At 47.5% G+C, this 288,358-nt stretch overlaps 1 protein-coding gene across 2 annotated transcripts; it reads left to right on the top strand.

Annotated features, from left to right (window-relative positions):
• Positions 1–6,063: 6,063 nt before the first annotated feature.
• On the top strand, positions 6,064–222,227 carry LOC119437422 (protein crumbs). Of its 2 annotated transcripts, none has more exons than XM_049660519.1 (27): positions 6,064–6,452; positions 91,898–92,148; positions 96,452–96,737; positions 98,372–98,500; positions 104,340–104,576; positions 107,221–107,337; positions 109,008–109,382; positions 115,905–116,127; positions 118,317–118,452; positions 120,010–120,166; positions 126,038–126,374; positions 129,620–129,896; positions 130,988–131,155; positions 136,539–136,660; positions 137,730–138,204; positions 141,145–142,030; positions 142,971–143,308; positions 148,014–148,265; positions 173,705–173,895; positions 185,279–185,391; positions 189,234–189,502; positions 193,868–194,394; positions 196,868–196,997; positions 199,525–199,602; positions 205,336–205,597; positions 208,607–208,875; positions 211,899–222,227. In XM_049660519.1, exons 1-27 carry the CDS (start codon positions 6,419–6,421, stop codon positions 212,124–212,126), a joined length of 6,867 nt encoding a protein of 2,288 aa, XP_049516476.1. In that variant the 5' UTR covers positions 6,064–6,418; the 3' UTR covers positions 212,127–222,227. The 2 variants fall into 2 exon arrangements, with proteins under 2 accessions (XP_049516476.1, XP_037560379.1); XM_037704451.2 differs by having other exon boundaries at positions 6,065–6,452; positions 118,317–118,443.
• The last annotated feature ends 66,131 nt before the right edge of the window (positions 222,228–288,358 follow it).

Here is a 288,358-nt window from a genome sequence, read left to right on the forward strand (position 1 = left end):
AGTTAATTGCGTCACACAATTTGTAAAGTACGTCTTACACACAAGTTGCAGAACTGTTGGTCGGGATATTTTGTGTCCGCGTGCGCGGTGCTCACACGAAAATGCGGGCCGATCCCGGAGACAGTGCAAAGAAGCGGGAAGCGCACAGTGTGTTGCTTCTCTAAGAGGCATCACATCACGCCATCAGGTGACATCATCACTTGACGAAGACGTCATTGCGTGAGTGACGTCATCAGGCGATATCGTCCCGTGACGATGTCGTTATTCTCGTATATTCGAATTACAATCCGAGGCTATCATGTCTCCAGCTTGCGTGTAAGTCGTACTTTAGAAATTCTCTGACGCAACTTACTTCGAAAAATTGAATTACTTCAGTAAGGTACTTGCGCTTGACAGAGCGCCGTGAGGAATGAGCATGTATGCTACACTTCCGGTCGCGTGACGTATGTACATACGTCGCTTGTGGTGGTTGGTGCTTGTGTAACGTCGTCTGACGTCGGCAGCAGCTTCATCCACTTTCACACGGTGGCGAATTTTTTATCTCCCTTTATTTTATTTTTTGCTTGCTCTACCTTTTCTATTTCGTTTGGTAAGTTTGCATGCTAACCCGTATGTTTACATGCTAAAATAAATCTAAGGCGTAGTTACGCGCGCTCCTGACGCGTTTATTACGCGCTGAAAATGCGTCAGACTCTCAACTCTTCGCGCCAGAGTTGTTATAACAAGGCGCTTTCATAGGTTTTTGTTGTGAGATTTCGATGAGCTACAAGTGCTCAATTGGCAGAGGCGGCATAACGTTGATGATCCGAGAGGAAGCTTTATTTTGTCTTTGTCGTCACTGAGACACGGTATATTGCAGAAAAGGGGAAAAAAAAGAAAAAGAAAAAGAGAGAAAAACCTGCGCTTGTTATGGTGAGTAAACAAAGGAACAAGAAAATTACCCCCTCCCCTCTCCTTAGAATGAAGCATAAATCCGCTTCTTCCTGGAATTGATCTATCACTTTAGCTTGGCTGAATATTTATATTTAGTGACCCTTTAACTGCGTGTTAGAGTACCCGGCTCATAGGTAGCCTATGTATTTGGAACAACAACTAAATTCGAAATGTCGATATGCAAAAGTGGCTGCAGAGCAGCCGAAAAAAAAAATTTGATGACACTGCAACTAGCAACCGCTGCAACCAGCAACATAGTCTGCCACTCGTTGCTACGAGTCACCGAGAGAGGGCGGCAGGTGCAATCCGCGGTTCAGCACTCTACCAATGATATCCAATCCTATGCTTTCCAACTGCGGGAAGCATAGGCGCCGACTACGGGGGGGGGGGGGGGGGGGGGGGGGGCTCCGGGGCTCGAGCCCCCTCCACAAGCCCCTTCCAAACAAGCGCATTAGAAGCTCCAACGGCGGCTCCCTCATCCGTATTTTTTAACGCCAACATGTTATTTAAATTTCCAATGTGAACACCATTCACAGACACATTATATTTCAATGTGTACACAGGACAAAGTTTATTATATTTTTAAAGAGAGAGAGCTAGCCAACTATAATTATTTCTAATGATATGGATAGTATATGTCTAGAGAATCAATATGCTGCTGTATGTTCAACTCGCTACAAAATGCTTTGCACACTTTTTTGACACTGAAAAAGACCTGCAGACTTCAGTGACCCCTTCGGCAGAGTCTTTTATCAACGATGTGTGAAATACACGTGAATGATATGTGTATCACCACTGCTTCTCTTTCCTGTAGAAAATGTTAGCGACTGATGAAAACAAAACTCATAATAATTTACAACATTTATTGGGGATGGAAACATCGCAACGTGCATGCAGAGGTCATATATATATATATATATATATATATATATATATATATATATATATATAACTTAGTAACCGAAGGGAGGCCAAGCCGGATTCACTCGAAATCAGTATCAATAGCAGTCATGCGCATCAGAGCTTCTACTAGGACTCAGAAAAAAAAAAAGATCATTGCACCCCCCAATGATTACCAACAATTGAATACGGCACGCGGGCCGCGTAAGCGTCAACCGCACACAGTAATTTGCAGCTGCGGCAGGGCTCGATGAGAAGACGCGTGCTCTCCTATGCGCGCATTTGATCACGTGACCTCCAACTAACCCGAATATTGACGGCGTGGGAAGATAATGTCGATCAAGCCGCCACCCTTTTCGGCTCAGTGTTACGCGCTTTTTCTCCCATCCACAACGTATAGGTTGCTCACTCTTAAGACTTTTGGACTTTATACGGAATATCACAGCGACGACGACAGTGAAAACTTGCCTGGGGTGTCGATACATGCAATTGCAGTCGCAATAAAAGGAGAAATATAAAACAGGCGTCGAGCTCGCTTCTACCGCGGCTGCGGATGTGGCAATGTGCACCGGCTACAAACACAGCATGAGCACCAACGACAAAACCAACAGTGAGCACCTCGCTTGTCGATACTTCGCCAGAACCCGTCTGACGCTGAAAAGGAAGCGTACTTTCCACCGTATAAGCACCAGCGGAAACATAGCACTAGGCGCGCGGGGAGACAGCGCACGCGAAGGGACCCCAGCCATCTCGGATGGCCCAAGCTTGAACTGGGCGCAGATTAACTTAAAAAATGTCACAGTTTCGCCCTAAGGGCGAAGCAATGAATGCGAAAGCAACACAGCAATGTCATACGAAGTAAGGTGAGCGGCTTTGGTAGCAATATGAATTGTAGTAAACATGAGCTGATTAAGTAAGCAGGTGTGCTGCGGCGTAAGTAGACGGACATGAAGAGAGACTTGATGACCACGAGAAGGCGCGTGTGAAACGGTGGTGTTGATGAGAAGCGCTTCCCGTGGGCAGCGCGTGCGAAGGGACACACCTGTAGCGCTGCACTGCCGATCCGGGCAGCATTATATGTGTAGCGTGCGTTGGAAAATGTGGATCGACTATTACTATCTGATTGAAAAGCATGGTGTGAGCGCGCACAAACAAACATGAATAGATCATACTGAATGACCGCAGACAACGACTGTCAAAACGCTGGCAGCAAGCATACGCTGCAGCAGCGGGCGAAGGTACGTGCGGTCTATCGCTTCAACGGAAACTGAGCGGCGAATGCACGGCGCATAAAGGTCAGAGCCGTGTGGAGATAAGAGACGGTGCGGACGAGCGACGAACGCGGTTGTTGGCAGCGTAGAAGTGCACTCCCCCCCCCCCCCCCCCCCCCCCCGCTCCCTCTGGCGCTGGCTTCCTGCTTCCTTGCTTGCGCGTGGGAGATTGAGTGCGTTCGCTCTCCGTGATAGCGCGCGTCCCCGCACGCTTCCGCTCGGGCATACGGCGCGCGGTGAAGATTTTATCTATAGGGAACCTGACGGCGACGGCGACGGCAGAAATGCGGTTGAAGTGTCCATATAATTGCTATCGCAATAAAATGAAGCGCGTGACCCACATATGCATGGCAGAGGCAGGAAAAGTAGAAGTTGAGGACCCGTGTGCTCTAGCCGCTAGGCGAAAGAAGGTTCCTCAGCTCACGTGTTTCCATCAGCGAGTGACATGTACCGCCAGAGGTTCTATGAAGTACTTGACACAGTGCTGTCTTCGTTAAACAACAGATTATCATATCACCTGTTGTTAAACCTGCCACATATCAGGTTATATAACCTGATATGTGGCAGCATAAGTCCGACATTGAGCAGCTTGCCATAGGGAAGGAAGACGAAGCATATATAACATACTTCTACGGTGACGACCCTGAAATCTGATTACTAAATTGCACATTAACTGTAGTTTCAGAATCCCTATCTAGAAGTTCAGGTGCTCAATTCTTGGGAAATCCCCCGAAGTGGGTACGAGCCGTGTGCTGAGGACATCATCATCATCATCATCTTGAACCAGGACGCCTGATTTTGCGCAGATGTCTGCCGCATTTCGATAGGGGTGAAATGCGAAAACACCCGTGTACTTAGATTTAGGTGCACGTTAAAGAACCCCCGGTGGTCCAAATTTCCGGAGTCCCCCACTACGGCGTGCCTCATAATCAGATCGTGGTTTTGGCACGTAAAACCACATAATTTATTTTTTTAGAGGTCCTTTTCTTGCCTTCAGTGACTGAAAATGTACTTGCGGTCGACGACTGGACACGCCCGTTTGAACCATCTGGCAATTTTTTTCACGCAGACAAAGAACTGTCCCGCCAAATTAAATTTGAATAAGATTTCCGACGACTTCATTTCCAGATCAAATGCCCTTTTTTCAATGGTGTTGAAATCATCGCATCAGACAACGAACTGATGTATTTAATAGGAGAGAGAAAGGCACCAACTTACAAGTCAAAGCAAACCACTTGGCTTAGAAAACAACGCAAAAAGTTATACAAAAGAACGAAAATGGGGTCCAGAACAGCGCAAGCAGAGTGAAGGCATTTGGGTAAGAAAAGACGCGTGGTTGCGCTATTTGTAAAACTCCCTAGTCTATGCTGGGCATTTTCCTTATTATTTTTTATTCGTCGTATGCTGCATTTGCCTCTCAATAACACAATCCACGTTGTTCCTATATTTGCTATCGAGTCCTTTCGCGCTTTCGAGGTACCGCTGTCTAATTTATTTATTTGTTATTATGTTTATTTATTTGGGCACCTGATAATTTTACTCTATAATCCTTTGTTGTGCCTCCGGAAAATAAACGAAACCAGTGACATAAGGCATGCTTTGACATGTAATGAAACTATGGCGTTATGGAATCACATTATACTTACGCTAATAATTCTAGTCATAAGTTGTGGTCAGAAATTGTTATATATCGTTTAATGTGTATGTATGTTAGGTCTTATCTTCTCAATAACTGACCTTTCGGCAGGAAAATATTTCTTGATTGTATCTTTTGTATTAAATTTTTTACAAGGCGTTACATTGCTTTTTCATAGATGTGTACTTGTGCGACTTAATACGCACAAAACACATGTATCTCCCTAACGTGTTTAACTGAAGCCGCTTGTCGCATGGCTCAACCAAGAGAAGCCAGTCTCTTGGCGGTGCGAGGGGACTCAGGCTGTAAAACTGAGTTGTCTCCTACTCTGAGGTCTTGCAAACACTCATATAAGCTCGTCACTCCAGTGAACAATATTTCGAGGTCACAGGAAGTTTCCAGTGTAACTGTTAGTAAAGGTTATGTATATGTATATATATGCATACATGGGTGGGGCTCGGAAAACTGGTCAGGCCCAGCCCCCCCCCCCCTCCGCCCCTCCCCCCGGAAAATTGAAAACTTTCCGCCTATGGTGGGAAGATGCAAAATCTAAGGCCAAGGGGAGAGTAAGACAAGAGTACAAATGAACAGAGTAAGAAAACGTGTAAATACTGCAGCTCTCCTGAAGGCCTTGAAAGGTAAAAGTGCATTATTCGTTGGCATTGGCTGGCTTTATTTTATTGTTTCGTACAAGCAGTCTTTAAAAAGGATGTAGTGCTGCGGAAACCAATCCCCGCATCACCAAAAGCGTGAAACCGACCTACACGGACATGCCCTGTAACGCGAGCACATGCACCCAAATACACGAACGCAGCAGCTCCCCTCCGAGCCCCCGTGTTGCACGCGCTTCTGCACGGCGGCATTGGGGCACTCAAACTGCGATTCGCGTAGCGCACGTAACGCCCCGGGCCACTTTTCCGAGTTTGCAAGGATGCCGGCCTGCGCAGCGCCAGGAAATAAAGACAAAACCGGGCCCCCCCTTCAACGAGCGCCGCCGGCTCATCCCCTTCGAGCGCGTCGTCAGCACGCACTCGGCTGCCGGCAAGCGGCAGGCCACCCCGCGTACACTTCGTGACGCGGCCGCAACTTGCAAAGCCAGGTCGCCGCCGGTGCGCGCCGTGCAGGTTTCGCCGCGGCTCAACCCACATTCCTGAGCCTTTCCTCCTCGCCGGTCACGTGGGGTCCTCGCTCGCTAGCAACGCCAAACGCTGGCAACGCGCTGCGAAAGAAGCCGGCCGGCAAAGAGCACAAACAGAGAACAACAACCAAAAAAGATCACGCAGGAGCTGTGCCTGTGCCGCCACCTGCCGACGTTGGCGCCGCCTCGCTCGCCGAAGAAAACTTTTGGTCGGGCCGGTTGTGTTGGCTGTGTGGTTCGCAGCGCGGCGAGCGTGGCAGGTGTGGCTGAGCTTGGCGTTGTACGCCGTGCGAGCGTTGTCGCCTTCCGTTCGCGAGTCGTGGCGCCGGTGTTTCAGTGTGTGCTCGAGCTGTGTGTGCCCTGCCCGTGATCGCTCTGCGTTGCCGCGCGATAGACACTCTGCCGCAACGACTACGGGAAGCATGCGTCGGACGAGCGGCGGCCTCGTGAGGTGACAGCCGGTCGGCGGCGACGACGACTCGCAGTGCAACGAGGCGGCTGTATTATAATGACCGCGCGCGCTGCACAGCGACCACCACAATGAACGGATTCTCCATCCGGATTTTCGGCGCAGGTGAGCGATCGTGTGGTTCGTGTCGGTGTTTGTTCGTGCGGCGGGAATTTTGCATGTGTCCCGTTGACAACTGTGGTGGGGGAGACTGGGTGTCGCCTCCCGTGCGGACCCCCAGTCTCTGCCGCCCTCGGCTGCCCGTGCTATTCGGTGTCCCTTCTGAGAACCGTGGCGCCGGCCCCTCGTCGGTGCGGTTCGAAGCGAAAAAAGCGGCGATCGGTGCCCGCCTCGACTGACTCCCGGGCTGGCCGGCGCCTTGGGGAAAATGAAGCCGGTGTCTTCGACAAACTTGTTCGGCGCGCAGCTTCTTTTTGCCGTGCAGTCGGTGGTTCCGCGTACGTCGTCGACGACTCGTTTGGTATTCATGATATTCCAACGCGATCTCGCGCGTCCTTGCGTTTGCCTCGTGGGCACCGAGTGGGCAGCGTGCGCTGAGATACCAGCAGTGGCTCCGCAGTGCTGGCGTCGTGTTTGCATCGCACATTATTTTCGCCGCTCAAACGTTGGGACCCGGTGCGGTAAAATGGTGCGTCGTCGTCAAGTGGCCGCGCTTGCATACCTTGTAGGCCGCGCGGCTGCTTGGCCTCAATAGCTTTACCTGGCTCGAGCCGCATCGGCGGCCTACTAGGAAGCGGTGCTGTTCAAGCGAGGCCAGCCTATGTGGCCCCACCTCTCGCGTTTCGCCGTCGTTTGAACCGCGCTGCCGGTTCGCGTCAGATGGCAACGACCGCCAGCGGCCGCACAGCGGGCTCGGCGGCTATATTGCGTCGTTGTCTATTGTGGATCACCTGTCAGAGACACGGCACCAGGTTGCGATAATGACTACGCCTTGAAGCCGAGCGGCTCCGCTTGTTTTTGGGAGAGTCTGCGGTCTCCCTCTGGAGGCACGAGGCTGGCTTCAACGCTGCGCCGCCGCAGAACGTCGATATCTAATGTCGCGTGTGTACGGTAATTAACGTTGCCGGGCTTCTAAATATAAGCCCGGCCTTTTCCCGAGCACTGAGCGAGCATACGCTTAAGCTGATCAGCTTGTTTTTGAGGTGGGTGCGTAGGCCGCATGGATTCGACCATTAGTTTGTCGTTTGCCACCAACTAGCGCTGGTTACGAGCCTCCTTGCTAATGTAAACTGACTTGTTGCACCCTGCTTGCGCCGTCGCGTTTTTCTTTATATGCGCGACTGCCGATGACGAGTTGAATATTATCTTGAGAAAGCTTCCTTCCTTCCTTTTGAACTTGTGATATCCCCCTTTTACAAAGGCCCCTGAATTGGTTGAAATGACGCTGAAACCTCTATCAGTAGCTAGGCCAGGACACTGGCAAGCATTGCACATGGCGGTTTCGTGCTAACTGCTCTCGAAATTACAGACGCGCGTTTTGGCGTTGTAAGGAGCTTTGGACTGAAAAAAAAAAAAAAAAAAAAATGTTGCAGAAGATTGCACGATTGCTCAGTGGCTGTGCACATGGAAGCCCCAGTCGAGACGCTGGGCGTTGGCTTCTTATACCATCATTGATCTGTTTTTAAAATCGAAGCACAAGAGATGCTCTTTACACCATTTAGCGACTGGGCCCTCTCTCGGTCTGATGCGCGAACTTGTAGCAAAGGCTTTAGAAATACTTCGTGGTGTAAGCGGTGGTATACGATTAGTCGTTCGATAGAGCTTCCTTGCTAATTACCCAATTCGAAAAAAAAAAAAAAACAAAGAACAGGATAAGTCAGTGTGACGAAAATCATTAAGAAAAACAAAGCATCGCGCGTTCCTATTCTGTTGCGTCTATTTTCAGCCATGCGTTGCTGCCGCCAGGTATTGTTCGTGTATCCTACGGGGAAAGAAAAATCATTCGTCGGATGAATTTTTATGAGGTAACGGAAAGAGCACAGCCACGATGCATAGCCAAGCAGCGGTTCATCGATGACCGACTCGTGAATGTTGCATGCTCTGTTTCGAGCGTGACTGTGCTTTTTTTTTTTTTTTTTTTTTTCCGGTGGGTGGCGTCGCTAATGGTATGCGTGGCGCCTACCGATCTACTCCAATTGCGTCGGAACTAGTTTGTCCCTACGAGTCAACGTAGCCCCATGCATGGCAGCGCCCGTCACTTCTTTGCTCTCTTGTCGCGAGCATGCGCAAATCCCGGCCGGGTCGGTCGCGGTGTCGTATGTGACGTTGCATGCTATACTAACGGCGTTGCGGAAAATCGCTAATATTGGACGCGTCTGCCCGTTGATGAGCGATGAAATGTCGAAGCACGACTTCGGGCGATCGTGCAGCGATTCGCCGTGCGTACAAGTTTTCCACTTCCGTGCGGGGTAATGTCACGCCGGAGTAGTAACACGACCGAACTGGCGTGCAACATTTGCCCCTTTGCATTGTTTCCGTATGTGTGACACTGCGGTGATATATTCACAGGCTCTTTTATGAGGGGCTAGAATGTATTTAACGTCCGGTTGTACTGCACTCGCACATCGTAGTTTCAAGTAACCGAGTATAGATGGTGTTCTTCTTTCATTCTTGTCGATCGCGTTTCATTTCGACGTTGGTAGCACAGCACGTGATTACGTTAGCGAGTGCTCAGTAACTGGTCGTTTCCCGGTATCTTTAATTGCTTTTACGAGTTCAGTCACGCCGTAGTATTTTCAGTCCCTTGCTACCCAGTTGGGTATCTTGCTGTTAATCCTTTCTTAATTAACTCAGAAGCCATTACTTAGCGTATTCATTCCGGACATAAAGTGAGATGCATGCGGAGAACTGTGTGGAAGTGGTTTAAGCACATTATCGCCGTCAGGTTTTGGGAATATTTACACTGACATCGTCTAGACACAGTGAGAAGCACTCGTGAAGTGCCTTTCGAATCCCGCGAGCTGACGCGAAAATACAGGACGCAGCATCAGCATACCATGCGACGTATCACGCGATATTGTATCTTGGTGTTTAGGCCAATAAAATGTTTTAGTGTGAATCGCATTCTTGACCATTGTCAAACCAATTTTGTTTCGGCTATCTAATAAAAAAAAAAAAAATGTGGGCATATATTCCGTTCTCACCCCGTTCTCAGCGCTCTTTAATGAAACATTACATTTAGAAAAACGCAGGAACAAAAAAACGCACGCTAGTGCTGCACAGTTCAGTGAAACTTGTAACAAATGGGGGGAAATACAAGCCACGAATGCCCGCGGCGACGCAGGGATAAATTCTCCGTGTTCACACGCACTGACACGCCGGGACTTCGCGGGCGTGGCCCATTCAGTGTGCAATAAACTCATTTTCATTTCTAAAGAATGCTATATTCGCATACTTGGATAGTCATCGCAGTTGTGTTCTGCCCGAAATTTTTACGACAGCGATCACGAGGAGAGGGTTACTTTATCCACTTTTACATGAAGATGCTGCCTTTACCCTCTAACCTGGGTAGGGGTTTTCATGTTCGTAACTGACACCATTTCGTAATGAGAACCACCCGCCGTGGTTGCTTTGCGCTGCTAAGCACGAGGTCGCAGGATCAAATCCCGGCCGCGGTGGCCGGCCGCATTTCGATGGGGGCGAAATGCAAAAGAAAACGCCCGTGTACCACGCATAAGGTGCCACGTGAAAGAACCCCAGTTGGTCGAAATTAATCCGGAGCCCTCCACTATACGCCGTGCCTCATAATCGGAACTGGTTTTGGCACGTAAAACCCCAGAAAGAAGGAGTACAGGACTTCCACTTACTTAATACTAGAAACTGGAGAGTGGAAAATGTCGCGTCATTACACCTTTAACATTGCATTAATCAGAACTATTCGGTCCACTGAATCATTGAAGAGCTCGTTGCACATCTGCCAGGTGCAATTGTCGAAATATCGAAGAGCTGTTGTTATTCGACGAGATGTTCGGGCAGTCACTGGTTGCCGCGCGTTCGATTAGGGCGAATTTCAATCGTTGCTCATATTGCGCGTGATTCACCGGCGATTGCGGGCTGACGCGTGATGCGGGAGGCCCGCATTGTCCCCGCGTATCAGTTTTCTTGTTTGTCAAAAAACGGAGTACGGGCGCGTTGATGGCAGTCCACTATTCACCGGCCGACGAGAACACGCGCCTTGATGAATCGATACCCGCGTCACAGCGCCTGGTTTCTGGTGAAGTGACGGACGATTTATACGTGACGCGAGTGCTCTGTAGTACATCGGAGTGTTTGCGTGGCGCGGGTGTCGTGACTCAGTCGCCGCAGCACGCGGCGTTTTTTTATGCGTGAGCGAACCGACGCGCGTGCTCGAATTGCCAATGTCCGTTGCTTTTTGCAGCTGCGCGTGCACGGTCGCGGAAACATACCAGCCCGGCTCCAGACGGCGGTATACGGTGCATCGTTTGTGACGCAGCTGCTCGTTCAGTGCCTGGCTCTTTTTTTTAGCCTTTTTTCGTACATCTAGTATTTTTTTTTCCTTTTTTTTCTATTCAGCGCATCCAAGAGGATTCCAGGGATTCCTCACCGGTAGGATGTCAGTCACCTTGACCGTTACGTTCCTCAGCTGTTAGTCCCGAACACTCTCACTCATTGGTTCTTTCTTTCTTTCTTTCTTTCTTTCTTTCTTTCTTTCTTTCTTTCTTTCTTTCTAGTATCTTGTTTTTCTTTTTTTTAGTGACCTGCGAATATTCCAAATGTCTAATATGAATCAACGCCCGCCGGCTCAGTGGCTGTGGTGTTCTGCTGCTCAGTACGAAATCGCGAGCTCGACTTCTGGGCGCATTCTGACGACGGAATGCAAGACTGCTCGTGTACTTACATTTAGGTGCACGTTTAAGAACCTCGGCTTGTCGAATTTTAATTCCGGTGCCTTCCACTTTATGCGGCGTCTTTCATAACCCGTCGATTAGTTCGGAGACGTTAAAACCTACATTTCTTTCTTTTCTTTTTCTTTTTTTTTTTACGCATCGGTAGTCTTTGCTCTACGATTCTTACGTGATTCGAGAATTCACTGTTCCGTGTTGTCGAATCTGCGTTTCTGTCCGAATATGAGGAACGACGACATTTCATGGGGTCTGCAGGAAGAAGGACGGGTGCGATTATTGACTGTTTCTAATGATTCGACGGCTGGGGAGCCGCACTTACTGCGTATAGAGGCAACCAGTTCGTTAGCGAGCGCCTGGAGCCGACAACTTCTGCTGTGCATTCTCTCAAACACTGCCACTGTACGAGCGCCTGGTGACGTGCTCTTCCTCAAACAACTGTCATTTTTGTGTGTCAGATCACTTTCGGTTTATCGTTTGCAAGCTCCTCGCTTGACCCGGAAGTACGGTTGTGAAAGGCATTGTTTGCGCAAAATAATGTTAAACGGATCTTCTTTATTTCTTTCCCCAAGCGTACTCCACGCAAACTTTATACCATTTCACTTTGTTTTGAACAAAGATACTCGATATTTTAGTCGATATCCGAAGGTTGTTCGTACTCGAAAAATCGATTCGACTCGGCAATTTCGTTATTCAAAGACCCGCTATGATACCCTTTTCTGTTCGGGGCATGCAGCATTACTTGGTATCGTGGCTGGTATGTTCTCGTCGCAGACCACTCCTCAGTAAACTTTTGCGTGCCCGAATGTGCCGGATGCGTAAACTATACCTTTGCGGCGCTCTTTCACCGTGCCGCACTTTTGGTTCTTTCATAAGGGGCCTCGAGAGGCGGCTGGAACCTGAAGTGTTCAGCTATACTACGTCGTCAGGGCAAGTTGAATGCTGTGACCTGCTTGCAGTCATTTCTCCGCACTTTGGCGTTCCGTTATGAGAAATAATAATAATAATGTCAGTAGCTTTGATCCGCATCACTCATAAAACGTAGATAACAAGTGTGAAGGGGAATTGTTTGGCTGAACTGCCTCCTTTCCAATTTCGCACAGTGAAATACCGTTTGTGGTCTCCATCATTACACTCGGGCACCATTTAATATAGCTTACCTTTTGTCGAAATTCTTACGTAACTTGACCCGATAAACAGCCTGCTCATTTTGCAAGTCGTTTAATTTCAGTGGAGAAACTGAGATTAGGAGAGCTTGAACACAAACAGCGCTTTATAGTATTTGGTATTTATAGTACTTGTTTAACAAAGCGTCGTTTTTTTGCATTGAAGGGGCACAAAAGTAACTGGAACGCCGATGCATTTCTCCGCAAAGTTGGGGAACTAATGTCTCGAAACGGGTGTCATCCTGAGAATTCGTTCCAAGTGTATCCTCCTTGCGAACTCCATGGCTAGAATTTGTAAATTGCAGTATGGGCCATAAGGTAATTGGTTAATTAGTGAATGTTTATTAATTAGTCGATTAGTCGTTTCAATTTTTTGTGCAAGTAATGCCCGCCTCTTCGAGTAGACCAGCTCATGAACTAAAAATGTGCCATCTGCCACAGGCAACCTTTAGAAAATTTTGGAAATGTTCGCTGAAACACCCTGTATATAGAGACATACAACGGGTGAAACGCGGCCCCTTTCGCATAGTCGTAACTTCTTGCGCCGTCTGGTCTTAGCTAAGCAGCAGCGCCTTTTAGTCGCATTACGGCAATGTGTCGTAATGTGCTTACGATGCGCATTCGGTTTGCAAACCATCCTCACGGATACTATACCGAACGGTTTTCCGCGCATTCCCGATTGCAAAACTCCTGTTTACTCTCAACATTTTCACTCCTTAAAAGGTGCCGGATTGTCCCACGGCTAACGCCCTTACTTTTAAGGCTATAAACATTTATCGTACGCGACAGCGAGCTCAAATCGGCGTGCGGTGAGAAAAGCCGTATATAGTTGAAGACCGTAGTCCTAACCACCAGGGGCGTATTGAAACACCTGACACGAGAGTTTGACATCGATAGCTCGTCTGTCGCAGCTGTCGTCACATTTTACTTGCCAGAAAAAGTTGCCGATGAGGAAAACTTTATTTGTCCCCATCGACGATTCGTTCTCACCCCTCAAGGGTGAAGGTGGCAGCCACGGGACAAACCAAGCACATTTTGTGCATCCATAAGGAAGGGTGTTACAAATGGTCCGCGTGTTGGGACGATAGCAAGCTTGTGTGCAGGTGAGTTGAACAGGGCGCGAAGACACCAGCAACTTTCTCTTGTTCGCTGGGGCCGACCTCATTTTTCCAGTGCGGTATTTTATGTCGACTTAGTATACGCTTGGCTCAACGGTATAAGCCAAGGCGGATTTTCCGCGCCGTTGAAGTACCTCCTTCATTCGCTGCCTTTTCTTGCTCTCTTAAGGAAACAACAAAAGAAATGTTAAGCTACAATAGTAGGGTACAGTTCCGGGATACCGAATATGAATAAATTTCACTGCGCAGAGCGGCAACATCGGACTGGTCACAGCACGGGCAACGTTTTTTTATTCTTTTTCTTTTTTTTTCTCTTCGCAGAACGGGCTGTAAGACGGGGGCGTAATCGGCTGGACGCTGGACAAACTGCGCAGTTCTACAACCTTACTTTCCCTCAGCTCCGTCGCTTTAAGGAAACCGTTAAAATTCATACTAATTAAATTGTGGGGTTTTACGTGTCAAACCCACGATCTGATTATGAAGCGCGCCGTAGTGGGGGACTCCGGAATGATTCGGACCACCGGGGGTTCTTTAACGCGCACCTAAATCTAAGTATACGCGGGTGTTTTCTGCATTTCGCCCCCCATCGATATGCGGCCGCCGTGGCCGGGATTCGATCCCGCGACCTCGTGCTCATAGCAGCGCAACGCACGAACAGACGGATAAGAAGCTTCGGCGCATCTCTAAGCTGCTCCGCCGGCAGTACAGCTCGGCGTGTTTCTTTCGATCAGGCGCATCGTTCGTATTTGTCTTTCTCTCTCTATCGGCCGGTGTTCGCGGACTGTGTGCAACCGGGAGAGTGTGCGCACACACACACACACGAGAGTCTCTTGCTTGGCAAGTCCCGCGGTGACTCACCGCGATATAGGCGTATACACTCCTCCTCTCCGAGTTGGACGCGGAGCTATAGCTGCTCCACTCTCCGGGGTGCATCCGCTATCTAATGGCCGACTCCCGACGGAGAAACAAGGAAAAGTGGAGCATGCATGGGAGGAGGGGGGGTATCAAAACCTGCGTCGGCGGTGGACGAACTGGCCGGTTCGGGTGCCGCTCCGGGCGTGCTCGGAAATGCAATGCCGCTCTCTCTCTCTCTCGGCCTTCTTTCTACGTGCGCGCACGTGACCATTGCGGGAGAAGCGGCCGGGTTGGCCGCGGACTCGGGTTAGTCGAAGCCTGCCGATGAAACGACGAGGAGGAGAGAATGCTCGTGAGACATTAAAAAAAGGACAAAAAATATAGTAGGGGCCACATGTGTCAATCACTGAGCTTAAAGAAAAGGTGTTGTTGTTCTTTGCTGCATCGATGTGTAATTGCGTGATAACACTGGGGACAGATTTCTCGACGGTTCCGTGTTTTTCTTTTCTAGAGCATTCTTTTCGCCCTTGTCATTGGCTCGCATGCCGCCCTTATCTGGGTGTTGGGCCACTCGGCGCGACCGATGGTAAGCGTGGAATCGTTACAACGAAGTACGCGTACTTCGTTGTGGCGATTCCACTGCAATAACGCGTTATTGCAGAACGTGATGTTAGTCTCATTTTATTGTTATTTTTCCCTCTCGATCGTCTCTCCCGTGTATACGCAGGATATAACGAGCACGTTTATTAGCACTTCTATGGCGAAAAAGAAAAAAAAAAAGTGGGAACGAGTACAAAAAATCGAAAGGCGCATTCTTTCCTCTCCCTCCGTTATAGGACTGCCATCGACTGCGGTAAAATCACGCTGATCGAGCAATTCGTTTTAGTTTCACGTTTCATTTATTATAGCTTTTAATTCTGAGAGTATATTGACGGCTTCCTGGGCGCCACTGCTGCATCGGACTTGATCAGACGGCAGCATGACGACGTTGAAATTGGACCTATCATCGACCACTTAGAGGGCCGCCCAATAACTATACCACGCCATCTATGTCGCGTATTGTCGTCCTTCTGTCTACGAGACAACGTACTGTACAAGAAAAAAAAACGCCCATTCGAATGACCGAGCCTACCTCCTGGTGGTTCCAAAAGACTTGCGGGACGATATTCTTTTCGCTTGCCATCACGAGCCCACATCTGGCCACTTAGGCTCCTCGCGAACGCTTGCCAGAGTGCGGGATGTGTATTACTGGCCCGGGCTTTCGGCAAGGCTGCCGTGAGTATCAGCGGCGAAAGTCACCGACGATATATGAAGCCCGCCGGCTTTTTGCAACCCATCGAACCACCTCATAAGCCATTCCACCAAGTCGGCTTGGAGATTCTTGGGCCTTTTCCTCTGTCAACCGACGGCAACAGTTTATTGCAGCGTGCATTGCGGTTGATTCGCAACTTTTTGTTGCGCGGGCTTAATTAAATACGGGGAAACTTTATTTGCACAGCCTTGCGTACTCACGTCTTCGGTCACGCCATGTCCAACCCAAACTGATATTGACGGATCATTGGCGCGCGCAGAATTTCTCTCTAGCTCATTAAAAGAAACTTAGATTCTATGCCGGCCGTGGCCGGACGTGTATATAGGGGTGTGCGAGTAGGGTGGGCCCGAGCAGCAGATATGCGGACTAAGACAGTGCGATATGCACTCAGTGGGAAAGATGGCCATGCTTCGAGTGTTTGAACATGCAGAAAGCTTGCTGGATGCAGTTGTTGGTGCGAGGTTGACGGTTTGGGCGACTTGGTATCTGCATGATTTGGTGCAGGTCACTCGCGATAGACGAGAACAGAAGAGACCGAAAATATAGGGCACACGTAGGCGGCATGCTTTGCCTTTCGTGCTCCTTTATTGTGTGCTACCTATATACGCCGAATCGTTGGTGTATTATATTATACTACGCTGGGTCGTACCATATTTCATAGCGCCATCCACTGTATACGTCCGCCGTCAACGTGCTATGGCATTTCGGCGAGCACCGCGGCTTGTTAGCCATTTTTGGAAACGTCGGGGCTATACTTTGACAGAAAGTATCGCGTGCTGGTTCACAACCCGAGGGCCCGTTGCGTGACGCTTCGTCGCAGGACGCGAATTCTGGGGACGGCTCGTTATGCACCTGAAAAGGACGTTGTCGATATCGGGTTTCAAGGACAGGTCAGTGCCGGATACCGTTGCTTTCGCCCGACTCCCATGCCTTAGTCTGAAGGTTTTTTTTTGTTTTTTTTTTGTTTTGAGTTTGTTTCGTTTTATAGCAGGGAATACGTATTTGTTCTGGAGCACACGTGAATATGTAGCCACTGATTAGAGGAACGTATAGGGGCGCTCGTATGGGGGCACATTGATCGCGTTTCCATGATGTCAAACATGAGAATGCACACAACGCAATATCTGCGTTCTGTCTTTATCGAACTTGCCTCGGCGTCCTTGCTTCGTGCGTGCGTTTAAATTTAGCACTGCAGTTAGCGGCAGAGGTACTTCTGCAAACGTAGCCCCTGCGTCATCGATTACCAAGCTGCATTTCGTTTCTCTAAAAAAAGAAAAAGGAAATGATCCTTTTCGTAGGTAAGTCGATCGTTTAGACCTAGAGATTATCTCTCAAGGAATGCTTTCCACGTGAAAATTGTATCGCATCTAGCCATATTCAAAGGGCTGCAAGCGATCAAAAATTACCTTCCTCGAGAAGTTCCCTCGACGTGTAATTTCGCCGTCTATATGACTGAGGCCCGCCCTACTGTGCCGCGAGTGTCGTCCAGCCGGTTTGAACGAGCGTGTTGAAGCGTCTCTTATACTGCGACTAACTATATATACGACAGGCTCGTTCCTTCGCTGCAGCACACTCGTCTCCCCGCACCCACCCAATGACCAGCCGTGCTCCCGTCTCGCTCCAGAAGCTCGCATTGCTGCAGATCGAAGTGCCGCCAGTCCCTTTACTGTGACGTATACCGGCAGCGGTCACCACAGCACTGTAGCTAACATTGGTCACGTCCTTTCTCCCCCTTCCCTTTCGTTCAGCGTGACAGGTCCTCTTCAGCTTTTCTGATATACTCTTTACTGCGCCCCTTTCATCACGCGCATGCGCACACGAGCTGTCGCACCAGACGGCCCACGAGCCAGATGTGCGCCACTGCTTCAGCAAAATGGCGAACTGACCGAGTTGCTGTGGATTCACGGTTAGGAAAGCGCGAATGGACACAGACGACTGGCGGACGCAGGACGAACGCTTGCTGTCAGCTGAAAGACATTTATTAGAAACTTATTTGGAGGAAAAGACTAGCTCGTCAGTGGCGCGGACGTAGAGGAGATGATATCCGCGAATGATCTGCCATTAATTTTGTCGCAGTAGTCTCACCTTTAGTGGAAGACGTGGGCGCGGCTTTCTTGCCCCCTTTTGTATTTGTTTCAGATTTAAATTCGCGTGTTCAACTGCGCGACGTGGTACAGCGAGAACGTGCGCAACATGCAGGCGCTGCAGCTGTAACTGCACTCACGCTAAACGGTTGTGTACTGCCCCCTTTCTTGCACCTTGTATTTGTTTCAGATTTAAATTCGCGTGTTCAACTGCGCGACGTGGTACAGCGAGAACGTGCGCAACATGCAGGCGCTGCAGCTGTAACTGCACTCACGCTAAACGGTTGTGTAATGTTAACATTGGAAAGGGATGCGACGCTATCCTGGGAGAGACTGACGTCATCGCCGTAAACGTTTTTGAGATGAAGTCGTTCCCCATCATCCAGAACCAACCACCTCAAAGTATATTCTACTTTGTTGTAGCGCAAGCTGAACGACAGGTACAGAGAAAGGAACATTTGACAATCACACAGGGCTAACTTTCACCTACCTATACCCTCAAAACGTCATACGACACGTCTACATAGCTCGGTCAACATGAACAAAAAGCGGGAAGCCACACGCAGGTATTTTTTAGCCACACCGATTGTTATAGACAGGTATGCGTTCAACCTAAAACTTGTCACAATGCAGAGGAGTTGTAGGTGATTTCCCTTTGCAGTCGCGCGCTCGCATTCGCAGTGTTCGCAATGACCTTCAGGCGCAGCGTTTATTTGGCGTGATTATTATTAAGCTTGGGGACCTTGCTTCCCCACTTGGTGCCTTATGTAAACGAGCTAGGAACCTGGAACACCGAGTCCTGCCGCCGCCGAAGTTTGACGAGGTAAATATAGCGACGCTACTTGACAGCGTACTGAGGAGAGGTCTTCCCGCTGAGCTTTGAAAGTGTGCTTCCTTCAGGGTTCCACACTGATCAGAAGGGAACAGCGGCGGTATTAGGGCGAGGACATCACAAGCTGCTTTGAAGACGTCGTCTATTGACTTGATTAATCTGATTAAGCTTAACGTTAAGATCGACGAGCGCCGCAGTGGACTGCGGATTTTGACCACCTATAGGGGTTCAACTTGTGCCCGATGCGCGGCACACGAGCACTTTTGCGCTCCACCGTCGTTTGAATGTAGTCGTGGTAGCGACCTCGTGCTCGCCAGCAGAAGCCACCCGCGGTGGGCCAATTGACCGAGATTGGGGCTGGTTGGAATTGTAATCCGAGTATAGGTAAGTCCCGGTGGATTTCGCCACGTTTAGTCGTGAACGGCTCTGTTGAAATATTTGTTTCGGCTTCGCTATAGCGAGGCACCTCGATAAGCTAAATACACGATGCCGAGAGCGTGTCATCTCTGTAATTTATATGGAATTTGATTACTAACAGTTGATTGTGTGGATCGGTACCTTACTTCCTGCTTCTATAATGGGATTATATTACTGTTGCTTTGCGCGCACTTAATACTCTACCCCGCTTACACGACGTTTATTTAATTTTTTTCCCCCTTTTTATATTCTACGTTGCTTTCGTGAAGCGCGGCGCATGTGTCAGCTTTTCCGCTTTCGGGGAATCCGGCATTTAGTGCTGAGCCGATGCGCGGCTTGCGGGAAGCCTGTGAAGCTCCCAGCGAACGACAAGTTGCATCGACGCGGCAGGAAACACAGCCGGTGGGGAACGCTCAGCGCGCGGTGTTCGGCGCATAGCAGAATGCAGCCTTGACCTCCCTCGTCTCCAGCCGCTTCCGAAGGTTTGTCGTCGTATGGATTTCAAAAAAAAAAAAAAAAAAAAAAAAAGCAGCCTTGGAAGTGTGCTTGTCTTTTTGCGACCTGACGGGTGTTCTTTCGGTGTCGATCTGGGCTGCGCCAAGTCGTCATTGAGCCAGCCGAGCTGCATGTACTTAGGTCCGTTTGACTGCGCGAACCAGCTAACCCTAGCCTGGGTCCTGTGGCAATATTCAACGCTCTATTAGCGTGCCAGTGAGCGGGGTGCGTACGATTCGGGCCACGCTGTAGTTACTGCATCGAGCGATCTGAATCGCTCCGTCGCAGGCAGCAAGCAAGCTCTGTATACGTCTGTCGGGAACCTTGCGCATCACCTTGGCGTACGCGAAACGTTTCAGTTGTTTTTGTTTTTCGCACTGCTGCTATGGTAACGGCAAGAGCCGAAACCAAGTGATGCGGGGTCTGTCGGTCGGCTCTTTTCGTCCCGACAGGAACGCTGCTTGCCGCGCCTCCAGCGACAAGAGGCGAGGCCAGAGAGAGAGATAAAGGTGCTTGTGCGACCCTCTTGTCTTTCCCTTTTCCCCCGAGTTTTGTGGGCTCTTGCAAAGAAGAGAGCTAAAGAAACGCCCAGAGAGTTGGGGTCGCGAGGTCCGCGGCGGCGAGAGCTCCTTGTCTGGGCCTGGCAAGATTAGGGGTGCCTCCTGCCACAGGTGGCTGCTGTTGCTGTGGCGGGGCTTTAGTGCATGCCTCCGCCGGCGGCGAAGATGGACGGCAGGGAGACCAGGGGTCACCTTGCCGTCAGCGCGACCGACCGCAGCCGCCCTGCCCTGTTCGCGCGGAATGCAATGCGGCACGCCGTGGCCCCCTCGTGCTGGGGTCGGTAGTTGAGGAGAAAGAAAGAAAAAAAAAAAGTGTGTGTGTGGGGGGGGGGGCATGGAGGACGTTGCTAAGGGCTGAGTCATGCTTTTCACGGAAGCACTCTGCGTGCCCACTGGTCCGGTATGGTCCGCGCAGTTAGTTTACTGCCTCGTTTGGGTGCGAAGTGGTTTGCACACCGCACGGCGAGGAAGATCCGCTTGCTTAGACTTCCCCGGGAGGGGACTCTCTTCTACACGAGGACGGGAGAGCGCGCTGACTTCTTTGCTTGGCTGGTTGCGTGCGACGCACCGGACGATGGGGCCAGTTCTCTCGTTTTGGCGTATCGTATTTCGAAAACCGCATGGCAATGGAACCGGGAACGCGCACAACAAGCGCGAAATAAAAGAAAACGCGGCATATTACGCGCTCCATATGCAAGCGGGCGTAACACTTCATCCTTTAAGTTGTCAGGGCAGTCACCTGCCGGAGAAACGCGTGTTTTTCACTTAGTGTGCGCGCGCGAAAATGGAATAAAAGTGGCGTCCTTAAAAGCTGGCCTGTCTAACGCTGTGTACAGGGAGGGCACTGATGCACGGCTTACGGAGTGCGCCGTGTACTGTCACGACAAGGAAGCATTTTTGCAGCGCTGCAGAAGGCGAACACACGCGCACGCCGTCGGTTTGTTCTGTCACAACAGACAACTAACACATGTGAACTTACTATTTCTTCGTATAGAGTGCCCGTGTGTATTCATTTTTTTTTTTTGAGTACATGCGTTCTGCGCTGCATATGTGAAAAGCTTTCAACAATGGACCAGTTAGCCTCGGATTAAGTAGTTCGATAGAAACGACGGCGTTTCGATCAATGTGCTGAAGCGCACCGCAGTCACAGAAATGTCTGGACTAAAAGGGACCATTGCGGAGTCCTTTGGGGTCAAGTTCTCCGTCACCATCGCAGCTAACGAACGGGCAAGGCATATCTGCCTTCTCACCGTGCGACTGATTGCGCGGTGTATACGTCATGGACCCCATCACTTTGCGTTGCAACTCTTTCCGAATGTATACTGCCCAGTGCGCGGAAACCTGAGTTGGCAGGAAGTGTGGCGTCGCGCTTGCACGAAAACAAACCCTCGGCCTCATAGACTCTCTGTTGCTGAGCAGGAGGCCGCGGTAATCGCATTCCGATGGGGGTGGATATGTTGCGACGCTACTTATATCTGAAAAGAACTCCAGGTGGTTTAAGTTAGCACAGAGCGCTCCAATGCGGCGTTAGCCATAGTCACATGTGTTTCTTTGGAACGTTTAACGTGATAGAGCTGATCAATCAATCAATCAATCAATCAATCAATCAACGTTAACAAGCGGGACAGCATAGCGGCGCAGTTGATCAAACAGCCTGACGTTTTCGACGCCATCGAAGTGTGCTAAAGCCGTCCGCATAGAAGGTAGGAAAGGAGGAAATGCATGCTCTTCGCCGTCCGCGGTGGCAATGGGAGGCGATTTCCGGCGGTCGAACCGGGAGCGAACCTTGAGTATGTTTGGCCTCTGCGATGTTGGACGGTTACGCTCGTTGATGCTTGCGAGCGGCAGCTTCTGTCCGGCCAAAGGAAATCGCCGCCGAGCTGAAGCGCCAAGGGTGACAGGAGCCCGACGTCGATTGTCGGCGCCCATACTTTTTGTCGTCCGCTGCGTCCTGCCTTTCGGTCGCCCTCTGTGTGATCGCGGTTGTCGCTGCCTGCGTTTTTACCGTGTATTGGTCGGTCTCCGTGCAGTCGAGCGACAACGTTGGCACGTTGACTATACGGCGATCGTTTTAGGTAATGAAAACACTGTCCGAACACTTCCTTATTCAGCTGCCCTTTCGGTGTTCTGCGTCCGAAAGCAAGATGGCCGGGTGGGCAACTTTGTTTTAGGTTCACTTTAAAGGATTGAAGCATTTATTTATTTATTTATTTCACGTACTTTCAAGGCCCGAAGGCGTTACAGAAAGGAGTGGAGTCAAAAAAAGCACTGGGGATCGTTCTTACCGTAAATCACCCGTGACATTGCCCACTCGCGCATGTAAATGAGTGACAACGCGTGTGTACAGTATGTACAATGTTTTATTTGTCATAACTCGTATGTCGTGTTGAGTTCTGGATTCCGTTTTCCGTTCATTATCACTGCTTCGTGGTCCGTGAAATGTCCAATGGTTCTTCGATTGGATCTAGCCTGAAGTTGGCAAAGACAAGGTCTATGCACGTTCCCCTGGTGGTTGTTAGTTGTTTCCAGTCGTACGAAATGCATCGTAGAGCGTATCGAGACGTCATATACTGCACACAAGCCAGTCGCTGTCCATGATGTCTACGTTGAAGTCTCCGACAAGTACGAAGGGGTTCTTGTACTTTGTATCGTATTCGTGCATGACTAGATCGATGTACTTTTCTACGTTGCCTCGGGAGAGATTCGGGGCCAAGTACACTGTCATGACGACGGTTCCGTCAGATAGTTTTATTCCAGAGTGTTCGCCGTTGTGAGATTGGCTCGTTATTGGTAGGTCGAGATCGACCGCGGTGTCTGGCAATTTCACGGACATCCCAACACCACCCGCCTAACGCTCTGCTTCTTCTGTGCAGACGACGGGGAAGAATCCATTGATGTGCGGTCTCTCGTTCCACGTTTCGGTAAAGCAAAGGACGTCTGCTTTCGCTAGTATGGGATCTCGAAATGAGGCACCTTTTTTTGGCGCGGCTGTTCACCACCTCCGGGATCGGCCCACGCAAGAGCACGGACAACGTGGATGGACGGACACGCCTCGACCCTAAGGTGCTTCGCCCCTAATAAGAAAATAATGCAGTAAAAATACCAACAAAATATTAAAAAGGCATTCTGAACAGCGGTCTTGAAGTTGGTAGAGTCAGTGATGAGTGCGACTGATGCGGAAAGGCGATTCCAGTCCGTGCTTGTCCTATAGGGATGAATGAGTCACTGTACCGGTTTGACGGAGGGGCAAGAAGGGTTTCTTTTAAAAGGGGGTTCAAGTGAAAAACTTTGTGAAAAAGGGACAGACGGGAACATTTGCGGCGTGACGAATGATGAGGTAAGTTAAGAGTTCGTTTCATAGATGAGATGAAAAACCGATTTTATATGTTTTCTTGTACAGGTGTCGTGTGTGACCTTTCGTTCTTGTGGCTCACTAGCGCATTTCCCTTCGACATGTACAACCAATTAACATTAGCCCTTCTTAACAATTAACCTATAATCTAGGCACCTCCTCGAAAAGCCCACTGGGTTACCTTTTGATATATGCACTTTTTTTTTCTTTCAAATAATAAACGTCTCTCTCTCTGAAGTTGTCTAGCAGTTCTAATCTAGCTTGCAGCGCTTTCAATTCCTTAACGCGAATTCCTTAGTCGACACAATAAGAGCCTCGGACGAGAGGCGGCGGAAGTGAGAGACTTGTTTCTCTCTGCTCCCTTTTAGCAGCGCGGAGGATGGGGCGCAATTGCATCGCTAATGGGGAGAATTGGGGACTTGATTGCGCTGCTTCGAGCAAGCAGCAGCAGCATTTCGCGCACGCGGGCGCTCCCAGATGATTTGCGGCGCGAGGCCGCACGTTATGTATAATACGTACTTCGGCGCACACTTCGGCGACCGCGCGTGTCTGAACTTTCGCCCCGGTTGTCCGGCGGGGTGCTTATACTCTGACCTAACGGGTCCCGGCGCAGTTTACTCTTCCACCTGTGTGCGCGGCCGCCGCGATCCGTTCGTCGAAGAGAAGTGCTCATTTTGCTCATCCCCCGATTGCAGCTTTTCAACCCGGCTCGCTCTCTTGACTGTCCCGCCGCGGGGCCGCAGGGGAGCAAATCCTCGCCTCCGGGCTTGCTCGTCCCACGCGCGCTGCTCGGGTCGCATAGCGAAATTGCGGGCTCGCTGGCTCCTAATTGCCGTTGCGATCGGGCGCGCGCACCTCAGTCTTGCCGACGAGAATTGGCGCGCCGGTTTTCTCGAAACTTTCTGTGCTGGAGAAAGTGGCTGCTTACTTCTCTTTTAAATGTTGCCCTTCAATGTGCTAGAGAGAGTATAGCGGGCTGAAAGGGCCCTCGGCGTGTCCGCTACGAAATGTTGAGTCCGAAGTTTGCTTGCGAAGAACGCAATGATTTGCTGGTTGCGAATACGCGCGCAACACTTTGTGAGCAGCCACCAATCAGGAATGGTAGAACGAGGCTTGGCTTAGTCTCATCTCTCTTTTGAGGACAACTTATTAGTTTGCCGTTATTATTGTGATAGGCTGTTTATTTCTCCGTTGCTATGCCCAACTAAAGCCCTAGAACCGAGGCGAAGAGCCTCGAGCTATGGGGGAGCCGCAGTTGCCGTCCCCATTAAATATGTACCACTAACGAAAAGGATGTGCACGCTGCGAGTCTTGGAGGGTCATATATACGCCGAGTCATCTATCCGTTGTACACGTGTGGACGCTATGACGTAGGGATTAATGGCTTCCTTTACGACTTCGGGTTTTGCCTCTTACTCTTCTGACACGTCGCCCTTTGTAGTCATCGTCATTACAATCCCATTGTCCCAGCGACCTCTGGTTGCAGCTGTCGTGTGTCGGCCGACTCCATCCCGTGCGTGGAAATTTTCTAATCTCATCAGTCCATTTGATCTTCTGCTACTCCCGGTTGCGTCTCTCCTTTCCTTGATACTCATTCTCTGATACGACTGATACTCGAATCTGATACTCAAATCGCCGGTTGTATCCTTTTCGCATTTTACATGACAACTCTGATCATCAGCTAATCCTACATAGGCTACCTTCCACTTATTGAACTTTATGAACTTCTCTCTTGTTATTTTCTAAGTCGTCGTGCCGTATGTCTATTCCAATCTGCTTTCCATCGTTTGTTTCGCGGTCCTTAAGTTCTTTTCAAGTGCTTTTGTCCTACTAAAACTTCTCGGCCTCTTCAGTGAGTGCCCGCAGAGCGCATTGTTTAGAAGCTATGTGGCGTACGTCAGCGCAATTTGCGAGCGACAACTTCACGGACCGCGTATGCCCGCGTGCTCGGGTTCTAGAACGGTGTAATGCCTCCGCGAAATTGTAAGAAGAGATGCTCCTCCTTCGCAGAAATGCCGTTGCTGAAGTCTGAGGCAGAAAAGTTGGACCGCTCGAGTTACGGCGCGTCGTGGGCGCGCGAGGTGCACTTTCGTCCTCCGTTTGGCGCAACCCGATTGCGACGAATGCAACCGAAGAAAAGGTGATAGCGGGCCGTCCTTGCCGGGCAAACAAAGAGAGTGCGAGTACAGAGAAGGAAAGCACGCTTCGAACCACCAAGAGCGCAAAGATCAGGAATGCGGCGCGCCTGTCGCACACGTCGTGACACGCACATTCCTGTCTCCCAACGGCGCACTGCTTCGCGCACCTTTATCTCCCTCTCGTCTCGAATGTTTTGACAGCTTTATACTGCATTGCTGGATTTGCCGGCGTAAGCCTTTGTGTTTCAGTGCCGTTGGCGGAGGGACTTTTCTCTGCAAAGGAAATGGATGCTTAGTGTAAATGGCATCACTTGCCGATGTCCTTTATGCGGGACTCGCGGAAACCGCATACCCACCCTCTTTGCGTGCCTGTGTCGCATCCTCTGCTCTTTCGCTCTCTGATTCGCATTTCTGACTGATCACTCCTTTGTGACGCGACAGTAACCATCTTTTCCGCTTTATTTTATTTTCTGCGCTCGATTGTGCTTCCCTACGCGACCCTCGTCGGGGTGTAGTTTTGCTCAAGAGCGAATGTTGTAAGCCCGTAGTCTTCCGAGCGCGCTCATGGAGTGCCGCCGGATTGTGTCTGGATTCCGGCGCGGGCAGCTCTTTCATAGAGAAAGAGAGACCCCCCCTTCAAGCCGGGCATGCGGTGGAGATTTCGACTCGCCCTCGCTGGTTCCTCTCGATCCATCGCGGCGCATCAGTCGCGCGTGCGCACCTCGACCGTTGCCCCGGCACGTAAAAGGCGCGCAAATGATTGTTATTAGCCGAGACGGTCGGCGCAATTTGTTTCCTCCGGCTCGTTCTTCCTTCCCCCGTATCTCTCTCTCTCTTAATCATTCGTATACAGCGAATGCGTGCGTGTGTGTCGCCGCGAATCTGCGGCCAGCCATTGTCTTCGCCGGTCACGGATGAAGGGCAGCGCGGGCGAGTGCGGAAGGAGAGGTCAAGAAAGGAATGGTGCGACTCTGCGTTGTGCGCATGTCACCGTAAAACGGTACAGCGTTGCCTGTCTCGACTGCGGCAGATTAACAGGTTTGCTGCGCCCGAGACTGGTCCATCTCGCGAGCGCTGGTGCACGGTGGCAACCGACGGCTCTTCGAAAACCACTCGAGCATTGAACAAATCGCATGCCGATTTCATTCGCAGGTTTAAAGCGACGCTCTCTCTGCTGCCGTGCTGCACGGTTTTAAACGAGGCGGCGGGGGCACAAAGGAGCGGAGCGCACTGTCCCTCTCGGTCCTCGCGGGTTCCCGACGACAACCAACAGCTGGGCGTCTCTTTAATCGCGCGCAGCAGCATGCACGGGAGAGCGAGCGCGCGGTGGTCAGGGAGGAAGGAAGGGGGCGTTCACCGCCGGGGACCATGCGAGTTTTGTCGCTGGCCGCGGGCGCCGCTGCGTCTGCTGCGCATGGCTGCGGGGCGACGGGTAAGGAGAACCCCCACCCACCTAAGGTTGGGGGGGACTCGCACCGTCGTCGAGGAAGCGAGCGGGCTGTGTAGCCAAGCGCGGTTGCCGGTCGATGCGTCTTCGAGACGTGTCCCCTTCGTGTCGTTCCCGTGACACGTGGTGGTGTGCTCGGCCGGCCGATCCCGGACGGGATCGGCGCACATTTCTGGTGGGCTATCTAGACAGCCGGAAAGAAAACTGGTCTGACAAAATCCCGAGAATGTAATTCGCGTAAAGAATTCGTTGTCGTTCCAGTTAACCGGAGACAAAAACCGATAACCGGTTAAAACAGATAACTACAACGCGAATGCGCTTGACAGCACATTTCACAGTCGGATATTTCGAAAGTGGTGCTTCCTTACGATTTCTGACGAGAATGCTTCACTATCGTCCGGCTTCAATTTCACAATTGCAACATGTGCCGTGAAGTTACTAATATAAAGTTAGTTATTCTATCTGTCTATCTTTCTTTAATAGAGCATAAAATATACACATACAATATTTCGTGAGTCCGCCAAACCATTGATATTTTTGAGCGGGACTGGGCAGTGCGTTCACCTGAACGACAGAACTTAGCTTTGCGTTTATGCGAACAAAGAAAACAATAGGTAAAAATATGCACAGTGGGAAAATGTTAGTTCTTTATGTGCCATTAACATGCAAATTGAAGTCCGCGAAAACATCGCTGCTTCTATGCGGACTACTACCTACTCTTTCTCAGCTTGGCGCAGTGCAAGCACAGGTTTTCTCTCTTTTCCCCCTTCTTTCCCCTCTTTTTCCTTCTACTCCATCACTCAGCCAATTTCTAAGTGTCGTTCCTACACAAAGAGTGATGTAAATAATAGCATAGCAAGCAGGCAAAGAGGTTACATATTCAGCAAAATCCTCTATTCTATCTTATAAAGTAGTTCAGAAATGTTTGGAGAACAAACTGAGTCCCAAAAGACAGTGAAAGACAGTACTCCGTTCTGTTTTATACAATATTTATAGGAAGTCGTCGTTGGAAAAGCACCCGTCACATCGTTTCCCCCGATAACTCCCCAGACGCTTGTCACAACCGGCGGTTCAGCATTTCTGTCTTTTCTGAGTGACGATACGTTGGGAATTTCTGACATTTTATAAAAGCAGAACGATACATAAAGTGATCTCGTTCCTTTACCATAGTTTGTGAATGCCTTAGCTCGAACGAATGTTTCAGTCTTGCGCACGTCGCGAGATATCACTTTTTTTTAGATGCGAAGCATGTTATGCTCGGGGCTATGTCACTCACTCCCTCCTCTCCTCCCTCCTCCTCTCCTCTCCTTGTCTCATCTCCTCTTCTCTCGGCATTCCTCCTCTCCGACGCTCTTCTCCTCTCCGGATTGCGCAATGAATGGCAACACCTGCGGCTCCGCGTGCGACAATGCGAAGGAGCTTAGAGGCCCGTTCGATTCGCCTGCACCACTGTGAACCAGTTCACGGCGGTTCACGAGAAGTTCAGAAATTGTGCAGCTCGATTTCTGCGGTGCAGGCACAGCGCGACACTCGAAACGAATGCCAAGGTGCAGGCGTTATCTTATGTTCGTCTAATGTGCACGGAGTGCGTAAGTTTGAGAGGTCCTGAACTGCAGATATGATCGAATTCTGGGGCGTAAATACATACCACACTTGCGTAGATACATCAGACGGGCATAAGCGGGGTTTTAACGGTTCTCGCGCCCGTGTGCTGTGTCGTCTGCTGTGCTGCTGCCGCGCGCCTGTACGCCTGCACCAAGGCGGCACCGCCAGTGCAGTGGGTGCAGCAAAATCATGAACCAGCTCTGCACCTTTCCTGCACTTTTTGAAACGAACGGCGTGGTTCAGCGGGCGCCATTGCTGCACCGCTGAAACGAATGGCAGGGTGCAGCACCTCGTGAACTGGTTCAGGCGGTGCAGGCGAATCGAACGTACCTTAGGTTAGAGGCGCGACGGTGGGCGCCCCAGAGGCACCGGCAACAGTCACCAACGCCGCGCGCGTTTGGTGCGAACGCGGGCAAAACGCCGACGGCGTCGACAACAGTTCTGCGCGTTGCTGCGGTGCTGCTGCATGTCCAAGTTTATACAGCTGATAAAACTACCTTGAGTCGACCCCATGGCTGCTTCGCATACTACTCAGGGTTCCCCTACGGGGAGATGGTGTAATTTTTTTTAAGGATTCGTCAAAAATAATGTTTCGTAAGTACTATAGAAAGAAATAAGTTGTCGAATATCAAATATACCATTTTCTGCCATCGGCTCACTGTGGTCAGCAGCGTTACTGTTTTTCTTCCCCTGTGTTATGTTGTGTTACTCGTTATCTTCTCTTCTGTTTAAATACATTTAACCTAATGGCGAAGCCAGTCCGTAGGCCATGACACCATACCTTAATACAGTTTCACCCAGAGCCTCATAGATTATCAGATGCTGATCAGATTTTGTACCCGTGACTTCGCATCCTGCTCTGAGTCTCTTAGCTGGATATTCTGTGTGATGTACATGGACATTGCGATTTCGCATGCAGGTAATTTACGCCTCTTCCATAAATGCTACAGAAAAGGCGGAATAGCGCTATTTGACACAGGCGGTGAAGTAGTTTTTAAAAATGTGTTCGAACTGAAGGGAAAAAAATAATAAAAAAATAAGCAGGGTATAGTTGCTCCGGCTGTTTGCAAGGTTTCCGCTATACCTTTGCACGTCCGCTATCTTTGCTACAAGATGCTTACTATAGTCTGGGCAAACATGAACGATAACGGAACGTTCTAGAAAAAAAAAAAAATGGGAACCAGCTGCACTAGACTTTCTTTCCAGGAGCGTTGATCCTTTCTTTTAAATCTCTCTGCGTGTCTCTAGTATTATACAACGTGTCTTAAATTCATTGTGTCCTAATGTTTCTTAATTTTACTGCAAATGACCTTGTTGTTCAATGCTTTTTTCTTTTTTTTTCTGCGATAGTGTACGAGGGACACTTCGCAGGGCTTACGGTGGTGTGATATTGACAGAACGTATAGCAGATTGTCACGTGGTCTACTTTAAAGAAATACAGAAAAAAAAAAGAAGCAACAAAGCTGAAATAGTGACTAGGGAATTCTTGCGTGTCGGAATGGCATCTTCTTAAAGGAGAACGTCTTAAAAATTAAATTGTGGGGTTTTACGTGCCAAAACCAGTTCTGATTATGAGGCACGCCGTAGTGGGGGACTCCGGAAATTTGGACCACCTGGGGTTCTTTAACGTGCACCTAAATCTAAGTACACGGGTGTTTTCGCATTTCGCCCCCATCGAAATGCGGCCGCCGTGGCCGGGAAGGAGAACGTCTTGCATCGCGGAAAGAGGAAGGACTAGGCAAGACAGCGACACACACAGTTAGCCCCGCGTGTGTGTCTCTTTCACCAAGACGTTCACCATGACCCATAAGCAACTAGCGCTCAAACAAGCCATTAGGAAGTCTTAAAGGAGACTGGAGTGACACATATTTTCCAAGTTGTCGAAACTATACCACACGCTACTCGCACGTGAAAGGATGACGCTTAGCAAATACGAAGGTCGTGACACTCTTAAACTTAAAATTTGATACTAAAGTTGGTCTCGAAATGCCGCACCTGGCGTCATATTGACATTAGCGGGAGCATGCGCGCATCCAAGGGTGATGTCCTGACCCCCCCCCCCCCCCCCCCCCTCTTAAAATTTGTGTGCGTAGTGCCAGGCGTACGGCACGTGGCATACACTCATGAAGTTCTCTTCTCAGCTGTTACAGTTCTTTCTCTGGAGAGATAAGCACGCTTTTAATGATTCTTGAAGAGAACCCGCGACCACGTTAAATACTTATCATCAATTACCATCTCCAAGTCAGACCCTCCCCCTCCATGAAATAAACCTGGATCCGCGCCTGATCGTGAGGTCACGACGCAGCGAAATTTGCTTTGCGGGCTACTAAACATTATTCGGTATGTTGCTCATAAAGAGAGAGAGGGAAAAAAAAACGATTAACAAGAGCGCTGCGCGTATTTCTCCTGGCTGCGCTCGCGAGTGGCAGCTGCAGCGACCGCTGGAAAAAGGATCGAGCCATTGTATAGTGACGTCATGACGCACCCACGTGCACCTGGGTCACGGTGTAAGATATATACTCTTTAGGTGGGGACACTCGCGAGGCGCGATCGACCAGATAAAGTAGCAACAGCGCGCGTCAATCGGTCAGGTGCCGGCAGCGGATACCTATCGGCGGTACGAGGCAACTTCAAGACAGAAAAGGTTTTATCTACAGTTGCTATAGCAACCGGGCGATTCGCGGGAAATCCGAAATGGTTGCGCGACGCGTGAAAGTAGGTCACCGTGGTGAGGGGCGCGAGGGAAGAGGGCATCGCCTTGACGGAGCAGATACGGCGGCGCAGAAGCGCCGGTTGCTATAGCAACATTAGATAAAACCTTTTCTGTCTTGAAGTTGCATCGTACCGCCGATAGGTATCCGCTGCCGGCACCTGACCGATCGGCGCGCGCCTTTGCTACTTTATCTGGTCGATCTCGCCTCGCAAGCAAGCCGAGAAGTGTCCCCACCTAAAGAGTATATATCTTACACCGTGACCTGGGTACTGAAGCCGAAGCTATATTTCGTAGAAGCGAGGCGTATGGCTAATTATTTAGGGTGACCTAACGGTTCCGAGTGTTTTTTTCTTCTTACTTTCCTTTAAAGTTTAAATGCATTATGAGCTGTAAAACAATAATAAATAAATAAATTACAACACCGTACGCTATAGCTGCCGCCATCCTCATTGAAGTTGAAGTTCGAAGTTTATTTGTAGCGCTTAAGAAAACAAGCATACATTTCCAGCAGTACATTAGGAAGGCTCAGAGTAGAACTGCCCGGGGGACCTTCTGTTTCGCAATGCATACAAGATTATGATATGAACAGCAGCAGGATGCATCCAACAAGTGATTACACACATCAGAATGTTATATAAATACAAAATCACAAGGTAAACCGATAAAATAAAGAAATTTGCTCATATAAAAGGTTATTTCATTATGATAAGCTAACGGATGCATAAAGACAGAATATCAAGATCGTACAACTCGCCAATTAATAGCAATACAACACGAAAACATTGCAACACTGCTGCGGCGGCGGCGCTGACGTGCACAATATGCGCCACCATTGTTTTGACCTTGCGACGACTCGTCATCGCGTGATATGTCACACGTGATGTCGGCAGTAGTTAACGTAAGCTGAAGGCAAGTATAGACTAGTCCGTCGACGGTTCCTAAAATCGCGCGGACAGCGCGATTGGTGGCCGCCGGGTTTTCGCAGACCTTTATGTAATATGGACCCTTAAAAACAAATACCCATTCAATATCGTTTTCTTCCGTGCACACCGAACGGTGCTTCAGGACTACGGGTGGCCGGGTCGTCGTTCAGAGAAAAATTGGATGCCAGCTTCTGTCTTCGAACGATGGTCGTCTATCGTTGATGACTTTCCAGATTAATTTCTATCGTTGCAGACAGCGTTCTCCTGAAGAGGCGTGCAGTATCACGAGCGCGCCCTGTCGGCGTGCCAGCGCGCGGAAAACGCGCGTGCTTATCTCTCGGGTACCTGCTTCGGGCTATAGAAGCCACTATTATACTTTTGCGCAGAATGTGACCTGCAGAGGCTGTGCAGGGCGTGGAAGCCGACTTGGAGCTTTTACATATACTGTCAGTGATTTGATAGCAAAACAAAGCGCAATCAAGGCACAGCGAGAAATACTCCGTTCTACCACCATGCGTTACGTCTCGAAGCCGTGTGCGCGGAGCGGTGCGTGTGAAATAATAGAAACGAGGGAAAGGGAGACAGAGAAAGAAACAAAGCGTGTCCCACGTAACGCGCAGCGTTGGGTGACAGTGTTGTCTAACGCGTTGTCCCGCGGCGGCAAACTCCTGCGGGACAGTCTGCACTTCCGCGTCATTCACCTTGAGGGGACATGCGCAGGTGGCCGAGACGTCGGCGGAGAATCAGACGCGATGACCTATGGCGAAACGGAAAGGTCGACGCGTCGGGGAAATTGCCTCCCGGATGGAGGAAAGAAACTACGCGGTACTTCGCGGTCACGGGGAGGATTCATATCCGACAGGCGTGGTCCGGCGACTCGCGTCGGAGCTGCGGCAAAGCGGAGCTGCAGTCGTTAGACACTCGTGTACGAGGAGCGCACACCCAGCCGAGAGCTGTCAACGAATGGTGTCTGAGCGTCTGCGCCTGAACTCAAACAACCTGTCCCATATCGCCGTCGTTTGAAATTCTGAATATTAAAAAAAGAAATCCGACGCGGTGCGTCATCGCGCTTTGAAGCACGGCTGCATTGTCCGCGCACTTGGCGTCGCCATTTATTTGCTGTCGTCACTTAAGTATAGTGGACAACTACGGATTGAGACCACCTGGCGTTCTTTATACTATATGCTGCTAAATCCCGGAGTCTACAGTTTCTGCGTCAGGCCCGCATCGTGATGCGGCCGCCGCAGCTGGGATTCGAACCCAGACCTCGAACCCGCGACCTCGTGCTCAGCAGCCGGGCGCCGCATCTGCTGAGCATCAACTGTCGTGTATTTGCTTTCTCAAGTACGAAGCTGAAGTCGAGGTGGTTTTGGCCGTTTAGGTGCAAATAAGTGCTCGTCTTCGTACGGTGTCGCGTTCTGCGCTTCTGTGTATACGAGTGACTAATGACTCCTATTATTTTGTGACTGTATTAGTGAAGTCGACGGCGAAATAAACACCGTGACTTCTATCTTCGGCAAAGGCGGTGTCGCGCTGCCCGGAGGGCGCCTTGCTCATTCATGGCTTTCTTATAGCGTATGCTTTCTTCCGCTTTTCAATGGAAGTGTGCCGGAGGAGGCTCACCGTCACGTGTGCAGACGTTGCGAGGGGAGATGCCGCGATGATGTGCCCAGGCCTGGAACAAAGTGAAGAGGAACAAAGGGGGCGGGAGGGCGGCGCGAAAAAGGCACCGACGCCGACTGCCCGAGGTGTGTGTGTGGGTGGGGGGGAGGACAATGGTTTGTGACGCCCCGCATAGGAGCGGCGGCCGATGGCTCCTTCCTCGTTCATTGGCGGCGGCGACGCGATGCTAGAGAAGGGGCCACGACGACGGGACGCGGTCGTTCGTCGCGGGCGACGTGCGCTGGGTCGCGGCGGCGGCTAGGGCGAGATTGAAGAGTGCACCGCGGCCGCGTCTTCCTCGCCTTCTTCAGCTCTGCTTCTTTTCTTTCTTCGTCATCGGCGTCTGTGCGCTGCAGCAGCGGCTTCGTCGCGGTGCGTCGGCTCCTCCTGCAGCAGCGGCGGCGCAGTGCCGCTCGTCGTCCGTGGCTGTTGGAGCCTGGCGGCGGCCAGCGCACCTGGTCGTCCGTTGCGCGGGCGGTCGTTGCGACAGCGCGGAAGTGCGCGGCGGCGGCGCTGGGAACGCGCTGGGCCGGAACGAAACGCAACCAGCTTCCCGTCTCTGTCTGTCTGTCTGTGCGCGTCTGCACGCATGTCGTCGTGCTCTCTCTGTCTCTCTCTCCTAGGACCACTTGGCTTCGCATAGCCAGCCATAGACAGCGATTGAAAAGGCTTTCCGGCAAGGATTAAGGCCGCAGTCGTTATGGTATGACGCTGGTCACACGGGACCGTATAGTATGTATACGTAGCGCTCGTATATACGGTCGTTTGAGGTGAACGGGCTGCGTGGGGGTGTGCGCGGCAGCAGCTGCTGCTGGCTGCCCGTTTTATTCGAGCTGCTGCCACTCTTTTTGTGCGGATGTTCGTCGAAGTGCCCGCTAATGGCGATCACACGGCGAGCGACGTCGGGTCCGTGTGGTCGGCTGCCGCCTTGTAATACTTGGCGATATGCCATGTGGCGCGCACCTCGTTGCCTGTATGTTGCCCTTTGTTGCCGCCGATAATGGTTTGACTCCGCGGAGCGACCGGTTAAACGCGCAGTGCAACGCAAAATAAAAGAAACCCCAACGCATGTATGCATATATGAGGCGAGTTGGGGTGTAGGCGGATGTATTTCCTATAGATGAACTTTCCGTGATTGTGCTGTTCGCGCGTATAGGCAGATGTACGGCGCGGGACGGCATGCACCTCTGCGCCGAGTATATAGGTTTATTGCCTGGGAAATGTTTATGTGGGGGACGTGTCTATCTGTATCTGGCGACAAAAGCGGACAGGTGCACAGTCTGGTACGGGGTAATAACTGACCCAGTTAACTGGAAGGTTTCAGGCTTCCGTTCGAGTCGCGTTCATCCCATGACGCGAACTGAGTTCACGAGTGCGGCGTGTGACTTTAACGGGAAAACTACGTATGCCTGGCATGGTTTCGCAATCATGACAAACATCACGTTTTGCGCAAGCACTCGTAACGGCTGACATTTCCCCCGATGTTTGCCCCCCGTGCCGTTTTTTTCCTTCTTCCTTCCTTTCTTTCACAGTGACCGAGCGAAACGCGATTTCTTCCCGAAAAACCGCTTTCCCCAAAAGAATGGATAGGCTGTATCAGGGACGCAACCGCAGTGCATGGCATATATACGTGAAACGTCTCGTGCTTGTAGCAGAGGGTATATATGTGCACAAGGGTACAGAATTGACGTAACCAAAACGCATAAGCCAAATTATTCACGCGTTAGAAATGTTACATATGCCTAACTTGTGTTACAGCTTGTGTGGGTCTTACGATATAATCTTGCAGTCGTGCTCGCTCCCTGTTCATATAGTGGGCCTGCTCGTTTTGCCGGGGGTGTTTGACCACTATGTTGCGTGTACACATCTAAGGCACATAGATCTGTTATTATAAGATCGCATGACATTCAACGATCCCATTATACCGGGTGTTTCATTTTAGCTGCACCAAATTTAAAAAAAATTGCCTGTGCCAGCTAGCACAATTACAATCCTTGATCTAAACTACTCGATGAGGCAGCCATTACTAACACGAGAAATCAAAACGCCTAGTTGAATAATTAATATAATTACGCTAATTAACTTTTAATTAATTATTTTACGGCACATATTTCAATCTACGCATAATAGCCGCTGAGTTTGCAAGGCGTATCCACTTGCAACGAATTCTCAGGACTGAACCAGTTTCGCGATATTAATTTTCAGTTTCCGACGAAATGCATGGGCGTTCCAGTTATACTTTGTGCTTGAAGCGTTTTCCTCAAAAAGTTAACTTTGTTAAAGTTAAATTTGGTGCAGCTAAAATGAAACACCCTGTGTAGGTGGAACACCTAAGTTGATACAACGCCCAAGGTGTTGCATACGAAATCGGCAAAATGCGCGGAGAGTATTCGAAACGAGGGAGGTCCTGCATTTTCGGTTTCTTAACGGCCAGCGCGTGTAGTATACCCAACGTGCGCAGTCTCGTCAACACCCCACTTAGTGACAGCCGTGCTTGCCGTCCTTGTCTACGCGTCTTAGTTATTTGTGCGTTGTCGGAATTCGTGTGCTGGCAGCTGCTTGTGCTCTCTGCTTCGAGACGCGCAAAGTGAAAGGTGAACATGTGGTCCATTCGCGAGAAAGATGTTTGGAGACAAGTGTCACTACTTCCTAGTGAGTACAATGACGTTGGAGTGCTCGTGAAAAAAAAAAAAATGCCCTCAAATCCCTAAATTTCTGTGAGGTGTGCTGTGACCTCAGCTAAACATAGAAAGTTAGCATTTCTGGAAAGTGTCACATTTCTGGGAAAGTTCAAAACCGTCTTTTCAACTACCTTATTAAGTTTAACTTTTTTTTTTTTTTATGAGAGATGGTTCCCCCACCCCCAACTTTTCCTTCCCCTTTCTTCGCGTGTGTGTTTGGCAACTGTTCGGCTTCTGCTGCGCATGTGCATGAGATGTACTAAACCTGCTGCTTCTTTTTTTTTTTTTAATAACGGGGTTTTACGTGCCAAAACCGCGATTTGATTATGAGGCACGCCTGTAGTGGCGGACTCCGGAATAATTTCGACCACCTGGGGTTCTTTAACGTGCGCCTAAATCTAAGTACACGGGTGTTTTCGCATTTCGCCCCCATCGAAATGCGAAATGCAATGGCGCCCGCCGTGGCCGGGATTCGATCCCGCGACCTCGCGCCTGCTGCTTCTTCCGGGTCCAAGAATCATTTTGTTATTGCGAGCATGGCAAATGTTTTTTATTTTTTTTTCTCAGCGGATCATCTGCTATGCCACCATATATAGGCCACGGTAGAAGGAGCTGAAAGCATTTTCTTTACGTTTACATACCTTCCCCAAGTCCTGTCAGTGTAGGAAAATTTCCCGGAACATATCCAGAAATTTTGTCTTGATATTTCTGAAAAGTGCTTCAGTTTTGAGCGGGGGATTCTGTTGTATTCCATTTAACACCGTGCAGGCTGTGTTATAGTTGTGATGTTACAAAATTATGCTCGCCTTGACGAATGAATCGAATATTAAGGAAATGTGGTTCAGTGGCCAACTTTGAGGTAAAGGCAGATGGGAAGGATGCTTCCTCATTTTCATAAACTCGTAATTTTTTTTTTTTTTTGAAGCAAGGCTTTCATTGTCACTTCTCTGCGTTTTGGCATTCGTTGCTTCCTCGCGGCATATATATTTCTGGATACATACAGGGTGTCCCAGCTATCACGCAGCACGATTTAGAAGAAAAAAAAAAAAAAGAGGAAAGGCGTTGCGGGGGCGAAGCAAACCTAGTGCGTATTGTTTCCAGTACAGTGGTGTAGCCTCCAGCCATTTTTCGTTACTGAGATTTAATTAGCTAATTGTAATTAATTATCTAACTCGAGAAGTACTTTCCAAATTATCAAAGTGTCAATGAGAAGATTGTAGAGCAACATGAAAAACTTCCGATACAGCTTTCTGTTGCTCAATACCTGCTACATAAGTGTTTTTCCGAGCGTGAAAGAAGCCCGCGAATACACGCAAAGCGCCTCGAGCGACCAGTCGCGCGGCAATTCTGCGTGTATTCCCGGGCTTTGGGAATTTGGAAAGTACTTCTCGGAGTTAGATAATTAATTACAATTAGCTAATTAAATCTCAGTAACGAAAAAATTGCTGGCGGCTACACCACTGTACTGGAAACAATACGCACTAGGTTTGCTTCGCGTAACGCCTTTCCTCTTTTTTTTTTTTTTTTAACTCGTGCTGCGTGATAGCTGGGACACCCTGTATATACGAAGCTTACATGTGCTACGAATGCAAGTACCAGCAAACGGGCTTATATAAACCTGGTGCGCTGACCACCAAATTATAGTGCGAGTAAGCGCACCTGTGTACTGCGTAATAATAATAATAATAATAATAATAATAATAATAATAATAATAATAATAATAATAATAATAATAATAATAATAATAATAATTCGTACGTAAAACCGAAAGTACATTAATGTCGGCTCTTACGCATCTTTAAACCACGCCGACCTCTTCACAGCATAACACATTATACTCAGCGGCTTCCTTGATTTACATTATTTTCTATGATTTAGCACATTCTGTATGCGCCACTACGTGTGTGCCCGTTCTTGGCTAATATTCCAGCATGATTATGTGCCACTGTGACAAAAGAGACCCGCAATTTGTGTCCTTTGTGGCGGTTGAACATAAACATCGCAAGCGATTACTGCGTTGCGTGCATATATAGGATGAAAGGGCACACCATTGTATACGCATCGCCGTGTGTAGTTGTGTAGCATTTGTTTAAGCGCTTCACCAAAAGCTTCGCATCACATCAACTCCAACGTGGGCGTTGGATCTGCCGACTTTATTTCGTTAGCTGCATTCAGTACCGCTGTCGCAAATAAGATTCTCTTTCTTCTGTATTTTGGCTTCTATGTGAGCTGCGCGTAATTCTGTGTTCACTGAATAACCTTAGTAAAGTTTCACACCCTCGTCTGCCCTCCCACCCTCCTTTCATTATTTCCTTAAGCGCACTGTGTAGAATCACGAGACGAGTTGAAGGTCGTGTTGTGGTATGTCGTATACTTTTTTTTTTTTTTTTTTGCGTTGCGCTTGTTTACGACGCACTGTCCTTGGCGTGTCCTCGGCCCCCGCAAAATGCACCGCCAGCATCCAGTGTAAGCAGTAATTGTCAGTAATTTATCAATTGTGAACAGGCCCGCCGCGGAGGCGGAAGCGCCTTTCCGCCGCTTGACGCGCGCGCCGTATCTGGGCGGCGAGCCGACGATAAAGAACGGTTCGCGAGAAATGCGGAAGCCCTCGATCGCGCTCGGCACCGACCCATACGTGGCGATTGCGCTCTTTTTCGTTCGCCGATAGAGCGACTTGACGAGTGTGTGTGTGTAGTACGTGCGCACGTGGGAGGAGAGCGTGCCCTATTCGACGCAGTGCTGCGGAGTCGTTGACCCCGATGGAAACAACGCCGCGGTGACATTTTGCGCGCGCACGCAGGAGCTCGTTTCGCGTTGGGCGCCGGCGTTTGGCGCGTACACGTATACAGGCGCGAAAGCAAACAACTTCCGTTTTATATCTCGCCCACCTCTGCGCGGGTAACCTACTATGCGGGTAGCATTTGCAGTATTTCTATAGTACACCTTGGCTACTCCCGAGAAAGCAACCTGTCCACTCGCCTCTGCGGCATCTTCGGGTGGAGTAGTAGGCCAGAAAATTTTAAGCCAATAACTTTCTTTGGGTCTTTCGGCCGTTTTCGTGGTTGGTGGTCGATGGTCGGACTCGGCAAGAAAAACGTTCGCTCTGTCTCTAGCTTGTTCGTTCGTTCGTTCGTTCGTTCGTTCGTTCGTTCGTTCGTTCGTTCGTTCGTTCGTTCGTTCGTTCGTTCTGGCTGTTCGTTTACATTGATAATCATAGTCGACGATTTTTGCACTTTAAAAAAAAAAATTCGGCCGAACTTTAAAAAGCCCTTTGTTGACGATGGACGAGCTCCGCGGTATGTGTTTCCGCCTGCTCTTCTCCGTCGCGAAAACTCTGGAAAGCAAAAGAAAACGTCTCCCCGGTGCTGCATAATGTAGCCAGCCTGCGTAAATTCCCTGCACTGGAACGTTTTTCTCTCTCGGCCACGCGTGCTTCCTCCTTCCGCACTGCTTCGCCATTTATATATTCGGTTCCCGCGTTGCCGAGCGGTGCCGCGCTCATCGCTCCGGGCGCATCTAGAGCGCGCCTGGTTTCGGCAGGCCCATCGCACCGTGCCTGCGGAAACTCCTGGAGACCAGAGGGTGGATGATACATTTAGTGAAACAAGAAGGGGGAAAGAAAAAAAAATATCGTAATGAGTGTCTGTTACGCCGCCTGCCGCCGAGCAGGTTCGCCTAATGATCGAGGTTGCGCTTTACGATAGTCAGGACTTAAACGCAGCGCTGTTGGCATCTGAAAACGACGACGCTGGTGGTGATAGAACAACACGAGTGATTCTGAAATAATGATAGGTCATGAGTGAGAGGATGAAGTGCATTTGACGTTGGTGAAAAAATAAAACTGCGAAAGAATAACGGGACGAATGGGTTTAGTGCGGAAACCGCGAGAAAAAAAGCCGCACCGTATGGGAAACACTTCGCTTTCCCTTTCGCGTTTATGCCTTGTCTGTTTTTAAATTTTACTTTCGCTCGAAGTTTACGCTTCAGGCATGCGTGCCTTCCCGTCGCGCTCCCGCGGCGTGGGGCTTTGTTGATAGCAGTGACTTTATATTATTGCGGGCAGTCGCGGACACGATGCGGCTTACACAGACCAGGCCCCCCGCTTTCCCCCTCTCCACCGCTCTCTCTTTCTTCGTCCGGCCGTGGCGATTCACCTGTGGCGCGTTGTATAGTGTTTCCGCTTTCTACAGCCGCTCTGGCTTATAAATGAATGCGCTGGACGCCCGTCCACGCAACTGGCCGCCACTACTGGGAGGCTGCGCTATAGCCTCTTTCTCTGTGTGCGCATGCGTGCGCCTCTCGAACGCTCGCTTTCCACAAGGGCTGAGCGCGCACGCGGGTTCGTTTTCTTGCCTGGGGAAGTCGAGCGCCGGGCTCTCTCTTCTTGCATCGCGCTTTGCTTTTCTAGACCGGTTTATTAATGAACACTAGCCTCGTTGCGCCGTTCTTCGGTATGCGCGCGCCACCTTTGTACCTCGGCTGGACCGGCTGAAGGTGAAAGCGGCCTTTCTTTCTTTGCACCACGAGGAGATACTAGCCCGCCTTGGTCGAGGTTGCCGAGAATAGACCGGTAGCCGCTTTCAGGTACCGGTTCACTGTATACTGTGCCGTAGGTGTAGTGTCCAGTGCGTGCACCGTTGGCGAAAGTGGAACGGAGAACGTCGTTTATCGCCTGCCCTCTCTTCTCCAAAATTCTTTTTTGGCGCCTTCGTCTATGGGAATTTCCTGCGCGTGTTCTGGAGCGCCGAAAGCAGTGCGTTGGTTCTGGCACTGACAGGCTGTCGATGCATATGGGCGCCTTGCGTCAGCTAGAGGGCGCTGCTACGCTTGTGTAACTACAGTTACTGTATATGCTGCCAAATACCTTTGGTAGCACGAAGGAGGTTGTATATATAACCTCACTGGCGTCATCGCTCGTCCGAGTGTTTCCACGGGGGAGATCTCCGTGAGGGATATGGGATAGGAGCAACGTGACGTCACGTCATTCGCCGCTTCGAATCCCCCCCTCCCGCTCACGTGGGCGAAGTGATCGGGAAGGGAGGTCAATGTCATCAGACGACTTTGGCTGCTTGTACGCTCGATCGACACTCGGTGACGACGACAGCAGCATGCAGCGCGCTTAATCGAAGCTGCCATCGTCGCCGAATTTTGCCATCGCGGTGCCCGCACGAGGAACGCACCCTTCAAAAATGTGACCAGACCGCGCTGTGTCTGCGGCGACCACGACAAAGGAAGCGATTGCGATGCGGCTGCTGCCCTATTGAGGAGCAATTTGGTTAGAAGAAGCAGTTTCTGTAAGTTAGAGAAAATCGCGGTAGAGCTAAAGACAATTACTTGAAAGTGGCTTACTGCGAGGGCATAAGCAGTTTGCAATTCAAAGCAATAGTTGTCATGTATAGCAACGAGACGCAAGAACGGTCAACGCGAAAACAAAATACATTAAAAGTTGAATGAAAATCTAACAAATGTTTTACATGGTTACTGATTTGTGTAAAATACACCAAAATGCAACCACACTGAAGTGAGTTAATTGAGATGTTCATCTACAATTTCTGAAACGCAACAACCATTTTGAACACTGTGCAGGCTAGCAAGCAACGAAATGTCGTGGCAGCCATACTAATAATTGGTGGATGACTTAATTTTGCCGATGGGTAAACGGAAATTGAGACGCTCGCCTTATCGCAAGGTTGGCAGGCACCAGCACGAAATGAAACACCCTGCACATACAGGGTGTTTCATTTTAGCTGCACCAAATTTTTGAAAATTGCCTGTGGCGGATAGCACAATTATAATCTTTGATCTAAGCTACTTGATGAGGCGGCCATTACTTCCACGAGAAATCAAAAAAGCCTAATTGAATGATTAACATAATTATACCAATTAACTTTTTAATTAATTACATTACGGCGCATATTTCAATCTACGAATTATAGCCGCTGAGTTAGCCCATGCGTATCCACTCGGAGCGAATTCTCAGGACTGAACCAGTTTCGCGATATTAATTTTCAAAAGTGTCCGACGAAATGCATGGGCGTTCCAGTTAACTTTTTGCGGAAAACGCTGTTTTATGCATTGAAGCACTATAAGTTCAAAAAGTTAACTGGAACGCCCATGCATTTCGTCGGACACTTTTGAAAATTAATATCGCGAAACTGGTTCAGTCCTGAGAATTCGCTCCGAGTGGATACGCATGGGCTAACTCAGCGGCTATAATTCGTAGATTGAAATATGCGCCGTAATGTAATTAATTAAAAAGTTAATTGGTATAATTATGTTAATCATTCAATTAGGCTTTTTTGATTTCTCGTGGAAGTAATGGCCGCCTCATCAAGTAGCTTAGATCAAAGATTATAATTGTGCTATCCGCCACAGGCAATTTTCAAAAATTTGGTGCAGCTAAAATGAAACACCCTGTATATAGTGTACCTGCAAAAAGTCTACAGGCGTTTTGTGCATATATTCTATAGTATAGGTCGTCTATGACATCCCGTCGACGATACGTAGAGTTTATTATAGTTAAAGAAGAGAGATGGTACAACTGCAGGCTACTTTAACGAAGTAAAGCGCCGCACGGTATATACTCATTTACCGAGGTCAATTCTCTTATACAATGGCGCTAGGAGGGGGGAATCTCCGACGCAACAATTATGATTTATCCGTGGCCGATCTTTTTGTAGTGCGTGCGATATCCATGATCAAGCCTAATCAGAGTATTATCGGTATCGAAATCCTGCTGCAGAGATGTCGGCCCAATTTTTTCTCCGGCGGACTCAGCAGCGCCTGCCCCGGCCGCGGTGGTTGCTAGCGGTCGCTCGATCGACCTACACAGATACTGCGAGTTCACACTTGACCGCAAACCGTGACATTCGTGTCCCGTCGCGGGACGCGCGGTGGCGTAACCGCCGATAATCGGAAGCCTCGGCACGTAGTGCGTGTACTTTCCTCCTTTTTCCGTCGCCCTGGGGTCGCCGTGGCCATGCATGCTTTAGAGGCGCACTGTGCCGTGACGGCGAAGGCGACGCTTATACATGTATATAGAGTCGGCGTGAAATTATCCCGTTCACTGCGGCGTGCTGCGGCGACTGGCAGAAGGCGCTTTCTTCACAGAGGCCGTCGCGGCCCGCGACAAAGTTCGTTACGTCCATTTCTTTGTCCCCGTATTTCTCGCGCTGTTTATCCGTCATTATGCAACTTTACCAACCCGTTCAACTTGTCGCGCTTGTCGTTGTAAAAGCTGTGCCAACTCTGTAGGACTGTCCGTGTCAGTTGTTCCGCCGCGGCGCTTTAAGAACAGCGCATGCAGACAGCGCCGCGGGACTGGCTGCATGCCGCGTTTCGATAGCTCTTCGTTTACTCCGGGGCTGCAATACTGGGCGATGCCTTTTCCGGTGCCTTTTATGATGCCATTCCTTTTCGCGCGATTCGTCAGCGGTCAGAGCGGCGCCTTGCCCTGGTTATCAATGGCATCAGCCTGCACTAAACGGTGGATGATAAGAGTGCCATACAATCTGAATGAAAGGCATTGACTGTCAAATCCACGTTGTCGAATTCGCCATCATTCTCTGCTTCTCTGATTGGCCCGCATGGATGCTACTCTGATTGTCTATATGCAGGCCCACATAGAGGAATAATAATAAAAAAAAAAAAAAGCTTGGAGGAGTTTCGATGTCCAGGACATAGAGTACTAACTATATAGAATCCCTGTATAGAATCCCAGGAGTACTCACTGTATAGAAACACTCTGTCCAGAATAGCACCCCGGATGACGCATTGCCTTTCACGGTGTGAAGCTACAACGGTGACCTTGGAACACCCGAGTTGCTGCTTATTCGCAATGCGAGCAGTGTCTGCTATTTCGCACGGTATGCTACATCCTCTTATAGAATGGCTATATAAAGACAGCATTCAATGAAGTTAAGAAAATAATATGCGTTTATATTGTCGTGATTAACAAAAATCGAGCCCCTGTTTGCATTCTTCTTGTTCATTCATAGCGAGGGTCTCGAATCGACAGCCTTAATGTCATTAGGTATTGACCCTTTTCGCGGCGATCCCGTCTGTTTTCAGAGGTATTGTTGACAGTGACTAGGTGGACGACACGAAGCTTTGACCACAGCTTCAGATAACATGCAAAAGCGCTTTCGGAGCTGATTAAACTATGCCCAAACGGCGCAAGCAGCGTATATGGTGCTTGTTCTAAAAGCGGGGTTAAATATCTATTCCAAGCTATCCAAGCTTTCCGATTATGAATTCAGTCAGGATTAGTGTGTCTTGGACTTTGTTCTTTATTCGGCAAATATTTTGAAGCAGTGATTTGTCACTTTCTGACTCAGTGAAGTTCCTCGGTGCGGCCACTATCTGATTATTTTCTGCCTAATCGCTCGCTCAGTTCCGATATATTTGTTCTTGCTGCGCACAAGGCTTCAACGTAGCTGTTTTGTACATTGTAATACCTTGTAGCAAATATATATTACAGCTAGTAACTCGCTTACTCTTGTGGACCGTCACGAAACATTCGGCTTCGACCATTCGAGCGCCATAGGTGTAGTCCGTCATTTATTGTGCGTATACAGTGGCACAGTGCGCATATATTCAAGTGTGCGCCCATTCACTTATTCTTGATACGTCGGCGATATAGTGGGCGTAAGTTTTCTTGCCATTTGGGACAGATGTGTATAGATAACGTGCGCGAAACTTACTATGACAGAAAGCAGCACTACTCCCTTTGTCATTGTTTAACGAGTGGTACTCACTCTTGCCAAAGTTCTGGGGATGAAGCCCTTTCTTTGAAGGTTAGCGATACAAGGCTGGCGGATAAGCAAATTTCTGTGTCCTCGAGGAAAGCCGTACATCACGAAGTGCCGGTAACACGTTCGGACAGTTGCAACAGCGGTCCGCGAACTTGGCCACACAGATTTATTCCATTCCTTAACATGCCAGTCACTGTTTTTGCAGCCAGCTAGTGCACACGTCTTCAATCCACATGATTCAATCTATCATGATTGGAGCACAGTGTGTTAGCGAAAACTCAGTTGCATTTCTGACAGCTGATCGCACAGAAGCAAGGTAGACGCGGTAATGGTTTCGTATTCGTGCGCGGTCGCCGAGGAGAGGTATGGCGCCATCTCGTTTCTCTAAAACAAACTGCTCCACGAAAAGGGTCGATAGCATACGAGAGTTTATTAGCCACGTGCCTGCCCTCCTCAATGCACGTGTTATGTGACGCCATCGGGCAAAAAAAGAAAAAAAAAGGATGTTTCACATCCGCCCGCCATGGCCCTGAGTCGTGCTGGCTAACACTCCCAAGCAGGGAGCGTTAGCCAGCGCAGGGAAGAGCTTGATACGACCGGATCTGTTACAGGCATCATCATCATCATCTTGACGAAGGTATCTCCCTGTGATCTCCAATTAACTCTGTCTTGCGCTAGCTGATTCTCACTTGCGCCTGCAAATTTCCTAACTTCATCATCCCATCTGGTTTTCTGCCGACCTCGACTGCGCTTCCCTTCTCTTGGCACCCATTCTGTAACTGTAATGGTCCACCGGTTATCTACCCTATACGCATTACATGGGCTGCCCAGCTTCATTTCTTTCTCTTAATGCCAACTAGAATATCGGCTATCCCCGTTTGCTCTGATCCACACCGCTCTCTTCCTGTCTCTTAACGTTAGGCCTAACATTTTTCATTCCATCGCTCTTTGTGCGGTCCTTAACTTGTTCTCGAGCTTCTTTGTTAACCTCCAAGTTTCTGCCCCATATGTTAACGCCGGTAGAATGCAATGATTGTACACTTTTCTTTTCAACGACAGTGGTAACCTTACAGTTAGGACTTGGCGATGCCTACCGTATGCACTCCAACCCAATTTGATTCTTCTGTAATTTTCTTTCTCGTTATCAGGGTCCCCTGTGAGTAATTGACCTAGATAAACGTACTGCTTTACAGACTCTAGAGGCTGACTGGCGATCCTGAATTCTTATTCCCTTGCCAGGCTATTGAACATTATCTTTGTCTTCTGCATATTCATCTTCAACCCAATTCTTACACTTACTCGATTAAGGTCCTCAATCATTTGCAGTAATTCGTCCCCATTGTTGCTGAATAGGACAATGTCATCTGCAAACCGAAGGTTGCTGAGATATTCACCGTTGATCCTCACTCTTAAGCCTTCCCAGTCTAAGAGATTGAATACTTCTTCTAAGCATGCAGTGTATAACATTGGAGAGATTGTCTCCTCGCTTGACCCCTTGATAGGTTACAGTCATAGGTAGCGGTAAAAAAAAAGGTAGATAAGTTTTGAGGATGAGAAAAAGATTAAGGAGATGTATACAAAAATGCTTGAATGAAAAGCATGTGTAGCATACCTGATTACCTCAAGCAGGCTAGGTGTCTATTTGTCACCGACTGGTTTCAGAGGGGATCCTAATAATAAAAATGTTACAGTTTCGCCCTAAGGGCGAAGCAATGAATGCGATAGCAACACAGCCATGTCATACGAAGTAAGGTGATCGGCTTTGGTAGCAATATGAATTGTAGTAAACATGAGCTGATTAAGTAAGCAGGTGTGCTGCGGCGTAAGTAGACCGACATGAAGAGATACTCGATGACCACGAGAAGGCGCGTGTGAAACGGTGGTGTTGATGAGAAGCGCTTCCCGTGGGCAGCGCGTGCGAAGGGACACACCTGTAGCGCTGCACTGCCGATCTGGGCAGCATTGCATGTGTAGCGTGCGTTGGAAAATGTGGCCCGACTATTACTAACTGAATGAACAAGCGTGGTGTGAGCGCGCACAAACAAACATGAATAGATCACACTGAATGACTGCAGCCAACGACTTTCAAAACGCTGGCAGCGAGCGCATACGCCGCGCAGCGGGCGAAGGTACGTGCGGTCTACCGCTTCAACGGAAACTGAGCGGCGAATGCACGGCGCATAAAGGTCAGAGCCGTGTGGAGATAAGAGACTGTGCGGGCGAGCGAACGACGAGCGCGGTTGTTGACAGAGTATAAGTGCGCCCCCCCCCCCACCCCCCCGCGCTCCCTCCGGCGCTGGCTTCCCGCTTCCTTGCTTGCGCGTGGGTGATTGAGTGCGTTCCGTGATAGCGCGCGTCCCCGCACGCTTCCGCTCGGGCATACGGCGCGCGGCGAAGATTTTATCTATAGGGAACCTCACGGCGACGGCGACGGCAGAAATCCGGTTGAAGTGTCCATATAATTGCTATCGCAATAATAATAATAATAATAATAATAATAATAATAATAATAATAATAATAATAATAATAATAATAATAATCAGGGCTAGCTCTAGTGCACATAAATACCCAAGAAAGCGGATGATTTGATGGCCGTTGTCATAGCGCCATTAGTAGTGCAACGCACGCGTATACTGCGGCGACAAGTTATCTTCTCGTTCACTTTCAGTTTCTCTTTTCCTCATTATTTTCTCCATTTCAACCACAGCTGATTACCCCTATGCTTTCCTTGGCTTTATTGCCTGTAAGCTTTTCTATTGTCGTGATCAACAGAAATCGAGCCCCTCTGTTTGCCTTCTTCTCGTTCATCCTCTTCAGGAGGTAAAGCTCGGATACGTAATTGCTTTACTGGTCTGTTATCTTATAGTACCGAGTGGTATTTTACGAGTTTTAATTTGTATAGATGCCTCGGTTAGACGCGAAAGGCAGCATCTCCATGTACGTGGAGACTAACTGTCTCTTAGGGTTTCTCGTAGTGACCGCTTGTTTTATTTATCGTTTTAAGGTCTAAGGTCATGGGTTATATAGCGGGTGTTTCAGCGAAAACTGAAAATTTGTTTTTTAATTTGCCTGTGGAAGAATACCACAGTTCCAGTCCATGAGCTGGTGTACTCAAAGAGGCGGACATTACTTTCAAAAAAATTGAAATGCATAATCGACTAATTAACAAAGATTCACTAATTACGTATTTAACTAATTACCTTATGGCCCATATGGCAACTTACAAATTCTAGCCGTGGAGTTCGCAAGTTCACTTGGCACGAATTCTCCGGATGACGCCAGTTTCGAGATATTAATTCCCGAACTTTGCGGAGAAATGCGCTCGCGTTCCAGTTACTCTTGTGCTTGCTACAATGCATAAAACGGCGTGTTGTTAAAAAAAGTAACAGGAATGCCTATGCATCCCCCCCCCCCCCCCCCCCTCCTTCAAACAGTGGCTCGTCTCGTTCTCCGTGCTGAAGGTCGCGGCGGCTGCCTTTCGATGGGACGGAATGCAACAACGCTTGTGTACTCATTTAGGTTCGGGCGTATACGTTAACGAGCCCGGTGTGTTAACAAAATAAACAGCTCAGGCCCGCTAGTGCTTCATCGTATTTGGAGCAGGCATCGCTCATCGCTCACGTAGGTAACCTTGTTCAAAGACGTTTCGGCTTCCCCAAGGGTGGACAGGGCTTCCGTGAAGGAGCCGACGGGATTCTGTCAGACCCCCGATTTCAGCAGCGAATGAATCGGCGTGCTTAGGCGAGGGAACGCTTTAGGGCCTGTTCTCTCTCTCTTCTCGCACAAACACACGCACGGACACGCACGCAGTTCTTGCACGCTTAAGTTGTTCCTGTACGAGCAGATTCTGGACAATCGTGATGACGGCCTGCCAATAGCGACGACCACTTGCGAACGAAAGCCTCTTGAATTCGGCCCCAGATGCCTCGGGGCCGTATAGTCTCTATCGATCACTTGGGAATACTACGTTCATTTTTGCGTGACGTAACATCCGGCGCGGCTTCACATTGCAGTGGCGTGAATTCCTGTCCGCTGGCTGTATACAACGAACGCGCATCGAACCTGTCGATATTCCCGAAAGTGGTCGTCCGGGAACGCAGCCCCTTGTTACAGCTGTGAAGAATCACACGCTAAAGAATCGTACGGCCTTTGTCTAGTTTTTACTCTCGAACAACGACCGGAACACTGTCCGTTATAGCGGTGACTGTGGCCTGTCTTAAATCGCAGTGATGTTTTCTTCGAGCTGCGGAGAAAAGGCTCTTGGCGCGAATCGCTTCGCTGCATATTTGCAGCCGTGACTATATCAGCGCTTAACGTGACCGCGTGCCCGGGCGCATTTGGCGCCGTTCCTGACCAACGACGCTCACAAGGTCAGACAACGCGATGGAGTTTGCCTGACACGATCTCTTGAGATATAGTCAGCGCTGGAAAAAAGAGTTCCTCCCCCCCCCCCCCTCCTCTTTTTTTTTCTTCTTTTTGTATCGGGCCAGCAGTTGAGTCTGTGCCGTCGGTATATGCCATCCTATAATATTCGTGCGTCTGATTCTCTTCGTTCGTCGTGAGCTTTAGTCCAAAAAACACCGCGCTCTGCGAAAGCGTATCGAACGAAAATTGCCATTTCCAGTCGCGGTCGCTGATCGGTTGCTTTGAAATAACCGGCCGCGTCGTCCCGCAACGATCGATACCGTGGATACGACAACAGAAAAAAAAAAAAAAAGACCACGCGTTGGCCTTAGTACATCGTGTGCGCTATGAATACTTGAAGGCTATTCGGCCCTGTTTCCTCGCGCGGTGCGCAGTGCAGGCTGCCTTTACGATATTCCTTCTCGACAATTTTCTCGCACGCGCGGTTGTCGGGACGGCAGACCTGCGTGCACTTTCCCGTACGCGCCGGGGCCCCCCTCTGTAGAGGGGCGTGTCCTCCGTCTATGGTATGTTCGTGTGTGTCCTGCAGCCTTTGCTGTGGCGACGACGATGACAGCGACGTTTGTCTTCGCAGCGCGGCGGCGATCGACAGCCCACGTGCGCTCGCTCGCCTACGCGACATACACGTTAAGGCCGTTCGACTGACCTCGCTCTTTATTATGTTTTTTTTTTCTTTTGTTAAAGCTCTGGCAAGGAGTGCGATGTATTTTTCTCCTGCGATCCTTCGCTCATGAACTCGCGGAGCTTTATACTTTTTTTTGCTAACATTCTCTCCAGCCGTCGAGCCTTCGGGCGAATCGGCGAAGGCCTAGGAGGAATTTCGCTGCGAGGCTCGTCTGAACGTGTATTCAAAACGTGCCCGCATCTATGCATTCGAGAAAGCGCATGCGCAGAGCTCGTAAACAATGCAGGCAAGAAAGCAGAGCTATTGACTTCACGTTGGCGCGGGCCGCGCCCACGGGCCGTCGTGCATGGTGGTGGCCGAGGCGAGGCGCGCCCGCGCGAGCGGCGGCGAAGGGCTGCGCGGCGCGGGGGGGGGCGCGCCCGATATATGGGATTCGCGCGGGCCCCACCCCCTTTGAGAACTGCGCCGCGCTTTTTTGAGGGCAGTGGACCGGCCGCCGATCCCCAAGCTTGTGTTCGCGCGACGTCTTTCGGCCGTATATACGGTGGACGCTCGGGCCCCTCTATCCCACCTCGCATTTAGCCCTCCATTATTCTTGGCAGCTTTCCTTTCGCCACTAATGGTTTAGAGTAGCGCTCCGGGCAGCTAATTAAATGCGCGGTGATTATCGCCGAAGAAACCAAATAAAGCGAACATCTTAGGGGAGGAACGTGCTCGCTGCCGCCGTGCATGTATAGCCTTTCCGATGGTGCCGTGGTCCGCGCTGTGCCCGGGGGCGGAAGAGGTGTTGCGCATTCGGCCGCTTTCGCCGCTCTTCGATCGCTTCGAGGATCGCACGCTTCCGCCCTCTGTCTTATAGAACGCGGTGAGTAAAATGAAAAAAAAAAACAAAAAAAAAAAACGAACCTTTGTTATTGGACCTGTGAAAGAATTTGACGGAATATTGTTGCTGGGTTAGTTCGTGTCACGTGATTATTGCAAGTCTGTGGACTTGGATTTGGAATTGTCTACGGACTTGGAACAGACGAGGACTTGGATTAGAAAATTATTCTGGGGTTTTACGTGCCAAATCCACGATTTCATTGTGAGGCACGCCGTAGTGGGGGACTCCGGGTCAATTTTGACAACAAGGGGATCTTTAACGGGCCGTCAATGCACGGGACGCGGGCGTTTTTACAAGACGAGGGCTTCAGGATTGAAAAAAAAGCGTACGGTTCACGCAGCGCCGGGGCGTGTGGTTCTGTGAGTTCTTTGGTCTTCCTCGCGTCGAAGTAAGAACTCAGTTTTAACAGTATTCGCGGAGCGCAAGTTAACGCAACTTTAGCGAGACCTCCGCGCTTCCCGGCACATCCGACAGCGGTCGAACTATTTGCAGGACCTGAGCATGCGGTTTTAAATGGGCGGCATGTCTATAGGGCTGTGTTATGCAGCGGGCTTTGGGATCGATTAGAGGATTGCCCATGCCAAGTGCGCGGATCCGTATGGTCAGCAAGCGCTAGTATATATAGTAGCGCCAAGTTTCCCTCTGCTGTGATGCAGCCGATTCGTTCTGGGGCCCGCTATATATACGGGAAACCGAGCGTTATCGGCAAATGGCGAATAGACCTGTCTCTCCCGGTGCGAGCTGGAGCGCCGCCGGCGAGTGAAGAGCCTCCTGCTGCGTTGATGACCTCGCCGCAGCCTGATGACGCGCGCTCATGTTTTGATGTCTCCCTACAGCGTCTGCTAAAGAAATATAAGGGCGCGTGCGCGCTCCTCTGAACCAGTTTCACCGCCGCTAGCGTTTTCATTTTCGCCCTATTACTCTTCGAGCGCGCTCGGGCGACGAAATATGTATCCACGGCGTTCGTGTGTTGTATGGGCAAAACGCGATTCCCCGACCGGCACCACCGGTTGCGCAGTGAAGCGGGATTCCCCTTCCCGCCGGCCTCGGTAGTGGAGAGTGCGCGGACGGCGTCCCTGTCCAGTTCGGCCCTGACACACGACTGGCCGGTGTGTGTTAGTGCGCGTGCGTCGACGCGCCTCGTATGCGCCTCCTCGGCGCAGCGGTAGGTGACCGCAAGGTTTAGATCGCCGCTGCTGGAATTGATTAGTGCGCGTGGAACTCTGACTTGCAAGAAGCGGGGTCTGTAATTGTAAAAGCAGGACCGATTCGGTGCGTTCGCGGTGTGTGTAGGTAACATGGTTTATCGTACGTGTAGATATGAAATGGCTGACATTTGTTTCTACAACTCATTAGCTGCGGCGGATGTCAGGAAAGATGTCGCCTATATGGTTAAGAAAATGAGCTAATGAAGCTGTTATACGGAATACTTCAGGACACCTTTCTCTTGTGGGATTGGAGCCAACGGATGTTCAAAGTATACAGTCATTATTAGTCCTCCGACCAACACATGCTGCTTCAAGGTGGCATTCACCAAAGTGCACCGCGAAGTATACTCTCCTAAGACCCCTTGTACCATACATTGCACGTTGCCTTCAACATTTTTTTCGAAATTCACTCGGAAGTGATTACGCAACATATCCATTCTTGGTCTACGGTGCCTGTGTTACTGCGAAGGAGTGGTTTACTCATATTCTTGTCATCCGCTTTCGAGGAATATGACACTCAGTTGATCTAGACCTCTGTGTCGTCCCAGACGGTTGAAAGCAACTTTGAGGTGCGTTTCGAAATCACCGAGATTGCGTGACAATACTGGACGCGGCAGCAACATGGCAAATGCACGTAGTTCCATCTTCATCTTTGCGTGTAAGCAACGAAATGCAGTTTTTACCGTAGCAAAGATGAGTATATGATGGAGATTATTTGTTATATTTTTTTTTTCACTACATGGAGACGCAGTTTTTGGCATCTAACCGTGGTATATATAAAAAAAAATGTTTTTCAAGTTCATAACATAGCAATAGACAATAACAACCACTTTGAAGGGCGATTATATCCCATAGTTGTGTTGGGTTCTCGGGAGGTTATAATACAGTATTTGGTAGATCTATAAATGCACGAGAAGGACTTTTGTGGACTACCATTCGGTGGAATAGCTTTGTTTTGTAGCCCATTTTGTTGCCGGGGTATACCTCGAAGCTGCGATAGCAAGGTGGACGTGCCTAATATACGCGATTTTGGAGTGTTGTCATCATTCACGAGAACCTTTTAAGAGCCGTTTATCGTTTGTAATTTAACATGCGACGCTGTGCATTGGTCCATTGCAGCCTGGTCCACTTTGGGGGAAGAAAAAAAAAAAGCTTTCGCTTCTGCTGCATATGTAATGCATCGTTCAGTCTAGTCCTTGTCCATTCGGACCAATTGGCTGCCGCTAGTAATCGATGCCGCACTTTGGACTGCAGCGCACTGCTTCGTTCGTTCGGGCACGTCGGCATTCACGCAAACCAGATAGATGCGCTTTTAGGTCAGCGTGTTCGCATTCGCTTCCCACAGAACGGTAAAAACAGAGTGAGATGATCACCTTCACCGCAGGTTCATGTAAACCAGGGCTCTCACGTAAATGATCGTGCCGCATACGGAGCAGCCTGGAACGATATGAACGTGCTGGCGTTCCTGTCAAATAAACAGGACGAGTACCGTATACACTCGAGTAAGGGCCGCAGTCGTGTAAGAGCCGTACCCCTGAATGCGCCGCCCAGAACTCGGGAAAAAGCTTTAAATTTCGAAGAAAGTGCAGCCCCGATTCGAAGTGCATATATACGGACTTTCTGAAAAAAAAAAAAAGAAAAGAAAGCAGGCATAAAGCGCCGTGGATGGCAGGGAAGACGACCATATCAACGAGAGTGCTGCCGCCGAACCGAGCCAAAGGTTTCTAGGCTAGTTAAAAAAAAATTGAAATATGAGGTTTTACGTTCCAAAACCAAGATCTAATTATGCGGTACGCCTTATACTGGGGGACTCCGGAATAATTTGGACCACCTGGGGCTCTTTAACGTGCACCTAATCTATAGGTACACGGGTGTTTTCGCATTTCGCCCCCTATAGTTAGCATACTATAACCTTGCATTCGAAGCAAAAGGCGTAATTTCTTAAAGCGAAGCTTTTATCGCGGACCCTCCCGAACTTTCCTTGGCCGTGGCTGCTGCTGCTGTCTAGCCGAATAGTTCATACTTAAAAATAACTTATAGAATTACGTGTCAGGGGCTGGCATCGAACCTCGGTTCTCCAGCACAGCAGCCCGATGTTGTAACCATTAGGCCGTGCACAATCGCACGTGTATACGTTTATTGTGCCTACGCCAATTAGCTCTTTGAGATAATCGCCGCGTTTGTCACATAGCACAGGTGCGCGAGAGCACATATGCGCGCGCCAAGTTCCTTTACGTCAAAGACGGCGGAATGAAATGAGGAAATTTATAGTTTTTTTTCTTATTAATCGCTTCACGTAGATTCCAAGGTGTACAGCGTCGACCACATCTAAGGTGAACACCTCATTAGTATTCAAGCCGGTAAAACTACAGCGTTTATTCTATTTCACAAGTGCAATGTTCGTTATACGATGTGTAATCATGGTGTCGATAAACACAATAATTTTTCGAATTATGTACTGAACATGAGCTTCTATGATGTCTTGAATACTAATGAGGTGTTCACCTTAGATGTGGTCGACCCTGTACATTGGACCTGCATAGCTTATTTTTATAAGCAAGTTAGCGAACGAAGCGCATCTTGTGTGTATATATACGCTCTCGTCCTACAAAAGACAGCTTTCCTTTTTTTTTTTCACGTACCCCCTATTTTTTGTTATACTTTTCTCGCGAACCGGTTTGGGCATATATATATATATATATATATATATATATATATATATATATATATATACATATACTTACATACCATAGGTTTTATACCCAGCCGTCTATTCGGTGTGCGGCTGACACCTCTCGGCACTGCAGCACGAGAGCTCGAGGACCGGCCCTCCCATTCTGCGATGAATACAGCGAGGCTGATCGAGCTCCGATTTCCTATTCAACGCTTCAGTAATCACGCGCGGCGTTCCAAGTTATTTCGAATCGAAACGCAGTCCCCTGTTGTCCGCACGCTGCTGCTGCTGCCGCCTGGCCAGCTCACGCCGACGACCGGAGTTTTTTGGGGCCGTCTGTGTGTGTGCATAACCCCGTCCTCGCGCAGGCAGGCGCAACAGTTGAATGCGCGCGGCCGGCGGCCCTGCCCTCTGACACGTTGTATGGCGGCCGACCGGAAGGCCAGCAGGTCTGCTCGCGCACAATCTCGGGCGCTGCTGTTGGCGGCACCAGCAACAGCTGAGGCTGTTTAGCAGCGGCCTGGCGCGGTAGTGCTGCCCCGAACGTTGCGCAACCCGGGACCACTTTTCGTTTGTGCCGGCTTGGCCCACGCGTCGGTAAATGGCGCGTTTGCACCGAGCGCTGCTGTACTGCACAATGTAAGCGCCGCGAAAAGGCAATCGTGAAGCAGACAAGAGCGAAACGCTTAAATATCGTCTCATAGGTGTGTAAAGACCACCGCCTTTGTCGCAGTGTGAATTCTTTTCACGACGTGCTGAATTGGTTCTTTTCCATAGCGTGCGCTCGGGTTTTGGAAGAGTGAGGAAGAGGGGCCTTTGGGGCTCCGCCAGTTTCGTGTAGTTTTTCTTTCCTATTTTTTCCCGCGGTTTTTACGCAGCCATATCCAACTGACCCGATTGAGTTTTCGTTCTCCTATTGAGGAATGCGAGTAAAACGTAACTTTTTGGGAAGTTCTCTTTCGCGCGCCTTATAGCGAAATGTTTCGCATTCTGACAGTGGTACGGTCTGCGAAAAACCTCAAGACAGTCGGTCGTCAGCTTTGTGTGTGTTTTTTTGTTATGTGCGTGCGTGTGTGCGGTTGTTTTTGTCCGTGAGCCTAGGTGACTCGCCAAGGAGCGCATCAGGCTTTCAGCCCTGTTGAGCCTGGTTCTGCGGTATTAAAGTTGACTTCTCATACATGTATTTCTACACTGCCTCGGCATTGGTCACTTTGGTCTTGCGAGATGTTTGTCTAATTTCGGTTAACATGCAGAGGCGTTCGGGGGCCCTGTGTAGTTATTGTCTTTCCCCTCGCTTTGCTTATCAGATAGCGACCCTTTGTTATTGAAGGATTCACTTGTCCCGACGGAGGATCCACTTACATTCGGCATATGTCCGCATATTGAAGCATGTTCCGGCTGGAACAGCAGCAGCAGTTACGTTCCAGCGACGCTGTCGTTCAACTTCCGCAGTCACCCTATACATTTTCGCCGAGCCCGTCGTAACGGGCCCGGCGAAAATGTAGTGCGAATCTTTGTTGGCACGCTTCCGCCTTATACAACGACTAAATTGCGTAACAAACCGCAAGGGCTATACGTTTCGGAAGTGTTGGCGTTCTTTCCTCCTCCTAGACGCACAACCGCTACCGTTGAAAGGCGAGCGTTGTGCTGCTGCTGCGACCGAACTATGGGCGCAAGTGTGCGGACTCCCCCGTCCCTCTCTGTCCCGATTTCGGCCTCTTGGGCGCAGCATTTTCTGTGTGCCTGGCCACAGCCGTGTGCGTGGGGTGCAGCGAAAACTGTTGGGCCGGAACACATGGCGCGTGTGCGCGCATGGAGAGGGGTCTGGCGGCTGCTCCTGTGTGCGGCTGGCGTTCGTCCGCCGCCCCCACCTTTGATCTTTCGTTCGCGGCCGTTTCGTCGCGAAGCGAGCCAGGTCGCCAGTCGTTGGCTATCGGGGTCGCTTATTCCATTGAGACGAACGAGTTTCCTCCGGGTGACCCCGCTCTTTGTATACGTACCCTTCCTTCTCGGCGGTTCCGCCGGGCCAACGTCGACGATCGACGCCGCTGCGGTCGCCGTCGCTGAACTCGTCTGTCTCTGCGCGCGCGCGTGTGTCTGACTCGCCCGTGTTCGAAAGCTTGCGTTGATATATGCGTGTGCGGCGCCAAGTCGATGGCTCGATTCCTTGTTACGGTGACCGCGTCTTAATTGGAACTTAAACTCCCCTTATAACTGCCCTTTAGAATTACGTTAGACGTTTTTACAGGGCCACTGCGACGGCTCTCAGAGGTGTGCGTGTGCATTTGTTGAGAGGTGGGGGGCGGTGGGCTTTTCCTAGCGTTGCGGTCAGCTCCGCTGTCGTGACGAGCGTCGACGCCACGGATATCTCTCGCTCCGGACGGAGAGAGCTCCAGCGGTCTCCATGCAGGAAATGTAAAGGAAATAAACGAATCGTTGCGGAAGACACGTCTGCGCGCACTGTTTGTGTGCATATTATTTCTCCCGTCTGTGCCCCCTTTCATTAATGCGCGTATTCTGCATTCCGTGTGCCTCGTTCGCGCTGCGCCAGCGACGCGCGCCCGATTCCTCCGTCATCGCCGAGTCGGCGTCTTCTGAGGCCGCAGGAGAGCGCTGCGGCTGGCGACGCGAGCAGCGACGGATGGGACGACGACGCAGAATGCGATGCGATGGATGCCGTGCGTGCGTGTGCGCGGTAATTGCGAACGGATGGCCGAATGGATTACGCCGCAGGGAAATCGCGTGGCCGTTTCTTTCCTTCTCGGTACGGGTGTGTATTTTTAAGAATGCCGCTCTCGCTTAGGCGTCGAGCGCTCGTGTGGCATTGACCGCTTCCGCGCGAAGGGCCGGTCGTTAGCCCGTGGGTACGCAGTTATGGAGGCCGCGCGCGGGAGACATTTGTAGCCTCTGCATGTGTGTACGCCTCGCAGAAGTGCGCCCTCTGGCGCAGTTGCGAAGTGCTCGGCGTTTTGTGCAGAGAAGAGTTTGATTGCTCAAGAGATGTATAGGCATGTGTGGCGTCGTATACGTGGATATACTGCGAAGAGTTGTATGCGTGCGGATGTATTAAATGCAACCCCCCCCCCCCCCCCCCCCGACTGCATGCATTGTTTGACGTCCATGAGACGCGAATGCTTAAATTGCATTAGTCCATCATATGGTGGCAGTGCTTTTTCTTCCTATGTGGCTTATGGCGCCGTCCCTTTTCTGCTGGATAATGTTTTAAGAGGCTGACAGCTATAGTGAGGTCAACTTTGCTAGTATAGGGGCCAAAAAAAAAAAAAAAAGGAGCTCGGAATGTGCGGTGCCATTGTCTCGTTTTTGTACGCGGAGTCATTGATCATCTCGAGCGTGTCTTTGGAGCAATTGTATTTAGGGAAACGTGTGAAGGAGTACGCGAGGCGTGAGGTTGTATCTCAACTCGACGCGATCTGTTACGAATTCGGCGCGTACGCTTTCCTGCTCATGCTGTTACAAGCTCACGAGGGCCGCAAATAAATCAGCCGATGCACGGACTATTTACGACCGCGCTTAATAGGTTTTCTGTATTTTTTTTCTGTTATCGTTTCGATAGGGAAAAGCCGTGCAGCACTTTGCTTTTTGTTGCGGTGCACGGTTCTTTTCTTTTCCCCTCTAATTTCGCGCACGTTGCTCGCTCTCGTGAAACCAAAGTGACCGTTTTTAATGAGCAAGCAGCAATGAATGAGCAGGATTAAGTGCTCTGACGTCAAAAAGTCGTGGCCGAGGGCACCTTGCCCATTCCTTGCTTCATTCGTGGGCAGGCTTCGACCGCACTGAGCATCTGTTTAAACACGCGTTAGGATCAACTTTGCTTTAATAACTTCGGCTCATAGTGGCGAACCTGTGTGAACGTTTCCTGGTGCGGCGCGTCGTAGCTGCCGTCGTGCCGAGTGTTCTTGAGCCGCACCTCTCGCGTGATTACGCTCGAAGAAACATCACAAGATGAAGATGTGTGTGAGTCATGCTATGACCGCCTAGATCATGCACGCTAGAACATGTCTTAGTGGAAAATTTTTTTTGCACCAAATTTTTCCCGCAGAAAAGCATGGGTGGACGAAACGACCAGACAAACGTCGGAAATGGTTATGTCTGAGTGTTTCGTGGAAATGTTCGTATTAAAAACGTAGTAGAAAGGATGCACTCGAAGATTTCACCTCAGCCACTCCGACACTTGTAATAAAGTTATGCAGATCGCATGCACTGGGGGTATGAGATGCGAAGCGTTTTGCGGGTAGATGACTATATCTAGACTCGTTTGTGTTACATGAAGTGCTATCAGATGGCGCGGTGTGTCCTTGGCTGTGTGACAACGACATCATGGCGTGCATGTCGACGACGATTACGTTGATTCCGACGACGGCAAGGCTACGGCACGACAACTGTGGAATTGCCTGGCAGCGGCCAATCCCGAATCGACTCGTAACAGGCATTGTGCAACCTGCGATGTGCAGGATTCGGGCAAAGAATGGCTCGCTCCGTAGACGATTGGGTGTCCATCATAGGCGAATAGGGGATGGTGTCGGCCTGTGGCCTATCCGGAAGGTGGTGCATGTGATCGATAGATGCCTACCTATACCGGGAAGTACAGGATTGATGCGATGAATACTTCTAAATAACTCTTCAGCACAAACTACTACAGAAATGGCGCGTTACGAGGACTGTCCTCTAACACCGTATTCCCTGCAGTGGAGGAAGTGCAGAAAAATGCCGTTTAATTCCACTCGTTTCCCCGGATAAGCTTGCGGCGCTCGTGAGTAAAGTCTCCGTTCGAAAACTGCGGAACGCACTCAAGAAGAAGAGACTATACACAATGTTTACATACGGCAGGAATTGTGCATATTGCCAAATCGCTCTCATAGACGCAACAGGCCCTTTGCGCTGCGGGTTCTGCGGCGAGCTGTACGCAGTCAGCGGACGCTGGACCAACACCTCCTGCATGCCTGGACTTTGCTCTCCCGCGTGGATCCCTCGCGCTATTTGGACTGACGGCTCCGAGTGTTACGTCGTCGCTCGTTAGTTGTGTGCACTGACTGGTCCGCAGGACGCAGTCGCGTCCTGCCTCGACAAGCTGCGTCGGAGGAAGGACACACCGAGTTAACCGCGGTTAATTTCGTCTCACGCTTCGGCATTAGCTATATACTTCGCTTCGCCTTTGTCTCGGAAAGGCCTGGTATAGTTGGATAATTGGACTAGTTGGGCAACGCAGCAGCATGCAACCACAAGACACGAAAAAAAAAAACAACAAAAACAGAACTGGCGCACACATCGACAACGACAAAGCGAAACACTCAACAAAACGGCATGTTTAACCAAGGTGATCCATGCAACTGTCCGTGAAGCGAAATGGAAGGATAGCAGACGGAAAGAGCGATGATGTACTTGGTGATATGATACGCTCCGCAGTTTGCTCGAGTGGTAAGGCTATATGCGTTCGAACAATGGTTGGCACTGGCACCATTTGCATTGCGAATTCTCCGACAACTGCGCTGGCGACCACCAGCAGCTCCATTGTTGCAGTGCATGCTAAACAAGGTTCGACAGCACGCTGATGTCTCGTCCTCCTTGCAAGGTCGTATTTCCACCGTGTATGTATATGCATACCGGTATATAGTTGGCAAAATGTTATTCTCTGCGGGTTTGTGCGGACCGACTATATGTCCGTTCTACAAAAGGCTCACTGGGGATTAAGCTGCTTGAATGTTTTAGTAAATTACATTTGCGTAAAGCAGGGAAGCCCACGTTTGCCGTGAGCGGAGGCTTGGTATACGCCAGAAAACTCGCAAAACCGAAAGACGGGTTGCATGGGGTGGCGGTGACCCATTGAAATTTCGCACCGGCGTCTTGCGACTTCGCAAATTTTGGCAGTATAGTGAATTCTTTATCGATAAATACGGATTACATCGCATGCTGAATGAACCAAACTCTCAACCTGACAAGATTGGAAACCTATTTCTGCGTTAAAAATGCCTCCCTCCCACCCCCTTCTCTGCCTGCCTTTTTTGAAATTTGTGATGCCGCACCGGCGTGCCAGCTATTCAAGAGAAGTTTTGCCTTTATTGTCTCCGTTACAGCAATCAACGTTCTTGCGTCAAATAAATGAAAACAGGGCTTTGAAGCAATGCTTCACCAGTTTTCCTCTTTTTAGCTGTGTCCCTTTAAAAAGGGCTGACGGGGGCAGACACGTCCTTGCGTTATAGTGAGTCGCTGTGCGCAACTTTGTCCGTGGCGGCTTATCGCGGGTGTCGCCGAGCAACGGAAGGAAGTGGGGAGGGACGGAGAGAAAGAAACGCGTTGGGGCGTCGGGGACTGGTTTTGCTTACCATAACTTACCGCACTGTTTTGGCGTCTGGGCCTTCTGGGTCGTCTGGAGTGCGAGCGGATGATCGCAGCCGGCCGTTGCGAGGCGAACCTTGAGTTGCGTAGATGGTGGGAGGCGTTTGTTCGGCGTGCGCGGACGCCGTTATCGAAGCGAGTCCGCTTGCTTGGGGCCACCTGCGTGGGCGCGCGAGGTGCAGAGAACAAGCACATGTGACGTGCGGGGGGGTATCCCGTCGGCCAAGAACGCGCATAACACACTCGTCGTGGCAGACCGAGGGCGCACGAAACCGCATCTCAGTGTGATCGCGACGCCGCCAATTCCTCGCTTGTTATGTATGTTTCTAAAGAAGCATATGTCGTGGCAAGTGTTTTCGGGGGCTATAGTGTTCAGCTGCCGATCCCCATCGCAATCGGAGTGCAATAACGCTCGTGTACTAATATAGGTGCTCGTTTAAGAAACCCCAGGTTTGTCCGGAGTCCTCCACTATACGGCGTCCCTCGTAAGTCATGCGCTGGGCAGTTTGGCGACTTTGATACCCACGATTGAATTTGGCATCAAGTCGGGTTTAGGTATGCGAGTGCTACGTTTGTGCCACGCGAGCGTCTCCCACGTGCGGTAAATTGTGTTTTAGTCTATTTTCATTTCCAGTTTCCTTATTATTTATACATTTCAATTAAACATAACCGCTAACTTTCCCTGTGCTATCTCTTTCTTCATTGGCTGTAGATTTCACGTCGTTATAACATAAAAAAAAAGAAAAATCGAGTCCTTCATTTTTTTTTTTTTTTACTTTTCTCGTTCCCTTCCCTCCGTGTGGATCGAGTAGCAAGCCAGAAGCGTGTCCTTCAGGCTGACCTCTCCACCTTTTCAACATTGCAAATACTGTCCCTTCTCGCCAGTCGTCTGCGGATTGAATCAACGATCTGTCTGACCTGTCGTGTGAATCCGGCTTTATGCAGCTTATCAGTGAAGGGAGATGCGAAAACGCCCGTGTGCTTGCGTTGTAGTGCACGTTAAAGAACCCCGGGTTGTCAAAATTAATCCCGACCCCTCCACTACGGCGTGCCTCATAATCAGAACTGGTCTTGGCACGTAAAACCCTAGAAAGGAGGATATTCTTGTATACTGTATTTATTCCGGCGAAGCCCTCCTCGGACGTTTCGCCAAAGGACATTCGCATCAACACGTGTACAAGAGCACGCCAAGTTGAGCGACTGCAAGAACGGCAATGACTATATGATTGTTTCCTTTGTGCCTTTGTGGGTCCTGAGGAAACTCCTAAGTGGGAGCTGCATGTGCGCTCTACCAGCAGGCATAGGCGTGCCCTGACTTACGTGAGGATTACGCCAACAGCAAAAGTGCGGCTTGAACACGAGCAAATGCGATAGTTTTACGTTAGCACCGTGCCGACCAGTGCGCTGATTGTGAACTCGTTCTATGGATGGTCTAAAGCAACAGAAACAGGTATATACGTTATATTCTTGTTGTAAGTTATTTCTGTACGTGTTCTCTTGATAAGCTGTTCTCCTTAACAGAGCAGTGATCAAGTCACCCGTATGGGCCCCGAAACGTCAAGTTTTCATTTATTACAATTTTACGTCTTGGCGAGTGTTCGTTTTATTTCACTATGTTCTTTCTTCGCCAGACGGGCTTCCGTCGAACGCTGGATTATTAACAGGCATTTGTAACCCGAGAAAAACGGCTTAGGTTACTTTGGTTTTACTCTTGACTCCTTACCCCTAGTGCAGGGTAGCAAACCGGATGCTCTTCTGGTTGACCTCCCTGCCTTTCCTCTCCTTGCTCTCTCTCTCTCTCTCTCTCTTGACTCCTCGGTTGGAGTCCAACAGAATGGATTTTGGTATCTCATATTGAGCGCACACTGTTGTTCGGACTTGTTGTTATATACGTAGTCCGATTCCGTGTTTTATCTAACGTACGACCTGTCGTACCGACAACCGCACCCAACAAGTTTTTCAATTGGAGGAAGCAGGCGTCTTCGAGACGCTTCGCACGTCGCCGCAACCTATATCTGAACTTGCTGGAGATCTGTTAGATGCGGTTGTTGTGGTTGTTGCAGCCTGTTGGAAAATTGCTGGTTGGGGTTGTTGGTACGAACATTCGTACGTCGGGTCTTACGGTTTTGACTCGTACGGCGCTTTTTTTTTTTTTTTCCTTTAGATGCGTCGCTCATCCACTCTTAAAGGGACACTAAAGAGAAACAGGAAGTTCAGCTGGAATAAAAGAGGGACCTTCAGGAATGCATGCAGTTTTTGTTGGGTGCAAAAATATGAGTTATTAGCGGAGAAATTCGTAAACAAAGACAAAATATCTCTTCCTCAATTTCTCTCACCCCAGATTTGGCGCTGAAGCAGTGTCGTCACAGATTGCATTGCTCTCAGCGAATCAGAATGCGCCATGATACGTCACCGCTTGCGTAAACGGCCGAGGCGCTGGGCTGGATGCATCATGGCTGCATGCATGGTCGCTGCGTTTGCGTTCGCCGCGATGAATACCGTTGCTGCAGCTGAACCTTGCACCGAAGAGCTCGCCAGGGAAGCAGGACTGCATTTGAGCGATATTCAGTGAAACGGAGCGCGAAATGATCCTCCGTGCTCGAGCGGTAGGTGTTTCCGCGTGCGATGGCGGTGAGCCGCCGGCCGCGCCGGCGGAGAGCTTCGTTTTCGTCGACGGAAGGCGAAGCGTCCGGTCCGCCAGGCGACGATGTTTCCGACAGAACAAGCGTAGAAAGTTGCGCACGTACTCGGTATGGTTATTTCGTGGCTTTATTTAATGACATTCAGCACTCACCGAGCCGCCAGTTTGCTGCTGCAGGGGCACCGGTAGGGGGTTTGATGAAGGCCGCATTGAGGGAACAGCTGTTCGAGAAAGGACTGGCCTCCGGGGCACGCCAAGATACTTTCCGAGGGCAAGATTATACACATAATCTGAGGGCGAGAAATGCAGAGAGCACACCATCGGTTTCTCTGGCTCTTTTGCCGTTTTATCATCGGCAGAGCACTGAGCCATTGCGAACGCCGGGGAGCCGGGGCTCACCGCGCGACACCACATGAAAGGACACAATCGAGTCAACACTGCCTCTGCCCCTGAGCAAGCACCTTGGGCCATTTATACAGCCCTCAACACTAGACACACGAGGCATTTTCTGGCTGTTTCCCGCGAAGTCAACGTTTTTTTAACATGAAAGTGTTTTATGCCGGGGTCCACCAAGACTTCACTGACGTATTTCCGTCACGGAAATACGTCATAGAACATAATACAAAGAAAGAAACCAGAAGAAAAAGTTCCACAAACATGCAAAATTTGGAAATCGAACCCACGACCTTTCGGTCCGCGACGATAGATCGCCGAGCGTTTAACCCATTGCGCCACAAACGCATTTGCAGAGAGCTACACAGACGCGCCTTATATATCTAACACTCCTCCGTGTACCCGCGCTCTTGCTCGGGGCGGTGCCGCCGCCTACGAGCAGAAAAGAGAAGTACTGCATTATGACACTAAAGCCCGGGATACATGGAGCGAACTTTCTCGACGAACTTCACGCGTCAAGTAACGACGCGGCGACACGACGCAGGATGTTCGCTGTGTCGCGATACATGCGGCGAACGCCGCCGCGCGTTGGCCGCCGTGTTGGCGGCGGTCCCGGCCGCCCGCTTCGAACTGAATTTGGCGTTGTCCTTGTAGAATTCACTTCGTTGGTAGCAAATGACTGCGTAAACGGCTTTCGCTTAGTCTCAGGCCGCTTCGACGACAGAGTATTATGGATAACCTTGAGTAGTTTTCGAGATCGCTTCTCGTTTCGAACGCGTCTAAGCCTAGCGAAAGAAATATCCGATGCCAGCGCCATCTATCGGGGAAGTCGGGAGATAGGCATTACGACAGTATGTGGCCTCTGAGATTAGAAGATTTCTGTTGAAGGTTGTTGTAGAGAGCTTGCACTGCTTGTCTGTTTCCTCGCAGATCAGCGGATATGGGATGTACAAATAGAACGCGATTCCTGAGAGATCATACTAGGAACTACTCAATCGGTGCAGAGACATGCAGACACGGCAACACCAACGCGATTGCAGACGACGCGAAAAGGCGCGCGCGCGCGCGAAACACCAGCATGCATTGCGACCGGAACTAGTGCCTCCTGACTGGCAGTCGTCCACCGCTGCGCGCTAGACGCTTCCGGCGGCGGCGTTCGCCCGACGAAAATGTTTGGACAGGCAGATCGGCTGCGGACGGCAAATTTCTTGACGCCGGCCGTCGGACGTTCGCCGCCCGACGAAGTTCTTCGCTCGGACGCCGGTTATTCGCTCCATGTATTCCGGCCTTAACGCGCACCGACAGTGAACGCTTCGGTGGTCTCAGCACTACGACGCCTCGATGCCAGCATTCGAAGGGACGCTGGCATCAAGAAGCACTACCAACGCCACCTAGGTGGCGTTCACCGTACTCAGCACAGCGGAGCGTGGCCTCCGCAATTAGCTCTGAAAATGTTTCTGAAGTTGATCGCGGAGGCTGCAATTACGACGCGCTGTACGCGCTGATTTGACTCGGTGACGATTCAGTTACGTGCTTTGTCTTGCGCGTTGTATTAGTGTGTCAGTTACGTGCTTCGTCTTTCGCGTTGTGCTAGCGTGTGCAGCGTAGTGCAGCTTCCATATGCACGACGGTTGCTCATGGTCATCGACGTTGGTAGTCGTGATGGAGGAGACGTGCCACCAGGCGTCAGCGTGGGTGCATCAACGCCTAAGGGCGCTTTAGCCACAAAACACCAATAGACATTATATATCAATGTGCAATAAACATTACACTACTTCTGTGAAGACACGTTTCACTTTCGTGTTCTATACCGATTCCTATATAAGAGGGATCAACCACATTTTTTCCATATCGTTCCCATCGAATTCCGCGACCTGGACGCGGAATTCCATGGGAAGGAAATGGAAAAATACTCGTCTACTTCTATTTAGGTGCACGTTAAGAACCCCAGATGGTGAAAACTAAACCGGGTGCCTCATAATCATACCGTGGTTTTACCCGTAAAACTGAAAAATTTGTTTAAATAAAAAGATAAAAAGCAGGTGGCTGCGTTCTTCGGCTTTTTTTTGAGCCACGCAACACGCAACCAAACACCGTAGAGCGGAACAGGCGCGCGCGACGATGCATTGACCAAAAACGAAACTACGAAACTATCACGACCGGATGTATCGCCATGCCATTTTTTCGTATTTATTTAATTTTGTGCTAAACTTGTACTTCCTCGCTTGAAACGGTTTAAAAAGTTGGCAAATGCTGTTTGTCCGTTTAATGTACGTTTAAGGTGTATTTCATTTTGCGTTTTATTAACAGCTATTAATCGCTCTCGACCAATCACGACCGGCCTGCATTTATAATCTCCGACGTCAGAACGTGTAGTGCGGGAAATTCGAAGGGGCGTCAGCACCTATCCTGCAGTTTTTCGCTATTTTCTCGCCTATTAAACATCTGTTTGCAGTAAGAATGGTATGGCTGTGATCGTGAAAGGATAATCTACCATTTAAGCTCAACTTCCTGTTTCTCTTTAGTGTACCTTTAACAACAGCGAGGTTGTTGCATCAATACATTTTCCAACGCCACACACAGCGATGAACAGACTCCGAAGACGTTAAATGCGCGACCCGCCGTATGAATTTAAGAGGGGCATTGGTATTTTTAAGTGGTGATTTTCGGTAGCGGCGCAGGTCGTATGGTATATGTACTTCTTGTTCGCGAATTTCTTATGGTACGGCTGTCTATACAAGTTTTCCACCTTTAACATGTTGAATGTTTTCGCCGTTTTTGAAGACAGCTTCCTTTATTACTATTATTATTATTGTTATTACACCATCTGTGCTTGTTGAAAGCAGGCTAGTTGTGGAGACTTACTATATAGTGCGCCTCAAACAGTCAGGAGACACTTACAGTTGGCGTCACAAGTTCACGGACCGCTGGATCTGAGAAAAGAAGCTGAACATTTCCGCATCCTGGTATTCGCATTTACAGTCTCTACTAGTAATATACTGACAATATAATTTTTTGCTCGCTATATACGGTCACGAACTGTTCGGAAACTTGACGTTCTCTCCGGTTTCTCTTTGCGTAAAAAATTTGGCAGAGACTGTATACGCGGCACACCACACGGCTACCGCCGTATACCGTTACCGCTCCGGCCACGTCACAACGTTGCGCTCTGTAGTTGGTAAACAACGCCGCTCACGCGTATTCGCAAAGCACACAGCCGGTCGCGCCGCGTAGTGGCCAGCGAGAGAAAAAGTTTATCCGCACAGTCAATGGCACAGTGTTACCGTGTGGCTCTCTATGCGCGGGCGCGTTTCGGTTTTGTTAACAGCTTCTGCCTACGCCATGGAAGGAAAAAAAAAAATTGCGTTGCATGCCTCAGTGCACCAACCGAGCGGCGAAGGATGAGACCAGCCTTCATTTGTTTCCGCTGGACGCGTATCTTAAAAAGAAGTCGGCGGTGAAGCTCCGGATCGGCAAGCCTGTGAGTCCGCCAATGGAAGTTTGTAGCGCACACTTTGTCGCCGAAGACTTCTTCTGGAGCAACATCGGTTAGCAGAATGCTAATCGTTGACATTGTTCGCGCTTTTACGATGTGGTAGTTGTAGCTTACGTGAACGGCACGAAAGGACAAGATAACAAGTTCGCGCCTATGCCTTACGACGTCCGAACGCTATCGCTATACAGCTGAATATTTGCAGATAAGGTTGCCCAAACGCTCCCGCAACATTTGATCATTTTGCAAGCCTTAGGCAGCTGATGTTTGGTTTTCGAGCGAAACGGACGGAGCGCAACTATATAGGTTTCGCAGCTTCGCGCCGATCGCTAGCTCTGTGGCATATTTGCTTGCACTGACCCTTTTTGATTAAAACCCAATTTGAAAACAAGATCGGTGTACTTTTTCTGGCTTAAACCGGAAACGCTGCACTCTAGCCGTAGCGTTCGTTCCAGATACGCTTCGCGTCGCCTACATCCTTCAGTGTATAGGTTAAGGGCGTCATTCGCCGTAAAATAACAAGCACGCACGCACTTATGGTTATGCCCGGTTTTGGTTATGCAGCGGCATTCTGCAGCCGATGAGAATGAATGAACTCTAATAAATAAGAGCACAATCGGCGTGCTACGAGAAGGATGAGAAAAATCAAGGCGTGCCACCGAACGGACGCGCAGTCGCCTATATTCGGATACTCTCTCGGTCCGCCATCGTGGATCGCCTCGCGCGCCACCTGTAGTCCGTGTGCATTGCGAATAGGCGGCATCCGACGGGAGGGCGCTAACGGAAACACTTCAGCGGTAACGTAGTGCTCGAATGTTCGGGTAATATGCGCTAACGACATTCCAAAGCGTCCCACTTATCCACGTACCGCGACGCACAATGGATATGCCGTGAGAGGCAGCTGGGACTGCTCAGAACTTGTGGAGATGGGCTCGCTTTTCGTCCACGTCTCACGAATAACTTACCGCCTATATCCGCAAGCGGAAAATTCTTACAACGGCTTTGAAAAAAAAAATTTCGATGGTTGCTAATGAAAGCGCGAAGAGGTTACTCTAAATAGTACCACGATCATGTGGATTGCGTGCACAATATATATAGCTGGCAAGGACGTTCTCCACCTTCGAATCAATCAAAAGCCGCCACCGCGTTTCTATATAGCCGTGCCACAGGGGCGATTGTTTGTGCCATTAATTGTCCATGCACTTTACGTTTCTTAATTTCGAATCTTAAGTTTGTTTCGCGCGTGCGTTTTTAGTGACAGTAAACGCCGCGATGGTGATAGTTGTGCTGAATGCAGCAAGTTTGTTTGCCACGATAATATACAGGTTGTTTCAGCGAACACTTTAAAAATTTATTTGAGGTTGCCTGTGGCAGATAGCCCAATTCTAGTTAATGAGCTGGTCTACTCGAAGAGGCGGACATTACTTGCACAAAAAATTGAAATGCATAATCGCCTAATCAACAAAAATTCACTAATTAAGTTTTAACTAACTACCTGATCGCCCATATTGCAATTTAGAAATTGTAGCCGTGGTGTTAGCAAGGTGGATTCACTTGGAATATTCTCGGGATGACACCAGTTTCGAGATATAAATTCCCGAACTTTGCGGAGAAATGCATTGGCGTTCTATATATATATATATATATATATATATATATATTTAAAGGCAGTAGGTAAAAGTGGAAGAAATGCTTTTAAAATGATTAGTATGCATATGTCATGGAGAAAAAAGTTTGCTTCAGAAGTGTGTGTGTGTGTGTGTGTTTGTTATCAGTCATTAAATTTTAATACCCTGCGTGGTACCATGCTAATGACATCAAACTTTAATGCATTAAAGAGTTGTTTCCATAACTACGCTAAGCAGTTGTAAGCTCGGAATCGGGCTATCTTTGTAACGTCACGCTTCACCGCCTCGGAAACGGGCACAAAATAATTTGCATTAGAACCCAAGCACCCCGCGGTTGTGCATTTGGGCACCTTACCCTAACTTTACTGCATAACCGCATTGCATTGTCCGCAAAAAAAAAAAAAAAAAGAATTAGTTGCGCAATAATCATACTATCATATAGTTTACGATCTGGTTCTTACGGTTTGCGTTAACTCCAGCATCAAATAATGAGCTTCATTCTTTCACGATTGAAATAAAACCTGAAAATTACTGTTAAGTGAACTACAGAGGCCTCGACGACGACGATGGTAATAATATTAGCATCCCCATTGGTGGCACATGCCACCAAGCTCGTTATTCAACATTTTTTGACGCATTTATATCTTTAAGTACACTTTTACTTCACGAGCGCCATCAAGCGGAACGTGTAGAAGAGTATTGGCCAGTTTCACGGCCTCCCAGATTTTTTAATGCTCGCGCCCCCATCCTCCCGCGAGCCTGAAGCATACACGCACAGTAAATGGTTCCGTTTAATCTGAACTCTCCGGAGTAAGAAAGAACCGTGGCCTTTGCTGCGTTGTCGAGGGATACGTCTTTGGAAGGGTGGTTCCGAACTCGTGCATCTGACGCGCCGGAGAAGTTCAGGTTCCGCCATGACACCGACAACCCGAACCACCACATTGGTGAGCGAATTTTCTCGCTTGCTGGTGAGGCGCAAGACGTTATACATTTACTGCGCAGTGCTCTGTGGCGTTCAAGCGAAGACCAATGCTTAAGGCATGCGTAAACCTTTGCTCGCACATATGACCGCGGATTAGGTGTAGGTCATGCGAAGGGGTGCATGTCATATTCGAGAGGTTTAGCGCATGCCATTGACTCGGGGCTGCAGCGTGTGTGTGTGTTTTCTTCGTATGCGTGCCCGTGTAGCACGGGTATTAACTTTGTGACCTCAAAATTTGCGTCTGCTGTTGGCCCGAATGGGGACGCCACGAGAGAAGAAAGCATGATGGCGAGAGAGAGAGAGAGGGGGGGGGGGGGGGCACACGAAACGGGGCGGCGCGGCAGAACGTGAGAAGGGTAACGAAAAGGGCGCGGTTGTCGTGAAAACGTCGGGGAAAATAGTTGGCCTAATCGCGTGACCCCTCGTAGGCGGCGCATCGCTGCACGCTCGGGCGAAAATAACGACACAGGTGAAACTGCATGAGGTCGGAAAGTTCAGACTGAAAAAGGAATGTGCTCTTTTGTAGAATCGCCGTTCTTTGCAAGCGCATTCTTTGGCGGATAACGCTCCTTGTCATTTCCAAGCCAATTGATCGGTTTAATGAGATGTGCTTTCAGTGCAGCTTTTAAAGTATAGCACTGAGTTGTTTTGTTTATAACGAGACCCCATATCGCAGCGTTTAATACAGTATATCCAAGACGCGCAAGTGGAGATTGGTATAAGTTTAGTCGTTGGGTCCCGAGGCTACACAGTGGGGTGGTTATAAGAGCGACCGTAGTGTAGAGATCCGGAATGATTTTGACACCCTGAGGTTACTTCACCTAAAGCACGGTACACAAGCCTTTTTTTTGCATTTCGCCCACATCGAAATGCGGCCGCCGCGGTCGAACTCTGGCTCCTTATGGGACACTAACCTGCTCGACTGCACGTATTATAGCATTCCGGCATGTATCTAGGCTGCTATTAAAGAGTTCTTAGCCTGTTCAGGGGAAGTTCTTAAGAGGTAGTTCGTAAGAAATTCTAAGAAGGTTCCCACGTAGGAAGTTCGAAGAATGTTCCTATTTAAGAACATCCTACGCTCCCCGGACCTATTAGATGATCTCTGATATCTACGCGTTCTCTCCCCCTTTGTGTGCGTGTGTTTGCTTTCTTTCTCTGCTATTCTTTCCTACTATATTTCGCCACTTACCTGTCTCTGTCTATGCCTGCCTGCCAGGTATGGGATACAGGAAATCGGAGACGTGAGCAGCCGCGCATGGGGCGCCATCTTGTGTCTGAGAGTCAAGTCAGAGCACGCAGAACTCTTATTGCAGTGACCAAGCATATTCTACTTAGCTGCTGACGTAAGGCGTCGGCAGCAACATACGCAAGCAGCATAATCTTTAACCTAACTAGGGACTACGTTCATATCTCTTCTGTGAGAACTGCGCATACGCAACACTATAAACCGTTTCTGCAGCAGGTTGTGGTTGAATAAACCGTCACAATATCACCTTACCAGCATCGTGTTACTAGAGTTACTCTATATGCTTGTACAGCAACTCTACTTGTTGCTAAAGCCCTTTACGCTTTGCTGCTGCCGCCCACGTCTCCTCTGTTCCGCTATTCCGTAATGGGGTGGATGTACGGACTATCTAAAACTCTCAATTTTTTTTTTCCGTCGCGCATTGCGCTGAAGCGCTGGACTGCTCTCTCTCTATATAGACACCAGGATGTGCATAGGCTTGCAAACGTTGGTACTACGCGCGAGCGACTTCCCTCCCTCCGAATCTTTTACGGCACGCGCAGAGTAGGCGACAGCGCGCCTCGTTTTGACGTCATGAGCGCGCGTTCTCCGCTTCTCGTCGTCGTCGACACCGCTGGCGTGCGCGCTCCCGTTTTACGCGACCTTCTCGTGATCCCCTTTGACGCCTGTTGCGCCTGCCACGAAGTGACAAGCTGCGCTGCTGCTCTTGCTGACGCTAGACATACGTGAAACCGAAAAAAAAAAAAAAAAATGTTCCGCCTGTCATCCGCGCCTTTACAGTGCTCCATGCTACCGATGATTGGGTGATTGGTGAGTTTTAACGTCCAATAACAAGACCGAGTGGCCATGAGAGACGACCTATAGGGGAGAGCTCCGGATTAGTTTTGACTGCCTTGAGTTGTTGCCCGAAGCTCTGTACAGTTGCGAGCGTTCTGCCACTCTCCGTGTCCATTGGCAGTTCCACTAATGCACCGCTCATAGTTTAAGCGCACACATAGGTGTTGCGCATCTGTACAGGGCGACCATTTTTTCTTTACAGAAATTTAAAAAATCGCCTGTGGCAGATAACATAATAGTAATCCTTGAGCTGGATTATTCAGAGAGGCGGGCACTACTTGCACGAGAAATCGAAACGCATATTCAACTAAATAACAAAGTGTAATTAATTAATTTCCTAATTATTTTACGGCACATATGACAATTTACGAATTGTAACTGGTGATCGAGTTTGCAAGGCGTATCCACTTAATGAATTTCTAGAATGACACCAGTTAGGAGATATGCGGCATTAAACTAGCCGTAAAGGTGCACTGTCATTCCACTTATTATTATTATTATTATTATTATTATTATTATTATTATTATTATTATTATTATTATTATTATTATTATTTAACAGAACGCTCTTTTATGCATTGAAGCACAAAAGTAACTAGAACGGCCATGTATTTCGTGTCATCCTGGAAATTCATTGCAAGTCGATATGCATTGCACATTCATCGGCTGCCATTCGTAAATTGAAATATGTGCCGTAAAGTATTTAATTCAAAGGTTAATTCATGTAATTATGTGAATAATTCAATTAAGCGTTTTAATTTCTCGTAGAAGTAATGGCCGCCTCATCGGGTAACATAGCTCAATGGTTATAATTGAACTCTCTGCTGCAGGCAATTCTCGAAAATTTGGTGCAGCGAAAAAAAAAAAAAAAAAACCCTTCAACAGTAGAATCTCGTTAAACGGACCTCGAGGGACTGGAGAAATACGTTGCGATCAACAGGTGTTCCTGTGCACTGAGAAAGATATGCCAGTGTCATATATTCTCTTAACACTGTTTGATATGTTAATCATAAAGGAGTGACTGTAGCAGCTAGTTTGTCTTGTGGTTGGGGCGTGGTCGACGGCTCTGAGTCTTTTCCACCGCTGTTTAAGTATTACTTTCTGGATAGAAGACACGGTGTCGCAAAAAATATTTCAGATCCTGCTGCCGCCTTCTGAAACCAAATCCTGTAGAGCTTACGAGTGTTATTCCGTTTACAGAGAGTTGCGAAAAGTTCGGTCTCGAATAACGAAATATATATATATATATATATATATATATATATATATTTGCATTACCCAAATACAAAACAAACCAATATAGAGGCTGTTGTTCCGGACAGCAATCCCGTTTAAGCGATTTCCCTTTACAGAGATTCTACTGTGTATATACGTATACACTCCTAAAATAATAAACAAATATGTCGTAATAGTTACTACCTAATGTCACACCATTTCCTACCTTGGAAGTATCGCTGCAGTTCGCAGCGATAGAGTTAGTTACAGTATACTGATAAACAACGTAGTCACTGTTACTCATGGGTCTCGGCTACCAATTCCCGAACTTCGTTGGCACAACCGAACTCAGTTCCTATTCTATAACAAGTATATCGGACCCACTCTGGAATACGTCACAGCTGGTCCGATATGTGCAGCAGAGGCGAGAATAATTGTGTCAAGCGGTGCTAACTGCGTTTGGAATTGGGAGCTGAGCCCCGTTAGGTAAAATTGGCTACCCTGTCTAGTTAGTGTCGTTACCAACTGCAGTTATATACTAAGGTAGCAAATGATGTGACACTATAGGTAGTAACTACCACGTCTTTCTTTTTTTTTTTTTTTGAAGATTGTATAGCTCAGTGGATGGAATGTCGCGGGTTCGATCCCGGAATGCGAAAACGCATGTCTATACCTTGCATTACGGGCACCCCTCGTGGTCGAAGTTAACCCGCGGGCCCCCACGTCCCTGTAACCCCCTCTGCAGTTTCGAAACGTAACAATTAAAAAAAAATAAAAGGAAAAAATAAAATAGACTATACATCAGGTATATACATAAGTGTATTCAGTTTACAGAGTTGCGAAAAGTTTGGTTTCCAATAACAAAAGTTTTTTTTTTTTTTACCCAAATACAAAACAAACCAATTTAGAGGGAACAAGAATTCAGGATCACCAGTCAGCCTCTAGAGCCTGTAAATGAGTACGTTTATCTAGGTCAATTACTCACAGGGGATCATGCTGATCATGAGAAATTCACAGAAGAATAAAATTGGGTTGGATTGCATACGGCAGGCATTGGCAAATCCAGACTGGGATCGTACCACTGTCGTTGAAAAGAACAGTGTACAATCATTGCATTCTACCGGTGCTAAGATAAGGGGCAGAAACTTGGAGGTTAACAAAGAAGCTCGAGAACAAGTTAAGGACCGCACAAAGAGCGATGGAACGAAAAATCTTAGGACTAACGTTAAGAGACAGGAAGAGAGCGGTGTGGATCAGAGAACAAACGGGGATAGCCGATATTCTAGTTGACATTAAGAGAAAGAAATGAAGCTGGGCAGCCCATGTAATACGTCGGATGAATAACCGGTGGACCATTAGAGTTACAGAATGGATACCAAGAGAGGGGAAACGCAGTCCAGGACGGCAGAAAACTAGGTGGGGTGATGAAGTTAGGAAATTTGCAGGCGCTATAGTTGGAATCAGCTAGCGCAAGACAGGGTTAATTGGAGATCACAGGGAGCTACCTTCGCCCTGCAGTGGACATAAATATAGGCCGATGATGATGATGATGATAGATAAAGTGAGATACAGCCAATGCAGATGTGCTTATCGGCGATTATCGCGCGGTTTCTAACGCTCGCCGGCTGCAGTGAATCCTATAGCCAGCAAAAAGCTGTCGTCGTCTGGAATTCCCTGTATTTTTATCAATTGGGACACCGCGTCGTCGCTACAACAACCGCGGCATTAATGCGAATTGCGGTCGAAACGAGCGCACTTCGCGTGCACACTCCTGGACGCATCGATCACGAAGTCTGGGCATTGCGTGGCGCCTTGCATGGCGCCTCGCGTGCCAGACCGTCATATGCTGCTCCGCGAACGGATGTGTCGGCGTGTCGTCGCGTGTCGTCGCTGACAGGCTGCGCCGCGCTGCGCTTTCATTTAGCGCATGCATGTACAGACAGTCTAACAACAGCTTTCACTGCAGGCGAAGCCCGAGTGTATTCATTTATTTTAGGTTCGTTCGCTTGCTTGGCTTTCTCGGAAGTGACGATGTGCCGTCTTTGCACCCTCCTTTGCCGAACGCTTGCCCTATATTGCCGACTTCATCGCCTGCTCTCGCAGACTGAGCGGCCAGCCATGAACGTGGCGAAGTAATAATAATTAAAATTGAAGGCTGGGGTTTTACGGGCCGAAATAACGATATGATTGTGAGGCACACCCTAGTGAGGGTAAGGTGCACGTAAATCTAATACACGAGCGGTTTCGCATTACGTCCCCATCGAAATGCGCACGGCCGCCGCAAATAATAATAACACACGTTGAAGAACCCCAGGTGGTCCAAATTATTCCGGAGTCCGCCACTACGGCGTTCCTCATAATGAGGTCGTGGTTTTGGCACGTAATATTCCACAATATATTGCAAAAATCTGCAATAATAATAATAATAATAATAATAATAATAATAATAATAATAATAATAATAATAATAATAATAATAATAATGATGATAATGGCGATGATGATCCAAGTGAATATTGGCCGATTTGGTTCGCGCAATGCGAAAAGCAAGTAAAGCAGATGTCAATTAACCTAGGAAGCCCTGTATTTTGTATAGCACGCTCTGTATACGGCCAATTCTTTTGTTGTGCGGGGGTCCTTGCACACCACCGCGCGCTCCTTGTCGTCGCGTAAAACACGCGGGGCGCGAGAAATTTCGAACCGCGCAACGAAAGCGAGCGGAAAGCTCTTCAGACGTGCGAAACAGGCCTGCGATGCCAAACACCGCGGAACTAAAGAATAGTCTTGCAGGAGACAATTAAGCGCGAACGGGACCGACCCGTTGCGCGGTGATGACATAACCGAGCGTTTCGTCGGCGGCGCGCGTCATTTTGCTTCCTCGTTCCCTCACGCTTGGCCCGTCGCTGCGCGTGGGAGGATTTCGTCGCCTTCATGCACGCCGCGTTTATGCGGATTTTTGCAGCCGTCCCGCCACTTTGCCACCTCGCTGAGGAGTGTGCGAGGACGCTCGCGGCCTGTGCGTATACTGCATACGCACGCACGCACAAACTCTCGTGCAGTTCACGCCTGCGGATATGCGGGGGCTTCCCTTCGTCGTGAAACGACCCCCGTCGCCGTAATGGGACATTCAGCCCCGCACACTTCCAGCCCTCCTCCTGTCGTGTCGATGCACACCGCTCGCGCATGTTTGCAGGGCTGGGAGAGAGAGCTCCTGCGTGTCGTCCTCTGTCGCGGCGTCGTGGCCTGGCCTTCGCGGACTTCTTTTTCGCCGGGTCGCCGCCGCCGCTTGCGCTGTGTGCATGTGCGTGCGTGCGCGTGCATGCATTTGGACGGTGCCGACGACGACAGTGATTATGTGCGGCGGGAGGAGGAAGAGAAACCTCTCAAAGTCACGCGGCGCCCGCTCACTTCGTGGCCCCGTTATATTGCTTGTCGCCTGGTCGCATTTGCGGAGAATCGCTACAGGTGACCGGTGTAGAGTCGCGAGCGGTGCTGGTGGAGGATTCTGTTCGCTTGATGGCGTTTTACCAGCAAAATCGAAAGGGGTGACTGACGGTATCTGGACCCTGTTTTGATGGATGGGATGGGATGGGCTTGATGGATGGGTGAGATGAGGTGGGATGGAGGATATGGATGGGATGGATGGATGGGGTGGGGTTGGGTGGGATGGGATGGAGGGATTAAACCGTCATTATAACGAAGGTTATTTTTACAGCTTTTATCGGTAACCACCTCCGTCAGATTGATGGAAAATGAAGTATCATTGACATTCTTGACAAAGTAATCAGGACAGGAAATTGCCTTCGGTATAAGCGCTGCATTGATAAAAGCGGAGGTACTATATGAGAGTCTTAGTAACGCGGGATGTACACTCCAACATTGCGGGAGCTCGTAAGTCATATTATTGAAATAAAAGCAGCATTCGACGTGAAAGTGGCGAGATTCTGCTCACGCCCACGAGCGGCTAGCTGCCTCGTCTGTCGGTTGTGACCACGTGACACAGTCTCAGTGAGCTCCGGCCACGTGGCGGAGTGGCCTTTGCAGCGCACTTTGCCTCGGCGGGTGGCTGGTACGAAGAAACGCAAAGGGCGGCTGCACCCAGCGCTCCCGTGCGGATTTCCTGCTTCGCACTTAGTTCTGTATAAGCGGCATCTGGTGCTACTTCACTTCCAATAATCCGCTCGTAAATGCACGAACTGCGGTCGGGGCAACAAAACACGTTGAATGATGCGATATTTCGACTAAAGCGATTGCGTCATAGCGAGGTTGATCGATTTATCCATTCATATTTTGCATGGAAACAAAACTAGCACTATAAGAGACGAATACAAGACTATTTTAGTGCTTTCTTTTTTCGCTGTATATATATATATATATATATATATATATATATATATATATATATATATATATATATATATGAATATGTACCCACTCACCCAATTACGTTACTGTGAACGATTGATTGCTGGATTAAGAAACTCGCGGGCTATGATGTAGTGCAGGCCTGCAAGGCTCTGGGCTAATTTCAGCCGCTTGGGATTTCTATTAACGGGACTGTAAATAGGGACATTAAGCTGGGTCGGGAAATTACAGTTTTGAAAGACCAAGAACGTCGGTCGTGCTGTGCGCGGAGGGTCGGTAAAGCCAGATAAAGACGTGAACAAGGAAAAGCGGTTGACGACTCTCACCCTGAAGTTCTCACTCCAGCTCGAGCTCCGTGACTTAATCGATTTTGACAGCGTCTGCTTCGTTGTTTCGGCACGCTTGCGATATCGTCTTGTGCATACCACCTGCTTCAAATGGGAAGAGCCATTAAAAAAGAAGTTAAGGCTGTGCAGTGGAGAGAGTGTCCTTTTTCTTTCTTCGGAAGTGCATTGCTAGCGGCTTTAGTAAAGCACGGGAGTACTGAACAAACACACTGTGCCGTCAAGAAAAAAAAGAAAAAGGAACAAAAAAGGAGCAACCCTAGATAATTTTAGATTTGAACTCTCATTACTAAGCATTAGAGTTGTGCTATCTGCCATAGGCATATGTTGAAATTCTTTGTAATCTTACAAAAAAAAAAAAAAAAAAGTTGGTATAATCGCCACGGCCTTGTTGTCTGCAAAAATCACTAGAGGGAAGTTTGGCGCTAGAGTCTGCGGGAGCTACGAGCCTGGCGATTCCGCCAGCCTGGGAATAATGGGCAAGCACGTGGATTTGCCTAAACATCGTCCTTCAAGCTTTAGCCGGCTTTGTGTTTTTGCAACTTATCACTTTCAACAGAATGTTGTGTTACAAGTGCAACAATTCGCATTGATTCACAATCAGTCTCTACACGCGTGTGTGGAGACTGATTGCCTTGCTGGGCTCAGAAAACTCGAGTGCTGCTTGAAAATTGAGGCAGATAGAGCGCGCAATAAATAACGCGGCAAGCCACCATACAGGAAGATTAGACAAATCCACGTAATAACTCTACGTGAAGCGATTCTCCACGATTTTTCGCTCGAAAAGTCGGCCCAACACGTGACCTCTTAGACTCTCAGTATTGGCTGAGAACGTTTGGCTCCCGGTGGTTTTTAATCGATGCGCACTTGTTCGGCTGACCTGCTTGCAGAGCGGTAACAATAAAACCTACCGTCCGCTCTGACGTAACGATCACGTGCTGGTCAGACCCTCTTATATCATGTCGCGAAATGCTCCCTGCTAGTTATTTCCTCCATTTATTCGGAACCACCCTTTTCTGGACATTGCCAAATTCTGCCATATTATCGAATTCGCCCTCTGTCAGCTCTGATTCGCCCAGAGGGCTACTACGGTTTCTGATTGGCTCAAAATGCCGCCATGACAGAGTATATTGACAATGTCTAGACTAGCACCACATCATTCTCAGGATATCTGAACGATCGTAGCACCAGAGCTCCATCGAGTAAATTTTGTAGGAAACTCTATGGCTTTGACGGGTTGCAATCGCAGAGCCGCAGTCTCTGACTTTTGTTCTGTGGTGTTGTGCGGTGCAGCTGGCTTGCATGCATGTCTTTGTATATTTCTGCTTATATGAAACCCATTCAGTGCGGGGACAAAACAGAGCAAGGCGTAATTTTCGGCGCTGCGGTCTGGTGCACCGCGTAACTGCAGTTTTTATTTGTCTCGTTTGTCCGTCAGTTTTTTTCTTCCTTCCTTTTTTTTTTTTTTTGTGCTGCGCACACATGGCAAGCAGTCTTACGGTGGGTGCGAGTGTCTAGCAATTTGAAAGTTTAGCTATCCGGGCACGTTCTCGCTCGGCTTGAGACTTGCGACTGCATTTTTTGAGGTGTCACGTACAAGACAACCGCAGCGTCACGGAATAACGCTTGGCCGAGCCGCGCGGACTCGCAAGGAAGCAGACAGGAGTTAAACCGGAGCTGTTTCTTTTCTTTTTGTCCTCAGCCGGTACGACACCGGAAGCTGCCCGCGGTGTGACGTGAACGCGGGTGGTTGAAATCTGCACTGTAGCTGCTCGGGGCGTTCGTTTCGCCTGAGCGACGCGCTGTATACGGAACGGGTTTGCGGATAAGGTCGTCGTCGTCACCCGGCTGCGAGACCAGTCTCGACTAGTCACCGCAGCGGGGTGTGCAAACGACTTGTTGTCTATCACGGGGACCCTTCGGATCCAGGCGACGCTGTCGTTGAACTGTCACGTGGACACCGTACGGCTGTCGTACGAGGCTCCTGTTGGCAGGTTCAAGAATGGTAGGCGTTGTGTGTACATTTCACGGTCTTTGTGTAGGGACCGAGGCTAAGCGTCTTCGATCCTTTTGCGTCAATTGAAGATACTGAATAACGCTTAGGCGTGAGGCTGAGGACCTATACACATCGTGACTGCTTATATAGGAAGCGTTTAGGCTTCAGATACGCAGTACATGTTGCTGCCGGGGTCACGTCCGCACTTGACTGTATGTCGACAGCGTGAATCGAATGCACGCGAAGCGAGTGTACGAAACACACTAAATGTCATTGTGCACATGTATAACGCTTTCCTATTTTACTATAGGCATCTATCATTGCATGTACAGCGTTCGATGAACATAAACTGCATGACTGTCCTCATGGGTGGTGACGCATACCGACAGTTGGGGAAGGTAAACAAAAAATCGGTTGTTAATAACGGAGCAGATATAAGTCTTCAAATTTGTCTTCGTGCGTTTGTTTCTGTAGTCTCTGCTGTGACGGCTGCGTACTGTAACTATATACCAGCTTTTCCACGTCGCATGTATATCTGGCATTGTTGTTACTTAAGCTGATGATTAGCGGTACGACGGAAATTGTCACCAAATACACTAACAGTGCGGAAAGCCGAAAGCGTTTAATCGTTACCGATGTAGCAGCAGCAGCAGTGCACGGCGTACAGCGATGTCTCTCGGCATTTGTTGCTCTGTGGTCGTTGATGTTGCCGCTATGCCGTCGCCGTGACGAGACGTTTCTTTAGTGTAAGCGTCACATTTGGCACTGGCTTCCCCGGGCGCCTTGCACGAAGAACTGTCGGAACAAGGGACTGCTAAAATAAAATAAAATTCCGAGGTTTTTTTACGTGCCAATATCACGATGTGATGATAAGGCACGCCGATTAGTGGGTGGCTCCGGATTGATTTCGACCACCTGGCGCTCTTTAACGCGCAGCCAACGGTATACACGCGAGCGTTTTTGCGTACCGCCCCCATCGGAATGCGGTCACGGCGGCCGGTATTGAAACTTCGAGCTCATCAGCGCAACGCCGTATCCACTGGGCTACCGCGGTCCGTGTGAGCAGTTAGAGACGAGAAGTCGAACTTAGGCGCGGTCATGAGTGTACGACGAGGTAATGTGAAATGAAGAAAAAGCTGAATACTGCTGAGGGCAGCTGTATACGTAGAACACGGTGTTGGGCTATAAGCAGAGCAGGGGAGCGCCTTGGTGGCGGAATGCAGTCTATGTAGGCGCGCTCGGCTTTCACTTTAACTGTGGCGGCGGGATGGTTGTCTGTCCAACCTCGAGGTAATGCCGGCAAGCGACAGGCTCGAGTGTTCCTGTATACTACTACCGTACGGGGTAATCTTTTTTAAGTTTTACGGAATTAAAAAAAATCACCTGTGACACATAGCATAATTCTTGTACTTGAGCTGTATTATTCGAAGAGGCGGACATATATGCTAGCATGAGAGATCGAAACAAGTCGAACTAATTAACGAAAATTCACTAATTAACACCCTAATTAATTATTTCATGGTACTTATTGCAATTTAGAATTATCGCAGGTAAGTTTACAAGAGGATGTATCCTCTTGAATTGTGGAAACTGGCAAACACGCGATGTCTTGACATTTATCCTGCGATGGGCTAATGTGTAGCTTAATATACTGTTCTGAAAAGTCAATTACATAATAAACAAAAGAAAAATCTTAGCCTGCCTTGAACTCTTGTTGAGCTCTACCAATCTACTCCAAAAACGGACATCCTGCTCCAAACCTGCTCCAAAGTGGCAAATTTGCTGCCCCCAGAGCTGCGCGAAAACTTCCACCCCCGTCTGTAGCCGACATATCCACACATGCGGCAGGAAAATCAAGTGGTGTGGCTTGAAGTATGCCACCTCTCGCCATTCATGCTCGGTCGACAGTCGTCCCGGCCGGGATCGCGGACCGATGTTAGAAGAACCACGTCGCCTTACGAAACGAATCCTGCATAAACCCTGTACTTAAGCTCAGCCCAGTAGGCCCTGTTCTTACTGTATAGTCGGCAGCCAAATAACTGCATGCAGGCTGGAATCACCTGCTATTTTTGCAGCAATATGGAAGCCGGATGATGTGTCCTTTCCCATGGGAATGCAATCGCGCTTGGCCCTTGCCGTTATTTGAAATGCACAGTGCGTAGCGCTGACCATGACCGAACTGGGCTCTCTATACGCGTGCAAGCGCTTGCAGAGAGTCCAGTCAACTTGTCCTAGGTGGCGTTGGTCCAGTCCGGGCGTGCGCGGACGCGCTTGCGTAGAATGGCAGTGAAGGAGGGCCTTCATTTGGGTGGAAATGCATGATTGTACTAAAGGGAGCCCACTGTGGAACATTGAAGGTCAACTGAAGGAACGTCCTTACGGAAAGGGTTTGTCTTCGTCCGACGTTGAAACTGCGTGAATTCAGGGGTCTTTATTTTTTATTGGGATTGTTCTTCCGGTATGCAGATTCATCGTCTAGCTTCCCATAGAGTGGCATAATATTGTATCGTATTACGGGAACGTCATCCGTCCAAAGGCTTCGCCTCGGAGCTTCAGAGCAACGCGAATTGCTCTTCTCAACTGAGATGCCGTACTGACATGACATTTGCGAGTTGTCAACTTTCCTTTTGCGAATAATGAAGGTACAACCCCGAAAACCCTAGAAGGGAAGTACTGGCAAGCTTCAGAGATCGAGTGCTAAATAATTTACAAATAGCTGTTTCTACGAACCAGTTTCGTTATACCACGAATTCGATCAGTCATGATGTCATGAAACGTTGGCCCGCTCCGTTACTGTGATCGCCGCAGCTGCCACACGCGACTGCAGCCGGAAAAAAATTGCGGAGCACGCTTGTTTATTATTTCATATATATAAGCAACGTCACTGTGCTAGTCTTATTGCTACATGGCGTCAGCAAACCGCTCTGTGTCATGGCGTCGTGATCATGCCGGTGCCGCCAGGTCGGCCATTTCGAGAGGATCTTTAGCATTAAAGTAAAATATCTTGTTTCCCAACCTTCATAACTCTGTAAGCGGCAAGTGGGCCAGTTGTCATCCTTTATATGTGCGACAGGCGCGCGGTAGCTTCTATACAACTTTGAAAATATCTAAACACTCCTTTAACCGCAAGTTACCAAACTACAACTACCTCTGGAAGACCGCTGGCCACGTGTTTACCAGCTGTGTTGGATCGGCAACCAGCGGCTTCTTGGCCGGGCTCTTTTCGTACGCGCTCTGCTCCCAAGTCTCGTGGTTGAAGCTCCATCGGGCCGCTATAACGACGGAGCCCGACCGTCGCTCGATGCGAGCGCGCGCAACGCGGACGTCGGCGTGAGACGAGCTGACCTGCATTTGTTCGTCGGTCGTGCGGGGCTGGGCCCTCTCTTTGTCTTGGGAGGGTGTGAAACAATGGCGCTGCCCCCGTAGCTTCGAGGAAAGAATAATCGCCCAGGCACGACGACGGTTTCCTCTGCGGTTTGCGTTCGTGCGCGCGCGCGCGAGGCCAAGGTGAACAGTATATACGCATGAGCGCCCTGCATGCAGGCGCGCCCTTGTAGAGCGGAGAGTGGATGCAGTATATGTACTGCTTTTGTGCGTCACGTTTCTCGATCTCCCGCCGTCGGGACCAGCTGTCGGAGTCCGCGACCTTGGGATCGGTATCGCTGTGGGAGGGAGGAGGGGTGCACGGGAGAGCCCACCGAAGTCGTACGCGAGTCTCCGCATGGACCCGCTACGCATCGCCGCAGACAGAACATCGTACAGGACGCGGTTACCGACGTGTATCAAGCCCAGTGCCCGTTAGGGTTATTTTCCTTCGGACATAATAAGGCGGGGAGTGCAACGTGTTCAGCGGCTACAGCGCCTCTCCCAACTGCGTCGACATACGCAGCATGTTGTGGTCGCCGCGTACGCGGGTGTTTCGGAAGCACCGTGCCGGCCGGCCCACGCCGAGTGATGCGTGAAACGAAATGCCTGTACGGCCATGCAGAAAACAGAATTGCCTATAACCATGTTAAACAGAAGACCCGCGTGCGGTCCCAAATTGGGGCTGCTTCGGACCGGGCCACTGTGCATGCATGGTGCCACAGCTCCGAATGCCGTCCTGCGGAACGGAGCCGAGAAGTGCTTCCATTCGTCATCGTGACTGACCGTCGCTCGACTGCTGACGTTATATGGTGCGGACGGCGAACGCAATTAGCGTCTGCACCCCGTTACGCGTGGAGGTTATGCAGTCGCTTCACAGCGTCGCGCTCCTTGGCAGTTTCTGACCGCCCTCCTTGACGAGAACTTGTTGAGTTATAGTAGCAGCAGCAGTGCCTTTAGCAGTTGCGTGGCGTCGCCGTATATGTGCTCACCGCTTCCGCTGCCTGACCTCGCCGCATGTCGAGGCGTACCGACGCAAATTACGCGCTGCCCCAATGCCTGAATCCGTAGTCGCGTGAGAGCGCATTTGTTTTGAGCGAGAACAATCGTGCGAATCGAGAGGCTCGATTTTTATTGACAACCACACGAAGCCAACAGACAATGGAGCCAATGAAAGCAAAAGGGAACTAACTTTATTGTTATTTAAATGTATAATTAATTACGAAAGAAGGTTAGATTAGCTATAAGCTTCATATTCTTACCAAAGGAAAAGGGGAAATAGAAGTGCAAGAAAAGACAACGTGGCGCCCGTGCATAACCGGCAACCTCTGCATGGGGCGTGCGTTGCTCTGCCTTCTCGATCGTCTTCGTAACGGTCGAACAGCGGCGACCGCAGTCACGCTAAAGCTTCGGTTTGCCGCGGGTTGATGAAAGTTTCAGACCGTTGGCCCGTGCAGCACCTGCGGCGGCAGCTGGTGAAACAAATGTAATGCCTCACTGTTGTTGGGTTTTACACACAGTGAAGCTTTTTGCACTGAGGCGGCTTACCACGGCTGGATTTCGAGGGGTTTCAAGTTTCGAGGGGTTTCAAGTAACGCTGTACAAGTGTGCAGTCGAACCTCGATATAACGAACGCTGATGTGCAATAAATGATCTAATACGACGAATTAAATATAAGATTTGACTGTGCTTCATTTCACTGAGTTTGTTGTAACGAAACCAAAGGGCAGACGCGGTAATGGTTATCGTGTACCAGATTTTTTGTTTGAACGCCTGCAGCTCAGAATGCGTAAGCGAATAACAAGATATCTGAACGCAGAAATAACCCGTACTGCATTCGTCAGTGCATTGTGTGCTTGCACCGTCTTTGAACAGCGAAATGAGCTCATCCGGAGCAAGGGATTGTGGAACGAAGCGACGTCTCGAAAAAATGCACGCGTTTGTAAGGGCTGCAGTTTCGCGGAAACGGTCGGCAGGAGCAGTTCTCGTGTGCACTTTTAAGGCGAAGCTTCCTTCTTTGCCTACCAGTCCATGATCACGCCTGGGCCGGTCGGTCGGTCGCTGGTCGGGTTCTCACTCGCATTCAAGCGCGTCCGGCGGTGGGATTCAAACCTCGGCCCCCCAAAGCAGCAGCGCGATGCTAAGCATTAGGCCACAGTCCAACCTACAGTTCTCCCGTGATGTATATATAGTGCGCACATGGCATCGTTGCATCCGCTTGAGTGGGATTGTAATATGCATGCTTATAAATACGTGATCATGTTTTCAATAAATCATTTGTTGAAGTTAGCGCTTGTGTGTGTGTCTTCAGACATAAGTCCCGCGAAACTGGCCTTCGTGCTTACATTTAATCTTAAAGGTTACGTCGCGTGGTAACCGAAGCGAAAAAAAAAAAAAAAAGAAAACTGTGCACTTGAGGAAGTGACCGCTTCTGGAACACATGCAGCGACGCTGCAATGAACATTCTTCGTGTAGAGGACGGGCCGCGTCGCCCTGCAGGTGGCGGAATTTTCGCTGTGCGGAGTTCTATTACGCGTTTCTACACCGCGCGTTTCAGAGAGGGACCTCTCCGCGAAGGATGTGGCGCTCTAACGGCACGTTTCGTCACTGCTGCAGACTGTTGTGCTGGCGGGGTGTAAGTATGCAGCTGGCTACCGAAACAGTTGGCACGGCGGCTTCCGCCGTCTGTATAGTACATGGTACACGCCGTGCGTGGCCCGCCGCGAGAGTGCATTGCGGGATTCGTGCGTGCTGCGCGTGATAGAGCGCTTCTTGCGAGTCTCTGCAGTAGCGGGGGGGGGGGGGGGGGGTGCAAATGGTTCGCTCCTCCGCGTCCTTTCGCATGCACGCGTTGCGTGTTCCGAAGCCTCGTCGTGTTACACGAGAGGCGCGTTTGTCTCTCGAGGGCGTTATTGTTCGAAGGGGGCCGCGATGCGCGCTATTGAAACGGAGTCGGAAGCCGCTTCGTGTGGCGGTTGAGAAGCGGCGAGTCGGCGTCGCGCTAAAGTGTTTTCTTCGCGTCCGCCCGCGTGGTCGTTCCTCCCACCCCGGAAGCCGCGCGCGATAGCGCCGGGCCGTCCCATTGAACCCTTTACGACGGCACGCTCCGCCGGCTGCAGCGTGCGAGCGCCGCTTTCGTGCGCCGCTGTACGGCTGGCTGCAAAAGTTTACGGAACGCGTTAGCCTGAAAAGAGAGAGAGAGAGAGAGAAATAAACTGACGTTTCCTGCGGACTCGGCCCGAAGGCCGCAGTTTATTTGACCAAACGTTCAACTCTCCGTGGTGTGGCTCACTCGCCATGGCGAGGCCTGCTGCTGAGCACGAGGTCTGTGCTGAGCAGCAGCGCAGGTAGTGCCACCTTGTGACGCGGATGTCAACTAGAGCACAGACAAATTAAGCGACTGTGTACGTTCTACCTATCTGCTGATGTAGAGGCGTCGGCAACGTATAGTGCGCTTAATTTTCTTTTTCCCCTTCTTCGAGAACAATGCCCCTCAACAGCTTTTATAAGGCTTTGTGATTGAAGAAAGTGTGACAGGGTGGCGCTAACCGCGTTGCTGCTGCCGTCGACGTTCACGGACAGGCTGCGACCATCTAATTAATGAAAAAGAAAAAATAATAATACAAGCTATTAAGGGACAATGATACTACTAATACTAATAATAAGCAGATGTTGCAGCGAGACAGCCAGTGGCGCACCGACCGGGGGGGGGGGGGATTCGGGGGTTGTAACCTCCCCCCCCCCCCCCCCCCGCCCTGAGGCCGACTTAACCCCCCTTTTTGTTTAACCCCTTTTCTTTCCGTATGCATTTGAGTGCTGCAACTAAGATGTAAGACGTGCAATCGTCTGCACACTCGCAAAAAGCGCATTTTTTTGAAAATTTCCCATGAAGAAATCGAAATTAGTGCTGTTAAGATGGTATTGGCAAACTGTCAACCCCCCCCCCCCCCCCTGGCAGAAATCCTGGGTGCGCTACTGGAGACAGCATTGTGATATTGTTGATGGCCGAGATTCAAGGAGTCGTGGACATATATATATATATATATATTGTGATAATCGCCGTAATCGTTTTGATTTGATTACTGATTAAGATTTACGCAATATTAAGAACATGTTATAACTGTAAGTCAGCTATGGAACCCTCAAGGCATAGTGTATTTGTTAAAAGTCCGGCACGACCTGAGAAACAAGAATTACGGATTACTAGCTGTCTATAAAAACCACGCAAAGAAGCCGTTGTCTATTCGTGTGAGATGTACGGAAGGTAACGTTTATTTTGTAATCACTGATGATTACGTTTCAAAGTAAAAAAAATTGCAACTCCGACGAAGGGTGGCGTTGCTAATTGATACCGAGCACCGCATGTCGGCCTGCACCGCCGTACGAAAGGTTAACAGCTTTTGCTATTTGAGAGCGAACGAGGTGTTAGCCGAGGGGAATCCGTTTCCTCCGATAAATGCGCCTTTTACACAAGCACTTGACAGCACGTTTGTGCTGCTTACTATGTGTGTTGGCACCATAAATTACGATGTGTATACAGACTGCTCATTTACCGGCATGCCTCCATCTGGCAAGTGTTTCAGGTTTATTACGCCGAGCAATCCGGCCGGCCACACGCAGAAATGACTTTTCACTGTCGCGCCGTAGCGTTCGAGTGCTTGAAAGGGCCGACTGTCCCCGTAGCAGCGCGTCATTTCACCGCTGTGAATGTGGATTATCAGCGAAGCAATTTAGCACACGACATAGAGGTGACACAGAATTGAGATCAAAGGTATGAGCAAATTTTATTTCTCTTGAGCGGTGACGGTGGTCATACCGAAGAAAGACACACGCACACACACTTTTATTTTACCCACCGTGGTTGCTCAGTGGCTGTTGGGCTGCTGAGCACGAGGTCGCGGGATCGAATCCCGGCCACGACGGCTGCATTTCGATGGGGGCGAAATGCGAAAACACCCGTGTACTTAGACTAGGTGCACGTTAAAGAACCCTAGGTGGTCGACATTATTCCGGAGTCCCCCAATACGGCGTGCCTCCAAATCATATCGTGGTTTTGGCACATACAGCCCCATGATAAAAAAAAAAAAACTTTTATCTTGATCGGCTGCGTACATTTGCGTGGAAGACTACTGCCACCTCGGGGAGCCGTAGCAAACTAGACACGCGCGACGCGACCTGCACGCCGGGAGAGCGGAAGGAAACTAGGCACGCAAGCGCTTGGAACGACGACAAAGAGAGGGCTGTGCGAGCGTGCATATGACCGATGCGGGTCGCACAGCGACAAATTTTTGCGAAACCCTTATCTACCTGAGAGTCTACTGATCTTGAAAATGGTGCTTATTGATGACTAGTCTACTGAAAATGCATATCCATGTGATGAGAGGTATAAGCTTTTGCAGAGAATGAATCGATTTAGCATCAAATTCGGGAGCTGAGTTTCTGCACATGCAGATTTGTTAACGGACACGAAAAATGCAAGGAACCCTAGCCATAAACAGCTTCGCTGTAAAGCTGTAAAAAAAAAAAGAAAAAGAAAAAAAAAGCGTTAGACTCCGGTCACGCCACGGGGATTGTCGCGGGAGCTACGAGGCGGCGTCACCACCGGTCTTGTGCTTTCACGTTGTTTTCTGACATCCGAAGCCTCTGCTCTCGATAAAAAATCACCCTTTTGTAACTCCGTGAGCCTCAGTCCAGAGGCGCGCGCCGAGTATAGTTCTTGACAAAACGGTATGCCGTGTCGCTGTCTGCAAATTCGTGCGCCGAAGGAAGGAAGCGCGACGTGGCAGGTGCACATGCACTATCTGCACAGTATAATATATACTCCCAATGCAGATTGACAATGGCGGCCCTCGGCGCTGCGCTGGCTTTACGATCTCCGCCGCGCGGTTCTGATGATGGACGGGGTCATCGCCGCTATATCTCTTGCGCCATGCTCCGCTTGCGAAGAAAGGTTTGCGCTGTGGATGCTCCCTCCCTCCCTCGCGCGTGCTTGCATGCAACACCGCGCCGCGCGTGCTTTTCGAAAACCTCCTCGCGCAAATCGCCGCCGTACTGCGCGGAAACGCGCGATCTTCAGTGCGTCAAACGGTCTTCGGCGGTCTTCCTCCCTCGAGCTGTGCACGCTGTGGGTGCGGAACTCGGGGGGGATGTGGGTCGTGCCGCTCGCGCGGCTTGCGTGTGGCCGACCGTGCATTGTTCTTTCCGCTCCGAGATGAACGCCTGTGCTCCTTGTGAAGGGCGGCCCTTTGTCTGTGGCCCATGCGAGCTTCTCCTAGGCTTCCCGTTGGTGGTGTCGCAGTAGTTAAGTACCTTGTCGGATCTTGGATGCGTTGCGAGCTTGGTGTCCAACTTGGTGATTCCGCAACTGCGGCGGAGATGAGCGTCTTCCTCCTTCCCATTTTTTTTTTTTGCTCGTTGATTTTTCCATGGCCGTTTTCTGTGTTTTGATAGGAATTTTCATACATCGTGCCACTTGTCGGGATTGCGGGAGAGCAGAAAACCAACAACAAACTGCTTCACTTATGCATAACCTCCGCAGTTAAATGACTGCTGTATAATCTGCGTTTAGACTCCTATCCTCGCTGCACACATATAAAAGCCCGCGCGCCTAAGTATGAAATTCTAGCGTGCGAATTTTGGCATTGTGATAAAGTGTGTTTCAGCATGGCCTGTGTTTTGTAACGTTTCATTTCATTTTTCATTTTTTTCTAATCCCGCGGCATGCCGAGTGGCCAATCTAGCGATAACGGTGGCGTCACTTCGGAAATTACGATCAAGGGTGAAATGATTGTAAAATGAAATGGAACGTTAGAAAACGCGGCTCTGGCCAGATGTTTCCAGGGTTTCAGTGTGCGGCTGCTAGAGGTTATATCTATGCGGTATAGAGAAGGCTTCTGTGGATAGCATATGCGAGGATACATAGCTTGTATCCTGTGTGGATATGTATCCTGGGATACATATCCACACATAATATCAGCATCGCTTCACAAGAATTACTGCTGTCCAGTATTTTTAAAATTTAGTTTGTTCACTGAATGAACCATTATTGCTGCTGCCTGTATGGTCCTTATGTCTCCTCAAGTTCTCTCTGACAGCTTTTTTGCCTGGAAGTCGACCCCCAAAGTATGCATTGAATATAAAGGGGTTCTGTTTGGCTTAGTATACCTTAACTACAATATAGGCATCCTATTTTTACAACGCGAAAACCACATTGCTTTCTTCATGCCTATTCCCACCCGCTTTTCCCCGGTATATTTGCAACCTCGCTTGAACTTATGAGCATATCGCTTTAGAGGTTTATTTTTTTTCTTCTGTGCCATGATTCTGTATACTTTGTACAGTACAGCTTCGCGCAATCACCCTGAAGCCGTTATTCCCGACACTGTTACTTTATCATCTAGCTTTTACGTCAGCATATGTATAGTACTACTGTAGTGGTGCACCAATTGGGCTAGTTGGTTGAAGTTAATACTGTAAAGATTTTAACTGCGCTAAAAACAGGGACAAAGGAGGACGAAAAAGACACGTGGTGTCTTTTTCGTCCTCCTTTGTCCCTGTTTCTAGCGCAGTTAAAATCTTTCCAATATGTAGTACTACTAGTACTATGTGTTTTATTTCTGCCGCATTTTCGGCCGTACCAGTGGTACAGAAGAACACGGTTATCATCGGCCTTGCACTTACGTCGTTTTGCTGGACTGTTAGATTTACCGCGCGACCCAGATGCTTTTCCGTACGGTAATACGATACGGCTAAAACTGCGTGACGTGCATGCCGCGGGCTCGCGCGTGTCTGCCGGCGGCTGTCTGCGACAGTTTTAATTCTTCTCCTGCCATGTTTTAAATGCGATGGATATGTGGCGACATTGGATTCACCTCTTTCTTAATTCTCGGTGCTCCGTGCAGGCCTGGCCCTGGTCCTGGTGTGGGACCTGGCGTGCGCGGCGTCGCAGGTCTTCCTGGACGGATCCACGCGCCTCCTGCTGAACGACTCGCAGCCCATACTGAGCGCAGTCACCAGCCTCACCTTCCGGACGTGCAGCAATGGAACGATACTCCGGCAGAGCTTCGGCAACGACTCCATCTCACTAACCGTGCGCTCTGACGGCCCGCTCGAGCTCAGCTGGTCCGTCAAAGGGGTCAAGGATTCCGTCACGGTTCGTGCAGTGCAGACTGTTCTAGTTCTGTGGGCGCGACTATCCTCCGCCCGGTAGCCATCTGAATACCGTTGCATGCAGCCGCATCCATGTGCTCTTCATTGTTAACCCTCCGCGATAGCTCAGTGGCTTATGGCGTTGCGCTGCTGAGGTCGAAATCGTGGGTTCGATCCGGGCCATGGCGGGCGCATTGCGATGGAGGCGGAATGCAAAAATGCTCACATTTTTAGTTTGACGTGCTCGTTAAAGAACCCCAGCTGTTCAAAGGGGCCCCGAACCACCCGTCGGGCTTGGTGAAATAACATAGCCCGCGGACAGCATACGCTGTTGTGAACATCTCAGCCAAGTTCTGCTGTCGTACGCGGTCCGTGGAGCTTGCAAGCGGAGCGCGAAGTCACCTTTCTCTCAAACGCTCTCGTTTCAAAAAGCCCATGATCCTCACTCTTTTCTGTGTGCCTTATTTCGTAATAAAGCACGCTCTAATACGCGGCTGCTATTGGTCGCTGCGGTCGGCTACACTGCGGCCGCCGCGAGGTGCCGCCACGAGTCCACTGGCTAAGCGCACTGTGGCTCGCTGAGGACAACCGCGTTTGGCTTACGTTTAGCGCTTCGTAGGCACCAAAATCGGAGGTACAAAATGAAATTTGAACTGTGCGCCACGGTGACGTTTCCGAGGCGGAGCGTTGTGGCCCGGCCCCACTCCGCCGTAGCCTTCGCAGTGCAAGGCATTGAAGAAGGTAGGGGAGCACAACGGAGGCCGTGTTTGATTGCCGATAACTCCGCCTGCTGAACGCATTGAAGTACTTTTTGTGGCAAACTGATTCTGAAATAGCCTATCTTCTGAATGTGATTCTGAAATAGCCGTCTGGTTACAAACATACGCGCAATGTCGGCGAAAAAAAAAAAAAAAAACGTGATTTGGTCGGTACCTAAGAAACGCTCAAGTGGGTGCCCCCAACGAGTCAGCAAAGTGTATTCTGCAGATTTTGGTGACCCGTTGGCATCTTCCCATGCCCATACGAGGTACGGGAATATCAGTAAATTACACACTCGCGCACTGCACCGCCGCGAATACGCAACTGTGCGATCGGTGTTATCGCGCTGGATCGGTACGTTGGCTTGCCGACAGCGGTCCAACCAAGCCAATCTGCCGCCTGCATACTCTTCGGACACGGAGGGTCCCGCTCGTGGATCCGTACTCTTTATACAACCGTCAGTCCAGCCCGTGCGTCTGATGTCGCGCTCGATCGCCGATAAGCCATACGAGTGCGAACAACTTGATACCAAACTTTCTGCGACGGCTCGTCACCATCCGCTCCGCCGGCCGCACTTGAGTCACTTGGCCTAACCAGCGCCGCTTCGCCGGGAGTCGACAACCAAGGAGGTTGAAAAAAAAAATGTTGGAGTGACAGCCCCCGCAGTTTCTTACCAGCACAGGTGAAGCCACAGTTTGCCTATACTTCTACTCTGAAAGAGGGCCATGACAGCTGAAATCTGCTCACAGCTCATGTCCTTTTGGCCAGTTATTGCAAATGCTAGGCTAATTTGAAATTAAAAGCTTGAAGTTCTCGCTTAAAATGTTACCTTTGGCTGTGTATTAATATCATGATGTGCCATAAAATTTGAAAAGACGTCAAGGCTGTCTTCTGAAACCAGTGACAGAAAGAAAGACGTCGAGCGATATCTGCACGGCTAAATTAACCATCTTAAAACAGCACGAGTGGGAAGAAGCGCTTTGTATATTCCCCGCTATTTCCTAACGTTATTCCTTGCCTCTATGGTAAGATGGCGGCGGTCCGGCTTCACACTTGGGACGGCAGCTCCACTCCAGCAACAAAATTTTTTTTAACCGCCTTGTCGACAACCAAAGTATAGCGGTTTCGTGCCTATCGACGTGGCGGCAACTTTGTTCATTGCCACCATGTTTGCGGCATAGCGCGCGCGGCTTATGCCCGAAACACCGTGCAGCGTCCGAAATTTCGGGTAATGCCGGTATACATTGATGCTATGGGTGGTAGTGCCACAGGAAAGCCCGAAAAATCGTGCTTATGAAAAATCAGTCGATGGCTACATGATATTTTTACTCCCAGAGTATATATCTGAGGCACTTGCCAGCAAAAAAGTCGCAGTTTCGCCCGAAGCATTGATTGCGATATCAAATTATTGGACAACTATACGCCGTAAGGTTAGTAGTTTTATCAACTGCTGTAAACATTCGCTAGCTAAATTAACAAGCACGGCGTCACGTGCGCACAAGAAAACATGAACACATCTCACTCGATGACTGCGGGCAGTCGCTGTCAGAGCGCTGGCGTGATGAAGAGCGGCAGCAGCGGCGAGTGAATTCCTCTTCGTGCTGCCTCTCGCTTCAACGCAAACTAGGCGCGCGAGAACACAGCGCTTACGAAGCAATCGGCTATATCGGGACGGCCAGCCTTCCAACTCGCCGCGGATTATGTCCGAGATAATAGGACGCGCGCGGCCGCGCTTATGCGCAGCCGCGGCCTGAGTAGAAGTGAAGCCGCTCTACTCGCCTTCCTCCCTTGCGCGCGTGAGAAGACGCCGCCGCACCAAGCCGCCATCCTTCTCGGGTCACCCTCGCATGCTTTCCCTCGCACCTGTAGCTTACGGCGTGCGGCCTCGATCTTATCGTACTGGGACTTAATACGGAACCTCACGCCGATGGCGGCGGAAATTCGCCGGGACTGTTCATATAATCGCTATATCGGATATCGTGTCGGACCCCGCATTTTCGATTTCGTTGTAGCAGGAGAATACTCTATTGAATTAAAGCATGTCCAACCAAATTTTAGATTTACTTCTTTATATACCATAATTCGTTATATCCATGTTCGTTACATTGAGGTTCGACTGTAACAAATAGCGGGTGTAACGAAGGTATTTTCATGTCGGATGAAGTTGTGTTATAATGAGCTTTGATTGTATAAGAAAGGTGGGCCCTGGAAGTTCAGGTTCACATGTGATTGCTGTGATGGCGTTTGCACCACGTTTTGGTTAAAGCCCCTATATATAAAAAGTAGTGCCAGCCACTTCCCTCCTCCTTCGTTCCACTGTCACGCTCGGCGCGGCCAGCGCGATCGAGGCGCGATATCGACAGTGGCGCCGCCTACGTCGGGCCTGTTGTGGCAGACGACAGCTAACGTGCAATCAAAGGAAATCCGCGGAAAACTTTGATCACGCCCTGCAGAGAAGTTTTTGAGGCGCGATTTTGCTTCGTCAGTCAGTAACTGGCCTTAATAATGCCGTTTTGGAAGTAGCAACGCGACGATGCGAGACGGCGCAAGTACCAAGTGTGCACCAAGCGATTGCGCTTGCCGGATGGTAAACAAAAAAAGGCTTTTTGCCCTCGCCTTGTCGGTTGCGTCAACTTAAGGCGCAGCAGCATGCCATCACAATGAAGTTCTTGTCCCTAACGCAATTGATCCATTTGTGTGTACAGCACTTTCGTCGCACAGGCCCGAGAATGGCGGTCGGAGTGTGCTGGAAAGCAAAAAAATATACAAAAGCGCAATGCGTGCTTCCACATCACATGGATTGGCCAATGGGGGAGCGGAGGAGGCTGGGGTGACAGTAGGCGGCGAGGAGGAAATGCCTGGATGAGTGCGGTGGCGGCAAGATCTAAGAATGGCGCTACTTTTTATATATAGAGGCTTTAGTTTTGTTGATTGCCTGCCGAGAAATGTGAGCTTGATAAATAAACTGGAACAGATTCAAAGACTAGCCGCATGGTTTATCTTTAATGCTTACCAAAGAACGCAGTCTGTAACTGCATTATTATCCCATGCAGGTTTGCCCGAACTTGCAACGCGCAGAAAAATAGCCAGGTTGAAATTCTTGTACCAACTGTATAACAATAAATTCAATTTAGATTCCAGACTATACTTGCGTCCCCCTGGACGACACGTACAGGTCACCCTATGTGCCACGCGTTGATGCCTTCAAATTTTCCTTTCTTGTGAAAACTATAGTCGATTGGAACAGCCTTGACGCAGATGTATTTATTGAAACGAACACAACTGAATCATTTGAGCGTAAACTGTAATTATCTGTTTGCTGAATGCATTGTTTGTTTATTGCGGAACTGGCGTTACGTGTTTGTTGAAAATTCTTTTTCCCCACCCCTGTAACAGCCCGCAAGGGCTAACAGTATTGGAAATAAATAAATAAATAAATAAATAAATAAATAAATAAATAAATAAATAAATAAATAAATAAATAAATAAAAATTCTTGAGTGTAACTCGATGCTCAACAGTGTCTGTCCTTTGCTGACTGGCCCTCAGGTGGGGGCCAATGTGACGAACAACCAGCTCCGCTGGGTCTCCCTGCGTCCCACACATGGTCTGGTTTGGCTGCACGTGGGTGAACAGAAGCCTGTGCTTGTGGCCAGTGACGCCATCAGGCCCTACCTCCTCTCTCTTGTGCCGCAAGCAGCTGTGTCAACTGTGGTGGCACCTTTGGGGTTTCGTGGTTGCATCTCCGGAGGCGCCAACCTCCCCTTGGCCAGTGCACATGCCGAGGGAAGCCCCACATGGGATGCCTGCCCTCTCCCAGATGTGCGGCATTGCAGTAAGTAACGCGCACTCTGGATCCATGATCCTGATGTCTCTACATGGTCCTTTTTATTGTAGATGGCCTGTGAATTGGTTGATTTTTAACACATTTTCTGCATCAGCACTTTGTGAGATCCCTGTTACTGTGTGTCATGACGCACCAGTGAGTTATGCAGTTTCTCAAGTTCCATAGAAATACCACTTCTTTGAAGCAATTGGAAGAAACGAAATTTTTTTTTTTTCGTTCGTTCATTTCTAGCTAAGATGTTGCTTGCACACTACAGGAAAGCTCTCCACAACCACATAGGGGAAATAACAGCCATGACCTACCTGTGACCCATGTTGCAGCAAACATTAAACTTTGGCCTGATCGTGCCTGGCTATAGCCAGATTCACTATATCTATGTTTACAAAGTGTTAGCCAGTACCTAAAATGGTGGCTGTTGCAGGTGAAACAGTGGCAAGTTCTTTAATCATGTTCAGGGATTGCTTTGGCAGCTCAGTGCAGCAGATGCCTGCAGTTTGGATTAGGTTGACTGAGTTTCCCCTTGAAAATATAAGAGGAATATAAGTGAATGAATGTTTATTTAGGTATATTGTGTGAGCATTTATCCCACCTTCAATATAAATGAATTAAACAAAACTTTACTAAAGAAAAGATAGTGAAAGAAAGAATGACAGAAGCACTCACTCACAAAAAGTACCTGCTTTCCCAAGAATACCTGGAAGGGGGTGTGGCATTATCGCCTGAGAGTTGATGGAAGTTATATTTACAAAGAAAAAGAGGTGAAGATTGTGTTGGTGTCCCATCCATATTTGTGTGCATCAATGTAACCAAGTTTTTAGCTATGGGGCTTCAGGTATCTTCTATTGTGGCACTGCCTGCAATATTGCAATTATGAATTGTAGCCGGTGAGGTTGCAAGACACATCCATTTGAAATTTCAAGGATGACAGCAGTTTCGAGATATTATTTCCCAAAGTGTTGGACGAAATACATGCGCATTCCAGTTACTTTGGTGCTTCAATATTACCAACAGTATTTTGGTAAAAAAGTAAGTGGAACAACAGCGCATTTTTACGGCGAGTTTGATGGCGCATATCTCCAAACTGGTGTCATTCTGGAAATTCATTCCAAGTGGATACGCCTGACAAGCTCACCGGCTACAATTCGTAAATTGCAATATGTGTTGTAAAGTTATTAACTAAGAAGTTAATTAGTGAAGTTTTCTTAATTAGTTGAATATGCATTTCGATTTCTCATGCTACTAATGTCCGCCTCATCGAATAACCCAGCTCAATGATAAGAATTATGATACCTGCCACAGGCAATTTCTAAAAATTCTGTAAAACTTAAAAATGAACACCCTGTATAATGCCCAATGCTTTCAGCGAAATAAAATTTCCTTACCCACTGGCTACCTTCATTGTGTATGCTGCAAATTCATGACAGCCTTCAGTGAAGGCTTCATGGATAGCTCAGAAAGCTGGCTTGGTGGTGGTGTGTACAAAAAAAAAAAAAAAATGAATGTACAGATACAGTGAACACAAATGTGCATGTGACATGGGGCATATTTAATTTTAGTGCACTGATGAAAGCTGCTTCCCATTTTGTGTCACCTGACTTCTGTTCACATCTCTCCTCTTGCAGAGGACCACCAGGTGGATCCATGCTTTGACTACTCTTGCCAACATGGTGGCTTGTGCGTACTACAGGGTGGAGTGCCCAAGTGTAACTGCACAGCCAGGTACAGTGGCGAGCACTGTGAAAAAGATGAGGGTAAGCCATTCACTTGAAGCCCTGCTCGTGCTTGCGTTCAGGGAGTGCGCTGTTGTTGCAAGCATTGGTTGTGGTGGCAAAAGTATTCTGTTGCCAGATTTTCAAAATGCTGGTTCAGCGTCATGCTCCTAGATTTCTGAGGAAAAGAAGAAAGGTCACAACTCGTTTCCTGATGTGGATTCTAGAAATCCATGGAAACCTTCGTCACTGGGTCATCTTTCTCTTAGCTTCAATGTGGATTTGGGATGTAAGGCAACATGGAAAACTTATAGGAACACATACTTTTATACGCTTTGCAGAAAGGGGTAAGATTACCATGGGCTGTCCCATTGGCACTTTCTGTTGGTTAAATGATACTATTTGCCCAAGCCGCTGTTTTTTCCCTACTGCCTTCTGGTGCAGCAGCTTTCTGCGTAATTTACATCCATCTCCTAACTTCTAACCTGGGACTATATTTAGGTTGGTGCCATTGGGCTAGAATAAAAGGCCCAAGAAAAGAAAGATAGCCAGAACCCCTCTTAAACGTCATTAGCTCAAAGTGCGACAGGATTTTGGTATGTATCCAGCTTCCAAGGGTGTTGCATCAATAATCTCAAGCATCAAAGAAAGAATGGCACCGTCACACATACTAGGGAGCCTGGAGACCAAGATATGGGTTCTGCCTTCTTTTTTTTTTGCAAAACTCGCAGTGTGAAATTGTAGTGCAGGTCAGAGGGGAAAGCATTATTGTCAAGGGAAGTGTGAAGCAATGATTAACTTGTTTCTGAACAGGAGTAGGAAAAAGTATGCTGATGACCAAATGAAGAAATGGTTCCACTAGGCAGGAAATGATAGTGGTGAAACATTTTGTTGCAATGATTTGTATTGAATTTGTATGACACCTATAAGCTTGATCACTGTGTGCTAATGATGTAAGAAGATGCAATTCAAGCGGGAATGCACATTTGAATACGGCATAGGCAGTAATTCTTATGAAATTTGTATTTAAGTATTTTATGCCAATACGTTTGTGTGACTGTGAACATTTGCCTTGCACTCCTTACCGTGCATTGTGCCAGTGCTACTGCACTGTTAGAGAATATGTTCAATGCTTGAAAACATGTTTTGTGTATATTTAGGTGTCAGATGTAACTTCTTTCATTTGCATGTTATTATTTACTGCCCTTGTTGAAAATTAGCGCCTGTTTGTACTGAAAATAACTTATTGCTCCGAGATAGTATTTGATTCAAGTGAACGTCAGTTGTGCCACCAATTCTTTGCATGTTGCCTGTCATCTGGTTTGGCTTGCACTCTCAGATGCTCTTGCACTGTGGTCCTAATTTCTTTACAATATGTCTTCTGTTCATGCCATTTTATGTAATTGATGATTGTTGTATAGTGGCATGTAGACAGCTAGAACTTTTTTCTTTTACCTTCAAGGTGAGGCATGCATTTATGAGCCTGTAGTGCAGGTTGGTTAATGAAGCTGTGAGCAGTACAAGCTTGATGCAAACAGATATCAGAAACTTGCACAGCAATGCATGCTGACTTGGCAATTTGGATTAGCAAGCTTGTCGACAGTGTAAAGTTTTGGCTAACGTTGTTCAGCCATTTAAAGCAGGGCATACCTCTGGTTCAAAATTATAAGTCTCGTGTTGTACTCCTCACCAGTATGATGCCCATGGGTGTTAAATTGCATACAGGGTACTTTTTCATGATGCCTGATCTCCTTATGCTGTCTCGTGGAGTTCGGTGACTTATTACTTGCCAAGCATCTCTTCGGATCTCAAGACACTTGAAGACGGGCCTAAACTTATGCTGCAAGACAAGTGCGATTTTCACTTTGTTCTTGTAGGTCCAACACAGTGCTGTTTACCTTCAGTGCCAATTTCTCCCATAATCTTCACAAAAAAATGCCTAAAAATTTCAACGTTTAACCCTTTGCAGTTCGAAACTTTTACCCGCTTTCCGGCTGTCCCGGTCCGAAACTATTTTGCCAGTTTATAGCGCCGCGATGAAAACCACAAACTGTGAACGAAAAACTCGTAGGATATTTATTTTTTCTTTTGCATTCTGCAGGCAACTCCTCTGCCGATATTTGAGCAGCGTGTGATACCGCTCGAAGCATTTTTCTGGGTGCAGGCCAGGGTTGTTACTGCAGGTTTTGCAGAAAAACAGTTTCCCCCCTGCCTCCGTTTGTTTTTCGATCGCTACAAACAGCACAGTCTTTGCTATTTCGGCCTGGGAGCTTGTAGATGAAATGGCTGCTCCCATCTAGCCTTTCCTCGCAATCCTTCCGCGCAGACGGGCCCCGTTTTTTGGCTCTAGCCCTCGCGTCACCCACCAGCTATTGGAAGAGGTTGCGGCGGTACTGCAAGTGTCGCTGTTCTTTCTCAGCATGATTCTGCAGCTGTATGCCCCTCAAAATAAAGCTATTGACAATGGAAACCTCTAGAGGCTTTCACTGAATGCGCCACCGTAAAACGCATGCGATTAAAAAGTGGTCATGCTTCTCAGTGAACCGCACGAACTTGCTGTTCCGCGCGCAAGTGAGAGCGCTCTGGTATCCAGAAGCTGTGCTGAACATTGTGCTGTACGCTAGTGCGAAGAGAAGTAAACTTCAACAAAAACAGTTTACTTATCCCTCAAGAGAAGGCGCATCGTGTTTATTGTGCGCGAACGTGCTGTTCTGCGCTCAAGTGAGAATGCTCTGGTATCCAGAAGCCGTGCTGAACATTGTGCTGCACCCTAGTGCAAAGAGAAGTAAACTTCAACAAACACAGTTTATTTATCCCTCAAGAGATAGCACATCATGTATACAAAGAATGCGCACGAATCGCAGTGAGAAAAACCGCGTAATTTAACCCCCAAACACCCTTGTCGGGCAGTGCCCAACAGCGGACCGCTACGGCCGTGTTGCGTTGTCGGGCCCTGCCCGACAACGGACCGCAAAGGGTTAAGGGTATTCCATGCATATATTAATTGTAGTGGTGGAACAGCTGCGCCAAATTACGCCAAATCTTGCACCATCTTGCTCCAAAATGGCATTTTAGCAGAAAATTGCGCCACGCCTGTGCCAAATGAATCATAAGAGCTGCATTGCTAGTAAAACTGAAACCAAGACCTAAAGCGCGCTATAAATGCCATCGATCTTCCATTTGCTGTTTTTGCAACTTTATCATTTTCGCTCTTTTGTTGCATTTCTCTCTAGTGGAGGCTACAATGTTCTGCTGCTGTGCGGTCTTGTTTGTGCCATTTGTGGGGCAATTCTATATTCCTTGTAATACTGTGGCGTAGAGCTCACTCAAGGAGGCTGTCGGATCAAAAAGCAGCTTTGGATAATGTTGAGTCGCACATAGTTTGGCGTAGTTGTTGACGGCGCCACATTAGAGACAGTACCTTGTAATAGGCATACTCAACCACTGGCTAGGAGAAGGAAAAGTAGAAAAAGACAGGAAGGTTAGCAATCGCTGGCTTATTAAAAAAATTTTATGATTATTATTTTCTTAATTTAGAAAGTTCGCCCAATGGCATATACTATTAAATATACTGCTTATAATTTGCTATTAGTGGAGACCTTCCTTGCAACCCCACATAATTGCAAGAGCAGATCCACAGATCCCGTGGTTGTAATTTAAACAACTTTTGCATGACCTTACGTACAGTTACGCAGGATACACATTGCTCACTAGAACTAAAGAAACCTCTTGACGTCTGGACTTCTGTACTGGCATAGTCATGCACATCCTGTATGGCGTGGTCTTCCATACGTGCCCTTGTTCCACTATCTTCTTTTTTTTCTTTCTTTGCTCGCTTGAAGCATGGAAAATGTGCAGACACCTGTTGCAAGTTGAAATGGTAGAAGTGGCTTTATACCGCAATGTGCGCACAGGTAAAGGCATTCTATTGGAACTTAATGAAACTAGCCCGGTAATTGTTATCTTTAATGCCACATTGATACGCATAAAGCCAGCTCTGGTATATTTTTTTTACTGTTCCAGGTAATATTGAGACAATATGGTGTATAGATGTATGTTCGACACGGCACCAAAAGTGCTTATCGCTGTGCCAAATGGGCATTTTCTCTTCTCCAAGATCTGCGCCGAAAGGTCAAATGGCTGTTCCACCACTGTGGTTACTATTGCATTTCATCTTTAAAATATACCTCAGTAGCTGTGGGTCAAACAGCTAAACATTGTTTTCCAAAGATATGCAATATTCTAATACTTGTCCTTTGCTTGTATCAAAATGCGATGTACAGGTTATTAATTTTAAATATTGCGTGCCGTGGTGGCATGGTGGCTTTGGCATCGTGCTGCTAAGCCTGAGGGTGTGGGATCGAATCCCGGCTGTGGCGGCCATATTTCGATGGGGGTGCAATGCAAGAACATATGTGTACCATGTTGACATGGTGCATGTCAAAGAACCCCAGGTAGTCAAAATTAATCTGGAGTCCCCCACTATGGCGTGCCTCGTAACCATAGCATAGTATTTTCGCTAAAAATCCCAGAATTTAATAATTTTAAATATTGCAAGGTGAACATAAAGTTGCTTTGCAGCTGATAAAGATGCTATAGGAGCCACACGCATCTTTTCAAGGGTCAAAATGGTTCACGTCTCGCAAATAGTGTTCTCTGTACAACGCCAGTCTTCTAACATTAATTGAAACGTCTCATTCTGCTTTCCAAGGTGTTTCACAGTGCATAAGCACCCATGTTGTGAACACATTGTGTTAGGGCACTCTGTCCTCTACAAAGCACCAGTTTGTTCTGCTGATCTACCAGTAGACTTGTTAGGGCTGTTGAAAAGGGGCTGTGTGAAGCCCAGTACTAGTTTCTCATCTTGCACTTTAATGGCTTTTGATGACCTGGACAAATTGCACGCAATGCGGGTGACAGTGAAATTTTGATCAGCTGCCTCATGGCATAACATATTGCCATCTATGAATGAGCCTGGAACTGTTGTTGAGCTAGTTTCGCTGTATTCTCCAACACACTTAAATGCCAGAATGCACATTCCTGAGCAGGTAATGATGCAAGAAGTAGTATTTATTTGCATTGCGAAGTTTGATTGTTCCATTCTTTGAGCAGTTTCTGTGCATATTGTGGTATTGTGGCAATGCTGATGTGTGCCAATCTTCTGTACCCATTCATCTGGTTTTTGTCTTTGATGGCTGCACTCAGACAGGTGAGCAATGCTAAGATATCTTAGAGTTGATGTTTAGGGGCACATAAAAAAAATTCCAACGGAACCCATCTCAGGATGACTGTCAATGTCAATTCGATTAGTATTTAAGCAATGCAGTCAGTCACTATATAGTGATGAAGACGCATCATAATGACGGCACTCTGACGACTCTATTGACTTGCCAATTTTGTATCAATCACTTCGGTACTGTCCCCTATATGCGCACATTAGGGGACAGTGGATCAAGTAGGACATGTATATGAAAGCACTGAAGTTGTTGGGCCCCCCGACAAAGACTTGGTCGAGTACCCCAACTGTGCATGATGTGGATACGTGGTCGGTGAACGCTTGTTCCACCCAAACGCCTCCTTCATCAACTCTGTGAACCAGGCGTTTTGAGGATGTTGCAAGTCCACATTGAAGACTCCTATTATAATCACTGAACCCCCATGACCATGTTTACGATTTGGCCTACTATACCAAATTGCCCACGGTGCATCATGTGTCTTATTCGCATGAAGGGGATGCGGGGTCACATGCGACGATCACTTATTTTGTTCAAACAACCCCACACGGTCCAAACTGAGCCTGCACTGCAGCTTGCCTTGTAGCCTGCAATTGTCTTTGGCACACAAATGCCTGTCTGCTGCATGCTTGGTCTTCTATGCACAGGACCTCTGTGTGATCGTGACCCATGGAAGAAGAAGCCCTGTGTTAATGGCGGTGTCTGCGTGGAGGACTGGAGAGGTAACAGCACGCAATGCCTGTGCCGGGGGCCGTGGAGTGGCAGCGCATGCCAGGAGCCTGCCCCCGATGCCCAGTGTGATCAGCCGTCCAAAGCGTGCCGGAATGGGGGCAGCTGTGTGACTGGCAGTGTCCAGAGTCGCACCTTCTGCCAGTGCCCGCCAGGTGAGTTTGTCACTGCTGTTCTCATTACACTTGCACATTACGAATAGGGGCAGAACTAAATTGGGAAAACATTGCCCGCTACTTGTTGAATACGTAGAAAAAAAAACGGAATTCTTGATGTAGTGGTAAAAGAAAAAGTATACATATGTATTTAAGATGCGAAGACAGCTTTAAATACTTTGCCATAGCAATCATGGCTATAAAACAACCTTTGCCCTTTGATGTCTCTGTGCAAGAACTTAGGGACTATATGGATATGTTATTGCGGATCTGTTTTTCTTGCAAGTGCTCATAGTTACACTGGGGGTACTATAAAATGTTGAATATTGCGGGTAACACTTGACTCTTGCGTGTCCCCTGACATTCACCTTTCCCGCACAACTCTCGTCTTGTAATGTTTGGCTTCCCCACTCAACATGCGATGGCGGAAGCTAGTCATATGGTGCCACAGGTACTCAGCAGGGAGGGAAGGGGAGTGGGGGGTAGGTTGGCGCATGTCTCCTTTTTTAGCGCGGTCGTGGCTGCTCATGGCTCTCAATGTGGCTGAGCGCATGCGCAGCCAGCGCGCCCTGTTTTAGAGGCAATCTGTTGTTTGTGCAAAGACTGGGCGAGCTGAGATGGCGTGGCATCGTGCACTGTATGTTTAGTGCTGGAGGTCGTGTAATATTGAGTACGGAGACGCGTTGAAGTGAGAGGCAGACAAAACATTTGCTCGCTGCTGGTGCCGCTTTTCATGATAGTGACATTCCACTGCAGGCAACACGATCAGCCGCTGAGGTGCAGTGGACGCGAAAGCATGTCTGGCTTTGCTTCGTACCGCTGATGTGAAGATATTGTTGACATGGCATGAAACCGTTGTGATGTTATTGGGTGCAGGATCACTCCAGAAAGAGATAGAAGCAGCACGCCGAAGCAGAAACACACATCAGACTTGTATTGGACACGTAATACAATGAACGGCACACACGTAACAGTTCCCCAAAATACGCTCTAGAAGACATGCAGATATATATAGGCTAGTTAAATGCAGTCTGCCTACAGTTCATGTAGAAACAGGTGTCGGCGTGTCGGAGACGTCGAGAAACCGGTGTCGGACAACAGGGTTGGATCGCCTCGTGGAGCTCTGGTGGCCCTGCGCCACAGTCGATGTACCGCAGCCTCCGCGTGCCCGGTTACCCGATGGCGGGGTTTGTGTTCCGGAGAACACTGCTGCAGCCCACCAAGTCACGTCCACAGCTGGCGAGGTAGCCCCGTGGCCGCTCACCCGAACGCTCGATCAGCCAGGCTCAGGACCGCCAGCCCTCCTGGACCAGTTGCCCAGCGGAAGAACTGGACGAGGTAACCCTGTGACCGCTCACCCGAACGCTCGAACAGCCAGGCTCAGGACCTCCAGCCCTCCTGGACCAGTTGCCCAGCGGAAGACCTTGACGAGGTGGCCTCTCAGCTGGTACTAGCTGTGATTGGGGTGCAGACGTAGTGACGCGGGCGGCGATAGCTCCTATGGGCCGGACGCCCAGCGAGGAAGCCCCTGTGCCGTCGAACGCCGAACCTCGCGCACCGCTCACGCCATGGGCCACGCTTCCTCGAGCCACGCTTTTTGAGGCGCCACTGTCGATGTTCACCAGTCGGTGTCGATGATGATGATGACGACCTTAAAGTACATACCCACTCATGGGTATTGGCCAAGAGTCGTTGTCCTCTTCGCCACCGCACGGCACACTGTCTTCATATGTTTGTGTTTGTCACTCCCGCGTGCAATATATTATGACAACCGTATCTTTCATCGCTGACTCTCAAATTCAACAAAATAATTTTTTTTCTCATTCAACTTTGTTTTTTTTGATTTCCTGATAATTTGGAAAATGTTGCAGTCTCTTCTGTGTAAAAAAAGTCCACTAGCGACTGTACTTCATTGCATGAAAGATCTAAGTTCAATATAATGAAATTTCGATGGAACGAAGCAAATTGCCGATTTAATCAACTTTGTTATATTGAGGTTTAACTATATACACATTTAATTTCGCTAGCATCAGTGCTGTCACTTTTTTTTATTGTGATAGCAATTATATACGGACACTCGAGGTGCATTTGTGCTGTTGCCGTTGGCATCGTCATATTGTCCTGCTATTCACGCTACATGTGTGGCCTGTGCACGGAGGATTGGAAGGCATCCATACATGCACAGTGTGTTTGGTTCCACATGTGATGAAGCCATATGGATGCACCATCGCACTTTGCTCAGTCAGCTTTGCTGGAGCCAGGGCGGTGCTCTGGCTACTGCTGCTGGCATGAGCGTTGTTTGCGCACAAGCATTCCTGCTGAGCAGCTGCTGTGTGCATACAACACACCGTGGTGCATGCAGTGGTCTGGGTAGAGTGGACAATGAACGTCAAGCTAAATTTATGTGATCCTTTCTTTGGTTGCTGACAAATGCCGATGGTCTCATCTTGTGCACCATTGAGGTGTAATGCCCGGTACACTGCTGGCATGCTTCTCATGATGCTTGCATCCTGAGATTCTTCCAGTGCAATGCTATACCTTGCTATCACTTTCGAGGTGCCTTTGGGTAAAGCTGAAACTTTTTTACCCCTGTGAACATTGTCAAAGAGGTTGCATATTTCCTACCTCTATTGTTTTTCAACAGGGTATGCAGGTGTCTACTGCGAGCAGCATGTCGGTGAGTGCCAGCTGGGCCTGTGCCACCATGGTGGTGTCTGCACTGAAGGCCCTGTTGGGCCGCTCTGCAACTGCCAGAACACAGGTGGGTGAATGTACTAAAGGCAGCATCCTTTTTTTCCCCCTTTTATAGGTCTAGCTCTTGTGCTCAAGGTAAATATGGACATCCCAAGCTCAAAACTGCAATATCTGTCGTGAAATTTGATGTGATTCTGCTAAGGTTCAGCTACTACTTCAAATACTGTTTGCATTACAAGCAGTATTTATACTTTTTTGCACTTGAAGTATTGGACGCCACAACTGACCGCGCTCCTAGTGCCCACAGCAGGCACCCACAAATTAAAAACAAAAGTGTATAAAGATACGAATATTGATCCTGAACCTCCCCAAAAAAGTCAGTTTCGCCAGAAAGGCAGAGCATTGATGGCGATAGCGAAGAGACAACTACACGAAGTAAGGTTCGTTGTTATATCGGTGTCACGCGTGCTCAGGCAAATATTAACAGATCTCACTCGATAACCACGAACTCGCAGTCACAACGCGAGCGAGCGCTTCGCACCATGTCTCGGAAACTTGAGATTACGCGACCGCCAACAGTAGACGCACGGAGACACCAAAATGCACGGGAAGGCACCAACCATTTTGCCACCGGCCTTTGCACTTGCCGCGGAGAGATTACCTCCAAGATACGGCGCGTGGCCCATGCACACTAGGAGTAGAAGGCACATAGGTATGCGTTCCTGCTCCCCCTAGCGCCACCCCCCTCCCGGCGTGCGCTTCATCACGTTACCACACGTTCACTTGCACAGAAGGAATCATCAGCTCTCGTGTTTCTCCGAGTAGTTTATTTACCAACTCGACAAATGGCGCCGCGGTGTTTTCTGCCTACCCCGTCCTGGCGCACGTGCTTTGTCACCGGTTTTGCCGCTCGAACATTTGATGTAGAAGAGCACTTGAAATAACTTTTGCCTCGGCTGACATAGTTTCTTGCTACACTTACTAGTCATACAGGCTTGAAATGACTGAAAACTTTGTTCAATCAAAACCGTGTCCAGAAGTTACTTCGTTAAATCGCGAAGAAAAATACATGGTTTTCAATGCAATTAAGATCGGGAAACAAGAATAGTTTGTTAAATTGAGGTTCGTTATATCAATGTTTGACTGTAGTTCCTTTTCGAATACAAATAGTTAGTGTGTAATATTCGATTCATATTCAAAACTTAGAATATTCGCCTATCCCTAATCTCTACGCTTCCTCACTTCCTGTTTGTCACTGTGAATCACAAACTTGCCCTAGCCTGCTCACTTGTACAAAACACATGAACTTTTCAGTTCTATTTCGAAAAAGGAGGGGACAATTTAGAAAAAAGAGGGGAGAGAAATCTCTATGGTAATGACCCAACCCCTGAAAAGTGGTTGTGAATTAATTGTCACAAGAGCAAAACATGCCATTACCAGACCTGACTGGTCATGCTTGTGGCGACATGCTGTGTACTTGCGCTAATTCAAGGCCATCTGTTGCGCATGTATTGGGCCATCATCCCAGGAATTTATGTAATAAAATTTTTTAAAATTGAAGTAGCATCATTCAGCACACTTCATCAACTCTGGGTCCATGCATATCTTGTTGGTTTGCATCTCCTGCATCGGCTACTTCATATTCACACTTTCTTAATGTCTGAGCTGTAAGCTTATGGGTTCTTCAGTAAGCATTGCGTGTTTTATTGATATGTGTGCATACACGCGCGCATCCAGGCTTCCGTGGTCCACTGTGTGACGAGGACGTCGACGAATGTGCGGAGGATGGCAAGAACATCTGCCTAAATGGCGGCAGCTGTTTCAACCAGCCAGGAGGCTTTGAGTGCGTCTGCCCACCTGGATTTGGGGGGCCACACTGCGAGCAGGCTGTGGGCCCCTGCAAGGACAGCTCTCCCTGCATGCACAATGGCACTTGCCAGGAGGTCGACGGGGGCCTTAGTGGCAATACAAACTTCACCTGCCACTGCAGTGGTGTCCACTCAGGGCGCCACTGTGAGCTGCCTCGAGCATCTTGCACGCACTGGAGTTGCACCCTTGGCACCCAGTGCAGGGCACAGCTTTGGTGTGGCTGCTTGCCTGGATATCGAGAGGGTAAGAGCCGAGATGGGCAGGTTTCCACCAATCTGCAGATTTTCCTTTTTGTTTTTTGTTTCATCTTGTTATGCGGCATCTAATTAGAGCAGGGTTGGAGTGCATACGGCAGGCATTGCCAAATCGTGACTGGGAGCTTGCCACTGTCGTTGAAAAGAAAAGTGTACAATCATTGCATTCTACCGGTGCTAACATATGGGGCAGAAACTTGGAGGTTAACAAAGAAGCTCGAGAACAAGTTAAGAACCGCACAAAGAGCTATGGAACGAACAATCTTAGGAGTAACGTTAAGAGACAGGAAGAGAGCAGTGTGGATCAGAGAACAAACGGGGGTAGACGATATTCTAGTTGACATTAAGCGGAAGAAATGGAGCTGGGCAGGCCATGTAATGCGTAGGATGGATAACCGGTGGACCATTAGGGTTACAGAATGGATACCAAGAGAAGGGAAGCGCAGTCGAGGATGGCAGAAAGTCAGGTGGGATGATGAGGTTAGGAAATTCTCAGGCGCAAGTTGGAATACGCTAGCGCAAGACAGGGGTAATTGGAGATCGCAGGGAGAGGCCTTCGTCCTGCAGTGGACATAAATATAGGCTGATGATGATGATGAATTAGAGCAGTGACCAACCGCATTTAGAGTAAACAAGCTTTCACTGCCGCATGCTGTGTGAGCCTCCATTTGTGCTACTACGCATACACACGGTCATGAAAATAGCAATTTATTGCCCAAATAATGTTACAATTACAGTGGAATCTCGATTATATGAATCTCACGGGGTCACGAAAAATATTCATATTAGCCGAAATTCGTATCATCGAAACACAATTAAAACTAGCTAAATTAAAGAGTCAGAGGTGAACCTACTCGTAAAAAGCATTTACAGTATAGACCACTTATAACGCAACCATTTATAGTGCAGAACTGGCTACAACGCGGCCTTTTCCGACTCCCATTTGCCCTCCCATAGAACTCCATGTATACGCATACCGCTTACATTGCAGCCGTGTGAGACGAAATACCGGTTATAATGCCGCTTCCGCAGGAAAATCTCGCCGACAAGGGCGGTAGCGAGCACACTTCTCAACAAGGTGCACCCACCTATGGGAGAGCAGATCAACGAGGGCAATGCAAAGGAGGAGCATGAGACGTGGAGCAACAGTCCAAGGGCGATAAAATCGTCGCCGCGCACCGTATGTGCGAGTGAAAGCGCGCGGGGCACGAGCGCCTTCGTGGAGAGCGAACGCACAGCGTAGAGCAAACGCGACTGCCGTCGCGCAAAAGGCCATGGGGTATAAGAGGGAGGGAGGGGGGGCAACGCTGTGCTGCGGCGCCGAATGCGTATCTTGCAACCCGGCACAAGCGGAACTGGCGCCGCGAATCTGCCACGCGAAAAGGAGCAAAGCGGGAAGGGAGGGAGGGAGGAGGAAGGGAGGGAGGGGGGCGGCGGCTTCTACTCTGCCAACAAATGCGTTCGCGCCTGTGCCGGCTGTCGGTGTGTCGCACGCACCGTATCTTGAAAGCGATCTCCACACGGCTCTGACCTTTGTATGCGCTGTGCTTACGCCGCTCAGTTTCCATTGAAGCGATAGAGGCCGTGCTTCCCCACGCCTGTTTGGGGAAAAGCACAAAAGCAACAAAAGCGCCACCGCTTCAAACTCTTCGCGCCCAGTCGCGGCCTCCGCGCTGTCCGGCGCATGGAGATGATTCTGGAAAGGGTGAAAAGTTGGGTTAAGTGCAGCGCGATAACTCTCTCTCAATAGAGGACACCTCAACCGCGTTGCACAAGGGGGATGGGGGTTGAGAGTTAGAAGAGAGGAGAGACAGATCGCAAGCGCAGGAGCAGCGGGCACGCAATTTAGACCCGGTCAGTAAGGCTGGTGTCATCAGCGAAGCTCAGTAGCGCACGGAAGAGCTTTGCGTGACTTGACAGGCAGTCCGAGGGATGCAGGATTTCCTCTGTGGTCGAACAGGGCAGGCCATGGGCGCGGTAGATGCGGGCGAGGGTGGCGCGCGCCGTTGAGAAGGCAGGGCACTCGCAGAGTAGGTGCTGCAGTGTTTCGGAAGCGCCACAGTCTTGGCAGAGTCCGCGCCTCCGCACCAAAAGAGAAAGGGAGACAGCGCGTAACTGCGCGCTGTTCTCTTTCGCGGCCGTCGGTGGGGCGGCGTTTATTCGTATCAACCGACGCGGGTCGAAAAATCGATTTGTAGCAACCGTTCTCTAGCACGTTGCAAAGTAATGGGGCTCGGCTGGGACCACAGAAAAACTTGTATCATCCGAAAATTCGTATTAGTCGTGATCGTATCATCGAGATTCCACTGTAAATGGTTGGGTTCAACGTCCTGAAGGTGCACAATGGGTTACGAGAGATACCGTAGTGGAGGGCTCCGTGTCACTTTCGACCACCTGGGGTTCTAGGGACACCAAAGAGAAACACTAAATGAGTTTAGACAGTTACAGTATTCTTTCAAAAGTATGTTTTTGGTAATTTTGCGGTAAGAGGCTGAATACTTCAAGAGAAAATATAGGCCAAGCTTCGACGAATTTCGCCCTGAAACCCCGGCTCCAGCATGTCGATGTGACATCACTGATTTCAAACTGTTTTCTCGTACTTGGGCTGTTGTGGTGCTGTAAAAGTTAAATTTGGCAAGTTCAGTCTCTGGCTCCTTTAGAATGTGGTGTGGTTCATTTTTACCAGTGAAACATAATGTGGACTCGAGCAGGTGTCGTCAAAATTCATGACGTCACTATGAGCTGGTGTGGGAACTCCTGGTTGCCACCCATCCTTCATTTTTGCGCCTTTCTGACTTGCCAATCCTCTTCTCACAGTGGCTTTTTTTTTTCGGTATTGTAGAAGGATAATCTTTTTGGTGACTTTTGGTGTCGCCAGTGGCAAATGAAAATTTAATTTCTAAAACTAAGGTCATGGCGTTCACGAGAGCACATAACCCGGAATTGAGCTACTACACAATTCAGGGAATCCCTGTTGACAAAGTATCCACATTAAAATATCTCAGAGTTCAATTATCCTCTGATTTATTTTGGAATGAGCGCATTAATACCATAACCAGGAAGGCATCCAAAACACTCGGCTTCAGTAAACGAAACCTATACTTGGTGAACTCTGCTACTAAATTATTAGCGTACACTACGCTTGTGCGTTCAAAGGTAAAATATGCATCCATTATTTGAAATCCGCATCAAACATATCTGATCGATCATTTCGAAGTACAGTGTAGACCGCTTATAACGTAAGTCGCCGGAGTCGTGAATATCTGCACTATAAGCGGTACCGCACTATAACCAAAACAACGATTTTCAAGCCCTGCACGTATTCAAAACATGTAGACCAAGCAGCCGCGCGTATCCGAGAATCGAAGCGCGTGACTGGGAGTTTTGTATCCGTTTAAATTTACGAACGTTGAAAGGTTAATGTCCAAGTACCCACGATCTTCGCATGAAGCAAAGTAATATTGAAAAAAAAAATGTCTCAGTTTCGCCCGAAAGGCGAAGCATAAATTGCCATAGCACATTAGTAGAGAGCTATAAGGAGTAGGGATATTAGTTTTATCGGCTGCATAAACTTGACACATTCGCTTACTAACTGAATTAACAAGCGTGGTGTCAACGCGCACAAGCAAACGTGAATAGACTCGATGACCGTAGACAGCCACTGTCAAAACGCGGGCGTGGGGAAACGCGGCCGCCGCAGCTAGCGAAGAGCGAAGGTTCGTGCGGTCTATCGCTTCAACGGAAACTGAGCGGCGTAAGCACAGCGCAAAGGTCAGAGCCGTGTGGAAATCGCTTTCAAGATACGGTGCGCGCGACAACACCGACAGCCGGCACAGGCGCAAACGCATTTGTTGGCCGAGTAAAAGCTGACCCCCCCCCCCTGCCCCCCTCCCTCCCGTGCTGCCTTCCCGCTTTGCTCCTTTCGCGTGGGAGATTGAGTGGCCAGGTCCCCTTGCCCCGGTGCTGTGTGCTGCGGCACAGCGTCGCCCCCCCTCCTCCCCTCCCTCCCATACCCCCACGGCCTTTCGCGCGATGGAAGTCGCGTTTGCTCTCCGCTGTGTGTTCGCTCTTCGTGAAGGCGTGCGTCCCCCGCGCGCTTTCACTCGCACATACGGCGCGCGGCGACGATTTTATCACTCTTGGACTCATGCTCCACGTCTCGTGCTCCTCCTCCGCATCGCCCTCGTTAGTCTCCTCTCCCATCGGTGGGGGCACCTCGTTGAGAAGCGTGCTCGCTACCGCCCTTGTGGGCGCGATTTTCCCGCGGAAGCTGCATTATAACTGGTATTTCGGCTCACACGGCTGCACTGTAAGCGGTATGCGTATACATGGAGTGCTATGGGAAAATTAACAGGAGTCTGAAAAGACCGTACTATATCCGGTCTTGCACTATAAGCGGTTACGCTATAAGTGGTCTATACTGTAGTATAAAATAAATCAGCAAGATTTATTGCAAAGAAATACTTGTGCAACTACAGTGTTACAGATATCAAGGCATCACTTTCATTGCCCTCTCTTTAAAAGCGCCGACTAATAACGTTGTTATCGCATTTTCACGTGCTGTATTATAGTAAATCTCTGTTCCGAGAATCTCACATCAATGCAGCTCATAGTATTTTTCAGCGTTTTGATCACGCATATAAAGTGCAACCCTTTTTTGCTCCCACTAATCTGTATCACCCTTGCACTGCAAACATGGGAAGAATCGAGTACCCTTGCTATTGTCCCTATTCCTGCAGTATTCACAATTCAGCAAATCACAATTTTGACACTCCTGTCGCTGGTCACTTGTGCTGATCTTTTTCTATTGCTGCTGTACTTGTTTTACATTCAAGTGAAGTCTGAGCACGAATGAATACATTTTATAACCTGCCTTGGTGGCACGAGTATTTGTACGGGGATTTTCAAAGTTTCAAAATGTAGTCGTAATTTATTTAATTATTTTTATTTCTTTATTCATACTGCAGCACATTGGGGCTATAGCAGCAGTGGGTGTACAAAAACTGACAGCGGTGTATAGACAGGAACACAAAAATAAACAAAAATGTAGAAAAGAAAGAAAAAAAAACTATACATCAGCTATAGCATTTAAAGACTGAGAGAGAGGTAATAACTTTACTTCAGCAGGCAACAAATTCTAATGTTCAATCATGCGGGGGGAAAAACCTGTTTTTGAAAGTGTGTGTGGATAGAATGATTAGAATAATAATTAAAGGCAGGCACATACTTAGACATTTCTTAATAAACTGCACATTACTTTTGTGGATAAAACAGCTTGGTATAATATACATATTTTCAGACCCCAGCATACCCCTAAGTCGAGGGTTATAATGGCCTGTTGATAAATGTGTTAAAGTTGCATAATTTTATTCCGAGGCACTGCAGACTGCATTGGAAGAAATTCAAGGGGGTAGAATGCTTGTTCGTGCATTTTCTAGTGAGTGCTTGTAATATAGTGGAACCTCGTTGATACGATTCTGCATAATACGTTTTTCGGTATTACATTTATTTTTATTTTCCTGATAATACGATTTGGTTAGATAATACATTGGATGATAGATTTTCGGATGATACGCTTCGCTTTCCGGTTCCCGTGAAGATCGTATCAATGAGATTTCACTGTACAGTGAAATTAAGATTGATGGTTAATTCGAACTGCTATGTTGGTCCCAGCAAAGTCCTATGCATTTGAATAGAGAAAAACTCTAGCAAACTTGAACTCCAAAAACCGTGCAACGGTTTTTTCGAACAAAATTTCTCACCCCCATGGATCGCTTTTCGCACAAACCCGAGCCAAAGGCGAAGGCTCAATGCGTTGCTAGTTACCGTAACGTTGTGTGCCGTAAAAATGATGAGGAAAGACGTGTGGGAAGCCGAGACCAAACCGGAGCAAGCAGGCACATGTTGTGGCGTGCTGATAGAGGAAAGATAAGGCTTTTTCAATGCGAGCCCTGTAACGTTTTGGTTTTGTGTGCTATACCGCACAACTGATTGGGTGCTATAAAGGGGCTCTCCTTAGTTTGAGCGCTGTTTTATTCCAATAAATTTCTGGTTCCCTTGGAGTTCGAATTAACGAGATTCTACTGTATAATGTAATAAAATTTTTATTTAAGTATAGTTGCATATGATTAACTGTGTCACTGACTCAAAGCACAAACAATTTAATTATTGGCTGCAGCCATTACGAGAAAGGAAAAATTACAATTTTTTTTGCCATTGCCCATGGAACGTGGCACGCCGAACAATCCCATCAAACATGGTATTGTCACCAGTAAAGTGGTCATATGTAACAGTGCTCTGCAGAGTAAAGTGAAGTGGAGCCACACTGGGTAAGCTGAGGGCGCCATTCATCCACAGCTTAATGTTCATTATTTCTTTTCCTTGCCACTGCTGAACAGAAGTGGCAAAAACAAGTTGGGTACGCATATGGGTACACAATTGTGTGGCTGAACAGGACAGGTAACAATTTAACAAACTGCCTAGTGAAACACGTGAATTAATCTGTCGGCAGATCCTGCCACGGGCCAGTGCGTGCGGCCATCCAACTGCTCGTCGCCTTCGAATCCGTGCTTGCATGGAGGCACATGCTACGACTCCGGCCAGTCTCCATCACTGCAGACAGGAGGGCGGGCTTCATACCAGTGCTTCTGTGCAGCTGGTTTCCATGGAATTCACTGTGAGGTTGCCATCACCACTGAACCCTGCGATATCAACCCTTGCCAGAATGGAGCCACGTAAGACCATTACTGGATACTTTTACGATTATGTTTGTTTTTTACTCAATGGTTGGAAGGCATTGTTCGGTGATTTTAAGCCACAAAGTGAAGTATGTATGTATTCGGTGTTTTTTCATTATAATGTTAAATGGTTCCTACTTTAGTTTTTCAAGTTTGGTGTACTGAATAATGTGCTGAGATTTCATGGCATTTCGTAGCATGGCGTTTTCATTTACACTTACTGTGGTGAAAGACTGATTTTTCAGACTCAGTGGAGACTATAAAGTCTTAAAAAAAAAAGAATTTCACTGACAAAACGGTTATTGCACAAAAAGCTTGTTAGTATAGTAGACATTTGCTTAGTCTTGTGCCTCAGTGGAGGGATATGTGCATGAGATTTTGGGAGTCATTTGCATCGCGCTTGCCTGATGCACATTTTGCATGAGTTGCACATCCTTATAATGCCAGAAAGTGTGATGATGCATGCAACCTGGACTGCGCATTGCCTACAGCATCAGTCATGTTGCACTTATTCCTTCTAAATATTTCTGGCCACAGTGAACTATCGCTGCTCCATTTGGCAAATGCATCAGCAGACTTGGTAAGGAGTACGGTAAAGTTTCAATAATTCGACTCCAGTTAGTTAGATTTTTCATTAATTCGATTTTTAAGATCCTGGCGGGCACCCATAAATTTCTATGAGCCAAGACTTTTGTTAATTTGATCATGAAATTGGCCCTTGCTGGATAACTTGAACTAGACTGATCAAGACGCATGTGCCCAACCCTAGTGGTGAGCCCAATGGCTGCAGTGTCATTTTTGCAGCGCCGGGGTATAATGAATGCGTTGAAGACATGCTATCTGCCATTGGAAACACTAATTTTTGGCCTGCTCTTGGCAGAGTTTCAAGGGAGAAGGGCAGCTCACAATGAATGTCTACTGTATTTATTGGATTCTAACACACACCTTTTTCCCATGAAAATAGGTCTGTAAATTGCCTGCAGGTTACATTTGTATACAAACTGAAACCACATTGGTTGGGCTGGCAACAGCTTACATCAGAGCAAGGGCCATTGCCACTGTCGTCACAAAATGGAGACACATTTTCACATAGATTGGTGATTACGACACACTACTTTCATTGTGAAAGGGTATTCGAAAGAGAAAGTACTTTAAAGTGCTTAGCTAGTAACAATGCAGCAGTGTTGCAGGTTTTCAGCGTGTTGGAGGGTTGTGTCACGTGCCGAAAGGTGTGTCACCATCCTGTTAACGATGGTTGTGGAGTTCAAGAAATGCTAAATATAAAACGCAGTGGACCACATGGAGGACAATACCTATGTTGTGGCGTATGGAGATAAAGAGCTGTCGGAATTGGAGTGACGATGATGGACATTGAGTGTAAATGAAAATTTCTATTCTCTGATGTTAAACTCTGCTGGTTTCATCTTCGTCCGATTGCCAGAATTAGAGGCATGCTCCATTTTTCTCGTTTTAAATTTGTGTGCACATTAGATTTGGCTATGCAATGTTAAACTTTGAACCCATAAAAACTGCGTGCAAATTAGACTTGCTAGTGTGTCAATACAGTTAACTCTTTCCCTACCCTGGGGAAAATAGGTGTTTTTTGTATGTTACGGCAGATGTTTTTTTCTGAAGGAACTACTGGACTCAATATTTAATGTAATGCGTAAACAGAAAGCAAAATGAATGCACTTGCATAACAGTTTTATTAACGAGATGTATGTCATAAAAAAGATATAAATTGTTAAAATCAAGATTTTGTGATAAAATTGAACAAAGTTTGTAAAGACGCGCTTGGGTATCTACTAAGAAAAAAATGTTATGAAAATTATGAGATATACAAAATAAATTGCCGTCTATTAGGCACTATCTTTGAAAAAGTCAAAATTTTTCATTGAAAAGGTATTCCACTACAAAAATTTAACTGTGTTCGGATGTTTTTTTGCCTCTTATTTAGTTTGACCCACTGGATTATTAGATCACCCGTGAAGGTCGACTAAACTGAAGTCAACTTAATTAACGGGAATTGATGATAGAGGGAAGTCACAGGCTTCTTACTTGATTGAATCAAGTCAGGTCAACTTGAGCTTTTTTTTTTTTTTCTCGCGGTGATTTGGTAGTAGAGTCGCCACCATTTATTTTTTCACACAGGTGCCAACATGTTTTCTCACTCTTGACTGATGCAGGTGTCGCTCGGACCAGTGGGGGGCTGTGTGCCTCTGTCTGCCTGGGTATTCGGGCGATCTGTGCGAGCTGAAGGATGACCTGTGCGTTAGCAGCCCCTGCCTCAACGGAGGAACCTGCATTGGCCTGGTCAGTGTGGTGACTGTGCTTCCTGCTGGCAATGCGTGAATATCGGACATTGAAATTGAATATGTGACATGAACAAGTGGGAAATGTGAAGCAAAGAATGCTGTGTGCTTAACAGTGCCAGTACTAAAGGACTACTATGTGAGAGGGTGGTTTATTATAAGGAAAAATAAACTGAAAGGTCGGCCTGATACAGTATGTTAAAGTTAGGGTTCCATGTTCTTGGTATGTACCAATAAATACTATGCCTCTTTCAGTTGAATTCGAACGAAGTTCCAATTCATACAACTTCATTCAATGTTGATTCAGATCCCACTATAATTTGTTGAACGTTATACTAGTGGGGATTCGAATCAGTTCCTTGACAACCTTTGATGCAGCTGCTTCTTGCCTCCTCTGTAAGCATTTAAAGATATTTTTGAAATAGCTTGACATTTGCCCTACCTACATGCTCAGAAGGGCCAACAAAGTATTGGTATGCAATTTATTTTCTCAGCCATTTTGAGAAGAGCATGTTATTAGCACCAAGTCTTGTGATGTCGCCAGTCATCCGTAACATTGTGGTAAAATCCCAAGTTTGAGATGAGCTTGCAAGTGCATAATTCTGGAGTAATGTGAAAAAAAACATGACAATGTTGTCTTCGGAGCACACTGTTCCTCACAGGATGGCTAAGCCTCGTCAGTGATCACCTCAAGTACGACATTTGAGAGCGTCCCTTAATGTATGAAATTCGACAATAGGGGCAGGGGCCTTTGTCAAGCTGCTAGAACAGCGGCTTTTTGCCCTTGTCCTGGCATTTGTATTTTTCTTTTGTAAAGAATGAATGCTGAAATAAAGGAATGGAATGGAAAACGTCCTGCTCAGTTGTTTGCACTTCTGCTGATCTTTTATTTGCACATTTCTCTCCAGAGCATGCTCGAGGTAACATAGAACATTGCATTATTCACTGGCATAATCAGTGCTGTAAGGGAAAATGTTCAAGCCTTCCTCGAATAGTTATGCCAAGTTTGAGCTGCTCTTGGCCAAAAACTGCAGAAAAGTGGAACTTCGATTTTGGCTTCATCCTGCCTAATTTCTTGGTTACATAGGCCCTGTCATATATATGTTTTGTTTGTAATTAGTAAATTGCGTCAATAAGTTCATATGTTAGAGAGGTTACTTATGTTGCATTTCAACATGAAATTAAATGCAGTTTGGGGAAATTAGATTTTTTCTGCCGAACTCACTGATGTTACATTGTTACTGTTTGTTGGCACTTGTTATGGGAGTACAGTGCCTTTAGTGTTGTGGCCTCCTGACTCAAAGCAAGCAGCAGGCCTTGTCAGATCATGACCTCCAAGATCAGCAGTGCTACATTGTAAAACCACGGGTTTGTCGCAAGTGACCTGAATTGTGGAAGAATTGTGCAGCCCCTCCAGTTGCAACATCAAATAAATAAAACTCGCAGCATGAAATAAATGTTGAAAGCTTTCTAAAGGGTGGATTCAGTGTTTGCCTTCAGTGACCTTTTAGTATAATAAAGTATAATAACCACACATGTTACTTTATACACAAACACCTGCTTTCAGGTGAATGACTTTGTCTGCAAGTGTGAAAGTGGCTGGACAGGAAAGCAGTGTGACCGACAGCATGACCCCTGTCGTGGAGCCAATCCCTGTCTGCATGGTACCTGCCACACCCTTTTGGGTGGCCGCTTCCACTGCCAATGTCTGCCGGGATACTCGGGTGAGCTGTGCTTATTTGAGCACTAGTACAGTGCCAGCATCTAGGTAGTACTAAGCGAAGAGCAAGCTTACACAAATGCACAGCAGCCGTCGGACTTAAGCCAAACAGTGAAAATTCATCTATAACGGCTCAACTAATATAACAAACGTAGGGTGCATGGAGCAAACATACCGTATTTTCTCGCATATAACCCGCACCAAAAATTGAAAAAAAATTGCTTAAAATGTGGGGGTGCGGGTTATCTGCGAATATTCGGGAAGGGAGGGGGTGGGGGTCGGCTTCACGGTGATGCGTGGCCTGCCGTGCAGAGTCTTCATTGTCCGCATGCCTATCGACATCGACGTGTGTTAAGCCAATAAGAGGCCACCACCGGTTATAGACAGATCCACATTCATAGTATGGCCAGTGGTACAGTGGATGGCCAACAGTCTTTACGCCCTCACATCGACGGGACGCGTACGAAGGCCAGGTATTGAACTGCTGTGCCAGTGCATCGTAGATGCGTGGGGGGCGATCTTGGCCGATATGGTGCGCAAAAGCTTAAAAAAATGTGCCATAAACAACAGCTTAGATGGTTCCAAAGACGATTACGTCTTTCAAAGCGGCGATGAAGCCTCGGATGACAGCAGTAAATCGAACGACAGCACTGACAACGTTGTGGTGGTAATTTTGAAATAAATTTGTTTTGAAAATGAAATGATGACTGCGCAAAGTTGTAACTTCCTAGTCCTCATTTTTTCGGATAAGCTTGCGGGTTATACGCGAGGTTATTATTTTTTTTTTCGTGGAGTTCAAAGTTAGGGGGGTGGGTTATATGCAAGGGCGGGTTATACGCGCGAAAATGCGTTAGAATCCTTTGGAAGGAAAGCACATTCAAGTAACCCAAACCAGAAATCTCCACACCCTCCCCCGAGCTCTCTAGCTGAACCAGATACCTCAGCAGGCCGTGCTCCCTGTTTCTTTCCCCCTTCTTTCTGTCTACTCTGCTCGACTGCTCACTGCCACTTTGTCGTGGCCTCGTGTAGCGGCGGTGAGCTGGGAGCCTAGTCTTTTGGGTCTCGCATAGGATGCTGTCAATAATGCATAAATCTGGTTACAGCATATTAATTGCGACCTTGAGCAAGACGATCGGCGCTTTTGAGCAGGTGCAATCAGTCCATGCATTGCACCCGAATGAGGCGAGCATGCGAACCCACACCATTTCAGGGAGATCGCAGCTTGATAAAGACACCCGCTTCGTTTCAACGAGATAACGCAGCTTGACAAGGATGTTCGCTTCATGTTAACGACAGCACGCCACTCGTGGGCGTCAGCGGCTAAAGGCATGACAGTTGCGCTCTCCCGCAGTTCAGTTTTGGTTTTCAAAGTGAAATTGTCCGGAATTCATTACACTACAGAAATTAGTGGCATCAACTTTTATGTCTGGAACCTGTTATGAACTCCTCAGATGGCTAGTTCTAAATCGTCTATTACGATAAATTGTCTTAATTGGGTGCCAAGCACGCTGTCTTATCACAGTGCCAGTAATGTTGTTGCCTGTAAATACCGACATGTCTGGTGCCGAGACATTCGAAAGTGATCTAGAATACCATATTTACTCGCATAATGAACGCACCTTTTTTTCCCGAAAAATATGCGCAAAGTTCATTACGTGGACTAAAATTTTGAGCGACCTTTTTTTCTGCGGCCACCTCTAACAAAAAGTCAGTTTCGCCCGAAAGGCAAACCATCGATCGCCATAGCAAATGCGTAGACGGATACACGAAGTAAGAATAATAGATTTATCAGCCGTATAAACATGCGAACATTCGCTAACTATGTAAGTTAACAACCATGGTGTCAGCGCGCACAGGCAAACATGAACACATCACACTCGATGACCGCAGGCACTAGCTGTCAAAACGTTGGCGTGAGGAAGCGCTGCAGCAACAGCGAGCGAAGTGACATTCGTGGCATGTATCGCTTCAACGCAAACTGAGCGGCGAGAATGGAGCACGCACAAAGGTATAAGCAGCCGTAGCACCTAGACTCAGCCTCCGACGGAGATTGCTTTCAAGATAGGGTGCGTGCCGCCACGCAGTGCGCAGTTGCTGTGCCGCCCTCCTTTCTCCCCTCCCCCCGGCGCCATACGTGCGACGAAATTCGGCGCGTTTCCTCCCTGCTTTTCTCCCTCAACGCTAGAGATTGAGGTGTGATCGTCGGCGCTGACGACAAAAATGCACTGCAATGAGTGTCCATATATTTGCTATCGCAATAAACGTAAGCGACACACTGTACGATTTGGCGTCTGATAAGGCATCCGATACAATCATACCCGCGGAACGTCATATCAGACACTGAATTATACCGTGTCTCTCCTACTTCACGGCAGCAAGCTCAGGGTGTGTTCATTATGCAAGGAACAGAAAAAACAAACTTCTTGATTGGGAAAGGAGGGGGTGTGTTCATTACGCAAGTGCGTTCATTATGCAAGTAAATACAGTATTACTGGTGCCATATTGGAAAGCTTCCTGGTGTTCCATGCATGGCCAGCGTGCTTCTAATTTGTGATTTCGCTTGTCTTAAAGCTCTGCTTATCAAGAAGTTTTTTCTGGTTTTTACAGCTTTGAGTTAATGGAGTTCTACTGTTTAATTTTGCAGAAGCCTGTCAGAAATTTGTGTGTACTTTTTAATGTTTTCAATTGTTTAACCATTTGAGGGTCACCACGTTACACATGTACAGTGGCAGAAACAAGCCCCAAATGCTCACTGTCGCATCTGTTCGGTGGCGACTGAATATTTGAAAGAATGCTTCTTTTTGTATGTTTACGTGACACGTCTACACTTGCGATATTTTACTATCCAGCCCATGGTACATACGCTCAGGGTGTCTACCAACCGGGAAAACCGGGAAAACAGGGAATTCTCAGGGATTTTGAATATTCTGGAAAAACTCAGGGAAAACTCAGGGAATTTGTACCTCTATCAGGGAAAATTACTGTAGGGATGGGCGAATATAGGGTATTGTCGAATATTTCATTGAATAATTCTATGTTCGTTATTCGCTTCGATTCGAATTCATGGGTTCAATATTTTCGAATTATTCAGCGGTCCCGAATAGGCAGCCAAAAGCCGCGGACGGTCGGTGCACATCTCGGAGGCTATGCTTCACGTCATGGCTGACATACATCAACCATAAATCTCGAAGGCTATATGTTTTTGCATTAAAGAGCCTGAAATGTGCGACGCAGAAGAGCAGAAACGGCGCTAGCGCACAACCGAAACGAAGCGGCGGAGTCAGCATAGCCATAGTCAGCAGCGGAAATCGTACGTGAATGACAGCAACGACGGAACGCTTCGTGCCTATTTGTGCCTTTATTGCGTTTACCGCCGCGCATAACAACGCGTTGGCCGCGGGATTTCATAGTCGCCACCCATCATCGCGTCGATAGCTGCCGCGGTTTCTTTCGCAGCGGTTTCGTTTAGTTTCGTTTTGACTCAATACGCACGTCGGCCGCGTGCCTAAAGTGCTGCGTAGTGGCCATCCATGATTGCATAGATAGCGACCGCGATTTCGTCTGAAGTTGTTGCAGTGAACGGTAGTTTCGTTCTGACTCGGTGCGTGCGTCGGCCGGGTACGGTCACACTAGCGGCAAGTTGCCGTGCGTCAGCGCCTTGCCGCGAAGTCCACCGTGGCAATCGCGTCTCGCCGCGCGGCAGCGCGATATGATCTCGCGCGCTCTCGGAACGCGGATTCACCGTGAGCGAAAAGGGTGCGATCGGACAGCGCCCAGAAATCCCTCTATAGAACCGCGAGAGACGACAACCGGCAGCCTGAAGGCCGCGCACAGCGCTGCTTTTTAATTTTCATTACTTCGGGCCTTCTCAATAAAAGTTTTCCACCACCACCACGACAATCGTCGATTGATAACCCGGCGCGGCGCGGCGGAGGTCCGGTTGCCATTGGCTCCGTGACGTCACCCTCGTCGCTCTCGGCACCCTCGGCAAGCCGTAACACCCCCGATTCCTGCCGCTTTTGCCGCGCGCGTCATGATGCGTTGCCGCTCGCGGCATGAAGCGGGCGTTTTTGCCGCTATTCGTGGCCATTCCCTTAAGCACCGCAAAGTCGCCGTTCATAATCGTGTCGATAGCGGCCGCGGTTGCGACAAGCAGTTGTTTCGGTTTGACTCGGGGCAAAGCTGTCGAGGATGAAGCGCACCGGCTACATTGCGATGGACGTGCGATCCGTTGGCGTTGAGCTTACTGGCGAAAAAATTATCGGGATGTGCGCGCGGTAGTGCAAAGCGTGTCGCAAATGATGGCGCGCGCCGCAGCCGTGCTGCGAAGGAAGTCGCGAGGCTTCGATCGCCGCTGCGAGAGCCAATCAGTCACGAGATGACGAGAATTGCAGCTTCCGCACTGCTTTTGTGCTAAATAGCGAAAGGATTTGCTCATCCATTATACTAATAAAATCGTGCTGACGTAGTAAGCATTTGCTTATTGTTTTCTGCATATCCTGATAATTCGGACATTTTTTTTTTCAATCCCGTGAAGTTCGAATTAACTAGGTTTTACTGTAATATGTGATATATACTGTTGAAACTATTCGATTCGAAATTATTTGACCAAATCACTACTCGCTTCGAACCTCAAATCCACTATTCGCCCATTCCTAAATTAGCTGTAATTTAATTGAAAGGGAACGAAAGTTGCGGTAATGGAGGGAGGGAGGGGGGGCGACGTTTAGCTGCGCCACCAAATGCGTATTTATATAAAAATGTGGTGAGGCGAGAAGGTGGTAAAGACTCCGGACGCTGCTCGACGAGTGTCCCGTTCTGATGTCGTCGAAAACTTCCGAGCCGCCCCCAGAGGCACAGGCAACAGTCACCAGCGCCGTGCGCGTTCGGTGCGAACGCGGGCAAAACGCCGACGGCGTCGACAACAGTTCGGCGCATTGCTGATGCTGTCTAAGTTTATACAGCTGATCGATAAAACTACTATCCTTACTCCGTATAGCTCTCTACTAATTTGCTATCGCAATTGATGCTTCGCATTTTTTTAACATGCTTACTAAAGAGTGACAGCATCAGGCAACATGGTGTCAGCCCATCTTGATGTAAAAGAAAGTTCCGTTTCACTCAGGGAATTTAGCAAAATCACTCAGGGAAAACCTGGAAAACTCAGGGAATCTGAAAATGTCAACTTGGTAGACACCCTGTACGCTTAATTAAGAGGAGTGGGGTAGTCCTTCCCCCATGTATGCATGATGCCTGCAGCATGTGACAAGGCATTCCTGTGTGTTTTTTGCCATTTGCTTTCATTGTAAGCAAGGCTCCCATAAGGGGGGGGGGGGGGGCTGAAAACAAATTTAAAACAAATTGCACTTTGTTCGGTGCTATACCTTTTTTGCCTCGGAACAAACAGGATTCCTTCAAACCTTCAATGTCAGTGAATACCTGTGGTGGACGTGGTAGAAATGAAATTGATGTTATTGTGGACATTGTTCGTGCCATAAAGTGCACCCAAGATTTACTAGAGTTTTAAAGTATTTTAAGAAGTTTAACTGCCAATGACTGCTGATTCAACTTGTATTTAACCCCTTAATTGTCATGAGAAATTTAGAAAAAATTATGAAAAGTGCAGATTCTTTAAAAGTCTAAACTTATTTTGCCATTTTTGTCTAAAAAATATGATACCAGGAGCGGCTATAGTGCTTTTACTGCTCTTGTTGAAAAAAAATTGCAAAATGCATTGCGTATTATTTATTTGCTTATGTATCAGAATTGCAGGATAGTGCAACCTTTGTCATGACGAGTTAACTCGTCATCGACAGTTATGGAGGTTAACTTGTGTTCCAGTCCACTGCAATCGCCCTTATTTCCCTGCTTTCAGGTGAGCTATGTGAAAGGAGAGACGTTTGTACAGCTGACTGCATCAATGGAACCTTGTTCTGCCATGAGCCGGGTTGGCAATGCGACTGCCAACATGGCGGAGAGACATGTGGAAGTGACGCAACTGTGTCAGCTTCTCCCCCCGGTCCCTGCAGTAAGCAGCCGTGTGCAAACAACGCCACCTGCCACCACAGTGAGCTGGATCCGCAGGGCTACGTATGTGCCTGTCCTCTGGGGTTGGTGGGCACTCACTGCGAACACGATGTGGATGAATGTGCGGGGCATAAGTGCCCCAGTGGAATGCAGTGCATAGACAAGCTACGTGGATACGAGTGCAGGTGAGTGCGGTACCACGAGTAAAGTAGCATCACAATGACGAAATCAAGATACTGTATAGTGTGGTCTACTCTTATTAAAGGGAACATCAAATTAGTATGCCAGCACATATTACAGCTCAGTTCTAGTATATGAATGTATGAAAAATATTTTTGTCTATGATTGTCGGTTAAATAGAATCAATGCTCTTTTCCCTCTGAAGCTAAAGAATTAGCTCTGTGGCGCAGGCCACCTGCGTGACAGAGACTGTCGTGCTCGATGCTGTGCAAGCGAGTGCCACACTTCATTGTTTTCGGTGCAAAAGGATCGCCGAGCACCTTGACTGATGTGGTCACTGACTTTGTCGCTCCGAGCGCTCCTGTTCTACTGAATGCACTCCCCGACAATGGCCTGATGCATTGGCTCAATGCGGAGCACTCGAACACTGCAGTTCGCAGAACGGTGATGCATCGACTGGGGCTGCCTCTGTCATTACAAAGTTTGTCCAGGTAACCAAGACCAAAATTGAACCTATAACGCGACGCTGACAGAGGGAACGGCAACAAAAATGGCACTCATTTCGGACATTGCGATAGCATGTGCGAAGATCGGCCTGATTAGCTACCGGAAGGTGTGCGGATCATGTTGGGTAGACAGCGATGAACTTAATGCTGCTTCAACACAGCCGTCGATCTAGCCCGTACTTAAGATTGCGCAGTGTGGCACCCAAACAAACATATCAGTGGCAAGCATTCCGTGATGGGTCGTGGCCCATTACCGGATCGGCCAGCGGCAAATTTTAATCACGGTCACGCTGCCTGGCACTGCACGGCACTTGGCACTGCTTCGTCGGGCATTGGGTACTAAAGTTGCGGTTTGGTGCTGAATTGACACAGATCTATTCGCAGCAGCCGCGCGACACTCAGAAAGCCGACAAACCTCCTCGCAACTGAAATGAGTATACGAGATGGCAAAGAAGTTTCTCAAGCCGCCATATTTATGACATACCATACGGTCGCCTCTCATTCCCAACGGCATTGTAGATGCACATCGTTTTCTTTTTGTTGCTTCGAACAACCCATCACAAGACTAGCTTTGGATTTACACGGTGGGCACAAAAGTGTCATGTGATTACTGCACTGACCGCCCGGCTGCATTGATTTGCATGAACGGCGGATGGATGAGGATAAAAGGAGGGAAGCGAGGGGGTGTCGCAAAAACTTCCTGTAACCTTCCCTGTTTTAAAACTTTTGAGGTGGCAAATGATGCTGAAGATGAAAATGAAAACGCACCTGCTCTGCCGTCAGCACCGACCACTGTCAACCCACACAGCACGAACAATAGCTATGCATGGAGCGGTGATCGAGTCACGTTATGCGCGGTCCGCGCTTTCGTCTGTCGTGCAGATTGGTGTTACGATAATTCACCTGCCATAAATGTGAGAAAGCCTTTCTGTATTTTAGAGGAAAACTGGAAAGCAAAACTTTCTATGTTGCCATAAAATGCAGGTCCACAAGAACCTGATTGGTATTCAGTGCAACATAACATCACTAATTCTTTAGCTCCCAGCATAAAAAAAAAATTCTATTCAATCTATTCAACCGCCATTCTATTGATAAAAAAAATATTTTCGAGGCTTTTATGCTAGAACTGAGCGGTATTCAGGGCTGGTATATTAATTTGGAGTTCCCTTTAATGAAAGTAGACCATGCTGCATATCTTCATTTCTGTGTACCCAAATTATTGATAGCCTGCTACATTGTTGTTAAGCAATGCTAGGAGACTGCTAAGCATATGCATCACTGTGTTTTCTTGCTCAAAATCTGTAAGCATTAAACTTTGCGATAAATATTCTAATATTTAATATTTGATTCGATATTCGGCTTTTTTTTCTTGATTGGATTCTATGTTTGTTTTGAAATGTGCTGTTGGTGTTTGCACACCCCCATCGTAAAGCAATAAATCAGTCGTCGGAGACGCCTTAAAATTCTTCGTTGTACAAGCAAATTCATTGTAGTGGTCTTTTCTGTGGAATAATTCAGAATACGTATGAAAGATAGGAATTTGGCCATTACTTAAACATTTCTTTGTTACACAGGTTATTTCGTTGTAGAGGCATTGGCTGTGGAGTCGTTCGGCTGTATATGACAGTTAAATGTGCGCCGAATGCAATTAGTCACATCTCAATAACTTGAACTCGGGAACTGTTCTGAGAATTTGTTCGAATTAAAGGAAACTCGCTGAATGGAGGATTTACGTGTGGCACTGCGTTAGGTGGTGCATGTGCACTGAGCTAACACAAGAGTGACTAGTTCCAGAAGTGCAATTTCATCATCATCAGCCTATATTTATGTCCACTGCAGGACGAAGGCTTCTCCCTGCGATCTCCAATTACCCCTGTCTTGTGCTAGCTGATTCCAACTTGCGCCTGCAAATTTCCTAACTTCATCACCCCACCTAGTTTTCTCCTGTCCTCGACTGCGCTTCCCTTCTCTTGGTATCCATTCTGCAACTAATGGTCCACTGGTTATCCATCCTGCGCATTACATGGCCTACCCAGCTCCATTTTTTCCTCCTAATGTCAACTAGAATATCGGCTATCCCCGTTTGCTCTCCGATCCACACCGCTCTCTTCCTGTCTCTTAACGTTAGGCCTAACATTTTTCGTTCCATCGCTCTTTGTGCGGTCCTTAACTTGTTCTCGAGCTTCGTTGTTAACCTCCAAGTCTCTGCCCCATATGTTAGCACCGGCAGAATGCAAGGGTTGTACACTTTTATTTTCAATGACAGTGGTAGGCTCCCAGTCAGGATTTAGCAATGCCTGCCGTATGCACTCCGACACAATTTTATTCTTCTGTAAATTTCCTTCTCATGATGAGGGTCCCCTGTGAGTAATTGACCTAGATAAAGGTACTCCTTTACAGACTCTAGAGGCTGACTGGTGATCCTGAATTCTTGTCCCCATTTTTCTGTCTCGACCACTGTTGATTCCACAGCCTCAACTAGCTAGCTGCGTGCAGCCAAGATGCAAAATGTGGCAGCGCTGTTGGCTTGTGTAAATCAGCTGATTAAGCCTGGCTGCTGGCTCAGAGTTGGGCTTTTTGCTAAATAAATGCAAAGATCAGTTAAAAATGTAAATGAAAGCACAAAGTGTAAAGGCATGAACAAGGCACACAAAGTTCTGCATCTTAGAAGCGTGAATTGCTGGGCTGCATATTTTGCCCCTGTCTTTGAACTCTTCATGTACATATCCTGTTCGTTTGTGCAGATGTTCTGACCCTCAAAGCGCATGTGGAAGCTTTGCTCTGCGGCCTGAGCGCTGTGAGCCGAACCCATGTGTGACTGGCGCCAAGTGCCAAGAAGCCGATGAAGTGGGCAGCTTCCACTGCGAGTGCCCCCGTGGCTACCAGGGTTCACGATGCGCAGAAGATGTGGATGAGTGTGCTGCACACATTTGCGAGCATGATGGCCTCTGCCACAACCTGCCAGGAAAGTTCCAGTGCTTCTGTCGACCTGGATTCACGGGCACACGCTGCCACATAGAGGTGTGTGCTCTTTCTTTTGAGGGTCTTGTTCACATATTCTCTTTGATGAAAGCTAATGCAAGGGTGAGAATTAAACTCGTTAAAGGGGCTTTAACTGGAACATGCAGTAGTTCACCCAGGACTTGCAGATCTCAGTGCATTGTAGATCTTTTGATCACATTCTAAGCATCCCATTTAGACATGGTTGCTTGGTTTGAGCTGGTTTTATTCTTTTCTTGAACATTGAGAATTGGCACAGTGTAGTGTCTATGCTCATGTGTGCTGGAAGAGTTTCACATTAGTCTCTACCTTATGCTTTCTTCTTTGGCTTGGTCTGTTACTGTAAAATTTGACATACCTTGCCAAGTGGCACTGCAAGGTGCCAGCACACTCGGGAGCTTTTCACTGATGTAGGCCCCGGCACATCGTGCACATATGATGGCAGAACTCTGTGCTCAGAGCATACCTTAAAGGCTACAGTGCGCTGAGATGAGCTGACATACTGTTCATAGTGACTTAGTACCACAGGTACTGAGTTACGTTATTGAAGTTTTGGTGACTATTAATGCATTCATGAGCTGTAAAATATCTTGGAAGTTTACTGGAAAGCAAAATTATTGTAAAGTTGGCAAGCACATGTGGACCTTTCTTAGGAACTTGGATAACTCACAGCTTTGATGATTAGCCACAACCATATGAAGGCAACAGATAATGAAGCCAAGGAAAGCATAGAAGAAATGATTTGTAATTTGAATTAAAGTTAAAATTACAAATAATTTCCCCTGTGCTTTCCTTGGCGTCATTATCTGTTGCCTTCATGTGGTTGTGGCTACCAAAAATCGGACCCCCTCAGTTCCCCTTCTCCTCGAGCTTTGATGATTGTGTTGTAGCTACTTCCCAGTACATTTTATGTGTAGTTGATTCTTGTGACAACAAACAATTCTCGATAGTGTGCACATGCAAAAAGAGCATGTTCCACAGCCAGCATGTGTCTGCTGGTGAGAAGTGGTGATTTCAAACTCGGAATTAAACCTTCAGCGAGAAGTAAGCCTGGCAAATGTTTCAGTTGGGTCTGGCTACTTCGGTTTCTTGACAATTTCTGTGTGGCGCAGGTGAACGAGTGCCTCTCACAGCCATGCCTCAATGGAGCGACCTGTGTGGACGGGGTGAACGAGTACAAGTGCATCTGCCCTGGTGGCTATCTGGGTGAACACTGTGAGATAGACTTCAACGAGTGTGCTTCTAGTCCCTGCATGCATGGGGCTACCTGCCTGGACCAGGTGAGTTTTGAATAATTCCTGCTGCATACTGTAACAATGCAAATATAATGTGAACACAGATATTACAGAACAGGCAATTTTGAGAGCTGCGCTGCCTACTCATTCATTCTCGCTTTCTTCAGACGATTCATTGTTGAAGATGTCCATTCAGAGGTACATACTCATCTGTGCCATCCAGAGCTTTTGGTATTTTGCATTTCTTGAAGGCATGCCTGACAAGTGTGCCAGCGTAATGAGAACCCTGCATGGCTCATAAAATAGGTAATCCAGTGCCATGTGGCCCTAAAGTACGCCGAAGCGATGCCTTTCTGTGTTTTGTTGCAGTAGCCCGATGTACAATGCAAGCTGCAAAGGCATTGCTGCTTTACGTAGGCTTCCAAATCTTCCTTGATTGCTGGGAAAGTTTCTCTTTTGGGACCTTGGAAAAGTCATCTGTTTTTGCTACATGCGAAAAAAGTGTGTTTTTCTTGTCGCCAGCCTCGGCTGCTCCCTTTGTTCACTTTGAACTGTCGCTCTGCAACACTGTTGCTGGTAGTTTTGGCAGCCGAAATTGTTCTCCGCTTGCTGCTTCCATCGTGCTGCCATCGTACAGCTAAGTAAGGGGGAAATGAGATGATCGAATGCAGTAAGCATGGTCACTGGCGTGGTAGCAGGCATGTATGCCGGTCTCGGCAAACATTCTCCGTTTCAGCACAGCCGTTTGTGGTTTTCAGTTTTCCACTTCAATCGAAGCACCCGATGACAATGGTAATAGGTGCCTGCCTGCTTTGTACCATGTCTAAAACTGAAATCGTGACTAGGTGCATGGAATAACATGGAAAGTTTTGGCGCCTGAATGTAAAACGAGAAAAAAATTATGCATGTCAAATTATGAAGAAAAACAAAACTTGTACTATATGCAGCTATTTTTACGGCAACAGAGACTTGTACCTTTTGTTGCCCCATTTTATATCCAGCCATCATGACCACACACTCGAGGTCTGTGAGATATGGTATAGTACTGATGTTTCCAAAAGTGCTCTTTCTTTTCTGACACCATTTCATAGTGCAACAAGCTTTCAAACCATGTTGTTGTCAGTCAGATGCAGAGTTATGATCACTTTTGAGTACTATTGTTTAATGCAGGTATGGTGGTATGCTTTTCATAACTTTTCTTGTAGTTATTCTGTTCTGACCACCCATGGTTTTGTTTTTTGTATTTTGTAGTCTCTCTTGATATATAATGTGTTGACAGGTCTTTCAAATAAACAAGAATTTAAGTAACCTGTTGGTAGTCTCGGAAGTTTTGTTAACTGAGCATGCTTGGAGTGTTGTCTGGCATCAGTTCTTCTTTTGAATACATCTCCTACTGCAAATAATTAAAGATAAATACGGAACTAAATTAATAGAGGCACAACTATGTTGCATAATTTCTGATGGCTGGCATCATGAATAATGTGTTGCCAAGAAAATAAGCTCCAGATCTCTTCTGTGCTCTTTCTTAAAGGGGCCCGGAAACACTTTTTTAACATAGTAAGAAAACAATACTGATCTATCATAGGGGCAGCTGTGAACATGTGACCCAAATATTACTGCACTGCATGCAGCAGGAAATTTACAATCTCTTGTCAGACACAGCGAAAAATCTCATGCTTCTGCAATGTCGTCAAGAAGCATCATAAAAAGCAGCTGGACCCACCAATGCTATTGGCTAATTTTGTGATTTGCAAGGGAATTCTCAGTAATACATAATTGCTAATTTTGAGTTAAATAAATTAAAAATGTATATGTCTGCCATGTCAAAAAGACAGAAAATCATTTCATCTTTGCACTACGCTTAGCTGCGTCTGCTGCGTGTGGCCTCTGAGATTGCAGCGGCATGCTGCATAGCATAGGCTACTGCAGCCGGGTGCCTTGACGAGCCCTTTTGCCATCGCAACACTCAACTTTTGGCTGGGGCTTTGCCCTCTTGGCTGTGTAGCTATCAGTCTGCTAGCGGAGACAAAAGGAGAGAGAAAGCCGTGTATCGGTGCGATAACTTCACTTATAGTTGAAGGAGTTGAAAAATTTTTCCTGCATGAGATTCGTGAGACAGTGTCCTTTAATAGGGAGGCCATTCTATCATTAGTTCGAAAAGTGTTTCAGGGCCCTTTTAAGAGCCTAATCTTTGCTGAAAGACCCAGTATAGAGCAGTATTGAGCACCTGTGTTGTCTCCCATATTCTGTCTCTTAAAGGGACTGACAACTGGCCAGAATGTGTTGCGAGACGTTAATGAAAATGAAATGACTATGATTAATAGTGATAGAATCGAGCATGCTGTTTGCGATTTAAGCAGGAATCTCGAACTGGCAAACAATTTTAATTTGGCAATGAAAGTCTGAAACACCAGTAAGGAGTGTGAACTGGTGGTGAAGCCTTGGTACTTTGGACGTAGTATACGAGATTACTGTAAGCAAGTCGGCTGTTATTAACTACCTTATACTGATTGCTTAAGGGGGCGGGGTGGGTCTAAAATTGCAATTTTCGCCAGAAAAACACATTTTAGAATTTTGATTATTTTAGATTCCTAGACGTATAAAGAAGCTTATCACCAAGTTTGGTTGCCATCTGCACTGTAGAACCGTAGAAAATTGATTCTCTTCACGTGACGGTGGCACACGCTCGTCGTTGAGAGGGCCCAGGAATGCTGTATTCAAGACGCGGCCTCAGAGTGGGCAAGAAACCGAACACGGAGTGAATGCCTGCGTTGGAAAGTTTGTTTTTTGCGCATTTTAATCATGGGAGACATTCCATTGAGAGTACAGCAGGCCACAAAGTAAAAGCTAAAAAAAAGAAAAAGAAACCCATAATTCTGGCTGCAGCGCCCGTGTCTGTAAGCGCAGACAAGGGCGCTGGTCTGCTCTAAAGCTGAAAAAAAGTGAAGATGACTTGAAGCAATTGCCGCAGAGCAGGTTCGAATTAAAGAGGAGGGTCCAAGGCTATGGAGCAGGACCCTCCACCGGGGACTTTGATTTATTATTTTTGTTCTTAAAATAAAATAGCATGTTCTCAAATCTTTGATCTCATTTTTCTGTTTGCACTTTTTGGCCGAACAAAACCTTTAGGAAAACTATAATTTCCAAACTGATTCGCCAAAACCTGCTTTCAAAGTAGTTTCTGGGCTGAATTTTTGTCAGGGACAAAATGAGGTACTTTTTATATTCCAAAATTTGTTTTAACACAAGAAATTATTACGTATCTCACATAAATGACAATGAAAAAAATTTTACTTAGCCTCAAAGTGATGACATTGTTACAGAAATGTATTGAAAAAATCGAAGCCCTTTTCTTAATGAAAGATGGTTGAACGCGAAGCTTTCTCCCATGCAAACTGAATCAGTCAGAGTCCAAAGCCAACGACCTCGCAACGAACCCAAGAAATGCTGAGCGACCCGATGTAATGCATATGTGATTTGATTGCTTGTTTAACATTGTATTTTTTTAATGTTGAACTTGAATGAAGACACATTTCATTAAGTAGCGTAGCCTTGATTTTAGATCATGTAGCAGTTGATACACACTCGCACTTTCACGGACGACTCTACACATGCACAGTAGTGCCTTGTGACTGCTGTGGTAGATGGTCAGAGGCTCTGCCGTAATCAATACACAGGATCGGCCTTACGGGCACTATCGCACTCGCGCTTACGTTCGTGTACGTTAGCCTCTTCTGCCATGCGTTGCACCCACGGCCTACCCATGGTGACAGCCGGGAATGGATTGCGTGACGCGCACAATGCAATGCAGATATATACAGTTCGTCTGGGTAGCATGGCGTTGCAGTTCCCATTGTTCTTATCAGTACAACTGCGAATGTAAACTGCAGTGTTCTACGATACGTATGTTATGCGCCGTTGTTCTATTGTGTGTGCAGATGTGCTGTTGTTTTATTGTATGCGCAGATATTTCCATTGCGTCAGTTGGCTTTCCTGCAGTGCATTTTTGGCACTCACGGACGAATCAGTGAGACAGAATGCTTTGCTTTGAAAATGTACGACTTTCCTTCTTCTTCTTCTTTCTGGGGCTTTACGTGCCAAAACCAGTTCTGATTATGAGGAACGCCGTAGTATAGGGCTCTGGATTAATTTTGACCACCTGGGGTTCTTTAATGTACACTACAACGCAAGCACACAGGCGTTTTTGCTTTTCGCCTCCATCGAAATGCGGCCGCTGCGGCCGGGATTCGATCCTGTGACCTCGACTAGCCTTAGCGTGTGCTATAATGCCCCTAGAAGGAATCTAACAAAAACAATTGGTGTGTCTTCGTTATGTCTGAAATTATAGTTTTCCTAAGGTGGACATGCCTAATTGGTCCTTATGACAGCCATAACTTCTTTTCTATTTGATCAGTAATAATGAAATTTAGAATATGTACTTAAAGCAAGAAGATACATAAACCTATAAATTTTTAAATATCCGTGCGACTCTTCAAAAGCTCATTTTCAGCCCTGCATCTCCCCTTAAAATGGCAGTTCGTATATTATTCGGCTTTTGCGCTTTATTCTATGCTTATTATGAAGTAAAAAACAGTCCACGCATATTGAGTGGCACTCACGTCTCCCTATGCATGGCGGCGCACATGATTGCTGTTGTACACTCGTGAAATTCTGAGCACGCATGTGAGCTCGTGTTGCAGCCTGCTCAGGTCTTTGAGAGACAACATGCTTTGAAAATCAAAAGCGCATGCATAGCTACGGCAACACGCTGAACTGTGTGGGACGTGTAAAAGCGTCGTTTCGCTTTAGATAACTTAACTTACCTTTACTAAAAAACACATTTGACTTGCTAATGACCAAAGCTGTGGGTCAGGAAACCACAAAAGCATGTAGCTATTATTGTAGAAATAATTTAGCACTTCGGAAAGTATGAATCGCAGTAACATTGGCTTGATAAATAATACTTTCTTACAGCTACAACTGCACTTGGCGTCTGCCACCCACCAATGCCGGCGTAGAATCGCTATCATGCTCACCTATCATTGTTTCCAGCATGCTTCCAGTGAACACTAGATCCACTACATTCCACTACACTCCACTACATCCTCACTGCACACCAAAAAATCCTGATAAAAAATGTTCCACGGTGTTTTCCGCGTTACCACTGCATGATTCAACACTCTGACCGGTAAGCTTTCCATTGTGGTAAAAAGATGGGTACCATAAAAATTGGCTGCAGTGTTGCAGCCAATATATGTTTGCAGTGCAATCTCATTGCACTGCAAACATATATAGTTCTAATGTGCTGTAATTTTGTAGTGTTAAAATTTACTCACTTATGGCTTCTTTTTATGATTTACATGATACGTTTCCCACATTCCCACAGTCTGCAAGTGTAAATGATGTTGATGCACTGGGCTGAATGCAGGTCAATGGATTTCGTTGCAACTGCCCTGCGGGTTATGAGGGTACTCGTTGTGAAATTGACATTGATGAGTGCCAATCGGGACCGTGCCTCAATGGAGCAGGCTGCCTGGATCTTGTCAATGGGTGAGCAGGAGTGCTTTTTACTTTGGTGATGTGCCACTTAGTTTTCTTAGTAGCTGTAACCTGGATGCAGAGTGGAAGGCATTCTGCAGTTGGGCTTGAAATTATCAGGTGCACTTTATGCTACGTGTTCAACAAGTATTCTGGTAGTGTAGACATGAAGTAAAATTGTAATAGTACTACTACAGATTCTACAAGGAAATCTCAAATTTTAATGGAACCAGGTTCCCACAGTTCAAAGAATGGAAATGTGCCAAACCTAGAATGTATTACATAGTGAAATTCTGCTGTGTTGGAATAATCAACTAATGATCAGAATTCGTGATTAAGTTTCGATTAGCTCAGTCAATCTGTTTTGTTTTACCTAGTACATAGAAGTCTATATTGCTTGTAAAATAGCTGCTGTATTGTTTGATTCAAGTGGCACATGACTGGTGCGTAGCTGTTTGGGTTGAAGTGATAAGCAGAACATTGGTCGAGACAAAATCTCCCTGAAACACTGTTGGTAATGACTATATGATGTGAGCTTAGTTGAAGCAAGACATTTTAAAAATTAGACTGTTAGTTACCATCTGTCTGCTCCAGTGCTTTTTTTCTTCACTAACAAACATTATTCAAACTGTCTCTGCCATACATTCGCAGACTTCTACAGCTACAGGAGTACCGTGCATCTATCTTCGAGATCTGTGTACATTCGAATCAATGTGTGCCTCTCCACTCATCCTATATTTTATTCACAACAGAAATGCTAGTAATCACTTCCCTGTTCTGCCCCCCCTCCCCCCCTTTTCTTTCTCTTTTCATTGCTGTCTGTTCTCTCTTTTTTTTGCCTAGTATATGTAGTGTTCTCATTGTTAATTCTAGGTATAGTCTTCTCCATGCAACGTTGAGTGAGTGAAGGGTGTCTATGATGGGCTCAGCACATCTGTAGGTCACTGTCTGTGTCTATGTTTGTCTGTCTAGATGAAAATACGGGAAGTCTTGCAGCACTTGCTAGCTTGTTGGTTTTATGATGCCAAGACGCCTTAATGCTCTATGCTGATGTGCTTTCCTGCTGTTCTTAACTGTGCAGGTACGAGTGCAACTGCACTGATACAGGCTTCGAAGGCGCACACTGCGAGCGGAACATTGACGACTGCTACCCGGGGGCCTGCCTGCATGGTGGAACGTGTGAAGACCGTGTGCGTGGCTTTTACTGCCACTGCTATGATGGCTATGAGGGCAGTTCCTGCGAAACTGATGTACCGGACTGCGACCCTCCGAGGCCGTCTACGCCACCTTGCGAGAATGGGGCTGCCTGCCTTGAACGCTCCAATACGAGTCTCTACCGGGAAAACTACCTGGGGCTCTTCCAAAGCTTCAGTTATGCCACGGCCGCTGGATATGTGTGCCTCTGCCCACCCGGATTTAATGGAACAAGATGTGAAAACAACATAGACGACTGCCCTGGCCACAGCTGCAGTATCTATGGTCGCTGTGTTGACCTGGTGAATGCGTATCGCTGCGAGTGTCAAGCCGGATATGAAGGTGTCGACTGTGGAACTGAGGTGCATGTTCTCTCTTTTTCTCTTCTAGCTATTCAATACTGGTTAGAATTTAAAGTGTATGATGCGAGTGATAACCGTATTTACTCAATTTTATTTTGTTATTGTTTTTTCTGAAAGAGTTGACCTAAAGGTGCATATTAGAACAGACTACAAAAAATGAAGTTCCACAAGCTAAACAAATGCAAATTCAAATGCATCATTCAAATGGCCAGCATTTTAGAGCAGGTGTCGTACAACTCGGTTAAAAAAAATTTGGCAGAACCTGCCTTACGATGACTGTCTATGTTAATGTGATTAACATTCAAGCAATGTAGCGAGACTAGCGACATACTTCTTAAATAATGACGATGGTATAGCAGTGTCGGCATGAGTACAATGGCATGGCAGCGAGTGTATGACGACCATGGCGGGACGACATGTGTGTGACGATGATGGCGTGACAACGACATGATGAGAATTGGATGGCAAAGCTGGAATGATGATGATGGAACAACGGAGGAGGTACAGTCAATGCTGTTTGAACTTCCTTGGGGCCGTGAAAATGTCCGAAAAAATGGGCAGCCCGAAAAAAATCAATGCATGCTTTTACAGCTCCCAAGGGCTCAAATCACCACAGGCATGTCCGAAATAGCTCTGAAGGCCTGCCAGTACACTCATTAGGTGTATCAATGCTCTTACTGTGAAAGGAGATGGTGTGTGCACACGCGTATAATCAAAAAATACATACTGTGTTCCGTAACAGTGGCCTTTTTTCCACTCTTGGTATGCTTCACTGCAATAAATTGCATATGCTTGATTGCGTCGTACCGCTCTATGGTGGCGAAGCTAAGCTAACTTTCAAAACCTGCATTATGCACGCCGGACCCTTGCCAGACTTTTCCGGCTTCGAAGCTATCGGCAAGGTTGACAAAGGCGGGGTTGGCTCTGTTGCAGACAGCGGCGAATACTTTCAATGAAAAACATGGCACCGAACAGCAAAAAAGCTTGGTAGCAAATGTTGAAGCAGCTAGGCCTAGTTTTGTCGCAGTGGCTACAGCCGCTATCGGATCGGCATGAAAGAGCACTGGTTCTATGCTGCGAGATATCCAAATGGCGGTGGTGATGGCTTCAATTATTGCCGTTTCAGACCTATGGTCATGGCAAAAAAGTGGAAAATCGTATGGTGAATAGTTTCAGTGTTCTAAATTACATGTGCCCTTATACATTTTACGACCCCATAGTGCCAATTTTTTTTCTTTTTTAAATTCCGGCAGAACCTGTCTCGTGGTACTGTCAGGGCCACGAAGGTGGCCGAATTACCAGGCATGTTCGAAAAATCGGCTTTCTGAAAACATTTTACTGTGACAATGGCATGACAACAATAGTATGACGTTTCCGAAATTATGATGATGGCACAGTGACAACTTGACAATGACAGCGTGACGACGACAGCGTGATGAGAGTCGGATGATGAAGCTGATATGTAGATGATGGAACGACCACAACAGCATCGCAGCTGCTAGCACATACGTAGTGGCTCAAGGTAGCAGACAACCGAGTCATTGGTTTGGCGTAAGAGGCTAGATAGATATAGATATAGATTCAAAATGCCTGAAATAGGCAAAGGATGCTAATCGCATTAAAAGGCAGGCACATACATTTCACTGTTGCTACTGCAGAATGCTGGCCTTTTGCTTCAGATGCCATGTCTATACAAACCAAATGCCTCAAGTTATATTTATATAAATAACTTGTTTCCTTCACAAATGCCAAAACTATACTACAGTACTATACTACAGACTATACTACATGCGAGGTATGATCACTTTCGTGCTCTGCACCAGGCGCGTCGGTGTCTACGAGCGACAGTGTTTGCTGTAGGAATGCTGTTGCACCACATCCGATCCTGAGTTACGTGAAATGTTGCAAAAGTGATCGGAATTCCAAAAGCAATCGATCGCGAATACTGCTCCATGGCACTGCCGTCATCACTGATCGATGCATGAAATGCACTTCGTGCTGTCGGCAATATAGTTCTATAGCCTGGAGCAAAGCTTGCCAAAGCAGGCCAAAGGAATTTTGACAGTAAAGTTTTGCTTTACCATGCATTCCCTGTCTGCCCTGTTTCATTTTGCAACAACAAAATTCGTGTTCCACGAGCAAATGTTTTCGCTTTTGCTTCCGATTTCATTATTGCGGGGTTCAACTTTAGTTCCTATTTGAGCAATAGTTAGGTAAGTGTGGCCATCAATTGCTCACCGGCACACTAGGCTTTTTGGATAGCTTTGTCATGGCAGGCCTGCCTCACATCATTGTGAGGCAATCTGCCTCATATGGCGAGGCAGATTGGTTAGTTGAAATGGCCTGCTATGCTGTTCAGAAAACTTATTGGTGGGCAAGTTACAGTGTGCCGATAGGGTGTGGGTCAAATGCGTCTTGTTGCGGACATATAGAGCACCTCACCCTGACTTTCGTGCATCTGCTGCTTGCAAGGTTGTGAGCTAAAGCTAAAGACATCTCTGTGCAATTGCATGGCTCAAGATCTTAGCATGTGAGGAAGTTTATCGCCTAGGGGCTTGAGGATTCCATTCAGTGTTTCCACTCATTGCTGTACATTTTTGTAAATTATCACTGCTAATTTTTTTAAAGCTGCATGTGAACAATAAGTAAATGGTACCTGGGGACAGTTGGTGGTTTTGCATTTGTATTTAACAATATTGCACAATGAATAATGCCTCTAATATAACATTGCCAGGATGTGCATTCTTTGCATTGATGAAGACAATCACAGTGCCCTTTTTAAACGTCTGTGGTGGGAAGTGGGAGTCAGTTCTGCTTGGATATTCTGTTCGAAAAAGTCACAAGTACATGCTGGTTTTATGGGTGACAAATCATCAAAGTAATTGCTGTTTTTAGAGCATAATGTGACTGTCTTATTTGCTCGCATATTTTTTTTCCCAGGTGAACGAATGCGAGGCATACCAACCATGCCGCAATGGTGCCACCTGCCATGACAAGGTTGCCGACTATGAATGTACATGCGCTGACGGGTATGGTGACAAGAATTGCTCAACACTCCTGATTGGCTGCCGACAGGTGCCGTGCCTGAATGATGCCCGTTGTGAGCCGCTATTGACTGATGATGGGCAGCACTCGTACCGCTGCCATTGCCTGCCGGGCTTTGCTGGAAACATCTGCCAAACGGTTACAACTGCCTCCCTGAACAATGAATCCACTTGGGACCTCAACATTAGTGCAGATCGGCAGCGTGAAGGCGCGCTGGACCACCACAAGTTGAGGATGCAGTTCCGAACTACCCTTCCCACAGGTCTATTAGCACGCGTGGCCCTAGATAAAGATCACGTGCTGTTCATTGCGCTGTCCCAAGGCCGAGTGATTGTGAAATCTGCAGATGACTCGTTGGTCACCATCGGTGAGGGACTGAATAAAGCTGAATGGAAGGAACTGAATCTGGAAATGTTATTGGGATCGATATCCGTGTCCCTGACTGAAGGCCCCAACGCAACAGCCTTATTGCCTGGCTATGATCCGGCCACTCCGCTGGTTTCAGTTGTCCTTGGAAGTGGACAGTCTCATCGAGATGCTGCCAGTAGTGTGGCGAGCTTGCAAAAACAGAATACGAGTGGCTTTGTGGGTTGCTTGAGGGAAGTGTGGCTTGACGGAGTGCTGCAGTTGCCACGTGACCAGTCCGGGCTCTCTGAGGGTTGTCCACGTGAGGAGCAGTGCGTCACTGACACATGCAGTGGCCAAGGCAACTGTGTGGATCTGTGGGACCGGCATGAGTGTCACTGCCACCGACCCTACTATGGCGAGCGGTGTAACAACAGTACGTGTAACTTTTCTTAACTTTGGTATAGTTTTCCTAACACACAGCATTTTATCCTCAATGACACTGTGCAGACAGGTTAGAAAAATGTTGCCCTGTGCTAGCATCGACACTGTATTCAGCTGCTGGAAAAATGTTATTTGAAAATAAACTTTCCACACTTTCTTGGTGACCATGTTGTGCTGCTACTGAGCACAAAGGGAAGAAATGCAAATGAACGTCTGGATAGTGAGGTCTGGAGAAACATTAAAGAATCCTGACTGGTCAAAATAAAATTGGAGTCTCCTACAACTCCACTTGTAACCTAGGTGTAGCTTTGGGACATCTAATTGATTCATGCCAGCCAACTGAACTTGGTGAAATCGACTAAAAACTTTTATTTGGAATGCAGATATATATATGTATATATATGTGGTGCCTGTTCATGTTCTGTGTCGGTGATTGTTCTGCTTACCCCGCACGTCCATCGCAAATGTGACAGATCGCGTTTATGTACACGATGAAGAATGCAAAGGTATCGCTCAGCGAAAGCAGTTCACGGCACCGCACGCGAGCCAGCCCATCTTTGTTCTCCTCTTCATCCAAACTCCGCTCGCACGTATATATATATAGACTGGTTCAGTCTGCACTGTTCTCAAGTAGTCACGAAGATTTATGTGTCAACGAGCTCAGCTTTCATCCCTCCTGCTCTGTAAGATGTTCACCTTCATCCACATAATGCAAATCCACTGATGCTGTTTGTGTAGCTGCTGTAGCATTTCTTACACAACATTTAAGACTGTCTGAATGCACCGTATATGACAGCCTGCTTACTACCAGTGAGGGGCCGAGAACTGCTTGATTGCGTGCTTTCTTGAATTCATAGGCTATGAAAAAGCCTTTTTAGGTGGACATACTTCTAACCCTTCAATATATGCAAAATTTACGTACTCCTGTGCAGGCTACCCGGCGGCCACCTTTGGTCATCACAACAGCTTGAGCTTCACCAGGCTGCGTGTGAAGCCTGAACACTGGGGCAGCCTTGGCCTGGGAGTTGAGGCTACCCTGTTTGTACGCACCCGGAGCCCCTCTGGCCTGCTCTTCTACATTGGTGCAGAGCCCTCGCCTACACAGTCTTCATCGGGTGACGAGAGCTTCTTAGCTGCCCGGCTTCGTGATGGCCGACTTCAAGTGCTTCTGCTGAGCAGTTCCACTGGTGGTGCCGGAGCTACCTACATGCCTAAGATTCTGCACCCATCCAAGTTGCGACTGGATGATGGCAAGCTTCACTTTGTCCAGGTGGGTTGACGTGTTTAGATTCAAGCAACATAATTCAAGTGAAAAACAGTCTTTCTCAGCATACTCTGGAACTGATTTTGAGGAGGTTTGTTGGAATTGAAAAAAGAAAAAAACAGGTAACATCTACGGATTGTTAGGAGCAGATTTCTTTTTTTAGGCTTTTTGATTACTTTGAAAAAATTGCAGAAAAACTGAGAATAAAAAAAAAGTTTAGAAGTCTAACGCTGCAGTGAAAAAAGATATATCATTGTAGCTGTGAACTGCATTAAACTAGGACCTCCAAGATAGACAAAATTGATGTAGATGTTATACGCTGCTCCCCGGTATTCTACCAGTAATTTGTGAATAGGATATTTGCAAAACTTGCATAAACAATATAGGGATTTCACATAAGCTCAGAGCTAACATGTCATGTTTATCCACTGAGACGCTTTAATACATGATGCAGTTTACAGAATCATAATGTCTGTTTCTGATGCGAAGTTATAGTGTTGTAGACATTGCACTTCAATATTTTGTTTTGGCGATTTGTAAAAATGAAAAATAAAAGGACTTAAATCAGAATGTTGATATTAAGTCAGAATTTAATTTCCTTTCTTTGCAGGTTTCAATTCTGACTTCCATGGCCGCTTTTCTAGGGGGGGGTTGAATGTAAAACGCTCGTATTAAGGAACCCCAGGTAGTCAGAATTAATTCAGAGACCTCCACTACAGTGTCTCTCAATACCACTGTACAGCTTCCAGACATTAAGTTCCACAATTCAGTTCAATTCAAATTTTTCTCTTGAATGTTCAGCAGTTTAGTGGTTGCCCAGGAAGATCAGTTCTGTGTTTGGCACATACAGTGCTTAGCGATTCGAATGCTATAATTCGACCGCATGGTGGACGGCACTTTTTGCACCATCAGTGAGTGCTGGGTGCTTGCTTGGGGGTCAAATGCAGTCACAATGCGATGCGTCACAAAGGTCCTCACTTTCATCATGTGCCATAATGCATCATCTTGGTGGACCCAGTGCCCGCCGGTGACTCAAAAAGTGCCAGCAGCCATGTGCTCTGAGTATCACATTTAAATCGCTGAGCACTGTATATATTTGAATGGGCAGTTGGCTCCGAGCTGCAGCTTTTTAAAGGGGCCCTGAAACACTTTTCTGTCTAATCATAGAATGACATCACTATTAAATTACGTCACCTCATGAATCTTGTGCTGGAAAAAAATGATTGAATCCTTCATGCACAAGCGAAGTTAAACGTAGTTATACGACCTAGGAGCAGCTTTCCCTTTGCTTTCATTTCCACTACTGCGCTGGAAGCTACGCCGGGGAGATGGCTAGGGGGCACAAGGGAGCAATGCCCCTCTGGCCCCGCTCAAAGGTTGAATGTCTCGCGGGGAGATTGCTCGTGGCGGCACCCCATGCCAGCTGCGATATCTATGTTACACTTTTCATCTTGGAGGCCACGCGCAGCAGACGCAGCAACGCCCAACTGTCATGTGCAGACTGGCAGTCGAAATATGAAAGGGTTTATCTGTCTCTTCGAGATCGCATACAAATATATCTTTCATTTATTTAACTCAAATGAGCAGTAATTGTACGAGGTCTGTTAGAAAAGTATCCGACCTTATTTTTTTTGTTGAACACCTGATGGATATGAAACAAGCGCGCTTGCATCAGCCGACCTTGAATTTTCGTGCGCATGCGCAAATTTTTTCCCGCCTGCCAATAGCGTCAGTCGCTGGGACGCAGCATTTGAGTGAGGTATTGCGCAGTGTTCTCGTCGGTTTTTTTATTGCAAGGAAAATGACAGAGCGACTGGAGCAGCGCTACTGCATCAAATTTTGCCATAAACTGGGCGACAGCCAAGTGGAAACCATTCGGATGGTTCAGACGGATTTCCGTGATGATGCTATGAGCAGCACACAGATTAAGGAGTGGTACAACCGGTTAGACGGCCGCGCATCGGTGGAGAGCGAGCCACGCTCCGGTCGGCCATCAACATGACAAAATGACCAGGTCATTGCCGAAGTGAACACTGTGGTGATACGGGACCGTCGTGTGACTATCCGAGAAATTGCGGAAGAGGTGGGCATCAGCACTTTTTCTGCACATTCCATTATGACCAAAGATTTGGCCATGAAGAGAGTTGCGGCAAAATTCGTGCCGAAGCTGCTCACGGTGGAGCAAAAGCAACTTCATGTTGAAGTCTCACAGAACATGCCGGATTCCACAAACAGTGACCCCGACTTCATGAACACCAAAATCACTGGTGACAAGTCTTGGGTGTACGGGTACAACCCGGAAACCAAATCCCAGTCGTCACAGTGCAAGCATTCCACGTCACCAAGACCAGAGAAGGCCTGCCAAGTGTACAGCAACGTCAAAGTGATGCTGACTGCTTTCTTTGACTCCCGCGGTGTGGTACACCACGAGTACGCACCACAGGGTCAAACAATCTCCAAAGAGTACTACAGGGATGTCCTCCGTCGCTACGTGATGCTGTGCAGCGCAAGAGACCGGAGTTGTGGTCAACAGGAAATTGGCGCATCCATCACGACAATGCTCCTGCACATTCCTCGCACTTGATTCAGACTTTTTGGCGAAAAAACAGACTCCTGTAGTTCAACAGGCTCCTTACTCTCCTGATATGCCCCCCGCAACTTCTGGCTGTTTCCAAAAATCAAGAGGCCATTGAAAGCAGCGCGATTTCAGACAAGAGAGGACATTATGGCTGCAACGACAGCTGAGCTAAACTCTATTCCGAAAGAGGCCTTCTTGGAATGCTTCCAACAATGGCAGCTGAGAGAAGTGTGTGGAGTCCCAATGAGACTACTTTGAGGGTGATTAGGTTTTCAATGCTCCAGTTATGCCAGTTTTTTTTTCTTTGGCCAAAGGTCGGATACTTTTCTAACAGACCTCGTATTACTGAGAATTGTCTTGCGATTGCAAAATCGAAAAATTGATATTGTGTGTCCAGCTGCTTGCGATGGTGCTGCATGACGGCATTGTGGAAGCGAGAGCAGCCGATTTTTCACCAGTGTTGTACGGAACGGCGTTCCTGGAACTAGTTCCTTTTGGGAGGAACGGAGGAATGCCACCGTTCTGTTAAGGGTTGGTGGAACTGTAACGGTAACGTGTTGGGTTTATGAAGGAACGGCAGAGGGAACGGGGTTCCTTCTGTAAATGTTCCACGGCATTGAACAAATGCACGCACGCATATACGCAGCACATCATGCAGAGCGGATGGGCGACCGCGTGAGGCGCAAAGAACTACCGCTTTCCTGTCACGTGACTGACTATGGTGCTTTTTTTTTTTCCTGAGTTCTCCGTTATATTTACAACGAAGCTGTATATGGCTAGTCGATTCGTCCCTCTGTCGCCTGTACGCAGAAACTATCATCATCAGCAATGGCTCGAGCGTCGTCGTCTTCTTCCACAGCTCGCTCGTTGGTGCCCCTCGGCGCAACCGCGCGAACGCGCTCTTGCCACTGATCCCGCATTCGTCGTTTTCTTCCACGGCTGGCTCCGTTCCCGCTCTTCATTACAGCGTAGAATTTCACTTCTCTTCTGTCGTAATGGGGAGGCCCCGTTTACGAGGGTATGAGCCATTGCTTAAGGGGGTATGAGCCATTCATTGTCTTAGGTGGCAGACAGATTTAATTTTGAAGCATTTTAATTTTGAAGAATCGCAAACAGCAATGTGACAACAGCGAACTGCGGGCATACCAGTAGTCAGTGACGTCGTTTTCTCCATCGCAGTAGAACGTGTGTGTAACCTCATTAATGAACACAAGGACGTAACTTATAATTGAGAAAGACTTTAATGTACCGTCGGCATTAACCCAGTGATAAACACCGAGGCCGCATGTTTCAGCTTCGCTGGTTAACCATCTCTACGGAGTGCTTAGCTGGTGACAATTTTTTTTATGACTGGGCTTCAAGACTGTCACGTGATGCTCCCTCCTGTAGTTCATTTTTTAATTTAATTTATTATATTGGTGCATGTGAGTAACTTTCTATTTGCACTTCTGAAGCGCAGTATCCTGACTGCTCATTTGAAGACCGAAGTGGAGTGTCATATGTGTTGCACGTGTAATAGACGAACACCAAAGTTTCAGTTAGACATGTCTAGAGAGTATATCCAGTGCTATCTGAAAAAATTAGTCTAGGAGCATTTCTTTGAATTCTTTCTATCTCCAGATAATCTGCTGGCAGCGATATTCAGATTCGTATGATATATGTAGTTCGATGTGAGTTTCAAATTGCTCACTTTATTTCGCCTCAGGATAACCCATCACTATATCTTAATTTAAAAAATCAAATTTAACGTTAATGTAACGACACATTCCAATGTTCGAAGTGTAACTGGAACGCGTTCTTCTTGCATTAAAGGAACTTGTAACGGGAACTCGTTTCAAGATTGGGAAGGAACAAGGAACAAGCTTTCGTTCCTGTTTTAGAGGAACATGTACAAAACTGTTTTTCACTGCTTTTGACGCAAGATTGTAAATTTCCTGCTGCATGCAGTGCAATAATATATCTCGCATGTTCACGGAAACCTCGTTAACAGATCAACATTTTCTTGCTATTTTCAAAAAGTATTTCAGGGCCCTTTTAACTGGCGGCACCTCCAAACGAGCGAATGGCAAGCTAAAGCATCGGTGTGCACTGCATTGATTTTCCCTGTGCTGGACTTGTTTTCTCCTTGGTCAGGTGTGGCTCAACGATTCGTGGCTTGGAGCAGCAGTGGACGGTCAGGAGGGCTTGGAACCCCCGATGAGTGGCAGCGGTAACGTCATTGCCCCCCACATTATCTATCTTGGATGGCTGCAGACACAAAGTCAGCCACCCCTCAGGCGCCGGCGCCGGCAGGCTGCAGTGGGGGGTGGTTCTTCCTGGCTGGGAGAGCTCACCGATTCCGTTGGCAATGTCGACGCATTCAAGGGAGTGCTTCAAGACTTTAGGGTATGTTGGCAGCAGCAAGTTTGTTGCCGTTTTTACCCTCACTTGACAGCCTGGTGACGCTTGCTCACCTTAGCTCACATGACCTTTCTGGAAGAATTCAACAAATGTATGGAATTCATTTCTCCAAATTCTTTTTTTTTCGTGGTGGCACGTAGGAAAGGCACATAAGGAATACAGTGGAATCCAGATTATACGACTTTGAGGGGACCACGCAAAACCGTCATATAATCCGGGCGTCGTATAATCGAAAAACTAAAAATATTGGCAGTGACGCTCACTCTTGCCCAAAAAACGCGTGCAGACCGCCAGAATAGGTAAGCCCGCGGCACAAACCTGCGCTGCTTCCAAAGAAGGTAGATTAAATTATTAAAAAATTACCGTATTTATTAGATTGTAACGTGAGTTTTTTCTTTTCATAATTTTCGTTACCTGAACTCGACCCTCGCATTACATTCGAATAATGGCAAAATTTATCATTTTAAAACAAATATTCTAAATCCCGCGATTTTTACCATTACGTTGGCAACCTGTAACTTTACATCTCAATCCAATCCATAGACAAGTTGACCGAAGTCAGAACTTGTTTTTGGTTAGGAATCGACGCTGTTTTCGTTGTGCTTGTGGCTGGTTATGACGCTGCTATAGACCTACGCCATGTTTGTAAACAGCGGTAGGCACCGTCGATATATTTTAGGCCCTATAGCGACGTCGCGTAGGCTCCGCCCAACGTTTGGCTCCGCCCACGTTCGCCGCCACCGCTTGCACGCGCGGATGGCGCATTTTTTTTTTTTTAATGGGGTGGAGGAGCTAAAACCACGATTTCGTTATGAAGCACACAGTAATGGGGGCGCCGGACTAAGTTTGACTACGTGAGACTCTTTAATGTGCACCCAATGCACGTTCTTGCATCTCGCCCCCATCGGGATACGGCCGAACGAGACGCCAGGCCTAGCTCGTTGACCGCCGCAGTGACGGCCGACAGCGCTTGCGGCCTGGCCTGCTGCTCATCATTGTGCGCTTATTTTCGACAACACGATTAACGTGGGCTTAAATGAATCGGTTTTGTCGGTGTCGTTGGTGCGAATAACAAACGAAACGTAGTACTTGCAAGCCAGCCGAGCCGCCTCGCTGAAACGGCCGGTGCTTCGGTTTCCGTCTGCGAGACGAAATGCCGTCGGGTCGTTGCTCCGGATCGCGCCGGTGGTTTAGTACTGGGCGCTGCTTTACGAAACGCTCGCAAATTCGAGATAGCTTTTCTATTAAGAACTATTTTATGTTAAAAACAAGCTGTAGCCGATTTCTACGTTGCCGTGAGCGGCGATAGAAGCGATCGCCTCGGCGATGGGACCGGCAAGGTACCGGCCCTACGGCGACGCCGCCTGTGTAGGCCCGCGCAATGTGAGCTAGCTGTTGTACGCGGCCGTCCGATCGCTCCAACTCTGTACTAATACTGTACATTTTGTTTCGCGCTTGAAATTTAACTGACACGTTTAGGCGCATTTATGACTTCCACACTGCAATAAACGCAGCTGTGAGCCTGCTGCCTGCGTATGTGAACGTGTGATAGGATATTTACACTGCTGGTGGCTCAATTCTTTGAGATGAAAACAAATTCGAATGTGACGTGTTTTGTGGGGCATCTGCTCGCTCGACCTACATTCAAGGCTAATCCTAATCTAGCTTTCCCAGAGTGCGGCAAGCAATTATAATGGCACGCTAATAAGGATCCTAAGATCGTATATGATCCTAAGATCGTAACCATCCTAAGATCGGCTAATGCACGCCAATCAAAATAAAAGAGAAGCTTAATGGTTACGAAATGTTTTGCGCATGATGGATGATCTGGTATCATAATCCAACTTTCGCTTTTTACCGTAGCGGCCCATTGCTTGCGACTGTTTTCATCAACAGGAAATCTATAAAAACTTTAGTCTCTTGCGTACTTCGACGCAACTCAGCTCATCCACATACTGCGTTTCTTTCATTGTAAAATCGTAGACTAAAGACCTCACAGATGGAACCGCACAACCACCCGCGAAACCCAGCGGCTGCTGTGGTAGGCGCGACACGGGCGGCGGCTCGGCGGCGGAGTGCCTACCAAGCGAAACTAAATTCCGACAACAGCGCCACCGCATTTTCGTGACGTAGCGCCGTGGTGTAGGTCTATACCCTACGGCCTTTTGCGGTTCGACTCTATTCATTCGCGACATTATGGTGACGCAGCGCATTCAGTATGACGGTCGCTTCGAGAGACGAATAAATTTGATGGCTGTGGAGCTTGGAAAGTCCGCCGCGGCTCGGTGTATCGACGTCAAGGAGTCGGCAATTTGTGGATGGCGGGACCAGCGGCAGGCCCACTTTAAATGCAAAGCCAGTCAGGAAGGCTTTGTGAAACATGAAGTGGCCTAGTACTGACCCCAAATGAAATGGTTGTGTGGTCTTTTTAGAAGTACTTAAATCTCGAACAAGCTCGACGGCATGGAAGATGACAATTCTCGGGGAATCACTTTTGGAGATAGTTTCGCTTTCGCAAGACTCGGCTCGTCCCGGCACTACAGTGTACCGGCATCCTTGAAGTATACTGCCGACAGCTCTTTTGGCGCTGATGACGAGCTTAGGACAGCGCCAGAAACAGTTGTCGGGTACGCTTTTTGTGCCGAGTCGCGCAAAATTTCACGAAAGTGATCGCCCGAGAAGACCGCCCAAGGAAAGCTCCATCTAGCTCCTCTTCAGACGACTGTGATTAGGGAAGAGAACGTTTCCGAATTGCGATTCCTTGAATAAAGGTACCATTTCTTTTTCCGCTCATCTCACGTTACATTAGCGATTTTATTTTGTTTATTTTGCGTGACTGGAAAGTCGCCCCTCGCATTAAATTCGGGTAAATACGGTATTGCACACCCGTTAGCAGCCGCCTGCAGTGTGCTTACGTGCTAGCCTCCGTCTACTTAGAACTTTGCCCCTCCCACGTACGATACCTGAGAGGCGTCATACAAGGCGGGTCGGCGTAAAATTTCGTCGTATAATCAAGGTTGTTAATGCAGTTAAACCTGCTTATAACGAACCTCCCTATAACGAATTCCTGGATATAACAAAGTTTTTCTATTCCCCGCCGTTACTCCATAGAAGCACATGTATTTGAGACCTCTACGTAACGAAGTGGCAGCGGGAGACCCCCTCGATATAACGAATTTTCCCCTCCGACAACCTAGAGATTTCGCCCCAAATTTTGTCATTTTTGCGCGAGCGTGCAAGTAGAACCAGAAGCACCTTCTCCGCTGCAACAGAATGCAAAGCGAGCGCACGTGTGCGTGCATGCAGTGTGCGAGGCGGGCCTGCATCCCTCGACCCGGCGATCTTGCCGCTGCGGGCGTGACCTTTCCCCCTCCCTTCATTCAAACCTGATCCTGCCGCTGGCTGCAGCTGGCCTAGCCCGCCAAGCCGGCACTCTCTCCTTTTCCAGTTGATGTTGCCGACGCGCTGGTACACGCTGTGACACATCACACTCGATGAGTGCGGACACGCGCTGTCAAACGCTGGCGGCGTGCGGAAGCGCCGTTGGAGAAGTGAGCGAAGTGACCTTTGTGCTGTTGTCTATCGCTTCAACGCAAACTGAGCGCCGAGAACACACAGCACGCACAAAGCTACGAGCCGTTGACTGCTAGACTCTGCCCTAACGCAGATCGCTTTCAAGATACGGCCCGCGCGACCGCGCGCCGCCGCGCAGTACAACGTCGCGCAGTACAACGTCGCGCAGTACAACGTCGCGCAGTACAACGTCGCGCAGTACAACGCCGCGCAGTACAACGCCGCCCCGCTATCCCTCCCCCCTCGCTCCCTTGCCGGTGCCTCGAGCGCAACGGAAGAAGGCGCGCTTCCTCCCTGCTTTTCTTGCGCGCGTGAGATTTAGACGCGGTCGTCGGCTCCCCTTGCACGTTTTCACTCGCACATACATTTCACTCGCACGTACATTTCACTCGCGTATAAAGTTATCGCCCTTGGGCTTTATACGGAATATCTATGAGCCAAAACCAATTTTAGGGCCACAACGCATCATAGACACCATCTTTATATAGCAAATACGGATCTCAAGGGCCATGCTTTTGCTGGTGGAAACCGAAAATACGTCATAGTTGTTGCCCCCGGCACTTTGGGCGGCCAATGCTATCGTCAAGCCACGAAGCCAAGCGACGTGAAAAGTCAAAATGGCCGCTCGGGCCGGCGCGGGGTGACAGTTTGCAACATATGATGCGGGAACGGCCCCACAGTTGCGACGCAACAGCAGGGTTACCAATGCATTGGGTTCTATGGGAGCTGTGCCGGGACCGGCCGAAAACGACGTAACAGCCTGGAAAACGCAGCCCCCGGGAACGTAACAGCGGGGTTCTACTGTAACACTATATGGCGCTACGATGTCATCGTGACGCTCGCTCTTCGTTTCCGATGCCTTGCGCTTGTGCGAAACGACACGTGTCCACGCGTCCGGTACCTGGTGTGACATTCCAAGGATGAGTGCTTCGACCCAAACGGAAAACGGGCGCGCGTTACTATTAAGGGCGCGTTAGAATCGAGTAAATACGGTAAGCGTTTCTTTTTGGAATTTTTGTGCCGAACCTGCATATAACGAAATCCTCTTTATAACAAAGTTTTTTGGGAATTTGTCAATTTCGTTATATCCAGGTTTAACTGTACATTATACCTTTGCTGGGACCAAAGCAATTCTTCATAAAATGTGGTCGTCACATAACTGGGGGATATATAATCGAGGTTCCACTGTACATGCAAGTGCCCAGATGTCTCCCGATTCTAACATTTGCATGCACTAGTTGGGCTGGCAGTTGGGAATTTGATAGTCTTCGAACCAAAATGCAGCTCTGAATTCTGCTTGGCAGTTCTCACACTAGGTGTCTTTGTGTGATTTCTGCTCTTGGTCACCGGAACATGTGTGGGGAGCAAACTGGCAGCTCCAATGGCTGTGGCTGCTGCCAGTTTCAAACCACTATCAAGTGGCTCAGATATAGACCAAGCTGAGTGATCTAAAATGTATATTCGCAAGCATGATTTACTGCTGGCAAGCCAAGCAAAGGAGTTGAAGTCTCGACAAATGGAATGCTTAGCCATGTTGGTGGTGTGAGAAGTTGGTGCTTAGGAGTTATAGGGTCCATCTATGTAAGTGACACAAGAATCTGTGTTTCTAGCTGTGCTTTTTTATTTTCAGAGAAATGCTGCAAAATGAAACTGTTATGAGCTGAATGCAATGGTTAAAATCTTGCATACTAATATTCTTTTTGCTGGTATGTCGCTGCCGGCACCAAGGGTAACACTTTTTGGGTCATAATTTATTCTCAATATACAGTAATACCTCGTTAACTCAAAGTAGTAAAGACCGGAAAAAATTTCGAGATAAACAAATTTTCAAGATAAGCAAAGTTGCGGAAATTGCAGTGAAAAGTCGAGTTCTTTCAAAAAAATTCACTACTGACCAGCTTTTCTACAAGAGCTTCAAAACTTCTAAATGTGCAAGGATAAGAACCTTCTGCAAGACCTTCAGAAATAGTTTATGCTGCTCTTTGTGGCAAAACACACCAACTTAAATTAACGACGCACGCGTCATGCCAGTTTCGGCGTGTATGTGCTGCTCTCATATCGGCAACACCGGCGATACGTCGCTCAAAGTTGTTGCTTGCGTGGGGTTCAACTTGTAGGCAACGAGTGAACGCGACAGCCATGTCCATCGCGTAGCTTGTTGCCGTCGCACGCAAGATCGCTTGCATGGGGTTTATACTTTATTTAGTGCAGGAAAAACTTCGTAAGGCTGGTCTGCTTCGCGGCAGCACTTGGACCTAGAAAGGCGTCCTCGAGCTGCTCTACACATTGTGTGAGCTGATCATTCGCGCCGCTGCACTCAACTTTAATTCACAGCAAGCGAAGCATGCTTCTTGTTTCAGCTAATGTTGGCACCTCTTGAGGTCCTTCGTTGTCGTCGCCATCGTCTTCACTGTCCCCTCCGTTTGTTTGCCGTCCCAGCGATTTTGGCGTCAGTAAATTCACCTGTCACTGGTACATCCTGCTTGCATAGAGTGTGTGCTATGTGTGTTACGTAGAATAAAAGTAAAATGGAAGTCACACCATTGATCGTAAATCACGAGTGTTGCGTAAAGCGAACAAAATGGAGGCCGTCAAGCATGCTATTTTGCAGGGTCTGCCTACGTGCACGTCTCTCCCGTTACATGACGTGCCACATAGTTGCTTGACAAAGTTGTTATGCTGCTAAGTTCCGACTTCACATTTGGGGAAAGCGTCAGCGTTGTGGTAGGCGTGGCAGCTTCACACGAAGCTTGTTAAATGGTTCGGCGGCAGAGTTTTTCTTCCAGTCTTAGTAAAGATTTCAAGATATCCGCAATAAATACATGGCATGTATGGGAAATGGTTCAGCGCCGCGGAAAATTTCGACTTAGCCAATTTTTCGAGATGTGCAAGTTCGAGTTAACGAGGTATTACTGTAGTTAGACCAGGGTTTCTCCAACTGGGTTTAGCAGAACTGGGTTCTGCGATTGGTATTTTAGGGTTCTGCAAGTGGTCAGAATGAATCCAACCCCATCTTGTTTTTCTTCATTCACTTCCACAATTTATCGATTTAGAAAATTAATTTAGCATCACATTTTGGATTTAATGAAGCCATCGCACGCCACACCCATATTTTGGTAATCTCCGAGCAGCGCAACAGCGTCGCGCAAGACTCATCATTGTATGATTTGCAGACCCACTGTGACCATGCTGAGCACATTTAATACATACTCGCGAGCGCAGTTTGTAACGCGTGAGCAGGAATCAGGCTTAGCGATGCGATCGGTATATTGAATGCCATTCCACAGCATGAATGATATGCGACATCTTTTGTGCGACCAACAGTTTGTTTGCCTGAAGACTACATTTATGGCACGTGGTACCTAGAGCGGTAGCTATACGTACAACTTGTGGAGCATTACAGTGGGCAGCATAGCGCGGAAAAAAACTGCATGCCTATATATTTTTGTGAGCTCCTTTAAGAGCTATGGCCTTCGAGATTAAAGACAACACGCCAAACCGCAAAGGACGGAGGCCACATGCAGACTTGGGTGGTGCTACTTTGGTTAGGCGGATCCAGAAAGAATGAGGCCCCCTTCCCCCGAGACATGCCGGGACTTCAGCCCAGGCAGCATAGGATGGCGATGACACTGGTCTTTTCCCCCACCTCCACACACACACTTTTCTGGCACAAAACGACGTGCCGAGAGGTGGGGCACGTTAGAATAATTCCTGGCACCAACTTTGCGATTGCCACTTTTTTTGCATAGTTCTTCTTGTGGAGTTAGTGATTACTAAATTTATAGGCACGGGACCACCATCGTGTCGTTTGCTCCGAAACCACTAGCGCGCTGTGCTGGACCTCCAGGTACGCTCTGGCACCAACGGCACAGAAAGAATGTTGCCGTTGCATTCTGCCTGCGAATCTTTCACTTGCGCAATAAAAACAGCTCAAACCAGGGAACACCTGCAGAAACTCTCAAGCTGACTGCTGAAATGCACATGTGAAAACAAAACCACATGCTGAGTGTACTTCATTTTGCCACTCTTAAAATGTTGCCAAACTACTGTACAGTTCAACTGCAATATAAAAGTTTACAAATATGGAGGAATGGTTTTCTCCATTCCCATGTATTTCTCCATTCCCAAAACCACTGCATAAATTTTTATGAGGTTTCTTGCATTTAAAAAGTTAACATTTAGTAACTGTAGGGAGTGGACTTTCAATTTATGCTGTCATTTCTTTCAGAAAAATTATTCAGTGTTTAACTCAAGTGCCATATGTTTACAACTCTCAGTAAAAAGCCAGCAGTGAAAAATGATTACACACTCGTGTAAACAGAACCGAAGAAGGACAGAATTTGTGTATTACATGCCACTCTGAAATATACTGGTAATTTTTAAGTAGGACTTTTGCGAAACCCTTGTAAACATTGTAACAATTTCACATAAGCTGTAAATTCATATATCACATTTGTTCACTTGAGATTCTCTAAATGATGCAGTTTATAGAACTGCAATATATCTTTTTGGTGCAGATATAAGGATTTGTAAACATTGTACTTCAGTTGCTCATACTCACCGATTTCCATCGATTCTTGCAAAACAATTTGAAATACTAAATCAGACTTCTGCTTCCCACAGTTCCTACAATTTAGCTTTCTCCCTCCAGTGCTAAAAGTTCACCGACGATCAGCGACAAATCTTTATACAGTTGTTTTCTGGACACTGTGTAGAGATACTCAGCAGAAAACCGAACCAAGAGGAACTTCACAGCGAAATACACTTCATACATAAAACCCCACAAACAAGGTTGTTCAGAATATTGGGATGAAACTACCAGATCGGTTAATGCATCGACTAAGTTAACTTGTATGACTGATCGTAGTATTGGGTGTGAAGTATCTCGAAAAAAGAAGAAATGCCAAACAATCTGTCGCACAAATAGATGCACTAGGCCGAGTCCGCCAGCACATACGGGTCTAAAGATATTATCTCGTCTCATAGGCTCAATGGTCGAGGACCACACAAAAGTAGCGAATATTCTATGAAATCGTTGAATATAAGTACGGGCACAATGAAGTAATCTGCAATACATGAAATATTTTTGTAGCAAGGACACAAGTTACAAGCCGCCACCCTACCAAATATAGAAAGGCGGTGTGGCGTAAAGGTATATAGCGCATTTTACCGGCATTTCAATGCGCTAATATGTACATCCACGCTTGAAGAACGTGCATTTATGGGACCCATATGGTTGCATTGTACCAACAATTGTAACACAACTTGCTATGGGCGAGTGAAAGAGAAAATGACAGCGAGAGAGAGAGAGACAGAGAGAAAGAGACAGAGAGAGAGAGAAAGAAGGAGACAGAGACAGAAAGAGAGAGAGGGAGAGAAAAAGCAATATAGACTTTCTTGGCGAGGCGGGATTTGAACCCGGGTACTCATGATCCGAAGGCGAGCGTCATAACCACTACGCTTCTTGGCGAGGCTGGATTTGAACCCGGGTACTCATGGTCCGAAGGCGAATGTTATATCACTACGCTATACACCCACGCTTGCAGAGCTCCGCTGTTTCATCAGATTTCACAAGCGTGGAACTGGCTTAATTTTTTTCTGTCGTGCAAATAATAAACAAACTTGGTGAGGAATTTCTTTATATGTTTAAGAATCCAAAACAAACAAAATTAGAAAACGTGTCTTTCGAAAATCGCCCCACTCCGGTGATTTTTCGAGGTCAGCGGATCTGAATGAAATTCTTCTGCAAGCTTCCGTCGTTTCTTGAAAACATTAGGCTTGAGAGTTGCGCAGATTGTTTGCAAATGAATTTCGTTCATTCCCTCGAAACACCTGCCTTGCCTGCTCCTCAGCTACTGGCCACATTGCGTTATGACTGTACTTGCGTTGTGCCACATCCGAACTCTTGTTGATCAGCTGATACTAGGGGGAAGGCTGCATAGACCATCATCATCATCAAGAGGTGTACACAGAGTACGCTGGGAATGAATGACAGACGACAGGGTCGAGGAGTGAGCTAGTCTTTGGCGTGAGAAGTGGCTGTCCCGAAAAGTTACATTCTACGTGGACGGTGTTATGTTCGGCGACCAGCGGGGGCAGCGATCTTGGAAGTATCTCCTGATTGCCTGCGACGAATTGCTTCGGGAGGCGGAAGAACTGTCCCGCCGGGAAATACAGTATAGACTGCTTATAACGTAACGGCTTATAGTGCAGGACCGGATATAGTGTGGTCTTTTCAGACTCCAGTTAGTTTTCCCATAGCACTCCATGTATACACATATCGCTTATAGTGCAGTTGCGGGAAACGAAATACCGGTTACAGTGCGGCTGCCTGGGAGTACGGAAGTCAGCGGGGATGGCGGACGCTCCCCTCAAATGGGCGCCCCAAGGAGTGCTCGAGGAAGAAAGAAAGACGAAGTGGAGGAGATGGGCACGTGGTGCGAATGAACAGCCAGTGAGGCTGAAACCAGAATTTGGACTGTGACTCGTGAAATATCACGGCGCGCATAGCGAGCGAGGGCCACGAAACTGCCAACGCTGGCCAACGCTCGCTTCACGATAACGGCAGTAAATGAAACTTCAGGGAGCGGGCAGCGCCGGAACGCACGAAGGGCGCACGCGGAGACCGTGGAATGTGAGGGAGGAGGGCGGCACGGAAGCGGATTTCGCCTCGGCAACTTCGCCGCTTTGGTGGCTTCCCTCGCCCTCCCTCACTTTCGACTGTCACCGTGCGCGCCCGCCGCCGTGCAGGTGCCGCCGCCCTTACCGGCCCGGCGCCAGCTCCACGAAGTTTCGTTTACTGGCGTTATTGGGAAGCGGGCGTTTGCCGGCGTGGGCAGTTTCGTTGGCCGGCCTGGGACAGCGCGCTGCTTCCCTCTGTGCCGTAGCCGCAGCGTGCAAGGTAAACACGTGACTAGAAAGTAGAGGAAGCATAAAGGAGAAGGGTTCACTGGCATTTTCTACGTGTGGCTACGGTAGCGTGGCTGAGACGTCGGCACGTACACGCATCTTCCGGCGCAACGCAGAATCGGCGACCTTGCCATTTGAGAGAGGGTGAAATTTCCGCCGCATTTCTTTTGTCTTTCTTTTTGCTTTGTTCGCTCGCGACATTGAGGGGTCTCTCCTAAGCTTTTACTCTATGGCGGTGCCGGAGCAATGCCGGTCGGAGGCGCCGCAGGCGTGAATAATTTCGAATTAACGAGATTCGACTGTAAATTGAATGCAAATGTTCTAGCCACATTCCTCGACTGTCGCGTACGCGTGGCGGTTCGGTGCATATGTTTTGCATATGTGCGGGCCTTGAAAATTCTTGCTTTGGTTATAGTGCTGGTACCGCTTATAGTGCGGATATTCGCGACTCCGGCGACTTACGTTATAAGCGGTCTACACTGTATCAGCAGTGACACCATGCCTCTGCACCTTTCAAAGAGTAGGTGTCATGATGCTAGGAGGAGGAGACTCTTGGAAAAGGGCCTCTACTACGACGCTTGCTCACGGCTGCTCGACAGACCAGCTGGCCGCCAAGGCCGTTTTCCAAACAGACCCGTCGATGGCTGGCCATTCCAGGAACAACAGACACGTCAGTTAAAGTCGTGCGCGAAGCCTGTCTACGAGTGTCCCACCTTTCTGTGGGGGAGTGAGCATTGTGTGCCCGAGGGCACTTCTCCGAATGTGTTCGGGAAACGAAGGCGCCGGGGGATTATGCACACCCTCGCTTTCAAGGCGGACCCTTCGGTGACTCGACGCTCCGATTGGAGGATGGTGGGACCACAGCTTGGCCAGAGGGGTTTTAAGCGGACTTTTGCGGGTCATCGGGAGTGCTCTCCCATCTGCCCTGAGATGGTAGCCTGTGCTTCGATCCAGTCAGGTTAGACTGATGAAACGTCTCGTTCTCCAACTTCTCCTGTAAATAATGTAAATAAACCCAGTACTCTTCGTTCTCGATGAGAACCTGTTCCTCCCTTCAACAATGTCTTCAGCGTGGATGATGCGGACGACGGCATGGGCCAGCTACCACTTTGGATGGGCCCGACTCCAACTCTTACAACTGGTGGCGAGACTGCACCGGTGGCGTAGGCTAGAGAGCAACCCGCAGTTTGACGTTGGACTCCGAGGCCACGACTCCCAACTCCTACAACTGGTGGGCAGCGGTGAGATTGACTTCACGGATCTTGGGATGGACGTGGTGACCGACTGGTATCCTGATCAAGTTTGGAGGCAACCTGGGAATGACCACCTCTTGCAACTGACTATATACGGCGGAGAACGACTGGTGATATGGTGCTGCTTCTGTGGGTAAGCGTTTGGGTTTGGCTGTAAGATTTACCAGGCTTTAATTTCTCTGTGTTTGTAGAATTGAATTGCTGGGAATCTTTTGTATTCTGATTCTGAATTCTGATTTGCGTGTGTATCGCAGCTAGTATTGTGTGACAGCAGAGCCAAAGCTTAAAAGTAGTGACCATGGTCCTGTTGAGTTTGACGAGAGCTGGCCTGTTGTGGTTGTGTGAAGAGCTCGAGGTAGACGTAGAGGAGGACTTAGCGAAAGCAGAGATTCGTAAAACCATTCTTCTAAGTGACAGTGATTTGTACATCATCGAACATCTCGGTAACAAAATTCTAAGCAAAATACAGAAGCAGGAAGCAATTAGGCAGGAACAGGAAAAATTAGACAGGAACAGGAAGAATATAGGCAAAAGTTGAAAAGAATTTTGCAGGAGAAATGTAGTTCGGAAGAAAGGGAAGTAAGCCGGAAGTGTGTAGCATCGTTGGAGAGGTACATTGGATGTTTGGAGCAGTCAATCGAAGACAGACAATGGATGCTTGAGAAATCTGTAGGTTGGAGGCAGCGAAAGTGGGAGGAAGTCGCTAGCAGGGTTTTGTCGAGAGCCGAAGAGAAAAATACCTGTGAGCTTAGCAGCACGTTCAAAGGTGAACTCAAAGTGTTAGCTGCTAATGATGCCTTTGTGGCAACAGAGGCCGTTGAAGGCCGTAGCGAGAGCGACGAGGTGCTGTGCCAACAGAACACTGTAGAGACAGCTAGGCCAGCTGTGAATGAATTGGCGCAGTCACCGTGTGTGGGCATTGCAGGAATTGTTAGCGAGGTTGTTAACGAGGAACAGGACACTGCTGACCCGACAGACACGAGCACCCAGGTCGAGTCAGGGCTGCGTGCCGATGCGCAGTGTGAGCTGGACGATGCAGTTGTGGGCAGTTTGCAGGATTGCGAGTTGCGTAGCTCAAAGGAAAACAGCTGCATGGTTCAGGGATCGGTAAAGCTGTCCGCCAGTCTAGGTTGCCAAAAGAGGGATGATTTAGGTACAAATCTTTCAGACTGTGTGGTTGAGACAGCGATTGAGACCGACGAGCTGTGTGCTGATGCACAGCGTGAGCTGGACAATGCAGTAGTGGGCAGTCCGCAGGATTGCGAGGTGCGTAGCTCGAGTACAGACTGCTGCATTGTTCCAGAGTCGGTCAAGCTGTCTGCCAGTCGGGGCAAAGAGGGAGAGGATTTAATGGTAAATAACTCGGACTGTGCAAGTAAAACAGCGATCCGGACCGACAAGATATGTGACGGTCGGCACGAGGCGCGAGAAGATCGCTCATTAGTGAGTTCGAAGAAAAAGCACCGTAGAAGGAAGCGTCGTAAGGATCGGAATGCGGTAGAGTGTCTGACGCAGCCTACCAAAGTGAAAGGCGTCAATATGCAGGAGCGGGGCGCAAAGAAAAGAAAGGTCCGATCTGCGTTTTTGATTAAAGCGTGTCCGCGCCACCGGCTAAAAAGCGTCAAAGGAGCATGCTCTGCACGAACGCGGAAAAAGGGCATGGGGCAATAATGTTCCCCGTCATTCCGTCGTTTTTTTTTCGGGGTGCAGCATGCAGTGCGAAGGGGCGCAAGGTGGCAGGACGAGGTGAGGTGATAGGGAGACTCGACAAGGTCAACCGAGGTCGTTTTGAAAGCGTGTCGCCAGGGCACAAATTGGCAGGGGTCTGTGACGTCTCTAAAGAGCTGACGGACTGTCAGGTCTTTTGTTGTTCCTCGATGGCCAGAATAGCTTTCAGGGCGCGACCACCTCGAGTACGGCTCAAAAGTACGAGTCCGTCGTACACAAGCGGAACGACAAGAAAAAGGCAAGGTTGCGCAGAAACAAACACTTTGTTTAGTTTGTTTATTAAGGCAAGGTTGCGCAGAAACAAACGCTTTGTTTAGTTTGTTTATTTTTGAGCATTTAAAGGTTTCTCGATTTGAGATTAGAATTTCTTTCAATAAGTAATTTTTGAGCTTTGTTTATTTTTTTGTTTTAGTAGCTCCGAGGTTTGAAAGATATGTTTTTAGTAAATCTTTAGTTTCGTGAAGTTTTTAGTAATGAGCAGTTAGGCTTTTTATTTTTTTGTGAGTGACCTGAAGCGTCAAGGTCATTTGGTGAAAGTCTATAATAATGCGCGTTTGTATCAATTAGTTAACCTTTGTTAAAAGTGTGAGTTTTCTTTTAAGGATAAGCGTGTTGTGTTTTCAGTGAGTGTATAATTTGCACTGAGAAGGTTCGTTCCATTAGCACGTGTCCTGTGTGGACGGAAGGAAACAATGTTTGGGACTGGGTCGCTCGTATGTGTTGAGGGCGGCAGTGTTCAAAGTTTTCCAGTAAGCATGCGTGGAAGTAGGTATTAGCAGACGCGTTTTCCTTTTTGAAGTTTTTGTGAGTGCGTAAGTTACGCAAGTTTTGTTTTTGTTATTTTAAGACGTGTCCTGCAAAGACAAAAGGGAAAGAAAACGTCTGCGTGAGACACAAGAATGCGTTGTCAGAGAGTCAGAGTCAGAAGTGGTTTTATTTGGGCATTGAATGAATTACAAAATATGTGTATACAGAAGTTCTGATTAGGGAGCGCAAATTTGGCGAGATTTTGATTATGTATCCTGAGAGTTCATGAGGCTGTGCAGTGGCGCCAGTAGGTGCAATAAGTAGTCCACTGTGATAAGGGTATGAACAGGCTGCTCGTGAAGTTAGGCTGCTGAAGTTATGCTGAAGCATTGGTTATTTAGAGCCTTTGGTTTAGCTCTACGTGTACCTTTGCTCTCGTGCAGCGCGACAGTCGGGTTTCGTTGAACTCAAAGGAACATGAGCGCTCGCTTTGGCGGCACAAAATTTTGGGGTCGAAATTTGCAGTCCCCAGTTGAGTGGCTTATATTGAAATTTTGGTATGAGGCCTGGTGAATTAAACAGCTGATTCCGGGTGTTTGCACGCTGAGTGGTACTGTGTTGCCGGGATCGAATCTTCCGTGCCGGTTGTTGTGAGATGGTTGGAGGCATTCCGAGTTAGCAGTTGTTGCAGAATGCCAAGCCATCTTCTTGGTCACCAGCCATTCTCTTCCTGACCAGCGGTTGTCAGCGCTGGCTGGTCGAGATTTTCCGGGCTGTGGAGGAGCTGTTACGTTCGGCGACCAGCGGGGACAGCTACCGTATTTACACGATTGTAAGTCGACTCGAATGTAGGTCGACCCCCCCAAAATTGCATGTCTCAAAAAAAAAAAAAAAAAATTGGGGGGGGGGGGGAGAAAAACCACGCGAGTGCATTTCACACAAGGGAGATTTATTGATGGGGTTGCCAAGACTACTCATCGTCACTAGAGTTGATCTCACTGGTACTGCTGCCGTCATAGCTGCTGCGGTCCCACAGCACGTCGTCATCAAGTGTGAGTCCACACTTCGCGAACGACCGCACCACGACATCGCGCGGTACAGCCCCCCACGCAGAGAGGACCCACCCGCACACAGTGGCCAGAGAGGCCAAATTTTCTCGGGCTGAAGCCGCCACTGCCGCACCACACGTTCACTGACTCCAGACTTGCGTCCCGCTGCGCAGTTGTTAGTTTCCTCAACATGGAGGATAGCAGCCCGTTTGAACGCTGCTGAGAACGAGCGCCGAAAGTTCTTGGCACTCATGACAGGCGTGACGATTCAGCACAGCAGCAGAAATGACAGATGCGCACGGCCATCGAAAACAATCGTATCTCAAAGAAAAGCTCTTCCGCCAACTACCAATACCCCCTAACGGCGGCTCTTTTGCCAGCTACCAATGCCCCCCAAACGGCGGCTCTTCCGCCATCCACCAATACCCCCTAAACGGCGGCTCTTCCATGATCGATGCTCCCACAAGAGCCGTGCGCTCGTGGTGCGCGCAATCAAAATGTATGCAATATAGTAAATTATTGCGCTATGCTTCTACCGTAACCATAAAAACGTAGGTACAAAGTTGTAACCACGCCGTAGCGCCCCTGATTTCCCATTTCTCTTGCCGTTACTAGCGGTACACGGTTCGGTTTCGATTCTAAATCGACCCCCCAACATTGGATTGCCAAATTTGAAAAACTGGGTCGACCTACAATCGTGTAAATACGGTATCTTGGAAGTATCTCCTGATTGCCTGCGACGAATCGCTTTGGGAGGCTGAAAAACGTCCCGCCCGGAAATATCAGCGGTGACACCATGCCTCTACACCTTTCAAAGAGTACGTGTCACGACGCTAGGAGGAGGAGACTCTTGGAAAAGGGCCTCTACTACGACGCTTTCTCACGGCCGCACGACAGACCAGCTGGCTGCCAAGGCCGTTCCAGGAACAACAGATGCGTCAGTTCAAGTCAGGCGCGAAGCCTGTCTACGAGTGTCCCCACCTTTCTGTGGGGGAATGAGCAGTGTGTGCCCGTGGGCACTTCTCTGAATGTGTTCGGGAAACGAAGGTGCCGGGGGATTACGCGCACCCTCGCCTTCAAGGCGGACCCTTCGGTGACTCGACGCTCCAATTGGAGGATGGTGGGACCGCAGCTTGGCCAGAAGGGTTTTAAGCGGACTTTTGCGGGCCATCGGGAGTGCTCTCCCATCTGCCCTGAGATGTAGCCTGTGCTTCGATCCAGTCATGTTTGACTGATGAAACGTCTCGTTCTCCAACTTCTCATGTAAATAATGTAAATAAACCCAGTACTCTTCGTTCTCGGTGAGAACCTGTTCCTCCCTTCAACGTCTTCAGCATGGATGATGCGGACGACGGCATGGGCCAGCTACCCCTTTGGATATGCACCACTCCAACACTTACAACTGGTGGCGAGACGCACCGGTGGTGTAGGCTGGAGAGCAACCCGCAGTTTGACGTCAGACTCTACAACGGGCAAAAGATGGGAGGAAAGTGGTGTTGCGTTGTTGACTGCACGCACCTCAGCCCTCGCCATCTGCACACGTAGTTTGAGCTGATGTTGATCGCGTTAAGCCGAGTTTAAGCATATCACAGTCGCTACGAGTTCATGCATCTACTGCTGGCGGACCTGAGCGATTGACCTAAAGCTAATTAAGCCATTATAATGCAGAAAACTGCTTCTGTAGTTCAGTTTTGTCTGTACGGATTTGAAATAAACCACTCCTCATTTCGTACAATGCACACACAAAAAGCTAGATGCGATGACACGGCGTGCTATCAACATCAGTACGTTGCTGTTCTCGATGGCAGCCAATCGCACTCGCTGGCACTTCCCTAAATTAAATGTGACTGCGTAAATAGGTGTCTGTTTTATGTATTGTTATGCTGACCCATTATTTAGCTTTTGACATGCACTGTTTGCCTCGTATCCCAAATGGGCAACAAGCGGAGGCCCCCTTCGATACAGCAGTGTAAACAACAGCCTCGTTCAGCTGCCAATGGTGTCAATACTGGCATCGGCATTGCCGCGAGAAAACTGCACGTTCTCTAAATGTTCGCTGAATATGAAGAATGATAAGTAGGCAGGGTAACAACGCTCCCGTACTACGGTCTCCCGCTCGCTGTTTTCGAATGTGTGTTGACTCATATCAGCGTGACTCGGAGTGGTGCATAGGTGCTTACATGCACAAAATCTGCGTGTTTCGCTGTGTTCTGACATTAATTAATGTCACGAGCAGCTAGCTTTATATCTCAAGCGAACGACGAGCGGTCGCTGTACCTGCTGATGTAAAAATGCACTGGTCGGTGCTTTGGACTGTCAGTGGCGTTCTTACGGGATACCAATACTGAAAGTTGTGCTCCACATCTTATAGTGAGTGTGTGAAGCACTACCGCAAGGAGGAGTAAAACACCTAAAATAGCAAGCAGCATGTTTTGCACCCTCTTTTTCTCGGTCCCGCCCCCCCCCCCCCCCCCCCCCCCCCCGTCCACCCACGCATGCTTCTTGGGCAAGAGATATACGCAGGCGGAGAGGCAGTACTATATATAAACATCAGTTTTATTTGTTTCTAACGTCGAGCGAACATGCTACAAAGAATGACCGCATGGTTCTTAAGATACTAAGTGAAGAAATTAAAAAGAAACTGAAAAAGACGTCAACTCTTGGTAGACATTCATAACGCCTTTAGTCAAAGTGAGAGAAAACACTGGACGACACGAACATTGTCTTAACAAGCTAACAATTCAGATATTAAAAACTCATTGCAAACCCTTTGTTTTGGAGAACCACTGGATAATACAAACATTTCCACAATAACCTAACAATTCAAAAATTTAAAAAGTCAAAGGCCTGCGCGGCACACGCTGCACAGTCACAGCGTAAGCTGGAGCTTCATAGGAGCTCCATTTCCGGCACCACACACTTCAGGGTGTTCGTGGCGAAGTCTCTACGCGTCGTTTTCACGTGAACAATCTGAACTGAAGTGGTTCGTACCTTGCGAGGAGGCCCCATAACGCGTACCGAAGAGTAAACACAGGTATCGATATGCGGCGCACATGTCACATCCCATGATCTATGGTACGATACAATACTGGTGTTGATGATGATGATGCTTTATTGACATTCCCTTTGAAATGAGGGGGGGGGTGACAAACAGTCACCTAGCCTGCTTGATATAATCAGGTAACATGTTTTTCAAAAGAATTCGAGCATTTTTGTATACATCTCCTTAATATTCTTTTTCTGCCTATATACATTCCTATATACTTCTGTATGTACATTGTACCGCTACCCATGCAGCTGCTGCATGCAACTGCGGCATGCAACTGCGGCATGTCGGGACAGTTAGTGGAATGCAACACAACTGCAATGCAAAATTTGCAGTATTGACACTACGTGGTGCGCATGTCAAGTTGTGACAAGTGGCACAATATGATGCTAATGATGATTATGATTTATTGGCATCTCCTTTGAATCGGGGTGGTGACAAACAGCCACCTAGTCTGCTTTATTTATTCATGTATGTTTTAACAGTGGAGCTGTTTAAGCCAGGTGTAATGTGTCAACTGCGAACAGAAAATGTGGGCCGATCCTGGCGGTAGTCCAGAAATTCTGAAAGGGTCCAAGTGCAATGGCGCATACCCCTGTGAACTAGCGAAGCTGAGCCTGGCAGAGTCTAGCTAAGCATGGTTGGGACTACTTAAGCTTAGTCAGTCATCGACAGCCAATCAATAGGGAATCGATAATCAATAATCTATAAATTCCGGAAAATGCTGGGGATGACTTGGTAGTGCGTAGCCTAGCCCAAAAGCCAGGACTAGCTAGGTCCCCATCAGCTCCTCTGTCTCTTTAACATTGCGCTTCCAGTGCAAGCTGCGCTAATTTTTTAATTGCAGCACTTTTGTATACTTCTCCTTAAACTTATTTTTCTTGCTCAAACCTTCTCTAACTACCTCATAACTACCTGTGCATCTGCTATATGGCGTTCTACCTGGTGTAATAATATGCAACTGAAATGTAAAGTTTGCACGTGTCGACACTACGCGGCGCGCATCTCGCATTGCAAGACAAGTGGCGTGATACGATGCTAATGATGGTGATGATTTATTGGCATCCTTTTTGAAACGCGGTGGTGACATAGTCACCTAGCCAGCTTGATTTAATCAGGTTCACAATATATATATATATATATATATATATATATATATATATATATATATATATATATATATATATATATATATTTAACACGCTAGCGTTAAGGGCCCCGTGTCGCAGAAAATCCGGCGCCAGTGTCGGCGCCGGCGTCCGCGGCTGAGAAAATAATCCCGAGCTACCCGGACCACGCAGGCCCTCCGCGTGCGCAGAGTTAGTGAACTAATCGAATTTCCCTATGTAAAATCCGTAGAAAAATCGTGAAGTACGACTTAACCACAACCTACAGACATGATAGTGTCGGATTGTAATTTGAATGTACAACTCAAACACAAACACCTTTTCCAGCATTTCTACCATACAACAGCGGCGCGCCCGGGTAGATTACTTGCAAAAACACCATCCAGATGGCGCTCGCCTGCTCGGCAGGTCAAACTGGGACTTAGCCTGCCTAATGCGTTTTGGACACGCGTGCGCCTCGGGGCAACAGCAAACAGTTAATAAAATAATAAAAAAAAGGTCCTAGAGCCTTCACATTTTGATATAAGACGGCTTATATTGCCCCTGTAAAACTGTCTTCCCAGCAATTCATTTGTGCTTAAAGTGAAGCCGACTTTAAGGGGATCGGTGTAAGCTTGGAGTTTGTAAGCTGGCTTTCCCACGTTGTGTGTTGCAGTGAAGCCTACTCATAAAGGAAAATGCGATGCGAACGGGGCCCGATAACGCTATCGCGTTCCACTCTTAAAGGCGAAGCTTAAGTGTCCTCCAATTTTTTTCTAGCATTCTTGTATGGATTTCCTTAAACTTCTTTTTCTTCCACAAACCTTCTTTAACTACCTTATAATGATACCTTTGCTACTGCTACATGGCGTTCTACCTGGTGTAGTATTATGCAATTGCAATGTAAAGTGGGCACGTATCAACGCTTCGCTGCGCGCATGTCACATCGCGTGTCGCGTTTATAGGGCATTTTCCCGCTACAAGCTAGCAAGCGCTTTTCCATGGAATACCTCTGCTTTGTAGTTGACACAATGTTGCCAATACCACTGTACAGGTAGGTACACTGGGGAGGTAAAGGAGATGATGTATTGAAACGGGTTAAAAATTCGTTAGATCTGCTCTAGAAACGTTTTTCTTTAAGCTACACACAAACACGCTATCCGTAAAAACAGGGTTAGATGAAAAAGGAATTCATGTGACATGGACAGTAAACTGCTTACTTTGCAAAAAAAAAAAAAAAAAAAAAACGGAGATCATCGAGCATGTTTTCATCGATTGCTGGGATCCAATATTTCATTGAGATGTCTTACAACGTACACTGAAAAAAAAAAAGAACTGCCTATTACACCTCTAGGTATTCGGTTCTTGCCAACAGATAACGAAGGGGGAGTTCTGTACGATATGTTTATGCTCCTTGGTCTCCACAGTCTGGAAACGCGAATGGCAGTGCGACATGCGGATGTCGATACCCGTCCGCCGAGAATCGACTTCATTGAGTGTGTCGCGTATATTCGGGAAATATACCGTGCGCAGAGTGAGCTTCCTGAGTGGGTGGCTATTCTCGATAATTTGATTAAGCTGAAGCGATTTTAATATTACAATGTTAGCCAAAGTGTGGTTGACATGTTTTAGCGTTTAAATGTCTATTGGTTTGTACTGCAAGCAGGCAATAAAAAAAAAAAAAAAGAAAAAAGAAAAGCTGGTGTGGCTCAATGGTAGAGTAGCTGACTCCTGCGCAGCGGGCCCTGGTTTGACTCCGGTAGGAATGGGGTATTCTTTTTTTTTTTTTTTTGTATTCGCGCCGATAGCTGCTACGGACACCGGCGGCGGCAATGGACACCATCGCCAACAGAAACGGCGATTGTAATGACCCCATAACAGCTTGCGCTGTAAAAGATATTTTAAACTCTTCGTCTCTAAGAAACACTGGGCAGCACAAACATTTCCACGGTAAGATTACAATATAAAATATAAAGACAGTTCATAAACTCTTCGCCTTTCAAAACTGTAAACAAACTCCCAAACTCGATACAAAAACAAAAAGACAGACCCCTCTAGCTCCCCCGTAGTCGGCGCCTATGCCTCATGCCGTCGTAATCACGCTGTCGTTATGCTATCCTCATCTTTTCAGAATCATTATCACCATACCGCCTTCGGCTGCTCCAGTGTATGCTTAGAGAGCCGGTGAGTGCTCGAGCATCGGAGAGGAGCGCAGCAGTTTAAATGAGAATGTTTTAAAACATCCTTTACGCTGAAATGTCATGGAAGACGCGGGACCTTCAGACCATCCAGCGATTCGTCCAGCTCGAGATCGGGAACGAAAACGCCTAGCCCGCGCCGCAGCTAACGCTTAAACATTCGCGCTGCTTACTCGATCGTAACCGTGCTGCGAGTTTCTTTTTTTCTTCGGTAACCACTACACCGAATCTCATTAGGTTTGTTGCATTTAAAAGACAAAGTTAAAATCTAATGACTGTAGGAAGCAGATTCTTCCATTTGTCCGTCGATTTTTGAATTGGCCCTGAACCACGCAAAAAGTACTTCAGTGCGTTCAGCAGAAGCTGAGTTATTGGCAATCAAACACGGCCTCCGTTGTGCTCCCGTTCCTTCTTCAATGCCTTGCACTGCGAAGGCTACGGCGAAGTGGGCCGTGGCCACAACGCTCCGCCTTCAACATGCCACAGAGGCGTGCAGTTCAGATTTCATTTCGGATGTTAACGTAGACGCCACGACTTCCTATTTTGGTGCCTACGACGCGCTAAACGTAAGCCAGACGCGGTTGTGCTCAGCGAGCCGCAGGGCGCTTAGCCAGTGGATCTCGTGGCGGCACCCCGCGGCGGCCGCGGTGTAGCCGACCGCAGCGACCAATAGCAGCCGCGTATGGGAATCCCCTTCATTATTGCGATAGCAATTATATGGACACTCAAAGAGGATTTCTGCCGTCGCCGTGAGGTTCCGTATCACATCAACGGCGATGAAATCGTCGCCGCGCGCCGGACGCTGTATGTGCGAGTGAAAGGGAGCGAGGGAGGTGCGCTTTCACGGGGAGCGAACGCACGGCGGAGAACAAACGCGCGTTCTGCGCCGTGCTCCCTGAAGGGCTGCAGAATTAAGCGTCTTTTCTCTTTTACAGTCGCCATATAAAGGCCGTATAGGGACGGGAGGGGAGGCGACGTTTAGCTGCGGCACCAAATGCGTATTTATATAAAAACGTTGCGAGGCGAGAAGGTGGTAAAGACTTCCGACGCTTCTCGACGAGTTTCCCGTTCTGATCTCGTCGAAAACATCCGAGCCGCCCCCAGAGGCCCTGGCAACAGTCACCAACGCCGCGCGCGTTCGGTGCGAACGCGAGCAAAACGGCGACGGCGTCGACAACAGTTCTGCGCGTTGCTGGTGCTGCTGCATGTCTAAGTTTATACAGCTGATAAAACTACCATCCTTACTCTGTATTGCTCTCTACTAAGTTGCTATCGCAATTGATGCTTCGCCTTTCGGGTGAAACTGCGACATTTTACGAAATAAAGCGTCCAGAAGAGAGTGAGCAGTAGGCTTCTGTTTGAAAAGAGAACATTTGAAAGAAAGGTGACTTCGCGCTCCGCTTGCGAGCTCCACGCACCGCTTACGACAGCAAAACTTGCCTGAGGTGTTCACCGCAACGTGTGCTACCCGCGAACTATGTTATTTCACCAAGCCTGAGGGGTGGGTGGTTCAGGGCCCCCTTTAATAAATACTGTCTAAAATTGCAAGTTTTCAAGAAACAACTATCATATTTTTAACTCTAACTCGGCAATGAAAAACGATATCGCAATTATGTATCTTGCACCTACTAATATATCTAAACTGGACAAAATTGATGTGTTATGCACTGGGCCGGTATTTTGTAGCGATGCGTTATGCTTTATTCTATACTAGTCTTATCATCCACCGCTGACAGCCGGCTGATCCCGCTGATAAATTGAACGGACCGTCGCTCTGACCACTGACCATGCGCGAAATGGCATTAGCATAGGAAAGGCATCGCTACAAAATATCGGCCCTGTTCTGTAATATACAGTGGAATCTCGATGATACGAATCTCACGGGGTCACGAAAAATATTCGTATCAGTCGAAATTCGTATCAACAAAACACAAATAAAGCTATCTAAATTAAAGAGTCAGAGGTGAACTCACTTAGGCACACGCACGTAAAAAGCATTTACAGTATAGAACACTTACAGCGTAACCGTTCATAGTGCAGAACTGGCTATAACGCGGCCTTTTCCGACTCCCGTTTGCCCTCCCATAGAACTCCATGTATACGCATACCGCTTACAGTGCAGCCGCGTGAGACAAAATACCGGTTATAATGCGGCTTCCGCGGGACAATCTCGCCGACAAGGGCGGTAGCGAGCACGCTTCTCCACAATGTGTGCCCGCCGATGGAAGAGGAGATCAACGAGGGCGATGCGGAGGAGGAGCATGAGACGTGGAGCATAAGTCCAAGGGCGATAAATCGTCGCCGCGCCCCGTATGTGCGAGTGAAAGCGCGCGCCTTCGCGGAGAGCGAACGCGACTTCCGTCGCGCGAAAGGCCGTAAAGGTATGGGAGGTATGGGAGGGAGGGGGCGGGCGACAGTGTGCTGCGGCACCAAATGCGTATCTTGCAACCGGGCGCAAGGGCAACTGGCGACGCAATCTCCCACGCGAAAGGGGCAAAGCGGGAAGGCAGCGCGGGAGGGAGGGAGTGGGGCGGCTTCTACTCTGCCGACAAATGCGTTCTTGTACTTTGTGTCTGTGCCGGCTGTCGGTGTTGTCGTGTGCACCGTATGTTGAAAGCGATCTCCACATGGCTCTAACCTTTGTATGCGCTGTGCTTACGCCGCTGAGTTTCCGTTGAAGCGATAGACCGCACGAACCTCCGCTTGCTGCGGCGGCCGCGCTTCCCCACGCAGCACAAAAGGAACAAAAGCTCCACCGCTTCAAACTTCGCGGCCTCGGCGCTGTCCGGCGCCGCGTCCGTGCCTCCGCACCAAAAGAGAAAGGGAGAAAGCGCGTGCCTGCTCGCTGTTCACTTTCACGGATCAGTCCGACGCGGGTCGAAAATCGATCCGTAACAACCGTTCTGTAGCACGTTGCAAAGTAATGGGGCTTGGCCGGGACCACAGAAAAATTCGTATAATCCGGAAATTCGTATTAGTTGTGATCGTATTGAGATTCCACTACCACTAGATTTTGAATAATACTTTTGCGAAACCCCGTAAACATTGTAACAATTTCACGTAAGCTGTAAATTAATATACCAACTTTGTCCGCTTAGTTGATCAATAGATGCAGTTTACAATACTGCGATATCGCTTCTGGGTCCAGAGTTACGGATTTGTAAACTTCATGCTTGTATTTTTTTTTCACGTACGGATTTTCGTGAACTTTCGTAAAAAATTCTAGGCCCTAAATAAAAATTTTGCTCAATGTACTGTCGCTAAAGTTGAGCTTTTTCTCTGAAATGCAACAAATTTAATTCAAATCGGCCCAGCGGCCGTCTCATAAAAAAAAAAAAGCTTTTCGGGGTTTTACATCATTTTGAAAAGGCGGCATCGGAGTTGGCTTCCAGCCCAGGCTTCCCTCCTAAGCGGGGAGCGAAGCGAGATAAAAACCGTTTGCTTGCGTCACGAGAAGAGCAGACGGCGCGATTGTGTAAGTATTCGGAGTGTGAGATGAAATAAAAAATACCTTATTATGTGTACCGAAAGATGGAAGCACTGTAGACCAAGATAACTTTTGAGGCTCCCCAGGAGCTGGCAGCACTTGCCTAACATCGCATGCGGCTTCAGTAGCGTTAAGTGCAGCATGGAATTTCAAATGCACCGTCAACGCCGTATGGGCACGCGTGTTAGCGACGTTTTAGGACGGATCGATTTACAGCGCGTACGCCAGCGACCTTCGGAGGATTAAGGATAGGATAAACGCTGGAATGCAGAGCGGGGTTTGTTTGACGACGTATTTTGTTTGTGTTGTCTTGCTTGGTTGTCTGCAGCTCAATGACCGTCCGATCCTGCTGGTCAAGTCAGACGATCCGGAGGGAATTGACAGCAGCAACTCAATGGCCGAGCCGGAGCAGAGTCTCAACGTGCAGAACGGAGTGGTGGGCGATGACGTCTGCAACAACAGTCAAGACCCGCCCTGTCACAATAATGGCACATGCAAGGACATCTGGAATGCCTACGAGTGAGTTTAATGTACCTACATTAGTTACAGTGTACTAGAGTACTATTCTAGTACACTGTACCTACCTTTGTTGCCTTTCTCTCTCTACTTTGTTGGAGGGGCACGGAAGTGAATTTCAAATTTAGATACATGTAACCGCGCGTTTAGTTCTGCACCATTCTGCCATATATTGTTGAGCTAGAACGCCAGATCAGAGGGGACAACTTGCGACTCTCAATCGTGAAGTGGCGCATGACCCTCACGTGATTGGTTCACACCGTCTCGTACTTCTCTCGGCTGCATTCGACGGGCAGTGGTCATACGTTTCATCGCATCATTTTAGAGGATGTATTCCTAGTTTCGGAATTCGAATATTCGAATCCAACAATAGCGGGCTGAGTAATTTGACTGAAGTTTTGAATGCCTTGTATTCTAATCATGGGATAATTCGAACCGTCTAACTCGCCAGCTTTGAGGTCCACACGCCAGCGCGGTGTTCACGTGAGTAAATATCACTGATGTAGTTTCTGCGCGTATACTAGAGGATAAATCGTGCTGCATGTGGGGCGGCCGGAATTCTGATTATATGCGTTAAGAGTGTCTTAGCCGTACGTCAATAAACCGATAAGTAAATAAATTACTGCAATCCCGTCGTGTCCTTATCCACCTTCGTGAGAGCGGACATATATGCGGGTGCTCGTGGAACGAGAGAAGATGAAATCATAATGCGCCCCACGGTGAGCCAGAGCCACGTAGTAACTACGCGCTGTCAACGAGGATGCAAAACCGTGCAGTGACCGTGCGATGATTGTTACCGCGTAACAGAATATATACCGTTGTCGTGAATCGGGGCTCATCGCGGTCGCCGCGAGTTTATCACTTGCGCCGCAGGTGAAAGATACGGTCGCCCGTCGCAACCGTTTACATCGCGCAGATAGCCCGTCTACGACACTCGTGTAGACGGCGACGCGGGCGTCGAGGTATGCGGGGCGTACGAACCGCACGCCTCTTTGAGTGTTTGCGGAGGTAGTTGGCCACGAGGTCGCGCGAAAACGTCACCGATGTGCGCGAATCGCTCGCGATGTATGCCACACGTTTTATCACGACGTCGTCAGCTCACGACCGAGGTCGTGTCGGCCGCGTGGGTCGATGAAAGACGCGTATTGCACTGCACTCTGTTATCGATGCCCATAACTACATGGTTATTGGCATTAAAGCTTGCTCATTCATATCTCTCGAGATTGAAGAAAAAAAAAATGTGCGTTAGTTGGATGATTTAATGAATGAAGAAAACAGTTAAGAAGTGAATTTTTTACTGACTCTGTATACTTTTCGAAGAAATTCGTTGCCTTCTTTTGTGTTTTGCACGGAGCCATCAGGAGATTCGTTTTCGTTAACACGTTGTAATGATGGGCGCTTGCCACCTGTCGCGATAAGTCGCACGAGGTTGCTCCGAAGCTGCCTTCGCAAAACGTTTCTCTTCGTTAATCCGAATAAGCGTTCTTTTCACAACGGAGCACTTATCGGTTCCGATTATTTGATTAGTAAGCTGGCTGCCAGGTTCATTCGTGCATGTAAACAATTTTGACGCTTGTGACCGGATCGAAGTTCAAACGTCTTTCATCAAATAACGTCATTGCCTGACGTGGGAGCACATGGCCTGCCCGCTTCAGGTCGTACGTGTACCCGTTTCTAACCCGTTCGCCCCGTCATGGGAAATGGTGTGGTACGCTTTATCTCACCTCGGCAGCAAAGTTTGGGCGTTATCTCGGCGATCTTCTTGAGATTTCTTCTCGATAAGACGTGTGCACTAGTTGGCTGCAAAAATAGAGACTGGCATATTAAGGAATGAAATGAATACATGTGACCAAGTTCACGGACCGTTGCTACATGCGGACAGCCTCTGTTGCCGGCCCTTCTCAATGTACGAGTTTCCTCGTGGATAAAAAAAAAAAATATCACTTTTCACAAAAATTCATGTCCGCGTTGTATAGCTAACCGCCAAAGACTTAAACCCCGGAACGTGGGCAAGAGTGAGTACCGCTCGTTAAACAATGACAAAGGGAGTAGCGCCGCTTCCTGGCAAAGCAAGTTTCACGCACGTTATCTGCACACATCTACCCCAACTCCACGCAAACTTACGCACTCTCTATCGCCAATGTATTAAGAATATGTGAATGGGCGCACACTTGAATCAATGGGTAACAGCGACCACACCGACAGCACACGAATGGTCGAAGCTAAATATTTCGTGACGGTCCACACGAGTAAGCGAGTTACTAGCGATAATACATCTTTGCTATACAAGCTACTACAAAGTACAGAACAGCTACGTTCCAAGCCTTGTGAGCAGCAAGAACAAATATGTTGCAACTGCGCACACCCGCGAGCGATTAGGCAGAAAATAATCAGATAGTGACCGCACTGACTAACTTACTGAGTCAGAAGCGTGACAAGCCGCTGCTTCAAAGTATTTGCCAAATAAAGAACGAAAACCAAAACACACTGATCCTGATTCAATTCCTAAGCGGAAAGCTTGGAATACATTTTAACAGCGAAACTGTTTAAAGGGACACTAAAGGCAAATAAAACGGCAAGCTGAAGTGATAGAGTAATGCTCTAGAACATCCAAGGCGTCAATATCATCGCAAACAGAGCTTTAGTAAGCGAGAAATTGAAGTAAATGCACGACACGATAAGAGACTCTCCAGGGACATTCAGGTACTTACCCGATGACGAAGACACTCCTCAAAACAAAAAAAAAAAAAAAAAAAAAAGAAAAGTCACTAGTACTTAACCAATCGAATTAAAAAGATCATTTCGTTAAATTTTAAGACGAAAGAAAATGCTACTTGTCTGCTTCTATTAGATTCTTAGCAAAAATAACTTTTTGGCGTTACCCTTGATATAGACATGGGTGGTGTGAAGGTTTCGTTTTCGCTCGACTCTGCGCCGCGCGCTTTCGAGTTTCAGTAGTTCCGTTATCGCGTAGTGCTGTGCTGGTGCTACTGGCTCGCTAAACTCGTACGTGAAATTGCAAGCAGCAAACATGGCACGTCCATGTGATGTAGCGGGATGCCCGAACGGTCCGCGCGACGGCACGTCCAGACGGTGACCGGCTTCGTCGCCCGACGTCGCATTGCTGCAGTCCTCGCGGCTTTCGCGCTCGGAAGAGCCGGTGTCGAGGCCGCCGTCATAGTACGCAACGATGCCGGCAGCGCGAGCCCTCAGCAGCATGTGACGCTCATTGGAGCTTAAATAACTGAAATCGAGCCCAGCATCGCGAGCCACTGTGTCGTCAACAAGGTCCATTGCGACGATCATCATGTTTACAATTCGGCGCACGCTTTTTATTCCACTTTCGCACTGCCGTCGGCTCTGTCTTGGCTGTTTCTGGCCGCTCGTCTGCGTTTTCCGCAAGAAAGCCGTCGCGCTCTCTGTGGGCGGCGTTTTACTGACCAGTGGCACAACGTCACAATGAGACCATGACGTCACCACTCCTCGCTCGGGAGGGCGGGCGAGGAGTGGCGCTAGAGGTACGCGGACGGTTCAGACGCAGTTCTCTTACAAAATCTTTTCTTGGCACGAAACAACCGTTTCGAGGTTTCTGTGATCGTATTTTAACATTACACGTTGACTTAATATTTGCCTTTAGTGTCCCCTTAAGCGTGCCGTAATTTGTGGTTCGTATCAAGAAACAAAAGGAATAAACCTTCTTGCCGAGGCGGCAGGGTGTCTACCAACCGGGAAAACCGGGAAAACAGGGAATTCTCAGGGATTTTGAATATTCTGGAAAAACTCAGGGAAAACTCAGGGAATTTGTGCCTCTATCAGGGAAAATTACTCTAGGGATGGGCGAATATAGGGTATTGTCGAGTATTTCCTTGAATAATTCTATGTTCGTTATTCGCTTCGATTCGAATTCATGGATTCAATATTTTTGAATTATTCAGCGGTCCCGAATAGGCAGCCAAAAGCCACGGACGGTCGGTGCAAATCTCGGAGGCTTTGCTTCACGTCATGGCTACCATACATCAACCATAAATCTCGAAGGCTATATGTTTTTGCATTAAAGAGCCTGAAATGTGCGACGCAGAAGAGCAGAAACGGCGCTAGCGCACAACCGAAACGAAGCGGCGGAGTCCGCATGGCCATAGTCAGCAGCGGAAATCGTGCGTGAATGACAGCAACGACGCAACGCTTCGTGCCTATTTGTGCCTTTATTGCGTTTACCGCCGCGCATAACAACGCGTTGGCCGCGGGATTTCATTGTCGCCACCCATCATCGCGTCGATAGCTGCCGCGGTTTCTTTCGCAGCGGTTTCGTTTAGTTTCGTTTTGACGCAATGCGCACGTCGGCCGCGTGCCTAAAGAGCTGCCTAGTGGCCAGTGGCGCAACGACGGGGGGGGGGGGGGGGATTCGGGGGTTGCAACCCCCCCCCCCCCCTGAGGCCGACTTAACCCCCCCTTTTGTTTAACCCCTTTTCTTTCCTTACGCATTTGAGTGCTGCAACTAAGATGTAAGACGCGCAATCGTCTGCACACTCGCAAAAAGCGCATTTTTTTGACAATTAATTTCCCGTGAAGAAATCGAAATTAGTGCTGTTTAGATGGTATTGACAAGCTGTCAACCCTCTGGCAGAGATGCTGGGTGCGCTACTGCTAGTGGCCATCCATGATCCCATAGACAGCGACCGCGATTTCGTCTGAAGTTGTTGCAGGGAACGGTAGTTTCGTTCTGACTCGGTGCGTGCGTCGGCCGGGTATGGTCACACTAGCGGCAAGTAGCCGCGCGTCAGCGCCTTGCCGCGAAGTCCACCGTGGCTATCGCGTCTCGCCGCGCGGCAGCGCGATATGATCTCGCGCGCTCTCGGAACGCGGAATCACCGTGAGCGAAAAGGGTGCGATCGGACAGCGTCCAGAAATCCCTCGATAGAACCGCGAGAGACGACAATCGTCGATTGATAACCCGGCGCGGAACGGCGGAGGTCCGGTTGCCATTGGCTCCGTGACGTCACCCTCGTCGCTCTCGGGACCCTCGGCAAGCCGTAAAACCCCCGATTCCTGCCGCTTTTGCCGCGCGCGTCATGATGCGTTGCCGCTCGCGGCATGACGCGGGCGTTTTTGCCGCTATCGTGGGCAAAGTCGCCGTTCATAATCGTGTCGATAGCGGCCGCGGTTGCGACAAGCAGTTGTTTCGGTTTGACTCGGGGCAAAGCTGTCGAGGATGAAGCGCACCGGCTACATCACGATGGACGTGCGATACGTTGGCTGTGAGCTTACTGGCGAAAGAATTATCGGGATGTGCGCGCGGTAGTGCAAAGCGTGTCGGAAATGATGGCGCGCGCCGCAGACGTGCTGCGAAGGAAATCGCGAGGCCTCAATCGCCGCTGCGAGAGCTAATCATTCACGAGATGACGAGAATTGCAGCTTCCGCACTGCTTTTGTGCTAAATAGCGAAAGGATTTGCTCATACATTATACTAATAAAATCGTGCTGACGTAGTAAGCATTTGCTTATTGTTTTCGGCATACCCTGATAATTCGGACATTTTTTTTTTCAATCCCGTGAAATTCGAATTAACTAGGTTTTACTGTAATATGTAATATATACTGTTCAAACTATTCGATTCGAAATTATTTGACCAAATCAATACTCGCTTCGAACCTCAAATCCACTAATCGCCCGTCCCTAAATTAGCTGTAATTTAATTGAAAGGGAACGAAAGCTGTGGTAATGGAGGGAGGGAGGGGAGGTGACGTTTAGCTGCGCCCCCAAATGCGTATTTATATAAAAATGTGGTGAGGCGAGAAGGTGGTAAAGACTTCAGACGCTGCTCGACAAGTGTCCCGTTCGGATCTCGTCGAAAACTTCGGAGCCGCCCCCAGAGGCACAGGCAACAGTCACCAGCGCCGTGCGTGTTCGGTGTGAACGCGGGCAAAACGCCGACGGCGTCGACAACAGTTCGGCGCATTGCTGGTGCTGCTGCATGTCTAAGTTTATACAGCTGATCGATAAAACTACTATCCTTACTCCGTAAAGCTCTCTACTAATTTGCTATCGCAATTGATGCTTCGCATTTTTTTAACATGCTTACTAAAGAGTGACAGCATCAGGCAACATGGTGTCAGCTCATCTTGATGTAAAAGAAAGTTCCGTTTCACTCAGGGAATTTAGCAAAATCACTCAGGGAATCTGAAAATGTCCACTTGGTAGACACCCTGGGCGGGATTCGAACCCGCGTACCCGCGGTCCCAAGGCGAGCGTCGTAACCGCTAGGCTATAGAGCCTTTTTTTTAGTCATTTACTTTATTCTCGAACGCAATCGTATGGTTCGCATAAATGCATGTTCTGCAAGCGTGGCTCTATAGCCTAGCGCTACTTGCTGTGTTGGAAAACCGCTAGGCTATAGAGCCACGCTTGCAGAACATGCATTTATGCGAATCTCATTGATGCCATCTTGGGTCACTGGGTATATGTGCCAGTAGGCGTGTGTCGCTTACCCGCCGCGGTGGCTCAGTCAGCTAAGGCGTTGCGCTGCTGAGCACGAGATCGCGGGATCGAAAAAACGCCCGTGTGCTTGCGTTGTAGTGCACGTTAAAGAACCCCAGGTGGCCAAAATTAATCCGGAGCCCTCCACTACGGCGTGCCTCATAATCAGAACAGGTTTTGGCACGTAAAACCCCAGAAAGAAGAAAGAACCATATGATTGCGCTCGAGCATCGTTGTCTTAATTCGTCCTCAGCTGGCGCGTTCACACGCGCTCGTGTCAATGCTCTGCGAGGTGAAGAAATGGTTTTGCGCGCTATGCTCGGGAGAGAGATAAAGAAAATGAGAGCGAGAGAGAGAGAGAGAGAGACGCATTCGCGGAGCGGGTCTGCTGGAACGCGTTGTCGGCATTGCAACGCGGTGGAACGCGGTGTCGGCATTGCAACACGGTGTCGGTGTTGCAAGCTGCGCTATGCAACGCGCAGTGACGGCCGTAAGTCCGAGACGCGCAAAAAGAAATTATCATCATCATAAATAATAAGATGAAAAGTTTGCGTTCACTTCCCGAAAATTCTGGGCTACGATCGCCCAGCTTCGCTGTTTCAAGCGTTGCGCGGCCGAGTGCAAGGTTAAGCGTTTTTGTTTTTAGCCTCGTTTTTTGAACAAGCACCATATACGCTGCTCGCGCCGTTTGGACAAAGCTTAATGAGCTCTGAAAGTGCTTTTACATGCCCTCTGAAGCTGTGGCCAAAGCTTTGTGTCGCCCACCCAGTCAGCGTCCGCGATATCTCCTGAAACAGAGGTTCCCTGAGCCGCACCGGGCGTCATGTACACACGCGAGCAAAAGTATGCGGACCAGGGGTTGCGCGATAAAGCCGATTTTTTTCTCTGCCTGTGAAAGTAACTTGATATTGAGGACTGCAGTCCAAACTTGGAATTGCGAACTTTTCAATGTAATCGTCAATTCCAGTTTATGCTTGTTGAAATTCATTTTTTAGCGACCCTGTGGTCCTTATACTTTTGCTCACGGGTGTACATCCATCAGACAGCTGAGGCAAGCAGTGTACGCGTCACCGCGTGATCAAACATGGCAGCGCCCACGGGAACGCCTCGAAAAGTGTCAATACTCATTTCATGCGTCAGGTACAATGCTGTGGAGGCTAGATATACTACTTGCAGAGGCTGTGTTCGCACTTAAAATAATTCGGTGTTTTTTTTTTTACGATTTTTGTGAAAATGTTTATTTATATAAGCGCAGTTCTGAATGGAAAATAGAATTTACCCTTAGAAACGAAGTTCGCACTGAAAATAATTCGGTGTTTTTTATTTTTTAACGATTTTTGTGAAAATGTTTTTTTATATAAGCGCAGTTCTGAATGGAAAATAGAATTTACCCTTAGAAACGAAGAAACCATGTACGCATACCGCTGCTAACACGATGTTTTAAAGGGCCCCTAAACCACCTCAGATATTTTTTGAACATTTCTAGTAAACACGCGCGTCGAGTTCAGAATGCCGTCACGATCAACGATGCCAAACGCTTCAGCGCTACGCGCCTCTGGCGCGCCACAAAAAGAAAGAAAAAAAAAAAAACACACACAATGCCGTCCTTTCCCTCCTGGCCTTTCCGGTATCCCCAGCGGTCGTCACGAGGTACGTTCGATTCGCCTGCACCGCCTGAACCAGTTCACGAGGTGCTGCACCCTGCCATTCGGTGCAGCAATGGCGCCCGCTGAACCACGCCGTGTTCGTTTCAAGAGGTGCAGATAAGGTGCAGGGCTGGTTCATGATTTTGCTGCACCCACTCCACTGTCGGTGCCGCCTTGGTGCATACGGACAGGTGCGAAGCAGCAGCGCAGCAGATGACGCAGCACACGGGCGCGAGCGCCGTTAAAACCCCGCTTATGCACGTCGGATGTATCTACGCAAGTGTGGCGTTTATTTACGGCCCAAAAGGCGATCATACCTGCAGTTCAGGACCTCTTAAACTTACGCACTCCGTGAACATTAGTCGGACATAATGCAACGCCTGTACCGCGTTTGCACCTTGGCATTCGTTTCCAGCGTCGCGCTGTGCCTGCACTGCAGAAATCGAGCTGCACAATTTCTGAACTTCTCGTGAACCGCCGTGAACTGGTTCACAGTGGTGCAGGCGAATCGAACGGACCTACGACGTCAGCAGGGTGAATCTGGTGATGTCAACCGGGTCGACGATGTCGATTGGTCTAGCAAGAATCGACGACTTCCGTTTAGTCTGCTAGCAAGTACGCGCGCTCCCTGCACTTCCTTGCCGTTTTGCTCGCTTGTGCGCGCTTACGCAAGTACCAAATTGCTCGCGTTCCAACGTGCTTATCGGTATGATTAGCTGAGCCAACAGAGTGCGACAGTGTTGGCCTTTCTAGACGTGTGCGCAACACAGGGTCCGTAGCGGCACGCTTCGCATGAACACTGGCCGGCACGGAAGCAACAGTGGGTAGCCGAGAAGCGCTGAGTCGTGGCTAAGGCCCGTGCACGTTACCGGCACGGTAACTCTCCGCACGCCGTTTGCCATTCGCGGGCCGACGTTCGACAGCGGTATTGCTCGCGAACGACGAGATTTCCTTGCCGTACTTAGAGAGGATGAGACCGGGATAGGGTCCTACCGGGACTCATTTGTGCGGCAGCCTCACCGCCGCTGATCGCTCGACGGCGCCGATATCGTCGCTAGGCCTTTTCCGGTTCCCTTCAAAGCTAAAGCGGACGGCGCTTCGAAATGAATTACCGACGCTCACGAGCTGCAATATTTTCTTATCGTTCTTGTCGCTCTTCGCAATAATTGTAGACAAAAGAAAAATACGCCGTCCGCGGCGATGCGAGCACAGCGGAGCCGGTCGTCTCCCGTCGGTAGCCGTGCGCTGCAGCTGAGCTCGACAAGTATCGGAGCTCTCGTTCACGTTAAACGTTTGACAGCGGATATTGTTTTTCTTAAATTGTCAATTTACGCAACGCTTTATCTAGCGGACATAATTTTGCTTGGAACAGAAGCTGCAGCCAATCTTTTTGTCGCCGGCGGCGGAGGCGCGCAGCTTCGCGCGTCGTTTATTGGCCCGTCGATTGTGCAGCGCGTGGTGCGCCGTATAATTTGGACACCTGTCGCGCGGCAGACGTTCTAAGGCACTAGAGGTCAGTTCGCCGTCGGTATATTTGCGCTAGCGCGGACGTGCCTTAACCGGAAGTGGGAGAAGCGCGTTGGCGAGAAGGAATGTCTCGCGACATTTGGAGGAGCATTCGGTGAGGAGGAGAGACCAGCCGAAGAGGAGAGTAGCGAAGGAAAGAGCGAAAGGAGCGAGGGCCGTGTTTCGATCATCTAACGCGTGTAACTCCGCTATTACGGCACCATTTCGAAAAATTCTCGCGGCTACGGGTTCGTTGTAGACTCGTGCGCAACTGCAACACCACAACTAAATTTCGGCCTCTGGGTGGTTTAGGGGCCCTTTAAGTCAATTTGCTTTTCGTTTTCATTTGCAGCCCCTTGTGGCAGCCTCACGTGCATGCTCGCGCGAGCAAACGCCGCTGGCGCGCAGCGCGCGCGCGGAGTGATAAATTTTGGTGACCTACTTGTTGCGTAGCTTCCACAGCGTTGCACCTTATGTATGAAATGAAGTATAGTGTACTAACTCTATGGTTTTCACAACTCGCCCGTCTAGGGCGGGGCTTCTGCGCCGCCACCTCCAGTGAAGTCACACGTCACGTGCGTGACAGTTTTCTATATAAATTTTTTTTTTTTGTGGTTGTGTAAATTCTCCTAGGTGGCGTTGTTCGTGTCGGAGGCCTAACGGCGGCCCCCTTGCGATCGGATGAGAGTTTGCTGTTGGGCTAGTTTTTTTATATATGATGCTAAGAATTGTCGCGAGAAATGGGACAAGGAATGAATGAATGTAACTTTATTTGAAACGGCTCTTCGTCCCTACGTCAGATGCTTCGGGAAGAGAATGTCCTTTTTTTTATACTTAGCATCAAATTAGGCGAAGTGCCAACTTTTGATTGCCGCGCCGCAATACACGAAACAGGCGCACATTCCTAGAAGGCACTTGCATCAAGTCATTTGGAGTACAACGATCATGTTGCTTTTTAGAGCGCAGCTCTCGGCGTAACCGAGCGAACGAGCACAATGAGAATGAATGAGCGAACGCGGAGCGCAGCGGGGGAGGAAATACGCTAGGAGGGTATTGCGAAAGCGTGAGAAAAAAAGCGTAGTGCGGCGTCCATGGCTACGAGATGGCGCCAGAGTAGCGTGCGTCGTCTGGTAGGTCTGTAGGCGGCGGCTGATATGAATTGCGCCCACGCGTCACCCGCATGCTGCCTCTCGCGATCTCCAAATTAGCGAGGCAGTCGCGCCACACTTCGCTCCGTTTACAACGTGCCGCACGATACAGATTGTCCGTGCCAGCCGAGTGCTCAAATTTCGCATTGGGGAGTATCGTGATCGCTGGTGAATATTTTTTTTTTCTTTTTGTGTGCGGCCGCTCAGCAGATAGGGCCTGTATTCATATTGTTGTGGCGTGGTTAAGTGCATCCTCTGTAGTGCTTACATTTAATTATTCTGTGCTTTGTAATGCATACTCAATGTTTCATGCAACGACTGGTTGCAGACGAGAACCGCTCGATTGAAATCATTACATTTTTTTATAGTGCCAGCACGGCGGAAAATTGATTGCAGACTTTTGCTGAGGGTTGTGGTCTATTAAAATAAAGTTTACTAGAAATTTCACGATGGCCGAGGCCACAAGTGTGTTTCCCGTTCACGCATTGCGTAGGGCGATGTGCGTCGTGGGTTGTCGAGAAGTGCACATGCTGCGCACGCGGCCTTGACTCCATGTCACTAGGGGCTCTACTTTCACCCCCTGTTCATTTACTATTTCTTTTTTTTCCGCAGGTGTGTATGCCCGCCTTCATATCGTGGAAACCGCTGCGAGGAATTAAAGCCATGTGTTCTTAACCACTGTCCTGAAAAAAGCACTTGCCAAGACCTGGAGCAGGGATTCGAGTGTGAGTGTGCTTTGACTTTCTGATTGTATTGCACTGATTGCTGTAAGCTTATTTACTTGGCTGCTTCCTGTAACTGCAGGAACTGCCACTACATATGAGCTTCCCAGTAGCATATAAAGCAGGCTGTGCACCGCGATCAGTAGTTAAGGCTCGGATACAGTCCGGCGTTTCCAGCGTGCCAGGGAGCGCCCGACGAAATCGGCTATGTTACGTCAGCGACGCGAGGATTGCCAAGAATTTGCACCCTGTATAGTTCTGTGCATTGAACGTGTCCCACAGCAGCGCGGTGATCAGCTGTTGCTGCAATTTTTCTGCTGTTGCTGCACTTTTTGCAGCTGTTGCAGCACTTTTTCGTTTGGCAAAGCTATACAGTTAAACCAGCTTATAACGAACCTCCATATAAGAATTCCTGGATATAACGAAGTTTTTCTATTCCCCGCCGTTACTCCATAGAAGCACATGTATTTGAGACCTCTACATAACGAATTGGCAGCGGGAGCCCCCTCTCGAAATAACGAATTTTCCCTGCCGACAACCTAGAGATTTTGCCCCCAATTTTGTCATTTTTGCGCGAGCAGCAACCGGAAGCACCTTCTCCGCCGCGACGGAATGTGAAGTGGCGGCATCGCGCTTGGTGCGCTTGAATTCACGGCGACTGCGAGGCGACAGCGAGCGCACGTGTGCGTGCGTGTGAGCGCGAAATGGGCCTGCATTTCTCAACCCGGCGATCTTGCCGCCGCGGGTGTGACCTTTCCCCCTCCCTTCATTCAAACCTGATCCCGCTGCTTGCTGCAGCTGGCCTAGCCCGCCAAGCCGGCACACTCTCCTTTTCTAGTTGATGTTGCCGAACGAAAAAAAAAAAAACATTTTGTTTTCAACGCGCTGGCAGCGCCACTCTTATGGTTACTGCACAAGTCTCTGCGCTTCAATTCACTAACCTGACACTAGGTGACACTATACGACGCTACGACGCCATCGTGTCGCTCGCTCTTCGTTTCCGACGCCTCGCGCTTGTGCGAAACACACGCGTCCACAGATCCAGTACCTGGTGTGACATTCCAAGGATGAGTGCTTTGACGAAAATGGAAAACGGGTGTGCGTTACAATCGAGGGCGTGTTAGGATTGAGTAAGTACGGTAAGCGTTTCTTTTTTTAATTTTCATGCCGAACCTGCATATAATGAAATCCTCTTTACAACGAATTTTTTCGGGAATTTGTCAATTTTGTTATAATCTAGGTTTAACTGTAGTTACTGTATAGGCTCTCTTTAGAGAGCTCCCTATACAGTAATTCTAGGTAAAGCGCAAGCTCAGCGCAATCTCTTCATTGCACCCGATCTGTAGACCGGCTAGCCAAGCCAGCGCGCAATGCACTTTGGTCTAGCAGCTCTGCGCGAGATAGGACAGGTTCTATTCCTGCACTGGCTATGCCAAAGCGTGCCGAATTCTGCCGGTCATGCTGGCTGCGCAGTGATGCTAGAGCGTAGAGCGTCTGCTTTGTGCCGGCATAGCACATCGCGTGTGGTGTGCTCCAGCGTTACGCCGGACTAGCGCCTTAACTGTCATGGCGCCGGCGCAAGTAAAAAAAAAAAGGCGTGGCCGGCAGCGCGCGGACGTTCGCGCGCATATTTCTGCGGAAACGGCGCGAGCAGAACCACGCGGCTCCGCTCCACTAACAGGGAGACGCGGATAAGTCCCAGACCCCCTCACCTGCCTTCCCACACAGGCTTGGGCAGCAAGGTAAAAGAATGTACATAGCTACATGCCTAGTTTTATTCAGGGGGCTTATTCGCGCCTAGTGAGTGACCGACCCTCTCTATCGGTGCACCCTTTTCCTCTACGTTGCATCCGCGCAGAAGCGCCTCCATGGCGCCGTGGCGCTGTGGAAGTAGTGCTCGACGGTAGTAGTGCACCCAGGATTTCTGCCAGGGAGTTCAATTTTTGTGTGTGTGTGTGGGGGGGGGGGGAGCAAGCACTTTGCATATTATGCAATTTCGTTGCTTTAGCCAGAGAAATCCAACAGCAAATAAAATGCCTAATGATTATGATAATGACACCAAGGATGTTGACGATGGTTATTTCTTCAGCGTTTTTAAGAGTGAATGAATAAATACAAGATAGTGTTTTTGTTAATCAGGAAAATTCGACGTCAAGCCACCTCCTGAATTGTAATGACAATGTGAACAGAGCACTGAAAGTACACCTTGAACTGGTGGGGCTGGATGCGTGGGGTGGGGTGGGAGAGGAGGGGTTGACTCATCCCACACACCTAGTGTTGGAGTTTGCGTAATCTCAAGTGTCGACACATGTTGAAGCCAGAGGCAGCCTGAAGGCGTTGGCTCCCTGAGGCTGCTGCTCTTCATCAAGCTAGTGTTGTGACAGTGCGTGCTTCTTATACCGTGCTTGTTAATTTGATTAGTAAGCTAATTTATGCTGCAATTTATCCATCCGATAAAACTATGAGCCTTACTTTGTGTAGTTGTCTGATACTTTGCTGTTGCTATGAATGCTTTGCCTTTCGGTTGAAAGTACAGGTTTTATTTCTTTACTGCTCATTTTTCAAGTGTCCAAAGCCTGTCTCTTCCTAGTTCCTGTTTTCTGGCAAAACGAAGCCCCTTTGATCCACAGTGCGTGCTTACACATGAAAATTCTTGTTTTTGTTTGTTTTTGTCAGCCCTACTTGAAAAACTGACAGCAAATCCCCTACCTCAAAACCCTACACCCTCTCCGCTATCAGCGCTAAACACTTTTTTTTGCCCACTCATTCGTTCGTTCATTTAGGCCATTCATTTATATTTACAGTCATCGCCGATGGTTTCTGCATAAATTTCTTTTACAACAGCTTTAACGGACAGTGTCCCCAAGAATGAATGGCATCTGGAAATAAAGTTACCTTCTGTTCAATTGTTACTTTTAGTATTAGTTCAAAAATGAACATTAGAAAAATTTTGAATAGCCTATGCTCAAATAGCAAAAACTATGCGTTTTTTATTCGAAATCCGAAGAGTCACACAGCCATGATTTTTTTATTTTTGAGCTAGCGCATAATAAGATTATTGTTATTTTGTTGATGCTGTAGGTTTAGTGTTCGCAAGCAATTTGAAATAGAAGAAAAAGTAAAAAGCTCGTGGGTAGTACCAGCTGTATTTCTGTTACCGCTTCTTGATGGCCAGTAGCACAGGTTCAGATAGGGATGCTCTAGGTCATCTACTAGTCATCCAACCATCAAGTGCTTGATCAAAAGTAGGCAAAAGAGGGGAGTCTCAGCCAAGAGTCAGTGTTTCGACCACCCACCTTTGTCAGGACAGCAGCTGCTTTCTTTAGCAGGTTTTACAGGGGCAAGGAGACAAGATTAGGAAACAGTAAGGTGAGGGCTGGGTGAGGCAGGTGGAAGTGCTGGGAATGGAGAAGGAGTTGTTATTGTGAAAGAGGGAGGGTTGCACTGCAGGTGCTTCTTTAGTGGTGGTGGCAACCAACGCTTGATCTTCGACTTATCTAAAAGCAGGAACAGGGAGATACGAGAGAGATAAAAAAAGAATATTACCCCGTATATGCAGGGGCTATTCTCCGGGTAGGGTTCGATTTGCTAGAAAACAATATGTTTTGGGCAGTTTAAAAATGGAAACTGGGGGGAAAAATTAATAATAATAATAAGAAAACCTTAAGCTAAGATTCGAGAGGTGTCAAGGGATCTTGAGTAAAGAGCGAATGTGCACAAGTGCACTATTGCTGCTGCTGACAGCCTTGTTTCAGCACCCTTGTAACTAACTTACTTGTAACTAACTGTAGCAGCATATGCAGGCTGTTGAGGCGTCACAAGTTTTCTCTTTGATGTGTCTGCAGGCGTGTCTTCAGCCACATTCGACGCCAACCGCAGAGTGTCCTTTCGCTATCGGGCATTGCTGCCAAGTGATCACAGGGTGGACAGTGTGTCCATGCGGTTCCGAACGCGCTCGCCGACTGGGAACCTGTTATGGCTTGCCTCGGGTCCAGGCAGTGGTCACTTCTTCTCACTGTCGCTAGTCGACAGTAAGGTGGAGGCTCGCTGGCAGTTGAACAGCGGGGAACAAAGGCTGCGCTTCGGGATTAATACCACGCAGGGAGAGTGGCAGGTGAGTTGTGTGGATGTGTAGTGAAACTTCACTGAGAGTAAACTCGCGGCACCTCAAGCAAGGGCTGACACAGGTGGAAGATTGCTCTGGTGAAGCCTATGCACAGGAACTTGATGCAATCAAAAGTATAACAGCATTGTGCAGCATGTAAAGCACACTTTATAAAGTACTAAAATAAAATGACTTTTATAGCCCTTGGAACATTCTTAGCGGCACATCAATTCTCTTCACGTAAAGTGATTTACTTGTTCTTATAGTCAACTAAACAGCCCCTTAGCCTTTCACCAAAAATATCTTCGGTTACATTCATGCATTGCGCATCTGTAGCCACAATATTTTCAAAACTACACCCTCCAATTATTGTTTGAAAAACTTGGCAAGACATTGTAGCACATTCGAAATTTTCGTTGCCTCTAAACATTGTTTTTACTGGGCATACAGCGGTGTCAAGCCTAGACAATCAATCATGTTTGAGAAATTCGCAATTGACTGTATTTTTGAGACTGCGCTGTTCATTTGTGCGTGTCCTTACAGCTAAGTGGAACCATATTAATATGTGCCTGGCGCAAACATGGCATGACTATGCACTGAGCGTTAGTACAAACTAACCACTATGTACAAATTTGGGCCTCCTTAGAAGCACCACCACCTGCGAAGAAATAAACATGATGTTATGTAAATGTTGCCTGAAATACACATTGAAAAAAAAAAAAAACCTTTACAAAGTGGCGAAAAACAGTACTGGATCTTTCGCACTATAGTGTAATAGAGGGCAGGCAATACTAAGCATTTCAAAACCTCGATAGATAGCACAGCAGCGAAGCGGATGATGTATCGACTCATTCAGTTTTCGTCGATGCAGGTTGGCGCATGTTGGTATGACAATCTACTGAGTGAGAAATGGTGCCACTTCATTGAAACATGCTGCCCACGGCTGTGTGGTGCCAATCATCTCATGCAATTTGCATGCAGCATGTTGCCTGCTAAGCGCATGCCGTGCTTCTGCTGAGACTTGCTGTGTACACATGTCCTTGCCGGGAGACAGTCCCCATGTTTCGTACGAGTGCCTGTGCAGTGAACTGTCATCATATCCACACCACTCCTAGCTATGCACGCATTGCATGAGTGCTGTGCATAGCTTGCTAAGCCAATGCAGCAACTCCATGTCAGAAACGACAGCAGGCTGTTTTTGTTTCTGCAAACGATACACACGTCGGACTGCCCCCACTCATAGGTGTAGCAGAGATGATGGCACATTTGGTTTATCGCCAATTAAAAGCATGTAATAGGCTGCCAAGGCCACTGTACACTATGCCAGGTACACTGCTGAGCAGATAAATAAAGATGCTTACCATGACATAAGGTTGGCAGCAATAGGCCATAGAGGTGCACTCATCAGTGGCCATGCTCTTTGCTGGGGCGGCCACCACACCTCTGTGCATTTACCTGGCTTATTTGTAGAAGCATCACCACATCTGCATGGAAGCCAGAATCATTGCTAGACCAGTCTCTGGACTTTCTAGATAATTTGTAGCACAGCACAGTGTCAGCCATATTGCAAGTCGAGGCAGTGCAGGTAACCTATGTGGCAGAAATTGATACAGTATAGTAAAACCTCGTTAATTCGACCCTCTTTAATTCTGAAAATCGGTTAATTCGGACTCGTTTTCTGGTCCCGCCCGGCGTATGCATTATTCAATGCAGTCAAACTCTCGTTAATTCGGACTTATTTGGCTGCACATCGGTTGATTCGGACAAATTTCAGAGCTCGGTGAACGAGAAGCGCCGCAAATGTGCAACACAAAAGAGCAAGAACGGCGCTAGCGTCCAACCGAAATGAAGCGGCGGAGTCCGCATCGCCATAGTCATCAGCTGAAATCGTACGCGAATGACAGCAACGCCGGAACACTTCGTGCCTATTTGTGTCTTTAAAGCCTGTATTCTTGCGTTTACCGCCGCGCAAAACACCGCGTTGGCCGCGGGCTTTCTTAATTGCGTAGTCGTCATCCACGATGGCGTCGATAGCGGCCGCGGTTTTCTCTACAGCGGTTGCGGCGAACAGTAGTTACGTTTTTACTCGGTACGCGCTCGGCCGCGTGCCTAAGTAACTGCATAGTCGCCATCGATGATAGCATAGATAGTGCCCACGATTTCGTCCGCAGTTGTTGCAGTGAATGGTAGTTTCGTTCAGACTCGGTGAGTGCGTCGCGCGCGTTCCTTCATCACCTCAAAGTCGCGTTCATAATCCCGTCGATAGCGGCCACGGTTTTCTCCACAGCGGTTACGGCAAACAGTTGTTTCGTTTTGACTCAGTGCAAAGCTGTCGAGGTTGAAGAGCACCGGGTACAAGGCCTAGATCGCTGCTGCGAGAGCCAGTGAGTCACGAGATGACGAGAATTTAAGCTTCCGCTCTGCTTTTGTGCAAACTAGCAACAGGAGTTGCTCACTCATTCACTAAATAAAAGCGCATTGACATAGTAAGCATTTGCGTATTGTTTTCTGGATACCCTCGATAATTCGACATTCGTTTAATTCCGACGTTTTTCTGAAATCCGAATTAACGAGGTTTTACTTAATGGTACGCACTTACTGTAGACATGCAACTAGACACTGTGACTTAAGCAGTCTGCCAATAGATTATGTTCTATGGAGACTGGGCCAAGATTTGTTGCAGCTACATCTTAAAGGGCCCCTACACCAAGTCTGACATTTTTAACACATTTAAAATAAGCAAACACATTGTGTACAAAATACTGCAATGATTGTCCATCAAACGTGGCAGCACTACACACTGCGGGGAAGCCACAAATTCAAAAAAATGTTGCAGTTTCGCCCGAAACACCAAGCATTGGTTGCGATAGAAAGTTAGTGGACAACTATACGCCGTAAGGTTAGTAGTTTTATTGGCCGTATAAACTTGCATACATAGGCATACGAGCTAAATTAACAAACACAGTGTCACGAGCACACAGGTAAACATGAACATATCTCACACGATGACCGCAAAAACTCGCTGTCAAAATGCTGGAGTGAATAAGCGCAGCAGCAGCAGCAGCGAGCAAATTGACCTTCGGCTGCCGCTCGCATCAAGGCGAACTAAGCCGCAAAAACAGTGCAGGGAGGGAGGACTCTGCCCCCGCCACATTTGGCTTTCAATATACAGCCGATACAGCCGTCTGGGTGGGAGCGCGTGGCGTAGTACGAGGCCTCCCCCCTCCCTACGCTCCCCCCGGGCCCTTGTGACTCCTTGCTTCCAGGCGGGCGCACGTGGTCGCTTGGGGCGCCCGGAATAAAATGCCCCCCCCCCTCTCACTACTCTCCCTTCCCTCCCTCCACAGTGTTGCGTGCGACTGGAAGGCTCACCGGCCGCCCGGTGGTGTCCAGCCCTTTCAGGACGATGCAGTGGACAAAAATCCATAGTGGATTCTTGGCCACGAAAGATACACCGCAGACATAGGCGAGCGTTTCGTCGAACACTGATGGCATTGACGCCAACACACTAAGGAGAGCACTATATACAGCGGTTCAGAAGAAAGGAAGTAGGCTATTTTCTGCTACCCCTATGGGAACACCGCTTAAGAGCGATGAGTGGACACGTTTGCTCTTCATGGCTGTCATGAAGGAACTCCGGAATTGCGCTGAGGGAAAGGAGCGTGCTCTCACGCAATCGAGTTGTGGGGATGCGTGGCAAGGAGGCAGGGGGGACCGTCGCTTGTTCGTTCGTTCGCTTGTCCATTTGTTCAGGCTATTTGCTTACATTTTCATCATCGATGGTTTCTGCATAATTTTTAGATGTGTAAGCATTTCTATGCCTACCCAACGAGAAAACCCGTCTGTCCATCCGTCCATCTGTCATGTAAGACGAATCGCTATAAAGAAATTAACACAGAATAGATTTTAAAGGAAAAACATTGGCAGGGCTCAATGAGCAGTCAATGAGTCCATAAAGATGATAAGGAGTGATAAGGGTTTAGATGGGCCTTATCACAATTGATAATGGTTCAACACTAAAGGTGCTAAAGAATGATAAGGTATTACAATGGTCAGAGCAATTCTGATAAGGTTAATAAGCACCGATAAGGGTTAATAAGGGTTCTATCAAGTATGATAAGGTTGATAACGACTGATAAGGGTTGATAAGGGTTTATACTGGCTGGATCAAGTTTCATAACATTGATAATGACACCGAGCTGCGTGGAGAAGAGCGAGTTGCACAATGCTTACGCATACTTTGACAACTGCCAAAAGAGTTTCTGCATGAATTTTTTTTTTAGAGCTCACCTATTGCCTAATTACATGTTGCCATATAAGCAACTTGTTGCCATACCTGTATTGGAAGGTTACTGAAGTTTGTCTCTGTTGCAGGAATTGCAGGTGAACATCAGCAACACCGCCGTAAATGCCACTCTCGTTCCGGGTGACCTACAGACACTCCTCAGAACAGATAATGGGGTGCTAGGGCTCTCAAACCTTTTGACGGATGTTGTTCTTGCCGGCGACACGGCTGAAGTCTCCTCTGGAGGTCATGGCATTGTCCCATTTGAAGGCTGCCTTGAGGAGGTGCGCCTTGGTGGTATCCTCTTGCCATTTTTCACTCCTGACCATCTTGTGAGCAGCAACACCACTGCCACGTGGGACCGATTTGAGCTTGTCGGCTTGGACGAGCCGTCGACAGGCTGCATTCTTTGTCGAAATGATCAGTGCGCTCACGGTGGCTATTGCCAGGACCCACTGGAGTCATACGTCTGTGTCTGCCCGCAAGCCTACGAGGGTGAACGGTGCGAGCTTGATGTGGATGAGTGTGCAACAAACCCCTGTCAACAAGGAGCACCGTGCATTAACCTGGACGGAGGGTTCCGGTGCAACTGCTCTAATGGCTACACAGGAAAGCTGTGAGTTTTAGCCGTTCATTGTTATTTGGAAAAGAACAAAGGAGCTGGTGATGTTTTTCTGTTAGCACTAACTTACAGGACAACACAGAGCAGCGCATGTCTTGTTGTCCTCTCTTCGCTTGTCTGTGTCTGATACCACTAGCTCAGGGGTTCTCAAGCATGTTGGTCCCAGGGAACCCTGTCTAGCTCCATGAAGTGCCAAGGAACCCCCCCTCCCCCCTTCTAATAGTGACTATGAGGCTAGGCTTAGCGCGCAACATGTTTGGGGTCAACGGTGGTGTTCGGCAGGCTACTTTAACGACGACATGCAACACATGTGGTCTAAACTGGGTGCAATAGTTATGAGACAAGACAGCATCGCAACCAAAAAGATATACAGTCGAGACCGACTATATTGAACCCGTTTATATCAAATTATCCCGTATATCGAACAATTTCTAAACACGGTAAATTTACATTGAGAATATATAGCAAAAGTTACTGTTACATCGAACGAAAATAGCAACGACAACCGATATATCAAACTCCATGTGCCTCAAAAGTGCCCCAGCAAGTTGGCTTTCCCTCGCGGTGGCGGGGAAAACTGCCGGCGCCACCCTAGAAAAAGTGGTTTAGACCCGGCTGTGCACGGGCGAACACCCCCCTGCAAAAAATTATCCTGGCCTGCTCGCAGCGCTTACAGCCAATCAGAGGCCGTCGTGCTTTCTCCGAGGCGCAGAGGCGGTACAAGTGAGCGCCATTTTTTCTTTCTTTATGCTTGTGTGCCTGCTGCTGCCTCTTTTCCTCGAGTCCTCATTCAGCGTGGTCCGTGCTGGTGGTGTTGCCTGTTGGTGCTCTGTGAACTTTCTTGGCACGCTGTTGTCATGGCTTGTGCAAAGAGGCAGAATTTGCCGTTCGCCGCGAAACTCGAAATCATAAATCGAGTCGAGCGCGGTGAGAAGAAGTCCGACGTCGCCGTGGAGGCGTGCGTGGAGGCGTGCGTGCTGTCGCAGGCAGCGAAGTCGTTGAAACAGAAGAAAATCCAGGACTATTTTGTTCCAAAGTAGGGCACGCAAGTAAGCCACCATATTAATAAAGTACTTTTCTTATTGGTATGTGCCTTTGCATCATAAATTCTATAGTGGGCCTATATCGAATTATGCCATATATCGAACTAATAAACGTTTTTTGGCGAGTTCGATATACCCGGGTTCGACTGTATGCCGAGAAAAAATGACAGTTTTCAGTGCTTATCGCACGGGGACACTTATAATTATTACATTTCATCACAAGAGGACTTTAGTGCCGACTCTACTTTGAGTAGTAAAAACTCGTTAATTCAGATTTCCTGGGACCGGAAAAAATGTCAGAAATAACCGAATGTTGAGTTATCGAGGGTATCAAGAAACCAATAAAGAAATGCTTACTACTTCAACACGCCTTTATTCACAGAATGAATCAGCAAATCATGTTTCTATTTTGCATAAGAGCAGTGAAAAAACTGCAATTCTCGTCACCTTGTGACTGGATATATAGCGCTTGCAGCGAGGCCGCGGCGTGCGTCTTCATCTGAGATGCTTTTCACTACCACGCGCACATCCCGATTATTTTGTCGCCTGTAAGCTGGTCGCCAACAAATTGTCCGTCCATTGCGATATAGCCGGCACGCTTCATCTTCGACAGCTTTGCACTGAATCAAAGCGAAACTAGTTTGCCGCAACTGCTGCGGTTGAAACCGCGGCCGCTGTCGACACGATCATGGACGGCGACTACGCACTTATGAAGGCACGTGGCGAGCCGCCTACGCGGTGTTATGCGCGGTGATAAACACAAGAATAAAGGCTTTAAAGGCACAATTAGGCACGAAGCGTTCCGGCGTTGTTGTCAGACAAGTTTCAAGTACGATTTCAGCTGACGACAAATGGTGACGGGGACGGATTCGGACTCCGCCACTTCGTTTCAGGTGGACGCTAGCGCTGTTTTTGCTCCTTTGCATCGCACATTCGTGGTGCTCCATGCATTTACTTTTGTAATCCTGTGACGTATCCATCAATGCGCTTGCTATTGGCCCCGATCTACAAATGGGAGAAATGGGCAAGGTGGTAAGTTACGGCCTCCGAGATTCAAGCTTAGGTGCGCTGCCCGTTTTCGGAGGCTGAGTGGCTGCAAGCTGCTGGCGGATTTATTGCGCAGTTCGTGCGTTCCTGTTAGGCAATGCGATAGTGCTTTTTGACACTGTGGAATGGGTAATTATGGAGGTTCTTTGGATCAAGCGCACATCGCGTTCGCCGTCTTAGCCACTTGGTGAGCGCAGAACCAGGGAAAATTTATCAGTGGCTCGCAGAACCCCAAGGAGAGGCCTACGGAACCCCTGGGTTCCACGGAACCCACTTTGAGAACCCATGCATTAGCTTAAACTAGAACGAACTTGCCCAGCTTTTTTACTCTTATTTAGATTTACTTTTCAGCTAGCTGATAAGACCAATGTTTGCAGTTGCGAGGAGCGCATCTGGTACTGCAGCTTCAGCCCATGCCAGAATGGAGCCACCTGCTTAGATGGTGAACCGGGCCACTTCAGCTGCCAATGCACCGACGATTTTGAGGGCCAGAACTGCACTGACAGGGTGAGTGAGACCATTGGCAGGAATGCATGTCAGGAAGTGAACTTTGAGACCAAAGAGAGAATGCTGTAGCGAGAAAGTCCGAGGATAGATGGCAATCAAGCCCAAGGTGCATGATTGTTGAGCACCTTCAATTCTGCTGTGTGGTTTGTGCAGCTCCAGCATGGCAGGTTCAATGCCAAGCTTGTCAGGATTGTCTGCAAAAGAAAAACAAAAGGGAAAAGAAACAGTGGAAGTCCTAATGTTAACCACTACGAGAACTAACTACCTTGCTCCCAGCTGAAGAAAAACTGTGTTAAGAGAAAAAAGAAAGAAAAAGAAAGTCTTCAAAAATGCTTACCGGTGTTACTGGCTGTGAACCCTTCAACCACGATTGCCTGTACCTTGTCCAGGAAGCCAGTAATCTCACTGAGCCCTCTTAGACACTTCTCTGCACTGCACAACCTAAAAACCAGTTTTAAACTCCACATAGAAAAACTAAAGCTGACATGCACCACTGATTTGCTCTCTTGAATTGGATTAAAAATATGGCAAAAGAATTCATTTTGGAAAGTCAACTTTGTGCACATGCTTAGATGTAATAAATGTGTCCCACAAGATGGTCAGGTCTGTTATATCTTGGTTGAACAGTACAATCGGTACGTTTGGTCAGCGTTCACTTTTGGATTGAAACCTTAGAGCACAATCTAAAAAAAGAAGTCTTGTCAAGAGGAGGACAGCATAGTGGGCATTTGGAAAGAAGATGAGTTGAACTGTAAGAAATTGTAAGGGAACAGCTTCAATTACTTGATAAGATTGTGGGATTTATGTTTTCCTTTTGCTCTTGTGTTGTGCTGAGCACATGGTTGCAGGCTTTAACAAAGCAAGCTGGTTTCACTTGGATTTGACTTGTACAGCACATATGATGGGCAGGACAACTGGTGGTCATGAGATGGATATTTGGGTTAGGATGAGTTTTATATGGCAGTAAAGAGGCTAGGATAACTTGCTCCTGCTGTGGCCATTTTTTGGCCAATTTATGACGATGATTATGGTGGGGGATATTTGGTATGATGATTATGCAAGTCAATGCCCTGCCCTCTTAGTGGCTTATTTAAATAGCTAGGTAGCGCAGTCCTCAATTTCAAGTTCAATTCACAGGCGGAGGAGAAAATCTGCTTTATTGCAGTATTCCTGGTCCTTATACTTTTGCTAAGGGGAGTACAGTGACATGCATTTTTCTGTTAAAATGCTCGAAAAAGGATATTGCACTTACTGCTGGCACTGTTTTTGCTCACATTTCACACAAAGATAGCATATTGAGTCTATTTAGTTCAGTAAAGCACTTGGCACAGTCAATTGCCTGTCATTTAAGAAAATATGAAACTGCTTTCGTCTCTGAAAAAAAGGCTGCTGCGATGACTGAACTAAAGCCCCTATATTTATAAAAGTAGCGCCATTCTTAGATCTTGCCGCCACCGCGCTCACCCCGGCGCTTCCTCCTCGCCCTCTCTTAGCCGCCTCCTGTCGCCCCAGCCTCCTCCGCTCCCCCATTGGCCAATCCGTGTCACGTGGAAGTTCGCGTCGCGCTTTTGTATATTTTTTTCTTTCCAGCGCGCTCCGACTGCCATTCTCGGGCCTGTGCGACGAAAGTGCTGTACACAAAAACGGATCAAACGTGTTATGGACAAAAACTTCGTTGTGATGGCATGCTGCTGCGCCTTAAGTTGCCGCAACCGACAAGGCGAGGGCAAAAGGCTTTTTTTGTTTACCATCCGGCGTGCGCAAACGCTTGCTGCACACTTGATATTTGCGCCGTCTCGCATCGTCGCGTTGCTACTTCCAAAACGGCATTATTAGGACCAGTTACTGACTGACGAAGCAAAATCGCGCCTCAAAAACGTCTCCGCCGGGCGCGATCGAAGTTTTCCTCGGATTTCCTCTGGTAGCGCGTTGGCTGTCGTCTGCCACGGCAGGCCCGACGCAGGCGGCGCCACTGTCGATATCGCGCCTCGATCGCGCTGGTCGCGCCGAGCGCGATAGTGGAACGGAGGAGGAGGGAAGTGGATGGCGCTACTTTTATAAATATAGGGGCTTTAGACTGAACTAGTGCAGACTTGTGTCGCCACCTGCCGGCAGCTGCAGAAAGCAGCTGTTCAGGAAGGGTTGCTGCGTGTCGCCCTCTCACCTGGATTACACGGCAACTCTCCCTGACAGCTGCTTTCTGCAGTAGCTGGCAGGCGGTCACACAAGTTAATGCTAGTGCTGTCACGGCAGCGGCTTGCATTCCCATAACAAAGGCAACTTAAAATTTTTTTTTCTTAAGAACCAGGTAAGTAACTGGGCCAAATGATGTAGACTCCAAAATGCGACCTTTTTGCGAAATGGGAGCAAGAACAGTGCAGCGGTAAGCGCAAAATATTTTTTTGACAAAGCAAAATAAGCAAAATATACATGTCCCTGTACATGTCAGGACATCTGTAAAGCCTCCTGTCTAATGACACATATTGCACATGCCTTCATGTTTTGGGCTGTACTCTCTCGGTTGCAGAAAATCATCACGTGTGACCAAGCTCCCTGTCAGAACGATGGACTGTGCTATCCTCAGGAACCTATTGGGAAGATTGCTGTGAGTAGCTGCAAACTTTTCCTCAATTGACAATGGTAGCACCTGAAAATTCCATCTGACACACACGAGTCCATTGTCACAAAATATATCTAATAATAATAGCATACATTAGCTCTTGGTGTTTCTTTGAAGCCTTGTGCTGGCTTCTTGCATGTTTTTCACTGCACAGATGGCATCAAAAGTTGTGAAATGGAGTCAAAAGCGTGGGTTCCATGAAAAAGTATAATTTCCGAGCAGTTTGCGACTCTAGCCAGTAAAACTACAACACTATGTTGTTCACATGTACCATGGTTTGCATGCTCAGGGTGGAAATCCGAATATCAGGTTGCATGCCTGGGCTGCAGAAACATTCAGCTTTATCTCTAGATTTCGTGGTCCTTGAACTTTTGACACTGACTGTACATTTAAGAATATGGATCAGTCTACCTGCAGGGGACACTTAGACAATGTGTACAGTAAAATCTCAATATAACGAACTTCATTGGACCGCAGTAAGTGGTTCGTTATTCTGAAAAGTCATTATAGTGAAAGCCCTGAAATTAAACATTCCGCCCATTAACTTATCAGTTCATAAGTTGTCACCATATGAACTATCCACGAAGACGTCGCTGTTGGCTCTCAGCCCCGCGCATTTGCTATTCACGCACCACCGAAGCACCACGTAATAAGAGTGACGCGCTCAAAACAGACGCTGACGCCGAGAAAACTACCGACAAAAAGGAAGCTCCATGTCGCCTCCAAAGCGCAATGTTTCTTGTTTGTTTGTTTATTTTCACAATCCTTGCCGTGGACACCGCAACTGTCTCGCTCGAGGCGGACACTTTAACTATGCTAAATTGCAGGCGTGCGTAAATGACACCGCCCGGAAAGTACGAAGTGTGATCATGTGGCAACCCCGCGAGCGCAAAGGTTAAATTTCTCCGTGCGTGTAACTACTACAGCTGCAGAAAGTGCGAAAGAGGCGTGCAGAAAGAAGGAAGAGACGCGCCTCCGTTGCTAGGCGACACTTGTCTGGGCGGAACATGCGCACGCAAAGCCTGATGCGTCGTCGCCAGTGTTCGAACGGTCCTGCACGTAACAATCACTTCGGGACCTTCTCAGAAAGAATGGCTCGCCTGACTGTTCAGCTCACCCATTGTTACCCTGCCTCGGAACGAAACAGCGCGAGTCGAGAGTGAAAGTATTTTGCGGGGATGCCCGACCCGATGCGCGCCTTCAGGGGCGCCGCTGGTCCCGCTGCTCTACTGAGCTGTGTTGTTGGAATATCCATCCATGCAGGGCTTCGGGCACGCTACGCTGCTGTAGAGTGCAAGGGCGCCGTCCTTAACCAGGGACGGATCCATTGCAACGCACATCGGCGTGTCATCTGAGGGTTGGGTGGTACGGAAAAGGCGTGCGCGAAAGAACCTGGGCCGGTATTTTGTAGAGATGCCTTTCCGGTAATAATGCCTTTTAGAGCTTATCGCGCTTTGTCAGTGGTTGGAGCGACGGTCCGCTCGCGTTATCAATGGCATCAGCCGGCCGTGAGCGGTGGATGATAAGACTAGAGTAGAATAAGTCATAATGCCTCGCTACAAAATCGCGGCCCTGTATGCACGCGCGGGCGACAGCCGCTTCCCTTGTGACATGCCGCTGTCACTAATTCGCATGATCGTTGCGCTGCTTTCGAGTCTTTTTCGGAACTCATGGAGTGATTATCGTGGGCAATTGGCCTTTCGATAGGCGGCCGCCCTGCTTTCCGACGCGCCCATGCTGCATGCCAGCGTAGTTTTTTCCTCAGGTACTGTCTCAGGTTTTCCGGACCCGTGCGTCGCGGCGTCCGCTTTCTGCACCTTGTCGTCTGCTAGCCTCCTGTTTCGGCTGCTGTGACTGGATACACGGAAATCTAAGAATCCCAGATTTTGGAATATGAGTTCGTAGTACTGAAGCGTTGTTAACATGACACTGAAACTGAATAACTATCGTTATTCTGAAAAGTCTGGAATTTCGAAGTTCGTAGTACTGAAATATTTTTACATTGAAACTATAGACCGTTCTTTCATGGGCGCCGCCATTGCCTAGGCAGTGGCGCCATCTATGGGCAGTTGGCACGCTGGCTTGGGGGAACGCCCGTGTTGTATGCTGTGGTATACGCTCGGCGGCAGTTTCTGGTGGATTTATTCACTCTCCTGCGGTCTATTTAGCATGCAATGGCGTCTTCTCTGTGGGGAACGGTCCTGTAAGGCGTAGGAAGGAATTTAAGTCTGAAATAATTAGGCGGCTGGAGTTTCTGCTGGCGTTAAGGCGGACGGAGACACCCAGCGCGAGGTGTGCACGTTTGTTTGAGTTTACAATCAGCCTTGAATATCAGTTAAGTGTTTCTGAAAATTAGATTCACAAATGTTACCTTACTGCAGCATTCTCAACACTGTAATTCTAAGCTCTGGTTTAGCTGCAACGAGTAGTTACGAAACATTTGACGATCCTAATAACGTGGGTACCGTTCTGCTGGCGAATAAGTTGTGCTGTTTACTTTGACAAGCGTTCAAGTTGTTATCTGTGGATACATCGGGCGACTGCCTTGTTTGTTGGGCGAGGTTTCCGACCAGGAATAACATAGTTTGGCTTATAATAACCCCTTACGGTACAGTGTGAATCACACTTTTCGAGTGGTCAAACGACCAGCTGCAGACAGCGCGAGCGTCCAAGGCAGTTCTAAATGCTGTTATAGATCTGTTGGTTCTATATAGCGTATGGTCCCAGCATGCGGCACGACCATGGGAAGTCTTATTGCATCGTTATCCCGTGTTCTGTTTTATTTTGCCGCAAAAGGAGGACATGTGAACTCTTTTTTTTTTTCAGTCTCAAAAGTTCAGTCATCTACGACGCATTCACTGATCTTACGGAAATTGTGTCCTTCCAAATAGCTGTTGGATTCTCTTTATGCGATCCTCTTTGTATATTGTGCCTTAGAGGGCAAAAAAGGCAATGCCGATCGAAGCACGAAGCTTGTGTGTATCATGTTGGTTTGCCAATCGCAGTGCTCGCTGTGTTGAGCACCGCCTTCGGCCTCTTGCAGGAGGCTAACGTAAACATAGTGATTTGAAGTCTACTAGACTTAAAATGCGTGAGAACATTGCCGGTGGCTGATGCAAATGTTTTACAACAAGTCTTCATCGAGTGACTACCGTTACATCCAACATAGTTCACAACACATACACACCCTGCGGCTGATGACGCGCGTCGCATTTTTGCACACCCAAGAGAAATTTCCAGATACTGTAGCTACTGCAGCACCTAAAGGCTACAAGGTGGTTGTTCGACGACCTCGCAAGAACTGACATGCCGTAAATTGCACTCAGAACTAGCTAAAACACATCCAAATCGTTCCTGAGCGAGCGACCGGCAACACATTCAAGGCGCGCCGCGCTGGCTCGCCCAAGCCAGAGAGGAGGAAAGGCTCGTCGCGCGCCCTTTCCTCCTCGCACGATGAAAAGGTCTATAGGAAGTCAGCAGGGGATTTCTGAAAAGTTTGTAAATCTGAAAAGTTCGTTAATGTTGGGTTTGTTGTAACGAGATTTTACTGTATTAAGGTTGAATAATAAAAGGCAAAGCGGTCCACGTGGACAAAACTAACTTTGCATTGCTAGCATCTACCGTATATACTTGAGTAAGGGTAGCACTCGTGTAAGGGTCGCACCTCCTTACTTGGTGGCCCAAAATTTGGAAAAAGAAAATGAGGGGACAAGCAAGCAGTTGCATTTCACGTGCGGTGCCGTGGTCCTCGCAATCGATGCAGCTCCCATATGTCAATAGCTGCCTCACGGTTTTTAGTGCGTGGCGCAGAGTTGTGAGCGGTCTGTGAGATCTTCCCTTTTTCGTCCTTTTTTTTTTCTTTTTTTTTTTCTTTTTTTTTGCTGGTGCCGTGCATCATTGCTTGTTTGTGCCGGTCACTTTCATGACTGCATAGCATGACTGCTTGCACTGAAAAAAAAAATGCCTAGCCGCGTACGAGGCTTTGTCCACGCTTTGAGTTGTATATGCTGAAGAGCATGGGAAACAGGCAGTCGGTCGTAACTTTGGCATTGACGATAAATGCGTGCATCGGTGGTGTGACGCGAAAGATCTAGCCATGACAAGAAGACCAAAAAGACCAAGAAGGCTTTTCGCGGTAAGCCGTTCATATTTCGAGTACAGTCGACTTCCGTTAATTCGACTCTGACGGAACTGATAAAACTGGTTGAATTACCTGGTGGGGTCGAATTAAACAAAAGACGAAAAACGCAGAAACACGCAGTTGATTCACTTAGCAGTATTAGCCTTCAAAGTTATCTTCGCCACAGTACAGCCGCATTATGCCGTGAACCATACCGAGCGGGGAAAGATGCCACTGTGTTCCTTAATTTACACACGTACATACGCCGTCTGCAGTCACAGTTCGAGCACCAAGGTGCCTAATATGTTTATTGGCAGGCCTTCAGAGTATTAGATAGACCCCCCTCTTTGTTGGCCCTAAACGTCCCCTCGGCTTTCAGAGTTTTTTCATGTTACCACCTTCCTTTTCGCAAGATTTCTCAAAACACAGATGGATTTTCTCCACTTCTCGGTGCACGGGACATGTGCGCGCGTATAATTAAGGAACGCGTGCTAGGCCCAGGGGCGTTAATGGTTTCATACGAGACACGTAGGGTGGGCGAAATGTGGGCTCAAATCGCCACAGAAACATCAGAAACAGCTCTGGATGGCTTCCAGTATGCGCTTATTTAATGTCTAGGTGCTCATACTGGGACCGGAGACGGTGTGTGCACGCGTGTATAATTAAGGAATGCTCAGTATGTCCCGTGACAGTGGCCCATTCCATTCTTGGTATGCTTCACTGTAAACATTGCCGCGAAGCTGACCAGTCAAGTTCAAATTATCTGGCGTAGGCCAATTTTGAGATCGATATAACGAAATTTGGGCCCATAGAAATGTATGGGCGTCTGCCGAGACCTTCGGTGGGGGTTGAATTGACCGAAAAATTGAATTAACCGGAGTCGAAATAACAGAAGTATAGTGTACTTGAGAAGGACCTTTTGGGCTATGATACAAACATCAGGAAGGGCAGCTACATATTGTATATCAAAATGCACCACGTCAAGGCCCTTGCTAGGGCATTCCCACATGTGGGAATACCCATGATGTGATGATGTGATGTTTGTGATGAATGTGCCAGGATTAGTAAATTGCAAACTCTTGAAACATCGGATTCAAAGGGAGACTAAAGGCACACATTAAATCACCTTAGATTGGCACAGTATTCTTTTAAAACCCATTTTCATTTATTTGGTGAGGCAAGGTTTTGATAAAAGGTTTTGATAAAAGTGGCCATTTCATTGTTTCAGAAGCATAATTTATTAATACAGTTAAACATAGTATTCCTTTTTAGCATTACTTTAATAAGGGGCTTGGCAGGATAAATGGGGGTAACCTTGGTTTCGGCGCTTACATTTTAAAAATTACCATATATGATAATGTGAAATTTTGTGTGTTGGACAGAGATGCCATTAGCAGAGTTTTTTGCAGTTTTCTTCTGCCATGGCACCCTTAATAGTTTCTGTAAATGTATGTGTTAACTTTTAGCTAGAGTTCCAGATAGCGATGTACTTGTGGTGGTGGAGCAGGCACAAAAGATGCTTTTACACAGATTCCAACAGTGCGCGTGATCTGCATGACTTTTTTTCTTTGTTTCTTTCTTTTTTTGTGCTTGTTCAGTACCGGTGTGAGTGTGAGCATGGCTTCGAGGGAACCAACTGCGAGCGCCCCCGTGACTTCTGTGAGAGTGCACCGTGCCTGCATGGTGCCACCTGTGTGAGCGAAAGAGGTGGTTATCGATGCATCTGTGTTGATGGCTACAGGGGTGATGCCTGTGGTGAACTCATAGACTTCTGTAACGAGCCTCAGCCAGACACCCCGTGCCTCTATGGGGGGCGTTGTGTGCCACACGTGGGTGGCTTCACTTGCAACTGTGATGGCAGTAAGTGTCCACAAGTGAGATGCATGTATCGAGCCATTTTGTGTGGGAAATGTGCAAACATGTGTTTTTCTATGATTAAACCTTTCGTACATGTAACGAAATTGCATTAGGAGGCAATTTTTTTATACCTGATATTCGTTATAACAGAATAAACAAAAGCAAACACCACCAGTAGATCTACAGTCAGGGTCATGCAACAGCATTATTACACAGTGCAGCATGGGAATGCATTTAAAGTTACTGTCACAGACATTTAGGGTTTTTGGGGCTGCTGGCTTGTACAATATTTTGAGCCACGCTTGAATAAAAATTTGCTTTCCTCTAACTGATACAACATCAAAGCGATTATTTTGTCTTCGTTACAGCCATAGAATACTTATTGAAATAGAGCATGACCTACTAAATTTTAACTCTACTTTGTTAGATACGACTATTTATTATACCTAGGTTCGACTAAGTCTAGGGCGATTTTCTTTTGTTTATAAGTACAGCCAAAAAATACTTTCCTGCAATGCATCACATATAATAATGATGATGCTGTCACAATATCTCACTTCTCTTAGTGACCGGATAAAGCTTGAAAACAAAACACTCGCAATATGCTGGAGTGAGTGGTAGCTTCATCTGTTTGAATTGCATGTGCGTGTATGTGTCCATGCTGGTGCGTGTGGAGAAACCGTGTGTTCTAAATACTAGAAAACTGCTGTAAATATGAAGCTGTGGGTAACATTGCAAGTACAAGGTCTGTCTGAAGAATATCCAACCATGCATCCAAAGAAAATAAATGGCCACCTGGTGTATTCATCATCCTAATGCCCTTCAAGAGGTAGTTGCCTCCTGCTTCCCTCTGCTTAGCCCAGCGGTCCTTCCACTTCTCAAAACAACCTGGAACTTGTCCTTGGGAATCTCTGTTAGGGCAGCTGTCACACTGTGCTTGATGTCCTCGCAGTTGTGAGAGTACATTTCTTTCAGGTGCCATTTCATTTTTGGGAACAGCCAAAAAAGTTGCATGAGTCCATGTCGAGAGAGTAAGGAGCTTGATGAACCACCTAAAATACTGTCGTGCCCAAGAAAGATTGAATCACATGAGCCGCATGAATGGGGCTGTTCTCATGGTGCAGTTGCCAGGTTTTCGAATTCCTCTGTCAGAACCTTGGGTGAATTTTGCAACCACCTGCTGCACACACAAATCATCTTTAAGGCATTTGCAGCATTTTTGTTGCTGTCCACTACTCATCAACAATCCCATCATTACGGCTTGTTGAAGGCTTTGCACAGTGTGGCCCACTCTGTCCACAGACATTTGGCCTTCATAAGTGAGTGTACAACATTTTTGTCTGCTTCATGCCTATAGCCTTGTCTCCAAAGGCTGTTCATATCTTCCGAATCACTTTGAGTGTCACCAAGCTTCACGCACAGAACTTTATGTAGTGTTTTTGTTCGATTCGCTTTGTCAATTTTGCCCACTTATAGAAGTGTGCCAAGATCAGGTGACAGCACCCAACAGCACAGCAGCAGGCGTAAGTGAAAGCCACATCACCTGCAGCCTGAACACATCACGGACCAGTGGCGTCACTAAGGGGGCGGGCCACCGCTTCGGGTGCCACTGACCCTAGTGACACCAATGTCACGAACCCTCCTTTCATGTCACACAATGTGACCAATGTGCGCCCCCTATTTTTCTCTAAAACCAAGGAGGTTGGGTAGTTTTCAGACAGACCTCATAGCTGCATACTATTGGCTTCCTAAAATGATGATATAGCCAGCAAAAATAGTTAATTGCTGCATGTGAGCTCAGTCATACCTGTACAGTGAACCGTGTTTTTATTCTGACAACATTGAAAGAGGATTCTATGTTTACTACTGCATTGTTTTCACTCATACAGTCAACGAACAATTTTTCGGACATGTCTGATAATTCGGACGCCTTTGCGGCACCGCCTCGTACCCCATAGAGTTAAGGACGTCTGAAATTTTGTACGCTGAAACCTTTCGCCGTCCGATTTTTCTTACTTTTTGCCGTGACCACAGGCCCGAAACGGCGTTAGTTAAAGCCACTACTGCCGCCATTTTGATTATCTCGCAGCCTCGAACCAGTGATCTCGCGCGCCGATTCGCTGGCAGCTATGGTGGTCGTTTGGTGCTGTCGTTAGGCCTAGCTGCTTCGACGTTCGCTATCAAACTTCCTGCTGTTCGGTACTGTGTTTTTCCTATAAGGATTCGCCGCTGGCAGCAAAGGTGCTGACTCCGCCTTCGTCATCCTCGTCGATGGCGTCGAAGCGTGGAAAGCTCTGCAAGGGTCTGAAGCGTTGCTTAGTATCGGTTTCCGAAAGTTGGCTTCGCCGCAATGCAGCGGTGTTACGCGGTAAAGCATATGCAATGTATTGTGATGAAGCATATTAAGAGTGCAAAGGGTGCAAATTCAATTTAATTTAGTTCAGCCAACCAGATAATTAGACCAATTTAGTTGGTACTTCGTCAGGGTTGTATTAACGTAAGTTGACTGTATTTTTGAAAACTGTGAGGCCCTAAATCAAAATTTTGTTTCCAAAAGTATGTAGAATTAAACTTTCTCTCTTAAATGCAAAACAATTTTATTCATATGGTTTCATTGGTTGCCTCATAAGAATGCTTGTATTTCACATGTGTGTTTGAATAGGGAAATCAGAGTTGACCTTGAACTAAAGCCTCCTGTTAAGTCGCAGGCTGTTTCTTTCCTCTTCGTGTGCAGAAGCCATGTGCTCCTCATGCCACCAATAGCCCTAGCCATCACTTGGTAGATAAATTTGCATGCCTTGCAGAGGCACAAAGTAACAAGAGTGACTGAGCAGTACACAGTTAAAAAACAAAGACCACTCTTGAGCATTACTCCTGTTAGTATTTGGTTGGTAGTATGAACAGGGTTGGTAAGTCATGTGAATTGGTGCATGGCATTGGAGCTGCTTAGTGCAGTCACTAACTCGAGGCTTTGGAGGAGTCTATGTGATAATTTTATTACCACTCGTGCAGCTGGCTACGAGGGTTCTCGTTGCGAGACAAACGTGAACGAGTGTGCACTGGAGGTGTCCCCTTGTGAGCACGGCGGCACGTGCGTTGACACTCAGGGCTCGTACGAGTGCATGTGCGCCAGTGGTCGCTTTGGCCGGCACTGTGAGCACAATGACACCTGCCACCTGGAGGAGCCATGCCGCAACGAGGCTCCCTGCACACCGCTGGCCGAAGGGCGCTTCTTCTGCAACTGCACACCAGGCTACCATGGCCTCACTTGTGCGCTCCTGGTGAGTGGACTACGGTCGATACTACGGGCATTAAGTAATTTTAGTCTGCAGTCCAAAGTGACATCACAGTGTGGAAATAACATGACTGTGAAATAACGGGACTGTGAAACACACAGTCAGCTTTGTCTGTAGTGGTCCTCCGTTACTTTGACACGTTCACTGCGGCGTGGGCCACTGGTGGGTTTTGACAGTTAAGCCCACTCTGCGGCTGTGCAGGGCTTTCCTGCAGTGCGCAAGGGGCATCTTTGCTAGAAATCAACGAAGAGGAAAAATTCTTATTGCTTCTGGTCTGACACGTTGTGTGCCGTCTCTCTCCACCTTGAGAAAGTTTCAATGGAGCACAACGTCCTGATGAATCCCTGGCAGGTCACAACGCACCTGAAGAATGACAAGTGACCCATTGGTGGGTGCATGGTGCGCAGGAATTGAGACTTCAAAAAGTGCTGCCGTAGTGAATGTGTTGAGTATTGAACATGACATGCCAAAGCACAAACTCTATTCTACATGGTAGACATGGCACTTTGGGAAAAACCGTATATTCTCGTTTAAGGGCCACACCACTAAACTTGGGCAAAAATATTTTAGGAAAAAATTATTTTTATATGGGCCGCACTCCTTTTTTTCTACGCACACATCCCATCAGCTGCAGCCACCCAATGGTATGGACACGACACACAGATGAGTACCGGTCTCTTCTTCGGTTGTAATCAGAATTAGTAATCTTTTTGCTGGAAGCTTGTTGACTAAACCGTTGGTGTCATCGCAAACTTCATTTTCTAGTGCTGCACAGTTTGGGCCATTCCACTTTTCCACTTTTTCTTTTGTTGACAGCTGCACGCTGCCACATGCACACACAGTGCATGTGAGGATTTCGGTGTTTTGTGCATGTCATCGCTACCGTGCTGCACGAATAGTATGCGGGTTTTCAACTCCAACATTCTGTTCATGGTTCACATGAAAACTATGGGAATTTTTCAACACTCAGCCGATGTGCGCAGTACAACGTCTGAGGCTGTGTCCTTGGTTGGCTTCACCTTTGAACAACACTGTATTGGTGCGGAGTGTAAAGTCGAGTATCGCACAGCGTGTTGGTCTCTTAGGTTGTTTCCACATCCATCTACTAAGTACTGGCGAATTTCATATCCTGGCGCCATGTGGCTTGTACTGTAGCACTGTCCATGCATGTACAGCACAAATGTGTACAGTGCGTATGAAGTGCGTCGTACGTACTGTACATGTTTGTACTGTAAGCTTTCATTGTTTCTATGCCAGCTAGGGTAGCAAACAAAGCTAAAATCGAGGCTTCCCAAGGTCATTGCACACAGCAGCAAGCTTGTCGGTATTTCAACGTACAGTCAATGTCCCCCGATTTTTCTGACTCCCTAGGGGCCGCGAAAACGTCGGAAAAAATGAATGCGTGCCTTTTACTGCTCCCAAGAGCTCAAATCGCCACAGGCATGTCCAAAATAGCTCTGAAGGCCTGCCAGTACACTTATTAGGCGTATCGATGCTCGTACTGTGACAGAAGACAGCAGGTGCAATCGTGTATAATTAAGGAATACAGGAATACAGCCCATGACACAGTTTGTGTCACAGCTTCTGTCACTGCCCTTTCCACTCTTGGTGTGCTTCACCCCAATAATTCGCGTATGCTTCTCCGCGTAAGACTGTGAAGCTGTCTTTCGGGAACCGGCATTATGCAATGCGTCGTGCTTTCAGAGCTTCGAAGCCATTGGCGAGAATTACAAAGGCGGTGTCAGTGCCATTGCTGGCAGCGGCAAATTCTTTCAATAAAAAGACACGGCACCGAACAGCAAGCTTGGTAGCAAACGTCGAAGCGGGTAGGCCTAGCATTGCTGCAGTGGTGGCTACGGCTGCCAGCGGATCTGTGTGTGAGAGCGCCTGTTCAAGGCAGCGAGATAATCGAAATGGCGGCGGTGGTGGCTTTGGTAATGCTGTTTCGGACCTGCGGTCTTGGCAAAAAGGCTGGAAAATCGGACGGTGAAGGGTTTTTGCTTCCGAAATTTCAGATGTTCTTATACATTGACTCTATGGGGTATACGGCAGTGCCGCGAAGGCCTCTGAATTATCGGGCATGTCCACCAAATTTGGCGTCTTGAAAGTCGGCCGTTGACTGTGTTAGATAAATTTATTTACATTTTATTTCTGTATGGGCCAAACTCAAGAAATTGGGGCTCAGATTTACACAAAAACAAAAAACAAGAAATCGCGGCCCTTACACGAGAATATACGGTACTTCTGTGCTCATACTGTAACATTCAAGAGAAATTTGCATTTTTTGACATCGAGAGAATTCATTGTAGTCACCCCCCCCCCCCACCACATTATTCTAATTCAGTGGAGGAGAATATTTCTAGTGTGTACAGAGTAGTTAATGGAGGAAATAAATGTGTACAAGGTGTACAACTTGACAGCATGAGATGGTACACTGTTGAACCCTTGGCTAGCCATTGTTATTCTCGGCCTAGCTGCACTCTGCTCCTTGACTCATTTTGTGCCCTACAGCTTGTTTTGAAACACAGGAAATCTATCGCTGTAGGTGCCAAGTCCTTTTGATAATGGTAAAGAGTGTCCTCCTTCATAAATGTGGCTGTCTGGTAGATTCCAGCCATTAAGCAAGTCTACAAGAGAAGCTGCACTGCTTTCATTATGTCTGTTACTTCGTGAAAGCCAATTTAGCTGTAATGTTCTGGCTTTAAATGCCAACTTTTCCTCTGGAGTGCTTTTATTTTCTTGTCTTTTTTTGTGTGTGTATATGTGTGTGTTTCAACATGATAATTTTGCGTGCAGTTTCTGTTGAAGTTACGTAAAAGCTGGAATTACGTGAACCTCACCAGACATTTTTGCGGCGTACTACTTGTTTCAACATCCTTGAACACCCTTGAAAGCAACAGGCTGAGGCGATGCAGGCAACATTGTTTCAGTGCACTCGCTGGCAGTGCAGTACATGTTATCAATGAGATGAGTGCCTTCTTTCACACTCATCTCACTGCTTTTCACAGGTGAGCAGTGCCTCGCTGGACAGCACGGACCTGAAGCTGGTGATTGGCCTCACGGTGGCGTGCGTGTTCCTGCTGGCATTCATTGTGGGGGCTACGGTGTTCCTGCGAATGGCCAAGAAGAAGCGTGCAACCCGTGGCACCTACAGCCCAAGCAACCAGGAGATGTTTGGTGCGCGCGTCGAGATGAATCCCGTGATGAAGCCTCCACCTGAGGAGAGGCTGATATGAGGGGGATGAACAGACAGTGGTTTTGTTCCTGCTCACCTCACCGCTGGTGGTGCGGCGGTGGCGGCAGTGGTGCTGCTGAATCCCTCTTCTAGCTTTACTTCACTTCACTTTGAACGGCACGTCTACTTCGAGACAGGTCCTATTCATCCCGAAAAGACTATGTTACGGTCTCTTGGAATGAAGGCATGACACTTCATTCACTATGCATGTCTTTGTGCTGTAATGGCATTGTTGAATTGTTCCATATCTGCACTCCTCTGGCAACAAAGTTCCAGCCTGGCTTTCTTGCACTGAACTTGTGAGCTCGGGCTGTGTGGCTCCTTCATGTGGTACAGTGCGAAGGTGTCTGTTCACTTAAAGACCGATATTTCTTCTTCCTAGAAATTGAGCCAGGGTGTTTCGCCTTCTTGTTTATAGACTTAGTTCTGAGACCTTCTTTACCACAGTTTATCACCATGTCTCTGCAGATGAGATAATTTTTTTTTTCTTGTGACCACTCAATTGTATTGGCAATAGCATCTTTTCTTCTGAGAGCAGGCATGTTACTTTTTCTTTTTTTGTTTCCTTCAGGCAAGGATTTCTTTTATTATGAGGAAACTGTATGGCTTATGCAGAGGCCTCTGATGTTTGGCTGTTTTACTCATTTTGAGTAACTCGTCAGTCCTTGCAGGGAAGACTTCAAGTTTCAGTGTTGAGTTTGCCAGTCATGCCATCTTTGAATCACGCTAGTTTCATTTCTTACGGGCAGTGATAAATGTGCCTCTTCTAGTGTGCATGGACAGAACACCCTTCGTTGCATCGTTGTCCCAAGCAATCAACTCGGGCATCACTTTCATGCCAAGAGTTCCATAATACCAAACTTTTATGGCTTGAGAGTCAAGTTGAAGAAAGCGACTTTCGTTTCTTGTGTTGCTTCGATACTGACGTCACCACTGCCAATATAGTTGTTCTGTTGCTATGGCAGTGACGTCGTGATCCCATCAGCACCACATTGCCTTTTTTTCAAGCCAAGCACATGTGCCTGGAGCTCTAGAAGAGCAGCTATGACCACCACCACCAGCACCATGGGACCAAGTGTGTTTGTGCTTTATTTTTATTTTAAAAGCTTGTCGTGACTCTGATGTGCTGTGGGATGTGCATATTAACAGACTACATAACCTGCGACAAAGTTTTAGCCCTTGGAATGTGGAGGGTTCCTTGGATGCACGGCAACTCAAACTCAAGATGAGTTGGCAGTGTGCAGAAGACTGACGAAATGTTTTGGACTCTGCCACATACTTTTTCAGATGTGAGTACCTTTGGTGCTATGAGCAGTGAGTTGCATTGCCTTTGGTGCGAAATGCAGACATCGCTGTCAACGCCAGGACTCCGGAGTGAAGCACTGTTACATGCAGAGCCAAGTGTTGCTGTCCCGTTGGCTGCCTGTTTTCTTTGTTACAAACTGACCATGCTTGTTTGTGTCACACTTGTTGGAATTGGCCTTCTACACACATTTTCATAGACCACAAAGATAACTTTTCAGCCAATGCAATGATTCCATGTAGACATGTTGATTCACGGTCTCTTCTCGGAGATGCTGTTAAGGAATCACTGTTACCTGATACAGAGATGTATGGGTGCATTTCTTTCAGATTTATATTTCTGTTCACTGCATGTATAATACTGAAAAAGAAGGTTGGATATTACTGACGCGCTTTTCCTCATTCCGTCCAGCACACTCAATGTGCGACTCTTGCCAAAGCGCCTATATGATGTTGGCTTTCTGTAGATACTAATGAAATGCTATGATACGAGATTTATTGTGTACAAAGCAAACTTTATCGTGAATAATGTGAGACAATTGCATGCCTTTCGACATCACCATCAGTTAGCAAGGCAGCACTTTGGAGAAAATAGAAATGACACAAGGCTTTGAAAGTTGTCAAGAATAAAACATCACAAGACAGAGAAATGGACAAAACAACCTAAGCACTCATGTTGTTTTGCCTGGCTCTCTGTTCTGTGTATTGAGCTGTTTTATTCTTGACAATGCTATACCAACTGGCCTGAACTTCTACACTTTGAAGGTCAGTGCAGAGAATTGGAGTCTTTTAGACTTGCCTAATCTAAGGGAGAGGCTGCTAATTTTTATTAAGTTCCTGCTGTCTGCAATTGTGCTGTGTGGGAGGCGAGTTTTTCATTTAGCATAACAATGCACGTGGTGTTTATGTCGGGGGACTTCTAGCTCAGATATGCAGGGATTAGTGTGGAGACTGGACACACAAAAGTGCTAAAGCCTGCACTCTGAATCAACAGTATGAATGAGAGAGAGTTATTGCTTGAATGCTATGTTACGACTAGACACTAGAATATGCTATAGTTTCAACTGCCGAGTTGTTTTATGAAATAGTTCGTTTGGAGATTGCTAGCACAAAACTGCAGCTGGTGATCCTTGGCAAATTTTGTCTTGCTGGAACATCACTTGTGTTGCTTGTCATTTGGGCACCGATTTCCCCTCGCTTTTAGCAAAAGGATCCACGGAGATGCTTGCCAGGTTCCTGCCTCTGTTCAGCAGCATGTTGTCTCAGTGCTCTATCTTGGCAATCTGCTACTTCATTCGGAAGGCCACAATTTGTGCTGCCTATTAGGAAGACTAATCAGATGTTACGCCTCACGTTCTTGTATGTACTGCATTGCCAAAAGTGAACACGCAGTGTATGCAGACAAATCTCGTGCCTTTAAACGCAGCGAGCGTGCTTCTTCTAGCATCATTCTGAGATCTTGTCTTTCATTGTCAAAAGTTCAACACTGAGTAGCGGCAACATTCTTTCAATGAGTCCCTACGATTTCTGTGGATGGTGGCCTGAATGCTGTAGATATTCTAGAATTGCGGCCAATTTATGACCATCTTAAAAATATGGTTGAGCTAGACAGTTTTTCACACAGTATCAGGCCTTTTACTCTTGATGCGGCAACACCAATCTGCTTAGAGTGAGGGAGAAATAATTTATTTTTACTTCAAGGACCCTGAAAACAGAGTACACGCCAACTATGTATGGTGTCCTGTGCTTCATCTTGTTTTTTTTTTCCTGTTTATGTGAATATGCAACAAGGATGCCATTGCAGCAGTTGTGATTAAGAATCTCCTGTTTGGAGTTTCACAGTTTGAAACAACTGTGAAGCACTTGTCAAGGTGCAACAACTTGCTGCTTGCTGTTTGACTGTAAACTTTACTCGGGCAGCGGTGGCGAGAACTGAACTGTTGCCTGCTGTTTACGCTGCAGCCTTTCAGTATTGATGCTTCATATTCGTCCATTTAATTTGACACGATTGTCTATTGAAAGTCGCAAAAAAAAATTTCTGATGCAAGCTACATTGAGGGGACACAATGCGGCACATAGGCACTTGCAACGAGATTTTTGACATCCCACGTTTTAATTTTCATGGGCATTTCGTGCACAAACTTCTCAAGCTGATCTGACGACAGCACATCCTATGCTTCTATGTAAATGCAGTCGCATTCATGTGCAGCTCGGTCTCTGGTTTTGATTTTTGGTCTTTGTGCTGTGCTTTTTCTGCTTTTTGTAGGGTGAAAGCTGAGAAAAAAAAATTTCCTCAGTGTGCATTTCAAAGACCCGTTTTGTGGAAACTTCATTCTTTGTTTACTGTGTTGTTGCTCACTGACATGTCAGTTTCAGCATCTACTTGAATCTCATGCTGCTGGCATGGTTTGGGCAGTGAGTCTGTAAGTGTTTATGAAAAAGCACATGTTAGGTGGAGAAAACTTTTTTTTTCTTTACCAGCTCTAAAGCAAGCCATCATATCCACCTTTATCTTCCTTGTCCTCCATTGGCACAAAGAACTGTCCTGAGTTGAGCTCCTGATCCTTTATTTTGCCAAAGATGTTGACTGCACTAGGAACAAAAAGGGCATACACCCTGTTCTTCCTTTATTTGTTGTGAGAACATTGGTGCCCTCCTATCACTTGCCCAACAAGCACACCAATTTTAATGGGTCTTTTGTCAGACGGCACACTTTTCAGGTTATAAGTGTGCATGTGTGTTAATGTTTGTGCTAGATCCCTGCTAGAGGTTGTCATGCTTCTGTAATTGCTCAGGGAGGTTAACGCTACAGCATTTCCCTTTTTTGCGTGTTGTCACCATGCGTGTGCTTTTGAAACACTTGCCATGTGAAATGTGTTTGGCTTAACTACAACTGCTGCAACATCCCACTGCAGTCACCATATGGTCCAAGGCCTCACGAGTGCCATTGTGTAAAGTGTGTAGTCCGGTCAGCACAGTAATTTATTTTTTCCTGACCCAGCTCGTCATGTTAGCAACCACGCAGTGCAGGCCACCATTCTCTATCCACTCAGGTCTTGTAGGTTACTGCTGAGACTTGGTGTTTTGAGCAGTTCTGCTTAACATATTACAAGTGCACTGACTGTTCATTTAGGTGATGTGGCATGGCATGTTCACATACAGCCCGCTTTCTTGAGAAGGCCTACCTAGCTGATTGCGATAGCATTACATAAATGCTCTGTAGCTTAAGTCTCTGTACTTGCTGAACTGCATCGCTTGAAAACAGATGAAGGGTGACCTATAGTACACAACACAGTGTTGTGTGTGTCTTCTTTTTTGTCATTTTCAAGCAGTGCAGTTTTGTAGTCACCATCAACCAACTAGCTTGACATTTTTTTTCTTGAGTCCTCGTGCACACACAACCTGTGATCGGACATTGTGCTTACCAAATATGCTTGCACGATGGTGCTCCATATTCTGGATATCTCTGGATGGGGGATGGTGGCACACCAATGCTCAGCTAGTGCATCATGGTGGCTTGCATGCAGTTTGGGTTTGGAAGAGGAGTGATCTGAGGAGGAGTCCACATGGCATTGTTCTGATGATGGAAGCTGCAAGTTGTGGTTTGCAGTGCTGTGAATGGTGCTGTGTCTGTTTAGCACATTCATGCTTGCTTTCTGGCCAGACCTAATCGCCACGGGTGCGTGTTCATGCACATATTGTCTGGAATGGTTTGCATGCAGCTTTACGCCAATGTTAAGAAACATTCTATGCAGAGCATTGGTTGCTGAACACCAAGATATCTGAGCCAGATGCTTTCTGACCCAGTTGCTGCAATGTAATACCAAATGCAGTTGTTTTGTTCTCACTGCCGCTGCACTCACAAATGTGCTAATTCACTCTAACTGTAGGGCTTGGGGCCCTCAATCCCTGATGTCTGATTTGAAGATTTCATACCGTGAAAATGCGAGCTATGGTGTGATTGTTTATTTTAAACTTTTTAAAGAAATATTTCTATTTACTACAGACAAAAGAACACATTCCACCTGTTTAAATGAATGTGAATGAATGCGAGTTGCATTTCAGTGGCTGAATGCAGTTCTTGAAGTGTTTATGGAAATTTACTACGGGTGTGTAACTTGCGCATGTTATTTTGTGATTTTTTTTTTCTCTCCCATGTCCTCCAAAGTGCACGGAAGTCTGTTGTTTCCGAAGGTATCGCTGAGCTCGCAGCATGCTTCTGGCATTCTCGCTTTTCTTTTCTGGCTAGAAGTCGGATTGCCTGTTGGCCAGTGGTACTATTGTTTTCATATGTCAAAGATTTGTAACGTCTAGCTGGAATGAATGGGGCATTGTATTCGAAGGTTAAGCTGCCATGCAGATATACCTTCATGTGCATATTTTAGCAAAATGACAGTGTGCTGTTTTGGTACTTTGAAGAACAGTTACCTTGTCAAACGGCAGTTGCGCCTCATAGGGACTTTAGAACTTATCTGCTTTGTTTTTAGTACATTTTGTTATTGTATAGCAAAATTCATGACAGTGGCTTGAACAAAGCAACAAGTCATGGTGTATTTCTTTACAAATACGGTGGATGCAACTTTATGTAAGGAGAGAAGGCAAGTTGCATTTCCCACACACCTTTGTTGCTGTGTGTGTGAGACATTCCAGCTTTTGAAACTCCATCACCCTCAACTACAAGTCTGCCAGAAGCGTGTTCTGTGGGAATGGCTTATATTGTGACGTCCCCAACCCTTCCTTTTTTATGCCCCGAATAAAAGGCCCACCACTTAAGAGCAGTTGTGCAGTATATAAACAAGTGTACATTCCACGTGGATTGCATGTTCTGCATAGATAGAGAGCATGCTTGTACTCATGTTTTGTTGTGTATTTATTCTTTTTTGTTTGTTTTTTAGAGATGTATGAATGCCTTGCTTGAGCCTTGATAGATTCAACCCCAGTTGTCGCATTCAGCTGCCAACAAGTGCCTTGATAACTCTAATTGAACTGCCACTGAACTGCTCCATGTATTTTTGTTGAAAGCACTTTTTTTTTTCTCGCCTCTATTTGCGTGCACTGAAAGAAAGAAATGTTTTTATATATGTTGTATGCACGGGAATCCTTTAAGCATGTGCCATAGGTTTCCCCTGGGGTTCACATTTGCACTAGAGTAGCGCCAAGACGTCACGTCACGCATTGCAAGGTGCTCGTACTTCATGTATGCACTTGGGCTCACATTCACGAAGCTATTTTTATGCAATAACAATCTGTGATTAATTAGGTGTGGTACCTTGGCTGCTCTATTATTGGCTGTCGTGATTGGACTGCACATGGGTGCTGATCAATTTCAAAGTGTTCTGATGTGCAAATGGCTTTGTAAATATCGCCCTTGGTTTGTGTCTGTTGCTGGGGTTGGACCAGCTTTGCACAAATGCCGCCAATTGAGCACCGAGCCTGGCAGCCCCTTGCGTATAAAAATTGCACATGCATTCACAAATGGAGATTGGGCTTGTGACAAGCTGGAGTTAGTGCAATGTGTAGTGCCATTTGAACTGAGGATTATAACAAAGCAAGATTGTGGTTTTGGCACGTAAAACCCCATAATTTAACAAAGCAATGAGGCATGGAAGTGTTGCACCCTGCAGAGTAAACGTAGGGCTGTATTTTGTAATTGTCCTCTTTCCTTTCGATTCTTTCCTTATTGTCTGTCACGCCAAGCTGCCACTTCTGGCAATAACAACATCGTGAAAGCAAACAGACCAATGACATAGGGCACAAAGAAGTCTTAAAGGGCTCCTCACTAGGCCACATAGCAAATTTTGGGTTGCGCTGGAAGTTGTTGCATGCTCTCTAAGGAGGAGTGCTCTACCGCAGGAATTTTTCGAGTTAATTAATAGCAGAGATAGAAATATTTCAAGTGCCTCAAATCCATGATTTCAGGAGGCAAGTGCTACTGCCAACATGCCACTCTCTCCACTTTCCTTCTAGCCTCCGCAAGCGAAATTCCTTCCCTGCATTCTCTCATACCGCAGCCAGAGGATCGCCTGACAAATACGTCACCGGCCCTGCCTTCTTTTTTTTTTTCTGTCTTTCTCGCATTTTTGCGGATTGGCACACTTCCAGTGACAGTCTCACATGCGAGCTGTTGCATTTGTCTCGTTTCGCAGAGCGGACAATTTTGCGCGCTCTGCATGAGAACTGCTGATTAACGATATGTCAGTGCCACAATCACAAGCACTGAGGCAGACGCGAGAGCATGAAAGAGCATGATTGCAGCCCTAGAACGCAGTAGAAAATGAGTTTCATTTTCTGCGCACGTGACTGCATGACATGGGAACAAGCAAACGAAATGGAAATACATATCTTTTGCTACGGTACGAAGTGAAACAAAAACACGCAGACATTTGGTTTGTATGCTTTATTATTTTTCTAAACTTTAATTCACCTTTTGAACCAACAGATTAAACAAATAACTGATTTTGCCTTGAATAATTCTCAGTCACATGTCCCTGAGTGACATCACAATACTGCCATTTGCATAGGTGCACTTGTGCTATTGACGTCGACCCTCCAGCTGGGAGCGCGGCGCCTGCGGGGAGAAGGGTAAACAGTGAAACAGTGTTTGGTTTCATTAAACTTTTTCTGCAGCACGTAGGAATGTAATACTTAGCAGAGGCAATTGTTAGCGTGCATTGTATGCACTGCGCTTGTCAGCTTGAAAAGGCCAGACCTGGTGAGGGGCTCTTTAAACAAGTGGGGCCTAATCGGATGTTTTTCTTTAAAAAAAGAGTTGATACTGTGGGTGGTTACACCTTTAAAAAATATTAATAATGATAAATACTTTTTAAATCATGTTCGATGAAAGAATATTGCACAGTATATGTTAAACTGGTCATGACATGGTCCTCCAAATATTCTCAGTTTATCATTGTAACTGAGAGTAGAGGGGCCAACATGTTTGTACACATGAAAAAAAACTGAGCTCTTGGCACACATTTTAACCAGAAATTTTTATTTGAGATTGCTGCCTCAAAGTGCCTCCGACAGCAACCGCCAGAAGTGGGTGACCACTGGCATGTCGTCTGCTCAATACATTCCAAAACCATGTGCGCGCTATGACAGACTCCTTGCCTCTCACACTCTGGCACCCAATGGTGCAGCAAGGGCATTGCCATGCTCGCATATTTCACTTATGCGATAAAAACAGCATAAACCAGAGAAAGCCTGCAAAAACTATCTTGGTTCGATCACCGAGACACACATGCAAAAATTGTACTATCTGTATATCATGGACATGGAGAACACGCATCAATTCATCACCCAGCAGTGTTGCCAGACTTCTGTTTGGTTAAAATTAAAATACAAATTTTTCTACCACACCGAATGCACTCAAATTTTGCCATTTGCTGGCAAACTGCAATTTGTTTGTCATGTAATGCACGATTCATGATTGAAATTTGGTGTCATGGTTCCCTTAAGAACTTGCATGTTTAAGCTAGTTGGCTGTACATGTTTTCGTCTTTCTTTCTTTGTCCAAATTCTACCTTCATGCGGATAATCGTCATACAGCATCACGTTTGAGTAAATTAAACTGCTGTGACTGAGTTCCTTCTGCATGCATGCAGCCATGTCTCCCAAGTGCAGCCGCTGTCAGGTGTGTTGCCTCTACAGCAATGATCTGTACGTTCGCTGCATTTGCTATGCACAGGCCAATAAAGACTGGCTGCAAAGTCAGAGATGCCAATAAAACAGCAGTGGATGTTGACGGGCAGAAGTTGAGGAGGCGGCAATTCTCTGCAGAAAGAGAAGTGAAGGCAGATGGCATGTCCAGTTTACTACCCTACACAGGGGTCAAAAAGAGATTGACAGGACAGTTGGGCTAGTTAGCACACGGTATGTTAGCCAGCTTTGCAGACAACTGAGGAGAGAAAGGAGGAGCACAGCATTGCATTGTGTTCCTCTCTTTGTCTGACTGTTGTCTACTAAGCTTACTCGTACAGCATGAAAGCAGTTTTCTGCACTTAATTTTTTTCCCCTAGTTGAACAAAGCTTTTTACACCCCATGTTCACTTGTGCAAAGTGCAAAAAAAAAAAAAAAACGAGAGTGAGACGGATACTGTATTGTGCTTTCTTGAACGCTTCACGCTCACTCACTAATTGTAATTAAATATTCACTAGAAATTATGCTTGAAACATTGCAAATATTTATTGACATAATTGTTTGTCAGTAAAGTATAGCCAAAAAACGTTTCCTTCTTTTTATTGCTGTTACTTTTACATAGATATGTGAAAGACCTTGGCTTAAACAGAAATGCCAAAGTCTGTAGATGTGTCATAAGAACACTCGTCGTTGGTGGGGGCTGGGACAGTTATGCTAGAGCGGTAACATTTCCCTCACTTTCTCGTCAGTGAAGTCTGTCGGGGCTGTCTGAAACAAAATGAGGGACTGAATTGTACAAGTATTAGCAAGCAGCTTCTGTGCTGAGCGGCATTTGCACAAAAGTGTGGCATCCAATCTCTCCTCTACAACTGTTGCATCACGGTGGTCGAGCACAATGCTCTTGCATTTAGAAAACTAATTCAGTCTGGTGCTAGTTACAGAAAGATAGTGCCTTGCTACTACGCAAGAAAACAAATGCGATGCTCCAGAATAGGGGTCGGCACAGTCTTTTAAATTTTGCACAACACTGAAAAATCTCTTGGACATTATAGTGATGTATATTGTTGAAAAGAAAGGTGTGAAATGTGTGTTGATTTTTTGTGAATTGTGTCAAGCCAAAGGCTTCTAAAGAAAATAAAAGGCAAGGCCTATATAATTGTGCATGATGTGTGTGTTTCATTTTTTTTTCTCCAGGAGCCTCTGTTCCGTATTATTTTATGCGTTTATGCAAGGTAGTTAGCAGAATTTTTGTGAGTCGGCTGCTGTAATGAACAGTACATGCAGTGTCAAGCTGAAAGCTCTGATAAGACTTGTGTGCATCGTGTTACAAATAATTCATTGCTTGTACTCAATTACTTTCTCGCATGGTATTTTATAGTGAAGCAACAAATTTCCCTGAGGCAATGTTTATAGTAATATGTCAGTTACACATTATGCTGCTAGTTACAATATTTGGCCAATGTTATATCCTGGAGTGGAATGTGACTTGCAGCGGGCGGTAACTGAGCCAACAATCTCCGCACGACGCGTGCGACGTCCTACTATTTAAGCTCCGGCGGTGGCTGTTCTCCGTCCACTTCAATGTATATTTAATGGTATCCTTGATAAATCGCACCGGTGCGCTCTATGGCACTCTGCGGCTACGATGATTGAATGAAACGGCGGAACAGGGCGCCCCGCTGCGATTTGTCGAGGATGCCACAAGTGTACTAAGCTCACTAAACCACGGTCAGACTGGACTCTGCGCGCGTGGCGAGTTCAGTTCGGTCGTGACTAAACATAGCAGTACCACTCACGGTGATGGCGGCGGACGGGGAACGACCTTTCAGTGAACCACAGGTGTCCATACTACGAGCAGAAAACTGGCCAATAAAGCCTCGTACGCTATCTCAATGCTGCTGAACTTGCTATCGTATGAGCGAGAGGGATCGGGGGAACCAAGGGGCTTGATTTTTTTATCGCGATAGCCACTGTACCACGTGTCCCAAATTAAGCTTTACGGAATTTTTAAAAATCGCCTGTGGCACGTAACATAACTCATCGTTGAGCTGGGTTATTCGAAGAGGTGGACAGTAGCATGAGAAATTGAAGCACATATTCAACTAAATAACAAAATTGACTAATGAAATTCTTAGTTAAATACTTTGACACATATTGTAATTCATGAACTGTAGCCGGTGAGCTTCTCAGGCGCATCCACTCGGAATGAATTTACAGGATGACAACAGTTTTGAGATATTTCCCAAAATATGGGACGAAATACATGGGCATTCTAGTTACTTTTGTGCTTCAACGTATGACAGCATTATGGCAAAAAAGTAAGTGGAACAACAGTGCATTTTTACGGCGACTTTGATGGCGCTTATCTCCAAGTCCAAAGTGGTGTCATTCTGGAAATTAATACCAAGTGGATACGCCTGACAAGCTCACCGGCTACAATTCGTGAATTGCATTATGTGTCGTAAAGTAATTAGCTGAAGTTCCTTAGTAAATTTTTGTTAATTAGTTGAATGTGTTTCGATTTCTCGTGCTACTAACGTCCACTTCATCGAATAACCCAGCTCAATGATAAGAATTATGCTGCTTGCCACAGGCGATTTCTAAAAATTCTGTAAAACTTTTAAAATGAACGCCCTGTATAGACGCTACAGGCGAATTAACACCGTCGCCGTAATGTTCTCTATCAAATACAAGTGCGACAAGATCGCGCGCCATATCTTGCAGGCAGAGTCTTGGAATGGCAGCTCCGGAGTTGGTATTCGGGAATTTTCGAACACCCGGAATGGAGTTGGAATGTGTACTGGAGCGCTAAATGTTGATTTTAAGCGAGACTGCAAAACCGGCAAATTTGCCAGTGAGACTAAACTAGACTTGGCCAATATATTGTACAGCGCGTTTGTACACACGATGAAATGAAGGAGCGGTGGGAGAAAAGGAGGACTTTGCTTTTAGTCTGGCGGCCTCGCCCCAACCAGTGCTTTAGCGCCGAGCCTTTGAATAAACATCTCCCGCCTTGTAACAACATTTCTAAATTTTTACTCAATATCTCTCAGTATCTACCTGAAGGTGACTACGTCTGCAGCGATATTTATAACATGGTATTCCACATATATTCTACACTTCTGATGACCCGGAAACTTTTCTGTATTACAGTGGGGAAGTGCATTTGGAGATGGCAACAATTTTGTTTGGAGTTTACTCATTAACTTTTTGCTGAGTAGTGAAGTTACCTGGAGATGTGTTTAGTGGACTCCTGAACTTTTAGTGAAGGATTTAAGCTGCCAAGAGTTATTCTATTTAGCAAGAGCATGCTTGACCTACGACAAAGGAATTCAGGCCAATAACAGCCACGCCGCGAACAGTTGCACCCTGCGTGAGTCCATGGTGATTTGGAAAGCGCGCCATGGTTTTTTTGCACACTGTTGAATATCCAGAAGGTGCGATAACAGACGGTCAGAGATGTATGTTGAAAAAATAGTGCTCGCTAATATGCCAGTAAATGTGACAGTCAAAAACAAAGGCGCAGACTTCAGTGATTCCTTTAGCTCTGAACTAATCTATTGCTACAGCAGCATTCTCCATTGAAGACCACACACCTACTTAATTTTGCTTGCTTGCTTTTTCCTCAAATAAATGTGCTCACTAATTGTGGATGACACTTAGATTATTTTGTACTTCAAGGATGAACATGGAAGATTACACGCAACAAGGGCCCTGAAGAGAAGAGCCACAAGGCGTGTTTGTCATTGTTCGGAAAAATAGTACGTAACATTATTTGATACGTTTTTAAAGGGGCCCTGAAATGCTTTTCTAACTAATCGTAGAATGACATCACCATTAAATTGCGTCGCCTCACGAATCTCCTGCCGCAATTTTTTTTTTCGAATCCTCCGATGAGCGGCTTTCTTTCTTGTTTCATTTCCACTAGCGCGCTGGAAGCTTCACAGGGGAGACGGAAGGGGCGCTAGGGAGCAATTCCCTGCCCAAAAGTTGAACACCGTGGTGGCGGCGAAACGCACGGTATCTACGCTACGCTTTTAACCTCGGAGGCCACGTGCAACAGACGCAGCAATGCGAAACTCTCATGTGTAGATCGGCAGTACGAAGATGAATTGGGTTTTCCGCTGTTTTCAGATTGCAGACATAAATGCCAGACAACACACAGGCATCCTAAGGATGTACCAGAATGATCCAGAAAGTGTCCCAAGTGAAACACCAAAAGAGGTTCTCTGGATGTCCCACACTGCTTAAGTTTATTCTGCTAGTACAGACTAAAAACGTCCTCCGGGGTTAAAAGCTGCCGTCAGCAGCTTGACTGGACTCGGGAGGCGTTGTACATGGTAGTGCGATAACAGCAACATTTTTGGTACAAAACTAAAGCAGAAATTTACTAAACATAAACATAAATTTGACAACTCTGATACATGCTTATGACAGGATATGTAAGATTCAAGAACAGACATTCTTGTACAAATAAAACAAACAAGACAGAAAAACATGGTCATTTTATATGCATGGTTATACATGAATATATATGCTTACAGGTCAACGAAATACATCTTCAACTCTTTACGGGAGAAATTAGTAGTGTGAACATGATTATTTAGAATTTTCGGCAAATTGTGTTTAATATATTGTGACATATTCGGTGCGAAAGCGTGGTACAAGCCAAAGTTCATGGTTTCTGAGATGCACAGGTATGTCATGGTGTTGCAAGGTTGCTAGTGATGTAAGAAAATCTCTACATTCTTTCCTTGCAAAATAAAATATTTGTAAAAGACGATATTCGTAGTATGGATCTACCAATATGATTTGGTATGTTTGTGACAATGTTTTTGTTGTTGATCGGGGTTCAATATGAGCAATGTGTCGAAGAAGCGCCTTTTGTAATGTAACTATTTTATTTATGTTAGTTCGTGTTGTGGTTGCCCATACTAAACTGCAATAATTAAATTGTGAGGTGAACAATGCATGATAAATTTGTAGCTTGGCTTTTGTCAGCATGTAAGCTCTAGAGCAGAAAACTTGTTTCGAAGGTTATTAAAATGAGCATTCCAACTCAAATGACATGAATTTTATTCCAAGGATTTTATGTTCATTAACTAATTCTATAGGTATGTTTGCCTAAATAAGTGATTGAATGTTACAACTGAAAAGGTTTGTTTCTGGCTCTAAAAAAATTGCTTTCGTTTTAGTGGTGTTAATTCTGATCCCATTTGAATGTGACCAATCAGATAGTTTCATTAGCAATGCATTACACCTGATAATTAGTTCGTTTGCATCCTTTCCACTGAAGAGTATAGTGCTATCATACACATATATAAAGAAATCAACTGTAGGATCTATATTTACTAAGTCATTAATATATAAGTGAAATAATAGTGGGCCCAAAACACTCCCTTGCGGCACTCCATTTTTAAGTGTTAAGAAAGCAGATAGGACGTTGTTAATACATACACGCAGTTCATTTCTGAGATATGATTCCATCAAAGTGAGTGGATGTCCACGTACTCCATATGTTGATAGTTTATATTTAAGAATTTCGTGACTGAGGCAATCAAATGCCTTGCTAAAATCAATGAAGAGCCCGAGGGCAAATTCTTCGTTATCTATGCTTTGCACAATACTTTCTTTCAAGGATTAAAGGGCTGCCTCAGTAGATCTACCTTTTCTAAAACCAAACTGTGAGTTTGTTACTACATCATGTCTGTCTAGAAACTTTGTTAGGTGCGTGGCAATAATTTTTTCTAGCACTTTGGAGAAAATGGGTCGGACAGATATTGGCCTATAATTAGAAAATTTTTATATCGCTATGCTTGTATAGCACATATACTTTAGCTCGTTTCATGCCACCTGGGAAAGTCGCCGATTCTATTCCGAAATTGAATACCATATGGACCAACGAGTGGATGAATGGAAGTGATGTAAGACGTACTTGTAAAATGTCAATATCTAATGCTTTGCTGTTAATAATATTTTATTGTTGTAAAAGCTCGTGTTCATCAGTTGGATCCATAAATATAGTTTCTGTAACACAATTATCTAGTGAATACATGACTTGGGAGTCATAGGTGTGCGTAACGCCTGCACTCACAAAGTGAGTATTGAAATGGTCTGCCCATGCTTTACCGCTCAATTCTCAATTTGCGTAGCTTATCGATAAGGGTAGCTTATCGATAAGGGTAGCTTATCGATAAGGGTAGCTTATCGATAAGGGTAGCTTATCGATAAGGGTAGCTTATCGATAAGGGTAGCTTATCGATAAGGGTAGCTTATCGATAAGGGTAGCTTATCGATAAGGGTAGCTTATCCATAAGGGTAGCTTATCCATAAGGGTAGCTTATCGATAAGTAGCTTATCGATAAGTAGCTTATCGATAAGCAAACCGCATCGGGACGTTTCTTGTTGATATCAGAAAACACACGTTTATAGTAATCTATTTTTGCTTGCCTTAGTATTTTATTCAGTTTCCATAAGTTTATTTTCTGATCTGGAGTGCAAGAACGCATGATAAAGGCGGTTCTTATTTTTTATCATTTTGATGTACTCACTCATAATCCACGGTTTTCGTATCTTTTTTGATTTCCTAACTTGCTTGAATGGGAAATGTGCAGTGTAGATGCGCACAAAGGCTTCAAGAAACTCGTTATATATGCTTCGTTAACATTTTTTTTCTTAACACAGAATCCCAGTTTTGCGTACCTACAGCTAGACAATAAATCCAGTGCTTCATTAGAAATGTGTTGGTAGGTAATTAATTCAATGTTTTGTTTGATACTATTATCTAGTGAGTACACTATAAAGAATGGATAGTGATCACTAATATCATTAGAAATTGTACCCGCAGTACACACTGACGTTATTATATTTGTAATGAGAAGGTCGAGGGCAGATGGAGGTCGAGTGAGTAACCCTCGTTGGTGTTGTGATCAGATTGGTAAAGCCAAATGATAGTAGTAGATTGTTTAAATACTGTACATGCTTATTGTTATCTAAAATATTTTATGTTGAAGTCCCCTCCACAGATAAAATGAACATTATTAAATGAACAGAGTTCCAGAAGCTTACCAAAACAACTAATAAAAGTCAGAATACTTCCGCTCAGAGGGCGGTACATTACTGATAAAACCCCTTTCTTGTCCTTGACGGTTAACATCTCGCAGTCAAGACTTATGAATGTAAATTCTGGCATAAGTTGGCAATAGTAATTATTTTTAGTATAAAGGGCGATGCTACCCCTGCCTATTCTGACAGTTTGTGTAAAATGAAGTATATCCATGTGGTTCAACGACATCGTAGCTATTTTGAAACCAAGTTTCAGAAATCATAATGACGTTGAACTGGAAAGAAAATTGGTTGAGAAGACAAGAGATACTGTCCTTTTGTCAATAGCGGAACGAGAATTAAAATGGAAAACAGAGATACGCTTGGTATCTCGTAGATGAACATTTTGTGGTAGGGCAAAATCAAAATATTCCATTTTGAACAGAAAGTGCAATATCTAACGCAACACTTAGCATATCTTCGAAATGTCTTCGTGATGCTGTATTCTTACAATGGGTGTGTAGTCAGAATGCCTTGCGAAAATCTGGCCATTATACGACCAGACGGACTTCCATCCATGGTCACGTTTTCTACCGATAGCAATTCCAAGCAGTTGCTTTAGTGTAGGGCATAGGTGCTCGTTTATGTAAATTTTGTGACTGTTATCATTGCCAATATCCTTGTTAGAAAGACGTGCTTTTTTTGCTTTGTTAAGCACAGCATCGCACTTGGGCCGGGATTTAAACTGCACAATGATGTTCGATTTTTCTGGGTCTCGGGTGGGTACACAGTGACATATTTCAATGTGAGTCTCGACAATCTCTTCTTTGATAACTTTCCCGATCATTTGAACAGCCTCCAGCACATTCTCATTATCTTTCTTTACGACGCCTTGTATTTCGAGATTTTTGTTTCTCGAGTACTGCTCCTAGTGCACAAAGCGTTTTTTAAGTTCTCGCGCCCTGTATTCGAGGGCGTGACATCTTTCTTGAAGCGCTATATTTTCATTTTCTAGTTTTCGTCTTGCAGTTTCTTCAGCACTCAGTTTTGTCTTCAGTTTCTCAACTGAGGCGTGACCAAACTCAATGCTCTGAATTCGATTTTTGTGCTCTATTTTCATTTCTCGGATCTCATTGCGCATGTCACTTTCCAATGCCTCACGATACTGCTTTAGTTGCTCTTTAAATTTCTATTTCAGTTGAGCAAGTTCAGCTTTCACTTCCTCTTTTAGTTTAGCTATTTCCTTGGCCATACCTTATCAACACAAATATTCAATCCACAAGAAAAAAAAAACTAAAAAGCAAAGAAACCTGGCAGCACCGACGGTAAATTGTATGTAGTATTTGAAAGCACCAACCTGCGGCAAAAATGCAGACAGGCGGCGTTCAGCGTTGTAGTAGATGCGTCGTCGCTGCTGCCAAGGGTTTAAGGGGGTAAAATAATTTACCCCTTTAAACGTGATTGAGGGTGTAACTCGGTCTATAACTCGCACCCTTACACCTTTTTGCGTGTAAGGGTGTCATTTATAGATCGATTTGCGCCCTCGTTCACTTTTAAGGGTGTAAATTGTTTTATTGTGCAGCTGGGTCTTTTTTAGATATCGTTGGGACATTATTCGGTTGTTGAATCCTGGCGTAGGACTTAATCTGGATGTTTTTAATCACTTGTTTGTTGATGCTACGCTGTGGCTTTCCAAGCCAAGCTTTTATTGTGCCATGCCAAGTCGCTGTGGAAGTTCTAACGTTCTGATGCTTTATCACAACTGCATGTTGATCAGGAATACAAGCTGTCCAGCACTACAGCAATAAACAGCGAAAATATCCTTATTTTCTTTACAGGTGTAATAGAACGCAAGTGGAATTCAGCATGCCAACAGCTGCCCAATGTCAACCGCGAGTGTTCGCAGCGGACACGCGCAGCGCAAGTGAGACAAGCGACTGAATGCTACGTGCAGAAGAGCAGATGCATCGCGTACGCAGAAGCGCGCCCGCGCCCGCATGGAAGTGCGGCGGACAGGGGCGCTATAGCGTAAAGCTATTCCAAACTTTTCTATTGCATTTCTGAAATCAGCACTCCACGATTGGTCAAAATGTTTTTCGGGCCACCCCCACTTCGCTTGCCTGTCACGCGACGTCAGGAAAACTTCGAAAGCTCCTTATGTGATATGACGTGAACGCACTGAATATGCCTGATTAGACCGAACAAAAGAAAAGTAACTATTTCTGAATCTACGCCTTTTTCGCCATCAGCCCTCCGCACTTGGTCAAAAGTTTTCGGGCTGCGCCGGTCCGTTTCGCGACGTCACAAAACCATGAAAACTGACTGCGTCAAAGTGACGTGTGCGCATTCATCATCAGCCTATATTTATGTCCAGTGCAGGACGAAGACCTCTCCCTGTGATCTGCAATTACCCCTGTCTTGTGCTAGCTGATTCCAGCTTGCACCGGCAAATTTCCTAACTTCATCACCCCACCTAGTTTTCTGCCGTCCTCGACTGCGCTTCCCTTCTTTTGGTATCCATTCTGTAACTCTAATGGTCCACCAGTCCATCCTACGCATTACATGGCCTGCCCAGCTCCATTTTTTCCCTCTTAATGTCAACTAGAATATCGGCTATCCCCGCTTGCTCTCGGATCCACATAGCTCTCCCCCTATCTCTTAACGTTAGGTCTACAATTTTTTTTTGTTCTATCGCTCTTTGTGCGGTCCTTAACTTTTTCTCGAGTGTCTTTGTTAACCTCCAAGTTTCTGGCCCATATGTTGGCACCGGTAGAATGCAATGATTGTACACTTTTATTTTCAACGACAGTGGTAAGCTCCCAATCAGGATTTGGTAATGCCTGCCGTATGCACTTCAACCCAATTTTATTCTTCTGTAAATTTCTCATGATCAGGGTCCCCTGTGAGTAATTGACCTAGAGGAGGAGGAAACAACTTTATATTGTTATTTTGGCTTAGTGAGGGGTGGCTACCAGATGATGCCTTACAGCCACCCCCTCGGCTCTTTTGATGGCCCGAAGTTGAACCTCCAGGTTCGGGTTCATGAGTATCGCTTCTCACGCGCTTTAGGCGAGGGAGCGGCCGGGAAGATCTGGTGGTGGGGGGGGGGGATCTTCTCTGCAGTCCCAGAGAATATGATTTAAGGATTCTATGAACCCACATAGTGAGCAGTGTGGGTCTGTCAAGTCAGGGTAAAAGTGTGCGTATATTTGCGGGCTGGGAAAGGAGTGCGTTTGGAGTCGGCGCCAGGTGACTTCTTGTCCCTTGGTGAGCTTGGGATGAGGTGGGGGTTTTGTCCGTCTTGCGAGGCGGTAGTAATGGGTAATATCGTGGCATGTGGTCAGTGGCTCGCTGACCAGGTCCCCTGGGTCAGAGACGGGACCCACCGCTCGGCTGACGAATCCTCGAGCACACTGGTGGGCCGCCTCGTTCCCCGGGTTCCCTGCGTGAGCCGGGACACATATCAATTGGGGTGGGTTCTTATTCACTATCTTGTTGTTTAGGGGAGAGTAGGGGATGCAGTATTCGTAGCGTGGCTGGGGCCACGATTCCACGTGCAAAGTTGGATATGGCGGTCTTTGAGTCGCTGATTATAGTTGTAAATCCGGCTGCTGCAGCGAGGGCAATGGCCGCCTCTTCTGCCTCCGCCGAGTTTAGGGCACAGACAGAACAGGCTGTCCTTATTGGTGTTGCTCGGGGCGTAAATTGGTTGTTTTTATTGTTGTTGATGATCTTGGGGAGGCTAATTACGATAATTGCGTACGTGTTATGTGGCAAGGAATATTGAGCTGCGTCGACGTGTGCTGCTTCGGAGTTGAACCCGTGTGTTTTGTGCAGGGCTTGAGCTCTTACTTTTCGTCTGCCGTCGTGATGACCTGCCAGCATGTTCTTTGGCAGTGGCTTGATGATGAACCTCTTTCTGATGTTGGGGGGAATGCTGGCAGGATCGTTTTGCGTTGGAGATACTCTGTGCCCGATGCGGTCCGGGATCCAACGGCCTGTCTTGCTTCCCTTGTAGTCGGTGAATGTGCGCCATGCGGTGTGCTTCTAGATGTTATTCCACAGTATTCTGTAACCCCAGGCTTAGGAGGTGCTCGGTAGGGGTGGTACGGATGAGCCCCAGCGCAGATTTGTACAGTTTGCGAATGAGGCGGTCAAGTTTTGCTTTTTCAGTTTGGAGTAGATGTAGGTAGGGAAGGGCGTAGGTGAGGCTTGAGATGACAAAGGAGTGGATGATTTGGAGTAGCTCCTTCTCCTTCATACCTTGCTTGCGTGCCCTCACTTGGTGATTAAATGGACCGTCTGATTCACCGCTACGGTGAGACGATCAATGGTGATGTTGTGGTGATTCTTTTGTACAAAAAGGCCCAGGACCCTCATATAATTGACCTAGAGAAACGTACTCCTTTAAAGACTCTAGAGGCTGACTGGTGATCCTGAATTCTTGTTCTCTTGCCAGGATATTTAACATTATCTTTGTCTTCTGCATGTTAATCTTCAACCCCACTCTTACACATTCTCCGTTAAGGTCCTGAATCATTGGCTGTAACTCGTCCCCATTGTTGCTGAATAGGAAAAGGTCATCTGCAAACCGAAGGTTGTTGAGGTATTCGCTGTTGATCCTCACTCCCAAGCCTTCCCAGTCTAAGAGCTTGAATACCTCTTCTAAGCATATGCTGTGAATAGCATTGGAGAGATTGTGTCTCCTTGCCTGACCCCTTTCTTGATAAGTATCTTCCTACTTTTTTTTGTGTAGAACCAAGGGATAGCTGTGGAATCCTTGTAGATATTTGCCAAGATATTCACGTATGCCTCCTGTACTCCTTGATTTCGCAGCGCCTCTACGACTGCTGGTATCTATACTGAATCAAATGCTTTCTCATAATCTATGAAAGCCATAGAGAGGCTGATTGTACTCTGCAGATTTCTCTATTACCTGATTGATGACATGGATATGATCCATCGTAGAATATTTCTTCCTGAAGCCAGCCTGTTCTCTTGGTTGATTGAAGCCTAGTGTTGCCCTGATTCTATTAGAAATTATCTTGGTGAATATTTTATACAATACTGAAAGCAAGCTAATGGGTCTATAATTCAATTATTTTACGTCTCCCTTCATATAGATTAGTATAATGTTGGCGTTCTTCCAGCTTTCTGGTACACTTGAAGTCGTGAGGCATTGCGTATAAAAGGCCGCAAGCTTTTCAAGCATGATATCTCCTCCATCTTTGATTAAATCGACTGTTATTGCATCTTCTCCGGCAGCTTTCCCCTTGGTCATGTCTTTCAAGGCCCTTCTAACTTCATCGGTAGTTATAGAAGGAGCCTCTTTGTCCTGTCCATCTTCGAATGAAAGTAGCTTGGCTGCCTTGGGCACTGTACAGGTCAGTATAGAATTCTTCCGCTGCTTTTACTATGTCATCGAAATTGCTGATGATATTACCCTGCTTATCTCTCAGTGCATACATTTTGCCTCGTCCTATGCCAAGTTTTCTTCTCACTGATTTCATGCTGCGTCCATATTTTACTGCTTCCTCAATCTTTTCCACGTTATAATTTCGGATATCCCTTACTTTATTCTTGTTGATCAGTTCCGACAGTTCAGCGAATTCTATCTGATCTCTCGAGCTTTACATTTCATGTTTTGCCGTTTCTTTATTAGGTCCATTGTTACTGTGAGAGCTTACCTACTGGTTGCCTTGGTGCCTTACCTCCCACTTCAATTGCTGCTTCTGAGATCAACCTAGTCACGGTTTCATTCATTACTATCTATGTTGTCTTCATCTTCCTGCTCTAAAGCTGCATATTTGTTTGCGAGCACCAGCCTGGATTTGTTTGCTTTTACCCTGACTGCGTCTAGGTTGGCCTGTTTTTCGTGACTAATTTTATTCTTTCTCTCTTCAAAATGAGAGAAATCCTAGACTTCACCAACCTATGGTCACTGCACTTTACTCTACCTAACACTTCCACATCCTGCACTATGTTGGGATTGGCAGAGAGTATGAAATCTATTTCATACCTTGTTTCTCTATTAGGACTTTTCCAGGTCCACTTCCTGTTGCGGCGCTTCCTGAAGAAAGTATTCATTATTCGGAGCCTATTCATTTCCGCGGATTCTACCAACATCTCTCCTCAAGCATTCTCAAAATCCTTGCCGTAGTTGCCAATTGCTTGTTCACCAGCCCGCTTTTCCCCTACTTTTGCATTGAAGTCGCCCATTACTACAGTATACTGAGTTTGCACCTTCCTCATTGCTAATTGAACATATTTATAAAACTTCTATTTTCTTCATCATCATGACTGGAGGTTGGGGCGTAGGCTTGTACTACCTTCATTCTATACCTCCTATTAAGCTTTATTACGACTACTGCTACCCTCTCATTAATGCTGTAGAATTAATGAATGTTGGCCGCTATGTCTTTATGGTCTAGAAATCCTACCCCGAATTCTCTCTTATCTGGAAGACCTCTGTAGCAGAGGACGTGGTCGTTACTCAGTACTATATAAGCCTCACCAGTTCTTCCAACCTCACTAACGCCAATGATATCCCAGGCAATACCTGATAATTCTTCAAATAGCCCTGCTAAACTAGCCTCACTCGATAGGGTGCGAGATTTGAACGTTGCCAGGTTCAGTTTCCAGTGGCGGCCTGTCCGGACCCAGAGATTCTTAGCACCCTCTGCGGCGTCGCAGGTCTGACCGCCGCCTTGGTCAGGTGCTCCGCAGCCGCTGGGGACTAAGGGCCGTGGGTTAATTGTAGGAGTCATGAGGGAGGTAGTGGCCGAATACTGCACCAGGGAGGCCAATTCCTGTTCTGGTGAGGGAGTGACATTGTTGAAGCTTAGTGGGCCTTCCCTAATTTGATTGCACCTTGACTAGCTAGCCCCACTAGCTCTCGGCGATATTTCTTTGTCTTTTTTTTTGCCGGTTCAGGCGGCACTCCATGCCTGAAAATGTAGTGGACAAACGTGCCTTGAAAGAAAAGCACTACTGTCAAACAAAACACCACTCAATTGTTACGAACTCGCACAGAAGCGCCGCCCATCAACTGGCGCAACTTGAGCGTGACCTTCCAAAGATGGATTAATATGCCGAGCAAAACTATTTTTTTAATAGCCGTAGACTACCCCGTTCCGACCGCTGCCCACCGATAGATCTGGCACTGACTACTCGGAGATGTCGAGGAGAATGTATTTATTTGGGTAAAATAGATTTTTGTGAATAATGGATTTATTTGCGTGGCAGTATAACCGTATGACATTGTTGAGCCGTTTCAGCGCGTACGCGATATCGCTTTGCCAATTTCTTTTTCACTGAGTATTCGTATTAGCTGCATTTTTACCTTTCTGTTGCATGCCGCCGCGATTTTCTACCAGACACCGAAAGTTAAGCAAGAAGAAGCGGACCAATCGCAGACGCTGGCACCACCCTCCTCATCAGGTTATCAACTTTCACGGCGCTAGCCCGGTCCCACCGAAACCCTCTCCACTCCTGCATGCTCCTCGCCTCTGGTCAGCCAATTAGGTAAGAAAAACAGGTCAACTAAGGCAAGGCTAGTCGCTTTGAAAGCAAACAAAAATAACCTCCTATAAACGAGGAGAGCGTTTTATTGGCCTGTTCAAACGAGTCCCCGCCCGACGCTTTCGTCGGCGGTTACGTAAATTTGACGTCAGGAGATTGGAATAAAACCAGATTGGGGGGAATAATTTAAGTTATAGGGTGCCAGGTCCCTTCTGTAGGACCTTCCATCCGGTGCACGTGGGATTTTTTTTTTAAATTTATGGATACTGCGATCTCGGAGAGATCATAGCAGGGGTAGATAACAAACAGTTTCAAAGAACAAGGCACAAAACACATGAAAAATACCCGTAAATATCAATCAATAACATAATTGGCCTAGAAGCAAAAAGGCAGAACAAAAACCATAGATAACAGTAAATTATACAATAAACAATAAAACAAAAAGTTAATAAGTGTTTCTCTAACAACGACAATGAATCTTGGGTCACAAGATCATTAGAAAGGTTCTAGGAAGAAATGAGTAGTGCTTAAAACATTTATTTCGTGGAACTAAAGGTTTTACTGTCAAAGAATGCCGTTGTCTTGTAGCATATCCTTCAGAGTAAGTGATATTAAGCGACGTATCAATGTTATAATAGCTTTTTACTAACTGGTAGATGAACTTTAGCTGACAAATTCCATTTCTATTGGCAAAAGAGGTTAGTTCACTTCGCTTGATGAGCTCATTAACTGAGACGCCCGAACGAATTGCAGTGGAATCTCGATAAACCGAAATCGCTTAAACGGAACTGCCGCTTAAACGGAACGCCATCCTCATGGTTGGTTTCGTATTCATGCAATGCTCAAGCTTTGTCTCTCAGTGAATTGAACTCGTGATAAACGGAACCCGGCAATTTCCCTGGTCGCTTGAGGTTCCGTTTAAAGAGAGTCCGCTATATACAAACACCGCACTACATTCTTTTGTATTCTTTCCAGTTTGTTGATGTTAGTCCTGGTGTACGGATCCCACATGAATTCTACATACTCGAGCATAGGACATATAATAGACTGTTATCCAAGGAGACATGCAGAAGGTGCGGATAATTTTAAAGAGCCTCTTAAGAAGAACAATTTGTGTAGAGCTTTACTTACAACAGCTTCAATATGTTTTCTCCAAGACATATTATTTGTAATCCATCGGCCAAATATTTATATTCAGTTACCTCCAGCAGGAAGGTGTTGTTTGCATCATAACGAAAGTGAAGTGGCTTATTTTTATGAATTATTCGCATAAAGACTGTGTTTGGTCAGAACCAAGCATAAAGTCTTGGTTCTGACCAAAAGTGCGTGCGTCGACAGGGTTTGTAGTCGCGTCGACAAAATTGAATCCTGCTGCGCGCTGGCGGTGCTGGATGGAGGAATAATAAAACGTCATTGTGTGCCCACCAATGACTGTGCCTCGTTTTCTTGTGACGTCGAGATCCCTCTAGCGACGTTATCAGTAGTTGTACTTTGGACTTGCTATGGCCAGGACGCGCGTAGTCCGTACTGAAGAAGAACGTGCATGGAAGGAGCGCCTTCGTGAGCAACAGCGTAAATGGACGCGAAGGCGACGGGAAGCCGCTATAGCCGAACGTGTGTCGTCCGAAGGATCCGTAACGTCGGATAGCCGCTCTGTGACCGATGAAGGACAACAGCGTGCCCGTGAGGATCGCCTTCGCGAACAGAAGCGGGAATTTGGGCGCGAAAGCAACGGCAACCGATTGCAGTCATCACAGTGACCACAAAGCAAGTGCTACCATGGTGACAAAGTAAAGAGAAAATAAAAGATGATAACAAGAACGAAGTTAAGTGTACGTGTCTTTATTTAATCAATGTAGCAATTAACCATATATAACTCAATATAGTTATCAACAAGTACAGCTTCGCTGGTCTTCCATCTTCACATAGTGGAAGGGCTCTGAATTTTTATTTTCAATATTAATAGTCATCTGCCATTGTCATCTGCCAGTCATGAGCGTACTATACTTTCTCACACCATGGAGATTATTGTTTAACCTGACTTGATCCTCGATTGAGCTAATTGGTTTATAATTATCACGCAGTCGTCTGCATACAGTTTAATATTAACATTGACATCAGTAACTATGTTATTTATAAGAATAAAAAATAATAGAGGACCAAGCACTGACCCTTGGGGAACGCCAGATTCAACACCAACGTGATTTGAGCGAGTGCCATTTAGGGAAACATGCTGATAGCGGTTCGAAAGGTAAGCTCCAATCCATGCTAGTAGTTTGTGATTTGTTATTATTGCGATAGCAATTATATGGACACTCAAAAGCAGATTTCTGCCGTCGGCGTCGCCGTCGCCGTCGCCGTGAGGTTCCGTATGACGTCATTTGGAGATGAAATCGTCGCCGCGCGCCGCCGAACGCTGTATGTGCGAGTGAAAGGGCGCGAGGGACGCGCGCTTTCACAGGGAGGGAACGCACGGCGGAGAACAAACGCGCGTTCTGCGCCATGCTCGCTTAAGGGCTGCAGAAGTAGGCGTCTCTTTTCTCCTTTACAATGACCATATATGTAGAGCAAACGCGCCTTCTTCAGACGCGCGAGAGTCCGTGGGGGAGGGGGAGGGAAGGGAGCCGACGTTTAGCTGCGGCACCAAGTGCCTATTTATATCAGAGGCTCCAGCAACAGTCACCAACGCCGCACGCATTTTGAGCTAACGCGGGCAAAACGCCGATGGCGTCGACAACAGTTCTGCGTGTTGTTGCTACCAGAGCCGCTCACCTTACTTCGTATGACATTGCTCTGTTGCTATCGCATTCATTGCTTCGCCCTTAGGGCGAAACTGTGACATTTTTTGTAGACCCTTATTCTTGAAGCAGTTTATTGTGTGACGCTTTATCAAATGCCTTACAAAATCCATATAAATAACGTCTGTTTGTTTTCCTTTATTGCGGCTGCGAAATTAAGCGTAATTCCAATTGTGTGTTAGCCGAATAACCTCGTCCCCAGCCGCGTTGTGCATTTGTTCGCACTTCGTGTTCAAGAAAATCTACTATATGTGTATAAATAATACGCTCGAAGATTTTACACGAAGTAGATATTTATGAAAAGGTCGATAATTTTCGATACTTGATTTGTCAGTGGGTTCGTACAATGGTCTAATTCAGGCTGCTCTCCAATCATCCGGCAACGCACCATCAATCTGAGACCTATTAAACAATACAAACAAGTGCCTTGGACACAATTCTGCACACAATTCTGCACACAATTCTGCACACCATTCTGCACACCATTCTGCATATCAATTAAATAAGGTTACTGGGATATCACCTGGGCCAGGAGATTTTTTTCACGTGTAATTTCAGCAAACGATTGAAAATACCGTGCTCAGAAATTTTTACAACCGACATTGAAGGCAAAGCCATATTGAACACCGGAATACAATTATCCATTGTAAATATAAACTTGAAATTATTATTGAAAGCTGTACAAGCCGCAGTGTCACCGCTTATGAAGTTTCCATTTAACGGAAATGTTGTGTTAGTGCTTGAACGCGGCTTGATATACCTCCAGAATTTTTCAGGTGACGTTTTAATGAAAGATTGAAGCGATATACTGTGGTATTTTGCCTTGTCATTCGCAGTTTGCTGTTCAATTTTTCTGATATATTAGCAAAGGCTTCTTAATCCTAGCAAATGGTAACACACGTTTCTAGCTTTTTTCTTTTTCAGCCTTTTAAGTTTGCGTTGTAGCTGTAGCGTTTGTCGAGTAATCCATGGATTGTTACCTGCGGATTTTTAGTTGTCATGTACATAGCGTACTATACATTCATGAATAATGTCTATAAATGTGAGCGATAAACCATATATATTACGTGTGCTATCCGTGAAGTCACTCTAATAATAATTTAGTAAGTCACTGATTGATTCATCATTAGCACAAGAAAAAACTTGGAATTGGCGACTATCAATGCACTGATCAAAATAATCATGAGTTAAGGTTAATACCACAGCCTCGTGATCATATATTCCAAGTGTGACGTTACACAAAACGTGATTTTTCACGGTACCACTTGCGAGGAATAGATCTAGGATTGAAAGGGCTTTTTGAATTCTTGTAGGTTCACCAACAACCTGTCACAAATCGAAATTAAAAGCAATATCCAGCATTTTAAAGTCATTCAAAACTGAAGACTGCGTGGAGAAAGTGGTCCAACTTAAATTAGAAAAATAAATCGCTGGCTAAAATTTTTCTTTTCGTTTTATATGACAGATCATGTTGTTCTCAAGATTTTCCAGAACCGAAACGGAGAAGTTTGGAGACCTATAAACGGCTCCGAGGACGTATCGTATATTGTTAACGTATATAGTAATTTTTTAAAAATTGAATTCTGAGGTTTTACTTGCCAAAACCAAGGTTTGATTATGAGGCACGCCGTAGTGGGGGACACCGGATTAATTTTGACCACCAGGGGATCTTTAACGAGCCCCTATGCACGGTACATGTGCGTTTTTGCAATTCGCCCCCACCGAAGCGCGGCCGCCGCTGCCGGGATTTGATCCCGCGACCGCGTGTTTAGCAGCGCAACACCATAACCGCTAAGCCACGGCGGCGGATCGTATGTAGCACAAACGACGCTTTCAGCGCCTGGAACGTCGGGCATTCTGATGAGCTGTAACAGCGACACCATAAGAAAAATAGCAACCCCGCCACCCCTTCTGTTTCGATCTTTACGGAAGCACATGTAGTTTTTCGGAACAAATAATATTCAACCAACTAGTTATCAAAGTCTTTGCTATCATAAAATACGCAAACTATGGCGTACGCATGAGCTCGAGGTGTTATAGCTCTGGGTTATAAATTTAATATTCCAGAAAACATGCTTCCCTTTCTTGGAGACTGAAAGACCGAACCTCTAGGCGGCCGGCTGTAATATGTAGGCCAAAAAAAAGGCCCGGGCATGACGTCCTCGGGACGTCTCTGGTGAGATAACCTAAATTATTCAGTAACTTTATAAAGAGCGCCCATCTGACAAGTAGACGCACAGCTCTCTGGCACGCCGTCTCCTGATGCACGCTCGCAGAAAATATTTCGCATGCTGATTCCACATTCCAATCTTGTCCGCGATGGCGCGTTTTAGAGCGCAGATCTTAGGCGCCCGTTCCTGTGTTGAGCGTCGGAGTCGGCATCCCTCGTAAGCGAGCGAACGAGAATAGCGAAGGATGAAATAGCGAACGCGGAGCAAAGCGGGGGATGAAAGATGGCGAGAGCGGAGAGATCGCGAGGAGGAAAGCGGAGGGGGGTTCAGCAGAAACATGAGGCGGCAAGCCTCCGGGAGGAGGAGGGTATGGCGAAAGTGTGAGAAGAAAAGCGTAGTGCCACGCAAGACGTGTTCTGCGGCGACGATTGCTACGAGTTGGCGCCAGAGTAGCGCGCGTGGTCTGTTCACCGATGACGCCATCGATTCTGAAGTTCGTAGTACTGAAATCTTTTTGCATTGAAACTATACGAAATCAGCAGGGGATTTCCGAAAAGTTGGTTAATCTGAAAAGTTGGATAATGTGGCGTTCTGAGGAACGAGGTTTCGCTGCATATGGAAACAAAGCGCTGCATGAGCGGATGTCTCTGCGGCGGCTGCTGTGAATCGCGCCCAGGCGTCACCAACGCGCTGCCTCTCGCGATCTCCTGATTAGCGAGGCAGTCGCGCCACACTTCGTTCTGTTGGAAACTTGCCGCACGAGACAGACTGTCAGCGTCAGCCAATATATCGCGAAATGGAAACACGTATAGAGCTGCGCTCAAATTTGGCATTAGGGAGCATCGTATTTGTCGGCGAATTTTTTCCCCCTGATTTTGCTGATTCCGACGTCGCCTGAAAGTCCCCCGACCGCTCCATTGGGATGTGGGACGTGTTGACCTTTTTGGAACTCCATGGGACTTTTTGTGTCGCCTGGGATATTTTTCATCTATTTAACTCAAATGAGCAATAATTATATTATTGAGAATGTTCTCGGTGATCACGAAATCAGCCAATAGCTGGGTCCAGCTGTTTGCAATGACGCTGCATGACGACGTTGCGGAGGAGGCAGCAAAGCGATTTTCCACGGCTTTCGACACGAGATTATAAATTCCCTGCTGCACGCAGTGCGTTAATATTTGGTTCACATGGTGGCATGCACGAGCCTCGTTAGCAGATCGGCAACGTTTTCTATGTTTGGGTGTTTCAGGGCACTTTTCCTTGTTTTCGTCTTTTTCCCGTTCTTTTTTTTTCTGTTTATGTTTTATGCTAGGCACGCAAGCGCAAGTAGTAAACAATATAGAGAAAGAGTTTAATTTACTGGAATTGGAGGAGGAATGGAATGGGACCAGCTCAGCCACTCCAGGAATGGGAATGGTCCAATGCTCACCATTGTGAGGAGTTAAAATGAGCGGAATTGCGGGGACCTCCAATCTTCGGAATGGAGTGTGGAATGGAACGAAGGGCTTCATTTCGCAACTCTGCTGGGAGGTAATCTGGGGCGGGTGCACAAGCTGGACGAGCCGATCGAGATGGCTGGTGGCTTCATGCGCGCTGTCTCCCCACGCGCATCGATCGTGTTGGGTGATCGCGTAATCTCAAGTTTCGGAGACGCTGTGAAGCGAGAGGCAGCACAAAGCTTTCGCTCCCCGCTTTCGGCGCTCGTTATGAGGACATTGTGACAGCGAGTGCTCGCGGCTATGGTGCGATATCTGATCATTTTTGCCTGTGCGCGTGTGACACCAAGCTTGGTAATTTAATTAGTTGGAGAATGTTTACTGCAATTTACTATGCGAGCCTTACTTAGTGCAGCTGTCTAATATTTTGCTCTCTATATTGTCGTCGCCGTCCTCTTGCGCTGCTGTACTCGCGTGCACGCTCGGGTCACACGCAGTTGCTCGCCTCATACAAACGCGTTTGTCCATCTGGGAATGCTTTGCACACACACACACACACACACACACACACACACACACACACACACACACACACACGAGGGGATATCCCCACACACACACACACACCACACACACACACACACACACACACACACACACACACACACACACACACACACACACACACACACACACACACACACACACACACACACACACACACACACACACACACACACACACACACACACACACACACACACACACACACACACACACACACACACACACACACACACACACACACACACACACACACACACACACACACACACACACACACACACACACACACACACACACACACACACACACACACACACACACACACACACACACACACACACACACACACACACACACACACACACACACACACACACACACACACACACACACACACACACACACACACACACACACACACACACACACACACACACACACACACACACACACACACACACACACACACACACACACACAACACACACACACACACACACACACACAACACACACACACACACACACACGAGATTATATATATATATATATATATATCTTTTCTCCGAGCCCTCCGAGTGCAGAAATGCCGTATTGAACTAACTGAAGTTTCTAAATTGGGTTCCCAGAAATCACGTGAAATACGATGCACATATGAGCTGCAGGCGTAGCTTCGCATTATAATTTGAACATATCAGCAAACACATTTCTCTCAAGAACAAAGTGAAATACCTCTAAGAGGATAGCTATATTCACTTATGCGCCGGCAAAGGTCTAGATTCGACATCCGTGGGACGTCCTCGGTGGGATATCCGAAGTTAGACGTTCTACAGATATCCTATTTGTGTCCGAAGTAGTGCATAGATATTGGGACATGGTTTGAATGTCCGACAAACTGGTTTCTCTGGGAATTTGTTTCTTGCCCTTACATTATGTCACAAAAGAGCGCGTAATCCAAGCGCGCGCCGAGTGTCACGCAAGCCAGCGAAAGAACACGCCGGCCCCGCGGCAACTTCAACAGAGGGGGAGAGCGCATACGCCTCAAGCAACAACGCTAACAGCGGCGCCGAAACGTCTGGAAGAGACTCGACGGAGCGACGTTAACCGGAGGGAGAGAGAGAGCACACGCGCGCGCCGAGACACCTCACCCGGCGAGTCGACAGCCATTACTACCGCGTGAGCGTACACCAACAGGATGAGTCATCACCCCCCCCCCCCCTCGAGAATGCTCCGATGGTGGCGGTCGAAGGTACGAGAAAAGAGTAGAAGCTTCCCAAGCTTTGGCCATGCTACGAGATCACGACACCGATAGGAAAGTTCGAGAACACCTGTGGAAGCTATATAACCGCCGTGCGAGAATCGGATGGTGGAATCCAGGAATTCAGTAATTCAGGAGTTCAGTCCGCACCGGTGAAGTGATGTAACGTGAAGACCGAGCGTCTGCGGAAGAAGGGGATTCCCCGGCAAGCTAGTCGACGAGTTCATCGAGCGTCTGCATTTCCGGAAGAAGTTCTTTCTTCGAGATTTGCCCCCAAGTTACGCCGAGATCGTCTGACTTCCAAGACCAACACTGGTGAATACGATTGGACACTTAGTGTTCCTTTTTATTTTGTGTTTTACGTGTTGGACTCTCAGTGCTTGTCGTTATTTTCTTGTGTTTGTTAACACCCATCTGATTTGTATTGTGTTGTGTCTAGCCTAAGTGTGCAAGTGTGTGTGTAACTGCCTTGTGTGAAGAATATATTTTGTTGAGTTTTGACAACTCTGGGCTCTGACTCGGTCTTTGGACAGCAACCGGCGTTCGCTGGCGCACCAGAGGGCCCACTCTTAATTGTCCTTGCTTTCGTGGGATTATTTTCGGAAGCTGATAAGTCGGCTTTGAAATTTAGTCCGGCGTCTGCGCCTCGTTCACCGGGGTCTGTGACACATTACTCGTTTACTTACAATTTGGCACGTTTCAGCTTTATAAAATTTTTATTTGCTCTATGGTTCCTTGACCTTTAAATGCATGGTTTCAGCCGCCGTGGTGGCTTAATGGCTATGGCATTGCGTTGTACGCACGAGATCGCGGAATCAAATACCGGCCGTAGCGGCCGCATTTCCATGGGGGCGAAATGACAAAAAAAAAAAAAAAAAAAAAAACAGCCCGTTTACCGCGCATCGTGTGCACGTTGAAGGACCCCAAGGGGTCAAGATTTATTGAGAGTTCCCCCTACAACGTGCCTCATAATCAGATCGTGGTTTCCAATCGTACCCCAGAATTTATTTTAGATTCGGTTATTTATTCATTTATTTGTTTATTAAAAAGTAGAAATTCTACATCGAATGGTAGGCATCTGAAGAGAAGGCAGGGAAGGCAACCAGACGGCGCGCCCGGTTTGCCACGCTACGCGGGGCTGCAGGGTTGAAGTGTGCTTAGTTGGTCTGGTTAAGAAAGAGAGAGAGAGAGGGATATGAGGAAGGCAGGGATGTTAACCAGTCAAGAGTCCGATTGGCTACCCTACGCAGGGGGAAGGGAGAAGGGGAAGAGAAAGAAGGGAGAGAGAGTGGGGGCATGGAGGCGTGCACGGACCGTACTGCAGAGTGAGAGGCGCTCGTACAAACCAGACGCTCTCAGAAAGCACAAAAGTGCCTTGTATGCCTTCTGAGCCGATGATCGGCGGCGACGGTGTTCTAGTATAATCTGCTCACTCAGAGGACGATCGTCTAGTTTCCTGAATGCGTTGATCATAGATTGTCTTTCTGCTTCAAATTGAGGACTGCGGCACAATAAGTGGTCAACGGTCTCCTCGCATCCGCAGACATCACATGCAGGACGGTCAGCAATTCCAATTAGTGCTCAATACGCTTTCGTAAAGACAACTCCCAACCACCACCGACACAGAAGAGACGCATCGCGTCGGTGCAGTCCGGTCGGAGGTCCGAGTTGCAGCGAAGGGTTTATTCAGTCTGTGCAGTCTGGTGCACCTTGTATGTGTAGTATTCATGTGCACTCAGCTAACGAGGGTGTGCGTGCTAGAATGCGAAGCTGTCTCGCAGCGTCGGTCCTTGAGAGAGGAATGGGGACGCGGCGGTCTTCTTGGTTTGACGTCCGAGCTGCCTTATTTGTACCATCATTTCAAGTGACACCGCAATGGCCTGGTATCCATTGAAATTAGATATCATGGTCTTTTCCCCTCAAGTGACGGATAAGTTCCACGATTTCGCACGTCAGCTGATCGTGAGTTCCATGTTGGAGAAACGATCGTACACATTGTAAGGCCGGCCTTGAATCGCAGAAGACTGCCCATTTTCCAGGACTGTGTATTTATCGCGTGAAGCGCGCACCGCGGAGAGCCGCGAGCTCTGCACCTGTAGACGTAGCGATATGGGAAGTCTTAAACCGTTGAGTTATTCCCATTGTTGGTATAACTACAGTGCCACCGGAACTAGTTGATGTAGTTGAGCCATCGGTATAGACGTGCGTGCAGTCGCTGTATTTCTCGTACAAGAGGAGTAAACAAACTTGCTTGAGTGCAGATGGCGGTAAGTCCATCTTTTTCTGAAGTCCTGGGATTGGGAGGTTCGCATTAGTACGGCTCACAAACCATGGAGGAATCGAAGGTCTTGCCGCAGGTGCGTACCTGGGCGTCAGAGGAACGGTGTGCGAAGGCAGTTGCACTGAATGTCGTGTGGGGCCTTTCTACAGGGAGACTTGCGAGGTGGTGGGTAGGTGTCCGGGCGAAGTGTCGCATGTGCACACGTATTGTTGCAATGTGCGTTCTAATAGTGTAATCTTGAGCTACTGGAATAACTTCTGTCGTTGACGCGCTCCGCGGTAGACCAAAGCATATCTTGAGCGCTTGGGCTTGGATGTCTTGGATTATACAGGATGTTTCACTTAACTTGGGCCAAACTTTAAAAATATGCAAATGGCTACTTAGCTGAACAGAAACAAGGTAATGTTGTTTGCCATCGCTTGGAGATACTCAGATTATTTTTTGCATTCCGCCTAATTAAAGTCTTCATTAATTTATCAACTTCTCAATTATTATAGTCAGATGAAAAGTGTCAATGAGGAAATTGTAGAGCAACATGAAAAACTCCCGATACAGCTTTCTGTTGCTCAATACATGCTACATAAAAGTGTTTTTCCGAGCGTGAAAGAAGCCGCTCGAGGCGCTGGAGGCCGCTCGAGGCACTTTGCATGTATTCGCGGGCATGTACCCCCCCGTGCAGGGTAGCCAACCGGAACTACTTATGGTTAACCTTCCTGCCTTTCTATGCATTCTTTCTCTTGAACGGCGTGATCTGCGTTGTTTCTTGCACCGCCGTGTCGTAAGCGAAGGTTAGGTTAGGGAGGGACCGCATCCCAGGTCTTGTGTATACGTTTGTACATACATAAATAACATGTCGGCGAGGGTATTATTCAGGCGCTCGGTTATAAGGCCATTTGGCTGCGGGTGGTATGCGGTTGTCCTGCGGTGACTTGTCTGGCTGGATTGCAGGATGACTTGAGTAAGCTTCGCCGTAAAGTCAGTTCCTCCGTCGGTGATCAGGACGTCTGGGGCACCGTGTCGTAACAGGATGTTCTCGACGTGGAATTTCACCACTTCGGTCGTGGTACCTTTGGGTGGGACTTTCGTTTCAGGGTAGCGGGTAACGTAGCAGGTAGCAGGTTCTACTCCGCGCGGCCCGCGCAGCCCGGGCGGCTGTGCGCTGTATCTTGAAAGCCATCTGAGTCGGGAACACAGTCCGCCGTGCGCTGTGTTTCCGAGGCTTAATTCGCGTTGATGCGAGACGCAGCACGAAGGTCAATTCGCTCGGTGCTGCTGCCGCGCTTCCGCACTCCGGCTTTCTGACAGCGAGTTTCCGTGGTCATCGAGTGAGATGTGTTCATATTTGCTTGTGCGCGTGTGACACCATGTTTGTTAATTCAAGCGAAACTTGTATTGCCTGACTCGCGCCGTCGGTGTGGCTGTCGTCGTACGTGAAAAACCAAGTCCTCCTCACCTGCAGCTGGCGGCCGGAAACCCTACTCACCCACAGTTGCTTGACAGGTTCTCCTCCTCACCGGCTCCACGCGCGCCGTTTCTCGCCAGTTCAAGGCCAGCTGCAGCGTCGTAGGAAGGGCAGCGGGAGCGGGCCCGTGAACGTGCTCGTGTTAGCCGGGCGAATCCACCGTTTCCGAGTCATCCACCAACAACCATGTCTCTTTAATGTGCCTCAAACGCTCAAAAATCTAACCACCCCTCCACTAGGGTTGGACAAGCTTCGCGTGCACCCTTGTTCCCGGTAGGGGAGGGCTTTAACTTTTTTTTTAGTTAGTAAGCCTATGTTTACAAGTTTATACCAGTCGATAATACTATTATCCTTACTTCGTATATCTGTCCACTAACTTAATTGCTATCGCAATCGATGCTTTGCCTTTCGGGTGAAACTGCGTCGTAGAATAATTGGCTTCTGTTTTCGACAGCGACCGGCTAGCGTAAGCAATGACCCTTCTAAGTCCGTCTTTGGACTAGGACGCCACCGATGCCTAGGCTACTTGCGTCGGTGTGGATTTCGGTGTCGGCGTCTTTATTATAATAGGCCTTCGAGTAATCCGGCAATTTAATACATTTTTATCATCATCGAAATGGGTGAGTTCTGGTGGTGACTGCAGGTGCCGTTTAAGCTTTTTGAATTCTTCACTTTGCGGCGCTTCCCACTTGAACTCGACGTCGGACTTTGTGCTACCTGTCAATGGCTTGGCTATGCGTGAAAAGTATTTGACCAAGCGCCTGTAATCTGCAAACAAACGCACGAGCGAAAAACAAAAGTACCCGTAGTAAAAAAAAAAAACAACAACAACGCAACAAAGAAACAAAGTCCCGAAGTGCGTCTTAAGCCTTTCTATACGAAGCGGGCGTAGAAAGGCTTAAGACGCACCGCGTGGACGACTTCGGGTCGTGTGTGGTAACGCTGTGATTGCGTAATGTCATCTGGGACGAACTCATAGACCTTCTAAGTTCCAGTTGGAACTTAGAGTAGGCAGGCGTTGTGCCCCTTCTGGTGGCAGTTGCCAGCCTTGTTCCTCGCTTTCTCTTTCCTGTGTATATGTTTAAAAATAAAATAATAATAATAATAATAATAATAATAATAATAATAATAATAACAAGAATAATTAATAAAGCGCCTGTAATAGGCCAACAGGCCAACGAATCTGCGCATTGCCTTCTTGTCGGCAGGCTGTGGAAAGTCAGCGATGGCAGATGTCTTCTGCGGATCGGGACGGACTCCAGAATTGCTGATGGTGTAGCCCAGGAACAGAAGCTCATCGTAAGCGAAGCGACACTTTTCCGGCTTGAGAGTGAGCCCTGATGACTTGATGGCCTCTAGTACTGTCCCAAGTCGCCTAAGGTGATCGTCGAAATTCTCGGCGAAAACAACGACGTCGTCTAAGTAAACAAGATGGGTCTGCCACTTCAATCCTGCTAACACCGTGTACATCACGCGCTGGAACGCTGCCGGCGCCGAGCACAGTCCGAATGGCATGACCTTGAACTTATAGAGGCCGGCTAGCGTGAAGAAGGCGGTCTTTTCGCGATCTCTTCTGGTCGACTTCTATTTGCCAGTAGCCAGTTTTGAGATTCAGCGAAGAGAAGTATTTAGCGTTGCATAGCCGATCCAATGTGTCGTCTATCTGTGGGAGGGGGTATACGTCCTTCTTCGTGATCTTGTTCAATCGACAATAATCGACGCAGAAACGTAGGGCTCCGTTCATTTTCTTCACCAAGACCACAGGAGTTGCCCACGGGCTTTATGACGGCTGGATGATGTTGCCGCGCAGCATTTTGTCGACTTGCTGCCTTATAGCTTCACGTTCTCGCGTCGAAACTCGGTAAGGACTCTGGCGGAGTGGTCGAACGCACTCTTCGGTTATTACGCGATGCTTTGTAACTGGTGTTTGTCGAATCCTCGATTATGCCGAAAAGCAGTCTTTGTATCGTCGGAGAAGACTTCTGAGCTGTTGCTGCTTACTCATGGGGAAACTTGGGTTTATGTCAAAGTCCGGTTCGGGAACTATAGCCGTCGAGGTTGATGCGCAGAATCCGAGAGGACAAACGCATTGCTGGTCTCCGCAATTTCGTCGATGTATGCGATCGTCGTGCCCTTGCTGATGTGCTTGAACTCCTGGCTGAAGTTTGTCAGCATCACTTTCGCTTTCCCTTCGTGCAGTCGAGCGATCTCTCTTGCGACGAAAATTTCATGGTCCAGCAGTACACGTTGGTCGCCCTCGATGACGCCTTCTACGTCTGCGGGTGCTTCGATGGCGACGGAAATGACAATGCTGAATCGAGGCGGGACGCTGACTTCGTCCCGAAGTACACTCAAGGAACGCTGACTGGAAGGCCTCTCCGTCGGTATCGCTTAGTCTGTGGACAGCGTTATCGACTTGAACCTCAGGTCGATGATTGCGCCGTGTTGGTTCAGGAAGTCCATACCGAGAATTGCATCTCGCGAGCACTGTTGGATCACAACGAACGTCGCAGAGTAAGTCTGGCCATAAACTGTAATTCTTGCCGTGCAGATTCCAGTTGGCGCTACGAGGTGTCCTCCACCTGTCCGAATTTGAGGGCCGTCCCATGCAGTCTTGACTTTCTTCAAATAGGTGGCGTATAATTCACTGATGACGGACTAGTCGGCTCCAGTGTCTACAAGAGCGGTGACTTCGTGGCCGTCGAGAAGCACATCGAGGTCGGTGGTTTTTTGTCTTCCGTCGCAGTTAGGTCTTGGCATCGGATCACGGTTGCGTCGCGTTTATCTGGGGCTGGTACGTCGCGTCGTCAGGTCGTCTTTCGTCGGCCTACACTTGGCTTTCATGCTTCGTCGGGGGGTGGAGTGTCGTTGTTGCGTCGTCGAGATGGATCTTGAAGCGTCGTTGTCGGCGGTGGAGGACCTTTGTCATTTCGACGTACAGCAACCGCACATCCATTGGCTGCTGCTTTTAGTTTTCCGGATAGGGGCTCACGCAGAGGCTTTGGGAGTATATCTGATGTGTGGGGGCGTCGTCTGGGGGCTTATGCCGCATCATGTAGTTCACCTCTATCTCTCTTTATCTCTCTGTATATATATATATATATATATATATATATATAACTGCTTTTATGAAACAAGACAGTATTAATAAAACACAAAAAGCGTGATTTATTTAATCTGCGGTTACTTATGGTGTGTGGCACTGTCTTTAAAATCGGCGGATTGTGGGTTAATTTACGTATGCTTGAAAGGTGGCATGCCTGACGAGTTGGTAACAAGCTTCTCTATCGCAACCCTTCAGCAACAAGACCGTGGGCCGCGTTTCCCCTTTCCAGTTTTCACTACGGTCATTCCGTGTGGTGGAACCAAGGCGGTTTGGGCCGAACCAGAAGAAAACGCACATTTCAAGCTTCATGAGCGATAGGTTAATTTAAATCGTGCTTTTCTAGGAACAGGCTGACACCGACCTTTGTTAACTTTTTGCTTTTCATGGGCTTGGATAGGGCCAAGGAAAACGCGAGAGAACAAGAGGCATCCTAAATTCGTGGCACTGAGATGTGCTCCTGCAAGGGCTGCAGAATAGAGCGCCAGCATTCCCCTCCGCGACAACCATTTCAGGATGAAAGATACGTCGCGCCAGACAAAAACAGGCAGTGCTCTCGACGCAGAAAAAGCACAGATCAAGAGAGCCTCAAAAGTCACAAGCTTCCAGAAAAATTTGTTTCGTTTGTCGAAGGAAGCGAGCACCCTGTAACTAGTCAAAGGAGTCGCTATCCTCACTGGTGGAGGTAGGGGACAAGAGGGTGCGGGGGGGAGGCAGTCGGAACAGCTTTGAGTGTGGGGGCATGCCCCCACTGGTTTAGAACCTGTGGAAGCGACTGCCCCCCCCCACCGGTTCCGGAGCCCCTGGGCTCACAGACCGGTCCCGGGCTGGGCCAGTGTATGGTCGGCGCTGCGGCGACAGGTAGCGTCCTGGTGAATGCGAACGGGAAGGTCGTCAGGGTCTTCTCCACTGCGTTGCGGCGAGGTAGTCAGCGATATCACGAGGCCATTCACCTTGCTGGGGGGACGGCGCGTTGACGGGAAACCCTCGTAGTTCCAAGTCGCGATATGGTCATCAGCGGTAGACATGGCCGGCTTCTGTGCAGTGATAGCAGAGAGGGCGGTGATTGGGGGCGCGCCAAATGTCATCTACCTCTGGGCGTTGCTCGGGCCGACGGGCGGGCGGCGGTGGCAGCGGCGTCTGGCGACGGAATTGCGTCGTCAAGGGGCTATGACGCGGCCGTGGAGCGAGAACCTGACGACGGGCGACGGTAGCATAAGTCAATGTTTCCTGCTGAGACTGCGGCTGTTCAATAACTCTCAGTGACTGCTGGATCTCCTCTCGTACTTTGTCAGCAATCGAATTCACTTGGGGCTGCGATGCTGGGAACATATTTCGTAGTTCTTTTCGCGCAACTGTCCTTATCGTCTCCCGCAGGTCGCTGGAGCAGAGTGCTTGAAGGTCCGCGCTGTCTGGTGTCGAGCGGCGATTGTACTGTCTAGTAGGGTAGGCATTTCTAGCGTCTTCTAAATCGTCGTAGCCACCGTCAGAAATTATGCTACGGTCTTGGGCGGGCTTTGCATAAGTCCGACGAAGAGTTCTTGAGGAACCAAATTTTCTTCTCCTCAGGCATATCTGGGTCGGCATCGCGGAAATGTCGGGTCATCTTTTCCGTAAAAGGTATAAAATGTGCCGTGGTTGAACGTAGTTAAACCAAGTTTGTCGAGTGATAGCACGGTTTTGCTTGCTTTGGGAAAGGACACAGACGCTGCTCGGCGCCGTCAACAACTACCGCATCTATATTTGCACCACAAGACAACACACAGACGCTGCTCGGTGCGGCAGCAACAGCGAGCGAATTGAGTTTGATGCTGCGTCTCACTTCAACCCGAACTGAGCGTCGAAAGCACAGCGCATACGAAGCTATACCAGCACTCGGCGCACTTTGTACACATCGCAGATCGCTTTAAAGATGAGGCCTACGTGACCACGCACTTTGTCCACATGGCAGATCGCTTTCAAGATATGGGCGCCCACGTGGCGTACGCAGCAGCCTCCGGTAGTGGCAGGCCAAGTTCCAGTTTGACCTTGGCTGAGCTTGAAGGTCAGATTTACGGAACTAGGCGTTTTATGGGTTTGTACCTGGAGTAGTATAGCTATCGCTCTAAAATGGTGATGTTCTCGTTGGACAGCTGCATTCATGCTTGCAGTAGATGTTCCGCCCTTTCTCTTCTGACGACGCTTGTGAATACCTTTAGGAATTCGATAGAGAATTCCCGTGTGGTTAACGAGGACTCTCGATTTTCGAACCAAGTTCTGGCGGCTTCTTCCAGTAAAAAACAAAGGTGGCGCAGCTTGTCCGCAGCGTTCCACTTGTTGTAGGTTGACACTGTTTCGAATGTCTCAAGCCAGTTCTTCGGGTCGTCTGATGAAGCTCCATGGAAAGGGAGCTCCCTGGGTTGTTGAAGCACTATCGGTGTAGGCGGCACTGTGGCTGTCATCGCGGCTGTTGACTTCGCCTTGGTCGTTTTGGTATTATCGGGTAGATATCTGTATTCCGGGGCCAATTTTTGTAGTCTGAAGCTTGATCGATTGTCCGGGGCGGCGTTGGTGTTAGCCTCACGGTTCGGGCTTGGACCATGACTTTGTGGGGGCGTCCAGTACATGAACGCACAAGCGCCTCCATCAGAGGTCACGATTTAGTGACGATGAAGAACACAGTAGCAAATACTGTGAATGACGAACACATTCTTTATTCGATTAACCTCTTCTAAAAAAATTGAGTGACAATCAAGAACAACGATAGCGGCGATCACAGTCGGTGACCGTCGTAACCTGATATGCGGGTCAAGCAACGGTCAAGCGCGTTGGCTTTTATATATATATATATATATATATATATATATATATATATATATATATGCATGACTTGTCGTAGGTTCCAGCGTAATTGCTGGTGCCCGCGTGACTTCCAGAAGGTACTACACAATTTGTGCAGCGCATTCAGCCAGATTACGCAAGATTCGGTGAGAATAGGCAACTAATAGAACCACCAATAACGTTCGAGAAACTTCCGATACAGGTGCGGCCTGCGTCGAGCTATAACGTTTAACATTTGTTAGCCGGTGAAAAGCGGTCACCGGAGAAAGATAAACAAGTACACGTGTACACGTGATCAGTCTCGTTTGGGCGACAACTCTTGCAGTCGTTATCACCCCACTTCTGACACCAGAAAACGAGGAAACAGGGAACGAGTAACTCAATATTTATTCTTCACAAGGCTGCATCGTTGCACGCTAACACAGGAGACATGCGCCATGCTCTTTTCATAACCCGTGTTGCCCTAGTATTCACTTTGCACCGTAACAATATATATATATATATATATATATATATATATATATATATAGAAGTCATCGAGGCATTCCACATCGCAAAAAGAGGTGACAACTGCGTTAGCTCACCATCTTTATCACCATCAACGAAAGAAATATAATTCTAAGATGGGCACATTAGGTGTTTCTCCGGCGTTCGTAATACACACGAGGCCTTGTCACGTTTTCGTCGCTGCCACGTGCACGATTTCTATGCGATTGTTCCCTGTTTTACTATTTTGAAGACCTTTATAAATTACCTGCGTTCATGAAATAAAGTCACTTGGAAGTCTGCGCTTTGTGTGTGCGTCTATGTTGCTGTTACCTTCGTCTTCTTCGGGCAGTTTAAAAATTATACAGAATATATATATATATATATATATATATATATATATGAAGCGTGCCGCATTTAGGCCACGAAACAAGAGGAATAACAAAGGGGACGAAGGAAGAGCATCCGTCAGTATTACGCTATGTTTTCCTTTAGTTATGTTTACGAAGAACACTACCTAATTTGGCGCAGCCCGACAGGATGTGGGTTACATTATTCGTCGACCAGACCTCGTCGCAGCGCATTATCTTCACTGGCTACCAAGTGTAAGATGAGCCGTCAACAAGTCTTCCGCGCCACATCAGATCTTCTGGCCTCATCGACGCAGTGCTCAAAGAAGCGTCCAAATGCCGTGAGGAACTTTTGCAGACAGGATCAGTCAATGTGAACCTGCAGCTGTCGACAACAGCAGAGCTTGTTTTGGCACCCATGCGCCGTGGTTCTCCGACAGAGGACATGTCAGCGGAGAAGGTGAGCCACGTCTTGCAAGTTTTTGAAATCCAATAGCGACTGATGATACAACAAAGTCAGCTTATGGCAGCACTAGCCGAGTCTCTGAGGAAAGGAAAACGAGCGCCGGATTTGGTGGAACATGATGTTTTTGAAGGTGGCTGTGAAGACCCGAAACATTGGGTATGGTATTATGAGTGTGCTTCTGACAATAACGGGTGGCTATCCGACGAAGAGAAAGTAAAGAACATGCGACGTTACCTTGGTGTCACTGCCAGAAAATGGTACGATCTGCAGATCCTGGATAAAAAGCCAGCATATTGGGAGAAGTGGAAACACAGCTGTCTGGTGGCGTCCAATGCAATCCATTGGAGAGATGGGAGTGGGCTCTACGCATCAGACACACGCGCGGCTCCCTACTAGAGTGCTGCCTTGAGAAGCGCCGTCTGTTGCGCATGGCAGAACCTGAACTTTCATCATTCGCAGTTATAGCTTTGGTAACGCTGGGACTCTCTGTCAATATTCAAAAGCAGGTCCAGCTGAAAGCCCCCGATACAATAGACGACCTCATGCGGTGTCGGAAAAATTTGCCCGTGGAGCCAGCACAGGAAAGTCCTTGCGGAGAAGAATTACTCCTGGACAGCAGTGAGCTCGTAGAATCTCAGTCGCATACACGATGCATCAAATTTGCAGGTAGCCTTCAGAACAACGTTTTGAAGTCCTCGAATTGCTGCTCAAGCAGTCCTGGTAGCAATCTACGCGCTCCGATTGGCGGCGAACCGTACACAGAACTGGGTAAAGACGACCGGCCTCTCGTGAAAAACGGCCACGAAACTGTGTACTTGGCATCTTCTAGCATACTTCATGTCCCTGTAAAGATTGACGGTGTTGAGATGAACGCACTCGTGGACAGTGGAGCGTCTGTGTCCATCACCAACCAGAAAAGAATAGACAGCAGCCGTCTCCACAGTGGGAGGACCCTACGTGTCCAGGGTTACGATGGGACAGTAAGCTCCCACAATGAGTGGGCGTTTATGGTGACTGAATTTCAAGGACATTGCGTAAAGAGTGACGTGCTGGCAATATCTGACGTCACCTATGACCTCCTTTTGTCTCGCCCTGACATGAAAAAGCTAAAGATAAATGTTTATTGAGATGACAGGGTTTTGGTTGAAGAAAATGCTAAACTGACGAAAAGCGGAGATACACCAAGCCCTTTAAGGTTAGTTCACCGTGAAGAAGACATCAGAGCAAATATCCAGAGCTGGTATGCATAGAAAACTATCCTTCGCCAATGAAGTCTCATGCAGTTCCCTTTGAACTCGCAGACAAAACAGTGGTTCGGAAAGTCCCATACAATATGTCAAGAGAGAAAAAGGCTTGGTTGAAAAAAGGAGCTGCAAGCAATGTTAGACGCCGACATCATCCGACCATCAGTTTCACTGTTTGCTTCGCCTATAACGATCTCTCCTAAAGACGATGGTACTTATCGTCTTTGTACCGATTATAGGATTCTAAACCGCCAAACAGAACTAATACCTTTCCCGCGGTGCCAAAAATTGATGCTATTATAGATGAAATTGGTGGTTGCCACTGGTTTTCACGGATCGACCTCTGCAAAGGCTTTTGGCAGATTCCCTTGACCGAGGAGACCAAAAAGTACACCCGCATTTGTTACGCCATTCGACTTGTTCGAATATAATCGACTACCTTTCGGATGTAAGAATTCCCCAGCGTGGTTTCAAAAGAAAATAAATGACATCCTGAAACCATACTTGGGCACCTTTTGCAATGTTTATATAGACGCCGTAATCGTCTTCTCGAAGACAAAAGAAGACCACGAAAGTCACATTTCCCTAGTTCTCCGTGCCCTCAGCCTATCACATCTCAAACTAAACTTTAAGAAAAGTGCATTCTTTCAAGAAAAAGTGGTATTTCTAGGCAGGGCATTTGACGGCTGTACCAAAAGCACAAAGCGAATCCGTGGAAAGAATTTCTAATCTTGTGAAGCCTTATGACGTACATTCCCTTCGTGTCTTCCTGGGCCTCTCTGGACACTTCAGGGCCTTTATAAAAGACCATACAGTCAAGACACGATGCCTCACACGACTGATGCAGAAAGACGTACCATTCCTGTGGAATGACGAGTGTGAAAGTGCCTACCGTGAACTAGTAAGGCTTATATCATACGACCCTATTCTCCGCATTTCTGACTTCTCTCTACCGTTTGTGTTGAACACTAATGCATCGGATTATGCAACTGGGGCAGTGCTCTATCATAAACTCTCAAACGAGCCTGACCAGCAAAGACATCATGTGGTGGGCTACTACAGCTATACATTGACGCCTGCATAGGTGAACTATACAACCACTGAAAAGGAAGCACTGGCCGTCTTGAAAGGTGTTCAGTATTTCCGAACTTACCTAGAAGGAGCAAAATTCACACTTTTCACTGACCATCAGGCATTGACATACCTTCTTGATATGGCACAACCACGAGGATGCATTGCAAGGTGGGTTAACTACCTGCAACAATTTGACTTCGTCGTTTCGTACCACCCTGGTCCGCTGCTCACCGATGCAGATGCCTTGTCCAGATTGCTCGTACCCGAAACAAGCCAACAGCCGGAACAGTCAATTACGTGAAGCTGTGGGAAGGCACAGAAGAAATGAAAGAGATCTATGGAAAGTACCACGTGCCACCGACAATGGTTACAAGATCCTTCACCTTTACCACGATACTCCAGAGTCAGGTGGGCATGATGGGTTTTGGCGCACATATAACAAGCTACTGAAGCGGTTTACATGGCCAAGTATGAAAGAAGACATTAGCAACTACGTATGGACATGTCATACATGTCAAGTACACAAAGTGAAGTACAGAAAGGCGGCTGACATCATGATAATCCCGCAGCATTCGCGAGTCCCCCTTGAAGTCGTTCACTTGGATTTTGCAGAGCTAAAGAAAACATGTGAAGGTGTCAGGAAAATACAGACGTTTCTACTTTGCATAGACGAATGCCCCAGAATCATTACAGCTAAGGCAGGAAAGGAAGACGCCCACAGCGTCATTGCTCTTCTTCAAGCCGAATGTTTTAGACACACGAAGACCATAGTGTGTGACAATGGGCCTGCCTTCCGTAGTACTAAACTAGCGAAGTGGACTCGAGATCATGGCATGACTATCAAATTTTGCTCGCCCTACCACCCCGCCGCAAACGGCCTTGCGGAGCGTGCCATCCCAGATGTGAAGAAATTTATAAGGATGTATCCAAAGTTTACAGGTGGGTGGAAATGCTGCCTAGAGGTTGCTGTGAGGCACCATAACCGGTCATACACCGGTGGCTTGGGGTGCAGCCCTCTATTTGCCGCCTCAGGAGTCACGCCAACACTTCCTGCGGATCGCGAACTGGGCATCCTTGGCAAGCTTCAACTTACTGCAACAAAGAAAAGGTCGCAGGCGGAGGATATCTACAAACAACGCATGAAGAGAAACGTTGACAGCAGACGCAACAATGAAATACCACACATAGAGCTTGATGACAAGGTCCCAATAAGAAGAGGCGTTGGGACTTCAAATGTGAAATTTCATGGACCCTCTCCTGTGGTAAAGACGGCGTCACAGCACGGCATCCTGAAGACAATACGGTATCTGGGAGCCTCTGGTAAAGAAGAGTGTGCCTCCATCGGAAATGTTTTCAAGTACCACACCAGGAGGTGTGAACAAACAGAGCCAGGGAGGGTGAAGCGTGCCGCATTCAGGCCACGAAACAAGAGGAAAAACAAAGGAGACGAAGGAAGAGAAGGGCAGTTTTAGTTAGAATAAAATGGCGGAATCCATCCGTCAGTATTACACGCTCTGTGTTTGATTTAGTTGTGTTCACTAGGAACGCTACAATATATAGGAAAGAGACGACGAACTGTTTGTAAATAAGATGTATTTACTAAACGCCTTCGGCTGGTGGATCAGCCTTCGTCAGAGTACAGTAACCTACGTTACTGTACTCTGACAAAGGCTGGTCCACCAGCCGAAAACGTTAAGGAAATACGTCTTATTTCCCAACAACAGTTCGTCGTCTCTTTCCAACATCTGTTACGTCGAGTCCAGCGTGTTGAAATTTTAAGAAACCCCCCTCATGTATATATTGTCACGAAGCACTTGGGGAAGTCAGCGTTCGCGACTAGCACGATAAAGCAGCGAGAGGTAGCACAGCCGATCGAGCACGACACAAGGCTTATCTTCTCTCTCGTCGTTCTCTCTCACAGACACATCCCCACTGCTCCTTAATTCACAGTACAATATATATATATATATATATATATATATATATATATATATATATATATATATATATATGTGTGTGTGTGTGTGTGTGTGTGTGAACGAGAAGAAAGGGAACTGAGGGGCTCGTTATTTATCAATCATATAAGAAGCCAACAAACATAGACACCAAGGACAACATAGGGGAAATTACGTGCACTTATTAATTGAAATAAAGTAATGATAAATTAATGGAAATGAACGTGGATGAAAAACCAACTTGCCGCAGGTGAGGAACGATCCCACGTCTTCGCAAACCTTGGCGGCGAATGTCGATCACGTACTCGTACTCGTACACGTACTCGTACTCGTACATGTACTCGTACACGTACTCGTAAACGTACTCGTACACGTACTCGTAAACGTACTCGTACACGTACTCGTACTCGTACATAACGAGGGTCTCGAATCCGGCAACATTGATGCCTTCGGGTAGCATACGTATGTGGGTTTATTGACCAGTTGCCTTTACCCAAAAAGATCCCCTACTCGTGACGCCTGCGGCAGAAAGGATGTTCCACATCCGCCGCCAAGGTTTGTGAGTGGCCACCACTCACGAGGCTAACATTCCCAGGGTTAGTTGTAGTAGTCGTTATGTACGAGTACGTGTACGAGTACGAGCACGTGATCCACATCCGCCGCCAAGGTTTGCGAAGACGTGGGATCGTTCCCCACCTGCGGAAAGTTGTTTTTTCATCCTCTTTCATTTCCATTAATTTCTCATTACTTTATTTCAATTAATAAGTACACGTAATTTCCCCTATGTTGTCCTTGGTGCCTATGTTTGTTGGCTTCTTATATGATATATATGAATATGAGAGGAAGGGAGACGGAGGGGTCCGATTTTTGTCAGTCACAAACAAATGAAGCCAAGGAAAGCCTAGGGGACATTATTTGTAGCTTTATTTGAAGTGTAGAAATGACAAGCTAAAGGGAAATAAGCGTGGATTAAAATACAACTTGCTGCCGGTGTGTGTGTGTTTAGTCGCCTCTCAGGCATTTTTAAAGAACGTAGACCTGTTAATACACGACGGCCATTTAATTACAAAGTTGTACACCACGTAAGTTGTTGCAACGGCATAGATGTTGCATACGAACTCGCCACACTCGCGCAGGATATCCAAATGAACACTTATTCTCTTGAAAAATCTTGGCCTATTCTATTCACGCGGTGTACAAGTTCCAGGACCTCAAATTCCATGTGTTTCGTCAGACCAGTGCCGTTGAGCTGAGAGGCTGCAGTGCCTGCTTTACGAAGCATTAAAAATGAATGTTAACCAAACAAAGCTGGTTTTCAGCTTTCGTGTGCCTGATGTTTACAGCACGAACGTTTTTTTTCCGTGCAAAAGCATAAATAACGGATGCTATATGATTAAGGTGATTGTTTTCACTGTCCAACGAGCATTGCGGTCCACGAGGTTAGTGTCCGCTTAGAACTGCCTATGAGTGACAATATCTGATTTGTCTGTTCTGCACTTCTTATTTTCTTCCTCTTATTTTAACCTCTTCCTGATACGGCTCTGTTGTGCGTTCCGTTGTCAGGTTTATGCCTAAATATGGAGGCTGCAAATGAATTAAGATGGGTGGTTTTAGACGGGCTAAAGTTATTCGGTCTTTGAAGTGATCAATAGAGGAAGAATAATATATGCCACAGGGGTCAACGAAGACAAGCCCTCTTGTCGAAATGTCGGCTCCAGCATCGTTGCTCTTGTTCGACCATGGTTGATTACTTGAAACCTTCATCTTCCTCCGAATCTGCCTTGCTTATATTTCGTCCTTGAGTGATGGAATGTTCTATAGGAAGTGAACTGTGTTCTAGTCATCCATTTATGGGAGAAGGCAGTTTGAAAGAGTGAGAGAGAGTTGTTTCCAGAAGGAAAGAAAACAAAACAGGAAAAAAAAATAGATGGAAGGAAACCGTTTTCCATAGTAACTGAGGAAGGGGAGGGGAGAGAGAGGGTGAATATTTATATTGTGTAGGAATTAGGCGGAAGTCTTCGCATGGAGTTGGGGCTGTTGTCACCGTAATCGATGGGAACAGGTGTAGTTCATTCACACCCAGAAATAGGTGAACAAAGTGAAGGCAAGGCAGAGAGGAAATAGAAATTTTGCGCAAACAAGTAAAGAGCTAGCGAAGGAGTACACGTCGTGGGGCGTCTGCACACGCTGAAAGGCCGAAAATGTAGTGAAGAATTACTTGCAGATACGCTTGTACGTCCTGCACGTAAATTACAGGCTAACTAATGCCTTATCGCATAAAAAGCGTGCGGCACACACACACACACACACACACACACACACACACACACACACACACACACACACACACACACACACACACACACACACACACACACACACACACACACACACACACACACACACACACACACACACACACACACACACACACACACACACACACACACACACACACACACACACACACACACACACACACACACACACACACACACACACACACCACACACACACACACACACACACACACACACACACACACACACACCACACACACACACACACACACACACACACCACACACACACACACACACACACACACACACACACACACACACACACACACACACACACACACACACACACACACCACACACACACACACACACACACACACACACACACACACACACACACACACACACACACACACACACACACACACACACACACACACACACACACACACACACACACACACACACACACACACACACACACACACACACACACACACACACACGACACACAATTGCGGTCAGACAGACTGCTGCTCTTCAGCTTTCCACTGACCTGTGATAAAAATGACAACAAAGCAATGTTGTGATTGGATAACAATTACAAAGAAAAAATAAATTCGAAATCCAATCTACAGTCAGTCGCAAATACATTTCACTGAGCATGGGGTCGTCGTCCTAGCACAGGTCAATGTGATTTCGTGTTTTTGTCCCAGTCACAGCTGCCGTGAGCGAGGCCAGTATAAAGAGCCCCGTTTTCGTGGGACGTGCAGACACGTGCCTAGCTCAAGGCGCTATTGCAGGTTCAACTTTCATCGGAGACCCCACCGTTCGTAAAATGGACCACCATTGCACCACCGCAGCTGTGCCCTGGGGCGCCGTCGATGAGGGGCAAGAGGTCAAGTCGGACCACCGCAGGGAGCTCATCAACACGGTGGGCTACGCCGATCACGAAACCTACCTGTGGCAGCTGGACCAGTCGGCACTGGACCGGACCGAGTTCTTCACTGAACCGCAGGCGCACCACCAGCACTTGGACGTCGGATGCGGCACGGGTGGCTTCACCTGCCGCGCCCTCCTGCCGCTGAACCGCCCAGCTACGAGGATCGTAGGCACTGACGTGTCCCCTTCGATGCTGGAGTACGCCCGACGGCACAATAACCAAGTGAGCACGGTTCGCGTGGCGATGCGTTACGAATTGTCGTACCGGCACAATCATGGGGAGGGAGGGGGGATGACGCTGGTAGGAAAATTCGCAGGTTATATTATCTTTCCCGATGAAGCTATACTCTGCAGCGATGACATTCTTGTCGCTGCCATCCAACGACGCGATACACGGAGAGTACCGCGTCCACGACCGTACATTCACCATGCTATTCTCGGTGACGAAGAATAGAATTCAACAGAAGCTCCGCCAACCAAACCGTACTGTATCTTCCTTTCTGCGCCTTTCCATGCTCCAAAAACATATTTCCCCTTATTTATAGTATAGTTCCTCGAGTCCATTGAGGAAACCTATTACCTGCATCGTGGAACGCCTGAAAATAGGCAGGAAACAAGTATGCCACAAGTATTTGCAATGATCATGAGTAATCCACACAGGTTAAGATTTCCCTCAGCACCAAGCCCAACATGGCCTCTATTTACACCTAATGTGAACTCGGTGTCACATGCAGTTCTCCTAGGATACTGGAAAACAGAATGGATTGCAGCCGTACCATGCGTTCAAGTACTACTTGCTCAAGGATTGTTTTTACGTACAAACGCTGTAATTCAGCCACATACATCTAACATCGCATGCACATTGACCACAACACAATAACTTAATTTAGCCTTCATGGCTGTTATAATTCTCTCAGGACGTCGGGCCCAATGTCACGTCGTTTGTAAAACACAGTTGAAACGTCTCTAAAGCTCTTCCATACGTAATTTGGTTCAAAAGACGGTACTGACGCATACAGTTTGGATTTGTACAGCATATCACCCATAACCCACCCCTTACTTTCACCAAATATAAACGAAGTACACTGTTCAGTTTACGGAGGACAACGGGGAAACCTACTATATGGTATAACGCATAGAAATAAGGAGAAAACGAGGGTTCAGTAATTATGTGCGAACCTAACGATTACACAAAATGCGTTAAAGGGGTGGTAAATTGACACGATATTTTCAACTATTCATTTTTTTCTTGCAATAAATGTAGGTCTTAGGCCTCTAGACCACAGAAGGAATAGTGACAAGCCTCAGAGAGGCGTAAATTATCTAATATAATAGCTTTTCTACAGCCAGTGTCGCTTTCGTTTCCTAGGAGGGGACTGTGTCGTGACTTCACGACATAGTATCTGGTCACGTGGCAGCAAGGCATTGCGACGTTTTGACACTCCCTCATCACCTCGTACGCTGCTACTCGCTTGTGAGGGCCGATGTAGCAGCATCCCAGTCAGCACAACCAGGCTATCACCAGTACGGCGATATCACGGTAAAACCGGCACAAATATAGGCACGAAGCCGGCAGCGCTACTCGCGTCAGGAATGGCCCGGTGCACGCTTGCCACTAAAGGCGCCATCGAGTGGCAGCGCCAATACAGGCAGATAGCCGGCTCTGCCATTTATTGCCATTCTAGTGCCCCATCTTGCCTACTGGCAGCGCCGGTATTGCTGAATAGCCGGCTCTGCCGCTTTTAGCCACTTTATTGTCCCGCATTATCCACTGGCATGGCCTATGGGCAGGTTGCAATGTATGTAGGCAATGCCATTATTCCCTGCAATTTTAAATCGAACAAATTTTTCAAGGTAGTGCGATGCAACATATCATGATCTATTATAAAATCACCAAATACTGATACATAGTTTCTTTATTGGTCTTAAAATAGGTTGATACAGATTGTTGCTCGTATTCCCAGTCCTGCAGGCCACCTACAAAAGCTGTGTTTCTGACGGCACAGGGGGTTGAGGCTGGGCTCACAGAAGAGGCTCTTAGAAGATGCTGAACAGGTTGAGCCGCTGCGGCGTAACGCCGCCTTCTGCCATTAACACAGTCGACGGCGTCTTCTTCTTTCTCGGAATTTACGTGCCAAAACCACTTCTGGTTATGAATCACGCCGTAGTGGAGGGCTCCGGATCAATTTTGAGCACCTGGAGTTCTTTAACGTGCAATACAACGCAAGCACACGGGTGTTTTTTGCATTTCGCCTCCATCGAAATACAGCCGCCGCGGCCGCGATACGATCCCATGACCTCGTGCTCAGTCGACGGCGCCTGGCAGCCACATTTTTTATGAAGTCTTGTGCTTGATTGATGTCGACCTGCTGCTTCTCACAGCCAGCATCTGCATACAATACATATACATGCATATAATATTATATGACTGCCAGCAGTGAAGGATATATGCAAGGGACACAAAAGTAAGAAATTAAATACATATCGCCTGTTATCAGCCTGCATAGCCGCATGTTAAAAAGGCTCTCTTGCTTTTCTTCCCATGCAGGCTGTACGACAGTTGAACTGCACGGCCGATGATGGCGTTCAATATATTGAAGGCAATCTCCCACAGGCATGATCTCTCCATTCAAAAAAGTTATTTACGCTGAAAAAAAAATCGAAAATACGCAAAAATGAAGCAGAAAACACAGCTGCATCAAAATATGCGCTTTTTGCTCTAACTAGCCAATTATGGGGAATTATGCTTGGCATTAATCACAAGACTTCTCGTAAGTGCTTGCGGTAGCTGTAATCAGCCTTTTGCAATGCATAACTTTTTAAACAGATATATCAAAGAAAGGGTGAATTATTTCATGATAAACACCCAATCTACAAAACAACAGATTTTACCGATGCAGGAAGCTCGCAGAATGTACTTCCTGAGCACGGTGTAAGATATATACTCTTTAGGTGGGGACACTTCTCGGCTTGCTTGCGAGGCGAGATCGACCAGATAAAGTAGCAAAGGCGCGCACCGATCGGCCCGGTGCCGGCAGCGGTTACCTATCGGCGGTACAATGCAACTTCAAGACAGAGTATGTTTTATCTAATGTTGCTATAGCAACCAGCGCTTCGCGGGAAATTTGAATTCAATGACGGGCGCTCTTACTGCTAGGTTTACTCGTCTCTCTGTGGCATGCATGTCTCTGAGGCATGCGGCAGGCGCGGTTTCTCTGCTTCTTTATGGGAAACATGCTGGCATTACAAGCTGGTTCTCGCGCTTCCTGCCAACTTACCATTTGTTCGCGTGTAACAGAGCCGTGCTTGAATCGAAGATTTTCAATTTTTCGTGTTTTGTGGCTCCATTTCTTCAGGAGTTTGGTTTACGCGCGCTCGCTGACGGTGCTCGGTGCTCTCGCATCGGCGATCTCGCAGAGGGGTCTCCGAGCGCACTAACCGGGAGGGGGACACGCGTGCTTTTGATTGGTGGCAAAGCAGAACTTTGAACGAGAGCGCGTGACTGTTCGTAAACGGAAGCATTGCTCCTCTGTTGCGAAGCAACCACATACGGTACCGGGACCAATTGCTGTACGTACATCAATTAGGTACCATTTCGTGTTGTCCCGAATTACATTTTTTGTAGTTTGAATGGTTATTATATGGCGGAAAGTTCAGCACTGTGGCTGAACCACACCACGCGTCTTCAAAAGGGGGCTGACGACGTTAATGAGAGCGGCTGGGCTCTGGAGAAAACGGCGGCGAGAGATAGCTATCGAGCGGGGCGGTTAGCACGCGCACTTCTTTCTTCTTGCGCCTCTGCGCTTTCCCTATTCCCACTACTACAGGTGACATTATGCAGAAGACAAAGGTAATGTTCAATAGCCTGGTAAGGGAACGAGAATTCAGGATCACCAGTCAGCCTCTAGAGTCTGTAAAGGAGTACGTTTATCTAGGTCAATTGCTCACAGGGGACCCTGTTCATGAGAAGGAAATTTGCAGAAGAACAAAATTGGGTTGGATTGCATACGGCAGGCATTGGCAAATACTGACTAGGAGCTTACCACTGTCCTTGAAAAGAAAAGAGTACAATCACTGCATTCTATACCGGTGCTAACATATGGGGCAGGAACATATGGAGCGAAGAAGCTCGAGAACAAATTAGGAACCGCACAAAGATTGATGGAACGAAAAATGCTTAGCCTAACGTTAAGAGCCAGGAAGAGAGCGGTGTGGATCAGAGCATGGCAAACGGGGATAGCCGATATTATATATGGCATTAAGAGAAAAAAGGCTTAAGCTTGCACTCGGCCGCACAAGGCTTGAAACAGCGAAGCTGGGCGATCGTAGGGGCTTATTATGGCTAATGCTAGATTGTAACTTGGCTGTTGCTAGGTTGCAACTTGGCTGTTGCTAGGTTGTAACTTGGCTGATGCTTGGTTGTAGCTTTGTATGCTTAAAGGCTTCCGCTCTCGTTCATGGCTGGCGTATTCGGAGTCTTCATGACGTCGCTGCCTCTTGGGCTCGGCCGCTCTGGCTGCATACTCAGGATCGGCTTGCCGTTGCCGCTACCTCTCCCGCTTAGCAGCGAGCCTTGCTTCGAGAAGCGCGGCCTCTTCTTCGGGAGTAATAACTATCTTTGGGCGTCCCATGGCTTCTACTGATAGAGCGCCGCCGCGCACACGCTTACATAGCTGTTGCCTTAAGGTCAGCGTTATCACGGCGCATGCGCAGATCTCGGTGCGGCGGCGGAAGCCGGTTGCGCGCTAGTTGCGCGCAGTGTCTCCATCGGTGGGCGTGGCTTTGGGGTTGCTATGGCTACGGCGCAGTTGTGCGGCAGCGGAACTTTGTACGGTTAGCTAAAACAGCTTCGCTGTTAAAAAAATGAAGCTGGGCAGGCCATATAATGCGTAGGATGGATAACCGGTGGACCATTAGAGTTACAGAATGGGTGTCAAGAGAACGGAAGCACAGTCGAGGACGGGAGAAAGCTAGGTGGGGTGATGAAATTAGTAAATTTGCAGGCGCAAGTTGGAATCATCTAGCAGGGGTAGTTGGGGATCGCAGGGAGAGGCCTTCGTCCTGCAGTGGACATAAATATAGGCTGCTGCTGCTGCTGCTTCTGCTGATGATGATGATATGCAAAGAGGGAGTGACGCCTCGAGCCCACGAAGCCACGATGTAATCGTAGCAAGTGTTTGAGAAATCGGAAATTCGGAGGCATGAGTAAGTAAATCATTTACGGGGACGACGCTCGAGCCTCATTTCCGGAGCCATAAGAGTATGATAAGAGGATATATGGACCTGAAGGCGGGCTTGATTGCTGCGCGGTCACCTTGGCCGTGTCCCGTGTAGAACATGAAGCGCTGGTCGAGTTCGGTGCCGTCAAGGGAAGGTTTAGCGCGCGCAAGCCCGTCATTTGGCTGCGCCTGCGGTAAGCAGGAGAACCACGTCATGTCACTCGCGAGCCCCACATTTCGGAAAGCCATCCGTGCGACGCGCCGCAGTGTGTGGACACCTGGGAGATTATCAAATGTTTCCTCCTCCTCCCCGTATCGCCGACGCACGCGCTCCAAGACGACACGCTCCGCCCACGCTGCTGTTACTTTTGTGTTTCAATGCATAAAACGACGTTTTGATAAGAAAGTAACTCTAACGCCAATGCATTTCTCCGCAAAGTTCGGGAATTAGTATCTCCAAACTGGTGTCATCCTGAGAAGTTGTTCTAAGTGGATCCTCGCCTTGCAAACTCTACGGCTAGAATTTGTAAATTGCAATATGGGCCATAAGGTAATTAGTTAAAAACCTAATTAGTGATTTTTTGAGAATTTGTTGATAATGCATTTCGATTGTTTGTGCATGTCCGTCTCTTCGAGTAGGCCAGCTCCTGAACTAGAATTGTGATATTTGCCACAGGCTACCTTTAACAATTTTTGAAAGTGTTCGCTGAAACACCCTGTATACGTTCGTATGTGTATAGGACTGTGTGCTGTGCATGTTTGGCCTAGGACGTTGTTTCGTTTCCTTTGATTACTATATATATATATATATATATATATATATATATATATATATATTGTAAGGAAGAAGAAGTGCCGGTTAGTCAGGTGCATCTCCGGTGTATGAACTACGACGAAGAAGTGCCGGTCGGTCAGGCGCATCACCAGCGCTTTTACGCACGGGGCTTGTCCTGACTGCTCGCAGGGTTCTGACTGCCGCACCGAGTTCGACCTCTCAATCTTGTCAATAAACACCTTGACATTTGGTGGAGAGTGCTGGGTACGACTCCATCAACGCTGGAACTTCGCAGCCGTACCCTTCAATCATCTCGGCCCATGCCGGACGATCCAGCCCAGTCTTCTCGAACCATGCCTGACGATCCAGCCCAAGAAGCAGCATTCACGGCACCAACTGTCATCTGTCCTGGCGTGCAGCGTCAGCGGGATCCTGCGATTTTTGCGGGTACCGGTGATCAGGACGTCGAGGACTGGCTCGCCTCGTACGACAGAGTCAGCAGGCACAACCACTGGGACGATAGGGATAAGCTCAACAACGTAATTTTCTACTTGAGCCACGTTGCGCACTTGTGGTATCGGAACCACGAAACCGACATCTCGACATGGTCGGCGTTCAAGACCAACTTCACGGAAATCTTTGGTCGCCCTGCCGTACGGAAACTTCAGGCCGAACAACGCCTGCGCGGACGCGCCCAGCAACCAGGTGAGAATTTCACCAGCTATATCGAAGACGTCGTTAATCTGTGCAACAGAGTTGACGCAACGATGCCAGACGCCGATAAGATCCGGCATATCCTCAAGGGAATTGAGGACGACGCCTTCCAGATGTTGGTCGCCCGGAACCCGACCACAGTGTCTGTCGTCATTGCGCTGTGTCAAAGTTACGACGAACTTCGAAGGCAGCGAGTTGTCACACGACACCCGCCCTCAGAATTTGCCCCTGTCTTTGGGTGTTTATTGACAAGATTGAGAGGTCGAACTCGGTGCGGCAGTCAGAACCCTGCGAGCAGTCAGGACAAGCCCCGTGCGTAAAAGCGCTGGTGATGCGCCTGACCGACCGGCACTTCTTCGTCGTAGTTCATACACCGGAGATGCACCTGACTAACCGGCACTACTTCTTCCTTACATTATATATATATATATATATATATATATATGTGAATAAGAAGAAAGAGAACCGAGGGGCCCAATTTTTAATAATCATATCATAAGAAGCCAACAATGACACCAACAACAACATAGGGGAAATTACTCGTACATACTAATTGAATTAAAGAAATGATAAATTAATGGAAATGAAAACGGATGAAAAAACAACTGTCCGCAGGTGGGGAATGAACCCACATCTTCGCATTACGCGTGCGATGCTCTCACCATTGAGCTACCGCGGAGCCGTTTTCCCATCCGCTTTCTGGGGTATTTATGTTTTACAACTTGAACTAACCCTGGGAGTGTTAGCCAGCGCCACCACTCACAAACCTAGGGGCGGATGTGGAACATTCTTTCTGCCGCAGGCGTCACGAGCGCGTGATCTTTTTGGGTGATGGCAACTGGTCAATAAACCCACATATGCTACCTGAAGGCATCAATGTTGCCGGATTCGAGCTTGTTTGATTTTCTAGCGTTTGTGCATGTTGCGTTAGGCGTGCACACACAGTACAACACACGACCTTGTCATCGTTTTTCCGAGACTTGTTATTGCTACAATACTGCAGGGATCTATCGAATACGAGCTGCTGGATATCACCTCGTCTCCGGAAGTGTCCGCCTTCGTCGCCAAGAACGGACAGTTCCAGCGCGTCTATTCTTTCCTCTGTTTCCACTTGGTGCCGGACCCGACGGTCGCCTTCCAGAACATTGGCGACCTGCTGACGATCGACGGGGAATGCCTGGTCACGGCGTGTGTCACTAACCCGGCCGTGGACGCCTGGTTGGATGTTCACCTCATGCCTCAGTGGAAGACTTGGGTTGCCGTAAGGCTCTGTTCGCTCGCGGTCGCGGTTTTGTCCTCTTAAGAGGTAGCTTTGTGTCGTGAACTCCTATCTAATGAAGTCAAGTGTTTGACTAAAACGCGTCTGATCGAGATTAATTAGAGCCAAAGGTACAATGGACGCTGACCACAAACATAAATAATAACAAGATCTTTCGGCACCAGATTGTCTTGCACACAACCTAACTTGTGAACAATCAAGATTGGAAACAGCGCTTCCGCACGGGTGCCGAAACATCTTGTTATTATTTATGTTTGCGTTCAGTGTCCATTTAAGCTTTGACTATCAACTCCTATCTAAATGCAGGGGAACGGTGAAATCGTTTTGCTCGGCATTCGCTGGTAGGCGCTGGTAGGCATTCGCTGCGCCGAATTCGATGAGGTCTGTTGCATTTTAAAGAAGGTAAAATATAGCGAGTATAGGAGGCGGGCTTTCTTTGTTTAGTCCTTCACCTTTTTATAATAATTGCAGGCAACCGGAAAATTAAAAAGAGAAAGAAAGAAAGAAAGAAAGAAACAAACAAATTAAGGCGTCAACCTTACTACATTGTATAACGCAGCAAGAACAAATGGTATTACAACGCACAGCTGCATTTTTTAACATCTAAATCGGACAAAATTGATACACACCGCTTTAGAGTATATAAATATATTTTGTATATGACTTTTGCATAATCCCATAAACTACTCGATGATTTAACATAAGTTCTGAACTAAATCACCATTTTAATCTACTCCTTCAAACACTCTAACACATGCTGCTTACGGGGAGCTCCTATGCATACATATATGATGCTCGTTGTATGTATGTATGTATGTATGTATGTATGTATGTATGTATGTATGTATGTATGTATGTATGCATGCATGCATGCATGCATGCATGCATGTATGTATGTATGTATGTATGTATGTATGTATGTATGTATGTATGTATGTATGTATGTATGTATGTATGTATGTATGTATGTATGTATGTATGTATGTATGTATGTATGTATGTATGTATGTATGTATGTGCGCGTTTCACATTTCACATGTAGTTGAATAGGGAAATCAGAGTTGGCCCCTAACTAAACCAATCGCTTAAGAAAGGCACTTTACGTTCACACAAATAACATTTACATATATGTGACTACGCACGTGAGCTCGCCAGTCACATGCATGTTTTTCCACGCTCCTGATCCCAGGTGTATGTCCAAACGAAAGAATTTCTACGCAGTCAGACTTGTAGTGCGGCTAATAGTTTCTATATCCTGTGTCGTATAGTGGGCGCATGACCCTTCGCCGCTGCTTGATCACCCATTCCGTTCTCATTATTCTTTATTGCGATATGAATTTATGGACACTCCAGGCGCATTTCCGCCGTCGCCGTTGGCGTCGCCGTGAGGTTCCGTGCAAAAGTCCAAGTGCGATGACATCGTGGCCACGCGCCGTATGCCATGGGTGCGAGTGAAAGCGTGCGAGGGTGCGCCAGGATGGTGGCTCGACGTCGTGCCTGCAAGGGAGGAAGGCGAGTAGGAAGAGCATCGTCTTCCATCGCGCGCAAGGCAGCAGGGGGAGGGGGGTGTTCTACTTCGGCAGCGGCTGAGTGCGGCCGCGCGGGCCCTATATTGAAAGTGACCTGCGATGGGCACAGTTTAGACGCGCCGAGGGCTGATAGCTTCATGTGCGCTGTGTTCTCACCGCTTAGTTCGAGTTGAAGCGAGAGGCAGCACGAAGGCCAATTCTCTCTCTGCTGCTGCCGCTCTTCCTCACGCCAGCGAGCGAGGAAGCGAGTGTCAGCGAGTGTTCGCGGTCATCGATTGTGATGTGTTCATGTTTGCCAGTGCGCGCGTGACACCATGCTAGTTAATTTAGTTAGTAAGCGAATGTTTACAAGTTGATACGGCTGATAAAACTACTATACTTACTTCGTATAGCTGTCTACTGATTTGTTATCGCAATCGATGCTTCGCCTGTTGGGCGAAACTGCGACGTTTTTTTTTTGTACTTAATTACCAATCCAATCCGTTAAGCCGGGATGTCAGTCAGTTAAGCAGACTTCGTATTCTAATCTGGTAACGAATGGACAAATTAATTAATAGACCTGTTCATTGATTCCTCGCTGTGATAATGCGGTGGTAACTACGTTGGCAGTATTCAAGGACCGCACAGCCTCTACTAGCATGGCGCCTTGCGACGCCAGGATTCTGATCCGTCGCCTGGTGGCCATACTTTCGCCGTTTGACACTGCGTATAACTGAATGGCCAATGGGGACAAAAAATGAATAATTTCACATGGACGACCACACTTATGTTGCGATCCGAACTTCGAGTACGGCACAATTTTGGGTTCATTATATATAGGAAATTTTCATCCTTGTAAGTCAGATACGGCGACTTCGAAAAACATTCATATTGCGCAATGAAGCTTACGATAAGGCTCACCATATGGTCAACGTTTCGACAAGGGGGCTTGTTCTCATCAGTTGATTGCGGATCAACTTGATAACATAAACTTTCTTCGGAAGAAAAAGCAGGATTTCAGAAATTTGTAGAACTTAGAGAATAAAAAGTGTTATCATGAAAGAGCAGCGCATAGAGAGATAGAAAGCAAAGTTAGGGAGGTTAACTAAGGGGCGCGTCCGGTTTGGTACCACACACCAGGGAAATGGGTAAAAAAATCAAGAAGGGAGAGGGAGTGAGAGACTTGCAATGCACACACGTGGTGCTGCTGATCACGCCTACAAACGAGCACTCGCGCCAGTTGAGTTTAGAAATCATAGCAATAACCGCGTTGCTTTCTAAGCTTGCGACGCATGAGGCCATTGTCCAGAAATTTCGTCTCAGAAAATGGTCTAGAGTTCAGCTGGTTGAGCGCAGTCAAAAGAAGACCGCGCTCGACGTCATAAAGACGACAAAAACACACCACGTGTTTGATGTCTCTTCACAGCTGCCCGAGTCGCACATGGGTATGTTTCCCAATCCAACGAGGAATGAGTAAGCTTCCGTAAAAGATAACTTCTATAGCCAGAACCAGCACAATAAATTTGTATCGCACTAGAAAATGTGTGATGGCATTCGCACTTCATTGAAGGGTTCAGTTTGGGCAGACGACAGTTTGATACACTCGGGGTGTTCCAGGAAGCTTCCGTTTTGGTGTGAGCCGGCAAACGAAAACGCCTCGTAGCGTCCGTTCTCGTCAAGGGTATTGGAACTCTCCAAGCTCCTTTATGGGCTCATTGGGCAGCATCATCACTTACTATGCCACAGTGACCCGACAGCCATTGGGAAATGACGTGTTCATTACAGCGGGCTTAATAGAGAACTCTTATTTAAGATACCGATTGCTTATAAGTCATGCGTTGTAAGGCTGACGGCCAACTCTGGCGGGCTGCCTCAGAGTCACAAAACAAGACCTACGTTCGAGGTTGTGCTTACGGAGATAAAATTGACAGAAGTGTGTACAGCGGCAAATTCTGTTGCCGTAGGCGTGGTCTGGCCGGGATTACAAGATCAGATTAAGGCTGCTGGAGGAGACCAATCTATCGGTGGAAGTTTGCGTTCTCTCTCCCTACTCGTCGTTCAATAGTAACTTAACAACAACAACAACAACAACAACAACAACAACAACAACAACAACAACAACAACAACAACAACAACAACAACAACAACAACAACAACAACAACAACAACAACAACAACAACAACAACAACAACAACAACAACAACAACAACAACAACAACAACAACAACAACAACAACAACAACAACAACAACAACAACAACAACAACAACAACAACAACAACAACAACGGCAACACCAACAACAACAACAACAAATACTCACTATCGGCGTTACAATCTGCGTAAGTTGACCAACACAATTCCCTCGGAATAACCCTAACGACCAAGCTGAACTGGGATTTACACATTCCTAACATCACTGTGGAAGCTTTGCGTAAACTATTTTTACAGCGATGTTGTTTTAGGCTAGGTTCCAGGAGATTGCGTCCATAGAAAACCGGAAGTGTAGAGTACAACAATTCTGATGCGTTGCGCCACCATGTATTGTGGCGTCTCGTTTACTTGGTATCTGCCACAATTGACATGGAAGGGTAGGAATGTATGACAAACATGACTGATAGATCATGACATCAAAAAGGCGAAGCATCAATTGCAATAGCAAATTAGTAGAGAGTTATACGTAGTAAGGATAGTAGTTTTATCAGCTGTATAAACTTGTACATGCAGCACCACAAGCAATGCACAAAACTGTTGTCAACGCCGTCGGCGTTTTGCCTGCATTCACACCGAACGCGCGCGGCGTTGGTGACTGTTGCCCGTGACTCTGGCGGCGGCTCGGAGGTTTTCGACGAAATCAGAACGGGACACTCGTCGAGCAGCGTCGGAAGTCTTTACCACCTTCTCGCCTCGCAATGTTTTTATATAAATACGCATTTGGTGCCGCAGCTAAACGTCGCCTCCCCTCCCTCCCTCCCGTCCCCCCACGGCTTTTCGCGCGAGGGAAGAAGTCGCGTTTGCTCTCCGCCATGCGTTCGCTCCCCGTGAAAGCACGCGTCCCTCGCGCGCTTTCACTCGCACATGCAGCACACGGTGCGCGGCAACGATTTAATCGCCGTTGGACTTCATATGGAACCTCACGGCGACGGCGACGACACCGACGGCAGAAGTCCGCTTGGAGTGTCCATATATTGCAATAATAATAACATCACATGCTCGTCAGTTTCGTCACGATTAACGATAATAAAATCACGTGTTGCGCATACCCGCATTGGATATGCCGGCATGAGCCAGGGATGTGCAGGTATGAGCCAGGGACAAGAAAGAAAGAAAGAAGGAAAGAAAGGAAGGAAAAAAGAAAGAAATACAACAATGAAGTTTTGTGTACGTGTCGTTATTCAATTAATATAGCAATGAATCATATATCACTCAATATAGTTCTCAAAAAGTACAGCTTCGCTGGTGTTCAACCTTCGCATAGTGGAAGGGCTCTGGATTTTTTTCTTTAAAAATGCTTACTGCTAGCCACAAGGCAAGCTCAACTAGCTTGCACAACATTCTTCCCTCTCTCACCTTTCTTTATTTTCATCCCTTTAAACCCCTTCCCACGTGTTGGATACCAAACCGGACGTGTGTCTGGTTGACTTTCCTGCCTTTCCTTCCTTTTCCTCCAGCTTTGTGAGAGCAATTTTAGAGGGCGCTAACATCATTTGGTTTCCGCACACACTAACTAATACGACTTAGCTGGAAAACGCCCAGAAGAAGGCCGCCAGGTTCATCCATAACGTGCTATACATGCCATGATTCGCCCACCAACCTTTCAGCGCACTCGAGGCTTGCCACGATTTCAACCAGAGCGAAACACGCTCGCCTAAAATTTGTGCATCATTTAATCCATAACCAGTTTAAGAATGGCTCGTGAAATTAATATGTGTCCTTTTCACAATCTCGGGCATCACGTGAAAAGTTTCTTTGCTCCTTCACTGAGTTGTCTAGTCATAATGACACTTTCAAATATTCAGCTTTAGCATCGTTGTCCGGCGAATCCTCGGCTTCATCGGCTTCCATGCTGGAGTTGTCTGTTTCTTCGCGATTGTCTTCCAAGATCATACGTCGCGGGCCCTTCCTCTAAGACGCCACTTCGCCAACACGTTGGTATAGATCACTTTCTTAGACCGTGAGGACGACAATTTTCCTTGTCAAAATGTTGGTCGTCGGGTCCAAGCTTGTTCGGCCCCTTTTGATCACGTCTCGATCCTCCTCTTAGACCCTTGTGTTGTATAACACGTATGAACTATACATCTGAACAGGCTATCAAAGATGCACCGCTCAATGGCATTCAAACAGGGATGCTGGCGTAATACTAGAGCACATAAATTGTCCCGGAATTTCGATTACGATATTTTGATGTCTTAGCATTAAAAGTACGAAAACTCCTTCACATCTGCACAGCGAAAAAAAGAAGAAAAAAATAGACCTTCAACTGCTCTCTAGTGTGTCCTCTCTCTAAGAGGCATAGAAACGGGCCTCAGCACCTACATTTTCATTTACATACAAAGAAGAAAAATTACATGGGAAGAATAACTTCAACTTCATGAGACAAACGTAATGCCATGTTTTAAAACCAGAACCGTACGAGCGCATATTGAATCCAAGGTCCGATATCGCGCGGGCATTATCTCGGAGGCCATTGCAGTACACGTGATTAATGACATGTAAGGTTTTGATTATAATGGAATGGTATGCGCCTGCACTTTGGCGAGGCTACATGCTAGCGCGGCGATGACGGGCCATGCAGCGCGCATGCGCATCCATTTGTAGAAACAGACACTCGTCGTAACAGAACGGCGTTGCAAGTATGCAAGGCATGTTACCAATAAGAATGGTAAGATCTGTTCATGCAGTCGCTCGTGCTTTCCACTGTGCGCATGCAGGACCCCAGAGTGGTGTTGCCATCGTCCATCTACTTCAACTATGGCGGCACCGTGGCGCAAATCGAGGAAGACATTCGCAAGTGCGTCGTTCACGCGGGACTCGAGTGCCTTGCGTGCGAAGTCATAGAGTGCACGTGGGTGATGCGAGACGTTGGGCACATTTTCGGTAAGAGCTGTTCTTTGTCGCCAGCCTAAGTAAAATATTAAATTGCATTAACATCGGAAACAGCAGCAAGACGAAAAGAAACTGACGTGCCTGGATGGGAGCATCGGCATCGGCTTCACGCTCTTTTCGTCTCGGCTTAGCACTATACGTGACTGTGAGACATGGATGCCACACGTATCACGTGCATATGCCTCTTTGCTTTGCTATGTTCGAAACCTACTTTGAATCTAATCAATGGTTAATACCGCTAAACAATAACGCAAGCCGGAAAAGCTGATAATCGTGGACAGTCCTACTAAATCACCGTGCCCAAAACCACTAGCTGCAGACATAATTTCGTGTTTTCCGACGTCTGTTAACGTGCACGTTTTGCTCAAACTGTGACTTTTGTGGTGTCTGTCGCTGAAATCGTCGCCCTCTTCCGTTTGCACAAGAAGAGTTCGCAGACAGGGAAATTCCCTTTGTTCTTACCCAAGATTCGATACCGGGTCGATACCTAGCTAGCTGTAAACAGCCGTGCAGTCGTTGCCCCGTCATCTTGACACTGTACCGTCATCGTCGACGTCATTATGAGTCTTCGGCATTTAGGATCGTTGGGCCACCTACCACTGATTTTGACAGCGTTCGAGTTTTTCGCTTGATTGGTCCCCAAAAGGTATTTTCTTTTGTTCTCGAAATGTTTGTTTTCCAGTGAAACAAGAATACGTGGCAATATTTCGCAGACATATTTGTCTTCACAAGTAACCTTACCTTCTAGTCATACAGTATGCAGCATTAGTTATGAACATTTCTTTAAGCATTTTTGCTGGGCGATATAAAAACCGAATGACAAAATTCAAATATCCCAACATCAACCATCAATCAGTCTAACAGGCATTAGATGTATTGTGACAGAGCGAAAACAATCAACAAGGTGACTCGATATTCTACTGTGCTACGCCATATTCTTGGTGCGGAAAGGGAAGATATATAAAGAGGGGTAGATAAGAACTGTAAGCAAATACGTGTTGTCACTGACAATGCAAGTAGGCTATTGAATTAAGGGTGAGTCTATTCTCCCGGCAGCCGGGAGAATTTCTGAAACAAAATTTTCCCGACACTCACCTCCTATTGGCGGTCGGAAGTCACGTGACAAACTGCCGGGAGGAACTGCCGGGAAGAAACTGCCTGCAGGTATGCACGAGAGCCTGCAGGTGTGCCCTAGCCTAACCTAACCTAACCTAACCTTTCGAGAGTCAATAGGAGGTGAGCGCCGGCAGAAATTCGTTTCAGAAATTCTCCCGGCCTAACCTAACCTAACCTAACCTTTCGAGAGTCAATAGGAGGTGAGCGCCGGCAGAAATTCGTTTCAGAAATTCTCCCGGCTGCCGGGAGAATATACACTACCCTGAATTTATTGCTTTGAATGGCCACAAGAACATTATTACCTTTCTAACTTGCACAAATTAACTATAGGTTTTACTGCACTGCATTCTAGCCTTTGAATTAAATTCCGATGTTGGTTAAATTTCTTACATTATTTTTATAAACAGACATATAAACCCGATAAACTCTTGTGTTATGCTTGCAAACTGAGACATACTAAAAACAGCAGACTTCGTATTTGCCCGACATAGGGAGCTAAATTCCCCGCAACTTGCATTTGATGTTCCATTTCACTTTGTTGATACTTGAGAGTAACATTCGGCTCCATAGGTTGAAACTATACAGAGTGTCCCAACTATCATTCAATTATCAAATTGTAGAACAACATGAAAAACTCCCGATGCAGATTTCTGTTGCTCAATACGTGCTAGATAAAATTGTTTTTCCGAGCCTGAAAGAAGCCCGCGAATACACGCACAATTGTCGCGCGACTGGCCGGTTGAGGCACTGTGCGTGTATTCGCGGGCTTCTTTCATGCTCGGAAAAACAATTTTATGTAACACGTATTGAGCAACAAAAGGCTGCATCGGGAGTTTTCAAGCGAAGCTTGTTATGAGGTACAGATTTAGGTGGCGTCCGTGTACGCAGAAACTATCAGCAATGGCTCGAGCGTCGTCGTCTTCTTCCACAGCTGGCTAGTTGGCGCCCTTCGATGCCACCGCGCGAACGCGCTCGTGCCACTGCCCCCGCGTTCGTCGTGGTCGTCTTCTTCCACAGCTGGCTCCGTTGCCGCTCATCGTTCCAGCGTAGAATTACACTTCTCTTCTGTCGTGGCAATGGGGAGGCCGCGTTTACGAGGGTATGAGCCATTGCTTAACGAGGTATAAGCCATGCATTGTCTTACGTGACAGACTGATTTAATTTTGAAGCAATTTAATTTTGAAGAATCGCAAGCGGCAATTGCGGGCGGATGCTGCTAATTAACCACGCCGCCGAGCAAATTCGAGACATCGAACGCAAGCGTTTGTGGTTCGACAACAACTTGTCCCTCAGCAGTGTGATCCGCTCCGACGAACAGCACAAGTATGGATGAATGAAGAGAATGGAAAGCAGGATGAAGAACAAGGGCGCATTCCAGTAAACATAAAGTTGATGGCAAAGGGGAATGGTTAGGTATACAAAGGGACAAGCTTCGCTTATCATCCATCTTCACGGAGTGGAAGGGTTAACGATTTTTCCCTCTTGCTCTACAATTGTCTCATTAACACTTTTCATGCAATTTTATTATTTGCGAAGTTGATTAAATAATTAGGTCTAATTACGTAATTAGGCGGAATGCATAACAATTATTCGATTATCTCCAAGCGACGGCAAACAACATTACCTTGGCTCTGTCCAGCCACGTGACATATGCATATTTTTAAATCTTGGTGCATGATAGTTGGGACAGCTATCGGGACATTTTCTGTTCTGTGTACAAGTCTTTGGGTGTAACCTACAGCCAACGCCACGGCAGTATACGTACAGTACATCACTCAATTTTGTCATCGATATTCGAAACTGTCGCTGTTTTCGGCCCCGTTTCGACGAAAACAACCCATTTAACTACATTTTGTGGCCTTCATTGTCGCAGAAGTATACTCGGACTGCTTCCCGGTCGGCGCCGAATTGCCGTCCAGTGACAAGAGCGCCCTCAAGGCGGCCTACATCAAATGCCTTCGGCCGCGGGTCAAGGAAACGCCCCGTGGCTGCGAGATGAGCGTGGGCATCTACAGAGTGCACGCCACGCCACGTCGTCAAGCGCCTGCCGAGCATTAATTACTTTTATTGTGGGTTCGGGATAAAGAGCGTTGTCCCAGCGTTGTCTTGTCCTGACAAGAAGTGGTCCATGAATTAAGTGGGGGAGGTTGTTACAGCGGCGGCCTTACTTCCCTCGTTTGCGAACTTTAGGGCCCCGGCAATGCAACGGCGTACCAATCGTAAAAACGAACGGCACGTATGAACAGGAAGTGCGACAGATACTTGATCAATCGTGCCATCAATACAGACGTCCTCAATGATGTTAAAATTTAAGAGCTCTGTGCTGCAGAGCACAAAAGTAGTGATACCATAGTAGCTGCCAAAGTACAGGGACAAATGCTGCGCGACATACCGTGGCTGGCAACAATTTCCTCCTAAACAACAACAACAACAACAACAACAACAACAACAACAACAACAACAACAACAACAACAACAACAACAACAACAACAACAACAACAACAACAACAACAACAACAACAACAGCAACAACAACAACAACAACAACACAGTCCTGCCTTACAGGACCTGACACTTAAATATCATTTTAATGCATTTAGCATTTACTGTGTCTAACCGTCTTCGTGGGCCGATACCGAAGATGGTGCCGGCTAACCACAGCGGTAAAAAATCATGCGGATCCCACACACTGCGGGAACTGAGCGAAGCTTTCTGTGCTGTTTGCGTTGATTGACGATTACTGGTGGTCATGTTGGTGGCAACTTTTTTAAGTTCTTTAGCGTTTAGCGCAATACGAGCGGTGAGTTGATGTTAAGCTTTACCTTGCGTGTACGACTTGTGTTGGTCTACGTAGTAGACGTAACACACAGCGAGAAGTGTTGGCATGAGGCATTGTTCTGCGCTATTGTTCATAGCCTGCGAGTAGGTTAGCATTGTCATCGACTCACACGGCACATCGCATGGAGAAGTGTTAAGATTTAAATAAATTCGGGGGCTTTACGTGCCAGAACCGCAATCTGCGGCCGCACACCGTCGTAATGCGGCCGCCAGTGGTCAGGATCGAACCCACGACCTCGAGCGACGTCACGGCCACTAAGCTGCCGCGGCTGACACAGAAATGTTTATTTACTGGGTGGCCGCTTGCGTATATAGTGTCGTCTTGACGCTGCGGTTCTTGAATGCGGCTTTGCGTCTGTACTCCCAGCGTCAGTTGTGCACTAGACAAATTTGCAGGCTGTTTATTTTTCAGAAATAGCAGAAACGTACGGTCGCGTACACTCTCAGTCAAATCCCGCTTATAACAGGATCTAACTATCCGGGATAAAACTTCACAATAACGACGCTTACTATGTGGCCCGAGTGTATGCGGCTCACAGTATAACGGGACCCTGGTTACTCGGCCCGCAATTATACGGTCCGTTTTGTTAGCCGGACTTTGTTATGTGGTACAAAGGTTAACGTTTTTTTTTGTGTGTGTGCACAGTGCAGTCGCGCCATGGCGAGTACACAAGGTTTCGTGCACCTGCACACTGTGGTATTGCACAGAACATACGCACAACACACAGCAGGATTTGAACTCAGCACTGCCGTGGGGGAGACGAGCACTTAATCACTACACCAGGAACACGTTTTCCTTTTTTTTACATGATATTTGTTGCAGCGAGTTACAGCGGGTAAACGTGTACACCTGAACCGGGTACACGAGAGTCGACTATTTTAGTTGGTTTATGTATCTGCAAATATTCCTTTAAATTTTCGGTGAGCGTGGATGCTTATTGCCATATGAACCAGATACATTTTTGTATTTTCATTCTAAGCGACTTTATGTCTACGTACATATATGTCCGATCGGCAACAGTTGCGTGTCATACATTGATGTTGGCTTGCAAACATAAGATTTATTGCTACAGTGTGGTTGTGCAATGGACATGATGTTCGGCTGCTGGGCGCTCACCTCTTTCGTTTTTCCCGTCGTACCTATAGCTGCCGTCGTCGTTAACGGCGATAAAGATCAGACCGGCGAGCCGTAGTGTTACAGTGGCTAGTCATTCCCTGATTCTTTGGCAAAGACTTGTTTTACGCTTGAAAAAAAAAAAATTCAGGGACCTTCCACTACTGTGAAGATGGAAGCCAGTGAAGGAGTATGGTGGGTCTGCTGTGGTGAATATTGCCATAGTGAATTTATACCGCGTGTTCAAAATTCAGTCTTAAGGAATTTTAAGCGAAGCGTTATAGGCTTACAAGTTTCGGCGGCGGCGGCGGTGGTGGTGGTGGTGGTGGTGGTGTCACGCTTAAACGTGGGCCGATCCTGGTGATAGTTCAAGAAGGGTCCAAGCTCAATGGCACATACCCCTATGGGCTCGGGGACCAGTAAAGTGCCCTTGAACTACCCTTGTCACACGTGGGACCCAAAGAGACCAAATCGCCAACCCTTCCCCTGTCGCGAAAATGGATGTAAGCGAAGCTTGCCCGATTCTAGCGTGAGGGCTTCCGAAGCCCAGGCGAAACGTCAGCGAAGAGCCGCGGACCCGAGTTGCGGGAGCGCGGTGTTGAGGCCAACCGTCAATGATGAGCCACCGACCCCGAGTTTAGGGCAAACGAAGCGGAACGCCTGCAACAGTGTCGTCTTGCAACAAGCTTCGCTTGCCCCATGTTCACGACATGAATAAAGGCTCTGCATTTTTTCAAAGATCACCTGTGGCAGGTAGCATAATTCTTATCGTTGAGCTGGGTTATTCGAAGAGGCGGCCATTAGTAGCACGAGAAATCGAAACACCTATTCAACTAATTAACAAAGTTGACTAATGAACTTGGTTAATTACTTTATGACGCATATTGCAATTTACGAATTGTAGCCTGTGAGTTTGCAAGACGCATCCACTTGAAATGAATTTCCAAGATGACAACCGTTTCGAGACTGATATTTCCTAAAGTGTGGGACGAAATACATGGGCGTTCCAGTTACTTTTGTGCTTCAATGTATAAAACAGCATTTTGGTAAAAAAAGTAAGTGCAACAACAGTGCATTTCTACGGCGATTTTGATGGCGCTTATCTCCAAACTGGTGTCATTCTGGAAATTCATTCCAAGTGGATACGCCTGACAAGCTCACCGGCTACAATTGGTCAATTGGAATATGTGCTGTAACGTAATTCACTAAGAAGTTAATTAGTGAATTTCTGTTAATTAGTTGAACACGTGTGTTACGTCCAAAGCCCGGGGACAAACCTAGAACAGTAGCAAGCACTTTCTTGCTGCATAGTGCCGCAAGTACGACGGTACAAAAGGAAATGAACAGTGAGCGGGGAGGCAGCCGAGACATGCCAGCTTTATAGTTATCGCAGTCGGGTCACATGATTACTGGACAGCTTAGCTGGCCGCTCTTATCAACAACACGTGGCGCTATCGCATATACATGACACGTGTTTTGATTTTTCGTGCTACTAATGTCCGCGCCTCATCGAATTGCCCAGCTCAATGTTAAGAATTATGCTACCTAGCTGCCACAGGCGATTGCTAAAAATTCCGTAAAACTTAAAAATGAACACCCTGTATATTATCGTCATTGGTTATATTGAGCGTTTTCGGCATGTTCGTCAAAGAACAAGGACACCAGCGTCTTGTTTTCGCCCGGCGCGATGGCCAAGTTGTAAGTTTGCTGCGCCTAAGTCGACAGCGTTCATAGCCAGCGGCTCACTGCACGGCAGCGTCAGGATCCTGTGAGATCTCTCCCGCTCCTGCTCTCGGCGGCTCATACCAACCTATCCAACGCGGGTATGAGCCACACGTGATTTCTTTCTTAACTTCCTTCTTCCTTTCTCGCTTTCTCTCTTTCTTTCTTTATTTCCTTCCTTCCTTCCCTTTTCTTGTCCCTGGCTCATACCCGCATATCCAATGCGCGTATGCGCCACACGTGATTTTATTACCGTTAATCGTGACGTAACTGATGAGCATGGGATGTTATTGATGTCATTACCTATCAATCATGTTAGTGATCCGTTTTGACACCTGTCCTAAGGCACAACTGGCGGGAAACCGCTACGCACATGCAGCCGAATTTGTTGTACAAGCCGGTCGGTCTACGGATGCGATCTCCTAGTACCTTACCCTTAACAGCTTCGCTGTAAAGATCTCTCGCTTCCACGAGAACTAAACGTCGAAAGCACAGCGCATCGAAGCTTCCGGCACTAGTTGTACTTTGTCCACATCGCAGATCGCTGTGAAGATGAGGCCCGCGCAGGTGCGCATTTTGACCACGCGCGGCCGCGCCATAAGCAGCAGCCGCCAGTAACCCTCCTCCCCCACTCCCTTTCCTCCCCCCGTGCCACGTGCACGACGAAGACGGCGCGCGCGAGATTGAGCCGCGATCGTCGGCTGACCCTCGCAAGCTTTCACCCGCACATATACAGCGTAGGGCGCGCGGCGACGATGTTACCATGTTTGGGCTTTATACGGAACGTCACGTCGACGGCGACGGCCCAAATGCGCTTGGAGTGTCCATACAATTGCTATCACAATAAAAATAACTTCCTGCACAAAACCTGAACGTATAATGCCGGCTCACAGGTATCTCTAGAGCAAACGGATTTCCTAATGGAATCGCTCATTATATTCAACAGTTTGATTTAACCATTCGGTATGTGTTCATGGCCCGCCATTCTTGGTCAAACCTTCATAATGGGTATCTGGGATACTGTGGCACAAGTGTTACAGACTTTTTAAATGTAGCAAGATGTGTGTTGTACTTCTCTGTGCATAAACCTGTCATCACTATTCTTCCTTCGACAAACGCCATACATCGCCCTCATCCTAGTGACAGCGCTACCTGGATGTCTCACTCGGTACCCACCTGATTTAGTGTTTCCATTTCGGCATAGCTTGTGCGCCGATGCAGGGGATAAACATCCACAAAACGACAAAACTTGCATGGCTTAAATTTGCCCTCATGAGTATATAACGCTGGCCACTCGGCCCGCTAAACTGTGCATATTCGGCTTTCCCTGAGTGCAGCATACCCCCTCGGGACGTGCGGAAAGTGATGGAGTCGGAAGCAATCGTTCTGCGCAAACAGGTAGACACGAGTGAGTCCACGCCACGTCCGCGGCATGCACTCTTCACTGTGCATAATATAACTAAGAGAACTGCTATTTAGAATTATCCTCTCTCATCTCCAAAACTTACGCGGTCAAACAATGAATCGCGCCGCAAACAAACAACGATAATACTATGCAACTTTGGTTCCTCTAAGTAAACTTATTCTCAGCGCGATTGTATAAAGGATAGCGGCACAAAAAAAAAAAAAAAAGAGAAAAGAAAGGAAGTGTTGCGCCACAGCCAAGAGCGCCGATACGCCTCTCGAGTGGTGCCAAATCTCAAGGATAAGTAAGCGCGCCCTCGAGGTTTAATCCCGGCTATGGGTCTTATATGTACTCTACGGGTGGAGCAGTGGCAGAAGAGAAAGGGCCAGATGCGGACCCGGATGCGTATAAGTGCAGCGCCCAAGTTCGTTCTTTGTCATCGCGTACAGTGCAAGAAAGCACAAACGGCACAGGAGAGGAAAAAGGGGTCGCCGATTTGGTCTCAAATCCGATCCGTAGCCGATTTCGAAAATAATGCACCGCGCGCATAGTAAAGAATAAAAACTAATGCTAAGAAAACGCAAAGGCACGCGCACGCACGCGCGTCGGTTACTGAATGCGTCCGTTTTGGCGTGAAAGCGGGCGGATTGAAGTGCAGCGTCTTTCCCTATTCCTTATTCGTCTCCTTCACTGTCCACGCTCGACGCGGGAAGAAAGGGACGCGAGGTTATACTCACACACACGTAGAAGAACGGCGCACGTAGAAAAAAGAGGCAGAGGCACTAAAGCTCCCAGACAGAGAGAGGGAGATTTAGGAGCCCTTCACGGATATACACCACAGGCTTCGCCGAAGGCGCGTGATGTCGCTATAGAGGGTTAGAAGGGAGCCGGAATCCGCGCAACACGCAAAGCGGCCTAGCGGATTTCGACAATACCTTTGGCGCATCCCGTAACCTCCCCGTTTTCCCCATCGCGTCGCGGGCGCGCGCTCAGAGCCTCCATTTCGGGAGCGATAGAAATGTGCATACATTTCGGCCGTTCCCTACAGCTTCCCCAGCAGCATCACCTCCCGACGCCCCCTCACCCTACCGGCGTTATGCGAGCCTGATGCGGGGCAGAACGCGCAATCGTCGCCGAGCTCGGAGTCCCCTCACAGGGTGCTACTAGAGGAGGTGAAGTGGGAGTAAGGGGACGGAGGGGGGGTTAGGAAAGATCGGTGTGAGCGCTTGGGCGTAATAGGATTTATTCCTCGCTGAAGCGGGCAGTAATTCTTTTCGATCAGAGTTGAGGGAGCGACGGACGAGCGCCGCCGCCGTCGCGCGCGCCGACGACTACTTAAACGCAGGGCGCACGGCGGCGGGTGTAGGCGCGCTGCTCGCGGTCGACGGCGACGAGGGCGGAAGCCGACGTGCCTGCTACCAGAGCAGCACCACCACCGGGCTGCTGCTGCTGCTCGAGCTGTCCTCACAGCGTCAGAGGTGCCTGCCCGCTAAGGTGTCTCCTACTGCCTCAGCGACCACAATCCGGGGTATACGGTGAGCGATGACCGGCGGCACCTATTTTTCCGCCGATTAAAAAAAAAAAAAAAGAAAACGCGACGGTCAAGCTGGCTTGTGCAACAAGAAAAGGACCGAGTTTACTTAATTGCGCAGGCCGTTTGTATCACTTTGAACATGTATTTGAGTAACAGTGCGAATACCAAGAGAAGGGATACGCGGGGAGCGGCATTCAATCGAATCCGTGGGGCGTATACTCGGTTCAGGGCACGGTTTTAATGTTTACGTTCTGCAGAAGACTCTAACCGGACCTTGAAGCGCAGAGAGCAGCAGTGGAGAGGCACGTGAGGGGGGCGATCATCTTGGTAGTGAAACGGGGAATACTAGCTGATGCTGTTTTCTTCGCTTCAGCTTTGTACACTCTTTCGTTCTTACAGATGTTACGATTCCCTACGGGATGTACATGACAGCATTACTGTGCTTTACCTTGAGTCTAAGATGCTTGCGCACGCGTGACACGAGCGCGGTAAGTACTGTATACAACGTGGCTCAGCCGTACGTGACATTTTAAGTGTTACGTTGCTATCAGTTCTTGCATTTTATATATATATATATATATATATATATATATATATATGTTTACACAAGGCCTTATGTTGATATTAAGCGGCTTCCTGATATCTTGGACGGCATACGGCGGATATCAGCTCTGCTGAAATGTAATATACGGACGCGAGTTGGACACCCGCTACAGCTGTATCATGAGAGTACTAACTTGAAGTATAGTGCCATAGTGATAGGGAGGAACAGCGCGTCGTTGAAATTAGCAGCATATAAATGTCTACACGTTGTTCTTTCTTCTATACCAGCGAGGTAGAAAAAAATATGCTCTGGCATTTTACGCGCCAAAACCACGATCCGATTATGAAGCACACCGTAGTGAGGGATTCCGAAATAAGCTTGGCCAGCTGGGGTTCTCGAACGGGGACGCAAAGCACGCTGCACGAGCGTTTTTGCGTTCCACTCCCACCAAAATGCTGCCGCCGCGGCTGGGACCGAACACACGCGACCTCGTGCCGGCAGCCACGCAACGCCGTAGCGACTAAGTTACCGCGGCGGCCAGGCCCGGCGGCGTAATTTATGCCGTAACGGAATGGTAGCGAGAGATGGCTTTAGGCGAAACTATAGACGGCCTATACGTGACACTGACCCGTACCTTCAGGACCGAGTGGTTAAGTTTTTGGCGTCTCCCCACCTCTCGCTCTCTCCCCCACTCCTGCTTTCTTCCGATGGACCTTTTAAAAGCTGCACACCGCCACCTCCGAAGAATACCCCTTGAAGAAGGAGCCGAATGGGCTCCGAAACGTCGAGCTAATAAATTCCCTTATTTAGTTTGAGTCACTCTAAGTCCGAATCAATTTTCCCAACTAGACAGGTAATTCTGTCGAAATGTTTAGCTTCAAGGAATTGATATAAGTATGTATAAAGAAAATACATGCTCGGTTGGTTTCTAACCCGGTTCTCCAAGCAAAGAAGCCCGTTGCGCTAACCATTAGGCCACGTGCGCATTGACTGAAAACGCAGAATAAAGCATATTTACGTATTTACCTCTCGCACGACAGCACTTTGAGACGCTTAGCTCGTTAGGCGCGTCGCAGAGCCGCAGCTACGGCGGCCCGCAACGTTATGTTATAAACCCTTGCATTATATGCTTTGACT

This window comes from Dermacentor silvarum, chromosome 1, assembly GCF_013339745.2.
Source record: "Dermacentor silvarum isolate Dsil-2018 chromosome 1, BIME_Dsil_1.4, whole genome shotgun sequence".
NCBI lineage: Eukaryota > Metazoa > Arthropoda > Arachnida > Ixodida > Ixodidae > Dermacentor > Dermacentor silvarum.

Bases quoted from the DNA above. Each gene is read 5' to 3' on its own strand.
- LOC119437422 (XM_049660519.1), top strand. From the start codon at position 6,419: ATGAACGGATTCTCCATCCGGATTTTCGGCGCAG. The intron at 131,156-136,538 runs GTGAGTTTTGAA...GGCTGAATGCAG, and splicing joins GGGCTACCTGCCTGGACCAG to GTCAATGGATTTCGTTGCAA. The intron at 138,205-141,144 runs GTGCATGTTCTC...TTTTTTTCCCAG, and splicing joins GTGTCGACTGTGGAACTGAG to GTGAACGAATGCGAGGCATA.